We start from the raw sequence: 288,358 nt of genomic DNA, 5'->3' as shown, positions 1-288,358 counted from the left end.
GGGAAACAGAGCAAGACTTTACCCAAAAAAAAAAAAAAAAAAAAAATGCAAAGAGAAAGAAAAAGAAAAAACAAATGACTTTGACTTTCTTACCTCCTTCCTCCCTCTTTTTTAAGCAACATAATGGATCCACTAATAATTTTTCATTACATTTTAATCCATTAATTTAATTTTAATTCTTGATGTTCAAATTATTTCATATTCGGTTAGAGGAAGTCCTTTCAAGCAGATTCATCTTTTTTTTTTTTTTTTTTTGATGCACTTCTATCAGCTTTTGAGAACTTCCTGCTTTCAAGTTTATTTTGCAATCTGGTCCTAATTGAAAGATTTAAAAAATTCATATCACCACATTTGTTTTTTTCTATTTGAAATTTATTAAATTATTGAGACACAAATTAGAATAATTGCTAAGCTTAGAGTAACCTGAGTTAAAGGCTGAATCTATAGTACACTGACTGCACATTCATAGATAGGTAACCCATCCACTCTAACTATTAGACTCTAAAGTATGGATAAATATCATGCCTACCTCATTGAATTGTTTGGAAGATTAAGTAAGATAATAGGTGAACAGCATTAGCAGTGCCTAGTATTAAGTTCTTAATATGTTAGCTATTCTAGAATTATACAATATTCTAAGCTATTAGGCCAGGTGTCCCCAAACTTTTTACACAGGGGGCCAGTTCACTGTCCCTCAGACCGTTGGAGGGCCGCCACATACTGTGCTCCTCTCACTGACCACCATTGAAAGAGGTGCCCCTTCCTGACGTGCGGTGGGGGGCCGGATAAATGGCCTCAAGGGGTGCATGCGGCCCGCGGGCCGTAGTTTGGGGACGCCTGTATTAGGCAGTCTATCTTTTAACCTTCTTCATGAACTGAAGTCATCTATTTCTTATACCAGACTTTTCAGTCTGTAACCCACCAATTTTTTTATTATTCATTTAAAAAAGAAAAAAGATTGGATCACTAGAGCCTCGCAGGTGACCTTTCAAATTTTGACTATGCAGTTTTTCATTTTATATTTCACATTATTTTACTAAAATTTATATTTAATTGATAAGCAGCATTATCTATTTTTACCATTTGATGAAGCCATGTTTCCACAGGAAAACAGGGTCAGTTGATTTCCTAAGAACTAAATCTTGTGGGAACTTTAGAATGTCTCTTAGGAATGAACAAATATTTTGTTTCAAAATCAATATAGCTCACTCAGCTTTGTACAAACAGAATGCATTGTATTTTGAGGATTCACCTAGAGTCTGGTGCAATACTTAAAGCAATCTCCAGTCAATTAAATGGAATTTTTTTTTTCTTTTTTTCTTTTTTCTTTTTTTTTTTTTTTTTTTTTTTGAGACAAAGTCTCACTCTGTTACCCAGACTGGAGTGCAGTGGGATGATATTGGCTCACTGCAACCTCCGTCTCCCAGGTTCAATGAATTCCCCTGCCTCAGCTTCCCTAGTAGCTGAGATTATAAGCGTGTGCCACCACACCCAGGTAACTTCTATATTTTTAGTAGAAATGGGGCTTTGCCATGTTGTCCAGGCTGGTCTGAAACTCCTGACCTAAGGTCATCCACCTGCCTCAACCTCCCAAAGTGCTGGGATTACAGACATAAGCCACCGCACCTGGCTGAAAACATTTTTTTTTTTAAATGGCCACAAGCAGTTCTATCTCACTTAATCCCTCATTGCTCAAAACCCACTTTAATTAAAGACTTCAGAAAGAAAAATCGGGCTATCAAAAAAATCTATAAAAATAAGAATAATGAAATATTCAAGAAGTATAGACGGTTCTCTTGACATAGAGCTTCTTAAACTATCCCATAACAGCTTTTAAACCATGAGAAATAAGATAACAATTTTTATTTCCAGTCCTCTTTATAATGTCCTATGTCTCATTTTAAATTATATTTAAGGGATAATTATGGTCAAACGATTATGTTCATGGTTAGAGATACTACTTCTACTCCAAACAGTTAGCAATAGCAATAAAATGTGGATCTGAAGTGAAAGCACAAAATGGTTAACTTAGAAGAAAATTACAAGCCTAATGGCCTTCAAGGCTGGAAGTAGGCAGTGTTGCCCAATAATTTGATAACTATGTGGTAATTAACATTTAAATTCTTCATATGAAATGAAAGACAAGAGAAAATCACTGCTTGAGGTAAGAGTTACTATGAGAATTCTTAGTCATATAAGAAGACTAAAATAAAATGCTACTGAAACACTGCCTTGGGCTAGATTCTAAGGGAATCTTTGTACCTAGGGCAGTGAGCACAAAAAGACACACATTCATGACTCAGGAAGTGAATCAACTACTCACTATTTATATGATCATTTCTTGGGGTTCCTCTATGTTTCAATGAGACTGGAGACCCAAACCAATGTTACACAAGCTGATACTGCAGTAAGGTCCCCAAGACAAGTATAGGAAAACAACCCCCAAATCTTTTATATGGAAAGAAATAGAGGAAAGTTAAAAGAAAATGAAACTGAAACTAAAAACTTTTCATTTCCCAGGGATTACCAAACCAAAATATAAAATTTTCATTAGATATAAAAATTAAATGCCAAGAAAGGTAACTAAGAAAGTTAACAATGTGTAAACCCATTCCAGATTAAAACAATCTGGGTAAGACTCCAAAAAAGATTCTCAAAAACATGTCTAGATGGTTCATAGAAATAAAGAAATAACATTTATCAAAAACAATATAAAAAGCAGTACATACAAAACAAAATAGTGAATATGTAAAAGAACCAACATAAATATTGAAATGAAAGATATGCTTTCTGAAAAAAAGCTCAATAGTTAGCATAAATTTTATATAATCAAGAGAAAATTTAATTTAAAAATTAGCCAAAAAGTAATTACCCATATTTTCAACACAGAGAAATAAAGAGCAACTAAGGGAATTGTAAGATTAATCAAGAAAATTATTATTTAATATTAATTCAATAAAAACCTGATGGAGAAACAATTGTATTTTAAAAAAATAATGGCAGAATATTTTCCACAATGACAAAAAACCCAAGCCCTCGGATTGTAGCAAAAATGTAATCACTAAAAACATTAAATTATGCTGAATATAAACTAATAATTGTTTCGTAAAGCTGCAAAGTAAAGGGGAATAATAAGTTTATCAAAGAGAAAATATATTTCTCACAAATTACTACTATGCTGAATTTAAAATATCAAGAAACAAAATATCAAGCCACTAAGTATTTTATTTTATTTCATTTTATATTTTAATTTTAGAGACAGGGTCTCTTCTCTGTTGCCTTGACTGGAGTTCAGTGGCACAATCATAGCTTCTAGGACTACAGGTGTTTGCCACTATGCCTAACTAATTTATTTTCTATTTTTTGTAGAGGTAGGATCTTGCTATGTTCCCCAGGTTGGTCTCAAACTCCTGAGCTCAATCAATCCTCCCAGTTCAGCCTCCCAAATTGCTGATTATAGGCATGAGCCACAGTATCCGCCCTTCTTAGCATTTTATCCAGCTAAAAACAACCATGAACTGTGTGAGGAAAATGAAGATTCTCAGCAAACAAATGAAAATTACAGTTTTTTAAAAAACCCTTAGACATTCACTGAAAGAAGAAATAAATGAGATTTGGCAAATGTAACAAACTACTAGCATTTTAAAATAAGTTTACATGTTGATTGTAATAATATATACATAAACACCATTTCACACAATTAAAATTGGAAAAAAATAAAATCTGACAATAGCAAGCACTGAAAATGATGAAGAAACAAAAGCTCAACCTTACTTTTACATGTAAATATGAGTTTAACCAGTTTGAATGATAATTCTGTTATCTAATGTGCATAATCTTTGATTTTAAAATTCTATTTTTAGATACACTTCTTAGAGACACACTTGCATATCTTCACAAGGATGGGTGTACAAAAAATTAAGCACAGCAGTGTACAGTAGCAATAATTGGAACACATTAATGTTCTCTAATAGGAGAAGGAATACATTTTAGTATTATCATATCATTAAATATCATGTAGCAATTACAGTTAGTTAATTAGAGCTAAAATTATCAGTAGACAAATGTCCTATCAATATAATTATAGTAAGGGAAAAAGCATGTTAAGAATAAAACAAATTATAGCATCACATACATAAAGCTTGAAATCATATAAAATAATATTACATATCGTATGTGGATACAACCATATGTTGTTATGTAAACAAATTCATGGGGAAGCTAAATACCAAATTTAAATTACATATAACCAAGGGCTGCGGTAAGAGGAAAATTGAATCAGTAAAAAATTCAAGAAGTTTCTATTGTATCTGTAACATATTATTTTATTTTTTTCTATCAAAATTGTGAGGAACAAATATAATTTTAAGGATGTGATAATTTTTTTAAAAAAAGATCTCTATAAAACGAATCACAAAACACTGCTTAAAAAAATCAGAGAAGACACAAAACAAATGGCAAACTAACGGAAAAGCATCTCAAGCTTACGAATAGGAGGGATCAGCATCATTAAAATGGCCATACTGCCCAAAGCACTTTACAGGATCAATGCTATTACTATCAAACTACTTAAATCTCATTATTCTTATTAAAGTAATCTTGATTTTATAGAAAATATAAAAACGTAAACAAGCAGCCATTGCTTTCTCTATCTCTAAGAATTTTTCTGGTATATGACATATTTCTAATATCTACAATCCTGAAAATGGGACTCTGAATTCCAACAACTTTTCACAAATGTTTTGTAGGCACGAGCCATGCGCCAAGCACTGTTCTAGATGTTAAGGATACAGCAGTGGACAGTCAACAAAGCATTTTTCTTGGTGGAGTTTTATTACAATGATGAGAGGCAGATAATTCTAAAAATAGGTAAACTGGTTGCTTGTTTGAAGATGCTTAGTATGGAGAAAAGTTAAATAGGGTAGTAATTCCAGAGTAAGAGGTGTAATTTTAAATTAGGTACCCAGAAAACAAGTCATTACAAAGGTGTGATCAGAGTGAAGATCTGGAAGAAGTAAGGAAGCACACCATGCACACATCTGGGGTGGTGGGGGATAAAGAAATGTCCCTGAGAAAAAATAAGTGAATGCCTCAAAAGACATCAAGGATGCCAGTGTGCCCGGAGCAGGGCAAGTAAGGGAGATGAGGTAGGAGATGAGGGCAGAATATGTGTAGCGCCTTACAAGCTGCTTAAGAATTTGAGCTTTAACTCAGACTTAGATGAGAATTCTTTTGAGAATTTTGGGACATAACATGACATTTTAAAAAGCTTACTCTGGCTGCTGTCAAACGGGAGAGAAAGAATGAGAGCAGAGAGACAAGTTAGGAAGCCATTGCCATAACCTAGTGAGAGATTACGGCGCCCTAGGTCCTGGTGAAATTTATGTTTGAAAATACATCTGCAAATCTTTTCTGAAGTCTTTGGAATCATGGGATCTTTGATCCTCTATGTTATTTTTTGAACCAACACATGGAATATAAAGTTAGAGTGAGCACAGTAAGAAAAGACACGTGATGCTGACACGTATATGGTGTGGTGTGGTATGGATATGGATAGGTGTTTGAGTGTGTGTATTAATGATTTGACCAGAGAAAAGCGAAACAACTAAAGGGAACAATCCCTTCTTTCTTTCTTAATCTGAAATATTTGCAAAGAGTTCTGGAAAGTTTCATAGATGTGCCATTCAATGAAAAAGAAAATTAAGTGCTAAACTAAATGATTCTTTCTTCCCATGGTATGATCTTTTTTCCTTCTTTTGGATATACTCATTTGTTTCTGACAAGATAGTCAGCACTGTTTTGTCGACCTTTATGAGCTGGGTTATGTTACTGGGAAAAAGTCCTAGGGTCTCTATAAACAGAGAAAATGATCCCTTGTTGGCTAAATGCTTATTGTACAGACCAACAGTCATACACCTTCTGAAAAGGCCTAAGGAAAGTTTTGTAAGTGTTTGGGAGTTGCTGTTTTTGAGCCAAATATCAAGTCACTTTGTGCTTGGACCTAGTTCTCTTTGTTCTCCACTGTGGCAGCAAAGAACAGTAATATGTGCAAGATGAGGTGGCTCCTGTGAGCCCAGAAAATGCCAATTTATATAAAACCTAAATCAAATGCTTGCTGCCTTAGACCAAAAAAAAGAAAGAAAGAAAAAGTTCCCAATTTTGAGGTCAGTGACACTAATTTGTGGAATTTGAGGGCTTATGTTACTCAGTAGTATTAACACTTTAAATCTCTACTCATGTACTAAATTCTTATTTTATAAATTATTACAAATAACACTATATTTTATTTATGTCATTAATGACTTAGTTACAAAATAGTTTTCAAATGAACTATTTAACTGTTACTAAGGTTTATTTATATCATTCTAGAAGGTTTTAAAAAGTTTGTTTCAATTACTAATAAATATCTGAAATACAGTATTTTTAAGAAGAATGCAACAGCTGAGATTTTAATAAGTGACTATCATATCCAGATGATGGTCTATTGTTTCTAGTCTGATGCCTGTGGAGCGGCCAGTCATCAAGATTCCCTCCCACGGAGCAGGCAAACAAAGGGCAAGCTTCCAGTGTGTATAAACATGCAGCCTGCTGCCTACATGTTCAAGACTGACAAAATCTGTCAGCCCTGGGTTACATTTCAAATAAAAGTTTTAAATATTATCTAAAATGCACATATTTTAATGCATGCATTATTTACATTATCACTCAAATATTATTCTAGCATTGAAATGTAACTTTTATATACCCAAGATTTTGGAATGGCCAATGTTTTTTAAATGTAAATCAAATTCTGTGAGAAGAGTCAGAAAATTTAAATATCAGGAAAATATTTTGTTCTACCAAAAATGCAAGTTTCTATATGGTTTTAATTACTTTTTTCTTTTGAGATTATTGTCATTAAATAAAACTTGCATTTGAGAAATTAATATTTTCATTTGAAAAGTAATTTTACTTATTTGTATTTAATCATTCCAATATTTCTCTTAAAATTAAAAAGTATATAATACATCCTATATGCTCAGACTCAATCACTTATATGTGGCATGATCATGTCCAAGTATCCCCAAGTATCTATGACCAAGAAAAGAATCAGCCATCACCAATATGTAAATATTTTTTTTACTTTACTTTTCATCTGGAATCTGACCATTGAGTACATTGAACCAGGTTCTAAGCTCATACCTATCACTCTTGCTATTATTCAATTGATAGGCCTTCTGGTTTCCTCTTTCCACATATTTTCAGCTTCGTATTGCTCTATGTTTCCTCTCTCCTTATCCATCCTTCCACTGGCCCCTTTCCTCATAGCTTTCTATTCTCTTTTTTCAGAATTACATTCTACCCTAAACATTCTTCACTAGAGTTCCAATTCCTTCATAGAATGCTAGTTCATCATACTTTTTCCAGACACAAATGCAGACAGAAGAGATAGATGTCAATATTTGGGACCTTGTATACAACATTGGTTTTACCTTCAGTTTGTTAATCTCAGTTTCAGTGATCATCACTTTGATTCAGTTTCAATCCCCTACTCCAGAAAACCTTTTGTCTTCTATAAGGATCTGCCTCTAAAATCTTGAGACTTAATAGGCAATTTAAAAAAAAAATCATACTTTCTTTCTTTATGTCTCTCTTATTTAAATTGTCTTCTCCAGTTTTGCTGAAATGTCTTTTTTCTGTACCACTGAATTTCATCCCAACCTGTCAGGCCCTTTGATTTTTCTTTGCTCTCTGTATAATATAAACAAAATAGTTTATTGTTTCAACCAGTCTTTCAATCCATTGCTATGCTAATTGAAAACTCCAAACCCTTTACTGATATACACTCTATCTGATTATATAAACACTGCTACAGAAAAATTGTACATCCATATTTTTGTGATCAATAAAGAAGGACCTTGCTCACTCCCATTTTCATTGCAATCCAATCCAAACTTGGTTATTCTCAAACTTCCTATAGCACCACCTTCTTCTCTCCAGCAAATGTCTACATTTCCCAATTTGTAAAAGGAAAATAAGATCACTTTGGCAAAACTTCATCAATTTTCCTAATATTCCAAAACCAGATTTAATTGCATCCATCTCTACTTTTAATTCTATCTCAAAGCAGGTTTTCCTGTTCCTGTCTAAGGTATATCTTTCATCCTGTGGTCTCCATCAACACTTACTCCTTTTATGTCATTAAATATTTTTCCTCATCTAATTCCTTTCTTACAATCTACAAATGTGCCATCTCTCCCACCTTAACAAACAACAACAAATATATTCTTTATTTATAATTGCCTTTGCTACCTATCTAGTTTCCTTCTCAACACATTCACTTTCAAATCACTAACACACACACAGACACACACACACATCTATCTGTGTATACACATATATATATAACACACATAACATACACACATATCTATCTATCTATCTATCTATCTATCTATCTATATGTATATATATACATACACATACATATAAAACAGAGAGAGAGAGAAAGAGAGAGAGAGATTTTTTTAAAATTACTAAAATCTGAAACCTGGTTGTACTCCATGTACTCCACTGAGATAGTTCTCTTCATGGTCAGCAATCCCCAGCTGAGAAATGTGATGTGTACTTTGCAATCATTTTACATGACCTATTTGTGGTATTTGACTTTTGATCATTCCATCTTTGCAATTACCTTATCTCCTGATTTATATAAGACCATGTATTTATCCACCTACTTACTCCTTCAACAAATATTTTTGGAGAAGTTATTGTATGCTGCCTTTGTGCCAAATCAGAAAGATATATTCTTGTCCCTATAACTGGAGTTCTGTTCATTTTAATTCTGCCTTTCATGTACAATGTGCCACCTCCAATAAGACTTCTGACTACCTCAACCCTAAGTAAACTCTCCAGCCTCTATAATCTTGTGAGGGTTACAGTATAAACTAACTCCGTTAAGTATTTAATTATAACTCCTTTGAATAGTTAAAGTATATTCTTTTTGGTATTATGTCCTGAAGGAACTTGAGTTGAGAGTGCTTTCAAGGCAGTGACCACATGTTATGTTTTCTCTTTTCTGTTGCCTTTTAAGTGATAAGAAAATATTCCATAAAACTAAATTAATTTATCTTAATCTCCACATTCATGGGTCTCAATTATAAATTTCAAATGACACCAATTCAAACTTCTTTGTCTAAACTTCTACCTACACGAATCAATCTGGCTACAGGAAAGCTATGCATTCATGATATTTGTGCATCCTCAGAATTTTAGGTCTTCAACCTGAATTCGAACCAAGTCAAATTGTTCACTATAATCTTTGGTTTATATTCTTACTGAAAATTTAAAAATATAAATAAAATTGATAATTTTATAAGAAAATAAAATTTAACAAATAAATTTCAGGGTAAGAGAATAAAAAATGGCCGATTTCCATAAAAAATATTCCTTTTTTCCCTCCATTAAAGATCCAACCAATTTCAAAATTTTAAAGACTAGATAAGACAATATTTTTAATAAAATTGATTCTAACAGTTAGGAGAAATTCCAAAACAAAAACAACAAAAATACAGACCAATCATATTCATGCATATTGATACAAAATTCCATAATGACACAATTTATTTTATTTTTGCTTAATTTTTATTTTAAGGTTAGGGGTACATGTGCAGAATGCACAGGTTTGTTACACAGGTAAACGTGTGACATGGGGGTTGGTTGTACAGATTATTTTATCACCCAGGTATTAAGCCTAGTATACAAAAATTAGCACAAGCTGGATTAAAAACTTAAATGTAAAATCCAAAATTAGTTATTAGTTATTTCCTGATCCCCTCCCTATATGATATGCTCCACCCTCTGATATGCTCCAGTGTATGTTTCCCTCTATATGGCCATGTGTTCTCATCATTTAGCTCCCACTTGTAAATGAAAATATGAGATATTTGGTTTCTTGTTTCTGTGTTAGTTTGATAAGGATAATGGCCTCCAGCTTCATCCATGTCCCTGGAAAGGACACAATTTTGTTCTTTTCTGTGTCTACATAGCACTCCATGGTGTACATGTACCACATTTTCTTTATTGAGTCTATCATCTTTGATGGGCATTTTGGTTGATTCCATGTCTTTGCTATTGTGAATAGTGCTTCAGTGAACATACACATGCATGTGTCTTTATAATAGAATGGTTTATAATCGTTTAGGTATATACCCAGTAATGGGATTTCTAGGTCAAATAGTATTTCTGTCTTTAGGTATTTGAGAAATAGCCACATTGTTTTCCATAATGGTTGAACTAATTTACACTCCCAACAACAGTGTATATGCATTCCTTTTCCTCCACCACCTTGCCAGCATCCGCTTTGTTTTGTTTTGCTTTTGACGTTTTAATAATGGACCTTCTGGCTGATGTGAGATGGTACTTCATTGTGGTTTTGATTTGCATTTCTCTAATAATTAGTGAGGTTGATTTTTTTTCTTATGCTTGTTGGCTGCATGTATGCCTTCCTTTAAGAAGTGTCTGTTCAGTCTTTGCCCACTTTTTAATGGGGTTGTTTTTCTCTTGTAAATTTTTTTAAGTTCCTTATAGATGCTGGATATTAGACCTTTGTCAGATGCATAGTGTGCAAAAATTTTCTCTCATTCAGTATGTTGCCTGTTAGCACCGTTGATAGTTTCTTTAGCTGTGCAAAAGCTCTTTATTTTAAATAGGCCCCATTTGTCAATTTTTGCTTTTGCTGCAATTGCTTTGGGTGTTGTCATAAAATCTTTGCCAGTGCCTATGTCCTGAATGGTATTGCCTAGGTTGTATTCCAGGATATTTATAGTTTGGGGTTTTAAATTTAAGTATTTAATCCATCTCGAGTTAATTTTTGTATATGCTGTAAGGAAGGGGTCCAGTTTCAGTTTTCTGCATATGGCTAACCAGTTGTTCTAGCACCATTTATTAAATTGGGAAATCTTTCCCTATTGCTTGTTTTTGTCAAGTTTGTCAACAGATCATTTTAGGCATATGGTCTTATTTCTGGGTTCTCTATTCTGTTTAACTGGTCTATGCATCTGTTCTTGTGCCAGTACCATGCCACTTTGGTTACTGTAGCCCTGCAGTATACTTTGAAGTCAGGTAGCATGATGCCTCCACCTTTGTTCTATTTGCTTAGAATTGCCTTGGCTATTCGGACACTTTTTAGGTTCTATATAAATTTTAAATAAATTTTTCTAGTTCTGCACAAAAGTCAGTGCTAGTTTAATGGGAATAACATTGAGTCTATAAATTACTTTAGGCAATCTGACCATTTACATGTTACTGACTCTTTCTATCCGTAAGCGTAGAATGTTTTCCATTTGTTTGTGTCATCTCTGATTTCTTTGAGCTGTGTTTTATAGTTCTCTGCATAGAAATCATTCACTTTTCTTGTTAAACATATTGCTAGGTATTTTATTCTTTTTGTGTCAGTTGAGAATGGGAGTTTGTTTGTGATTTGGCTCTTGATTGTTGGTGCATAAAAATGTTACTAATTTTGGCACATTCATTTTTTATCCTGGGACTTTTTCAAAGTTGTTTGTCAGCTTAAGAAGCTTTGGGGCTAAGAAGATGGGGTTTTCTTGTCCTTGGTTTATGTACTCTACAAACAGGGAGAGTTTAATTTCCTCTTTTCCTATTTGATTGCTGTTTATTTCTTTATCTTACCTGATGGCTCTGGCCAGAACTTCCAAAATTATGTTGAATAGAAGTGATGAGAATAGACATTCTTGTCTTGTGCCAGTTTTCAAGAGGAATGCTTCCAGCTTTTTCCCATTCAGTATGATGCTGGCTATGGATTTGTCATATATGGCTCATTATTTTGGAGTATGTTCCTTTAATACCTAGTTTATTGAGAGTTTTTAACATGAAAGGATTCTATCTTTTATCAGAAGCATTTTTTTGTATCTATTGAGATAATTATGTTCCTTTTTGTTTGTTTGTTTTTTGAAAAAGAGTCTTGCTCTGTTGCCCAGTCTATAGTGCAATGGCACAATTTTGGCTCACTGCAACCTCCACCTCCGATGTTGAAGTGATTCTCATGCCTCAGCCACCCAAGTAGCTGGAATTACAGCTGTGCCACCGCACCTGGCTAATTTTTGTATTAGAGATGAGGTTTCACCACATTGGCCAGGCTGGTCTCAAACTCCTGGCCTCATGTGATCTGCCAGCTCAGCCTCCCAAAGTCCTGGGCTTACAGGCATAAACTGCCATGCCTGACCTTGCCTTTAGTTCTCTTTATGTGATGAATCACATTTTTTGATTTGCGTGTGTTGAACCAAACTTGCATCCCAGAAATGAAGCCTACTTGATTATGGTGGATAAGCTTTTTGATGCGCTGCTGGATTTGGTTTGCCAATATTTTGTTGAGGATTTTCGCATTTGTCTTTGTCAAGGATATTGGACTGAAGTTTTCTTCTTTTGTGTGTGTATCTGCCAGGTATAGGTATCAGGATGATATTGGACTTATATAGAATGAGTTTTGGAGGTGTCCCTCCTTTTCAATTTTTTGAAATCATTTTGGTAGGAATAGTACCACGTCTTCTTTGTACACCTGGTAGAATTCAGCTATGAATGCTTCTGGTCCTGAGCCTTTTTTGGTTGGTAGACTATTACTGCTTCAGTTTCACAGCTCATTATTGGTCTGTTTAGGAATTGAATTTTTCCTGGTTCAGTTAAGATAGAGTGTATGTATCCAGAAATCTATCCGCTTCTTCCAGATTTTTTAGCTTGTGTGCATAGAGGTGTTTATAATATTCTCTGATGGTTGTTTGTACTTCTGTCGGGCCTGTGGAAATATCTCCCTTATTTTTTCTAATTGTGTTTGTTTGAATCGTCAATTTTTTCTTCTTTATTAGTCTAGCTAGCAGTCTATCTATTTCATTAACTTAAGGAAAACAGCTCCTGGATTTATTGATCTTTTGAATGGTTTTCGTGTCTCTATCTTCTTCAGTTCAGGACTAATTTTGGATATTTCTTGTCTTCTACTAGTTTTGGGATTTGTTTCCTCTTGGTTCTCTAGTTCTTTTAATTGTGATGTTAGGTGTTTTTTTTTTTTTTTTTTTTTTTTTTTTTTGAGACAGAGTTTTGCTCTTGTTACCCAGGCTGGAGTGCAATGGCCCGACCTCGGCTCACCGCAACCTCCGCCTCCTGGGTTCAGGCAATTCTCCTGCCTCAGCCTCCTGAGTAGCTGGGATTACAGGCACGTGCCACCATGCCCAGCTAATTTTTTTGTATTTTTAGTAGAGACGGGGTTTCACCATGTTGACCAGGATGGTCTCGATCTCTCGACCTCGTGATCCACCCGCCTCGGCCTCCCAAAGTGCTGGGATTACAGGCTTGAGCCACCGCGCCCGGCCGTGATGTTAGGTTTTTAACTTGAGATCTCTCTAGCTTTTTCATCTGGGCCTGTAGTAATATAAATTTCCTCCTTAACACTGCCTCATCTGTGTCCCAGAGATTCTGTTGCATTGTATCATTGTTCTCATTAGTTTCAAATAACTTCTTGATTTCTGCCTTAATTTCATTATTTACCCAAAAGTCATTCAGGGGCAGGTTATTCAGTTTCCATGTCATTGTATGGTTTTGAGGGAATTTCTTAGTCTTTAGTCCTAGTTTGATTGCACTATGATCTGAGAAGCAGTTTGTTATTATTTCAGTTCTTTTGCATTTGCCTAGGAGTGTTTTACTTCTGATTATGTGATTGATTTTACAGTAAGTGTCATGTGGCTATGAGAAAAATGCATATTCTGTTGTTTTGGGGTGGAGAGTTTTGTATATATCAATCAGGTCCAATTGATCAAGAGCTGAGTTCAGGTTCTAAATATGTGGTTAATTTTCTGCCTTAATGATCTGTCTAATATTATTAGTGTGGTTTTAAAGTCTCCCACTATTATTGTGTGAGGGTTTAAGTCACTTTGAAGATCTCTAAAAACTTGCCTTATGAATCTGGGTGCTCTTGTGTTAGGCTCATATATATTTAGGATAGTTAGCTCTTCTGGTTGAATTGAACCCTTTGTCATTATCCAATTCCCTTCTTTGTCATTTTTTATCTTTGTTGATTTAAAGACTGTTTTGTTGGAAACTAGCATTGCAACACCTGCTTTTTTCTGTCTTTTATTTGCTTGGTAAATTTTCCTCCATCCCTTTCTTTTGGATCTATGTGTATCTATGCATGTGAGATGGATCTCTTGAAGACAGCATACCAATGGGTCTTGGTTCTCTATTCAACTTGCCACTCTGTTTTTTAAGTGGGGCATTTAGCCTGTTTACATTTAAGGTTAGTATTGTTATATATGGATTTGATCCTGTTATCATGATGCTACCTAGTTATTTTGCTAACTTGCTTATGTGGTTGCTTTATAGTGTCACTGCTCAGTGTGTTTTTGCAGTGGATGGTAGTAGTTTTTCCTTTCCATGTTTAGTGCTCTCTTCAGGAGTTCTTAGAAGGCAGGTCTGCTAGTAATGAATTCCCTCTGCATTTGCTTCTTTGAAAAGAATGTTGTTTCTCCTTCACTTATGAAGCTTAGTTTGGCAGCATATGAAATTCTGGGTTGGAATTGCTTTTCTTTAAGAATGTTAAATATTACTCCCCATCAAACTTTTCTGGATTTTAGCATTTCCACTGAGAGATCTGCTGTTAGTTGATGGGCTTCTTTTGTAACCTGGCCTTTCTCCCTTGATAATGTTATCACTTTTTCTTTCATTTCAACTTTGGAGAATCTGAAGATTATGTGTCTTTGGAATAATCTTTTTGTGGAGTATCTTACTAGGGTTCTGTACTTTTTCTGAGTTAGAATGTTGGCCTGTCTAGCAATGTTGGGGAAGTCCTCCTGGGTGATATCCTGAAATATGTTTTCCAAATTGGTTCCCTTCTCCCCAGCTCTTTTAGGTACATCAATCAGTTGCAGATTTGGTCTTTTGTTTAATCCCATGTTTCTTGGAGGTTTTGTTCATTCCTTTTTATTCTTTTCTCTCTATTCTTGCCTGCCTGTCTTATTTCAGAAAGACAGTCTTCATTCTCTGAGATTCTTTCCTCTGTTCTATTCTGCTATTAATATTTGTGATCGCATTATGAAATTCTTGTATTGTGTTTTGCAGCTCTATCAAGTTGGTTATGTCCTTCTCTATCCTGGCTACTTTGTTTGTCGGCTTCAATAGTCACAGTCAACGTTTTATCATGCTTTTTCTCTTTCTTGCATTGAGTTAGAATGTGCTCCTATAGCTCGGTGAAGATCAACTTTATCCACATTCTGAGGTCTAATGTTATTTCAGCCATGTCAGCCTCAGTCTCATTCCAAACCCTTGGTGGAGAGGGATGTGGTCATTGGGAGGAGAAAGGGAACTCTGGCCTTTTGAGTTTTCCATGTTCTTTGCACTGACTCTCATTTTTGTGGGCTTATCTACTTTCAATCTTTGAGGTTGCTGACCTTTAGATTAAGTTTTTTTTTTCTTTTTTTTTTTAAATTTGTTTGTTGGTTTTTCTTTTAACAGTCTAGCCACTTTTCTGTAGTACTGGTGCAGTTTTCTGGGCATCCTCAAGGCCCTAGTCACATCAGATTTTCCAGTACATGGAGGTGTTACCAGTAAAAGCTGTGAAACAGCAAAGATGACAGCCTGACTCTTCCTCTGGGAGCTCCATCCCAGGGGGATAAAGAGGTGTTGCTAGCCTAAATGCAGCTATAGAAGGAGGCTGGAGACCCCAGTTGGGATATCTCACCCAGCCAGGTGGAACAGAATCAGGGAACTACTTAAATAAGCAGTCCAGCCCTGCTTGTGCAGAGCAGCTGAGCTGTGCTGTGCTGAAGTGCTGTTTCTCCGACCCCCACCATTAATTTGGAGTTCCAAAGCCTGGAGGCAGAAACAGCTAAGTTGCCAAAACAGCAAAGATGGCAGTCCACCCTTCCATTTAGTAACTCTGTCCCAGAAAGTTTCCAAATCCCTGTCAGCCAAAGAACATCAGTGGGACTATTAATGCTTCAATTTCAGAGCTCATTATTGCCCTGCTTAGGGATTCAGACCCAAGACCTTGCATTGAAGGCCTTGATTCAGAAGTTCTGCCCAGTGAGGAGGAACAGAATATGGAACTGCTTAAGGAAGCAGTCTTTCTATGCTTTAATATAGAAGCTGTGCCATGCTGGTATACCACTTCCATCCCCAGATGGTTTGGACTCTCCTAAGACAACAGGCTGAAATAGCTAAGTTATCCTAACAGGAAAGATGGTGACCCACCCCTCCTGCAATATTTTTTAAAGCCCCATCATCATATTAAGAGAATTATGACCTAGTGGGACTTATTCCAGAAATACACAGATGAATCAATATTCATCATGGTGATAACTCCAAGAAAAAAATATAATATGATAGCTACCTCCATAGATGCTAATGGAGCATTTGATAAAATTCAGCAACCATTTGGATTTTTTTTAAAGGCACACAATAAATTAGTCATAGATAAATACTTCCTTAATGTAAGAATTGTATATTTTTCATCCAAATCCAGCATCATGCTTAATAGGAAAATACTGAAAACACTGCCACTAAAATAAAAAATAACTCGAGATGTTAATGATAACATCTTTAGCTAATGGTGTAACTGTGATGTTTTGTGCATATGTATTCATCAATTTATGTTTCAATTATAAATAGAAGCCTTTAGCCAAAGAAATCTCCCTTCATCGAATTTAACATTTTTTTTTCTGTAGTGCTGGTGCCATTTTCTGGGTATCCTCTTGAGTTCCTAATCACATCAGATTTTCCAGTACCTGGAGGTGTCACTGGTAAAAGCTGTGAAACAGCAAAGAGGACAGTCTGACACTTCCTCTGGGAGCTCCACCCCAGGGGGATAAAGAGCTGTTGCTAGCCTGAATGCACCTAGGAAAATGCTGGAGTCTGAATTTGGGGTCTGAATGTCATTTGTTTGATATTAAGATTGCCACTCCTATTTTTTCTTTTATCACTAACATTTCCTTTTTGTGTCAGTTATAAACCAAAGCCGCTATAAGTACCATAGCAGTAAGAGGCTTAATTTAGCAATTAATTAAAAATTATACAAATGGAATAGGAGCTAGAATAGTTTAGTTCCAGAAATGAGGAATTGGAGCCTCAGAGAAACAAGCACCTACCACACTGCCTAAAGTATTAGCATGGACGTGATGTCTGAATTTGTGAGAAAAATGAAGCAGCCTTGCACATCTGTCTACAAACATGGTCTTCACTGAGGTTGTTTACAGAATGATTAAAGAAAACTGTCTCCTGTGTGTGCACTGAAGCCTCTGTCTGTGGACAACCATGGCTTAGGGGGTGAACACTAAGTCAGTGTTGGTCAGCAGGTCAGGCTTTCAGGAGATACTTGAGTCAAAGCAGGAGGAGGACAAGAATAGCTGAGGTCTACCAGGTAAGGTGCATTTAACCATGATCATGTCTGACCACCATGGTCTTCCAAAAGAAACACCCTTGGCTTCCCTTCTACCTTCCAGACATTGCAGGAATTCCTGTCTTTGATCACTTCTAACCAGGTACCATAGAATGAAGAGGAATTTTGGAAATAGTTTCAAGACTTAAACCATAGCAATATCAGTTTGGCAACAGATAATTCAGTATTCCTTTCTGTGATTTAATATGATTAATTATATACTACGTAATTAAAATTTTAGAATAACATTCTTTGGCTCACAGATATTTCAGATATGGAAATCAACAAACTTATTCTACTTTCCATGTTCTTTCTCTATTCCTTATTTCCTCTAGTCTTGATTCTTAGTAAGACATGGAGAGGAAGAAAAAATAAACCACTGAGGCAGGCAGTTAGGGTGTATCCTTAGTAAAACTCTTTCAAAACAAGAACAGTCTAAAAAGCAAGCTGCAGGCCCCAGATAAGAAAGAGCCTGCATCCTTGAATAGAAATGCCTACTCTATGAACCTAGATGAACAAATTCCACTCCTTTTTTAGACAAATTTCCCTTTCTCATGCATCTTTGTCTCATTTCATGTAATTCTTCCCAACTGGTCCTTACCTTTCACCTATTTTATGTACACCTATCTTTCTGTGATTGGCCATGGGGTGAGTCTTCTTTTGTATAAAGTGTAATGCCACTCCAGCCCCTGATTGGTTGGGGGCAAAGCCTTCACCTCTGCCTCCAATTGGTTCTTTTCACTATTGTATCTCTTTCTAGGTGGTGCTTTCTCCAAGATGGCCCACAGACCAGTCAGCACATGCCTCCCCCTTCCCAGTCCGTAAAAAATAAACAAACAAATTTAACCCTGCAGCCGGCAACCATCTTTCAGTTCCCCTCTCTTTGCTGAGACCTTTTCTGTCACTTAATAAACTCTGATTCTGCCTTATTCTCCTGTGTCCATATGCTTTATTCTTCCTGGTCATGGGAAAGAACCCAGAGCTCATTGGTGGTGGGAGTAAAAGAGCTGTAACATTCGCTCCCTCTCACCAAACAATAGGAGTGAAAAAGCTGCAACAATATGCTCAAAGTTCATTACTTTTACATTGCTTTCCCGTTACCCCTTGTTTGATTAAGGTTCATCAGCAAGCAGTTTCCTCAATAAGCAATTTTGAGAGCAATAATTCCTGAATAAATTATATATTAAAAACAATTTATCTGTTGAATTTTCAGATAATTATTGGCTTACACATTTCACCTTGCCTATTATACAAGTATTGCTCTATTGCCTCAAGAAAAATGTGAGGTTGGATCAATTTGTTTTACTCTCTTCTAAGTGACTTGATATTAGGCCTACCTTTGAAAAATGTTCTTTCTTTATTTTTAAGGATCAATAACTTTATTAAGGTGTACCTCAGTATTGACTATTGTGGATTGAGTTGCCTGGCATATGATATGTTTTTTCAATATTGCAAATACGAGTCTTCTTTTATTTCAGGAATGTTTGCTTTAATTTTATGTTTCTATATTCTGTTCTATTATTTTGGCTTTCTTCTTGCTTAACTCCAATTATATGTATTTGATTTCCTTTGCCTTTCTTCAATATCTAACCTCCCTTTACTTTTTTCAACTCTTCTGTATTTCTGTTTTATTTTGGTAACTTTTCTCATTCTGTACCCTAGGTCTCTTCTTCTGTTATCATCATTGTATATGTTGCCTTGTGCCCCTTCCAATTTTTTTCTTCGTTTCTGTGATATTTTTTGTTTCTTCTAATTTTTTTTCTGAGTTCTGTCAACATACATTTTATTGTCTCCTGTTTCCTTACCATATTTCCCCTAAAATCTTGTATTTTACCTTTTAGGTCTTTCCTCATAGAAGTTGTTATTTTATTAATTGATTTTTCTAACTTTTAGTTCATGAGTAAATTTTTGGTTACAAATGTCTTCTGTCCATTTTCATTTTGTGAGTTGTTCTTTGAGGAAGTATTTTTCATTATATTTCTTATAGTTAATTTGTGTCAATGTTGGTCTAACCCTTACTTCCTACTATGGAATACAATAGATTTTTCTTATCTAGATATTGTAAGAGTTTCCTTTAAGAAGTGTAATTTCAGTGACATTTCCTGAGATATATGACCGTTCATCCATTTTTCTCCTCTGCACATTTTTTTAATTCATTTTGCCCCATTTGTCATTTTGGGTTCTGTTGTGTCCTCTCTAGATTCCATGGTCCCTGTTTCATATTGGCCTTTTTTGAGATCTACTGCTTCTGGGTCACTTTGCTCTTTCACTTCTGTGTGGCTTATTGTATTAGTCCATTTTCATGCTGCTAATAAAGACATACCCAAGACTGGGAAGATAAAGAGGATTAATTAATGAACTTACAGTTCTGTGTGGCTGGGGACACCTTACAATCATGGCACAAGGCAACATGGAGCAAGTCACGTCTTACATGTATGGCAGCAGGCAAAAGAGAGATTGTGTAGAGGAACTCCTCTTTACAAAACAATGTCTTATGAGACTTATTCACCATCACAAGAAAAGCATGAGAAAAACCCATGCTCATGATTAAATGATTCAATTACCTCCCACTGGATCACTCCCATGACACATGAGAATTGTGGGAGTTGCAATTAAAGATAAGATTTGGGTGGGGGAACAGCCAAACCATATCATTCTTCCCCTGGCTTCTTCAAAATCTCATGTCCTCACATTTCAAAACCAACCATGCCTTCCCAACAGTCCCCCAAAGCCTTAACTCATTCCAGTATTAACCCAAAAGTCCACAGCAAAAGTCTCATCTGAGAAAAGGCAAATCCCTTCCATCTATGAGCCTGTAAAATCAAAAATAATTTAGTTACTTCCTAGATACATTGGGGGTACAGTCATTGGGTAAATACAGCCATTCCAAAAGGGAGAAATTGGCCAAAGCAAAGGGGCTACTGGACCCGTGCAAGACCAAAATCTAGCAGCACAGTCAAATCTTAAAGCTCCAAAATGATCTCTTTTGACTCCATGTCTCGCATCTGGGTCATGCTGATTCAATAGGTAGGTTCCTGTGGTCCTGGGCAGCTGTGACCCTGTGGCTTTCCAGAGTACAGCCTCCTTCCCAGCTGTTTCATGGGCTGGTGTTGAGTATCCATTGCTTTTCTAGGCACACAATGCAAGCTGTAGGTGGATCTACCATTGCGGGCTCTGGAGGATGGTGGCCATCAGCTCACAGCTCCACTAGGTGGTGCCTCAGTACGGACTCTGTGTGGGGCCCTGCTGCCACCTTTCCCTTCTACACAGCCCTAGCAGAGATTCTCCATGAAAGCCCTACCCCTGCAACAAACTTCTGCCTGGACATACAGGCTCTTCCATACATCCATTGAAATCCAGGTGGAGGTTGTTCCTAAACCTCAATTCTTGACTTCTGTGCACCCACAGGCTCAACATCACATGGAAGCTGCCAAGGCTTCAGACTTGCACCCTCTGAAACCACAGCCTGAGCTGTACCTTGGCTTCTTTTAGTCATGGCTGGAGTAACTGGGATGCAGGGTACCAAGGCCCCATGCTGCACACAGCTGGGGACCCTGGGCTCGGCCCATGAAACCATTTTTTTTTCTCCTCAGACACTGGACCTGTGATGGGAAGGGCTGCCATAAAGACCTCTGACATACTCTGGAGACATTTTCCCCATTGTCTTGGGGATTGACATTCAGCTCATCATTACTTAAGCAAATTTCTACAGCTGGCTTGAATTTCTCCTCTGAAAATGAGATTTTCTTTTCTATTGTATTGTCAGGCTTCAAATTTTCCAAACGGTTATGCTCTGTTTTCCTTTTATAAATGAATGCTTTTAACAACACCCAAGTCACATATGAATGCTTTGCTGCTTAGAAGTTTTCTCCACCAGATACCCTAACTCATCTCTCTTAAGTTTAAATTTCCACAAATTGCTGGGGGAGAGATAAAATGCTGCCAGTCTCTTTGCTAAAATATAACTAGAGTTATCTTTGTCCCAGTTCCCAAGAAGTTCCTCATCTCCATGTGAGACCACCTAACCTGGACTTTATTGTTCATATCACTATTAGCACTTTGGTCAAAGCCATTCAACAATTCTCTAAGAAGTTGCAAACTTTTTTACATTTTCTGTCTTCTGAACCTTCCAAGCTGTTCCAACCTCTGCCTATTACTGAGTTCCAAAGTCACTTCCACATTTTTGGGTATTTTGTCAGCAACACTCTATTCTACTGGTACCAATTTACTGTATTAGTCCATTTTCACAGTGCTGATAAAGACATATCCAATACTGGGAAGAAAAAGAGGTTTAATGGACTTACAGTTCCACATAGGGTCAGCCTCACAATCATGGCAGAAAGCAAGGATGAGCAAGTCATGTCTTACATAAATGGTGGCAGGCAAAATAAGAGGGTTTGTGTGCGGGAACTCCTCTTTTTAAAACCATCAGATCAGGTGAGACTTACTGTCATGAGAACAGCATAAGAAAGAGCTGCCTCCATGATTCAGTTGCTTCCCACTGTGTCTCCCACAGCATGTGGGATTTGTGGGAATTGCAATTCAAGATGAGGTTTCAGTGGAGACGCAGCCAACCCGTATCACTCTACTACCTTTTAATTCATTACTTTTCTCTGCCAATTTCAGTTGTTTTCAGCAGCCTTTACACTTTAAAAAAAAATCTATGGGATATATCTATTTTCTAGTTTTGAGAGAAAAGAAAAGCAGTGTTTTTTTTTTAAACTTGCCTTGTTTTTTCTATAAGATACATAGGAGGAAAACAGAAAACATTTACTGGAAGTGCACAATTCTATTTTTATCTTTTTTTTTAATTGTCCTTTAGGTTCCGGGGTACATGTGCAGATGATGCAGGATTGTTGCATAGGTACATACATGGCAAGGTGACTTGCTACTTTCATTTCCCCCATCACCTATATCTGGTATTTCTCCCCTCCTCATCCTCCCTAGCCTCTGCTGTCCCTCCCCTAGCCTCCCGCAACTGACCGCAGTGTGTGATAAAAGCAATAGTTTCAAAAGAATGTGTCATTATATTCAGCAGCCAATGTCATAATTTCCTTGCATGCTATGTGCTGCTTTCATTTCTAGAATAGTTTCTGCCCTAATTTCTTCCTGATACATGTCTTAGAACTCATCTTTTGTTCCACTGATTGGATTCTCCTGTCAGAGACACTGATTATATTTTACTGGTTTATCTCTTTTTGAAATCTTTATCTTTTTAATCTGCATGCACTGAATTGATCTCAACTCTTTCATATCAGCATTTTTTATTGATATTGATTTCTGTATCTTGCTATTTTTAATGCATGTATTTAGGCAAAAATGATGTTGTTTGCAGGCCCAATTTATTGCCTGATATATAATGGATGCTGTGATGCACCACTTACACAGAGATGCTAAGCTCATATGAGAGTTGGCTGCTATTGATTCACAGCTTTATTTCTATCTGAGGATTGTCCTGGGCCAAAAGGAGCTTCCTCAACCAAAGTTTCATGCCTTCCCTCCACAGGGACAGATCATATGAAATGACTGGCCTATGGGAGACACACACAAGCCTGACCTCTTTGCCACAATTCAAGACAACAACAGTTACTCCAATCCCAGAATACCCCATGGGATTGCTCTTGGTCTCTGTTGCAATTGCATTGCAGTTTAACTTCCACCCATACCCTGCCCTGCTTTCCCCATTACCTAATATGTATTGCTCCTGAGGGTACTTGTGGCCAATTAAAGATTGCCACACATTTTTGACACTCCTCCCACCAAGGGGTAGGGTGTAAATTTTTTCCCTTTAACTTGAGCTAACCTATGACTACTTTGATGAACAGACTGCAGTGGAAGGGGCAATATAACATTTTAGATCTAATCTTTGGGAGGAGTTAGAACCTTAGGAAATCCTGGATTTATATGGAGAGAGAGGAGTTCAGCTGAGTGTGACTTTCTAGCCAGCTCTCCCAAGACATCAGATATGTGAGTGATCTGCAGATCAGGCCAGCTGCCAAGTGAATATAACCTTGAGTGACCACAGTCAACTGCACATGGAATAGAAGAATCTCTCAGCCAAGCCATACCTATATTCTGACCCACATGATTGTGACATATAATAAAACAGTGATTTTATAAGCATTGCGTTATGCAGCAATAGATAACTCAAACTCTATTTCTCACACTTAATCTACATTTCAGAGCCTTTATCTTAAGAAATGAATAGATACGACAATTTGTAAGAATAAGAATAGGAATAATTTTCTGTGATACATGATAAACACTTTGGAAAGAACTGTGCTAACACACTGCTTAGATCAGGGGTGCCAAGCCCCTCCTCACCCCCACAGGGCCGTGGAACAGAGCCACACAGCAGGAGGTGAGCAGCAGACAGTGAGCATTACTGCCTGAGTCCCACCTCTTGTCAGATCAGTGGAGGCATTAAATTCTAATAGGACTGTGAACCATAGTGAACTGGACATGCGAGGGATCTCAACTGAGTATTCCTCATGAGAATCTAACTAATGACTAATGATCTGAGGTGAAAGTTCCGTCCCAAAACCATCCCCCGCCTAGTCCATGAAAAAATTGTCTTCCACAAAACCAGTTCCTGGTGCCAAAACGGTTGGGAACTTCTGCTCAGATGACCCTTGGAAGCCTGGACGAAGTGAAGTGACAGTTCACACTAAAAGTAATGTAGAAATGCTGGAACTACTGTGGCAGATTGTAAAAGAAGGAATCAGAAAACTAGGAGAAGTGAGCACACAATAGTCAATAAAATGCTTGTGGTCAGAATTACTAAAATGACAAAAGTACAAAGCTCAGTGGTAGCTGCTACCTATAGTCAGGCTTGTTAAATATTTGGAATCCTGATGCCAATAGAAAAGATAGAATTCTGAAATATTAGAGTCCAGGTGGTATTGACTAAAATTCAGAAGCATGATAATATATTTATTATAAAGAGCAGGAAAGTTTGAATTTTAACCAGATGTTCCTAGAAACAAGATATAGATGGGCAGCCAACAAGGATACTGCTACATTTATATAAGCAGAAGAAAATAAGAATGGATGATCATGAGCCTGCAGAAATGTCCCAAGTAAAATGATCATACCTTGCCCAGTTTCTGAAATGAACCATTTCCTCAGGCCCAGAATCTAATTAATGTAGGAGAAGCCTGGTACCCATGAAGAAGAACCCTTACATGTATATTAATGATACCCACAGTGCATTTCCAAAGAGAACCTATGACCATTTATTCATGCAAACAAAAAATGTAGAAAGAGAAAAGCTAATCAATTCACAAGAAACACTGAAGGGCAGTGAAAAGAAAAAGGAAGATTGAAAAATAAAAAGAACAAAATGGTAGAAATAAATTTTAAAATATCAGTGATTATAGAAAATGCCCAATGGATGTTATCAATAAACATCAAAATTTGTCACATTATGTAAAAAACTAAATCCATGCATATTCTATTTATGAAAGCCACATCTAAAACATAAACACACTGAAAGCTGAAAAAAAAAAGAACAGATTAAAAGATATACCAGGTACGTACTAATAAAAATGAAGCTGGTGCAGCTATACTATTAGGCTGATGCAAAACTAATTGTGGTTTTTGCCATTAATTTTAATTGTAATTTTAGTGGCAAAAAACCACAATTACTTTTGTATCAACCTAAAAACATTACGCAAATAAACATCAAAGTAAAAAGCATTGTTATGGATATAAAGGGAAACTTCGTAAGAATAAAGTTTTCAATTATCAGGCAGAAACAAAAATTACAAACTTCAATATGTATACCAGATAATATATCTACCAAATGTCTAAGGACAAAACTTAACAGAACTAACTACAAGGAAAAATCGTTAAACCCAATGTCAAAGTAAAAAGTGTTAAAATATCTCTTTTTATAACTTGTATATTCAACAGAAAAATAGAATAGAAAAGATAAAACAATCACAATAATCAAGTTTGAAATAGTGGACATATGTAGAGTCCTGCACCTAACAGTTAGACAAAGCTCGGTTTTTAACCAATCAAACTACAACACTTGATAACAATCTGGCAAAGAAGATACTTTCAACATATTTTTAAAAATTCACAGTATGTGTTTGCAAGGTAAAGTTAAAAACTGCTATGGGGGGGGGGGAGAGGTGTGTGGGGGACCCCGAAAGAGCCAAGGCAGGGGTCTGAAGCCTCAGCATGTTCTCATATAAAAATAGAATTAGGAAAGAATTAGAGATATAGTTACATAGTGATTCCTATATGTAATCATAAAATAATCACATAGCTATTCAAATGTAATCATAAATATATACAGCTATATAATCATATCATCTTCGATCTTACTAAGAAGTCTGGGTCAAGAAGTATGGAACTGAAGGGGCATTGGAAAAGAGGTGACCCTAGGCAAGGTGCTCTAAGTCCTCTGTCACACCCTCATAAGGGCTGCTGGAGGATGCCCTGGCTATGCCAACAGTGTCAGCGCTGTGAAAACGCCTGCTCTTTCGCCAGCTAGGGAAGGAGATGTCCAAGATGGCCGAGACAGCTCCATCCTCACAGGACTGATGAGAAAACTCTGCTCTTCCAAACTGTTGAGGTAGGCCTGATGGCTGTCAGGGAGACCCACAGACATCCAGGGACTTAATTGTCTCTATGTGGGGCTGTGCTTCAGCGGTCACGTTCCGTGTCTCCTTTCAAGTTCTGTTTCTGCACCTGGTTCCTCTTTCTCTTAGAAGATAAGAATTAGTAACGGCTAACATAAATCTCAGTGAGCTTGTTATTTCTTGACAAGTATGAAAAAAGTGCTGACGCCTTAGGTTCTCTCCTTGCCTCGGCTTCTTCAAAATCTTAGGACCCTGTCTCCAAGACACATGATTTACCTGATCCTATCACTGACCACCATTACCTTATCCTACCTGCCCTGCCCCTTGCTTTGCACTCAATAAAAGTCAGAGTGTCCAGGAACTCGGGGCCACTGCTCGTCTCTGCGTTTTGGTTGGCAGTGGACCCCTGAGCCCAAACTCTGTTTTCTCTTTGTTGGTGTCTTGTGTCTTTTATTTCCACAGTTTCTCATCTCCACAGGACTCATGAGATCCTGTGGGGCTGGACCCTACACCTACAAAAAACAAACAAACAAAAAAGTATATTTGGAAACCAATAAGTATATTTCAAAAAGCTCACATAGCAAAAGAAAATTTAATAACCACGAGGCTACATATTAAATTTCATCAAGAAAGAAGATGCTACAAATAAGCTCGCTAAGAACAAAAGGAAGCATAAAACTATAGATACAATGGAAACTGAAAAGATTATAAGATTATGTAAATATTCAAAAAATTGAAGTAATAATTTTTAGAAAATTGCTCAAAAATAAATAGAAACCCTGAGTAGTTCTATGACCAGTGTATTTATTGAGTGTGTAGTGAATCTGTTCACAAAGAAAGAAACTCCCAGCGTGGCACCCTGCCAAATGTAAAAGGAACATAAAACTGTAATCTTTCACAAACGTGAAAACAGGCTCTACTGTTTTCTATCCTTTTCTGGACAAATTACTTACCTGCCACTATTCTCACCTCTAAACTGGGAATGATACTACTACTCACCTTATAAAGTGATTACGAGGATTAAATAACTTAGTGCCTGTAATATACTTTCAACAGGGGGCCTGGCATATATTAAGTACTTTGTAAGTCTTTCCCATCGTTATTATCATAGAAAAATCTTAATCCTAATAAATGACAAGAAGAGTATGGGAACAAAAATCATAAGCTAATTTTATTCATTAATATAGAGGTAAAAACTGTAAACAAAGTATAATATAAATCAGTCATAACATGATTAGTGCAGTCTGAAAATTCAACTTGAAATAGTTATGGCTTGCAATTTTGCAGTGAAATGACCAGGGCACGCCTGTTGGAGTTCCTGGATCTGAGTATTCAAACAAGGTCTGTCCAGCTCTTGCCTATAATTTAATACCATCTGGTGAGAATTGTCCACTCTGGGCTAAATATCAGTGGAATGCATAGCATAAAATAAATTTTCTTAAGACAGATTTTTTCATTATTGATACTTGTTAGACTTACTAATGCTGCTTTTTGTAATTCTTATGCACTAACTTGAATCCTAAGTATGAAAAATATAACTAACCTATTTATCTCACATAAAAAAGTTCAATTACTTATTTCCTTTGATAACTTGAAAATATATCAAATTTTAGTGAATTTCAACTAAAGCTTAAATTGACTTCTGTCTAGAGACGGTTATATTTTTGGAAAAAAAAATCTATAGTTCAATATGAAATGCCACTCTAGCACAAAATAACTGAAATCCTCTATAAATAAAGATACAAACAATGTATATATTTTCTTATCAGTGATAAATGAAATTGACAGAGCAATATTAGAAAACCTTTGAGGTATATCTATTTTAAATTCTAATTAAATCTTACCAGATTGGCTGCAATTCACTAATAATAAATACATCATGCTAATCTTGTATTTTTTTAAACACTGGGCTTTTATCCACTTCCATTTTATTTTAACAACATGGAGTTCTATATTTATTACTGATTATTTAAAAATTTTAATCACATCTATAAAAAGCATTTTATTTCAACATTTAATGAGCTTTTTTAAAGAACAATATGTATCAGACATCAAAGCACTCTAATAATAAAAATTTTCTATTAACTGGCAATAAATTCAACCAGCATAATATTAAATACGTTCAAGGTTATATTTGGTTTTAAACATGGCAAAATATGTTTTTAATTTCAGCCGATACGTTTGTCGGTGCTAGTATCATCATTGCAATAAACAGTGTCATTATAACTTGAACTGCAATTTATTACAAAAGACTTCATTTGTTCAGACTGTTGTGTGGTGATAGGTCCAATCTGCACCATTTAATTGACTCTAAAAATAAAAGAATGTCCCACTCAGTCTGTTACATTGGCTCATTTAAAATGAAAATTTCATTGATACAGGTACAATTCTAAGAAAGCATAGATTTATACACAGTTTTTAAAATAATTAAATATTTAAATAAAACATACTTTAAATATGTAAAATAATTAATGGAGAATTCAGAATGTACAAGGATGTCCTCTTGTAGCTGAGATTTTAAATAGAGAGTAAAATATGCATTGTTAAATTTGGAAACTATATTTTTCCAACAAAAAAATAGAAAAACACAATGATAAAAAGGTAAAATAGCTATAAGAAAATTATAGAATTAGAAGGAAAGATTTATTTTTGTTATGACAGATTTTATTTATTGCCACTTGGTTTTATTAGAAGACAACATCTATTTAACCTTTAAAAATGATTATAATTTAATGTCTCTTTTTGTTCCAAGTCTTCATTATTGTGTTTTAATTCAATGTTATCTTTTGAAAGTGTGTAAAACAAATTAGTAAACTTTTATGCCCTGTAACTATATTAATTCTCCCAACACATAGCTCACTTGAAAACACTTACTAAACAATACTCAAATATTCAGTCTCTGCCTAACATTCATTATTGTTTAATGGTTTTTGGTATTTAGAATACATACCATATTTCTATAAAATCTGAGCTAATGATGGTCATTTTGACTTTTGAGAATATATTCAACGTTGGTAAAATTTGACAATTAAACACGGGATCTGAAGTAAAACAGGGAAGAACACAAGAAATCAGAATGTTTTGTAAACTGAAAACTTCATGAATGAATAGTAGACATCTGAGATGACTATAATTACCAGATGGTTCTGAAGGCAGGGTCTCAATTCTAAGAGAACAAAGAGGATGATAGGCAAAAGCCAGGACCAGGCTTGGTGGCTCACTCCTGTAATCCCAGCACTTTGGAAGGCGGAGTGGGGCAGATCACAAGGTCAAGAGATCAAGACCATCCTGGCTAACATGGTGAAATCCCATCTCTACTAAAAATACAAAAATTAACCAGATGTGGTGGCATGTGCCTGTAATCCCAGCTACTCAGGAGTCTGAGACAGGAGAATTGCTTGAACCTGGAAGGCAGAAGTTGCAGTGAACTGAGATCATACCAGTACACTCCAGCCTGGGTAACAGAGCAAAACTCCAACTCAAAAAAAAAAAAAAAAAAAAAAAAAAAGTAGCCAGACCTCTCAATCAGCTATCCTGTCATTCATGCACAGCTATGTGAATACTCCTCTTCCTTCACACCTTCACATAATTGTGGATAAGCTCCTGCCTTTCAGAAAACCTGTAGTTTATTCTCTGGTACATTTGAACTACAGGTAATTTAAACTTGAGACAGTAGGCTCAATGAAGACTGGGGACCTCTGCTAAATCTAGCAGGACTTAGTGAAAGTTTGCCATCGGACAGTCAGCTCTCAGACTCTTCTCTCTATGTGACCCCCACTGCCACACTATTACATGGAAACATTCCCTCCTGGGAAAATTAGCCCAAAATAAAAAGTCTTCAAACAATGACATATAGTCATTCTAAAAGAAAGAGATAAATGCCTGCCCAGTCATTCATTTTACAATAAAGCTTACCACTCAATAAGTTTCATTCTGAAAACTCTCTCTTTCTTTCTCTCTCTCTCTCTCTCTCTCTCTCTCTCTCTCTCTCACACACACACACACACACACACACACACACACGAGCTATCCATAAGGTTGTTGATGCTCTATTCACAAATATGGACTGATAGCTGCCAAGACAGAATCTCAAACAGAGATCAACATTTCAAGAAAATAAAGGAATTTAGAGAAAATAAAAACAATGAAGGGCAAGAATAAAATTTGAACGCAACCAAAATTAATATCCACAAAAATATAAGATTTTGTATTCATGCATTAAAATTTTTTTCCTTAATAAAGAAAAGATTTTTAAAAAAGATTTAGAGGAAAAGGCACTCTTAAAAACTAAAAGTATCATTGTTTAGCATAAATTACTTTAATAAAGAGGTATCTTATTTTCTTTCTGATGAAATCACTCCATAAGTTGAATAAAGACCAAAATATGTAAACCAGAAAGCTCTATTTATAAATTTAGTATTCCAATGACAGAGGTCTAAGAAAGATTAGAAAAATTAGAAAGAAAAACAAGATTTTACCCAAATTATGTGTTGATATTTTCTATCACTAAAGTACATGGACTTTCAAATTGATTGAGCCCAGCAAATACAATGAAAAATTTCCCAGATCATGGTAATTTGGCATGAAATTTAGACTGTCTGAAATAGGTTAAAAAAATAAGATCTGAAAGTTTACAAAGAGCAAGAATAAGTGACATAAAATAGATCTGGAATAAGTATAGCATTGGAATTAATAACAACAGTGGATTCAGAAGAAGAATGAGCAAATGCTTTTAAAATTCCAATGACAAATTACTTTCTGTTATATTAGGCTTTTCCAGAGAAACAGAACAATGTGTGTGTGTGTGTACATGCACATATATACATAAACGTTTATAAATGTACACCCACATATTTCTCACTATGTACACAATAGTAAAACTTGAAGGATATGAAAGGAATAAAAGAATAACAATTAGACATTCTAGAAAACAATTGCACTTTTTTATACTATGTATATCTATTTTACTGAAAAATTGAACTTCGCATACAATTTTGAAATATGTTGTAAAACAATCTACAATTTTAAATCTGAGAGATATTTTGGAGGTCACCAAATTATAGAGTTTCCTGAACTAGGTTTAGGGATGTTGGTCAATTGTCTTGAACTCATTGAAAATATATGAAAATTGTGACTAGTAGGAGCATTTGTTCATTTTCTCAGAAAGAGGGTGCACAGCTTCACTGAATATCAGTGAATCTCTCTGTGACCCCAAAAGATTAATTGAATTATCTTATTTTCTTCCTTAAATCGCTGGGATTCAGAGTAGCTTGAATACATAGATAATCTTATAAATTACATATATATGCTTACAAATTACATGAATATCTTATAATTACATATATTTTTATAAACTACATCTTATAATTACGTAGATATTCTTATAAGACTGGAACAAGAGCTCAGGTTTTCTAACTCTAACACATTTTGATAAAGCATTCTTCAACTTAGGTTTCCTAATGCTAATTCCTATTGAGTGTGAGGTATTATTTTGGCCAATAATATATTTTGCATTTCCCTTATTTATTTAAATGATTTCATTAAAAACATAAAGATAGAATTTTATATCTCAATGGTCTTGATATCACAGTCCTTATTTTTCATTTATCTCCTCTTACTCATCCAAGGTGATTAGGTTCAGGCTAGCTTCCCTGACTGGTAATACTTTGTATGTATCGTCACACTTCATGGCAAAGAGGAGTTAACACCATTCATGACCTCATGGAATGAGAATAAACAGGAGCTACATATTTGGATCTCACCCAGACTCTACCTTGTCTATCTCTTCTTCAGCTAATTTTCTGTATGTTTCTCTGTAATAAATGTAGCTATGAGTTCCGTGGGTATTTCCAGTGAATTATCAAACAAGATAGTTTTTCAAAACTCTCGAACTTTTAATTGATATCCCCAAATGGGAAGTCTTGTGTCCCTCAGACTTTCCAGGTTGGCTAGCACTGGATACTATGACAGTGTATTTACTCTGCCCTGAGTCTCCATCATTTTAAAATTCATTTACTGCTGAATAAATAGAAGTGAAATAGACAATATTTTTGTCTCACAAAATTAAAAAGCAAGTATTTCCAAATCATACTGTGCCTTATATTATCAATTTCCTTCCATACTACTTTTACCTGCAAGTCTAGACAAGATATTGTAGGAATTTCATGATTAACAATCATTATTTCATTTTACTTTCTTTTTAAAATGTTGATTGATTGGCTAGAAAGCTGCTCTGGTATGACACAAACAATGTTTTGAAACAAAAGTAAAAAAAAAAAAAAAAAAAAAAAAGTGGGAAATGGGCCAAGCACGGTGGCTCACACCTGTAATTCCAGCACTTTGGGAGGTTAAGGTGGGTGTATCACCTGAGGTCGGGAGTTCAAGACCAGCCTGGCCAACAAGGTGAAACACCATCTAAAAATACAAAAATACAAAAAATTAGCCAAGCATTGTGGGTGGGGGGGGCCTGTAATCCCAGCTATTTGGGAGGCTGAGACTGAAGAGTCGCTTGAACCCAGGAGGCAAAGGTTGCAGTGAGCCAAGATTACACCAGTGCACTGTAGCCTGGGCACCAAGAGCAAAACTCCATCTCAAAAAAAAAAAAAAAAAAAAAGTGGGAAATAAATGCTAGCATTTATCAACTTATATTTAATTGTTTCTTCTTTTTTTAAAAAAAAAATGGTTTCTCTTATATACAGAAGTAGGAGTGACAAATAATGAAAAAAAAATGTGCTCAAGTAGATAAATTATAATATGCTACATTGCTGATTACTGTAGCAATAAGTCATTTTAATTTATGAATTTTAAAATATCTCAAATACTCTGCAGTGGTACATAAATAATCAGCACCCCATAAACACTATGATAAACCTAACAGTTGACCTTTCAAGGTTGGAATTCTTAATATGACATGAAATAATGTGTGTTCTTAGTCCAGACCAACAGGCTGCAGTAAAAGCCTTTAGAATAATAACATTTGAAGTTCTTCTCACAGAATGGAAAGAAAAATATGAGTGTTGACTCTGGCAGCTAACAGCATATGTTTAACCACTGATCTTTCAGTGAAGAAATTGATAGACAGAATCACAACTGAACATGCTGTATTAATCAAAACCAACCGAGTGTTCTTCACACATTTGGAGCGCTTTGCCAAGATGATCATTTCCTACAAACTGAACAAGGTAACTGCTGCCTAGGTTTCAAGCTGCATAATAGGTTTTTTCACAAACAGAACTATACACTTCTTTAATTTAAGAAGCTCATTATAGAGAAAGAAAACAATATGCTTACTGTCTCAGAAAAGGTTAAATGAAAGGGCAATCCTCTAAGTACTTATTGCAAATCCAAAAGATGTTACCTTTTACTCTACCAAATGACACAGGTAGGTGAGAGCATGTGGTTTGACATCATCATGCTTAATCAATGCCATCATAGAACTTGAGAAATTCTTAGAGTTACATATTGTCAGAGCTGAAGTCCAGCAAAAGACCAAGTTCATCCGAAGTTTCGACAGAATGTATCCTGTGAAGATCTATTATACAAACAAAAGATGTCCTTGGATGGCTCCTGCATGCTAAAAAATGGAAATGGTTGGAGACATTATCGTCAACTGGCTGAAGCAGGCGCCTGATTAACTCCAAGACTGGGTCAGATAAGGTGATGCTTCCTTTGAGGAGCGGTGTTGCTATGCACCCTACTGCTGCCATTCAAACAATCTTCACACAGTGACTTTCCCTGGAGGATGCTACCGAGGGTTCAAAAGGGGATTCAGGCTTCGTGTGGTCCCCTCCCACCGATTCAGTTGCTTGTGTAAAATAGTTGCCTTGCCAAAGACCTCCCACCCAAAGATTCTGATTTCCATTTAAAAACATGGTTTTCAAGTTTTTCAAGGATCAAATATTTATAATATTAGAAAAATATTTTTAATCAAAGCACTCCATTATAAAGCATTTAAAATGATATCTCTGTACCATGTAATATGACCATTAATTAGCAATAATACATGTCTTATTTCACTACTGCAATATATTCCAATATATTCCCAAAAGTAGAATATTAAAGTATTAATAGAAAAAATCTTAGGGAGGCACAAAAATGTTGAATTAAAAAATTCATTCAAAACAGAATCTCCATGTGTATAATTAATTCATAGTTACATCACAAATAGAAATCAAATATTATTTGAATACTTATTCAAAGTACGGAAGAGTATAAAAAAAGGAACTCATGTCTCAGAGTCTACAGTTGTTCATTCTCAAAGAACACAAATGTAGATTAAAAAGTTTGAGTTCCTCATCTTTAAATTATATGCTGCGATCTTCTAAATAATGTACTCACAAATAAATGAATCACCTATGAATTAGAATTTTTTTAAGTGTTCTGTAATTTCTGGAACTATATTATAATAATTCACTCTCTTAGCTTCAGAGTTTACAGAAGACATAACTCATAAAGCAAAATAAACAAATATAATTGAGTAGCTAATTTAACTATCAGGACTGAATATATCAAATTCTACAAAAATATAACTTTACTAAGACTAGAGCTGATTCTAGCAAATTAGGCCTCTATTTGGTTAGTAACTCTCATTTTCAGCCTCTCTTCATTTAAACACAATTTAGTCTAACATTTACTTTCAATATTGGGACACTAAAAAAGTAGACCCTATTATATTAGTTCTCAAAGGATTTCCAATGCAGTTAGAAATCCCACTATATATTGAAGAATTATGAATTTGTTCATTTATAGCAGTTAGTATTATGCAAAACTGAGTCACAATATTTAATAATGCTTTGTTATACCTTGACCTCGTGATAGGCAATCACTGTAGTCCTAGAAACTGGCAGAGTTCCTTAGAAGTGTAATATGCTGTATTAGAAAACAGTATTGCCCATTCATTAATTTATTCAACAACGATTTATTGAGCATCAGTTTTGAACCAGATTCTCTTCCAAGAACAGTAAAAATAATTAATAAAATATAAAGTTTTATTTTTAAGGAAACTACAAACCAGAAACTGATTAGCAGTTTTCTCCTGTGTCTTGTGTATACATCTTCAGCCTCTCCCTCCAGCACCTCTTCTCCAAGTATGGCAAACAGCCCAATCTAGACCCATCGTGGTACATGCCACATTCTTCTGGCAATAATTTGTTAAGCATTATGTATGTGGTCTATATTAGTCCATTTTCAAACTGCTATAAAGAAATACCCAAGACTGAGTAATTTATAAAAGAAAGAGGTTTAATTGACTCATAGTTCCACGTGGCTAGGAAGTCTTCAAAAAACTTACAATTATGATGGAAGGCAAAGGGAAAGCAAGGATCTTCCTCACATGGCAACAGGAGACAGAAGTGTAAGTGCAAGGAAGTGCCACACTTTTGAACCATCAGCTGTCCTGAGCACTCAATCACTATCATGAGAACAGCATGGGGGGAACCGCCCTCATGATCCAATCACCTCCAACCTGGTCCCTCCCCTGACAGGTAGGGATTACAATTTGAGATGAGATTTGGATGAAGACACAGCCAAACCATATTATAGTCTAAATAAAGACAGAAAGAATCCTTTTCTGGAATTGGTATTTCTACTTAATTTAATATAAATTTTAAATATCCCAACAAATAGAACAGATGTGCCATAAATGATCATTAAATAGGTATATTGATAGTGCTAAGAAAATTTAAAGTAAAGATAAATCTCTGTGGTTTGTAGCTCAGAGAAAGGAATAGAGGAAAAATAGGTAATAAACAAACCTTAATAAGTGAAGGATTTAATTTGTTAAATTAGTCATTTCATGAAGAAGAAATGATAGAACTTTGTTAATCAATTGACTATTTCATTGGACTTATTTTTCAAGTTAAGTAGAAAAAGAGAAACTCATTACAATTTGCAGGAAGGAAAAAAACAAAACAAAACAAAAAAACAAAACAAAACAAAAACCCAGTAAATTTTGAAGAACTTTATGTGAGTTTCCACAGTCCATGCTGCTCCCTGTAACTCCTGGGACAAGCTGCAAAGTACTATGAGCTGTTCTACACATGACTTCCCTTTTCATCTTTGAAATTAAGATTGTAAGCTCCATAAGGACATAAACCTACCTGAAACAAACTTTCTAAAATAAATCTTTTTAATAGCTTTCATCAGGAATTAAATTAGTACAAATAATAGTAAGTTCTCAGAGGCTATCAAAAGATTTTCAAAAATGCCAAATTCAGCCGTAGACTAATTAGGAAGTAAATGGTAGGTCTTGGTTAAACTACTAAATAGCTAAAGCATCTTAAGCCAAGATAATTGAAATTTCTGTTAAACTCTTTATACACATTATCTTATGTAATTTTAAAATCTCTTGTGTAATTTTAAATTATTTTATTTTATTTTATTTTGAGAAAAAGTTTTGCTTGTTTCCCAGGCTGGAGTGCAATCACGTGATCTTGGCTAACTACAACCTCCACCTCCTGGGTTCAAGCAATTCTCCTGTCTCAGCCTCCCAAGTAGCTGGGATTACAGGAGCCTGCCACCATGCCTGGCTAATTTTTGTATTTTTAGTGGAGACAGGTTTCATCGTTTTGGTCAGGCTGGTCTCAAACTCCTGACCTCAGCTGATCCATCTGCCTCAGCCTCCCAAAGTGCTGAGATTACAGGCATGAGCCACCACACCCAGCCTTAAATGTGTTTTAAGAACATCATGTTATTTATGTTACAGTATTATCTCCAGCAAAAATTACTGGATATCATGTATCTTCAATGTGATCATCATGAGTCACACATGGTATCAAATGTTGAATGTAGATCTACAGTAATCCAAAAAAAATATGAAGCAAATTTAGTATCTACCTCAAGCATCTCAAAGTGCCAGAATTAATGAATAGAGAATATATCCTCTCCTCTCCTCTATATTCTATGTATGCATATCCTGAAGCTGCTCCTGAGTCAAGGGAAGATTTCTCCTAATAAAAGATGGTTATTTTCAAGAAGACATATTAGTCACCATTCCTTTGTTACAACCACTATTTACAGAGACTTTTATCTATAACAGAGATATAGTGCGAAGACTTTTTGCTGAACTGTTGAATGCCTGAGAATTAAAATCAACCTCAATCAGAGTCAGTGTTTCAAAGTTAAAATATAATCATCATAGAATGAACTTCTGCAATATAAAAATAAATCTGGAATCTACAAAGTAATTTAATTTTATTAGAAATTTATCATTAAAATACACTAGTCAAATTTTTAAAAGTTTAGCATAATTACACAACAACAAAGTACTCCTGTGGTTACTCTCTGAAATACTTGCCACACTAAACAGAAATTCACTTTCATCTGAGGTCAGTAATGATTCAACATCTTGTTTGGCTGGGTCCTCCAAGAAGTCTGTATGTAGATATTTATATAAGGTATGTCAGATGATGTAACCATTACTAAGTCATTAAGCCTTTCTTGTTAATTGATGTAAAGTACATAATTAATATAAATATATATTTAACTCCTGGAAATAAAAGTTTCGGTTGATGATGATGATGCAGTTTCATGATGGAATCCTACAAACTGAAACTTTGCACAGAGCTTCAAAAAAATAGCATTGTAATATTCTAGATGCAGACTTAAAATTCATTTTTAACTTATAGTTATTAATTATATTTGTAGGTGTTTTCACATTAAAAAGAACTATAGCAGTCAATTTTCTCTTCTTCTAATTCATCTCCTTAAGATATAAAGAATTCCCAAATAGGATATTTGTCTTGAAACACCCATGACCAGGATAGAATTACTTTCACAATTAAATATAAATGGAAAAAATTATTTTGCTCATTACCAGGAATGGTGAACATAGTGACTAATTCTAGAAAGGCTAGAATTGCAATATGATAGTTTTGAAGAACACCAATGTAGCTAAAAATGTCCTTTACTTATTGTTATTGATATATAGTAGTAGGCCCAGGGTGGCCACACTTGCATCTGATGACCATGTCACAGTGGCCATCAAATATCAAAGCAACAGTGGAAAACTGATACTTCTAGGCTAAATTCTTTATACAGGAACTTAGAATTTTTAATGGAAAGAGGAGGAGATAGAATTATTTTGAGAAGGGTCACATTAAAGTTCTGGCTCCAAAAAGAAGTCCCAGTGTCTTTGCTGATAAATTTTCTGGAGTTCTCCTCACGTCAACCCTTCCCAAGGTCTCTGATCCCATTAGGAATGAATGTTATCTCAGTAAGTTCCATTTTGTTCTTGGTATCTTTTGACTAAAATTACCAGATGTAAAGTTTCTATTACTGTCATTGGCCTTCTATTATTCACATTTAAGTATTTCTTATAATGTTTAAATATTAAGTTGAATTTTTTTCAGTTATTAAAAACTTGGAGGACACAACTAGTATATTAAAAATCATAGAATTTCAATACATGAAAAAGCATAAACTGTCTTATCAAATTTGTCTTAAGAATAAGTGCTCCAAAATTTATCTGTGGTGGTAGTAGACACAGGAATTCTCTAGAAAAAGTGAAACTCCAGCAACAAACATTTCAAAATTTGTTTTGGAATATGAACTTTTAAAACATTTGAAGATTACATATAAGTCTTTACAAGAATAGAAAATATTTCTATGTTTTTATAATAGAAACATTTTCTTGATAGAAAGCCTCTTGGTTTTCAATACTTAAATTTCTGACAATACAGTTGTTTCTCAGTACAAAGGTTTTAGTCAATGAAGATATAGGAAAAATTATATTTTAATTCCCTGAATTTTGTAAAACACTTTCATGAAAATGGTGTGCAGGAAAATATTCAAATTGCAATAAAAATATGCTTGAAGGCCGGGCACAGTGGCTCACACCTGTAATACTAGCACTTTGAGAGGCCCAGGCAGGTGGATTTCCTGAGCTCTGGAGTTTGAGACTAGCCTGGGGGACACGGTGAAACCACATCTCTACCAAAAATACAAAAAATTAGCTGGGAATGGCAGTGGGCACCTGTAAACCCAGCTACCTGGGAGGCTGAGACAGGAGCATCGCTTGAACCCAGGAGGTGGAGGTTGCAGTGAGCCAAGATTTCACCATTGCACTCCAGCCTGGGTGACAGAGTAAGACTCTGTCTCAAAAAAAAAAAAAAAAAAAAAAAAAAAAAATACACTTGATAGGCTGGCAGAATCAGGCATAGATATGGCTAATGATTAGCACATCACAGTGCCATAATCAAGGTGACTGTACCATTATGTCTTATCCTCTACCATTCTTTCAGCATGATCTTTTTGACTAGTGTTGTGCAATTATTATCCATATTTTTGAGAACGTGTTGGAGGAAATTGTAGAGAATTAAGCAATTTGAGTGAAATAGTGACTTAAATAGAAAAAAAGGTTTTTCTGCATACAAAGTAACTAATTTTTAACAATCATATCCATTGCTTTGAGACTAGAAATCATGTTTTAACCAAATTAAATCTTTAACGCATAGTTCGTTACTCTTGCAAATGTTCATATTTCTGTTATACTCTAAGAAATTGGTTGGGTTCTTAGGGTTTCTGTGTAATGTGGGTACATTTTTCTAAAAGAATGATGACAAGCTCCTGTTGGTATGCTCAAAAAGTATATTTATTTGAAAGAACAGTTACTTTCCTGTAATTTAACTTATTCTAGAGACAGAGGGAGAAAAAGTTTCAAAAGCATCCAGCATGAGGCTGCAGGCAATTCTTCTTCATTATTTTCAATGTAAAGATTATAAATAAATGTTAAAAGAGCATAGCAAAGCTAAAAGGGATTTATTACAGAATTGCAAAAAATAAAAAGGTTCAGTATCAATAAAAAATCATATATAATTAGGTTAAATAAAGATCTCCATATAATACAAAGAAGACATTTTACAAGTTAAACATCCGTATATAATTTTTGAAACAGAAACCTTAGGCCTAATTGTGTAATATTATAAGCATTCTTTAATTAAAGTCAGGAGTAAGACAATTGTCACCACTTTATTTTAAATTGCTTGAAAGGTAAAAATCTATGTAATTAAACAAGAAAATAAAGTGATAAGCAAACTTTTTATTATCTGCAGTGATAATTTGAATACTTGGAAACAAAAAAAAATTAAAATGAGAATACTTTAAGATAGCGTATTACACAAACCAAAATCCTTCATTTACACAAATAATAACCATTTAGAAAGTATAACAAAAGAAAATATTTTTTGCCCAAGTATAGAAAATAATTTCCATATTTCTGAGTAAATCAGTCTAGAAATCAATATAACTAAGGAAGTGAACATTAAAATTTACTGAAGTATTATAAATATGATTTGAATAAATGAAAAACATACTGTACTCCTGTATTATCAAATTAAATATTGTAAAGATTCAATCCTTCAAAATTAACACATAAATTTAATATATTCTCAGTAAAAACACCAACACAAACCTCAGAGTTCTTGTTCCTTTTCTATGCTTTAAAAACAAAACAAGACAAAATAAATCTAAAGTTCACTTGGAAAAATCGACATATAAAATACCTTCCCCCAAATTTGAATGTGTGATTAGTGAAGACTCTTCCAGTAACACATTAAAATATGCTCTAGTGCTACTGCAATAAAACAATGCAATTTGAGTCCAAGGATTGGTACAAATTAATAAGTCAATTCAGTAGAATACAGAACAGGACTCTAGTGCACATGAGCATTTAGTATATAATGAAATTGTCTCATATTACTCAGGACATTTAGGGTTATAACTAAAAGAATCCCAGCTCAAACTGGTTGCTATGGTTTTAATGTTTGTGTCTCACCCCTTTGGCCTCTGATTATGTTGAAACTTAATCAGCAATGTCATGGTATTAGGAGGTGCAATCATTGAGAGGTGAGTAAGTCATGAGAGTGGGGCCCTCATCAGAGGGATTAGTGACTGTTTTAGTTCATTTTGCATTGCTACAGAGGAGCACATGATGCTGGGTAGTTTAGAAAGAAAAAAGGTTTATTTTGGCTCATGGTTCTGCAGACTGTACAAGCAGCATTGTGCTATCAGCTGTTTCTGGTGAGGGCCTCAGGATTCTTTCAACCATGGCAGAAGGCAAGTGGGAAACGTGTTATGTGGCAAGAGAGAGAGCAAGAAAGGAGGTGCCAGGGTCTTTAAACAACTTCTTTCCCATGAACTAACAGAGTGGGAATTCACTCATCACCAAGGGGATGGCACCAAGCCATTCATGAGGGATCTGCCCTCATAATCAACACCTTAGTGCCTTAATCTTGAACTTCCCAGCCTCTGGATTCATAAGAAATACATTTCAGCTGCTTCTAAGCTACCTAGTCTGTGGTATTTTGCTACAGAAGCCCAAATGGCCTAAGACATTGGTTTAAGTAAAAGGGGAACTTTATTGGCTAGTAGAGCCATACCAGGCAAATGAAAGATTGGCAGCTATATGCATGGATATCAGGGGTTATGTTATCTGTAACATCAATCTCTAGTGATTGTCACATTGCCTGACAGAAAGAAAATAAGCAAAAAAAAATGTTTGTTAAGTGAATACACAGATTAAGGAGCAGCCTTGAATCCAGTATCAGGAATTGGGATGGAGAATGCAGCAATACATAAATAAAGTGGAATGTGAGCTCAAACTCAGAAAATCATGAGATTAGAAGTAAAATTTGTGTCCAAAATTTTTACTGCCACATAAGAAACACAAAATTGGGGGTGGAAGAGTAGAAAATACTAAATAAACTCCAGATCAGAATTTAGACATAGAATTTGGGGGAATGGGTGCAAGTACGCAGGTAAACAGGGTAAAAATAAATTTATAAATGATAGGAGCAAAGTACAGTTTAGAGAGAAAGTCATACATATCAAGAAATTAAAAATACAGAAAATAAAATGTCAAATGCAGATATTCAAAAGAGAAAATACCTTATGCTTTAATAAGAGAACTTTTAAAGAGATCTATTTACTACATTCTTTCTATATTCCAGATAAATTTCTAAGTAATTTAGCAAGTAAGAATAACTTAAACAGATCAACCATGTTATCATTCTCATTTTATGGGTGAGAAACTGAAACTCAGAGAAGTAAGCAAGTTGTCTGAGATCACATAGTTAATAAGCTAATATTCTTGCTGTAGCCATCTGACTCCAGAGCCAATACACATAAACTTGACACTAAACCTAATGTGTATGAATAAATTTGAAATGAAAACTAAATGCATTAGATATATACATTTATTTAAAATGAATACATTATATATATTTAGGTGTGTGTATGTATCACATCACAATATTGCATACAAGCTTCCATATTCCATTATTGTTTTAAATCGAATTTAATCTTCTTTGAACTTCCACCTGCCTGGATGGTAAGAAATTCAGTGTCACTCATTGTGAGGTCTCTTCGCCACAATAGATTCACAGGATAACATAAAATTTCCAGACATGTGTCACAATAGAAAAGCAGGGACAGTTCCTCACCTATACTCCAGGATTGTTGCCATCTTAACTATTGCTCTCTTGACTACATTGATGCTGGTCTGAAATTTTAATAGCTACCATCTATCTGGTAGGCCCTGAGGCTTCAGACTGACTGAGAGTTGGGTCTTTTTTTTTTAAACAATTATACTTTAAGTTCTGGGGTACATGTGCAGAACGTTCAATTTTGTTACGTAGGTACACATGTGCCATGGTGATTTGCTGCACCCAACAACCCATCATGTACATTAGACGTTTCTCCTAATGCTTTCCCTCCCCTAGTCCCCACCCCCTGACAGGCCCTGCTGTGTGATGTTTCCCTCTCTGTGTCCATGTGCTCTCCTTGTTATAATGCCTTTATATTCATCACAGACTCAGCCCTAGAAACCTCTATTACTGCTTTTAGGCTTTAGCATTTACAACTGCAAGAGAAATCCGCATGAAATATCTAACTTCCCTACTAACAGAGTGAAGTAAATACTCCTTATGCTTTCTTGAAGTCTTAGACAACTACCTCTGAAATGTTCTTCTCTGTAGTTGAGCAGTAGGCTTTATAGTCTTGTGTTAGGTTCAGACTTCCCTTAGGAATCTTCCGTTCTGTAGTGTAGCCCAGGCCACCACAAAATGGTGAATAAAGGGCTGCCCAGATAACAAACTATTGGGATATCAAGGATCTTGTGGATGAGAACCCACGTATAGATTAATGGAATACACAAAGCAACAATCAAGTCTTCAGTTGGTATATTAAGTCGTCATCTGCCCTAGCTGGCACAGTCTGAAATTGGGTCACTAAAATCATCTCTTTCATGCCTGACTCCCTCTCTCCTGGAGTGAAAAACCACCTCCCCCTCATTTTCTTCTCTAATGAGTTTTTAAAGTTGAAAACAGTTGAAGGGAGGGGTTCAGTTTCCACCAGGCTCAGCTCACAGTGGAGAGTTTACTCAGAGCAGCCCCTCCCTATGCCTGCTCATCCTGGGCCTGAACCTTACTCCCTAGGTCTATGGCTCCTCTGGCCAAGTCTCCAAAGCCTCTAGCCTCAGAGTCAACATAGAAACTTCTCACCAGCCCTCCGGTTGGTATTTTAAAAACTGACCTGAACAGAAGCTTATTCTAAACCACTTAGACATTCAGCCATAGCACTGAACACTTTTTGAGACTCAGCCTCAAACTGAAGACTTTAACCCCATTTCATCATTGTTAGTGTTTCAGGACCTAAGCCACCTTCCACTCTTCCAGCAATGAATATTCTCCAAACGGTCTTCTCAATCAACCCAAATTTCCACCCCACTTCAAAAAACTGAGTTCATGGGATTTGTCATTTCACTGTCAGAACAGTTTTTCATTGTCTTAAAATTTCACCCATGTTTAATGACATTCAAGCTAGGAGCAATAGGGAAGTTTCCATAAAATAAAATGAAGGTCTCCAATTCATTTGATCTGAATTTCTGTCAGAAATACAGTTTTCATTATGACCCTTTATACAGATTTTCATGTATTTATAGGTATATAAAAATATATGTAATAAAACAGTAGAGTCATATGTGATGCAATCGTATATTTTGATTATGTTCATTTGATATATATTTTTAAAAATGCCTGGTGTGATTTCCCAGATTAATTTCATGACTCACTAAGGGACCCCAAAAATAATTTGGAAAATATTCCTGTAGGACACTGAGGACATTGGCTAGGGTGCATTCGTCTCTCAGATGGACATGATTAAGTCATTTTTGAAATACGAAGTCTGAGTTAGGGGACTTAAATATCTTCTTCCATGCTCTTCATTTCTCAATAGTCTCTTGGAATTAACAAAGTTATTTATTGGAAAAGGCTAGTTTCTCTTCCCTTAATGAACATTCTGCCAATCACTATGTATCTGCTCCCAGTTTTTAAAATATTTATTAAGCCCCATTCATACTAAATCTCATTTTGGATCACTGGTATTCCCCAAATCCACAGGGTTTTATAAGCATTCCCACTATTCATTAATTCTCCAATACAGTAAAAGCCATTATCTGAAAATTAACAACCCTCAATTCTAAGTATTTTAATTAGTCTTCCTCATAAATATATATTTCATGAAGTTTTATAATAGTGTCCAAATTGTCTTATCTATCACTGATATTAATTTTACCCCCGTAATATTCAAGTGTAAGAAATTTTATTTTGAGTCATGTTAAATCAAATATCCTCCAACCTTCTACATACTTACTGACAATAAATTCAATTCACTCAATATTGAGACTCTCTTATTAAACATAAAAACTCCTGAGTTTATATAATGCCTGAAAAATACATCATCATGATTTTCTCCTTACCCTTGCTCTTTTAGCTTCTCACTGCCTCAACTGAGCAGTGACATTGATTATCTTTTAGGCACTGATTTTCTCTGAGTTTAACCAAATTCAGATATTCATGTCATTCCAGTTCTCTGCACTGACCTTCATCTAAAAGCACATAGCAATCTTGTAATCCACTCCCAGTTTTGGGCAATCTAGACACAAGTTTCCTTAGCAAGCTGAAATGCGAAAGCTCCTTTTGTAAATCTCAGGTAACCTCAAACTCTTGGACAAGTCACATCTCTCCCACTAAAAACAGACTTTCACTGCCTACCTCTCTGAGATAATCTTCCCTTTTTAAAATGTTGTTCATTTCCCTCTGGAATGTATTACTTACTTGTGGTAATACAGACTTTAAAAAATATTAGTATAGTGAGCATTTCTGACTTTTATGCAATAGAAAAGGCATGGAGAAAGAAAATGCTTTATCCTTGGTAAGAGTCTATAGCAGGAAGGAAATCTGAGACACCAATTTCTCTCTCTCTCTCTCTCTCTCTCTCTCTCTCTCTCTCTGTGTGTGTGTGTGTATGTGTATGTGTGTGTGTATGTGTGTGTGTGTGTGTGTGTGAGAGAGAGAGAGAGAGAGAGAGAGAGAGAGAGAGAGTGAGAGAGAGAGAAAACGAGGTGGAAAAAATGATTTTTGTTGCAAATTCACTGTAAGCACTTAAGACTACCCTCTTTTGAGGGTTAGGAGAATAGGAGAAGGAAGTTTAATAAGGTAGCACTGGAAAAAGTTACACATACTCTTTGTGTGCACTTTACTTTCCATTTGTTTCATTAGAATAGATATGAAATGATATTATCATTTATTAACTTAATTTCTAAAATTGCATGCCCACTGAATAAACACAAGTTTGGAAAGAATAAAATAGAGCATAAAAATTAATACCAGGAGAATAATTTTAAAAATTTGGTTTCTATTACCCCAGAAGGAAAGAATGTTTATATTTTGGAAGACCCATAAACATTTGGGATTTAACTACCTTTGCATCCAGGAAACGTCAAAAGTAGACTTAGTTTAGGTTAGGACAACCACAGCAGTAAATAGGATGACACTCACTCTTGTGTTTTCATCATGTCCAGGGAAAACACAGTCCTGACAAGAGAAAGAACTGATGAGAAAATAGGAGATTAGATTAGCAAATGAGTTCTTTTCCCCTGCTTGACTAAGCAGAAATATTTCTAGTGACATCATATCTAATAGAGAAGTATTACATAATCAGTTTGGGGATGGTTATTGATTTTCTTTTCATGCATGGCAGAGACTAAAATTGTTCTTTGTTGCAATACTATTCTCACTACCATGCGTATAATTATGATGAGAATGAAATGTAGTCATAGAGTTTTCCTCATTTTATTGAACAAGGGAAAGAAAGAGAAAAGAAAAGAAAATTGAACATTCAAGAAACAGAAAATTAAAACTTTTCTTTTGTTTGCCCTAGCAATTCCAAGATCTAATTGACTCCATCTACATTTTTGGTTGTTTTTATTTTTATATTTAAGGTTAGCTTTGTGGTGGTTTTTCCAAGTTTCAATTTCAGCTTAAGAATGCTCAGAACTTAGAAATGATCAGTTCTAAAATCATTCAAAACATATTTGATTTTACCATGGATGACCAAATTTTTATGTATGTGAGTACACATACACAAACATGAATAAAGAAAAAAGTAAAATAAAAGAAGAAAAAAGGGAGGAGCAAGTTTATCTTAGAATGTATACGTTAAGAGGCCCAATTATTCACCTAACAGTTTTAGTTCTTTTTAGAGTTTATGTTAACTTTAATAATAATTTTTCTAAGTTATTTTGCAGTAATAACCCCAACAATCTTAGTGGCAACAACCTTACAGCAACAAAGATTTATTTCTTGCACATGTTGCTCACACTTCACTGTTCAGTTGTGGCTTTGCCTCATATTGTCTTCATTGCTGGACCAAGGCTTAAAGAACAGCCCTATCTTGTTCTTATGAAAGAAGAAATGTTGGAACCATGCAATGAATGCTCTACAAGTTTCCAATCAGCAACGTTATACATCACTCTTACTCCTATTTCACTGGTCAGAGCTATTCAAATGACCAAGCCATGCTGTAAGTAAGGCATGAATGAGGAAGGAGTAAGACCCTCTCTCAGGAGGGAGCACTGCACATCACATGGCAGTGTGCAATGATGTATTCTGTCTCTCCAAGTGTAAGAGTAAACAATTCGGAATAACAATGCCATCTATCTCAGAGTCCTTGAAAATCTCTTATTCCTTTTAAGTTTTATATAAATTTTATTCTAGAGTGACTTAGAATGTGACAACTTGGAGCTTGCTTTACAACATTTAAAAGCTTACTGTCGTGGTGGCTCATGCTTATGATCCCAGCAATTTGGAATACTGAGGCAGGCATATATTACTTGAGGCCAGGAGTTTGAGACCAGTTTGGCCAACATGGTAAAACCCCTTCTCTACTAAAAATACAAAAAATAGCCAAGCATGGTAGTATGCACCTGTAGTCCCAGCAACTCTGGAGGCTAAGGCAGGAGAATAGCTTGAACCCAGGAGGGGGAGGTTGCAGTGAGCCAGGATCAGGCCACTGCACTCCAGCTTGGGTGATGGAGTGTGAATCCATCTCAAAAAAAAAAAAAAAAAAAAAAAAAAGGAAGAAAAAAGAAAAGAAAAGAAAGAAAAAGAAAAAGAAAAGCATATGACATACCGTTGGTTTTGGGTTGGGTACTGTTGGGTTTGAGTTGACTCTATTTTCTGTTGCCTTGTAACTCAGTAAGAGAACAATACAAAGGGAAAGGAAGATGTGACAACCAGTATCAGAAAGTTTCAGTTAGACAACTTTTATTTAAAAACCAAAGACTATTTCTCCTGCCAGTTTGCTATGAGTTTCTATGACACATTGAACAGTCTTCAATATTACATGCAAAGGTAGATAACACATAGCAGAAATATAACTCTCACTCAAGCTGTTTTTTCTCTTTTCTTACTAAAGAAAGTCCCCAGAAAATACTCCAGATCATATATATTAAACCAAAAGGGGCTCTGAGCTCCAATGTCTCCTCTTTACCTAAAAGGAAGTGTCATTGGGTTTCTCTCAGATAGTCCAGAGAGTCAATCATCACTAGTAATATTAATTGCTGTCACCTGCATCGATCACCAGCCAAGGTTAAAAGAAGGAATTTTGCCAGCACTCACTTCGTTCCAGTAAGGGAGGTAAATGGAAATGGAAGGAAGTTCTTACCACTCTGCACACAGAAGTGTGGACAGTTCTTCACTTTTAGGTAACATTCAGGTTCAGTTTTCCCTTTCTCTTCTGGAAGGGTAAGACCTAAATATAATCTAGGATGTGAAACAGAGAAGAATGATATCCTTGTATATAAAGAGAAGAAATATGAGGGTCATATGAGGATTGTAGCTGTTGAAACAGACTATAGACAAGTTGCTGTGGCAATGCTCCCTTGATTTTCACCTTTTCCTAACCTTGTACTTCTCAGAAACATATCTTTTCAGGTTTTTTTGTTCTTTTACTTATTTGCTTGCAAGAATGGTGGTTGTGGTAACTGAAGTTATTTTTTTTTTCTACGTTCTCGGTATAAAGGCATAAAAAATAATATGCTAAGTCATTTCATGACATTTCAGCTAGAAGTTTTTCAGGAAAAAAAGATTTAAAAGTAATGAAGTTACTAAAGGCATTCATTTATACATATCACTTGCCTCTTCCAATTAAATGGACACTGAGAAACAGCTTAAAGTACATGTTGTAAATAAAATGTCAATCCTGAAATAGACATATATAGCTTGAAATATTTTATGGCATTTCAGCAAACATGGCACATAAGCAATTACAACTTAAGGGCTTTCTAAATGTAAACTTTTCAAATGAACAATAAACTATAATTTAGTAATTTTGAACATTGAATGCAGCTTGTTAGGAATCCAAAAAAGCATTTATTCAGAATGAATAATTACTGCCAAAATTGTTAGATATGCTGTCTGCAGCAAAACTCAAAACTATTATTTCCTTGCAACTGTACTGTTTGCTAATATGATAGGGCTTAATTCTATCTGAATTAAAGTATTATATATCCTCTCTATGACCCGATTGTTTGATGTCTAATTATATGGTGTATCTCTTCATGTGGCTCAATTTTTAGTTATCTTTATTAAAATGAATACAATTTATTAAAAAAAGAAGCATTTTCTTTTTTATATATTATATATTAAGTATATAACAATGCATTGCATAATTAATAAAATATTTTATAAAAATAAGTATTAAATATCATTTCAATATTTTTTAACTTTATAAATTTCTCTTTAACTATAAAACTGTACTCCCACTCAATAATGTAGTCATTTTGGTTAGGTACACATATAATTGTACCTTTGTTTAGGTAATGTATAATTTTTTAGATGAAAAATCTAAAACTTTAGGGTTTTTGCTGGAGGATTCCAGATTATTTAATATTGGTTCATTTCAACTGGATAAAATGTCAGTTCTCTAGGTTCCATTTTATCTCAAAATAATAAAAAAAAATGTGGCAGTGATCTACATATTTTATACCTTCCTTGAGTAGTGAGAAAGATTTCCCTCAGACAAAAAAGATGCAAATACAGAAGGAGTAGAAGAAGAATGCCCCAGGCATTTCTGATTTAGCTACTGCTTTTTGGAAAAAGAGTATGGAAGAGCAGAAGAGAAACGAGGCAAACTTTTAAAAATAACATTGTTTAACAACACGTTTATGTTTTAAAAATTATATATTGTGCTATAAAGAAAAGTAATCTTCCCAATCAAATGTTAATGACCCTTAAAATTGTGCAATAGATTTGCTTTTTTTGTTTACATTCTACTTTTCTTCTACACTGTTCCTCTTTATCAGTATTTCCTCAAGAAGATAAATTTTGTGTTCATAATAGTATCATCGTACTATATTACGATTATTAACATGATACCACCACGTTAGTGTGGGTAGATTTGTAACTGCCAAAAGATTTTTGCACAAGAAATAGGACAGTCACAAGCAACTTTTTTTACCTTTTATAAATTTTGTCATCAATTAATATTCTATTAATTATTAAATGATTATTATTCTTACAGCTAAAATGTATACATTTCAATAAATGATGTAGCAGCAATTATATATCTGTCATCAAAATAAATAAACATTGAAGTAAAACTTCACACCTTGTAAAAAATTTACTCAAAATAAATAATAGGTTTAATTGTAAGATATAATATTATAAAACTTTTAGAAGACAATTAAGGTAAAATTCTTTGAGGCCTGAGATTACATGGAGTTCTTAGATGTGACACCAAAATGCAATCACTAAAAAAATAAAATAGATAAATGGGACCTCATTAAAGTTTTTTTCTTTACAAAAAACTCTGTAGTGAATATAAAAGACAAGCTAAAACTTGGAAAAAATAAGTGTAAACCACACTTAAAATACATAAAATACCCTTTAGCTAGAAAAAAAAAATTAACTATCAAATTAGAAAATAGCAAAAGACTTGAATGAAATTTTCACCAAAGAGAATATACAGATAGCAAAAAGCATATAAAAAGATGTTCAAAATCATTAGCCATTGTGGAAATACAAATTAAAACAGTTAAATATCACTGAGTGTTTTAACAAAACAGTTATAATTAAACATAGTGATATTATTCAATTCTAATAAGGATACAAAGAAACTGTCTCTTTTATACATTTCTGCTGGGAGTGTAAAATGGTACAGCCACTCTAGCAAAGAGTTTGGCAATTTTTTATAAAACCATATATATTTAACAGACGACCCGATAATTAATTGCATTCCTATACATTTATCCCCAAGAAATGAAAACTTATCTTCACATAAATGTTCATAGTAGCTTTGTTGATAATAACTAAAAACTGGAAAAAAAATTCTCAACAGGTGACTGGTTGAAGTTACTATGGTACATGGATACAGTAGAATACTACTCAGTAATACAAAGGAACAAGGGAGTTATACATGTAAAAATTTAATGAATCTGAAAGGCAATAATACAAGCCAGTCTCAAAAGGTTACACATTCCAGTTCTACTTATGCTTTTTGCATTCTTAAAATGACAAAAGAAAACGTCTTGAAACTAAAAAAACTTACAGAAGTAAAATAGATAAGCAATTACCAGGAGAGAATGATGGTGGGGTTGGAGTTGACTAGAAGATGCTTAGCAGAATAGAGTTTCTGTGCAGTGATGAAATAAATATTTCTGTATATTAGCTACATGAATCTATATACACAATAAAATTGTGAAGAACTACACACACACACACACACACACACACACACACACACACACAGGTAAAATCTGAATAAGGTCTGTAGGCTAGTTAATGGGATTTTCCCAATGTCAGTTTATTTGTTTTAAGATTGTATTACAGTTGGGCAGGTTATAAACATTGAGAGAAGCTGGGTGAACAGTACATGGGACTCTCTTTACTATATTTTCAACTTCCTGTGAGTCTATAATTAGTTCAAAATAAAAAGTTCAAAAAATGTAGAAGGTTAACAAATTAAATTGTCCCAAATATTTAAGCCTGATAGAAATACTGAATCAAATGTTTACATTCATTAAGTTCTCTGTTCTCAGATTTAATATATCGTATTGTTTAAAATGTTTCAAACACTGCAAGAATTTTAACTTACAGTGTCTGCTTAGTATAGTGTAACCTGAAAAAAGTTTGACCACCCTCACACCTAGAAAGTCAGATAACCTATGAAATCATAACTTTTCATGAACCTATGAGAGAATTAATGTGACCGGGCAATCAAATAGCCCTAAATCTAAGAACAGACAGGCACTTCCAGGGCAAGACGGGACACAATGTTTGACTTACCTAGTGCAGTGACAGGAAACTGGGCTGGCATTCAAAAGGGTAAGAAATATTTAGCCAAACTTGTAACAAATCGCTGCTGAGTGTAGGATAGCATGAGCGTATAGAGATGCTTCAAGCCAGAAACACAAAGGGAGTTGGCATCCACTGCCATGCTCTTCACACATCTCACCACGCATTCCACAAGGTCATTCTCCCTTGTGCTGATCTGTGGGAGAAGAATGGCTAACACTGTGCAGCAGGAGATTCACCTGGATCCTTCTTCCCTGCAATACACAAGCCTACACCACAGAGGGAAGAGAGGAGCAGAGCAAATGATCTCTCTTATTGATGTTAGAGATAAAGACTCGTTTTCGGGGGGAAAGAACTGAACAATTTTTTTTTCTACCTTTTATGGGGAGGTAGGAAAGCCTCTGGGCTCAGACTATTTGAGATTCTTTACTGCTTAGGGCAGGACACGATCATTGAGAAAGATACAGCCTCAAGAACCAAGGACACAAAACCTACCTAAGACTAAATCAGGCAACAGAAAACACAAAAGTATAACAGTCTATTCCCACCCTCACACCTGTTGGATAGGCTGTCAGGTCTATAAGCATAAAATAGTAAGATAAAAACATTGGGGCCGGGCGCGGTGGCTCAAGCCTGTAATCCCAGCACTTTGGGAGGCCGAGGCGGGTGGATCACAAGGTCGAGAGATCGAGGCCATCCTGGTCAACATGGTGAAACCCCGTCTCTACTAAAAATACAAAAAATTAGCTGGGCATGGCGGTACGTGCCTGTAATCCCAGCTACTCAGGAGGCTGAGGCAGGAGAATTGCTTGAACCCAGGAGGCGGAGGTTGCGGTGAGCCGAGATCGCGCCATTGCACTCCAGCCTGGGTAACAAGAGCGAAACTCCGTCTCAAAAAAAAAAAAAAAAAAAAAAAAAAAAAAAAAAAAAACAAACAAACAAACAAACAAAAAAAAACATTGGGAGAGGGACAAGAACATGAAGACATTCTGTACGTAGGGAATTCTGCATGTAGGGAAAGCCTAAGGCCGAGAGTAGTGTAGGACCACTGAGAAAAAGCCTCCTATAATTCAGCCCCCAATCCTCAAGCACAAGGTAACAGTAGAGCACCCACCTAAACCTGGAGGTGTGGCAAAACAAAGAAAGAAACAAACCGGTTTCACTGCCAACTAGATACACCCATAACCTTAATTTATCCAGGAAAGACGGTTGTCTGTTTTCAGGCATCAATAATATTTCTCTCAACGTCTATCTGCCTACACATAATGTCTGTGCATAAAATACCTACATATACACAGGCATACACCCACACCCCCCCCCACCCCCGACACACACACAAAGAGTAAAATGCAACTCAATAAGGAATCGACAAAAGTAGACTTAGATAAGCCCCAGATGTTGGAACTATCAGTGAATTTTAAATAACTATGTCTAAGATGCTAAAGGCTCTGGAGGAAAAGGTGGGCATCTTTCATGAACAGATGAGGTATTTTGAAGAGATGAAAAATACAAGGAAGAATCAAATAGTAATGCTAGAAACAAATAGAAACATGGTAACAGCGATGAAGAATGTCTTCAGTGGGCCTTAAATATACTCAACATAGCTGAAGACAATATTAGTAAAGTTCAAGATAGGTCAAAAAGAATAACTCAAACTAAAACACAAAGAGAAGAGAGAGAGTGAGAATGAGAGCAAGAGGAAAAAGAAATGACAGAGAATTCTGTGTAACGGGACAAGATTAAACAGTCTAACAGATGCATAATTGGGATACTAGAAAGAGAAGAGCAAAATATATTTTTAAATATTTAGAAAATATTTTAAGGAATAGTTGGATTTACTGTAATAAATTAGATTACAAAACCAAAAACTTGGAGAACAGGAATTAATAAAAGAAAAAAAAATACCAGGTACAACATATTAAAAGTGCCAAAAGCCAACGAATAAAACAAGGCAGCCAGAAGAAAAAATACATATTATATAGAAGAACAATTATAAGAAGTTCAGGCCATGTGCGGTGGTTCATGCCTGTAATCCCAGCGCTCTGGGAGGCTGAGGAAGGTGGAAATTTTGAGGTCAGGAGTTCAAGACTAGCCTGACCTCAAAAATTAGCCAGGTGTGGTTGCACACACCTGTAATCCCAGCTACTCAGGAGGCTGAGGCAGGAGAATCACTTCAGTCTGGGAGGCAGAGGTTGCCAGCCACTGCAGTCCAGTCTGGGTGACAGAGTGAGACCCTGCTGCAAAAAATTAAAAACAAAAAAAAAAAGGAAGAAATACAGCAGACTTTATGTTAGATAATAGAAAATCAACCAGAAGATAATGAATTAGCAACATTAAAGTGCTTTATAAAAAACCTTTTATGCCCAGAATTCCCTAATCAATAAAAATACCTTTAAAAATAAGGGGAAAATTTTTTATTTTAGAGAATTTATGACGAATGATTCTGTTTAATGAGAAATATATATTATTTTAATTTCTGTCAGAAAAAAATACTCCATGGTTTACAGGCTTTGCTAAATAAATAAATAAATAAATAACCCAAACAGAAACTTATATATAAATAAATAAATGTAGAGCAAAGAAAATGAAAATTATATAAATGAAAGTTAATATATACATTATTTTTATTTTTAATTTCTCCAAAAGATATTTGTACTTCCTAAGCAAAATTAGAGGCTTTGAATCTGTGTTTATAGCATATGTGGAAAATAGAATATATGACAACAAAGGTTCAAAGGTGGGAGGGTGAAATTGGAAGCACGTAAAAAATCTAAACTTCTAACTTAACAAACTAGCAAAATCCAAATGAAAGATGTCCAAAGCTTGCTAAAACAATTCAAACAATTAAGATACAAGTAAAAATAAATGAACTTAAAAATAGAAAATCAACAGAGTAAATTGTTAAACTAAGAAATAGTTATTTTAAAAGATTGATAAAATTAATAAACTGTTAACCAGATTGACCAAGACAAAACAGAGAAGAAACAAATAACAACTATCAAAATTTAAGAGATGATATCATTATAGGTTCTATAAATATAGACCTAAGATAATTTTATAAATCACATATCTAGAGGTAATATTTTTAACATATGCCTTATAACTTGTTAATAAGAAGGCAAAGGCCAGGCGCGGTGGCTCAAGCCTGTAATCCCAGCACTTTGGGAGGCCGAGGCGGGTGGATCACGAGGTCGAGAGATCGAGACCATCCTGGTCAACATGGTGAAACCCCGTCTCTACTAAAAAATTAGCTGGGCGTGGTGGCACGTGCCTGTAATCCCAGCTACTCAGGAGGCTGAGGCAGGAGAATTGCCTGAACCCAGGAGGCGGAGGTTGCGGTGAGCCGAGATCGCGCCATTGCACTCCAGCCTGGGTAACAAGAGCGAAACTCCGTCTCAAAAAAAAAAAAAAAAAAAAAGAAGGCAAATAAGTCCATTAAAAGTACACACAATATGTGACAGTGACTTCACAAAAAAGCATACATAAATGATTAATAAGTACATTAAAAGATGCTCAATTATATCATCAAAGAAATGAAAACTAAAAATGCAGGAAGATAGTACCACAAAATGACCAAAAAACTAGAATTACAAAGCTGATATCACTAAGTATTTGTACATATGTGGAGCAGCTGGTACTCAAACTTTGGTGGTGACAATGCAAAATGGCAAAACCAACTTTGGAAAACTGTTGGGAACTTTCCTTTAAAGCTATACAAAAACTTGCAATTTGACCATCAGTTCTGCTATTAGTTATTTACCCAAGAGTAATAAAACCATATAATCTCACAAAGACTTTCTCATGGATACTAATTGCTGTTTTATTAATAATTGTCCAATAATTGGATCACTACAAAGGTCCATCAACAGGTAAATAAGTAAATTAATGCATATCTATAGGATGAAATACTGTTTAGCAATATTAAGGAAATATATATAATGTATATATATATACACACACACACACACACACACACACACACAACATGGATGAACATCAATTTTGCTAGTAAGCTTTTCTGACACTCATCTGTACCCTTGCAACTTTAAAAAAAAATTTAATTTCTAAGGAAGGTGAGAATACAGATAAGCCATGGTATAAGAAGATTCTTCTTATAATCATCTGATACGGAAAACTTTCACCATGAAGAAAAGGATGCTCAGATCTTAAAATTTGTACCACGGAGTTCCAAGGGTGGAAAAATAGAGCAGTTGAGCAACTGAAGTCATTTTAATCTTTTAGTTTTCATGTGCTTGCTTCCCTCCCCCCTACACAATAAATATACCCATTACCCTCTTCTAGGTACCTAGTGATAAATCAAGTTTAATACAGGGAAGTATACTAGCATATTATGGAATGAACTGTTTATTTATTTTTATTTTCATTTATTTACTTTTTGAGAAGGAGTCTTGCTCTGTCACCCAGGCTGCACTGCAGTGGTGCGATTTTTGACTTACTACAACCTCTGCCTCCAGGTTCAAGCAATTCTCCTGTCTCAGTCTCCCTAGTAGCTGGGACTATGGGCATATGCCACCACACCTGGCTAATTTTTGTATTTTTAGTAGAGATGAGGTTTCACCATACTGGTCAGGCTGATTTCGAACTCCTGACCTCAGGTGATCCACTCGCCTCAGCCTCCCAAAGTGCTGGAATTACAGTTGTGAGCCACCATGCCCAGCCTGAACTGTTTGTAAAATATGCAATACTTCTTCAAAGCCATTCTGCAACAGGTTAAAGGAGATACAACAATCAGAACCTAGATTGAGACATAGGGTGTAGTGGAAAAGAAAATCAATAGACAATTAGATCCGATGTTATAGAAGTTCTCATACATGAAGCAGAAGAGTTTTTGATATAGTACTAGGACTTCTCAATATGTTCTGCCTCACTATCCTGAGTAGCAGAGAAGAACATAAGTACGTATGTCTCAGTGTTCTCAAGGTATTGGTGAAACTATTTGCCACTTGCCAAAATACTGATTTTTTTTGCATTATCATTAAAACTCAGGAGAAATTTGTATGCTAATGATGAATACAAGATATTATTATTTATTGAAGTATCAAACTTTTGCTCAGATATGAATGTGATCTTGACACTGTGTGAAAATGTGCTGTGCTCATACTGTGGCATTACAGCATGCCACAGAGTTTCTCCTAAGGTATGCACAGCACTATTTTAAAAGTATGTCATAGGCAATAGGTGACCCTCTCTACCATTTTAAACAGAGGTGAAAGTGCACTTTTAGAAAGATTTATATGAAAGATAACACCTCGAACTTTATTTTTTGGCAAAGAACCTTCATATTTGATCCTTAATTAACCTATGGCAGTAGGGCAGAGAAAATACATGTCCATTTAAAAATAAATAAGCAAATTGAAACATAAAGAATTTAAGTTGCATGTTTAAAATCAGAGCCAAGAAAAGAAAATATTTTCTGACTCTGAACCAAGTACCAATTCTATAATCCCTAGTCATCCTGAGCAGAATATAGTATTAAACCAATTTATATTGAAACACACTCAAATGAATTTAGTTGTACCACACTAAAAAGATACCTTTATAGGTCAACCTAAGATAGACCCTGAGAACAATATTATGTAAGTTTGCTAGTACAGTAAGCATTCACATATCAAATTTGCTGGGCAATATCTGTCCCAGACACTTTTTTTTAAATACTAAAATGTTACCACTTGTACTTAAAATAATAAAACTGAGATGCTCAAATTTTCTAAAAGAGAAAAAAAGCAAAGAAAGTAAAGAAAAGAGAAAAAGAAAAATGCCCACCCTATTGAAAGTAGTTAATATGCCAGGAAGACATTTTTTACACATCATCTGGGAGTTCTCACAGCTATTTCCTTACTTTTTAGAACTTCCATGATGAACTTATCTGAATAATCAACTAGAAATGAGTAACTTCTCTATTGCATTCTTGCTCTAAGGGATTACACACTGGTTGACTTTGTGAGATACTGCACTGATCTAATTGCACTCACTGAATCCTATCCTCATTGTCACAAATTTCTGGCCCTTTCAAAGGGTCTACCTGCCCAGAACCATTAAAAAGGAGGTTTATTTCTATTATTGCTTTTAAAGCATACTTACTTCTTTGACTAGAGACAGAAGCTTTGAAGGTAGTTGTTGATAACAAACCTGTACCTGATGGGCAACCTGAACAGTTGACTGTGTTTTCCACTTGGACTACCTCAAAAGTATTATTATACTCGTTTCTGGTTCCAATAAGGGCAGACTTCCTGGAGTATTCTGAATTGCATTCTCTTGGTCTACTGGGCACAGAAAATCCTGCCAAATTAGACCTGGATTCCTGGACTCCTGGTTTATAAAAAAAGCAGAGTAGCTTCTTGGGTATCTATGACCTTCTTTCATAGCCACTGATAGCAAAAGTTGCTTGTTTTTCCTTTGATCTTATTAGCAAAATTCCCTTTGGGGGGGAAAAAAACAGAAAAGGAGTAGAGATGATAATAAGAGAATGAGATAAGTAGTCTAACTTTGAAAGTAGCTTCCAAAAGGAATAAACAAGAATTTTGGCTTAAAAATCTTTTTCAGGAATTCATATTGATGTTTTGTCTGTTTGCTTTTTCTTTATAGGTTGGCAAAACTAGAAAGGTGAGCATTTAACCCTTGCTCTTATAGGTCCTATAAATGCCGATTTATTTCTCATGTTTCTAGAATATGTGATTTCATTGATAAATACCTACTAATCATGTTTAACTTTATATGTTTAGAGATACCATTCACAGCTTCTGTGAATAAAATTCACGGTAAAAAGCCAATGAGAAGTTATGTTAATGGTGCCTTAGAAACATACTTTGAAAGTGAACAGGTATTTGTCAGGCTAAATTACAATTAAAAAAAAAAAAAAAGACTAGTAGCTTACAGATTCCCAAATATTGGAATCATCTGAGAATCTTAAAAAAAAAAAAAAATACTGCTGCCTGAGTCTCACCCTGAGACATTCCTATTTAATTAGTGTGGGGTGCAACTTGAGCACTGGGGTTATTGAATGCTCTTCAGTTAAATAGCTAGGCTAGTGGGATTCAAACTAAATAAGAAATCTGAAGTCGAGTTAAATTCAATCTCTTTTGCTTATTGACTATAATGAGCACAACTAGCACCCAGATCTTTGGGTCTAATATCATTCTCTAATAAAAAACTTGGGATATTTGTAGAAATGGTCGAATCTAGAGCGGGGACATGAAATATACAAGATGAACACAGCATCTTGTTCTGTCAAAGAGTAAAACAGGGTTTAAAAAAGAAATCATCACAATGATGAGGGGAACGACAAAGGGACGCATGAGCCAACCGAAGAACTCCCAATGGCAAACTTGAGCAATAACATGAAATATTATTGGATTAGAAACCAAAGTAAAAATATCTATCCATGAGTCAATTTTGATATAAAATGGTTAAGCAAACACATAAATGAAAAAAAGACAAATCTCTCATGCAGAAGAATTACAAATATATTTTAAAATAATTGTTTTCTTAATAAAGAGGCACATAACTTCATACTCATTAAGTATGCATTAATTATAGTGATTTATTCCACAGAGTACAGTATGGAAAGGGAGACAAAAAAGAGTAAATTTACAGTGGATAAACCGGAAAAACACTGGACTCAAGCCATCTTGGCTTTCCAAATTGCTTGGAGTATAGACATGAGCCAGCACTCCCAGCAGACTCTCCTTATTTTTAATGAACTGGATAGTTTGAGAAATATTGGTTAAATATTTTGTAGAATGCCCCTCAGTTGGAATTTTTGCAATGTTTTTCTCAAGTTTACATACACATGGAGCAATGTGTTTTAGGGATTACCCCTACAGAGGGATACTCTATGTCAAAAAAAGAAATAAATGAAAATAAAGTCTGAGAAACTGTCAAAACCAACAGGCACATAAGAAGACATAAAACTAATGTAATGTGATATCCTAGATGTGATCCTGGAGCAGAAGAAAAATATGAATAAAGTTTTAAGCTTGGTTAATAATAATATACCAATAGTAGTTAGTTAGTTGACATAAGTATACTATACTAATGTAAGATGTTAATAATAAAGTGAATAATAATAGGATAAATATGTTAATAATAGGGGGAATAATTATTCTTAGAAAAAGAAAGAACATTATAATATTTTAAATAAAGATAATTATGTGCTCAAAGAAAGTAATTTCCTCATTGATGGATATATGCACAGTATTTTACATGTAAAATATTGACAGTATTTATTATACTAATTTCTGGACCATATTTGAGCATAATCCTCTGTAAAATACAATAGCCATTACCTGCTCTTTCAAGATTAAGATCTAAATTAGGTATGCAGTTTCATTTTTTAAAAGTATTTTAAATGTTTGTGTTTATCATATTTGAACTCCTTTAATAATTTTATGGAATGGTTCTTTTTTTTTGTACAGACATTTCTCAGAGATAATGTACATTCAGTTTCACACTGTTGCAAGATGGTATCACATTAAATCAAGTCATAATTTTTTTGTTCCTTAATGCATATAAAAGTCATGTTTATACTACAGTCTGTTAAGTACGCAAAAGCATTATGTCTTAAAAATGACATACATACATTCATTAAAAGACACTTCAATGCTAATACTTGCTAATGACCTGGTACAAGAACAGATACATAGACCAATGGAACAGAATGGACAACTCCAAAATAAGACTGCACACCTATAGCCATCTGATCTTTGAAAAACCTGAAGGAAAAAACAGCAATAGGGAAAGGATTCCCTGTTTAATAAATGGTGCTGGGAGAACTGGTTAGCCATATGCAGAAAATGAAAACTGGACCCCTTCATTATACCATATACAAAATCTAAAGATGAATTAAAGACTTAAATGTAAAATCCAAAACTATAAAACCCTAGGAGAAAATCAAAGCAATACCATTCAGGACATAGGCATAGGCAAAGATTTCATGACGAAAATGCCAAAAGCAATTGCCACAAAAGCACAAATTGACAAATAGGATCTAATTAAACTAAGGAGCTCCTGCACAGCAAAAGAAGCTATCATCAGAGTAAACAGACAACCTAGAAAATGGGAAATTGTTTTTTACAGTCTATTCATCAGACAGAGGTCTAATATCCAGAGTCTACAATAAATAAGTTTACAAGAAAAAAACAAACCCCATTAAAAAGTGGGCAATATACATGAACAAACACTTCTAAAAAGAAGACATACATGAGAAGAACAAACATTAAAAAAAAAAAAAAAGCTCAACATTGCCTATTATTAGAGAAAGGCAAATCAAAACCATAATGAGATACCATCTCACACCAGTCAGAATGACTATTATTAAAAGTCAAAAAACAACCACTGCTGAGGTTATGGAGAAAAAGGAACACTTTTACACTGTTGGTGGAGTGTAAATTAGTTCAACCATTGTGAAAGACAATGTGGTGATACCTCAGAAACTTAGAGGCAGAAATACTATTTGATTGAGCAACCTCATTACTGGGTCAAAGGAATACCCAAAAAAATATAAATCATTCTATTATAAAGAGACATGCATGACTATATTCACAGCAGCAGTATTCACAATAGCAAAAACATGGAATCACCCCAAATGCCCATCAATGATAGACTGGATAAAGAAAATGTGGTACATATACACCATGGAATACTATGCAGACACAAAAATGAGTAAGATCACATCCTTTGCAGAGACATGGATGGAGTTGAAAGCCATTTTCCTCAGCAAACTAATGCAGGAACAGAAAACCAAACACTGCGTGTTCTCACTTATAAGTGGGAGCTGAATGATATGAACACATGGACCCATAGAGGGGAACAACACACACTCGGATCTGTTGGTTGGGTGTGGAGTGAGAGAGCATCAGGAAGAATACCTAATGGATGTCTGGCTTAATGCCTAGGTGATGGGATGATCTGTGCAGTAAACACCATGACACACAGTTACCTATGCAACAAACCCACTCTTCCTGCATATGTATCCTTGAACTTAAAAGATGAAGAAAACAATTGCTAATGATCATCAGGGCCCTCAGAGAGTCATAATCTATTTATTATTTATTTATTTACCTTTGTATTTTATTTTGTTGAGACAGGGTCTGGTCCAGGACAGAGTGGAGTGGTGTAATCTCAGCTCATTGCAGCCTTGACCTTCCAGGCTCAGAGGATCCTCCCATCTCAGCCTCTTGAGTAGCTGGGACTACAAGCGCATGCCACCACATCCTGCAATTTTTTTTTTTTCTTTTTGTAGAGATGAAGCTTTGTCATGTTGCCCAGGCTGCTCTCCAACTCCTGGGCTCAAGCCAGAGAGTCATAATGTTTTCACTGCTGGATTATCTTACCTTGGTGTTGATGGCTGCTAACTAATCAGGGTGGTGATTGCTGAAGGTTGGGGTAGCTGTGCCAATTTCTTAAAATAAGATAACAAACACTGAAGTTTGTGTCATCAACTGGCTCTTCACTCCTCCTTTTATGAAAGATTTCTCTGTAGCATGTTTTGCTGTTTGATGGCATTTTACACATAATAGAACTTCTTTCAAAATTGGAGTCAATTCTCTGAAATCCTGCTGCTTGTCAACTAAATTTATGTAATATTCTAAATTCTTTGTTTTCATTTCAACAATAAGCACAGCATTTTCACCAGTAGATTCCATGCAAAGAATCCACTTTTTTGCTCATCCATAAGAAGTAACTGCTTGCTCATCCACTCAAGTTTTATCATTAGATTGCAGGTATTCTGTCACATCTTCAAGTTCCACTTCTGATTCTAGGTGTCTTCCTATCTCTACCACATCTACAGTTACTTCCTCCACTGAAGTCTTGAACAGCTCGGTCATCCATGATGGTTAAAATCAATTTCTTTTAAACTCCTGTTAATGTGAATATTTTTACCTCCTCCCTGAATCATAAAAGTTCTTAATGGTATCTAGAATAGTGAATTCTTTCCAGATTTTTAGTTTACTTTGTCCAGACCCATTAGAGGAACCACTACCTATTGCAGCTCACTCTTTCTTTCTTTTTCTTTTTTTCTTTCTTTTTCTTTCTTTCTTTTTCTTTCTTTCTCTGTTTCTCTCTCTCTTTTCTTTCTCTTCTCTCTCTGTCTCTCTCTCTCCCTCTCTCTCTTTCTTTCTTTCTTTCTTTTTTCAGACAGGATCTTGCTCTGTCCCCAGGATGGAATGTATTTGTGTGATCATAGCTCACTACAGCAGCCTTGAGCTCCTGAGCTCAAGTGATCATCCCACCTCAGCCTCCTGAGTAGCTGAGACTAGAGTCACCTGCAACTATGTTCAGCTATATTTTTTAAATTTTATTTTTAGTAGAGATGAGGTCTCACTGTGTTGCTCAGGCTGGTCTCAAATATCTGGCTTCAAACAGTCCTCCCACCTCAGCCTCCCAAAATGCTGCAATTACAGGCATGAGCTACCACACCTGGACCCTTAAATCAAAATACTTGGAAATCAAAATTACTCTTTGATCCAGTGACTGCAAAATGGACATTTTGTTAACAGGTGTGAAAATAACGTTGATCTTCTTGGCCATCTCCATCAGAGCTCTTGGATGACCAGATGCTGTGTTAATGAGTAGCAATATTTTGAAAGGAATCTTATTTTCTGAGCAGTAGGTCTCAATAGCAGGCTTAAAATATTCAGGAAACCATACTGTAAACAGATGAACTGTCATCCAGGTTTTATTGTTCACACAGAGGTTGAATTAGCATTATTCATAAGGACCCAAGGATTTTGTAAATTAGGAAAATGAGCATTGGTTTCAACTTAAAGTCGCCAGCTGCTTTACTCTTTAAGAAGAGAGTAATTTTGTTCTTTGCTTTACTCTTTAAGAAGAGAGTAATTTTGCTCTTTGAAATTAGGCATTGACTTCTCCTTTCTGTATATGTAAGTCTTAGAAGGCATCTTCTTCCAGTATACGGCTTTTTTTGTGTGTTGTTTATTGCAGGCATCTTCATCAGTGATATAGGCTAGATCTGGATCAATTGTTGCAACTTCTACACCAGTACTTGCTGCTTCAACTTACACTTTTATGTTATGAAGACAGCCTCTATCCTTAAACTTCATGAGCCAAACTTTGCTAGTTCCAAACTTTTCTTCGGTAGCTTCCTCACCTCTCTCGGTTGACACAGAATCAAAGAGAGTTATGGTCTTACTCTGGTTAGATTTAAGATTACAGCAATGTTGTGGGGCTGGTTTGATCTTCTATCCAGACCATTAAAACTTTTTCTGCATCAACCATAGGCTGTTTTGCTTTCTTATTTGTGTGTTCACTAGAGGAGCACTTTTAATTTCCTGTAATAACTTTTTTTTTTTTTTTTTGCAGTAACGACTTGGTTAACTGTTTGGCACAAGAGGCCTAGCTTTAGGCTTATCTCAGCTTTCAACATTCATGCCTTTTTCACTAAGCTTAAACACTTTCAGCTTTTGATTTAAAGTGAGAGACATGTAATTCTATGTAATTTTTCCTTTCACATGAGCACTTACACACCATTGTAGGATTATTAATTGGCCTAATTTCAATATCGTTTTGTCTTAGGGAATAAGAAGGTCCAAGGGGAGGGAGAAAAACAGGGGAACCATTGGTCCAATGAAGAAATCAGAACACAATACAAATTTATCTATTAAGTATGTCATCTTAAATGGGCCTGGTTCATGGTATCCCAAAACAGTGACAGTAGTATCATTAAAGATCACTGATTATAGATTACTATAGCAAACGTTAACAATAATCTAAAATTTTGCAATATTGTGAGAATTACCAAAATATGACACAGACATGAAGGGAGTGAGCACATGCTGTTGGCAAAAGTGTCACAGACAGACTTGCTTACTATAGAACTGTCACAAGCCTTTAATTTGTAAGAAAATGCAGTATCTGTGCAGCACATCTCTGTATGGGTTTATTGAAACAAAGCATGTGATGTATTCCTCTTGAATTTTATAATCTCTATATTTTACCTTAAAATGGGTGCTATATAACAGCCTAATAGACTAATTTTTCAGTATTATTTATCTGCCATGACTATAAAAAAAGCTAGTCTCTAGCTAATATTTGGAATAGATATATAACTAGCTTTATAAGCCTTTTTTCCTGAAATGTATTAAATACAATAAACTCTGTATTTCACATTTCTTAAATTTCTGCATTTATTTAAATAAAAATATTACCTAGCCAAGTAAAACACCAGTTTGGTAAAGCTGATTTCCAGCAAAACATGAACCAGTTCCACACATACAAATGAAAGGGGTCTGGTAGATTCTAAGTTTTATTTTTCTCTTTACTTAGCTACTAATTAGGAGCAGTGTTTGTAAAACAAAACCTAAACTATGTGATAGAAAAACTGAAGATTTCAACTCTACTCTTCTAGGAATAAATATGCTCAAAATACCTTATTCCATTCTTAACAAGTATGAAGAATCTGGTCTCCAGATTGGCCTACTTCACAAATTTATTTGCAAATATGATATTCCTCTGGCTCTCTTTATGTACCATGCTAAATACAAAATAAGGTTTAATTTCTCTTTTTAGAGTATAATCTACTTGAAGGCAAAGTCCTCTTAAATTTCCTGGGACCCACAATCTGCACTTTTGTAACAATTGGAAACCACAACAAAAATCCCTTCCTGATGGCTGTAGTCATTTTCCAAATGGCCCCAACTGTACCCAAGACAACCTAATCAGATAGCTGGTGACCAATTATTTTCTACCTTCTTCCAAAAAAACAATTTGGCTCAAGGCTCTTCAATATAGTCTTTACCTGGGAGAAGTCACACCACCAAATTCTTATGCTGTCACCCACAGAGAGGCGGAGGTTTGTTCTCTTCTGGTTATTGATAGTTCCAATCACCCAATATTTCCCTAGACTAATTGAAATGTCCCAAAAGAATTAAAAATATACATCTATAAATTAAATCTTCAAAAATATTTTACAAGTATTCATTATCAAAACCAACAAGAGGGCAGGAAGGAGTCAGTAAAAATAACAGCACCGATAGTTCCTTTGAGTCTAGGCCTTTGTAAGGTAGAAAACACTAAAAATTCCAGTGTATATTTTGCCTAGCTGTTCCTTCTAAATATTTTTAACAAGAACTTAACCCACAGGGAAAATGTGGCACATATACACCATGGAATACTATGCAGTCATAAACAACAATGAGTTCGTGTGCTTTGTAGGAACATGGATGAACCTGGAAACCATCATTCTCAGCAAACTGACACAACAACAGAAAATCAAACACCGCATGTTCTCACTCATAGGAGGGTGTTGAATGTTGAACAATGAGAACACATGGACACAGGGAGGGGAGCATCACACCCTGAGCTCTGTCGTGGGGGACTAGGGGAGGGACAGCAGGGAGTGGGCAGTTGAACAGGGATAACATGGGGAGAAATGTCCAATATAGGTGATGGGGAGGAAGGCAGCCAACCACATTGCCATGTATGTACCTATGTGACAATCCTGCATGTTCTTCACATGTACCCCAGAACCTAAAACACAATAAAATATATATTTAAAAAGAATTAAAAAAGAACCCACTTTTAGTGCCTCTGTTAGTTGTGAATAAATTATTAAAGGATATATTTGTAATCATTTATGAAATAAAGGCATTGAAACAATGTAAATCCATCTTATCTTTGTGTTGATGATTACCTAGAACTACATCCTTCTTCTTTCCCCCAAAATGAATTTGTCATGTGTGCAGGGAAGCAATATGATATTGCATGAAAAGCAGTGGTCTGGGTAATAAGAGATGTTGACTCTTGCCATTGCTTTTTTACTGGCATTCTTGAGTCACTTAACCTTTAGGCTCCTCAATTTATCTATATTTAAAACAAAAGTGCTGTGAAAAATGACTTCTAAGATGTGTATCAGTTCTGAAGTTCTGGATAACTACAGGGAAAGATCATAGCAAACACATTTTCTAATTAAGATAAAATAATTCCTAAAGAAAATGTCACCAGAAACAAAATTTAAGATTACTGCATTTTTCCAGTTAAACAGTATTATAAGAAAAAAATCAGTAAATAGAAGAGGATCAACAAGCATCTATTTTTGTTTTCATCATAAGATAAATATTAAGAAAATGGAATTTACTGAACTAAAAAAAAAGCCTGCAACTCTTATTTTATTTGAAATTTTTATTATTAAAGCTGTATTTTTTCTAGGATAGTGTATTATATACAGTTAAGAAGATTCTAGTTTCCCTAGCCAGAACTACAAGATCTTGGAGGGCAGGTTCATATTTTCTTTTTTCTCTTTTATTATTTGAGTCACTGTAAGTCCTCTGTCAGTCTGTTTCTTTCCATTCACTCTGACACAAGGATGAAGCTTCTCTGTAATTCCCTCTAAACTTTAAACTGGTATGACAAACTCCCTGCACAAAAGCATCTGATGTAAACAATGTAAATACTTGGGGGGCAGATTGGAGATTTTCTGGGACCTCCCCCCTTTATCTGCCTCCTGCTTCTATCACTTGTTTCCTGGGTTTTTTGGAAATCTACAATCACTGAGGTCTTGTACCAACAGCTCCTTTGATGAGTGCAAAAACATATCTACTGGATAGTTTCTTATGATACATATCCTCATTATCCATCTTTCTGTTGTGGTCTCTCCTCTTCCTTTCAGACAAGAAGAGTCTGATAATGGCTCTAAGACAACCCCTGCAGACTCTTTATCATAAGAACCCACATCTAGAGCAGAGGAAACATTCTACTTTAGTTTAATCTCAGTGAGAGTGTAGTTACTTTCTACCTGCATCCTCTGCTATGCTGCCACAAGCTGCTTCAGTCAAACTTTGCTGTTTTGATTTGTTAGATGTAAATCAGACACTGGTGAGTCTCTATGTCCACTAAGCTATAAGGGGCACTTACAAGGTTGTACTTGTATATGTCTTTCTCATTTGACTTGTAAATGGAAAGAAATCCATTTCTGTTCATGGGGACCCGTATCTTTGCAGGTCTTTTCAACTCCCTGCTTTCTAACTGAATTATTAACATTCATTTATGTAAACACTGACCTCTTTTCCAAAGCTGGTTTTTAGTCACTTCCTTTGCAATTAGTACTGAATTGTATTGTAGCTCTCTCTCAGTGAAAGGAATAGAGTGTACAGCCATCCCTTGGTAACAGCAGGAGCGTTCGTTCCAGGAACTTTCCCCCACCACAGATATCAAAATCCCTAGACACTCAAGTCCATGATATAAAATGCCATTGTATCTGCATGTAACCCACACACAACCTCCCAAACACTTAAATAATCTCTTGATTACTTATAATACCTACTGCAAAGTAAATCCTATGTAAACAGTTACACTATATTTTTATTTGTATTTTTTATTGTAGTTATTTTTTAGTTATTTGTTTTTTGGATATTTTTGATCAATGGTTATTTGAATCTGTGAAATGTGGAACCCACAGATATGGAGGGCTAACTGAGTACAGAGTATAAATAAATATAAGAGGACAAATTTGTGCTGTTTTGTTGGGGCCCTACTGTTCACCAGCACTGTGACCATGGCCAGCACTGTGACCATGGCCATTTCAACTTTCTGCATCTCCATTTCTTCATCTGTAAAATATAGTAAATAATAGCATAAATTTCATGGAGTTATGAGAATTAAATTAACTCTATATACATTCTTATGCACAACCCTATACACACAAATATATATGCCTGCCCAGTTGTACACACGCATACAGACACAGACATAGACACACAGAGTTTGGTGTACATACACACTTACATATATTCTGTCCTGTGCTTACGTGTGAATGCACATAGGTATTCATGTTTAATAACATACTCTGTGTATGTGCAGACTTGCCATTTATTTTATTCTCAGTCTATGTGTATCTTAAAATTGAGACAAAATTCCCATTTTAAGGTGCAAAAACATATAAATAACAAAGTAAGAGATAATAAAGATATTTATATATAAAATATAACAAGAAAAATTATTTAAAAACTGTATGTATGTTTTGTGTATGTATATTTCCCAAAAATGTCTGAAGTGCATATGAACACAATCTTTCAGGCTAAAAAATATTATCTTTTGTCTAACAAAACACAGTTCGTAAGTTCCACTCAAAAAGTGCTTGTCATTATTTTAATAATATTAATACTACACGTGTATTACACTTATTTCTCAAAATGTGTTCATTACATTACTGGATTTGATTTGTATCATCTCATTTGAAGGAAAAAGTATTTCACACTGCATTATTACACTTCTATTCATTTTTACACGTAAAGAAGCTGAAATTAAGAAACATTGTGAAACTTAGATAAGGTGACCAGAAAAAAGATGAGGGAGCTAAAAATAAAACAATGCTCCAGCAAGTCGTTATTGAGTGATCTTTATATTACTCGACATTGCTTTTTAATTCAGGTTCAAGAGCCTGTCAGTCTGTCCATTAGCTGTGATTGCACAGCATTTCGTGAAATCTTTATAAAGCTATATAATTAGTATTCTGAACAAGAAACTTTTAAGATAAGGTCAAATCGCAATTCTGTTTTATCTCCAATACCCATTTAAAATTCACTCAGTGTGGCTAATCTTTCCTGCCTCTGGATGAAAAATTGTTTAGATTTTATTACTTTCCAGCTTACCCTTAGGTCGTAAGTAGTTTATGACTCCTTAAGTCACAAAACACTATCTCAATTCAATAATTATAACATATATACAATCAAAATTATTAATCTATGTTTCAATAACCATTCAAATTATGACTTCTTCCCAAAGCCAAGGCCTTCCTCAGCATAATGTGAATGGTTGGGGGTCACCTACCCTTTTCCTTCCCATGTCTACCTCCTCCTTTACTGAGTAGCTCTTTTCTCAGAACTTCCCAGTGTCAAAGTAAGCAGGAGAAGAAAATGAATGTTTTCCTTGCTGATCGTGCCATATTCTCTGTGCCTGACATGAGGGTCAAAGCTTATTCTCTTATGAGATGCTTTTGTGGATTGGCTTTGGAAGTCTTCATAGCTGCAGCATTTCAATCTCTTGGCTGGATGCTTCCGATTCAGCCCCGAATTTCCCTGGGGATCTCATTCACACAATCTCTCACTATAGGAGTCCTTCAGCAATCCCTACTGATCTCTTGATGAGTCATGAAAATGTCTTCTGCTCACTTGTCTTCCCTGCAGGGTCCTGTATTTATCCCACTGACACATCCTTTATGGCAACAAGCTCTGGGAGACCAGATCAGTCTGAAAGCAGCAGCAACACTCTTCTGGCTCTACACCAAGCAGATAGCCCTTTTCTCTTCTTCTCACCCTTTAAATAGACTTAGGTAAGTGTCTGACTCCAAGTTGCAAGACCCTCCAATATCAGGAAACATATAGAAAGCTCCCTAGGTGGTCTTGTTGAGACCTCCTTTTTCCAAGTCCATATTATTTGTCTGAAAAAAGAAGAAAACGAATTTTATAGCACTATTGTTTTCAGAGAAGTTCTCCAAGCATTTACTCTTCTACATACTCTGACAGTTGTTTAAATGATCTTGAATTTTCTGAGGGTTCCGAAAATCAGAAAACAGGATTTCTGAATTTCCTTTGTATACTCAACAAAGGAGCAAAGGATGGGATCCGTTCCATGTTCATTTCAAAGCTATTGTATTATCACTGTAGTGAAAATTTAGAAGTCTTATCTCAACACTCTGATCTGATTGAACAATCTGTTCAATCTGTCTTATCTCAACAATCTGTAAACAACAATATATTACTTCTTACTTTGTCTTTTATGTGTGTGTGTGTGAGTGTGTGTGTGTGTGTATGCTACACGTGTCTTATGCTCCCTATCAAATTATATTCTCCTTCTACAGACAGTCCGTGGTTTATATATCTATATCTTCTTCATGACATGTAGAGCTGAATCTGTACACAGATCAACAGGGAAAGCTGGCCCAGGCTGGACACTGGGAGTGGATAGGATATGGCCCACTGTAGCTGTTAAGGAATTAAGAGTCATACAGACATGAATTTCTTCCTCACTTCACCGTTTGATAGTTGGATGACTTTGGACCTGTGGTTGTATTCTCTAAGTATTGGATTCTTCATTGCAAAATGTACATAAAAAAGTTTTTTTCATAAGGTTACAGTGCCAAATTAGTAAAAAATTTTAGCTACTTCGGTTATTGTTGTCATTACATTTATTATTATCCACTTTTCTAGAATGGTAATAGATCTGGCTCAAAATAGAAATAGAGTAATACTTGTTTTATAAATAACTTTATGACTAAATAAAACAAAACTTAACAATTATCTGGGTAACTTAGTCATTCAAAACCAATTTTATTTTCATTATCTGTATTATAAGGCTATTTTTATCTATTCTTTATACAGATATGATTTTAAAAAGAAAGGAAGGAAATAGGAAAGAAAGAAAAGGGAGAAAGAGAAAAGAAAGAGACAGAAGAAAGGAAAAGAAAGAAGAAAATAAATATATTCTTACATACCTTTCTTCCATATAAAAAAGGAAGGAATTGCCTAAAGAATATCAAATATCAATGTATTTTTAATGGTTTATGTTCCTCTAGGTTGAAAATACTAGTAAACTAACTGTGTGAGAAAAAAAGAAGGTAAATTATACGTGGCTTATATTTCTTTTAACGTGATTGATTTTAGAACATGCAATTAAAATGTGTGTTGGCTTCAACATGTACGAGTGGTTTCCTACAAGTTAATCCAAAGGCTTCTCCCTACATAGACTTTATTTATCTTTATTACTAATCAACACCAGATATTTATTAATAAGCTTAATGTTAAATTGGACTTCACTGGTGATATCCGATAAGTGGACTTACTAAAATATTATGCAAATATTCTATTTCCCAATTTTTATGAACAGGTTATAAGAATCTGTAAATCTTGCACTTTTTATAAGTGGTAAAAGCTTTCTTCTTAAATGGTTCATACCAAGTCAGTGATTCTGGAGACTTCCAGGTCATGTGACTGACTGGAGCATTAAAATATTGCCAGTCGGCTTCAAGTGACTATTTATACAAGATATTGTCAGAACATATGGTGCTGAGAGCTGGGACTTCATGGCCTATAGAACAGGGTTGGCACTGCTTTGTGTCTGTTTATGAAAAAATGTCTATGTATAGCAAAATATGTGTTTTCACAGTGACCTGGCACCAAGGATATAGGAAGTTGATTATATGCCTTACCTTCCTCTCACAATTGGGAGTCCAGTATGTTAGAAATAACCTAAAAGCTGTGCCTTACCAAATGAGTTTCGTTTGCATCAGAAAACACAATATACAATAAAAATTGCCAAAAAAAGAACTTAAGATTTCTACTCTTGAAAAGGAATCCTCTTCAAGAAATAGCCTTGAGACTGACAGTTGAAGCAGTGCTTACTGAATTACAGATGGCTTATTAGTCAGGAGAGAAAGAGAAAAACAGAAATGAATTATATATTCACAGTAGTGGAATCATAAGAAGCACAAGAGGGATGAGGGTAAGTAAAAACATTTGGGTCTATTTTAAGAGATGGTTATAATAATAAGAGATCTTCACAAAGTAGTTAGAATATCCATTTCTTTTTCTTGCATTTTCCCCTTTTTTTCCCATTGGTTCATGTAAGATCAGAATGAAGGATGTTTGCTCCGACAGCATCACTGGTGAGAATTGTTAGAATTTAGGTACAGATAGAAAAGGCATTGGTTATAGTTAAAGATTTAAGTGTCTGCAGTTACAGCTAACTCTGGTGTGTGCTGGCTGAAGCAACAAGAGCAAGTAGAATCCAGATAGTAGCTTGCAGCACACCGTGAGCTGCCAAGGCTTTGGGGTACCACTAAATGTCTAGAAGTCTCAATGTGAGTTCAAATGAGGTTGTAAAAGAGCAGAGATGAATGATGCAATAAAACTAGCTTAGATTAACTGGTAGGGGACTTAGATATTTTCTTTTGAATTTTGTTCTTTGTAATAAGTATAGAAGGTCTGACTTCCAGTTTCTAAAACTTAGGTATAAAAATTTACTAACTATTTTACAAAAATAAACTTAATTTATATTCTATGCTCCCATTTTACTGGGCAGTAGAAATAAACTTGATCAATTTACAGTAATCTCAATCATTTCAGTTACTAATCCCCTCCTTAACAAACACTGCAAGTAAGTCAAGTACCTCATAACAAGTAAGTCATGCACCTTGTAGCAATGGTTCAGTTAGCGATGAACACGTATATACATTATGAGACCGTAACAGTATATTCTTATTGTACCTTTTCTATATTTAGATGTGCTTAGATACACAGAGTCTTACCACTGTGTTACAATTGCCCAAGTATTCAATACAGTAACATGTTGTACACTTTTGTAGCCTAGGATCAAGAGGTTACACCATATGACATAGGTCTACAGTAGGCTCTACCATCCAGGTTTGTGCAAGTACACTATATGAATTTTGCATAATGATGAAATTGCCAAATGATGTATATCCCAGAAGGAAACCCCATTTTTAAGCAGCATATGATGTGTATAAGAGGGTATCACACAATTAGCAGGTTACTTATGGTTCTCTGTAATCACTTCACAGTAATCTCCAATCTGATAGATGTATTTTCTCCTTGGTCCTGTCATTGACGCATGCAGATATCAGCGGCATCATCTTCCTCTTTAACATAATATTTCCTCCAGTCTGTTAGTTCTCTGTGCCACGTCCATGCTACTCTCAGCTCTCCGGAAAAATATCTGCTGCTTTCTAGGCTTTATTAACGAGACAAGAGATTCTGAAAAGCCTCCTTAGGCCTATATCACAGTTCTCACCCATCTCTACCCTTTCATTCTCCATACATGGAAAAGGGGTCATGGCTGGAGGCAGGGGAAGAGTAGGACAATATAAAACTTGATGACAACTCTGTAAGTTCCACCAGGGAGACAAGGTTTCTTAATTCTAGAGCCCCAAGTTTACGTATTTGTTCTATTGTTAACCCCCAAATCCAACCCAGGCATTGGGAAAACAAAGTACTTAGCAGCCCTATTCAAATGATACACTGACATCTAAATACTCTTCTTTTGTTTCTTGTTTTCTCCCAAATCCAGCAAATTTTCTTGGTGGGTTAAAAAACAAAACAAAACAAAACAAAAAAAAAACTGTCTTTGATTGATTATAAGTATTGGAACTTGGCTTTTTCAGTCTATCACTTATGTGTGAGTGTGTGTGCTTCAAATTATTTTTATATTTACATCTTTGTTTTTGAAACTTTAAAAGCGATACTTTAATTTTATTATTGTTTTACTGTTTCATCTCTTTTCTTTTTTCCTTTTTGTTTTTGTTTCTGTTTTTGAGACAGAGTTTCCCTCTATTGCCCAGGCTGGAGTGCAGTAGCCTGATCTTGGCTCACAGCAACCTCCGCCTCTCAGGTTCAAGCGATTCTCCTGCCTCAGCCTCCCGAGAAGCTAGGATTACAGGCATGCGCCACACCTGGCTAATGTTTCATCTCTTTTCTTAGACAGAAGCTCAGAAAACCCTGTTCCCTGCCTGCTAGAATTGGGGCTAGGACTACTAGATATTGGGGTAGAGTAAAGAATACATGTAGAAACCAAAACAGGAAAAGTATTTCAAAATGTTATACTGCTACGAAAAGGTTAGGTAACTATGTTTCTTAGGGAAGGCCTATATAATAATACTTTCACAAATAGTTTTTTATTTGCCTTTAAGAAAAAAATAAGTATTTTCTGATTCTTCTGTAATCTATATCTAAAATAAGTCTTCAAGCTAGGACTAGGCTAAAGACTAAGTGCATCATCATTCTTGGAACAACTATCAGGATTGTTGGAAAGACAAAAAGAGAAATGATGGCAGCCACTTGCAGGAAGGTGTGTCTAATAAGCTTTGTCTATTTCATTAATGATAAATATCACAACTGGAACATTCACTGGTTGTCTCACACATGAAACAGAGTACTAAAACACACAGTGTATCTTAATCACTGAGTGATCTGATCAAATAAAAATTTCAAGAATATCTGTGAATTTATTCTCCAAAGTTTAAGCTATGAAATACACCTGAGATTAATTATAACATAATTATAATAATCAATATGCTCAAATTCTTTCAAATTGGATATAGTCTATAGTTTTATAAAGAACTCCTTAAATTACCTGAGTGTTTTTCAGTCTTTATTAAATTAAAATATAATTAGACTAAACTCAAATATATTAGAAGGAATGCAAGGTAAATTATATTAGGGTGTATATTATATTTATTATGTGTATGTGTGTGTGTGTTTTGTGTATCTAATATTTTAATCTTGTATCTCTTTCAAAATTATTACATATAAATACACATTTATATATGTATTTATATATTTGTACACACACATATATGTTAGTAGATGTTTTCCTTGTTTTATAGATTCTAATCCCAAGCCATAATTAAATCAAACTTCTATATTGCTCTTCCAGAACATGTGATATAAAGTAAAACTCAATTTCAGGGGTTCTATATTCTGCTCTTTAGAAAACCTAGAAAAAAGAATTGCAATGTGAGTCGAAGACAGAACATTGAAATTGATTCATATTTCACAGGGATCTTTAGAACTGTGGGTCTAGATTGCAGCTCTTAGCCACTAGCCAGCTTTGCCTGTATTTCCATGATAGGCTCTGTCTTCACTTTTTAAAATACTAACAGGCTTCTTGTGGGTGGGATCAAATGACTGCCCTTCTCCCTTCACCTGTGAAATTTCAGAGCCTATTTGAAAAGGGCCATTGTTTCCCAGGAATGCCAGTCTTAGTCCAGGAAAGAAAGTCTTCATTTCAACAGGAATTTGGAGCCTGCCTGAGAAGGCCAGCCAGTTACTTGGTGAAAACTGTGGCAATTCATTCAAGTTCTGAACAGTTACTATCCTAGACTTACTTGCTTACTTTCAACTCCTAAGCTTTATGACTAATGCTTTTTTCTTTAAATTATAGATATGTGTGTGTGTGTGTGTGTGTGTGTGTGTGTGCATATCTGTGCTTACACATCACAATAGAGAGAAGTAAGTATGTATAAAGTGCAGCCTGTGCACCAGCAGTGAGCCGATGAAGAAAAACCTCTCTCCCCAGTGAGCTGCTGCCACAAGTAGGAGACATAGGGTCCTCTGTTCCAACATCTGCCCCTACATTTACAGCACTTGCATGCATTTATGTGAGTGAATAAGCTCATACGTTTAACAAGCATTTTGAAATAGGTTCCCAATAAAATATATTTGTACAAGAATACAAAACAAAGATACAGTACTTGTATTCAAGACCTGGACAGAAGGCTCCTGTCTGAAGCACATTAAAAATAATTTCTAAAGTAAAATTAGGACAAGAAGCCAAAAGAATACATTGCTTTAGGAAGAAAAAAAGAAAGAAATCACCTTGATACAGATTCAAATCTTTCTTGTGTGAGTCCTCAGGGACTGCCTAGCAGTTTTACTATTTAAAGATCCTACTGTTTAGAGTTCTCTCACATATTCTGCAAAATAACTTGGACATTCTCCAAGATTTGTTAATTATACTAATAAGATATTTAAGCTCACAGAATCCTTATTAAGAAAATCTAGCTTTGCCCCTCAACAAGTTTAAATCATCACCCGAGCATTCAAACTAACATGTAAAAATAAAAAGCAAAAAAAATAAACATAAAACAATGATAATGTTAATGAACTTGAAAGCAAAGCATTTCCACTTAACGTGTGTTTATTAACAGAGAAAGAGGTAGTGATGCCAATACAGCTTTAGAATAGGACTTTGGCAATATTTTTTCAAGGCAAGGACAGACAGCCCTGAATATGAACTGACATTATTACTAAATTCCACATGTGAAGATTTTTGGAAAGCTTTTATTATGATTCTAATGTGTCACATGTTTAATTCTCATTTAACAGTAAGACATCATTAATTTGTGGTGAACTACGACAGAAAAATTTTCCAAAGAGAATGGTCAAAAATTAGAAAACAGAGGTTAATCAAGTCAAACGATGACTTTTTTTTCTTCTCCTCTCCTTCATCAGATGTTTCCTGTGATCCTGTGCAAAACCTGATGTGGTGACATTAGTAGTCATTGGACTTGAGGAAGGATGGTGCACAAAAGGAAGCTTGTCCTTTTGGGACCTGGTTTTGAATCAGTTTCAGACAACAGAAAAATACTCTTTTGTGGCTGCTAAAGTTCAGGAATGAATTCTGGCAGTCTTACCCAATTCCCTAAAGCAGAGTCCACATTACCAACATCTAATTGGCAGGCTTTGCTTGTAACTCCCACTAGGGCCAGGGTAATGAATGGATTCAGTGAAGGTGTCCTGAGTCATCAGTACAGTGGCTGGTCTGGGCACTAAGGCTCTTCCTTATAACCTCCACAGACATGTCACTCAAGAAGAGAGAGAGGCCTATGTGCCCACGTAATGGGGACAAGACAGCAGTTTTATTAAATTGTAGTAGAAAATAAAGTTGTTCTCTTTATTTGATCTAGAAAAGCAAAGAAATCTTAGAAAAAAATATTCTTGTTGAATCACTTTATTCTTTAATTTCCATTTCACAAATTTTATATTGGGCTTGAATATCCAGCTAACTATAGTTAAATGGGACTTCATTCAGGCCAATTCCAAATTACTCTTCAGGCAGTCAGGGAAGAAATTTGGACCATTTCTGCCTAGAAAAGCATCTAAGGGTTTACTTTTATTACTTAGTAACTTTTATTCCCTATGTCTGAGAGAAAGAAAGAGAGAGAGAGAGAGAGGGAGAGAGAAAGAGAGAGAGTTTAGTTATTCCTAGTAAAGTACATATCAAAAGCATTAAATATTTAATGTTGATTCATCATTATTATGTTAATTTTTAAAATCATTTATGGCAAAGTGTTTGAAAATAGTATTACATCTTCCTCTTCACTGAAGTTTCACCAGTCTCCCAAATCCAGCAATCAAGACTGGACATTGACAACTTCAGCGCCAATAACATGGCCTCACTCAAATTGGGAGCATGCGAGAGAGGTCCAGAACAAGAATAAAACGGCAATCATAGAAAATTCAGTAAGTTATTTACGGATGTCACAGAAAACACTCTCGCTTTCTATCAAGAGGCTGTTGATTAAGTAATTTTGCTTATTTTCTTAACAAGCATTTTTAGCGATGATTCCTCTTGAACTCATGTATAAGGCATTGCTCTCTGAAAGTCACATGGAATTGTATCTTTAGAGTATTTTTTTCAAGCATTGTTATGTTCTTAAGCCCCTTTCTTTTTCCAGAACCAAAATCAAGACATATACTACACTCTGATTTTTTTTTTAATGAATAAAAAGATAAAATAAAATCTAAGGAACAAAATCCACATTGAAAAGTTAGGTGCTTTGAACTTTCTCATCACCTTACCAGGGTTTCCGCACGGGCAGTCTGAAAGACAACTCAGCAATGTCTGAATGGAACTGCAAACAATGGCTCCTTCACAAGTTGGTCTTTAATTGATTACGGCTGTGTTTATGGAAGCAGAAGAGAATTTACACAAAATGACAGATTCCCTTCATTTTGAGGGCTTTTTACTGGCATTCATGGTAAGGGTAGTTTTTTTTTTTACTGAATAGCCTTGCTTCTTTCCCTACCTATACCCACCTGGTTACCATCTAACTGAACAGACATTAAAGTTGATTGCTTTATATAACTTTTTATAGTGTTATCTGCTCAATTTTTTTTTTTTTTTATGGGTAAAATTCACACTTTCTAGGATACATCTCATGTTCAGAGAATTCCAACAAGGTCTGGTTTCTTTTTGTCTCTTTGTCATAGATTCTTATATTAAACACTAGAGAAGATAATTAAATAGAAAATTATTAGAACTCAATTCAGTATGGTCCTTCTGTCAGTTTACTTAAGGAACTATGAAGATGGGAAGTTGAGGAAATCATATGATTTGGCTAATTTATCCAAGTAATATCTAGTTTAATCACTTAATTATCTAAAAATATAATTTTAAAGTTGTGTTGCATTTCTATAATGTCTTCGTACCAGTTAGTGATTTAATCTTTCTAGTAATTTGGAGCAGACAGAAATTAAAATTTATCTATATTAACCTGAAATTGCAAGCCTTTCATTTGTCTGTTAATAGTGACCTCTACAGGTCAACTATAACAATAGCATAGCATCCCTGCTCTAGACTCAGATTTATTCAGTAACAGTACAAATAAAATTGTAATATTAAATTTAAAATATCTTAGACCCTCAGTACCAATCAATATTTTAAATTTTTAAGCTCAAGAAAAATGTAATGGTGTTATAAACATTTGTGTAGTCTGATTTCAAAACAGAATAATACTTGACAAAGTCTTAACTGATATAGTCAAAGAGTATTGATACACTTTGAAGAAATACCTTAGAAGCAGAAAACCCTAAAGTGAATGTAATGTTAATCTTTTTATTATGTAAAAGTAAAAAGACAATACTCTATTAAAGATTATTTTTCTGAAAAGTATGTGAATATGAAAGTTGATATAAAAAAATGAATCTATCTTATCTCAGAGCTTTGACAGTATGTTTTTTCTTATTTACCAAGGACTTCCTTTTAAAACAGTAGTACAAATGAGTAATTGTGGAGCATTCTTATTTAATGGACTACATTGTACACTGTTGTTTTCTTAATATGTTTCTAATGCATGGTTTTTAAATGACAATGTACTTTGATAAGTCCATACAAGATAAAGTGTCCCTGTTTGAAATATTAAATTTGATGTTTATAAAAATAAGCTGAGAAATATTATAATATTACATTTTGGACTTTTATTCTAAAACTTTCTTTTACTCAAGTCAGCCAAAAAAAAAAAAAAAAAAAAAAAAAGATCAATTCAATAAGCTTTCTAGTCTTAATGTTATTTTTCCCTAAACCGGATGTTCTAATGAACACCTTAAAACTATAAACATATACATCACATTGTCCTGACTCCAAACTCTTGTTCTTTCATCTCCTTCCAGTATTTTTTACCTCACTGGACCCTCATGTTCACTGACAGCTCTATATTTTTCCTAGTCACGGCCCTACACTTCAAACAATCTCTTCTCAATACCTTACATTCCTTGACTCCATTCCATTTGTGCCACTAGGTTGGCCGAACTCTAGCCCTCCGTATCTGCTTTCTATCTTGGTAGGCCTACTCTCAGAAGGAGAAAATTGAGAATTTGAGGATAGGATTAAGAATTACAAGTCCCAGTAAAATTAGGCAGAATCTCTTGACAATAACAAGATACGGTTGAAATATTTTTGGCTTTCTGAAGTTAATTTTAGTCAGTTTCAAATAAATTTTTGCTCTGCCATTCACTTGCTAATATTCTCTCTATGCTTAAATTTCCTCTTATGTAAAATGAACATAAAAATATCTATATCATAGAACAATTAGTATAAGCGAACGCTTAATATTCGAAAAGCACTTGGAATAGTGCTTGGCACAGAGTAAGTGCTTTATATGTGTTAAAGAAAATGATTCTACTAAAATTCACACGACAGTAATGAGTCCGAATTTTGAAAAATCTTGGAAGTACTCATTCTGTCTTATGTCTTTTAAAAATGTCCTGCTTCTAATCTTGTCATTAAAATTGGAAACCTATTTTTATGCCTGCCACATAAATTTCACTAATTATGTTATTAACTCTGTAGTGCGTTTTTCAGTAGAATACTGAAAATGATAAACATTGGCTATACTTTTTATTTTTAAATTATGCAAAATCACCTAACACCCATTAGAATGGCTACTATTAAAACAAACAAAGAAAATAAAAGAACAAGTGTTGGTAAGCATGTAGAGAAAGTGGAACTCTTGTGCGTTCTGGTGGGAATGTACAATGGTGCTGTGGCTGCAGAAAATAGTGAGGAGATTCCTCAAAAAATTAAAAATAGAATCACCACATGATCCAGCAATCCTGCCTGTGGGTACACAGAGTAACCTTGAGGGCATTATGCTAAGTGAAACAAGCTAGTTACAAAAAACACAAATAAAGTATTATTCCAGTTATACAAAATATCTAAAGTAATCCAATTTATAGGTAAAGAAAGTAGAATGGTGGTTGCCAGTGGCTACAGGGAAAAGGAGGTGGGGAGTTGCTAATGAATATAGAGTTCCAATTATGCAAAATAATGATGTTTTGGAGGTCTGTTGTACCACAATGAGAATATACTTAGCACCCCTGAATTGTACACTTAAAAACAGTTAAGATAGTACATTTCTGTATGTGTTTTTTACCCCAATATTAAAATTTTTTAAACTATGCAATATTTTAAGCATAAACGAAATTTCTAAAATAATATAATAAGCATCCCTGTGTGCATCACATACATAATATTACAAAGTTAAGATTAGAAAAGTACTTTCTGGATCTTCTTTCCTGAATGTTATGAAGATCTGTATTCTGAATATAAGAACGTGTTATATAAAAGGATTTGGAGAGAGAGGGCAGATACATAAAGATAAAAATAATCTGATAAGGCTAAATTTAGCAGTAGATATAAGGTAGTCTAGATGATGAGAAGATGCTCTGAATTCAGATATTTTGTAGAGTACATTCAGATATAACACAGAAGTGATAAAATTTTGTTTAATTATATCACTTTTTCTATCCCCCAAACTCTCACCAAAAATGCATAATTTCTTAGAATAACTTCCATGAGAAAAAAGCAAAAAGAGTATCTGTAGGAAAATATTAAAGATAGCTTCAATTTATTTCAAAATCTCATGGCAGATTGCGTATCTAATGCATCTATTTATCAACTGACCCATTCTGAACTGAGATGACTGAAATACACACAGTACACACTTAATTTATATTTAAAATAAAGGCAGACTTATAAACAAAAAGCAGGCAGAATTTGGCTGATTTTTTAGACAATGAAGACTGTGCTAATTAGATTAGTTAGTGCTATTTTTCATGTATTTAGAAAATAATTCAAAAAATAAGGGATTGATAAAATATTTTATATAGAATATTAAATTATCAGTTATTATTCTGGCTCCTTTTGCTTAGCTGTTCCTTATTCAAGTTGTCTCTTTCCTCTCACATTTTACTATAAGTAGCAAATGGAAACCAGGCCACACTTTCCATACTTTCTTGGAAATCTCTTCAGCCAAGTATTCAAATTCATAACTTATGAGTTAACTTTCCACCCATTGACAGAACATAATTCAGCCAAGTTTTCTGCTACTTTATACCAAAGACTGTCTTTCCTCCTGTGTCTAATAATGTGTTCTTTATTTCCAGCTAAGCCCTCACCAAAGTCTTTTTTAACATCTGTATTTTTATCAACAGCCTTTTCAAGGCAGTCTAGGACTTTTCCATCATTTGCTTCAAAAGTCTTCTAGGCTGCACCCATTACCCAATTCCAAAGCCACATTCATTTTTTTAGCTGTTTGTTACAGCAGGCTACTCTGTTCCCTACTGTCAGTATCAAAAACTGTATTAGTTTCCTAGAGTTGCCACAGCAAAATACCACAAATGGTTCTGAACAAGGATTTTCAAGGGACTCTAGTCAACCTACTATAGTAGGCATTAAATTGCCAAGGCATTTTTCATTTTATTAAAGTAAAAGTGTGATTTTTAAAAAATGAAGCATTTATTAGAATACACAATGGCAATAGCAATTATATACTTTTGTAACTTATTAAACTTTCAGCTTATAATAAAAAAGCAAATATTTCAAAAGTACCTACAAACAAATATACAGGAAAAGAACAGTAAGAATTATTGCTGACTTTTAGGAGAAAAAAAATCTAGAAGATAATGAAACATCATTGAGGTGCTAATAGAAAAAAGAACTCAGAAGTCTATATCAAATGATAACATCCTTTTGTAAATGAAGGCTTAATGTTGACATTTTCAAATAAACAAAAGCTGAGAAAATGAGTCACCAATAGATCTACTCTACAAGAATGATAAAGGAAGTTCTTGAGGTTTATGAGGAATCACACTAGGTAGAAATTCAAAGGATAAATGAAAAGCACCAGAAATGGTAAATCGGTGGGTAAACATTAAAAGAAAAAAAAATGTATTTGCTTCAAAACATTTTAAAGGAGAAGTAAGACTACTCTATTGTGATGTTTATTACATACGTAGATGTAAAGTACATGACAACAATACTCAAAAGAATGGGGTGCAAATGGAATGTTACTGTTGTAAGATTATTATACTTTATGAGAAGCAACACAGTATTATATTAACTTGAAATAGGCTATGACAAGTTAAGGATGCATATTGTAATCCCTATAGAAAGCACTAAGAAAAAGAAGTGCAAAGACGAATCACTGAAAAATGGACAGGAATTTAAAAAGTAATTTTTCAAAATTAGCTTACATGGCTGAGTAGGCTTTAAAGGTGAGGAGAGTGAGACAGAATTTGATGAACTGGAGTATAAGCAACTTAATTAAAGTAGATGTGAGTCATCAACAAATACTTTGAGCTGATTTCTCTTTTTCATTGTTCTCCTGGATAATGCATTTTTACTTTTCAGTATATTGTATTACCAGCTTATTTTTGAACTCTTTAACTCTCTTAGTTTTCTTTTCTTTAGTTGTTAGCAGTGACATATTATCAATGGAGTAAGGCTTTATATGTAATACATATGTTTGCCAAACATGAAGAGCTGAATCCCTGGTGACAAGATTTTGTCAAGAGTCAAGAATGTATCTGTGTTAATGATTATGAGATGTAAGGCACAAAATACCAAAAATCTATTAGAAGAAAAAAGATCGTTTGATGAAATCTCTGAAGAAAAATGCCTGTGAATACAGAGCAAAAGGATCCATTTGTAGGCCCACTAATTTGAAAATCCTGATGGAAGGAGGCTGGACTTGAAAGAGGGCGGGAAAGATGCCAGAATATAGACAGGATTTTAAACATTTGAAAACATTCACTTACTGCAACTTGGCTTGAGATAATCTAACTATTTTGATGATGTCCTGGGAAACGGCTTATGCCAATAAATTTATATGAGACTCTGGAAGTCAAAGTAACAAACACAGTGATCCTTGCTATGTTACTCAAGAATCTCAGAGAGACTATAACTCCTGAAAAGAATCACCCTTAGATGAGGACACATAGGACCCTTGCTGCAAGCCCCACACTTGAAAGGTTCCACACTTCAGACTAATATCCTTAATATTTCCTAAGTTCCCTTCTGGTTCTTGAAACCATCTAGGGCCATCCAGGCATCATGAGTCCAGACCAGGACCCATGTAGACCACAATCTCTTATTTTTCCCCTTTCGAGTGTTCTCCAAATTTCCATTCTGAGTGTGGTCTTGACCAGATGGTGTGAATAGTCTGAGATTTTCAGCTATAACTATGCCTGAGCACTGGTTCCTGGGACATGGTTTAGAAAACGACTCACTCCTGCTGGCCGAAGTAGTATTTCTTTAATTGTGCATTGTGAGATGGCTCCAGAATCATATTCATATGATAATTTCTGATGACTCACTTATGTTGAACACAAGCCAATTTCAATGCTATAGGCTACTATTGGTTTATCGCCAAACCTTGGCCTTGAACTCTATGTATGGCTCTGTGCAGGAGTCACATATTTTAACCACAGCGTCAACTTTAGTCAACAATACTCAAGGGATATAGGAGTGGCAGTCAACATTCTTTACTCTGTGAACTTCTGCCACTGCCACTCAGAGTGGTCATCCCACTTTTCTGCAGACTCCACATCACGTTATCTTCCAGTGGTGCCTATTAGAAGGCTCTTGAAATGATAGCTCTGTGATGCTAATGGGCTCTTCCAGCTGATGTTCTCTATTGTCTTTAATCTATGTAGTAATGTCATGTTCTTCTGGGTAAGTTTTAAGACTTGTCAGGTGAGGAATTGGCAATGGGAACACTCTTCTTGTACTGCCAGCAGGCCCCTTATCTTTTATTTATTTATTTATTTTTGAGACTGAGTCTCATTCTATAGCCCAAACTGAAGTGCAATGGCATAATTTCAGCTGACTGCAACCTCCACATCCCACATCCCAGGTTCAATCAATTCTCCTGCCTCAGCCTGCTGAGTAGCTGAGGTTACAGGCATGTGCCACCATGCCCAGCTAATTTTTTTTTTTTTTGTATTTTTAATAGAGATGGGGCTTCAACAGGCTGGTCTGGAACTCCTGACCTTGTGATCTGCCTGCCTCAGGCTCCCAAAGTTCTGGGATTACAGGCATGAGCCACTGACCCATCCCAGCCTCTTATCTTTTATCCACACTGTTGGCAGTATATGTAGACGGGGTGCAGTCTATATTGAAAGAGACTATTTCTTAGAAGTGCAGTCAATATTGCCTAAGAGTTCAAGAGAAGACATGTTGAAAATGAGTTGTTCAAAGTTTATGCTGTTCAATTCCTAGTAGCAAATAATGTAATTATAATTACATAAGTTATCATTACATTTTCTGCTTGCTCTGAATAAGATTTGCACGAGTATCATTACCAGTGAAATACTTTGAGAGAGGCATTGTAAGCCAGTATTCATAGCAGCATGATGGATGATATGGAACCATACAAAATGACTAACTAGCATTAATGACTAACCAACATTAGGTGGTATAAGAATTGCACAGGTGAAAAGACCCACATGGTTTTAATACTAATAATTCCAAACAACCATGTCATTGTGAGTATTAAGTGTCGCTGCCTTTTTCTTGTAATGGGAGATATAAAATTATCCAAGAATTGCACTTTGACAATAAAGTACAAAAAGAAATGGTTCCTCAGTCTAAATGAGAAAGGATAGTGCCTAAACACTATGAAGAGTCCTCTTCCGCCCTGTTTCGCAATTATAAAAATGTACATGTTTCTTCCCTATTCACTGCTCTACATCATCATCTTGCCTTCTAGGGACCCCTCAATTTTGCAAATTTTTAAAATCAAATTATTTATTTCAATGGCAAATCCCACCAAAAAATGTTTTCCTGGTGTCCCACATATCCTAGCGGTGGCCCTACCTCCACGAAAATTCTGGGGCAGAGGACGGTCATAAGACAGTGAGAGAAGAGTAAAATGAACAAGTACTTTTGAATGTCAGTACTAAATGTTTTATATGAATTACTCATTTAATTATCACAACTTGCCTGTAAAATAGATATGTATCTAGTGCTTACTAAGGAACAGTACACAAAAAGGTTAAATAATTTGTTCAACATCATACAACTAATAAATGAATCGAACCAAGTTTAAAATCTAGATCTGTGTCACTGTGTAATTTTTCATTTTTGATATACTAGGCTATTTTTAGAGCTAAAACCAGTGACTCACTTTTACCAAGAAGAGGTTATTTCAGTAAGATAACTGGTAGATCAAGAATCCAGTATTAAAGACATTTCAGCAATAATCTCTACAACTATGTAATTTGTCCTCATGATTTTCAGAGTCCTTTTAATCTTTCTTGGCAATTTTCCCTTTTTAAAAAATTCGTAAGCAATGTAAAACAAACTTTAAGCCATATCTAGCTCCATAAGAAGGGAATATAACAAATGACTTTACATGTGAATTTGCTGCCATCAATGAGAATAAGTCCACTGAACACCAGTTTAAATAGTAGGGTTAATGTGGTTATAGGAAAACTCATTAAGCAAAATGCTGATCTTTAATTCTAATTGTTCAGTTAAATAGAGCAATTGGAAAAGACCTATCCTATCTGGTGTCCAGGTAAAAATAAACGTAGGCAGTAGAAATTTTTTTAAATGCCTGATTGATTTTTCTTTAATCTCCAAGTTGTTTCCTTTAGGGCAAATAATCTTTTATTTTGGCTACTTATAAAACAAAGAGGAAACTAACATGTAGATAAGCCTAAGCACAAGACACTCTTCTAAATGCTATATATATATATATATATATATATATATATATATATATATAAAATTTTATATATATATATAATTTTATGTAATCTTTATGTCTTTCTAATGAGGAAAATAATATTATTATTTTTATTGCCATTTTGTTGAAGAGAAAAGTGAAAATGAAAGGCTCCATCACTTCTCTAAGGTCACACGATGTTTAACAGCACAACGGAATTTTAATCCAGCCAATCAGGCTTTAGAGCCCATCCTTTAATCACTACCTAATACAGCCTCTCTATATCATATAGTGGTGATGAGCACAAACTCTGGAGCCAGCTTGCCTGAATTCAAAATCCAGCTTCACTACATACTAAGTATGTGGCTTCGAGCATAATTTCTCTCAGCCTCAGTTTCCTAATTTGTATACTGGGGTGATATATAATACAGATCCTTACCAGAATTAAATTGGGTAGCCTATATAGAGCACTTAGCTAAATAATTGCAAGTATTCAATCATTATAAGCCATGATTATGATAATGAAGTAGCTCTTCCCCTCTATTAGATAAGTAGGGTGAGGCAGATTCAATGAGAGATAGCCCAATTCTTTTGTAACATAAGATGGGCAAACTATCAGCCAATATATGGGTATTTTAACACAAATAATACATATCCTTAACCTTGGAGTTATGATTTTAAGAAAATTCTCAAAAATACTATACTCTTCATTCATGGAAATTATACTACTATATTTTATCTAATCTAAGAAGCGATTGATTATAAGATGTCCCACTACCTTTTATTATAGAACATTAGCAAAATGCTCCAAATTATATTGTGATAAATGTCATTTCACTTACAATTTTATTGAAAACATCATTTTGTATTTAGACAGATTTTCAACATATATTACATAAGAAATGTTAGTAAAATAATTTAATTCATTAAAAACTCTGTTAATATCTGACTCTACTGGTTTTCAACACAACATTGTTCTCTGTGCCATCAAAATAATTGGTAAGGCAGCATTTCTTAAAATAATCTTGTATTACAGTCTTCAAGATTTTCTTTCCAGTTGCTGACACCCATTCTAAAAGTTGTGATGCTGGTGGTTTTTTTCTACTTTAGTAGGCTCACACTTTTATGTTTTTCTCAATTCAATTACATTTTGCTAAAATTGTAGTAGCACCTGTTTGAAGACAACAGAATGTTAACAAATTGATGTTTCAATACTCTAACAGTTATCTAGTGTGATACATTAATTTGATCATAGCAGCCTCTTTTTGCTTTCAGATTTGTTTTATCTACTTCAAAGGATTTGGCAATTTTTCCTGCTTCAAGAGCATCACTAACTGTACAGTAACAATAGGTTTAGTTACAACAACACATGTAACTTAATGAGGTGAGTAAAATATAATATTCTATGCCAGGTTTAGGTGTGTGTGGGCACTGACTATGGTGTCACAATTGACACTCAGTTGACAATAGTTGTAAGATGCATATTAGCTTCAGCTATGTTAATATTTGGAAAAATAAGAATCTTCTATTTTATGAAATGTGGTACCTTGATTTACTACATTGTTTATCTGATATAAACACAGCTGTCACGACCTCACTGTCACTGCCTTCACTACTTAACAGGAACTTATTTAGCATTCCCAGGCTTCATGGAATACAGATAGTTAGTATCCTGTCACTGTGCTATCAAGGGAAATACTGTCTACTAACTCATATGAAAAGAACCAAAATAAAAGCTTATGAGCTGTATTTAATCAAAAGTTGACCTTTTGTACATCATATTTATATTCAGACCTCCTCCTAACATCCTACGCCCATCATTGAACTTAATTATTCCATGTTTTGAAGAAATATAATATACTGTGAAAATATACCCAGTTCTTGCTGTATCTGTAAGGAAATAATCATAAGCTTTACATTAGAGGTTCAAGATCATATTGCAAATTTCAAAAACTTGGATCATTTAGTCATCAGTATTTTGCTCTTCCCTGTAAAATCTGCTGAAAAGGCTTACACAAAGTTTAGAATTGAAATTCAATTGGATCTTTGCATCTCCAACATAAAAACAATTTATGATAATTTTTTGAAGAGTGACCATTAAGACATGTATCCTTGTAAAATCTTTTTCAAATTTATACTGTTTGCTCCAATTGTTAAAGTTATCTTTTAATACTATTTGTTTTCTGAATATGTCGATATTTTAATACTATTTGTTGTCTTAGCACAGCACACAGAAGAAAAGGCAGTATAATGTTTCAACGTAGCTACACAATTTACAGATAATAAACGCTAGAGATTAAAGAACAAAAGGAATACTCTGATTAAAACTAAAATGTCAAATTTAAACCTTTAACTAACAAACTAAGTCATTCTCTGTTCTTAAATACTAGGGAACAAACATTCCACAAGAATTTGGTCTATAATTACATTTTTAAGTACTTTTTTTTTAAATGGATATTTAATTTTACCTTTGTATTTATCTCTTCCAAGTATTTTTTAGCTCTTTGTATTTATCTCTTCCAAGTATTTTAGACTCTATTTTTAGAAATTAGAGTCTTTTAGTATTTAAAGTATTTTAGGTATTTCAAGGTACTTTAGAAATTAGAGGGAATATATGTAGTAAATCCCTGTTCATGTATTTATTGATAAATATATGTATTACACAGTATTCTGTTCTAAGTTGTGAAAAATATTAAAGTATATAGTTATAAATGTCTATAGCAAGAAAATCCAAGAAGATGAAAAGCAAAATTATATGGTGCAAAATATGATGAGATGTGATTTTAAGAGCACTGTATTACTTTAACAATTAAAAGATCTTTTAATATATGTTGTGTTATAATCATATCAGTTACAATTAGGTTTGACTTTATAAGAGCAATTCAGTTTCAATGACCGAACACAGTGGTGTTTCATTTCTAACCTAGGCCTTCCAAGGACATCTTAGGAAACGTCTTCATTTCTGTCAACCATAAGAGCAAAAGGAGCATGGAGGATCACTTGTAGGAGGGTTTTATGGGCCAGATCTGCAAGGAGCACAGACCACTTTCATATTCCACTGGCTAGAACTTAGTCATATGACCACTTCTAGCTTCAGTGAAAATGAGGAATGTCTGTCAGCTCAGAAGGAAGAGGAGGCTATGGTTTAGGCTGGCACTTAGCAGTTATATCTCTTTTCCTCAGAGAATTTTTGTGATCATTAAATGAATTAATACATATGGAGAACTTTAACAATCCCTTACTAATAGTAAGTGCTTAATTGGTATTCACAATTACTATTTTCAATTATTTTCCCACATTCAAATTCCAGTTAACTTAGGATAACTATGTCTTATTAAAAGCATTTTAAATAAAAAGAGAATTTCCCTATTTCTTTTGCTTCCCATGGTATTGCTGATTCATAATAGTCAATTAAAAAGATCTAATTGACAGAAATGTAAATTTAACTTTCTATGAAATAGCCATAGTTCCATTGGCCATATTGTTATATTATTGTCTATCGAGACTATTAATTACCCAAACATAAAATGATTATATCATATTGATGTTACATATAAACTTTATGACAAAGTAGAAGATAAACATAAATTGATATTTGATAGATTAAGCATTTTGTTTAGAACACATACAATAGGAGTATTATTTCTTTTGGCTCTCTGACATTTTGATATAACAATTTAGAAAAAAAGCCAAAACTAGTGTAATTAAGCTAGATTAAAAAAAGGAATTTGAGAAAGTGAAAAATGAATTTATGAGAAAGTTTCCCTATTAAAGTGAATTTGCAATTGATAGCAAAGTACTAAAAAGCTCCATTTACTTAAATGTTTATCTTGTTAAATATTACTGTCCTTGAAACTGGTGTTTAAACAGTTCTTGTAGGCAGCAGTTTGATATGGAAATTAGTATAACTATATCTCACTCTGTCCTGCTAAAAAATACAGCATTATAAAGTTTACACATTGTACTCTGAAATCACAAGCCATTAACCGTCTCAGCATGCCACTAAATGTTGCATTCTAATTCAGAATGTGTCTCTAATGATCTCCTAAATGAACTTATCTTAAGTAAATTAAATAGTAACCAAGAGCATTTCTTTGGTAAACACAATAAGCGAAGGATATTAAATAGAATGTAATATGTATGGCAATCACTAAAACAAAAAAATATATACAGAGCTGAATTATTTTAAGTTGTAAAAACTGTACATAATTTTTGAAAGTTTAATTTTAAAGGACCAGCTATGACATTTTAAAAGTACCCTCACTATTGATAAATGGAAAATAACTGATGTTGAACAAAGGTAAAGAAAATCTGAGTAGGTTGAGAACTCTTATGTGTGATCAATGGTCTTCATCCAAAGACCACCAGAAACACATTTAGTTGAACAAGTTAGATTTATTACTTGTTGCAGTGAGAAAGAAGGCATAATATGGAGAATTATAAAACTTTGGAGTAAGGGGGTGTTAGTAAAAACTTTGCTTAGGTGATTTGGAGGAGGGTCAAGCAGGGATGCCCTGGATTGCGTTCTGACAGAAGGCAGGGTCAATTTTATGATTAGGTATCTCACAAAATCTGCTCTATAGAAAAAGCAGACTGAAGTGAGGTTATGGCTATAAATGGTAAAGAAGCAACAGTCACTCCTATAGCTAGAAGAGGGAAGGGTTTGTTTGCTACCTTGCTCTACATTGTTCGTGTTTTATGTTTAGACATGATTGCAATGTGGACTTCTTTTTGTTTTACTCCACAATGGTCACAGAGTGGCCTTGTCTGATACTTGTGTTCTGTAAAATTGTTCTGTGCTTAACAGAACACTAAGGCTTAGCTATGAATGTTGGGCCAGTTCCTAGAAACACCAAAGCCTGGTTGATCGTACCGGGTCAGCTCCCAGATGTCAAGGGCTAATTTTCCTTTCTTAGCATTCACTTATAAAATCCACTAATTGATTTTAATTGAGTAAACACACACATAGCGGCTTTGTTTTACTAAATTTTGTGCTATATCCTCATTGGTATTTACATAGATGTGCTACTAAGTAAGCAACATAGAGTAAACTCAGTATTACTGCTATTGTTTATTTTTTATTATAACTAATAATGTGATCTTAAAAATCAGTTTTCATAATATTGGATGGGCTTCCACTTTACACTTTGGATCATGTAGGGGAAATGTTATCATTTAAGTTACTAATTCAATAAAATCTAAAAGCACATATGGAGAAAATAAGGCTGAAGTGAAACATGGATTTTTGATTCGCTTCAAGGAATCAAGGTTTAGATAAAGTAAAAATAAGAAAAAGCACATAGGGCAGAAATAATCAATGGCTAACATCTCTTATCTCTATAAATCAATAGTATTAACTAAAATTTGAGTGCTTACTATGGCTCAAGTTGCTGACATGCATTTACTTCTTTCAACAACAACATGAAATGATTTCCAGTATTACCCCTATTTTACAGATGAGAAAAAAAAAAGTTGCATAACTTACTGTAGGTCACTCAGGCTATGTGTAACAGAAACAGATCTGTAATTTGAAGCCATGTCTGACTGACATCAGAGCCAAGCTCTCAATCTTTATGCTAATGCTTTTCCTTCTAAGGAGTTCCCACTGAGATCACCAATCATAGACTTTAAGATAATGAGACATCAGGATGCAGAGAGTATGGTGCCAGTCATTGATGAGGTAATTATTTTATCCTAGATAACACAACACTATATTAGTACAAAAAGTGTGAAGGTCATAGTTTTCTGCCATAAAAGCCCAAGAGGATATCTACAGGCCTGCCAGTCTGAAAGGACTCATCTGGTTACATTTAGCCTATATTAAGGTGGTGAAGTAAAGACGATTGATCCAAACAAAAGATTTGTTTAATAGATCTTGGTTAATTAGATCTTTCTTTTTTTTTTTTTTAATTATACTTTAAGTTCTGGGGTACATGTGCAGATTGTGCAGGTTTGTTACATAGCTATACACGTGCCATGGTGGTTTGCAGCATCCATTCCCCTGTCATTGACATTAGGTATTTGTCCTAATGTTATCCATTTCCAATCCCCCAATCCCCTGGTACCCTTCCCCTACCCCACTAAGCGCCTTACAGGCCCCAGTGTGTAATGTTCTTCTTCCTGTGTCCATGTGTTCTCATTATTCAACACCCACTTACAGTGAGAACATGCAGTGTTTGGTGTTCTGTTTTTGGGTCAGTTTGCTGAGAATGATGGTTTCCAGCTTCATCAATGTCAGGCAAAGGACACGCTACCTGACTTCAAACTGTTCTACAAGGCTACAATAATCAAAACAGCACAATACTGGTACTAAAACAGAGATATGGAACAGAACAGAGGCCTCAGAAGTTATGCCACACATCTACAACCATCTGATCTTTAGATCTTTCACAAAAAGGGCTAGTAATTTTCATGAACTGCTTCTATTCCATGGAACAGAGATCTAGTTAAAATGAAAGTACAAAACTAGATTTCTCTTCCTGGAGTCGGAATTAAATTTCAACAAGGTTCACATTCTCAGGACTATTATTTTTTGTTGGTTCATCACTAAAGCACAAGTAAAAATGGTTAACAGAAGTAAAGTTGTAAAATGATACAATTCTTCCAGAAATTTGGAATAACTTGGCAAAATTCAAAAACTTTACAAGTCATACTGTGCTTATTTAATATATACTTCTGGGAATCTGAAAAAAAGGTAAAATCTCCTCCAAAAAAAGTAAAATCTAAAATACAGCAAAAATTTTATTAACAAAGAAGTTCACCATATCAATATTTATATCATTGAAAACAGATCAAATATGCAATAGTAGAGGTATGGCTAAGTTAATTATAGAGCCAAATCATTTAATATGATATAGTCATTCATAATCTTCTTTTCAGCTTTATTGAGATTTAATTGACTAATAAATATGCTATATATTTAACAGGTACAGCTTGATGTTTTGATATATATGTATCAAATGATGTTTTTTATATATATAATATATATATATATAAGGATTTCTATATATATAACATACATTGTGAAATTATTATCTCAACCAAGTTGAAATATTATACATTACCTCTCTCTCTCTATATATATACATACATATGTATACATTGTGAAATTATTGCAATTAAGTTAATTAACACTTTTATCACCTCACATAGTTATCATTTTCTCTTTTTTTGGTGAGAACACTTAAGATCTAGGAAATCTTTATTCTTTATATAGAACTTAAAAAAAGTGTATATACACATATGTGTGTATACACACATAACTAAAAAATGCATACAAAGACTAGAGAGAAATAGAGCATGTTAATCATTAATATATAATTGAAAGTTTATATTATGCAAATACTCCTTTAAACTCTTCTTTCTTTTTATTTTTAACAAGTATACTAGATATGTCTGTCATTTCTTCTCCTAAACATTAATTTCTAGAATCTGCTGTAACCATAGATCCTAAAAGGGCAGGCTTTATGACCTTGTCACCTGCCTCCTTGTGTCTAACTATGGAAAATCATCCGGCCCAAAGCCAGATGTACTACTGGCACTCTAGTGGTAAATCTGAGTCTTTCAAGAATTGAGCTGAGACAAAGAGATTTTAATTAATTACTAACAAGAATACATGCTGAGCAGTCACAATTTGTTACTGGTGGTTCCAATGAGTGTCATATAAATGAGTAAAAAGATGGTGTGACAAGAGAGAAAAATGGGTTAGCTAAGCAGAAGTTAGAAAGCTAGAAAAAACACTTGAGTCCACAGAGCTCCTAGGAATAATAGAGAGTGGTTTCAGTTCTTGACATCCCAAATTCAGTCCCCACGAAAACCAACATTACTCATTCCCAATCTTTGGAATACTGAGATATCTGTGGCTACGTAATAAGCAACTCTTTTTCAGTTGGCATAGTTTACATAGGTTTTGGTACCTTAAAACCAAAATAATTTGACAGAAAAAATATATTATAGCACCTTAATATATATACCCCTTCATATAAAAACAAGGAATTAGGATACCAGCCAGCAAAGTAGAAGCCTTGATTTCTATTTTGAGTCCTGATATCAATGTGTTCTCTTTTATAAAACTAGGTGAAGTTTCACTTAAAGGTAGAAGAATGAGTCAGAGTGATTTGCAGAAGGGGAAGTCAGAGAGGTTCCAAAGGATTCCACACACAGAAGCTGGCTCTGTGCTGTAGGTGTCCATGTGCAATCACTGGAGAAGAAAAATCCCCCTAGGAGCTAAGGATAACCACCAGACGACAGCAAGCATAGGAATAAAGACTTCAGTCTTACAACCATAAGGAATGAGATTCAGGCTTTGTCTCTGAGAGGCAAAGTTGATTCAACATAAGTAAATTAATAAATGTGATTCATCACATAAACAGAACTTAAAAAAAAGAAAGCCCAGATGATCATCTCAATAGATGCAGAAAAGGCTTTCAATAAATGTCAACATCTCTTCATGTTAAAAATCCTCAACAAACTAAGCACTGAAGGAACATAAAGTAATGAGTCATCTATGGCAAATATACAACCAACATCATACTGAATGGGCAAAAGCAGGAAGCATTCCCGTTGAGAACTGGAACAAGACAAAGATGTCCACTCCCACGACTCCTATTCAACCTAATACTGGAAGTCCTAGCCAGAGCAATCAGGCAAAAGAAAAAAACAAAAGGAATCCAAACAGGACCAGAATAAGTTAAACAATCTCTGTTTGCAGAACATATGATTCTATGAGAATTTGGTATGATCCCATATTAAGACCTCTGCCCAAAAGCTCCTAGATATGATAAACAAATTCAACAAAGTTTGAGGATACAAAATCAATGTACAAAAGCCAGTAACTTTCTTACACACCAATAACATCCAAATCAAGAATGCAATCTCATTCACAATAGCCACAAAAAGAACAGAATACGTAAGAGTACAGCAACCAGAGAGGTGAAAGATATCTAAATTACAAACCACTGCTCAAAGAAATCAGAAATGACACAAACAAGTGGAAAAATATTCCATGCTCATAGATACAAAGAATCAGTATTGCTTTTTTTTTTTTTTTTTTTTTTTTTTTTAGACGGAGTTTCGCTCTTGTTACCCAGGCTGGAATGCAATGGCGCGATCTCGGCTCACCGCAACCTCTGCCTCCTGAGTTCAGGCAATTCTCCTGCCTCAGCCTCCTGAGTAGCTGGGATTACAGGCACGTGCCACCATGCCCAGCTAATGTTTTGTATTTTTAGTAGAGACAGGGTTTCACCATGTTGACCAGGATAGTCTCGATCTCTTGACCTCATGATCCACCCGCCTTGGCCTCCCAAAGTGCTGGGATTACAGGCGTGAGCCACTGTGCCCAGCCGAAAAGGGAACTCTTACACATTGCTGTTGGGAATATAATTTAGTTCAGCTATTCTGGAAATCAGTGTGGCAATATCTCAAAGAACTCAAAACAGAATTACCATTCAACCCAGCAATCCAATTACTGAGTACACACGGAAAGGGATATAACCAGCCTTTCGTAAAGACACATGAATGCATATGTCTATCACATATACATTCATGTATCTTTACGAAAGGCTGGTTATATTCATAACAGCAAAGATATGGAATCAACCTAAATGCCCATCAATGTAGACTGGATAAAGAAAATGTGGTACGTATACCCCACGGAATATTATGCAGCCATCAAAAGAAATGATACCATTTCCTTTGCAGCAACATGGATGAAGTTGGAGGCCATTATCCTAAGTTAACTAAGGCAGGAACAGAAAATCAAATCTCCTATGTTCTCATTTATAGGTGGGAGCTAAACATTGAGCACAAAGAAGGGAACAACAGATACTGGGGCCTACTTGTGAGTGGAGGGTGGGAGGAGGGAGAGGATCAATAAACTACCTTTCAGGTACTACTCTTATTAACTGTTCGATAAAACAATCCATATAGCAAACCCCTGTGACACACAAACGTGCACATGTACCCGTGAAACTAAAACCTTATAAAAATATGTATAACATTTGACTTAAAATTACACTTTTGGCAAATTATCCTAAGGAAAACCATAGCATTTTTAAAAACAGCCAAGTAAACTTTCAAAAACAAACTACACGTCCAGTAATAGAGCTACTGGTTAAATACCTAATGACAGAGCCATTCTGTAAAACTACCATATATTTATGATGGAGTTTAGAATATGCTACCTCATATAGCACCTTGGTATTTGAGGGAACAGCAGAAGCAAGAGGGTAACTTGCCCACCTTCTCCTGCTCTGCTCCTCTGCAGCAGGCTGAAAAACCCACCTGACCTTCCTCTGAAGTGAGTCAAAGGGCCCTCATTTCAAAAGGATCCTCCCTATACTTGGAGGAAAGCAAATTCTCATATCTGAAGACAGAGATGCCAAGAAGAATCTGAACAGACATGTCTTGCTGTTTCCCCAGTTTTTTGCTAGATTATACAGGACTGACCATAAAATATACAGATTTTTCTTATTTATTTGGCTCTTCATTTCTAATGTCTCCCGTGTTCTTCTCCAGGACTGATTATAAAATATACAGATTTTTCTTGTTTATTTGGCTCATTTCTAATGCCTCCCATATCATGTAAAACTTATATTAAAAATAAATGTGTATGCTTTTCTCTTATTAATATGCCTAAACATCTCAACCATGTACCTGGCAATGGATGAGGAAAAAAGATATTACATATATATATATATATATATATATATACACACACACACACACACACATACACACACTATATATATAGTGTGTATATTACACACACCATATAGTGTGTATATTACACACACCCACAGACTATATATACCATGTATATCACACATATACACACATACTACATATATACTACACACATACACTACATATATATTACACACATACACACAATATAGTGTAAATGTGTACCAGAAAACAAAAATTAAAAATATATACAGTAAAAGAGTAATGGTAATCATCTGAATCGTAGGATGATTGTTGATTTTTATATTCTCCTTTATATAATTATTTCTCTTTTTTTATTATTATTTAAGTTCTGGGGTACATGTGCAGATCTTGCAGGATTGTTACACAAGTATACACATGCCATGGTGGTTTGCTGCCTCCATCCCCTCGTCACCTACATTACGTATTTCTCCTAATGTTATCCCTTCCGAATCTCCCACCCCCTGCTATCCCTCCCCTAGCCCCTCACTCCTCAACAGACCACAGTATATGACGTTCTCCTTCCTGTGTCCATTGTAAACAATGTTCAAGGTAAGTACAAAACTATGAAACCGACATTATAGAGTATTTATTTTATTTTATTACTGGTCCTGCAACAGTAATAGTTTGTAATATTTTTCATATTATGTATAGATTCAACTGTATTGAGAAAAAAATGAACATATATACAGTAAAACGATAATGATAATCATCTAAATAGTAGGATGATTGTTGATTTTTATATTCCTTTATATAAATATTTTTCAAATGTTTCTGTTACAAATATATGTAAGCCATGAAGACATTTTCCTCCAAAAAGAATGCTCAGAAATAACAAATAGTACAGGGAATAAATGCAAAGAAAAAAGAAGTGATCACTTTATTCACAACTTTAAAAATGAAAACACTTCATTTTGAATTTGAGAGAATTATAGAGTTGAGAGTACATTTTGTAGGGATGTCATAAAGACTAAAAAAAAGTGAGTAAAAAGTTTGACAGTGCCTGATACATCGTAACAGAATAGGTACCCAATCAATGATCACCAGTTGAACATTTTAGGCAAGAATGACAATATCCACATTCTACTGGACAGGCTTTGGATTTCAGTTGCCTTCAGCAAGTCCTTCAGCCTCTCTCAGTCTCAGTTTCCATGTCTATAAATTAGGAGTAGAAAATATCTACATGTATTTTGTCAGACACTTAAGAATTAAATTATATAATGCATACAAAAACCAATCCCTAAGGCTGGACTTAGAAATATTTCTGACTAAATAAAATGTTGGAGAGAGCAAACATGTATAGCCCTGACAAAAAGCGTGGCTGGGAGGTGAAGACGTGAGTGTAGCTGGAGTACACAGATCTAAGGGAGATGTTTGCAAGACAGGAAAAGTTGAATACATTAATTTATTTTCTGAAGTGAAGGAGATAGCAAAGAGCGAGAAAAGGAAGCCATGAAAAAAGAAATGGAAATTTGTGAAACAATATCCTTGATGAAATGGGAGTGAATGGGATTTAAAGTGTAAGAAAGGTATTTACCTAAGTCATGTTTCCTGTGAGACAGGCAGTAAGGATGGGTATCAGTATGGAAGGCCCAAATATTTGGGAAAAGATTTTCATGGAGTATCCCACCTTGAGTAAGCTTCCATCTAAAACTTGGAGAATATTCATTTTTGACCCACACGTCTATAAGTATCTAATATCATTGTTATTGTCATTTCCTGTTATCTATGGTATATTAGAAAAGCATCCATACCCTTTTAGAAAGCCTCTTGCTAAATGGAAACTTAAAAAGATACTTCATTAAGTTAAAAAGAAAGAAAGAAAGAAAGAAGGTCTTTACTTGAGTAGTGCCTTATCCAAACACCTTACCCCAAAGTTATTTATATGGCCCAGCTACCTTCACACAATTAAGCCTCAGTAATTTGAATTCCCACTTCATATAAATACTGGTTAACACAAGGTATGTGCTTGTTCCCTTAATACTTTGAATTAACACTTTGAACACTAAATTTTTTGAGTTCCATAAAAGAAACATTTTAAAGGTGTTTTTGGCAGGTGCTTTGGCTAGCAGTGAAGAATCTATTCATTAATACAAGACAACATTTTTTGCTGGTTGCATACAAAACTGAAGGTAAAAGTTACTGGGTAAACATTCCTGTTTACCTGTCATGGTAAATTATTTTATTTGTGGTTCAACTAGTTCACTATACACAATAGCTTTGTGTGATAAATTAATAAATAACGCATAAGAGCCAGGGTAGATGGTAGGTACTATGTTAATAATAATATAACACCGTGAGGTTTTAAAGTGAATTATAATATAATCTAAGTAGCTAGTAGCAATTATCATTTTCATCACCGTCATCATTTACTTTTATGTGGAATATAAGTTTCTTCTAGAAAATGCATATGAACATGCTTCATATTTTGTAACTATTTTGGTTATGTCTCCTATATATCAGGGTTCTCCAGAGAAGCAGAACCAATTGTGTGTGTGTGTGTGTGTGCGCGCGCGCGCACGCGCGCGTGTGCTCACGTGTGTGTGTGCACGTGTGTGTGTGAGTGTGTGTATGTGTGTATGTAGTGTGTGTGTTTTGTAGGTCAGTGTTCTGTTCAGGCCTTCAACTGATTGACTGAGACCCATGTACATTAAAAAGGGCAACCTGCTTTACTCAAAATCCACAGATTTTAAATGTTGCTATTACGTAGAAATACTCTCACAAAAACATCCAGAATAAGGTTTGATCATATATCTAGGCTACTTGGCCAAGGCTCTACAACCCTCCTTAAATGTAATCAGTTTTAGTGCAACTTCAAAAATTGAACTAGAATTATACCCACCTGTGAGAAAGAGCTGAGTGAAATAAATCACTACCAGGAAGAAACAAAAGAACTGTCGGGTACCCATCTCTGTCTCAATCACTTCTGCAATGCCAGATAGATAAATCATGTGCAAGCCGTGCCACCCTGCCTGCCACCGATCTGAGCTTCAATCTCCAGTGTCCACTCCTACGGGGGAAAGACACACAATATTAGTTCACCTTCAGCCTTCAAAATACAGCAGGCAGTATTTTATCATACATTTCTCCTGTCTTCTCTCCTCCTCTCTTCTCTCCTTTCCTCTCCTCCTCTCCCTTCTACTCATGTGTGGTCCCCAAATCACTTTGCCTATGCCCGAGAGTGAAGAACCTTTGAATTGCTTGCCATCACTGGATTTGGTGACATATTTTTGACATCTAATACTTTATACAGTTGGGAGTATGGTAAGGACAACTAGCCTAGTCTGGCAAAGGCAATAACAGTACCAAACTCACGGCAATTCCTAGACAGGAGAATGCAGACAGTAAAATTTCTATTTTTTACTCAATGGACACATATACATTAATTTTATAATTTTTAAAAATATTTAATTAAAAAATTAGGTCACTTAATTGAAGTAATTAAAATGAATAGGATATCTATCTCATTTTTTATGACATGTAATTTACATAGAGTATTAGCAATGGCTTAAACAAGACAGACGTTTATTCTCACATGAGTTAAAGACTCAAGCTAATATAGTAGCTGTGCTATACAAAGTAATCAGTCAGCCTTCTTTTTTCTAGTGTTTTGCTCATCTCAATTCTTAAATGGTTTACTACCACCTATCCAAATTCTAGCTAATAGTAAAAGGGCAAAAGAGGTAGAAGCAGCATTTTCCTTTCCTTTATGGTATTGCACACAAGTGGCAGAGATTATGTCTTCTGACATCCTGTTGTCCAGTACACAAGTTCACTTAGCTCGAAAGGAGACTGAGAATCCTCTTCCTTAGTCCAGATGGCCCTTGTGGGGTACTATGTGAAAAATGGAGAAAAGAGAAGATGGGACATACATATGCAGCAGTATTGACCACATATCTAAACTTTAGTTTAATAATTATGTAAATATATACATGTATGCATATGTATGTGTGCATGTACACATATATACATATTTAGAGGAAGAAGTAATTAACATTATTTATAAGTTAAAGTTAATTAAAATTATAGCCATCCCTCTGTTAATATGGTGATTTAATTTAACTGTGAATAAGACATTCTGGATTCATTTTGATTATGACAATTTGCAATCATTAGAAAATTTCTCTTTGGATACAAAATAAACTCTGTGGTTTATTCATTAGTTACACGAAAAAAAAAAAAAATCTCTTCATAGCTAGGTATCAGTTTTTGCCACAATCGTTCTTGTAACAAACCACCCTACAACAGAGAGGCAAAAAACAACCATTGATTCTTGCTCATAAATCTGTGTGCTTACTAGAGGTTGACTGAGTTAGGCTGAGCTTGGCTCCAAATTATAGGTCAGATCCAAATTCTCATGGTCTGTTTTTCTTGGACCAGTGAAACTAATGGGCTACCCAGGATATGTTTTGCCCATGACAGTGCTGACAAGCCCAAGGGTAGGCTCAAATGCTGCATTATATTTCAGGCTTTTACTTGCATCATGGCTGATAATGGTCCATAGGCCATCACAAGGCATATGTTCAGGTCCAGAATTAAGAGCTGAAATACCTCCTCTATCTTGATGCATGACAAAGGTATATAGACATATGCAGACATATGTTACTATTATGAGGAAGTAAAAGCTGGGACCAGTCAACTAACTATAAGATCTTATTGAATCATTTCAAAGTGAATGTAATTTCACCTTGCATATTAGACTTAGTCCTGTAAATTAACTAATTTATTTGAAATTTATTTGATACTTATTTAGCTACTATGGTATCGAGGCACAAATGTTTTTTCCAAAAATTTTCAGATATCTCCAGCACTATTGAAAGTCAGTCTGGTGAAAAATTACAACAAAGTAAAAACAATCTTAGCATATTGTGGTAAACTTCGTGATAAAGCTATGGAGAAAACAATTACAAAGACATGAGAGGCTGGGCGTGGTGGCTCAAGCCTGTAATCCCAGCACTTTGGGAGGCCAAGACGGGTGGATCACGAGGTCAAGAGATCGAGACTATCCTGGTCAACATGGTGAAACCCCATCTCTACTAAAAATACAAAAAATTAGCTGGGCATGGTGGCACGTGCCTGTAATCCCAGCTACTCAGGAGGCTGAGGCAGGAGAATTGCCTGAACCCAGGAGGCGGAGGTTGCGGTGAGCCAAGATCGCGCCATTGCATTCCAGCCTGGGTAACAAGAGCGAAACTCCGTCTCAAAAAAAAAAAAAAAAAAAAAAAAGACATGAGAAAAGGCATCTTTTCCAGCCTAGAAAAAAAGAAAGACTATCTTGAAGATTTTCTGAAAGAGGTATTTAAAAATGTCTGTAATTTTTCAGGGGTGGCTCTGCTTCACATGTTTCTCATTCTTTTTCTGGAGCCAGTAGTTGCCCAGGTATATTCTTCTCATGGTGATGGCAAAGAGCTAGAGGGCAAGGCTGAATTCACAAAAACACATGTGTCTTATGTTCTAAAACTGTACTGGCTAAGGCAAATCACATGATTGAGCTGAACAACAAAGGGTAATGAAGGAAGAGTATTTTTGTGTGTGGATGGATGGAATTGAAAGGTTACATGGCAAATGATTACAGAGATGGATTAAAGCAAATAATTCAATCTATCCTACAAGGGAAAAAAATCACCAAAAACTGAATTTTCTGTAAATATTGATCTATTTATCTATTTATATTCTATTATATATGCATACGTATATACATATATGTGTATGTGCGTGTCATGTATACACAAGTTGAACATCCCTAATTCAAAAATTCAAAACCCCAAATGGTCAACAAATCAAAATTTTTGAGCACTGACATGAGGCCACAAGTAAAAAATTTCACACTTGACCTCATGTGACATGTTATAGTCAAAACACAGGCACACAACACAAAGTTTATTCAGCATCCTTAAGGGAATGAAGACCTTCCCAACTCCCTTCAGCCATATCTTTTCTGTGCATGCCAGATTTCCTTACGCATGCATGCCCACAAAAAGGAGTAAGATGGGAGGAGCCAACAGCAAGTTCCCATAATGCTCCATGTTGGGCCAAGAATTAAAAAATAAATAAAAAAGATCACAGTAAATAATTACATTAATAATAATTACAATAATAAGCATTATTCACCTTGATCATTTTTTAATTTTTTTTAAATTCTCTGCTAAGTGAAAATACTATTAAAATGTCAAAAAGGCCTGCAGATACCCACATTGGTAGCAGTGATAAAAAAAAAAAAGAGGAAGTATTATATTTCTCTATAGCACAGAAAGTCAAGCTGTTAGAGAAATCAGGCAGCAGTGTAAGTGTGAATCATCTTACAGAAAAGTATGGTATTAGAAGGACAATTATATGTGACCTGAAGAGATAAAACAATAAATGGTTGAAGTTACGGGCTGAAAGTAGTGAACAGCAGTTAATGAAAAATAGAGAAGCACTGCATAAAAATGATTTCAGTTGTGTATCAAAACAGTGCATCTATCAGTGTCACAGTAAACACAGGCCACTTAATAGTATGCTGATCAAGAAACAAGCAAAAATTCATTATAATTACCTGAAAATTGAGGAGAACTGTGAATATTCAACAGGCTGGTTGCATACATTTAAGAAAAGACATGACATTACATTTTCAAAGATTTCTAATGTATCTGTTTATCACAAAACAGCAAATAAATTTAATTCATTGACAAGTTTGGCAAGGTCACTGCTGATGAAAATGTAATGCCAGAACATGTCTAAAATACTCATGAAACATCCCTGTTTTAACATTATTGCCCCAGAAAGATACTGGCTACAGCTGATGAAGCCCCTACAGGAAATAAGGCTGCCAAGGACAGAATAACCTCTGGGATCTGAAAATGCAGCAGATATGTATAAAAAGTAGACTTGCTGTGATAGACAGAAGCTTTGTCCTCACTGTTTTCAGGGAGTGAATTTCTTACCAGTCCATTATTATGCTAACAAAATGCACAGATCAACAGAGATAGGTCTTCTGACTGGTTTCACAAACATTTTGTAATAGTGGCTCATGCTCACTGCAGGAATGCTGGACCAAATGGCAACTCCACAATTTTGCTGTCCTTGACAATTATGCTCACTTTCCAGCTAAAGTTTTCATCAAAAATAATGTTCAGGTCATACATTTTCTCTCAAATGTGACTTCATTAATTCAGCCATGAGACCAGGCTCTATGTAATCAGTGAAGAGTAAATGCAAAAGCCCTTTCTTGAGCAGCATGCTAGCAGCAGTGAACAGAGGGTTGGAAAGGTTTTCCATAGGTTTTAGCATGAAGGATGTCTTACATTCTATTGCCAATGTTTTAAAAAATAGTAACTAAAGATACAGTTGTGCATGCTTGGCACAATCTCTGGCCTGTAAGTATGTTCAATGATGACCATGAATGAGGTGGTGACTTTGAAGTATTTCTATGTCAAGTGAAAAAGAATATCTAACTCCTTACATATGCAAAAAATATAGCTTCAGAGTCTGACAGGAAGCTGGAAGAAGTGAATATTGAAGATATTTTGAATACTGATAATGTGGCTCCAATTGTTTATTGATTGACTGATGCTGAAGTAGCCAAAATGATTCTGAATCAAGGTTATCATGTTAATAGTGACAATGAAGATATTTGTAAACACTACAGTAAAAGTGCCTACAGACACCATGATGAAAATGTGTATGGGCTTGCTGAAGGAACAGAACAAGAAATGATGTCAGTTTACCATCTCACGTCAGTTAGAATGGCGATCATTAAAAAATCTGGAGACAACAGATGCTGGAGAGGATGTGGAGAAATAGGAACACTTTTACACTGTTGGTAGGGTGTAAATTAGTTCAATCATTGTGGAAGACAGTGTGGCAATTCCTCAAGGACCTAGAAATAGAAAATCCATTTGACTCAGCAATCCCATTACTGGGTATATATCCAAAGGATTATAAATCATTCTACCATAAGGACACATGCACCCGAATATTCACTGCAGCACTGTTTACAATAGCAAAGACCTGGAACCAACCCAAATGCCCATCGATGATAGACTGGACAGGGAAAATGTGGCACATATACACCATGGAATATTACGCAGCCATCAAAAACGATGAGTTCATGTCCTTTGTAGGGACATGGATGAACCTGGAAGCCATAATTCTCAGCAAACTGACACAGGAGCAGAAAATCAAACACCGCATGTTCTCACTCATAGGCAGGTGTTGAACAATGGGAACACATGGACACAGGGAGGGGAGCACTACACACTGGGGTCTGTTGGGGGGAAATGGGAAGGACAGTGGGGGGTGGGGAGTTGGGGGGAAATGGCATTGGGAGAAATGCCTGATATAGGTGAGGGGGAGGAAGGCAGCAAATCACACTGCCATGTGTGTACCTAGGCAACAATCTTGCATGTTCTTCACATGTACCCCAAAAACTAAAATGCAATAAAAAATAATAAAATAAAATAAAAAAGGGACTTCTAAAGCAAAAATCATTGTTAATGAAGCATATGTGTCTGAAGAAAAAGCTCTCATCCCAAAAAAACTTACTTCTCGGTCTCTCATCTGCCTCTAATACTTCTTCTCTCCTTAAAAAAAAAAAAATACAGTATACATGGGAAGAAATGCCAGATGTAAGTGATGGGGAGGAAGGCAGCAAATCACACTGCCATATGAGTACCTATGCAACAATCTTGCATGTTCTTCACATGTACCCCAAAACCTAAGATGCAATACAAAAAAAGATTTGCATGTTAATGTAGTTATATATTAATTCATGTTACAAGGAATAAATGAGAAAATCTCATGGATTCAAAAAAAATACAGTATAGAGTAACCTATTAATCAAAATGCAGAATTGTAGGTAGAGACTAAAAGCCTGCAGCCACTTGTTGTTGCTGTTGTTTAATAGCTGATACAGGCGTTCTGCTGATGCTCTTGTGCTGCTTAGTTACCTGAACACATTACTTTTTCTTTTCTTTGCTATATTAATGATATGCCTTCATTTTTTCTTATTAAGTATGTGTAAATAAGTGTAAGAAAACAATTGTTTTTGGTAGCATTTAAATTCAGAGACAGGAATGATGGTGATGCCAAACACCCACAGATTGTCAACGTGGATGACTGAGATGGTGACCCTTTTGTTTTCTGATGGCTCAGCATAAAAAAACTTTGTTTTATGCGCAAAACTGTTAAAAGTATAGTATAAAATTGCTCTCAGGATATATGTATAAAGTGTATATGAAACATAATAAATGTTATGTTTAAACTTTGGTCCCATCCCCAAGAGGTTTCATTATGTATATACAAATATTTCCAAATCAGAAAATATCTGAAATCTGAAACACTTCTGGCCCCAAGCATTTCGGTTAACAGATACTAAACTTGTACGTATGTTTGCATATATTCATATGTAGATGTGACAGTGATTTTTTTAAGGTGAGAAGAATATGTAAGAGTTATATGTATATATATATATATGAATTATATATATAAGAATATATAAGAATTATATATGTAACTCTAAACAAGTGACATAGATATATTATATATATATATATTATATCTATAATAATACAAAAACTCAAAAGAAAGGAAATTAAGATAGCAGGTAATGAGAAAAAAGTAGTACTTGATTCTTGAATATTTATTTTTCTGGAAGGTACTTTTAACATGAAAGAAAAAAGTGCACTACATGAATATATTTAAAGCACACTTGGACAGGGTAAAAGAAGATACAAATTAATTTTTGTTTCATTATCTTTTGTACTAACTCTGTGGTTACATAGAATTTTCTAATTGGAAAAGCCCTAATGAGATGATTCTCAGGCTCTCTTTGGTTTTTACTTAGTAGAAGTGAAGATTTTCAATAATTTGTTGTCTTACTCTTCTTTTATTAAAATGTTCTTGATTCTAATGACTGTAGTTCTAATTAGATCTAGTTGAAGACTTTCAATAATTTTTCTTATTATTTTATTATAATATTCTTGATTCTAAGGACTGTAGATCTAATTAGCTATAGTTCTATTTCTTTTCTAATAAATTTTATCTGCTACAAAAAATACAGTTGGACAAGCCAATTAAAATTAAGAACATAGTTGTTGTTAGGCATTCTATAAAACTGTCAGCAATATTCTTAAATTGAAACATTTGATGTGAAAATCTGATATGATTACTTAATGAATAATGAATATGTAAATCCACACTTGACTGAATAAAGTTGGTGTCAAATTTAACTATAAGATTTAGTTTTCAATAAAAATTTAAAAGTTATAACAACACAGTAATAACCAGGCATTATTAAATTAGGAAAAAGTTGATTTACTCATTACAACAATACTAGCTAATGTACACTGAACCCTAATGGGGAACTTTACATAAATTATTTCATTACATTCTCAAAGAACTTCATTAGCTCACTGTTATATTATTTACATTTTGCAGATGAGGTTCGAAGGAATAAAGTCATCTCTTAGGATTACAAACTAATAATAAGAGTTTTTTCTTACCCATTTATGCCTATCTGTAGCTTTATATATTAACCATATATCTGTTTTTCTTTAATTATATCAAATATTTTAAACAATAATCCTGATATTTTATAATGCTAAATTCTTAAACTAAATTATAATTATTTTACTCATTTATTCAATAGCTATTAATTGAGTAGGTACAATGTGCAAGACATCTTTTAAGGATGAGGACAAACACATAAAAAAGGAAGACATGCTCCACCACCTTCATGAATCGTCCAGCCTCATATGTTTAACAAACACCGACTGAATAAATGGCTTACTAATGATGATGGGCTTGCCCATCATTCTCCTTCAAATTTCTATTTCTAGTGTTTGCTTGAAATCCACAAAACAAAGTTTTTAGAATTGCTCATAAACAAGATATGAATTTAAATAAATAACCAATGAAGTTACCTATAAATCAATCAATCAGGATTCCTTTGATAGCAAGTGTTAGGAAACTCAACAAAGTTGGAATTTGCTTCTTCTTTTTTTATATAAAAAAAGAAGAAGAAAAGAAAAAAAAAAAAAGACACTGGCTATCATATGGGTAAATTTGTTCCCAGAACAGAAAGTAAACTTGACCAGGATAAAGACCAGTAGAGCAGGGCTATTCCCTTCAGAGACCCCGATCTTTTGCCATCTTCTCTCCTTTAGCAAAATGCCTTGCTACTTTCAAGACACTGGTCATTTCAAGTCCAGTGTTGAACAGAGGATCTGTCTTGGCATTTTCACCACAAAAACCCTGAAGTGTACTTTGATTGGATCAGCAGTCCTGATCATTACTAGATCATGATTACTTCAAGCCAATATGATTTTAGACCTGAAGTAGGGTGGTGTAACCTAATTCAAACTTTGTGGTTGAGAAATGGTAGGGTAGGGAAAAGTTCTGGATATATGGGATAAGCTTTATTGCATTATTATTACTTTTTTCTTTTACATTTATTTGCATTGCTCAGAGACTTTTGCCAATTATTTCTTTTCCTTGCTAGGTTTTATTTTATATAAGAGAGGCTGCTAGTTTGTTTAATTTTAGGTAACTGTGGTATCACTGAATAACTGTACTGACTAAAATCTTTTATTTAGCAAATATTGACTAAAAGCTAGCCTTCTATTGGTTAAGTATGCCATAAAAGTTATCCAGAAGAGTAAAAGCTGTTGTTTTTGTCCTTATGAAATAGCTATTCTTTCTGGGCTCAGTAGCTCATGCCTGTAATCCCAGCACTTTGGGAGGCTGAGGTTGGGGATCACCTGAGGTCGGGAGTTTGAGACCAGCTTGACTAACATAGAGAAACCCTGTCTCTACTAAAATACAAAATTAGCTGGGCATAGTGGCTCATGCCTATAATCTCAGCTACTCTGGAGGCTGAGGCAGGAAAATCGCTTGAACCTGGGAGGCAGAGGTTGTATTGAGCCGAGATTGCGCCATTGCACTCCAGCCTGGGTAACAAGAGCGAAACTCGGTCTCAAAAAAAAATAATAATAATAAAACAAAGCTATTCTCTGACTTAATTAAATGCAACAAACAGTCTAGCTAAGATTATCTAAAACTTGCTATCCAAAAGTAGTTAAAGCTTTTTAAATCTTGACAGACTCAGAAGAAAGCTTTAAGTTTGTGGGGGGTTTTTTCATTTTTTTAATGAATATATAGATAATTTAATGAGCTGTTGGTTAAAAAAAACTAAAGATCCTATTTTGGGATAAATCAAATAAAAAGATGAAGAGTTACCTATTTTGTATAATGTTTTAAATACTTTCTTTACTGTGAGAGAAATTGCATTAATGTTGCTTTCTTCTTGTATAAGAATAGATCTTAGCTAAATTTAGATTAAGATAATGTCTCTGAAAAGTATTCATTTTGCAGAGATATGAAATCTGTCTCCTTTGTCTGCCTATCCTTATTCAAACAGTTACTCACAGGAATAAATGAAAATACTAGATACCAGATAAAAGTGAGAAGGTAAAATTTGAGCTTAAGCAAATGGAAAGACTCTTCAGGAGCAGGACTGAGGTTGCTGGTGCCCAACCTGGACTATTCAGCTGGAATTCCCTCACAGGGTCTTCTTCTACATTGGGAAATTTACCACTGTAGAATGATACTGTGTCCTAGTCAATATACCCTGCTGAACAGTCCCTGGTGGTGCTTTCTAGAACAAGATCCATTCATGTTAATAGGAGTTAAGGTTTTTCCAAAAGGATTTGGAATTCCAACTGTCAGTCATCTTGGAAGGAAGGAGATTCATGATGGGAAGTAAGGATTTGGAATCGAGACTTGAACATCTAGCAAAATAAACTTTCTCAAAGGCATTCCTTTTTAAATAAGAAGTGAACTCTATAACCAGAAACTAAAGAGAGAAGGGACCATCTATATTTAAAACACTATTGCCACACCCACCAAAAAGTGGCAGAGGAGGGGAATGTAAAACAAGAAAAGTAGGGAACTAAGATGGCAATTAGCAACCCATGCAAATTTGTAGGACATATAAGCATTTAGGGATAACCTGGTGGCATCTGAAGTAAAGATCATTTTGCAGACCAAGCCTTCTGAAATCACACAGAACAGAAATTTAGATGACTTTTGAAGATGTATAAACCAATACATCTTCAAAAGAAGATACAATAACATAATGTCACAGGAGGTACAGATAGGTAGATGCACAGTGCTATGCAATGTCAGAATCCTACAAAACATGATTTAAAGAACAATGTATAAACACAAAGAAGTTCACTAAACATTGCTAACCATTACAAACCAATATGAATGGTAATACTGAGTTCAATTTTCACAAATACATATGAATAATATGGGAAGAAAAAGGAGTAGAAAGAATTATACTAAATTGTTGGAAGATTATCAATACTTGCAGAGTTACATTTTGTTTTCATTTTGTGAATCAGTATAGAGACTCAACCATAACTATGTATTAATGATAACAGTAATGTGTAACTTAAACTATGTTATCATTGTGAGTCAGTGACAAAATCTCGGATACTTGCAGCATAGTAATATAGCTGAAAATGTACTTAGATAATGCCTTCTCATTATATTAGATTATCTCATAAATATCCTCTCAAGTTGGATATAAAATAGATTTATGAGTCATATTTGAAAGGGAAGTTGAAAATGGGGTAGGAAAAATAAAGAGGAAGTAGAAGTCAATGCAAGTCTCATAGAAAACAAGTCTTCCATAATGCAGGAAATTATTATCAATGAATGTTTTCTTCTACATTGAATCATTGAGAGAGACTATCAATATGTTTGAATCCCTGCCAACATTGCTAATGGTAGTATCTCAGCTATGTTTGGGTTCACTTGGAAAAAAATTCAATGCCATCAATTAAGTAATTAATATTTCTTTTAAGACATTCTAAACAATTAGGGTCATATAACAGATACTTTTTTTTAAATTTTAAGTTCTGGCATAGATGTGCAGAATGTGCAGGTTTGTACATAGGTATGCATGTGCCACGGTGGTTTGCTGCACCTATCAACCCATCAGATAAGTTTTAGCATAAACTATGTTTTAACATAAACTCATTCTTTTTATGGCTATATAGTATTGCATGGTATATAAGTGCCACATTTTCTTTATCTAGTCTATCATTGATGGGCATTTGGGTTGATTCCAAGTCTTTGCTATTGTAAATAGTACTGCAGTAAACATATGTGTACATATGTCTTTACAGCAGAATGATTTATAATCTTTTGGGTATTCAGTAAAGGGATTGCTGGGTTAAATGGTATTTCTATTTCTAGATCCTTGAGGAATCACCAGTGTATTCCACAATGGTTGAACTAATTTACACTCCCACCAACAGTTTAAGAGTTCCTATTTCACCACATCTTTGCCAACAGCTGTCGTTTCTTGACTTTTTAAGGATTGCCATTCTAGCTGGTGTGAGGTGGTATCTCACTGTGGTTTTGATTTGCATTTCTCTAATGGCAAGTGGTGATGAGCTTTTTTCATATGTTGGTTGGCTGCATTAATGTCTTCTTTTGAGAAGTGTCTGGTCATATCCTTCACCCACTTTTTGATGGGGTATTTTTTTTTCTTGCAAATTTCTTTAAGTTCTTTGTAGATTCTGGATATTAGACCTTTGTCAGATGGATAAATCACAAAAATTTTCTCCCATTCTGTAGGTTGCCTATTCACTCTGATGATAGTTTCTTTTGCTGTGCAGAAACTCTTTAATTAGATCCCATTTGTTAGTTTTTATTTTTGTTGCGATTGCTTTTTGTATTTTATTCATGAATTCTTTGCCCATGCCTACGTCCTGAATGGTATTGCCTATTTTTTCTTCTATGGTTTTTATGGCTTTAGGGTTTCAGTCTTTAATCCATCTGGAGTTAATTTTGGAATGCCTTGTTGATCTGTCAAATTGCGTATTGGTCTATTCAGGGATATGAAGTCAAATTGTCTGTTTGCAGATGACATGATTATATATTTAGAAAACCTCATAGTCTCATAAGCAAAAGGTGTCAGGAAGGGGTCCAGTTTCTGTTTCCTGTATATGGCTAGCCAGTTTTCCCAGCACCATTTATTAAATAGGGAATCCTTTCCCCATTGCTTGTTTTTGTCGTGTTTGTCGAAGATCAGTTGGTTGTAGATGTGTGGTGTTATTTCTGAGGCCTCTGTTCTGTTTCATTGGCCTATATATCTTTATATCTATATCTATATCTATATCTATATCTATATCTATCTATCTATCTATCTATCTATCTATCTATCTATCTATCTATCTATACATGCAGAGAGATATCCTACTCTATATATCTATCTATCTCTCTATATATCTATATCCTAGTCAGGGAGCATGATGCCTGCAGCTTTGTGGTAAAGGGATCAACGCAACAAGAAGAGCTAACTATCCTAAATATATATGCACCCAATACAGAAGCACCCAGATTCACAAGTTCTTAGAGACCTACAAAGAGACTTAGACTCCCACACAACAATAGCTGGAGACTTTAACACCCCACTGTCAATATCAGATAGATCAATAAGACAAAATTAGCAAGGATATTCAGGACTTGAACTCACCTCTGGACCAAATGGGCCTAATAGACATCTACAGAACTCTCTACCCCACATCAACAGAATATACATTCTTCTTAGCACCACATACCACTTATTCTAACATTGACTACATAATTGGAAGTAAAACACTCCTCAGAAAATGCGAAAGAATGGAAATCATCATAGTCTCTCAGACCATGGTGCAGTGAAATTAGAATTCACTCAAAACTGCACAGTTACATGGAAACTGAACAACCTGCTCCTGAATGAATACTGGGTAAATAACAAAATTAAGGCAGAAATAAAAAAGTTTTTAGAAACTAATGAAAACAAAAAGACAATATTCCAGAATCTACTGGACACAGCTAAAACAGTGTTAAGAGGGAAGTTTATAGCACTAAACACCCACATCAAAAAACAGGAAAGATCTAAAATCAACACCCTAATATCATAATTAACTAGAGAAGCAAGAGCAAAAAAATTCAAAACCTAGCAGAAGACAAGAAATAACTAAGATCAAAGCAGAACTGAAGGAATAGAGACACACAAAACCCTTCAAAAAATCAATAAATCCAGGTGCAGATTTTTTGAAAAGAACAAAATAGATAGACCACTAGCCATATTAATAAAAAATAGTTAATTTTTAGGTCTATTTTATTCAAAATACCTAATTTTCAAAAAGTAGGAAAATAATTTCTTTCTAAATGTTGATGTATTAAAAACAATTAGCACTATCTTAAAGGTACTATTATTTATGCCCACAATTTTAATGTATTTTGGTAAATTTAACTTGCCAAAGAATATACATACATTTAACCAATTCTAAAAAATTTATATTCATAAAGATAATTGTAATAATTCAAAAATATGATCATTTAAAGATTGATTATCTAATTTTTAGGTTCCTTAACACTCTTTTTTTGTTCCTTTATACCAGGAGCCTTTTGATAATTTTGCTAAACAAAGGTGAAGTCAGACAGGCACGACAGCATTGAGCCTAACAGTTTCTTTTTCCTAGACGGTACATTGAGAGTTTAAAAGAACCAAAAGGGACATTACTTCACATCGATGTAGGATAACCAGTAATCCAGAAAAAAGACAAAGATCTTGCTCAAAAAGGATAGCTTATGTCTTAGCCAAAATCAAAACATATTTTGGAACCAGCAGGTAAACGGTATAATTTTGAAAGACTTAGAAAACATTTGTTGCTAAATAATACATTAAAAGATCTTTTTAAACAGAAACGTGAATATGGTAACAAAGGGTCAATGGCATGACAGTAATACTAAAATGCATCACTGTACAAAAGATGAGCTCCTCAGGAAAAAGAATAAATACAGGAAATTCTTATCTGTAAGTAAATTTTTTATGATCTTATCATCCTACCAGCCTAAAAAAACACATCCATGACATCTTCCCCTATTTTGGCCTACTCTTCAGTGTCTGGTCTTAAACATTTGTCTTACCTGGGACAAACCTGCCATCTAGTGACAATGACTGGTAACTACAGAGTATGAAAAGAGGCCCAGTACACTCAAATACATATGCAGGCATGATCTTAAAACTGAAACCAGCTTTTTATTAAAATGTTCAAGAATATTTATAGAGTATATATTATGAATTGTGGGATGAAGATAAAAGAGATGTATAAAAGTTAAAATAGTTCCCAAAAGTCTAGTGAAGAAGTTAGATAATAATCACCAATTAAATGTAAAATAATCACCAATAGTCAATAGCCAAATAATCACCAATTAAATGTAAAAATAACAAATAAAACAACTTCTATAGCACTAAATGTGCCACATTAATTCATCTAATACTCATAATCCTATGAGGTATATATATTATTATCTCTATGTTATATATTTGAACATTGAGTAACTTCTTATAAGAGAAGTTACTTAGTTACATTAAGTAACTTCTCCTAGGTCACATAACAGAGCAGGTATATAAATCCCAGATATTTTGACCCCCAAATCTGTGATTTAGCCATTTCTGAATGTAAAACTGAAAGTGTGATAGTGTGATAAACCCAAGCAAGGTAAATATATGATTGGGCAATATTCATTCATTCCTCCACCCATCCGTCCATCCATCCATTCATCTGTTTATTCACTCATTCAACAAGTATTTATTGCATACCCATAATATGCCACGTATACTTTTGGCAGGTAGACAAAGTAGCAAACACAACAAAAACCCTTACCTCATGGCGCTTCTAACACATACACATTAGTATATATTTCTAGGCTGTTATTGTGCAAGAAATTAAAAAGCAGGATAAGTTATTAGTGTTGGTTAGGTGAGGAGAAATGATATTTCCAGAGATGGCATGAAAGTCCTCTCTGAGGAAAGCACATCTGAATGAAGACTGAATAAACATGAGGGATATGAGCATCTGGAAGAGGAATGTTAGAGAGATAAAGGACATTTGAAGAGTTTCTATTTTTTATTCTATACCCCTATTCCCACTGCTGCAAGAAGGACTAATGTGGAGTGCTCACGAAATAGAGAAGACTACAGGAGACTACAGAAGTACTAAGAAAGGCTTTGTATGGCAAGAGAAGGACTTTAGGTCTTATCCTAACTGCGATGGGAAGCCAATTAAAGGTTGCAAACAGGGAAGTCATGTGATATAATTTATGTTTTTAAAAGCACATGGGTTATTGTGATGAAAATAGACTGTAAAATGCTAGAATAGAAGCAAGGAAACTAATCAAAAGGCTATTGCAACATTCCAGGTAAGAGAAAATAATGACGACATAATGATGAAATCTAAAAGTCAACCAAATCCAATTTTCCAATAATTATAATAAAAGAAAAACTATATGTGTCACAACAAGCCAAAGAGCTTACTGAAAATCAAATAAAAGGTCACATTTAGATGAGAATCAAGAAAATCATTATGGGTGTGGCATATGAAGCGTATCTGAGTATAAAAAGATAAAAATATGTGGATGTCTTTAAGAAAGTATAGATAGTTTAGCTTCCATGTAGAATAAGGTGAATGTAAGGGGGAAACATAAAAAGTCAACTAAATGAAGGGACCCAAAGGATTCAGGAGATAAAAATTAGGTTCTGCTTTATTTCTTTCCTCTGCTTTCTTAGGCAGCTTCCAGCCCTATAAAACTCATTTTCCATGCTGGTTTTCATGATATATGCCTTTTTAAATATCTTTGAGAGTGTTGGGAACAGGAAATGTTATTCAGGTGTTACTAATAAACCTACCCAAAGACCACCAGACTGTGACGCATCTATGGTCTGACAAAGTTAAGTCTATGATTTCGCGGCAGTAGAAAAGACTACACAATTGCTGGGGGATTTTGCCAAAACATGAAGGAAGAGCCAGCATTCTGATTCATTGAAGAGTAACGTGGGATTTAAATAAAATTTAAATGAACAATTCTCTGATAGGCTGAAAGAACAGCCTAGCTGTATTAGCATCAAGCCTGGAGTACGAAGTGGGTATAGGGATCTGTTGCCTTGAAACTATAAAGTTAAGATGACTGTGGAATCTTGTATCTGAAAAAGATTATCTGCAGCTTTGCACCTGGGTGAAAAATTGAGGCTGCTTCTCTGTGTCATAAGTACGTAGGGTCCAGCCCTACAGGGTCTTGTGAGCTCCTCCCTGCTGGTGTGGAGATGAGAAACTGTGGAAATAAGACAGACACAGAGATAGAGGTAAGAGAGCTTGGGCTCAGGGGTCCACTGGCAGCCAAAGCATGGACCTCCTGGACGCTCTGACTTTTACTGAGTACAAAGCAGGGGGCAGGGAAGGCAGGGTGAGTTATTGGTGGTCAGTGACAGGGTCAGGTAAATCACGTGTCTTGGAGATAGGGGGCCCAGGACTTTCAAGTAGCCTAGATGCGGAGAAAACCTAATGTGTCAACACTCTTCGCATATTTGTTGGAAATATCAAGGACATTAAGATTATGTTATCATGATTAATTCTTATCCTCTGAGAAAAAGAGACACCAGGTGCAGAAGCAGAGTGTGAGAGCGGACATGGAACGTGACCACTGAGTCACAGCATCACATAGAGAAAGTTAGGCCCCGGATGTCTGCAGGTTTCCCTGACATCTGCCAAGCCTACCACAAGAACTTGGAAGAGTGGAGTTTTCTCCTAATTCCCCCAGGAAGGAGACATCCAATGTCTAGTAGACATTTTGGTCGTCTCCTTCCCTAGCTGGCTAAACAGCGGGCGCTTTCCCAGCGCTGGCGCTGCCACACAGCCGAGGCACCCTCCAGCAGCCCTTATGTGGTGTGACAGAGGCCTTAGGGTCACTTTGTTCACAATGTCCCCTCAGTTCCATGCTTCATAACCCAATAGTCATTAGTAAAATTAAAGGTTATATTGAGTATATATCTTTATGATTATAAGTAACTATAAGATTATATATGATTATATAAAGGAATAACTATGTGCTTATATTCCTAATTCTTTTCTAAATCAATATTTATATGGGAACAGGCTGAGGCTTCAGACTCTTGCCACGGCACTTGCGGGGTTCCCCTCCAATGAAAGTACCCACACAGCTTAGCTTCTCAGGCAACAGTGGGGTGTTCCTGTCTCACTAACATAATTCCAAAAAAGCGAAGTTTCTGATAGTTCGTGATTTTTACAGAACAAAGCTTTTCAATGCTATCACTGGAGTTATTTAACAAAACAAATCATTTTACAGTTTTGCAACACTATAGCTTTTAACATATTTTGTTGAAGTTTACCTTTAATACCTTGGTTTTGCTGTGAATCAGGAGCATGCCTGTCTTGCGACAGAATAAGTATAAAAGAGAAACTTAGAAAGGTTAAGTGAGGGAGAAATTGTCATTCCTTCAGGCCACTTGCAAGTTAGTCCTAAAAACTTTGAGATTTCCTGAAAAATAATTGACATCCAGACCAGCAAATCACTGTAAGAGGTAGTTCGATGTGCATAGGGCCCTACCCAAGAGGTTTATCTCCTGGGCTGAATGACTTAAAGGGTTTAGAGGCAGAAACTGAAGGGGAATTATGAGTGGTCAACCAGCAAGTTTATTACTGATATCATGAAACTATATGCTGAAGGGCAAAAGGACAGCAAAGGTGACCCATATATTTGGTTGCCTGCCTTGATTGGACACCAATAGCAAAGAAAGAATTACTTTTCCTGGTGGACTCTAAAGCAGAGAGACAAAGAGATGGAGAAAATAAAAGACTATGTCACCGTCCCCACCATAGGTTCCCTAAGCTTAGAGAAGGGTGTATGTTTAGAAGTGAGATTAGTGTTAAAAACTGAACTGAAAGTGGATCTTAACTATCAATAATTGATTGTTTTTAAAATCAAGATAAATAGGAATGCTAAGGGTGACTGCGGAGAAGGGAGATCCAATAAAGCACATTGAAGTTGTAAAATAAAGTTTGTTTTGTTTTCTCATTTTCTTTTGGTAGCTCCGTTAGGTCCAGCTAATTCAACCTTTCAGCATCTGTATACAGATGTTATTTCTGTAAGATCGAGTTGAAAAGCAGAATTACTGGATCAAAAGTATGTTAACATGTATCCAAATAAGTATGAAGATTTATTTTTCTAAATGCCTGTGACAAACATTTGCTTTCATGTGCACACCAACATTAGATTTTGTAGCTATGTACAATGCTTTCCAGTTTGAGAAATGAAAAGTTGCATATTCTTGTGGGGTCTAATTGGCATTCCAATTACCATTAGTAAAGTTAAACATCTTTCCATGTTAATGGGCCATTCAGATTTCCTTTTTGTAAAATCACCTGCTTATATTCTTTAAACGTATTTTTCTATTAGTTTGTCTTTTTCCAACTTTTTTGTAAGAGCTATATTTTCGGACACTTCAGCATTTGTGTGTAATTTAGTTGTTACATAAGAGAAGATAATCTAGCATTGTCATGTTACAGAAAGACAACTATTTATGCCAGTACGATTTATTGGCTAAAACATTTCTCTAGGCATTTTCTGAAATGTTTAGTACATTTTATTTTTTTGATTGACTCATATATTAGTCTGTTTTCGCACTGTTGATAAAGACATGCCTGAGACTGGGAAGAAAAAGAGGTTTAATAGGCTTATTGTTCCACATGGGTGGGGAGGCCCTACAATCGCAGTGGAAAGCTTGGAGGAGCAGGTGGTATCTTACATGGACGGCAGCAGATGAAGTGAGAGCACTTGTATAGGGAAACTCCCTTTTTAAAAACTATCACGTCTCATGAGACTTACTTATTATCATGAGAACAGCACGGGAAAGACTCGCCCCAGGATTCCATCACCTCCTACCAGGTTCCTCCCACAAAATGTGGGAATTGTGGGAGTTACGATTCGAGAGGATATTTGGATGGAGACACAGCCAAACCATATCAACTGATAAACACTTAAATGTATAGGTTTATATTAAGAAAAATAGCCTTTCTCGGTTGCATACATTAAAAAAATTTTGCTAGCTAAGCGTATTCCAAATTATAAATGGAGTTAAGAAAATACTTTAGCATAGAAATATTTTTGGGGTGCTGAAATCTTCTCTAGATTCCATCCCAGAACAGCAAGCACAAGCAAGTTATATCCCATTGTAAAAGGCTGATTACCCCTGCAATAGGCAAAAGTTCACATAAATCCTGCCTCTGTTCATTTGTTTTTTTAAAGGCAGAGATAAGTGTACAAATGACTATGTGTGAGATCCACACATAATCTAATCTATCAATAAATGATAAATATTGAGATTTTATCTTTCTGATCACTTTGTATAGAAATCTTTAAACTGGCTTCCTAAAGACATTGTGCAAACCAACGTATATGTAATTCCTGGTTGTCAGCAGTGTTTTTTATTTTCTTCATAATAACATTAATTTATTCACTGATATATGTCTTAAGACATATATCAAATATTCATTGATATATATTTCAACATTCAATGATTATTAATCTATTTGTAAGGTACTTATAAATATGTTAATGCTTGAAGAATATAAAGATGTATATAGAAATTCCTTTCTTCAAGGAGCTTATTAGTAATAATGAAATTCTGTACAAAATTATTTATAATAAAATCTATTTATGATAACTTCTATAACAGAGATAAAAAGTACCACAATAACAAATGGAATGAAGACATAAATTCTACGTTGGGGAAAAAAAATGACTTTGATGATGGTTGTTTTAAGTTACTAAGTATTTGCATGGCTTATTACGCAGTGACAACAAAAACACTGAAAAATCTAGTGTCCAGTTTTTTTGTGGCTTTTTTTTTTTTTTTGCAGTAGGGGAAAAGAATATAAGAGGCAGAGATGGTGTTGACTGACAATGAAGAATTTAACGAGAAAGTCACATTTGAGCATCCGAAGAAAGTCAGGGAGCTAAGTATGTAGGAAAAGCACCCCTGAAGGAAAAGCATACCTGAAAGACAGAATGGCAAAGGCAAAGGTCTTAGTCATGGGTCTGAAGTGTGCAAGCACAGCCAGAAGGTCAGTGTGTCTGCAGTAGAGGGGAGGAGGAGAGGAAGAATAGATGAAGTCATAAAATAATTTACTGGAGGAGTCATATCATGCAAATTCTCACAGATCAAAAGAACTTCAGCATTTACTCTAAGTGAGGGGAAAAGTGACTGCAGGGTTTTGAAGATTTAATAGAATCATTCTAGCTGCTGTGATGAAAACATATTGAAGAAGGAGTATATTTTTAATCATGTTAGAATAGAATTTGCATGGTAAAAATTAATCGTACTATCAGTGCCTTTAAGAAAAAAAGTTATTTACTACTTATGTGAAGTTTGGTGGGAGTCAAGTGACTTGTGGGGCAGCTGTCATTGATGCGGTGAGTTGGTATTCTAGGCCATGTTTAGATTGAGGTTCTACCATCTCAATATGTGGCCTACATGATCACTGTTTTCATACCCCCTCTTCCGTGTAATACTCTGGAATTGACACACATTGCTTTCACTAACACCCCCTCTACCAAAATGAATCACCCAGTCCCAACTAACAACAGGGAGCTGGGAAATGCAAAGGAATATACCAAATAATTGCTGAGTCTTACTGTTTTGTCCAGACAGCAAGGGCAAAGGTAGGAAACTAGCCATGAGGCTATTGCAATATTCCAGATAGATCGTGGCTGCTTGGACAAGGGTAGTAGAAATGGTGGGGACAGTGAAAAATGGTCAAATTTTGAATGTAATTTGAAGGTAAGATAAAGGGAATTTGCTGAATGTCAAGGCATGAGATATAAACGATAGAGTGGAGCACAGGTAACTGAGATGGGAAAAACTGAAAGAGAAGTTTTGAATACTATCAAGACCTCAGTTTTAGACCTGTTGGTTTTGAGATGCTTGTTACACAACATTGAGAAAATGTCCAGGAAGGAGTTCAATATAAGGATTGGGAGTTTAGGGAAGCGGTTCAGGCTGAAGATATAATTTGATAGTCATCAATGTATGGTTCTTAAAGCCATAAAACTGAATGAGATGACCTCTCTGGTACCTGTAGGGCAAAAAAGAGAAAAGATTGAGCAAGGGAAATTCCAAACTTTGGTGGTCACGGAGATGAAGAGCAATCAGCAAAAGAAACGAAGAGAGTGATCAGAATGATAGGAGAAAAAACATGGTAAGTGTGGTACCCAACAAGCCAAGTGAAGGAAGTTTGGTTTATTGGTTGTTTGTAGGATGCTTTTTGTTTGTTTTTAGAGCAGAGTAAACAATTGTGTTTAGTAAGCAATGCTTATAGATCAAGCAGGGTAAGATCTAAGAAATGACCACGGGATTTAGCAATGTGTAAAGGTCATTGATGACCTCAAGAAGAGCAATTTCTGAAAACGACTGGGATACAAATCTGATTGGAACATTCTAAACAGAGTATGGGAGAAGAAAATTGGAGACAGCAAATATAAATCACCATGTCCAAGAGTTTTGCTATTAACAAAAATAAATGGAATGGTAGCCAAAGAAGAAAGTGGAAACAATAGAGTTTTTGAAAATTATTTTATTTGTTTTTGGTTTTTTTAAACAAAAAGGGTAAGTAGTAGCATTTGTATATATTGTTGAAAAAGACTCAGTGGAGTACATGAGAAGGCAGGAGATTTACTTCCCAAGGGAGAGGTTAGCTTAACCAATACTCACAGATACAGGTAGGATTAATGGTTATGGGAACTCTCTATCACTTGGTTCATTTTTTTCCCCAATGAGATCAAGAAGCAAGGTTACCATCTAAAATAAAAGTGAGAAGGATTCAAGGTGACAGGAGAGAGGAGAAAACATGGAGTCAAAGTTTTGCTGGAGAAAGATAGAAGAGAAAGTGAGCTCGAACACTAGGAGAAGTGGTGTGAAACCAAAGGAAGATAGTGTCTCAAAGAGAAAGTGGTCAAGTGTGCCAAACATGGCTGAGAAGCGAAAATGAGAACAGAAAAGGCCTACTGGATGTAGTAACTTGGAGGTAACTACTGACCCTAACAAGAACTATCCTGTGGACTGATGGGATCAGAAGCCAGGTAGAAGCACACTTTGGAGTGAATGGGAGGTGAAGAAATAAGAACAATTAGGTCTCTCTCTTTAGATGTTTGGCTGTGAAGGGAGAGAGCAATGCTCTTGGCACGAAGCCAGGACAAATATTGGGATCAACCCCTCTCTCTATTACAGTTGTTCAAAGCATGCCAGAGATAGGATCCAGCAGTTTTCCAGTATTCATGTGGAAAAATAGGGAGTTTGGGGGGGTAATAGGGAAGTACAAATAGCCACATGGCCAAGTGAGGAAAACTAGGGACACAAACCAAAGGAAACGCCAAAATAAAAAAGGTACTTCTGTTTGAAAAGGTACTCAGTGATACGGGGAACTGATGAAGTTGAACATGAACCCGAGAAAATCACCACGTTCGTGGGGACCTCCATCAACACTGGGAATAAGAAGGAGATAGAGAACCAACAATCGGTCAGTGAAGTAAGACACTCCCAAGCTCCACTACTTTTTCCTCCTCCCATTCCCCAACATAGAAAATCAAGACCAAAAATGAGCTAAATTCACAATTCCCAAATTGTGCTGAGGTGTCCCAGGCACCCTTGCCACCTCATAGGGGTACTATAGGACATTTTAAATATTTGAGAAGAACGTAGCAATACTCAATATACACAAGACACTACTTGAACTACCAGCTTGAGATGCTTCTCAATTTGAACATTAGATCCTGTTTAATTCCTTCTAAGAACGCCAAATCTTTGCAAAGTTGCTCTCATTTAAAACAAGTGCTTCTCGAAAAACTAGAGTGAAATAGGAAATAAGGTGGCATCAAGGGGTGCTGGGAAAAGCTGCTGAGACAATAAAGTCACCATGAACTGAGAAAGCTTGGGAACTTCTGAGCTAGACAAAGAGAAGGGAATGAGAAAGGTGCTTCTCAGATTCGACCACACACACCTACACTCAGACACAGTAAACATGAAAGTGTATTACATATTCCTGCAATCCTTTAGGTCAAGCCTGACATGAGGGGAGTATAAGAGGAGACACCTTAATGGAGTTAGAACTTGACATCTCAAACCAACTATACTGATAGCAACTGAAAGTGACTCGAAAATCATGACCTCTGACTGAGGAAATGATGACCTTCTGTCCAGGAAAGAATAAGGTAGATTTCACTGAGTACAACTAAAAGCAATTAAGTGGAGAGAAAATAAAATTCTGTCATGTAACTATTCCATTCAGTCATGATATCTGAATTACAGATAAGGACCATTAAACTCTACTTAATAGCCCCTGTAGGAATTCCTAACCGGAGGAGTCAGTGATAAATATAAAAATGAATTCCTTCATGGATTCATTCATTGAATAGATATTTACAGAATGTGCACTATGTGTGCAGCATTTTACTAAATGTAAGAGTCACAGGGAGGATATGAGGGTGCTTTTGCCGGGATACCTGTCACCAGTTGATCACAATAGTTGATTTGCCTGATCTGGCTAACTAGATGGGTTCCCCTTCCTTACTAACTGCCCCATATATGTCTCTGCCAAAGCTGCACATTCTGTTGAGGAGGATGAGTTTCCCCAATACAGGAGAATGATCCTTCCATAAGGGTATACATGCAGCAGCACTCCCTTGCTAGATGCTCCAAACAAGTCCTCAAAGAACCCAAGAAAAAGCCTGCGAAAGATAGTGTTTAAAATAGCATGGCCACTCCAACTGGTTTATACCACTACCTATTTTTTCCAAAGCACTTAATGATTCTCTGAAAATAACTTTATTTACATGTTTAATCTGCCTTAATTTTAGAAAGTAAGCATTGAGAGGGCAGGAATTGATTGTCTTGTTCTTCTCCCTCTCCTCAACTTCTCAACATCTGCATGTCCCATGGCTCTGTTCTGGGCACCATTTTATCTATACCTTTCTCATTCTTCCAATGGAAATACCATATAGGTTGATGCCATACCTAGTGGTGACCTTTCCCAAGAATGCCAGCCATACACATTCAACTTCCTACTTGAAACAGGTATACTGAATAGGCACCTTAAATTTAATAAACATTTTTCTATTCCCAATGTCCCATTACAGTTTCTAACCTAGCTACACTTTGGTCAGTCTTCTCACACTCAGTAAATGGTATGATCATCTACAGATGGATAATATGGAGCTTAAGCCAAAAATCAAGAATTCATCCTTGATTACTGTTCTTCATCTGTAAGTTTCTATCAATTCTACTTCTAAAACATCTCAGTTTCTCTACATGTCTACTTTCACCAAACTATTTTTGGCAGTGTTTTTCCCCAGACTTCTATAGTAGTCCAACTGGTCTTTCTGCTTCTATTTTTCACATTGTAACCAGAGAAATGTTCATACCTAAAATTTGATTCCCTCCCCTCAACACACACCTATTTAAAGAATCTGTCAATTTATAATTGTTCTTCAAATAAATAGGGCTCCTAACAAACCTATAGGGTCTACATGGTCTGGCTCTGCCTATCTGATATTTTGGTATGTGTGTGTGTGTGTGGTGGGTGGGGGGGCGGGAAGGTTCTTCTTGTGTTTGTCATCTAGTTTTCATTAATATCTGTCCCACTCCTTTTCCCCAACCAATGCTGGATGACAGCAGATCTTTGGTGTACTGCCTCCTGCTGTATCTCTAACATCTATTTAAGAGGCGAAAAGAGTTGTAGGAGCAATTCTGGTTCTCCAGACTGTAGCAGCTGCATCTGGAATAAAACCTCTCTTTAGACTCCTCAAGGCCCTCTCTGTATGGTGTGAAGGGTACATTTCTGACCCTCTGGGGATGATCTCTACCTCACTCCATTCAGAATCGGGGCTGAACAGAATGTAGACTTCAGGTCAGAACATCAGCGGTCAAATCCTGGTTCTTCTATTTTCTAGCTGTGTGACTTAACCTCTTTTTACATCCGTGTCCTCAGCTGTAAAATGGGGAGAAGAGTACCTACACCTACATCTACACACACACACACACACACACACACACACACAGAGGCACCCTATAATTTATTTATTAGGCCGCCTTTTAATAGAGGCCCCCTGGCAGGGGCCTCTCCGTCGGCTAAATCACTGCTGATTCAAGGAAATACCGTCTCAACTTTTTGCCCCTTAAACCAAGTTCTCTCAAAAATGAAACTCATGGTCCCTAATGATCTGACTTAAGAACTGGCTATCTTTAGGTTTTACCATCCAAAGACGATAAGAACACACCCGATATTTCCACACCCAAATTCTCACCGTTAGCTAGGCCAATTCACTTTCCCTCGGCCAGGGATTAATTAAGTTAGCTCCGGATTGCGCTCAGCGCCCCGCCCCGCCCGGCGCCCCGCCCCGCCCGGCGCCCCGCCCCGCCCGGCGCCCCGCCCCGCCCGGCGCCCCGCCCCGCCCCCGCCCCGCGCCCCGCCCCACGACGGTCCCAGCCCGCACATGCGCAGTCGTGAGTTCTGCTGTCCTTGGGTGTCCAGCTTCCTCCCATCTTGTGGCTGGGGTTCCTGGTTCCTTCTTTGATTAACAACGTCTATTAACCCTCGCACGTCTCTGGGCCAATTTTTGCTTGTAAGTCTTTCGAAGCTACCTGGAATTTAGATCATTCTGTTTTCCCGTCATCAGCACCGCGCCCTTCGCCGAGAAAAGTGTCCGAAGGTTTTGGGCGTTTAGGAGGCACCGTTCTCGCGAGAAGGTGATTTTCTGTCTCGTATTTCCGGGTTTCCAGAATCCTTAGCGCGAGACGGAAAAAATATTTATCCCACGTTGTGTTGATGCTGCAGTGTTGACTGAGGCTTCGTCCCACGCGTTCTGTTTTTGCTTCTGGAAGGAAAATGGCAGCGTCCGAGCAGCCGCTCGTAATATCAAGGGGATGCACGAGCGCCTCGGTTTCCTCGCCTCGGGGCGACCGAACCCTTCTGGTGAGGCACCTGCCGGCTGAGCTGACCGCTGAGGAGAAAGAGGATTTGCTGAAGTACTTCGGGGCGCAGTCGGTGCGCGTCCTGTCGGATAAGGGGCGACTGGTAAGGGCGCGCCCCACCCCGAGCCTCTCGGGAAGGCCTGTGGGAAGTGACCCGGGAGGGGGAGCAAGTGACCTGGGACGGGGAGCGCTGGCTGGAGAAAGAGGGAAACTAGCGGGGAAGATGTACTTGTGTGATGGGAGCTTCCCTGTCCGACCTCTTTTGTGTCAGAGTATCTGCTCTGCAAAGTGGAGTTTTAATCGGCTGGAGTCTAGATTAGTCATAGCACTGCGGAAAAGGGCAAGTGAGAACGACAAAGCAGAGGAATGGAAATTGGCTTATTTATATTCCCTTTTTGGATCCATACTGAGAGCCTCACAGCTTTTTTGAATTTAGGGTTATTTCTCCTGGACCTAGAGTACTCTTACAAATGCATCAAGGAATTTTTTAAAGTCCTGGTTCATTTGTAAGCCAATGTTAAATCGTTCGTCAAAGTAGAAGAGACATTACGTTGGTGATGCGTGAGTTAAATACAGGATTTCTGCTACACAGAGAAGCTTTTCACAAAAATTTCCCGACGGGAAAAATTCTTTAGGACTGTTAAAAGTGTCTTTGGAGAAATTTACACAATTACTTTGTATTGCTTTATACCCAAAGCTGTTTTAGACTTCTCTTTATTAAACAGGAATAGCAATGGGGCGAGACATCAGTGGTTTTAAAGTTTCCCCAGGTGATTTTAATGTTAATATGCACCCCAAATTGAGAGTCACTGAGTTAGAAGAAAGGCCAATTTTGATCAATTTAAGTGCCATTTACACCAGCAAATTCAAAAATAAATTATATATGGCCCAATTTAAGTACGTTTAATTAAGTCATCGTGTATCAGACAAAATTAGAATGTGCGAGATAGTTATTAAAGCAATTTAATGAGCATTGACCTGAACCCTTCCTTAGCATAGTGATTCTTTTATTTTTGACTTGTGTTTCTTTTCTGATGCTTTTTAAAATCTTTGTAATTTATATTTAAAAATAGACTTCTCCCATCTAACAGTGTTACAAATTTAAAGCACAAAGGAGATAGGCACCTTGAAGAACGATTTCTCCTGTTGGTGAATGTTTTTAAACTGCATTGTTTTGGATAGAGGAAAGTTTAAAAGATTTAGGTCTGTCATAAATGGGGAAAGTAAATTTTTAGTTGTTTAAAAGTGAACCTCTGTGTAGCAGAGGTCTTTAAACTTTTGGTCTTTTCAGCTATTTGCATGTGTAAAATGGGTATGTGTACACACCTTTATATGATAGAGATTGCATAGTTTTTATCTTGAAGTCTGACCCCCAAAAATGTTTAAAACCACTGGACTGAAATTAGTAATCAGTTAAATGGTATTGATTTTTCATCCTTTCCCATGATTTTATTGACATGTCACATCACTGGTAAAATGTCAAATTTCTTTATGAGAAGCTGAATTATATTGGAAGTAATTTGTACCTTAACTCTATTTCAGAAACATACAGCTTTTGCCACATTCTCTAATGAAAAAGCAGCTATAAAGGTATGACTTTTTTGACTATTAAAGTTGTCAACAATATCCTCTTATCCAATCTTGGTTCCAAAATGGGAGATAATGTTAAACTGTGGTTTTTAAGAAGCAAAAGCGCTTGTATTCCAAGAGTTTTCCCAAAAGGCTACACTTGATTTGTCAGTTGGCAGATCTTGCTCCATTAGTAGATTATCTATAAAGCAAAATTAATTGCATATGTAATTAATATAAAAAATTCTAAATTATGTAGATTGATAAATACCTCTATGACTATTACAAGGTAAGATGTTTCACGTGTTAAAAGGAGAATATACATTTCTTTAAAATTCTAGGGAATCATTCACAAAGGAAGTGATCTTTAAGCTGGAAGTCCAATGATTAATTGGATTTTTTCAGAAGAAAACAAGGGGAGATGGGACTTCTGCAGTTAGGGAACACTAAATAAAGCTGTGAGTCATTGAAAGTTGTAAGTGGGGCAGGAACTAAGTGTTGAAATGGAAATGGAACTTGTAAAATAGATTGAGTCTGGGAGAGAGGTATTGAGTTTGGTTTAGTAGGTGGACACTTGAGACTCTGGAGCTGGCTCATAATATGATCGGGCCTGTGAAAAATATCTGGTATAGTTTATATCATGGATGGATGTGTAGAATCATTAGAGGTAGGAGACCAAGTGGAAGGCTGTTATAATGGCCAAGGCAAGAATAACTAACTGAAAAAGGCAGGAAGAAGACAAAGGAAAAAGCATATGTATACTCAGTAGAGATTTAGTTTGTAGGTTTTATGATGTAGGGGTTGAGAGAGAAAATAGTTCAGGATATTTGGATTGAGTTATTTGGGTTGTTATATTAGCAGACATGAGAAGCCAGAGGATGTTTGCAAAGGTATGTAATGAATTCACATGTCATCTGTTAACTTGAAGGGGTCATTGGGCTACTTTTATAGAAATACTTAAAAATATTAGTCTAGAGCTGAGGCAAGGTGAAAAATGGAAAGATTCTTCAGCCATATGAATAGATGTGATTGCCCAAAGGATCATAAACTAGGAGAGGAGAATGGGAAGGAGCAGTTCAAGTAGGAGACCCCATAACAAAAATCATCATTGATGCAAAGAGAAAAGTGTTTTAAGAAGATGAAATCCTGTGATGATACAAAATGAGGCATGGACACATCTATTAAAGTCTTTTTGGCACGAAACAATAGAAATGACCCACATTCTCATTGGTAAAAGGAAGGGAAGCCTTAAATCACATTATATCCGTATACTGGACTGCAACTATCTGAGAATGATGTCAAATGGTATGTGTTAATAGGAAAGATAGCCCAGATAGAGTACATGAATAGATTTGCAAAACATTGTGTAGATATAACCTCAGAGTTTTTGAAATTAGTATTATACATGTCATGATATGTACAGAAAAAAATATGGTGGAACTATACACCAAAATGTTGAAAACATCTTGCTGTGAGAGTAGAATTACAGAGGCCTTTCACATTACATTAATATGTACTTTTATAATGTTATGTAATCTTTTTTCAGGAAAAGAAGACTTCTGAAAAATAAAGCATATTACTTTATAAATAAAGTATGGTAATGAAAAACACATTGTTTTAGGTCAAAGATAACTTGGAGGAGAGGATATGGAGCCGGTCATTGTCTTTGGAAATGTTTATAGTGACAGGAAGCAGTAAGAGGTTAATGAGAGTATTGATAGGGTTTTTTAGGCCCGAGAATATTTGGCCTTATTGGAAAGTGATGGGTTAAGAAAACAGAGAAATGTTGAAGAATAGAGTAAGTAGCTGAGTCAGGTAGGGAGAGTAAACATTAAAAATGAAAATCCATAAATCTTTGAAAATAAGAACATATGTAATACCCATTTTTAGAGGAAGAAAGTTGAAGCAAGTCAGGTTAGATGACCTCCATTGAGATAATCAAGGCTTCACTGATCATGAAGAGGCCTACAGTTCATTTAGGGTCTTGAAAATTACTGAAATATTAAAACTAACTTTGTATGATGATGTAAGGCAGGGATCCCCAAACCCCGGGACACAGACAGGTACCCAGCCATGGCCTGTTAGGAACTGGGCAGCACAGCAGGAGGTGACTGGCAGGCTGAGGAAGTTTCATCTGTATTAACAGCCACTCTCCACATCTGCTGAGCTCCACCTTCAGTCAGATCAGCAGTGGCTTGGCCCCTGTTGTGAACTGCACATGCAAGGGATCTAGGTTGCGTGCTCTTTATGAGAATCTTACTAATGCCTTATTGTGATCCAAGGTGAATCAGTTTCATCTTGAAACCATCTCCTTCCCCTTCCCCCAGTCTGTAGAAAAATTGTCTTTCACAAAATCGGTCCCTGGTTAAAGCTTGTAGTTTCATGTGTTCAAAAATGTTAAGTGCCTACTATGTGCTAGATACTGTTTTAGGTTTTGGGATATATGTGAACAAAACAAAGATCATTATAGTTCACATTCTCAAAAGGGGAGACAGATAAATAATAAACTTAATTGTTTAATATTTTATAAGATGATAGAAGCTATGGAAAAAGGACAAGTGGAGCAATAAGATCAGGAGTGCTAAGTGGGAGGTCAGGCTGTAGTTAGGGTTATATTTGAACAACAGCATGAAGGATGTGAAAGAAGTTAGCTAATGAAATTTCTGGGAGAAGTGCATTTGAATTAGAGGAACAGCTGGAACAGGGGCTGTAGGGTGTGCCCATGCCTGTCATGTTGTTCAAGGAAGCCACTGTGACTGGAGCAGACACAGTGGGAGCGATCATTGAATTTGAAGTCAGAGAAATCATAGAATCTATATTATGTAGATCATAGGAAGGAACCTAGATTACTGTGAGTAAAATAGGGAGCCTTTGGAACAAAGGGGTGACATGATCTGACATATTTCAAAGGATTGCTTTGGCTGTTGTGACTAGACTGAAGGGAGAGAAGGTAGAAACAGGGAAATCAGTTAAAATATTGTAATTCACTCAAGAAATCATGGTTGCCTTGACCACAATGGTAGTGGTTAGCACTGGTTAGATTCTTTATATATTTTGAAGATAGAAGCAAGCATTTCTTATTTTGTTTATTCCAGTAGGTTTTGAGGGGAACAGGTGGTGTTTAAAGAACTTATATGAATAAGTTCTTCAGTCGTGATTTCTGAGATTTTGATGTACCTATCACCCAAACAATATACAGAGTACCCATTGTGAAGTCTTTTATCCCTCACTCCCTTCCTGCACTTTCTTCTGAGTTCCCAAAGTCCATTGTATCATTCTTATGTCTTTGGATCCTCACAGCTTAGCTCCCACTTAGGAGTGAGAACATACAATGTTTGGTTTTTCGTTTCCCACACCCCCCACTGTACACATTTCCAGAGCATAGCTAAATAAAGACCCTTGAGTAGATGAGAGGTTGGAATTTAGTATGTAGGTCAAGCAACTGGATTTAGGTAGGCATGTGGATAGTTAATAAATGATAACAGATGGAACATAGAATTTGTGCTTGCATATGCTGGTAGATGGGGAGTTAGAGTGGGAGTCTGACATTCTCATGTCATCACTTCAGTTGTCTCGAAGTTGGAAACAAGGTGCAAGACTAACAGAATGCAGGCGAAATATTGTGAGGTTAAGGAACAAGGAGAAAGTACAAAATATTATCTTAGATATTTGTAGAAAAAACAGACTAAGATTGTAACAAGTAATTTTGTGGCACCATTAAAGGTCACCCTGAGATTTGTGGTAGTTGTTACAAATTTAAATTGAGGTCAGGAAAATTTGTTAGTTTTCTAGCCATTTTCAGCTGCCTGGGTATAAGCAGAGGTGGCATACAGTGGGATTTAGCCAGATTTGTGTTTTGCTAAGTTATAGGAAATAGTCCTTCAGTTAGTAACAAAGGCTTGATAGCCTGAGTTTAGAAGTAAATTAGGAAATAGTCAAGGAAATGTTTACAGCATTAGCAAAAAAAAAAAGTATGAAAACTGGTCTCTAATAAATCATTTTTGGTACAATTATAAAATGTTTGCTCTTGTTCTTTTAACTGAAGGCATTGACAAGACTCCATCAGCTGAAACTTTTAGGTCATACTTTAGTCGTTGAATTTGCAAAAGAGCAAGATCATGTTCACTCCCCATGTCCCACTTCAGGCTCTGAAAAAAAAAAAAGGTATGCAGATAATACATTCTTGTAACATTTTAAAAATGTTTTTTAATCAGTGATAGAGTTATTGTATTGTTTTCAAACTAGCAAGTAAATAATTGGATGAATGATGACAGATTCTTTCATTAAATCTAGTACAGTAAAACAGTATCTTTATTTTTGCTCCTATTTGTGCGTTAGGAACCAGATTTAATATTACAAGTTAATCAGTGTAAAGTGGGAAGAGGATGGGCTTAAATGAATTCATCCTCAACCTTAAATGGAGGGAAAATAACTAGGATAAAGTCTTTGTCAGTGTCATCAAATCAAGACTGGCATTTGGTTCCCACCTGTGACTCTTGGTAGTTACACCTTCACAAATTTGCTTTACACTAATGGTTCTCAAAGTGTGGTTCCTAGATGAGCTGTATCATCTGGAAAACTGATCAAAATGCAGAACTACAGCTTTAACCCAGTCTTACTGAATCAGAAACTTAAATTGGCGATGGAAGGGATGGGGAGATGTTCTAGATGTCTGCATTTTAATAAACTCTCCAAGAGAATATGACACATATTAAAGACATTTGATTACCACTATTGTATACCATATAAACTTCAGTTTTATTTTTGGTCAGTGACAGTTACCATCCCATCTTCATAGGCTTGTTCTGAAGAGTAAATGAAAATGTGCAGTGCTCAATGTAATAATAATGCAGAAGGGATTCAGTAAAGGTTAATTTTAGTTCCCTTTCCATTTATTGGTGTTTGCTTGTGAAATACTTGAGAGGTTTGTTTTTTTTTGGTTTTGTTTTGTTTTTAAAATGAAACTGTTTTTATAATGAGATGTTTGAAAAGGTAATTTATCTGTTCTGTGTGCAGTTTTTCACTCTTTGGAAAGATAAGATCAACTTTGATTCTGTATGTCCTAGGTCTGATGACCCTGTTGAAGATGATAAAGAAAAGAAAGAACTGGGTTATTTAACAGTAGAAAATGGAATTGCACCGAACCATGGGTTAGCATTTTTATTTGCTTTTTGTTCTTTTGCTTTTGTTTTGTGTTACGTTATAATATCTTATATTGCAAATAAGATAATTTTAAAAACAAAGATATTTGATGTCATATATTTAATATGTTGAATAAACATTTTGAGTTATTAGTTTGTCACTGAATTCAGTGCAGAGAAAGCATCTATTAAAATCTCAGAGCTACAAGATAAACCTCTGCTAAGAAATACAGTGCCTTATTTTTCTTTACTGAAATCAGAAAACAAGTTTCTTTGTAAATGTACTTTGGATCTTTTAGGAACAAGGTAAATCTAATAGTACTGTATTATTTGAGCAATGTGTTTGTTATCATGTCACCTAAAATTAGTTACTGATATGAAATTATGAAAACATAAGCATTTTAAATGTTTTTTATTTTATTTTTTATTTTATAGGTTGACTTTTCCTTTAAATTCATGCCTCAAGTATATGTACCCACCACCTTCCAGCACAATCCTAGCAAACATAGTAAATGCTTTGGCAAGCGTGCCTAAGTTCTATGTACAGGTAAGTAGAATAAAACTTTTCCTCAAAGGACTTTTTTATATAGCTTGGTACTTTATTTTTCATGCTGATTCTCATAAAAGTAGTAATCAGACTAATTCCAGACAGGCAGTGATACAGTATTTTTAAATGTAATGAAATATTTACTACTTTTAAGTAAACACTTTTATAAGATAGAAGTGGATACTAATAAACAGAAGTTAGTTTAGGAAATGTAATTTGTGGTAATTCTCTCTATTACTTTAGAATACAGTATTAACATAGAGATTCTGGAAAGAAAAAGTATAGTAGACTCCTGAGCAAATGCTTAAAAATATTGGTAGTAATTTTCTTTTGAAGTTCAAAGTATAGAAGGTATTTATATTCTTTATTGTATTTCTCTGTTTAATAATTTTACAGTAATTGGGGTAAAGATATAAAATCATTATAGTAAGTTTTATATTGCAAGAACATTACATTCTTAGCCTTGGGAATAATTGAACATGTAGAATTGATAAACATTTTAGGAAGGTTGATCTGAGATATGCCCACGCTTTGTTTTACGTTATGCAGAGATTATAAAGGCAAGAGACGGACAGGTCTTCCTTTACAGTAAATTAATAAATACTATTATTGGAAAGTTTTTTAGTACCTAAAATACAAGATGTGAGTTAAACCATTTTATATGTGAATTTAAATGTTTTACAACTTTAAGGTCCTTCATCTTATGAATAAAATGAATTTGCCCACACCTTTTGGACCAATTACTGCGCGACCTCCCATGGTAAGAAAGCTCTTAGAATTTTCAAGTCAAAATTTCTCTTCCTGAATGGGATTTTAAAGCTGAATTATACAGGTGTTGTAGCAACCTCTGATGTACATTGAAATTAAGGAATGTATATAAAGTAATATGAAGATAATAGAAGAACTGGGAACTGAAAGTGAGGAAAAGCCAGAATATGAAAGAAATGCTTTTGGCAATAAAGGCTATCATGTCATCTAGTATGTTAAGTGTTTTGACCCAAACCATTATGCCATCTTATTAGTTAATTACACTTAGCTAAATTACCTAAAGATTTCATTATTCTGGTTTTGTCACAAATAGAGCTTTGTTTGCAAAAGAAAAAAGGGTGCTGATATTTTTTACTAGACTTTACTATGCAAATCTGTCAGTAATTTAGATAGTAGGCTATACCTGCTCTTGAATAATTGTAGTTATTTTTCTGTAGTACTCTTAGTATATTTATAAATAATAGCAGTGCAAAATTATTAATACTTTGAAAGTTTTTATAGGAATAGAAGCGAATTTGGTTTGGGATTTGCTGCTTTTCTAATGTATGTACTATTAACTTGAGGATTCTTTTTTCCTTGTAATCCCAACTCCTACTCATTGGTTGATGCATTGTTGGAGTATTAGTTAAGGTTATAATGGTTGCTGTTAACAAATAAAACTTAAATTCTTAGCCATTTAATACAATAAAATTTATTTTTGGTTATATCAGATCCTTTCCAAAAGTAGACCGCAGGGATATTTTGCACTACTGAGCCATGAAAATCACCTGAGTTGTTTCTACTACGTGCCTTCCGAGGTTGATGAAGACAATACTACACAGTCTACAGATCAGGAAGGAAGAATTATATGTGGGAGTTTTTAATGGGCTCATTTCACTGGCTATAACTCACTTACAAGGGGAGAAACAGAACTGCAGAGGAGGTTTGAAAATTTAGTTCAGCTGAGGGTAAAGGAAGACGAGACAAATTTTGTGATCAGCTAGTGATCTGTCACAATAAGTGTTTCCTCAGCATGTATAGAATGTGTTAAAAAATGTAATAGAAATGAGAATCAAGTATTCAAATGGGGTTTGTTCTATAAATATATCAGACTGCCATAGTATTTTTGTTTTATTCTTTTAATTAGTATGAAGACTATATGCCACTGCATGCACCTCTTCCACCCACATCTCCCCAGCCACCTGAGGAACCTCCTTTGCCAGACGAGGATGAAGAATTATCTAGCGCAGAATCAGAATATGAAAGCAGTGATGATGAGGACCGACAGAGGTTTGTAACGTGAAATATTTGTTTAGTTTCCAAGAAACATATAATATGAGAAAGAGACTCTTGCTCTCCCTAGATTTTGTGTACATAATGCTTCATAATTTTGGATGATTAGAATTTGTCTCAGCCCCCCAGCCCCTCAAGCTCATATAGTAGCTATAAACTAAGACCTGAGAATAGATACGGAGACCTAAGTGAAAATTTTTGGATTATGCATAATTCTTTAGATTAATGATTATGATAGTATAAAGTACATTTGAACCTTGTTATTTGTGGATTCCATATTTGCAAATTTGCCTAGTTGCTAAAATTTGTTTGTGACTCCAAAATCAATAATCGACATGCTTTTTAATGTCTTTTATGAGAATGGACATTGTGCCATGTGGTGAAAAATCTGAGTCAGTCAACACACAGGTTCCCAGATGAAGTCAAATAAAGAGACCTTCCGCCTTCTTGTTTGAGTTTTCATACTACAAACAAGTATTCTTTTCATGGTCTATTCAACACTATCTTTTTTCACATTTTTGAGTTTTTTGTTGTGACTCTTTTTTTTTTAAAATGGCCCCTGAACATGGTGTTGGGAGTGCTCTTTAGTGTTCTTAAGCTGAAGAAGGCTGTGTTGGGCCTGACAGAGAAAATACATAGTTTTCTTTCAGCTTTCTTTCAGGCCAGAGTTATGGTGGTATTGACTGAGTTTGATTTTGATGAATCAACAGTGTATATTAAGTAAGGTACTTTTAGACATAAATACATACTAAACAAGGTAATGTATTGATCAGATGACAAGATATTGTAAACAGAGGCTGCCAGGAACCTAACCCTGAATTTTCCTAGGGACAGTGGTTCAGTATTCACTAATTTAGTGTTCTATGGTAACCTTTGAATGTAACTATTATAAATAATAAACATCAGTCATGTTCATGTTTTGACAGATGCTTATTCTTCTGGACTCTATTTACGTCAGAATAATTTCTAGAGTAATTCTTTAGAATTCTATACAAAACTATTCATAGTAACTACTGCAGATTAATTATTTTTATTGGTACTTTTTGCCTATATATTTTATTCAATGATTCTGATACTAATACGTTAATAATGTTCATGTGTATAATCCACAGGCTAGCTTAGAACAGGAACTGCAAAACAGTTTCTTTATAGGTCCAAAGAGTAAATTATTTTTGACTTTGTGAGTTGTGTGGTCTCTGTTGTGACTACTCAGTTTTATTCTTAAATGGGAAAGAATCCATGGATAATACCTAATTAGTTGGTGTGGCCTTGTTCCAACTAGACTTTATAAAAATAGGCAGCTAGGTGGATTTGGTCATTGAGCTATAGTTTGTCTACCCCTGTCTACAAGATTGTTATGGGAAAATGATCAAAATCTTAGGTGATTATGCATGGAAGAAGGGGTATATAGGAGGTGTGAGTGGTTGGCATGAGGCAGAACCCCAGCAGAGACTCTGAGCAACGTGAACAAATCATGAGCAGCAATTTGACTGTCACTAATTGTCCACCTAAGTAGTGGTACAATGTACAGTGTATTCTCTTTCTAGTCGAGTTGTAGGTAGGGTTGAAACTACAAAATTGGAGTGATTAGGGTATCTGTCTTGAACAGAGGCATTTAGGGAAGCTGGCAGTTCCTGATAGATGGTTACTTTAACTTGTTGCTTAAAAAAAAAAAAAAAAAAAAGAATAGTATAGCGTTTTTAACTCTTGGTTAATTACTTAAACTCTGTGAACTTCACTTTCTTTATAAAAATAATGATAGTAATTAGAAATGCTATAATAAACTGGCCAAACCTTTTTTTTGTTTGTTTACTTAGGTTTCCATTAAAGGATTTAGTGTGGAATTCTGCCAGTAATTCATCTTGAGTCATGAGAGAGAACATAGCTTTTGCATGTACCAAGCTCTAGTTTCATGCTTTTCTGTTATCTTCAGGAAATGTAACAAGCCCTAAATAAAACAAAAGTCATGCAGTATTTTTGAATATCTCTAAAGTAAAATATTTGAGTTTCTCTAAACTAAATTTGAAATCCAAAATGCTTCAAAGTCTGAGATTTTTTAAGTAGCAGTATGATACCACATTTGGCTGGCTTAGTGATACCTCTGCTTGTTTTCTTTGTTTCTTTTTTCTTTTTAAGACAGGGTCTTACTCTGTTGCCCTAAGTGGAGTGCAGTGGTGCAGTCATGTCTTAATACGTCCTCAGTCTCCTGAGCTCAAGTGATCTTAATCAGTCCCAGTAGCTGGGACTACAAGCTTTGTGCCACTATGCCTGGTTAATATTTTTTGTATTTTTGTAGAGATAGGGTTTCACCATGTTGCACAGGCTTGTCTCAAGTGATCCACCCTTCTCGCCCTCCCGAAGTGCTGGGATTGTAGGCGTGAGCCACCATGTCTAGCCAACACTTTTGCTTTTTGATGTTTCTATGTTCACAAACTTTGTTTCATGTACATTATTAAGAATAATATATAAAATTACCTTCAGTGCTTAAGTTTTATGTGAAACGTAAATGAATTTCATGTTTAAACTTTTGTCTCATCCTCAAGAGATCTCATAATGTATATGGAAATATTCCAACATCTGATATACCTCTGGTTCCAATCATTTTTGGATAAGGAGTGCTCAACCTGTACTATTCATTTATTCAGCAACTAATTATTGATTACTGAATATATACTGGCACTGTTGTAGAGGCTTGGTGTACTTTGGGTCAGCAATTTATAAATATAGACATACACTTTGTTTGAATAACTATTTTTTTTTCATAAAGTTTTTGGTAACCATGGTTTTTTAATACAGTTTAAAACTTTATGTTTTCATTTTTTTCACATGGTGAAAAAGTTTAAAGCTTATTTTAACAATACCCTCCTTCCTCTCTTCATATTATGTTGAGTATATGTATTTATTTTGCTTTCAAATTTTACAATGCAACCCTGAGAAGTAGAGCTGGGACTAGCGGTTTCTGAGTTCCTGCTCTGTAAATGATACAAAAATGCCTAGATAAGATCTGTCCTTAATATTAAATATTTATATTTTTAATGGAGAAAAGCTAGGTACAAGGTGTTGTCACTTGCTGAAACTACTTCAGAGCATAGTACAGTATTTGAACACTGTTCTCAAGTGCTTTAAGTTACCCTGTTTATATAATGACTGACTTGCAACAGTTACGCATGAAATGCTTTTAAATGACATAATCTAGTCCAGGCGCTGTTTAATAATTAGAATATGAATCAAAATGATTTAAGAACATTAATATCATATAGATTTTATTATTGTGTCTTTTTCATCTGTTTGGCATGAAGTCCAGGCATTTTATTTGGGCAGCTGCTTATGATGAAATGTACATTTAAAAAAATGATAACATGTAATTAAGTCTATTTTGAATTTTTTTAAAGTAAGATGAAAGCTGAGCAAGGCAATTTTTTGAGGTTTTATCAAATTGATTATCTCTGAATTGATGGTATTCTATATAAGTAAACTTGATGTAAGTAAATCATTTTATAATTTAAATTATATACCAAATACAAATTTAAATTTAATAGAAACAGTGGTATATAGCTATGCTTCTAGATAAGGAAATTTTGTTTATCATCCCTCTCCTCATTGTAGAATGAACAAACTAATGGAACTAGCAAATCTTCAGCCCAAAAGACCCAAAACAATAAAGCCACGCCATGTAAGGAAAAAGAGAAAAATAAAGGATATGTTGAATATACCTTTGTGTCCTTCACACAGGTAATTTTATTTGAATTGTGAAACGAGGGTTTCTGGATGTACTTTGTTTACTTGCTTAATTCACATCATTCTTCAATCTGACATTTGTTTCCTGTCAATGTTTTTGGTTTAAAATTGGCTTCCTATTTGCCAAATTTACAAGTATTCATAATTCTCTCACAGTTGACCAGTGTTTGATACTGTTGACTACCTCAGGTCTCAGAATATTCCACTTTTAATTTTACTTTACTGTCCTCTTTTTTATCTCCCTTCTTTCTACTTCTCCTCTGTTTTTACTTGCCTCATTTCTTTCTCTTTTTCTTTTTCTCTCTCTCTTCTCCCCCACCCACCTTCTTATTTTTTTTTTAAATAGTCCAGAACTTGCTAGTAAAATGATATTTGTTATATACATGTTTGATTTGAAATGTGTTACTCTTTTTTCTCTTTGAATCTCTATAGTGATCCTGAACAATAGAAATTGATATGAGCCACATTAAAATTGTCAGTAGTCACATTAAAACCATGAAAAGAAACAGATGAAATTAATATTGATAATATAACTTATTAATATTTAATTCATTATATTCAAAATATTATTTCATCATATAATCCATATAAAGAGTTATCAAGATATTTTACATTACATTTTCATACAAAGGTCCTCAAAGTCTAGTGTTAACTGTGTTAACTGACATAGATATGCTTAAAATATCAAACATAGAATGCACTATTTTGCATATTAGTAAATATCCTGCGGTTTAGAACCAGTAGTCATCAAATTGCTTCTCTGTCATTTACAGAATGACTTTATACTAACTATTAACATCTCTGAGCCTCAATCTTTTTATGTGTAAATTAATAATTTAGTAGTACCTATATGAGATCATTGAAGTTTATTAAACCATTAAATCTGAGTCACTCACTTTATTCAATACCAAATGTGTGAATCCTTTGTCAGTGTTAACTTGTTAAATTTAAAGTAAATTTGAAATAATACTTTACTCAGGATTTTATTTGCAATTACAAACTAATGCTGTGATTGTTTTTAAATAACAGTTTACATCCAGTGCTGTTACCCTCAGATGTATTTGACCAACCACAACCTGTAGGTAATAAAAGAATTGCATTCCATATATCTACTGACATGCCAGCTGCATTTAAGAAAGATTTAGAGAAGGAACAAAATTGTGAGGAAAAAGATCATGGTAAGGTTAATCTTCTTTCAAAAGCTGAAATGAAATACTTTTTGTGTTACAATTAAGTTTTACATGTAATGTTTTTGTATTTTAGTGTTTGTCAACTATATTTAAAAAATGCAATTAGTTCTTTCTCAAAATCATGGAATAGTATCCACTTTCAACTTTTTTGTATAACAGAAATTGATGGTAAATGGTGAGATCGTCACTGTTGCCCTTTGCTAGTAATGACCTTTAGAATGAAATTCAGTGGTTTTTTTGCTGATATTTAAACTAAAAATATAACGGAGTTTCTGCTACTGAGTTTTTCCTTGCTTGTTTCAGGTGGTGGCCTATGGTTTTATTAGTGCAATTGTGTTAATGTTATTGGTTAGAAAACAAGCAGTGTGACTTTTATGAGTTGTAGACTTAATGTAAATATATATTTAATACAAAAGTCATGGAAGATTGTTTGCCAAGAACACTATTCTTAAGTTTAATAACAATGTATTGAAATTATATAATTCTTTTTTGCTTGTTTTAATCATGAATTTGATATTATAATAGTGTTCTTTTGTTCAAGTCTTTATTTTGAAATTTCTGAAATAATACAAGTTGATAGAAATGTAATCAAAACAGAAAGTAAAATTGTTAAAATGTTAACACCTCAAACCTCCCTCTCCTCTGTCCTGCTACCTAAAGGCAAATACTGTTAGCAATTTGGCGTGTGTATGTGTATGTATCCTTCTAGACCTTATCCTTTACATGTATAAACACATTTTTCTCTTATTTTTTTTAAATGAATGTTATATTTTGATGGTATTTATGATTCACTGAATAATGACTTGTTGAAAGTGTGTTATCTAGTGGGCTCCATGGACAAGTTTGGCATGTTCTCGCTTTTGAACTTTACAATCTAGTTAGGGGTAGCTTACTATGTCAGAATATAAACTTACATACTTTACTTTTTTTTGGCTATATAATAGCCCATAATATAATTTTATCAATATTTTATCATGCCTTTTTCATAGAAGTTTAGGATTGTTTCCATTCTTTTACTATTACAGAAACTACTGGAATATGTATTTGTACATATATTTTTGAGCACTTTTCTGAATATAGGATAGAATTCTAGTAAGTATTGCAAACATAGTGAGTGAAAAACTGAGTAGTTTTAATTCCTGTTTTGCATGGTGAGTGAGAATGTGGTGCTTTTTTTAGTGCCTTTTCAGATAGCTCCATTTTTGTATGTTTTATTTAACATTTTTCTTTTTATAAATTTTTCTTACATCATGGCTAGTCACCCTTTAACATAATTTTTTTTTTTTTTTTTTGAGACGGAGTTTCACTTGTTGCCCAGGCTGGCATGCAATGGCATGATCTCTGCTCAGCGCAACTTCCACCTCCCAAGTTCAAACGATTGTCCTGCCCCAGCCTCCCAAGTAGCTGGTATTACAGGCATAGGCCACCACGCCTGGCTAATTTTGTATTTTTAGTAGAGACAAGGTTTCTCCATGCTGCTCAGGCTGGTCTTGAACTCACAAACTCAGATTCCCCCTGCCCCACCGCGGCCTCCCAAAGTACTGGGATTACAAGCGTGAGCCACCACTCCTGGCCTAACACAATTTTTTTACTATTTGGAGCTTTATAGAAAAAGTTTGCATATGCGTCTTTCAGTATATTGAGAAACACCAAAGAATTTGTGCCAAAAGGTAAATTACTAAATATATAATAGGAGGGGGGAACCCAAAAACTGGTTTTAAAGGAAAGATTCTTAACGGCTAATGTTAACTTTGAATTCTTAGATATACCTGCTACTGAAGTTGATGCATCCAATATAGGATTCGGAAAAATCTTCCCCAAACCTAATTTGAACATCACAGAGGAAATTAAAGAAGACTCTGATGAAATGCCATCAGAATGTATTTCTAGAAGAGAATTGGAAAAGGGCAGAATTTCTAGAGAAGGTAATGTCACGGAATAAACTAAGAACATATTCCATTTTACATATCTTTGTCTCTACAGAAACAAAACTATCTGTCATGTCATTTACTTTAATTTAAGACACATACTTTAAATCTTTCCAGTTAATGTTTGTCATCACCTCTTCTGTTTTTTTTTTTTTTTTAAATACTCATACTTAATGTGGGCGCGTGGAGACTTTCCTTTTCCTACAGTGTTTCCAGTCTATATTTGGGAAAAATTTTTGTTTTCATTCCTAAAACTTTTATGTGGCATTTAAGTTAAGTCACTGTGTCCTACACGTCTGGAGTTACATATTCCAAATGTAGCTGATACACTGTCAACAAATACTGTGTCTGAGATACACACAAACCAATTATTTCAAAAACAAATGGTGATTAGAAATCTATGATTTAGTATTTTATGTCCTCACATGATAGTTTTCTACTTCCCAAAGACTTTCACTGTTTTAGTACATTGTCAGAAAATATTTAGAGGCTTTAGACTGATTTGTAATTTTTCCTATAGTAAAGGGAAATAGACTTCCAATTAGGATTTTTATACAAAATATCTATCTTAGTTTTCTGGAACAGATTACTGACATTAGATGGGAGGAGCTATACAGGGGTTCTGGGGCCATGGTTAGTCCGAAATGCCTGATACTGTGTTTAGTTCATTCTTGTTTAAATATGGAGATGGCTGATGGTTTGGAAAATTCACTTTAGGCGAAATAATTACACAAATCAATTGATAACATATATGCTTTACTGTTTTTTATAACATGACTCATCTTAATGGACCATTAATAGTAGATATTTTATTGGACAAATTTTAGTTTAGTTATTCTAAATGCCTGAAATTTTTAAATCAAAAATTATTTTTTTATATATATAATTAGTTCAGATTTTCGGTGAGTATATTTAAACTCATTTGTAATATTGTTACTAATTTTATGGTTTTAACATTTTCATAAAACTCATTTCGTCTGTTTTACAGTTGTATTTGAATATTATAATTCTCTTTAAAAACTTGGCTAAAGTATTTTAATTTTATATTTTTGTTTTTTTGTTTCTTAATAAGAAATGGAAACACTTTCAGTTTTCAGAAGTTATGAACCTGGTGAACCAAACTGTAGAATTTATGTAAAGAATTTAGCTAAACATGTTCAAGAAAAGGTAGGTATAAAGTTTTTTTCACGTAAATGAAAATAATTTGAAGGTTTTATACTTGATATGTTATAGTCTGGTGAAACTACCTCTAAGAATGGGTTTTTTACTGTACTTCAGGGCATGACAAATTATTGTTTAGTATTTTCAGGTTAATTTTTTATTAAAATAATATTCTCATAGCTTGACTTCACTGGCAGTAAATACTGAGACAGAGTTTGGGGTATGTATTAATTTCCTAGAGCTGCCATAACAAAGTACCACAAGCCATGTGGCTGAAACACAGAGGTGTATTGTCTCACAGTTCTGAAGGCAAACTGAAGTCAAAAGTATGGCAGAATTGATTCATTCTGAGGGCTGTGAGGGAAGGATCTGTTCTGTGCCTCTCCCATAGCTTCTGCTATTATGCTGAAGCTGGCAGTCTTTGACCTTTCTTGGCTTGTGGCAACACCACCACAATTTCTGACTTTCTGTTCACATAGCTTACTCCCTATATATTTATGTCCAAATTTCCCGTTTAGAAAGGCCAACAGTCACATTAGATTAAAGCCTACTTTAGTCCTGTATGACCTCTTCTATTGATGGATTGATTGATTGATTGATTGATTACCAGTTCTTTTTCCTGGCTTTATTATTTGTCTTTTTTTAATTGAAATTCTAGGACCTTAAATATATTTTTGGAAGATATGTTGACTTTTCATCAGAAACACAGCGGATCATGTAAGTGACAGTAAAATATAATATTAAATTATATTTTCTTTTTACCTGTTACAAATCTACCACTGTTTTAATCCCAGTATTTTCCTTTTAGAGATAAAAAATTATTTGCAGAAGTTGGTCTAGAATGATCTTTTAGATGTCTAGAATAGGAGTTGACAAACTTTTTCTGCAAATGGGCAGGTAGCAAAATTTTAATATTTTTATTTTATTGCAGACCATACTGTGTCTGTTGGAACTACTCAATTTTGTAGTTGTATTCTGAAGGCAGCCATAAATAAAACCTGAACAAATATTCATGGCTGTGTTCTAATAAAGCTCTTTACAGAAACAGGCCTTGTGATACATTCTGACCCTAATCTCTCTAAATCCATGGTTCTCAGACTTTAACATTGCCCATGTATCACCTGGAAAGCCTGGCAAAACAGTTTTCTAGGCCCATCTGCAGAGAGTCTGATTTTCTAGGTTTCATGGATAGGACTCATGAATTTGTGTTTCTAAAAAGGTGCTGGGTGATGCTGAGTCTTCTGATGTAAAGACTATCCTTTAAACCCATTCTTTTAATGAATCCTCCAGGAATATATAGCCATGAAGCAAAACTTTTTAGATTCTTATTCTGACAGTAAATTGTCATCTTTTAAAAGAACTGCATTAGCAAGCCTTCCAGTTTTGTAAAAGCAAGAGAGAGTTGTGATTTATAAATATTATAAAAGCTAATGTGTTAGTTTGTTTTCACACTGCTGATAAAGACATACCCAAGAATGGGCAATTGACAAAGGAAAGAGGTTTAATGGAGAACTCACAGTTTTACGTGGCCAGGGAAGCCTCACAATCATGGCAGAAGGCAAGAAGGAGCAAGTCACATCTTACATAGATGGTGGAAGGCAAAAAGAGATCTTGTGCAGGCAAACTCCCATGTTTTTTTTAAAGCCATTAGATCATAAGACTCATTTACTGCCAGGAGAACAGGGCAAGAAAGAACCACTCCTATAATTCTATCACCTCCCTGGGTTTCTCCCAGGACACATGGGAATTATGGGAGTTAAATTCAAGATGAGATTTGGGTGGGGACACAGAGCCAAACCATATCATTCCACCCCTTACCCCTCCCAAATCTCATGTCCTCACATTTCAAAACCAATTATGCCTTCCCAACAGTCATCCAAAGTCTTAACTCATTTCAGCATTAACTCAAAAGGCCACAATCCAAAGTCTCATGTGAGACAAGGCAAGTCCCTTTTGCCTATTAGCCTAAAAAACAAAAGCAAGTTAGTTACTTCCTAGATACAGTGGGGTGCAAGCACTGCATAAATACAGCCTTTCCAAATGAGAGAGATTGGCCAAAACAAAAGGGGCTGCAGGCCTCATGCAAGTCCAGAATCCAGTGGGAAGGTCAAATCTTAGAGCTCCAAAATGATCTCCTTCAATTCCATATCTCATGTTCAGGTCATACTGATGCAAGAGGTGGGTTCCCATGGCCTTGGGCAGCTCCACTTCTGTGGCTTTGCAGGGTACAGCCTCCCTCCCAGTTGCTTCATGGGCTGGCGTTGAGTATCTGCAGCTTTTCCAGGGGCATGGCACAAGTTGTCAGTAGATCTACCATTCTGGAGTCTGGAGGATGGTGCCTCCCTTCTCACAGTTGCACTAGGCAATGCCCCATTAGGGACTCTGTGTGGAGGTGTCAAACCCACATTTCCCTTCTGCACTGCTGTGGCTTATGAGAGCCCCACCCCTGCAGCAAACTGTGCCTGGACATCCAGGCATTTCTCTATATCCTCTGAAATCCAAACTCTTGGCATCTGTGCACGGGCAGGCTTAACACCATGTGGGAGCTGCCAAGGCTTGAGGCTTGCACCCTCTGAAGCCACCACCCAAGCTCTATGTTGGCCATTTTCAGCCAGAGCTGGACAGGCTGGGAGGCAGAGCACCAAGTCCCTAGGCTACACACAACATGGGGACCCTGAGTCCAGCACAGAAGATTACTTTTTCCTCTTAGGCCTCAGGCCCGTGATAATTGGAGCTGCCATGAAGACCTCTGACATGCCCTGGAGACATTTGTCTCATTGTCTTGGCAATTAACACTGGGATCATTGTTACTTATGCAAGTTTCTGCAATTGGCTTGAACTTCTCCTCAGAAAATGGGATTTTCTTTTCTACCATTGTCAAGCTGCAAATTTCCCTAACTTTTATGCTCTGTTTCCTTTTTAAAACCGAATGTCTTTAATGGCACCCAAGTCACCTCTTGAATGCTTTGCTGCTTAGAAATTTCTTCCACCAGATACCCTAAATCATTTCTCTGAAGTTCAAAGTTCCACATATCTCTAGGGCAGGGGCAAAATGCCACCAGTCTCTTTGCTAAAATGTAACGAGTCACCTTTTGCTTCAGTTCCCAACAGGTTCTGAATCTCGATCTGAGACCACCTCAGCCTGTCCATATCATTGTCCGTATCATTATCAACATTTGTGAAAGCCATTCAACAAGTCTCTAGGAAGTTCCAAACTTTCCCACATTTTCTTGTCTTCTTCTGAGCCCTCCATACTGTCCCAACATCTGCCTGTTACCCAGTTCCAAAATTGCTTTCACATTTTTGGGTATCTTTTTCAGCAACGCCTCACTCTACCGGTACCAGTTTGCTTTATTATTATGTTTTCATACTGCTGATAAACACATACCTGAGACTGGGCAATTTAGAAAGGAAAGAGGTTTAATGGGAAACTCACAGTTCCATATGTCCAGGGAAGCCTCACAATCATGGCAGAAGGCAAGAAGGAGTAAGTCACATCTTACGTGGATGGTGGCAGGCAAAAAGAAATCAGATCCTTGTGAGACTCATTCACTATCAAGAGAACAGCAAAGGAAAGACCTGCCCCTGTAATTCAATCACCTCCCACGGGGTTCCTCCCATGACACATGGGAATTGTAGGAGTTACAGTTCAAATGGGATCTGGGTGAGGACACAGAGCCAAATCATATCTAATATTTGGAGTTAGAATTTCATTCTTTACACTACCATATTTGGTAATTCCAAAGTATGAGAGACTCCCTGCCATACTGTCATACAAATTAAAAGTAGGAAGAAGTAGAAAAGATAGTCTTTTGAGAACAGATAAAGAAGTGACTCTAACTAAATTTCATTTTAATTTTCAAGTGACACCAATATTTTAAAAATCTTATCTGGCTTCTGTACTTTTTTAGATCAAATACACAAATGGAACAATATTTTAAAATTCTACATTTATATCCATTAGGGGCAAATACCTCTTCTTTACAGGATGCCAAAATATTTTTTCTTTTGCTGGCCATGCAAAATGCTAGGTCTTTTTCATTGTTGCCATCTTTGAGTCATGATTGTAAGAAAAAGAAAAAAATATTTTACTGTATTTTTTAATACTTTTTATGTTGTATTGTTTGGGTAGTCTCATACCCTAAATATTAGGTAATATTTCAGTTGTAAATGACAATCTGATTTTTCTAAGTTGCTTTTGACTATGATTTTCTCTCAAAATTTTGAAAAATGAATACACCATGGAATCGATCACTGTATTAAGATTTAAAAATTTGGTTTGTGTTTCTGACATTAGATTTTGGTTATCTGCTTTGAAGAGTGACTCACTGTCTCTAGACATCACCTGTAAGATGATGGTTTTGCCTAGATAATGATTGAGGTTTCTTTCTACTCAAAGTTCTATAATTGCTTATAGTAATATAACGAACTCTAGGCTGGGATTGTGCCTGTAATGCCAGCACTTTGGGAGGCTGAAGTGGGTGAGATCACTTGAGGTCACTAGTTCAAGACCAGCCTGGCCTGTGAAACCTCATCTCTACTAAAAATACAAAAATTAATTGTGCATGATGGTGAACGCCTGTAATGCCAGCTACTTGTGGGACTGAGGCAGGAGAATTGTTTGAACCCAGGAAGTGGAGGTTTCATTGAGCCAAGATCAGGCCACTGCACTCTAGCCAGGACGACAGTGAGACTCTGTCTCAAAAATAATAATAATAATAATAACATAATGAATTCTATAATTGCTTATAACTGGCTGTTATCAGCCCTTTGTATTTTTCTATTGTTGGTTGTATAGTTGTTTTTTTTAATCATTTGAGCAGCTAGTACCAGACTGTAAGGAACTTTTAAAAAATTGAGATAAATAATAATTGAAGAAGTTTTCTTTTCTAATTGCTAGTAGTATAATTTTAAAATCACATACTTTCATGATAGTTGAGAATAGTTAAAAATATGCCTCAAATACCACCTACTTGTAGAATCAATTTTAGTGCAGAACACAAAATATATTTTTAGAAAACTGAGTGATTTACGTGCCTATCAAATGGGGTAGTCATTTTTATTTGAAATAGCACATTTTTGAATTGTTCAACACATTTTCATTCACATCATTGAAACTGACCTTCTTTGAATCAAAACTCTTTCTTCCTTCTAGGTTTGATATACGTTTGATGAAAGAAGGTCGTATGAAAGGACAGGCTTTCATTGGACTTCCTAATGAGAAAGCAGCAGCAAAAGCCTTAAAGGAAGCTAATGGATATGTGCTTTTTGGAAAACCCATGGTGGTTGTATCCTTTAAATCCATCTATTTCAAAACTATATAATTTTTAGAAGAGTATAACTGAAATTAATTTTCATGTTACCCTTTAGAAATGTCCACAATTGGCATTCTAGCTGTAGATATTCATTTAGTTACAGTTACACCTACCTTAGCTGAGTTACATGACAATGTTATTTAAATTTTTAATAAAGGAGCTTCAGCAGCATGAGGTTGTTCAATATCAGCCAAGTTCAAATGTTTCACTTGTGCAGCTCAAAAGTACACAGTCATGCCTACAGTATCCTGAAGTACATTTGGAGTCAAAAAAACTATTTCATTTTGTCATGTTATTGTAATTTATATTTCTACATGAGAATTTTAGTAACCAGAGTATATCATTATTAACCATTTTGCTTTCAGTAGTCGTTGTAGTTTTCAAACTAGAAATCAGCAGGATAGGTAAAGAAGCAAAAGTCCATGTATAAAAAACAATGACTATAAAGAAAAAGTTAATTTTTAATTTCCTCTCAAGTCATAGAGAGAGGCAGGAGGCACTCTGGGTAAATTAAAAACCATATTCCCAGCAAACATTAGAAAGTTTTTGAGCATTATTTAGAAACGATTATTTGCGTATTCCTGAAGGAAACCTTAATTTTAAAATATTAGCAATTTGCTCGATCTGCTAGACCAAAGCAAGATCCTAAGGAAGGAAAAAGAAAGTGTTAAAAATTAATAAAGGTAAGTGTGAATAAAACATAATAAAAAGACAAGACTATTTCTTGAGATAAAGAAAAAAGTTTGATAGAATAGTAATTCAGGTTTCCCCTTTTTTTTTTTTTTTTTTTTTTAGGGAAATATCTGTTTATGGTGTAATTCCCGTTAAAGTTCAAAACTATAACTAGAATAAAGCTCATTTGTATGTAAAAATTAAGTTTGGAGACTAACTCTTATAAGGGGAGTGTACCTATTACTCTTTTTTTTTTTTTAACTTTCTGCCTATAGTAAAGCAGTGGTTCTTAAACTCAAATATATATCAAATTACTTGGAGAGCTTGATAAAATATGGATTTGTAGGTTCCTCCCTTCCCTGAAAGAGTGTTTGATTTGGTAGGTCTGATATGGGGGCCTAGGGCACTAGCTACTCCAGTTTTCCTTTTAATGAGGAATTTCCAGGATGCCAGACATTTAGTGCTGAAATGGAGAAAGTGTCTGACAAGCCAGGACAGGTTGGTCACCCTTCTTGGCACCTGAAAATTTGCTAAATTAGTGACTTTTCAGGTAATTGTGAGGCATCTGATCCTGGGACCAGAACTTGAAAACCCCTGGGATAAACACTTAAAGCTGCATTTTTTTAGCTCTTAAAATTAACCTGAAGTAAATGTTAAAATAAATAAAAATTAAAATAAAACTATCATTAAAAAAAATTGTACAATACATATATAAAATTATTAACAAACTTCACAACAATATAGGTTTGTAGAGTTAAATCTTTTGTCTTTAAAATAATTTTAGTGCATACTTAATTTGATGATTAAATATGGTAGAATTAAGCATTTTAAAAGTTAATGTTTGTTATATTGTTTAAGAAATAAGTGGAAATATATTCCTTTGGGTTTTTTATTTAAATTTTTCTTTCTCTGTAAACTAAAAGAACATGAATTAAATTGATCACAATTACTGGTGTTTAACTGACAAATATGAGTAAGAAAATTTTGCTTAATGTTTAGTCCCTTTGGCTTGAATACTTGAATTTTATTGTACATTGATACTCGGTAGTCACAAGTCTTATACACACTTTAAAGGAAAAATTAGTTTCAGTGTTTTTAAAAAATCTTTATTTGTAAATCTGATGCTGAAAAATACGAAAAAAATTAAACTGCATTCTGCTGTTCTTCTTTAGAAGCATTCCTGCGTAAATACTGCTGTAATACTGTCATGCAAAGTGTATCCTTTCTTGTCGTATCCTTTTTGGGGCAGTGTTTTGTTTTTTTCCTAGAAATGTTTATCCTTCCCCCACCTGCTGATCCAGGTTAAGCAGTATTTTTTTTATACTTTATTCAAATGAAGTATTTCTAAAATTATTTGTATAGATTGAACAAATCTTTTATGCGTTTATAGATTTGCTGTTGAATTTCCTTGCTGTCCTTTTAGGTTATAATTTTTTGAGGGAAAGTTAGTGAATCAGGTCAACTTACTTAGAGAATGTGTTCATTTGCTTTAAACCAAAATATGGTCTTGTTTCTTCTATTTATTTTCTAAACCTAATTCAATAACATATGCTTTCTGTTTTATAATATATCTGGTTTAGGTATTTATATGTTATGGAAATTTAATTGGACAAAGGAATTATTTTTCTTTTAAAAAGTACTTAATATTGAAAATTAAGATGTCTGGATTACTATATAAATTCCAAAGAGTATCAGACCTCTTATCTGAAGTCTTTGCGAATATCTTTTGACATAGATAGCAATAGAAGTATCTTTCTTCTTTCCCCTTTTTTAAAACAGAAGAAAATCGTAACAGAGGGGAAACTCATAATGCTGACTCATGGTAGCACATTAAGTGAAAAACAGTCTTGGCAGGTATATAGGAATAGGAGTTTCCAGACTGGTCGTTGACCAGAATCACCAAGAACAGTGGTTCTCAGTCTTGGCTGCAGGTTAAAGTGATTTGGAAGTTGAAAGAAATACTAATTTAAAAAGGGCTCAGTGGCTCACACCTTTAATCCCAACACTGTGGGAGTCTGAGATGGGAGAATCACTTGAGCCCAGGAGTTTGAGACAGTGGGCAATGTAGGGAGGCCTTGTCCCTACAAAAAATACAAAAATTAGCGGAGTGTGGTGGTGTGCACCTCAGCTCTCAGCTACTTGGTAGGCTAAGGCAGGGAGGATCAGTTGTGCCCCAGAGTTTGAGGTTGCAGTGAGCGGTGATAGAGGCTAAGGCGGAAGGATCACTTGAGCCCCAGAGGTTGAGGTTGCAGTGAGCTGTGATCTCACCACTGCATTCTAGCCAGGGTAACAGAGTGAAACTCTCCTAAAAAAATCCTTAAGAAATATATTGGTCCCTGTTTTCCTCAGTCAGAATTTAGATTTAAGGTGTTGGGAGTGTAGTACAGATATTGGCATAAACCTCTCAGACTGATTTTAATGTGCAACCACGGTTGAGAACCACCAAGGAAGAGTCTTTATGTATAAAGATTCCTATACTTTATCCTAGAACTAATATATCTGAACCTCTGGGAATGGAGTACAAGAATCAGATTTGAAAAGGTTTCCTTAGTAATTCTAAGGACTGACCAGTTTGGATACCGCTTTTTTGGAATAAAATGGTTAGGTACCTAGTATCAACCTAGCCATCCAACCTCATATTAATAACTAGGAAAATGAAGGGTTGGAGCCTTTATGTTTCTTTGTTGAGAATTCTGCTACTATTATTAGTACTGTGAAAACAATTCAAAATTTGGTTGTTATCACCTTAAAAGTACAAAACTGATATGTAAATTGTAATTATTTTTCTATAGGCAGAGTTAAAATTATTTTGTAACTGTTATAAATCACGTTTTTTTAATAAGCTATTTAGATAAATTTTGTTATACTGACATGATTCACTAATTTTCTAAATACAAATGATTCAGCTTTTAGTTATTTTTAAACTAGTGAACTGTTATAGTTATTATTTTTAATAGGCTTTTGTGATGTTTTAGGTTTCTGTTGAATCCTGTGTCTTTCAAGCGTTTCCAACTTTGAGAGGAAGAAATTCACCACCTGGACTATGGAACTGTGCGTAACAACTTTGAAAGTGTATTTAAAAATTAAATCAGTATGCCTTTAAATCAGTGTGTTGGAGCTATATTACATGTATTTTAATGATTTTCATCAAATATAATAAATTATTTTCTTTCCAATAAAATAGTGTTTGTATTTTTTCTTTATCTGGTTTAATACATTGAAGAAAACATAACCAGATGATTACATAAATTTCTTATTAAGGCAATTTGATAATACAATTTTTTTTTTTTTATGATTACAGATACTGCCTTTTAAAACTTCTTACCTGGATACCAATGCACTTTTTTTTTATTGTAGTTATTGCATATTTGTCTGGCTTTGAGTTTTATTGGGATTTTGGTTTTTTGGAAGTGGGGGATTTATCACAATATAGAGAATTTGTATCCTTACCCTAATACTGTCTTCCATTTTTGTACCCCTAAACCTTTCATCTGTCAGGACATCACTCAAAGATGAAATGTTTTCCATGTAAAATTATTCTATTTCTTTAATGAAATTTGTTTCAGCTGTATATATATATATATATATATATATATATATATATATATACTCATCTTTTAAATTTGATTTATTCTTATAGATATTTTCCTGAATCTGTGATTACACCTTTACCTTAGAGGCACTGCCCAAGAAGGCTCATTCTTCTGTAAAAATGCTGTTGTGAATAATAGCTTCTTACCTTTTACTTACAGCATCATGAAGTAGGGAGAATAAGAACATTAAAGATAGGAATTAGACGTGTGGAGACATGAACCCTGGAGCATGCCAATATTTAGATATCAAATAGGTAAATAACTACTAAAGGAGATGAAGGAGGAATAGTTCGAAGGTAGATGAAGAAAGTATCTCAAAGAGGAAGGAGTTATCAAATATATTAGCTCTATTGATGACTTAGGAAAGATGAGTTCTTAGGATTAAGCAGAGCAACGTTTGTCACCTTGATTTTGACAGACATTGGGTGGGTATCAGCAGTAAGAGGAGGTATTCAAGAGAATGTTAGAGAGGAATTTAATATAGTGAGTATTGAAGACAGCTCTTAAGGAGTCTTGCTTTCAAGGGGATGGGAGAAGTGGCTTGTTAATGGAGGGTAATGGAGTATCAAAAAGTTGTTTATTTTAAGATAGAAGATATAGCAGGTTTATATGCTAATGGGACTGATTTAATAGAGAGGAAAAAAAACATGATGCAGGAAGGAGGGATATTGCTGAAGCCATAAACCTGATATTCAAATAGAAGGGTTAGTTTTAAAGATAGGCACACAAACAGCTCATTAGAAACAGTAGGATGAAGGGCAGAATGTGGAGTTCTGTATGTTTGTAGTTCAGTAGATAGAAGGAGCATGTCAAGTATTTGTTATATTTTCTCAGTGAAATAAGAAGCAAGGTCATAACGAGGGAAGATGTCCTGAAGGATTAAGGAAGGAAAAGGAGATGTAAAATGGATACCTAGGAACGTAGAAGAGTAAACATACTCTTAAGCAGACTGGTTTATTTAAGTGTTAGTCAACATGGTTTTGTGTTTCCTCCAGTTAAGTTCAGCATAGGTGTTATCACTGAGTAAGTACAGAATTCAGTTTAACTAAAGTTGAGATTTTGCTAGGTGAATAAAGGTCAGTGATGAGATGTTGATACATTTAAGAGAATGATTATAAAAAGAGGGATATGGAAAGTAATTTGGGTTAAGGAGTGAAGTGAGAAAATTAAGAAGGCTTAGTGGAAAATGGTATGATCAATTGTAGATTGCATTGTTATTGAAGATGCATTGGAGTTCTTGAGGTAGGAACTAGAAATTTTGGAGATTTAAATAAGAGTGGGGTGACTGAAAATTAATTTAGAGTATAGTACTAAGATTACAAGTTTTTGGATGTCAAGATGGGAGTAGCGTAGAGGCAAGGTGATGAAAGGAGATAAATTCAAGAAATTGATAACCTAGGAGATTGAAAGGATTATCTAAATGAATTTTGAAATCTCAACAAGAAATGTGCTGAGTGCTTGTAGTAATTATGTTATCTTTACTACTCTTTGAGAAGACAGCACTTCCTTTTGTGAGTAATGGGAAGTTCTTTAATGTGTCAACTGTGAGATACTTTTTTAGATTTTATTATCTTTAGCAATGCATACTAAAAAATAATGACCTCAATAGGATGATTCAGTAGATAAATGAGCTACCCCTCGTGTCAGACACCTAAGAGGTACAACTAATAGTTTTCAAGAAAAATAGTTCTTACTTATGCTGCTAAATATCCCACCCTATATTTTCTGAAAACAAATGGTGTATATAGAGTGTGCATATAAAAGCTAATAGGAAATCTTAAAACACACACACACAGACACACACATGCAAAACATTGAAAAAACATCAGGAAAGAGATATCCTGTACCCAACATGCATAAGATCTGAGCAGTGAGGAAAAAACAAAGAAATTGAGTAAGACTAGAACATCTATGACTAATATATAAAGACTAGAGGCCTTTGTATCCATTTAAAATGTATCAATTAGAAATGAAAAAAAAAAAAAAAGCCGGGGGTGGGGGGGCAGGTGCAGTGGCTCAGGCCGGTAATCCCAGAACTCTGGGATGCTGAGGCAGGTGGATCAACATGAGGTCAGGAGTTTGAGACCAGCCTGGCCAACATGGTAAGACCCTGTCTACTGAAAATTGCTGGGCGTGGTGGCATGTGTCTGTGGGACAACGTAAGAACTCCAAACATTCAATAAGGAAGAAAACAAAAAATAAAGCAAAACTAGATGGGAAAATGAAGAAGCAAATCTCAATAGGAAACTCAAAATGCCAAAAAAAAAAAAAAAATGTGAAATGATGTTCAGTTTTGCAAGGAATTTGGAAAAACGCAAATTAAATCATTTTCAATATATTAGGCAAAACATTAGAGCTTTGATAATTTTTAGTGGGAGTGTGGCAGAAGGTACTATAATACATTGCTACTAGAGAGTAAAAATTGATACCTTTGTAAGGGCAACTTGCATAATATGAAAATATAAAAATGTGCTTCCAGTTTCACATATGCTTATCCAGCTTACAGAGTTATTCACCCATGTGTAAACATGTACACAGATCTTCATGATAACACTTCATATAACAACAAAGACTATGGAAATAAATGTTCATGTCAACAAGAGCATACTATATGATCTTAGTCCAATTAGCATATTCTGTTTCAGTTCTTTAAAAGGCTCAACTTCTGACTGTATGTAGACAATTAACAAAAGAATGTGCATTTGGTCAGATTAATAAAAATTTGTTTAAATCTGCTTGTTCTTATTAAGGTTGTTATATTAAAACTCTCATAATTATGGATTTCCCTATTCTTACTATTCTGTCAATTTTTTGCTTTAGCAATTTTAAACATAAGGCGAGTTAACACATATATTTGTTAAATTTCTAGTTAGAAAAAACATTTTTAACTATAAATATACAACCATTTTATTTTTGGCATTAATTTTGCATTAGATCTTTATCCAATACTAATAAAGCTACAATGTCTTTCCTTTGGTTAGAATTTGCATCATTTATTTGGTTCTAGTTTTACCTTTACCTTTTTTCTCTGTTTTTAAATATTATGTCTGAAAATGCATTTAACTAAAACAGTCAATTTACACTGAATATAATTATTGTCATATTTGATATATTCACCTTATTTCTTCACTCATATTTTTGTATTCTTGCCTTCTTTTATTTTTATTAATCTGTTTTTTTTTACCCTATACCACAGTAAGAATTAAGCACACTTTGTTTTATTAATGATTAGCACTGATTAAACCAGGCATATTGTCAAAGTCCAAAGTTAATGCCTATTCCCATTGCCAAAGACAATAATGGAGCTTAGAATACTTAAACACTGTTCTATTCCAGTTTGTAGTTGTTTTTATTTTTGAAATTACTCCTATATTTTTATTCCTCCAAGATGTTATTTTTGAAAAACTTTTACTACTGTTAACCTTATAAAAATTAATCAGATTCATCCAAAGTAATTAAGCAGAACTCAGATTTTAAAATATTTTCACATAATTTTTTGTTTGTTTGTTTTGAGATGAAGTCTCCCTCTGTTCCCCAAGCTGGAGTGCATCGGCTCACAACAACCTGCACTTCCTGGATTCAAACAATTCTCCTGCCTCAGCCTCCTGAATAGCTAGGATTACAGGCATGTGCCACCATGTCCAGCTAATTTTTGTATTTTAGGTAGAGACAAGGTTTTCACTATTGATGGCCAAGCTGGTCTTGAACTCCTGACCTCAGGTAATCCACCTGCCTCGGCCTCCCAAAGTGCTAGAATTACAGGTGTGAGCCACTGTGCCTGGCCCACATAATATTTTATTTGATTTTTTTTCTAACAATTCAATGAAAGCGAATATAAGACTGTTGGTAGATAAGAGCTCACTGGAGTTAGGCTTCTTGCCTTTGAAATTTAGTCCCAACATGTACTACAGTTTGACCATTAATAAAACCCATTATTTAATTTTTTAGTATTTCTGTTTATTTTACAAATGGGGATAATTATATTTCTGTCATGTAGGGTATGCACATGTTAGAAGTAAAAGCGATAATGCATGGAAATGACATAGTAATATATATTGTTAGTGGTTATTGGATTTTTATATTTATCAACAATACTATCATTAAATGACGACCTAGTATGAAATTCATAGATTTTAATTTTTTTTCTAAGGTTGATATAGAAAATATATAATACATGGTGAAGCATCTAGTATATGGTGAAGCATAGTGAAATTTTTGATTTAGTGACTTTGTTTACAGTCTAGTCTCATTTGACTAATTAACCCAGTCCTATGCCAATCTGGTTTTTAAGGTTATTTTATTGAGGGGGTTATTTTATTAGTTTATTGTATTTTTTAAGGTTATTTTATTCCCTATATATTTATTCCCTATATATTGGTATAAGTGGTTCAGGGAAAAAAAATGAGTAGAGATTGGGAGAGGATATTGTAGAAAAAGAAAGCAGACAAGGTATAGGGTAGTAAGAAGAGGAGGCAGGGCAGCGTATTGAACAGAGGAGAGGAGACAGTGATTTGCTTAGGAGATAGGAGTGTCGTGACCAACCTGTTGTCATAGTGGAGTGAAGACTGCTTTTACAAAACTGACTTGGAGAACTAGAGTAGGACTATAGTGCCACATATTGAAAGTAAAAGGTTACAGAAAATCTATAAAATTCTAAATCCAGCAATTATTTTTTTTTTTCCAACTGAAGAAAAAACAAAACCAGAACTGTGAGATTTGTTATTTTATGATTGTAAAACACTCAACTATGGGTTTGGGAGATTCCTGATTGAAAGAAGCTAATGTGGTAAGTTATTTTAATGTTTTTTAAGTATCTTGTCAGTCCTCGCCGCCCCGTCACCTTGTTTTTGTCTTGAAATAAGTGGTTTCTGTCACATGATTTGATACAGTTTAGAGTTTCACAATCTATTTTAGGTTTGTTGACAACTCATATTTCAGTGTTGTACAGTACAAAATGTACTGTTTATATTGAAAATATGTTTTAGCCTTGGCTCAAAAGATTTCTCTGATTTCAGAGGTCTGGTAGACAAACTTAATTATCTGTGCTTTCTTTTCTGTAACCTTCACATGCAACTTATTCTAAGTTCAGGTTTATTTCCTTTGTTACTCTTTTCTGTGGGGGGAAGGACTGGTGGTTGAAGGTTGACTATTTTGAGAAAACTGTATGTAATTCAGTGCAAAACTGAGAGGAATTAAGGCTTTTTATTTTTAGTAAGTGAAACCACTAGATCTCAAGTTTATAAATGTGACATTAAAGTATTTCAGTTGTAATTTTTAATCATACTTAAATTATTTATTGTAAAGATATTTATAAGGCATCTAGGCTAAGAAATATGAATGACATTAATAGATAACTTATCTTTTGGGGTCAATGTTAATTCATTTGCCTGTTAAAAAACTACAGTATCTGGTACAAATGTGAAGCTACTTTGGATAGGGGGAAAGAACTTGCAAATAATTGATACTTAGTAGAAAGGAAGCTCTGGAAAGACAAGTTATTTGGAAGCTCCTACTATCTGCTTAACATTTTAATAGAGCTCTTTTATTTAAGTCATGGCTTTGGTGTGATTTAAGTAGACTTTAAGCTAAAGGACTAAATTTATGATACTTGATGTGTTAAGAGGAATACTGAGTCTACACTAGAGCCTTTTCCCTATAATGCCATTTATATTATGGATGTCAAATAAAATAAATACCTCATATGGTATTGATTGAAAAAATACTTTTGAGAACCTCAGAAACTGGCTAATTTTGAGTTCGTTCTTGCTGGATATATTTTATTTTTTTATATGAGCCCAGATAGAGAAGAGAGGATATGCTTTGACACTCCAAATATAGATACTCTGTAATGACTATTGCTTTGTTGTCAGGATATTACTAAATGTTCTATTTCATATTCTCAAGGAGTTCTCAAGATACCTCATTTGGCACCTTATAGTAACCATTAGAGCTTCAGAGTGAAGGAAAGTTTTCTCTTTGTAGAGCATTCCAAAAAAAAAACAAAATATGGGCAACAAAGACATATGTTACTAATAACTGAATAGCTTCTCTTCTCTAAGGATAACTCTTTTAGGATAACTATTTCCCAAAGTAGACATAACAACTATTTTAAATCCTTATTTTTGTTGTTGTTTTTGATGTCAAAGATGCCAAGAATTGGTTTTGCAGATTTTTATTTCAGAAGACATAAATATATTTTAATTGTTTTAATGCCTCTCCTTTGGGTATATAGCTCTTCAACTTGCTGTTTGAGGTGAAAATTAAGATTACATTAGAAAGTATATGACAATGTTTGACCCTTAGCAGAAGCTTATTATATGTGTGTTTAACTCTACCTATCCTGTAGTGCTAATGAAATTCCCTAACTTATGTCTGCAAATTATCCCTTATTTTACCAACATTCCAAATGCTTTGTGAAAAATGCTGATTTGTTATTGCAAGAGCAGAGTTCACTGATGTGGCATTGATGAAAAGTATATTTCAAAACTAATGTGCATCTGCCAGAAATCCTAAGCCAGTAAGCAAGAAGAATAGTGTGAGGAGAGGAAAGAAAAAATGTGGAAAAAAATTGCAAGTGGAAAATGTTGGTCATTTCTTTTCATCTCTGCCTGTTTCTTTAGTGAAAATAAAAATATGTCTGAGAAGTAGAAAGTATTGGAAGTTGGCAGAGGTAGAATGGGCAACAGAATGGCCAAGTGTTAGTAGAGTGAAGGTGAGAAGACACTGTGAGTTGATAGGATCTTTAATAGGACCAGTAGTAAAAATACCAATACAAAAATACCATCAACCATACTGAGCTTTTACCATGTCCATACACTGGGATAACAGCTTTATTTGCATTATTGTTTAATCACAGTAACTTTATGAGGTAAGTATTACTTTTTCTAGTTCATAGATACATATAGAGAGGTTATTTTTCAGGGTCACACAGGTGATAAATGGAAAAGTCAGGATTTAAACTATAGTTTGTCTTAACTCCTAAGGTCATGCTCTTAACCATTAGATTTTGCATTTGGAAACGTGAGTCAAGCATAAAGTTCAAATGGTGCCCCTCTTCTCTAACTCTCAGCTCTTCACACTGTCAGCCCTGTATCACTCACTAGCTAGTCAGTCTTCTATTTAGATTCTGATACTCACCCACATCCAGTTAGTCTCTTGCACTCCTTGCACATTCCCTTCCCTATTTATTTTTAAACATCTTCTCAGGTAATAAAACTCCCCTTCCTACTTTGAAGACACCTCTTTAATTCTCTCCTTCCTACTCTGCATACCCCATCATTTATATAGACTGTTGGCTTCACCCAACATCTTTTTTGGTATTTTGTCAGCCCTCAAGGATACAGCTTTCCAGGCCTGATAATTCAGTCGGTGTGCACCAGCCTGTGTATAGTAACTGCTTAAGGGTAGCATCTGTTCTGTTCAGTGTCTGTGTTAAAAATCAGTTAAGTATTTTGTGCTCCATTTCTCAAATTGTCATTACTTTGTTGAAAACTCCCAATTCTCTGCTTCTTTCTTCATATCTAATTTTTTACTGTTTTTATATACCCATTGTTTTAAAAGTAGTACCTCTAACTCAGTATGATCCCATATTAGCTCATTAGTTTCTGTAAACCAAATCTGCCTTTAGATTGCACTATCAATCATAAAGACATTGCCATTCTAACATTCACCCAAACTTTAAATCACAGAGTCCCCTTTGACTCTTTATTTTCTCTTCCCTTATATCTGATTAACCGCTATTTTCCATACAGTCCTCACCAAGCCTCTTGTATCTCCCCTCTATGTTTTAGATAAACATTTCCCTTTTATTCCAGGGATATATGTTCTGAGACTCCCAGCAGTGCCTGAAACCACAGATAGTACCAACCTCTATGTAGTTGTCATATTGGTTCCAGGACCACCCATGGATACTTACAGATGCTCAACTGCCTTATATAAAATAGTGTAGTATTTGCATATAACCTATGCACATCTACCTGTATGCTTTAAATCATCTCTAGATTACTAGATATGTAATATCTACTGCAATGTAAATGCTACACAGATAGTTACAGTGTATGGGGAATAATGACAGAAAAGTCTATATGTTCAGTACAGATGTAACTATCCTTTAAAAATATGTTCTTCTGTGGTTGGTTGAATCTGGTGATGTGGAACCCATGGGTATGGAGGGCTGACTGTGTGCACCATGTTTTTTTTTCCTGGCACATCACTCAACTATTAGCTGGTGAGTCAACTCAAATTGTTGGAATGACTAGGGACAACTAGACTTCAAGTGATCTTTCATCCCACTTATACTCACAGCACAATCTATGATCTCAGAGTTTCAAGAAATTAAACTCGCTTGTGCAAACCCTAATCAAACTGTTTGCATCTCGTTTGCTGATACCCCATTGGACAAAACAAGCATCAAGCTAATTCCATAGTCTATCTAGAGAGAGACTCCATATAGGAACAGATACTGGGAAGTGCCATTCATTAGATGCCTTTTAGTATGACAATGTATCATACTTCCCTAATTTTCATTCTTACTGCTGTAATCCTAGTTCAGATTTCCATCACTGCTCTGCTTACTAATGTTTCGGTCTCTTCGTTTTCTAGTCCGATATAATTGAAAGTTTTAATTATACTTCCCTGTTTAAAACAACAAAAAACCTTCTGAAGAAAGTATGTATTTTTTTCTTTTCCCTGATTTTGAGTGTCCCCAATATACCTTTCTTAATTTAACTGCCATGGCTCCCTCACACCTGACTTAGATTTCTAAAACACTGTATTGACTTACTGCCAATCTCTTTGCTCTCTTCTACTTGTTTTTCTTACTTAAAAGCAATTTTGCCTTATCTCTTTTCATTGATGTCAAACCCATTCTTCAAGTCAATTTTATCTTCCCTTATTCCCCTCTGTCAGAAAGAACTTTTCCTATCGATTAAATCCTGAAGCACTTTACACATACCCTCTTAAAACTATGTTCATGGCCAGGCGCGGTGGTTCATGCCTGTAATCCCAGCACTTTGGGAGGCTGAGGTGGGCAGATCATGAGGTCAAGAGATCCAGACCATTGTGGCCAACATGGTGAAACCCCGTCTCTACTAAAAAATACAAAACTTAGCTGGGCATGGTGCCACGTGCCTGTAGTCCCAGCTGCTTGGGAGGCCGAGGCAGAATTGCTTGAACCCGGAAGGCAGAAGTTGCAGTGAGCTGAAATTGCACCACTGCACTCCAGCCTGGCGCCTGGCGACAGAGCGAGGCTGTGTCTCAAAACAAAACAAAACAAACAAACAAAAACACTATGTTCATATATTTTACTTTATTATTGTTTGTTTCCGTGTATGGACATATCCTTTCTCTCACTGAATATAACTTCTAGAACTACTCTACCTAATAGAAATGGAAATCATATGTAGTTTAACATTTTTTAGTAACTCCATTACAAGAAACAAAAAGACACTAGAGAAATTAATGTTAATGGTAAACTTTATTTAGCATATCACAATGTTATTTCAACATGTAAACATCATAAAAATAAAATTTTTTACATTTTATTTTCACACTACCCAGAGTGTGTTCTACACTTATTACCCTTCTCTGTCCAAACTACATACATTTCAACTGCTTAGTATCCAATTGTTTCTAATGGCTACCACATCACAACTCTAGAATTCCAGGAGAAACGTTAGTGTAGTGCAGAGAATGTTGACTTCCAATCAGACCTATTATCAAATTCTGCCTTTGTCACTTGCCATATGAGCCTGGACAATTTACTCAGTTTCTTTGGGCCTTAGTTCCTTCATGTGTACAACATTTTTGCTAGTATTAGAGTCCAGTATTGCACAATTTCTGGTATAGGGTTCACTGATTTTTAGAAAATCAATAAGGGCATAACCCACGTTATACCAATGTTTTGCACAATGCCTGGAAACTAGAGTTTTTGTGATACAGCCATTTATTGAGCACATAAGACAATATCAGTCATTTTACTAGGATTTGGAAATATTGGATATAAAGTCTACCTTAAAGAAGCTCTATCCAGAATGGTAGACAAGTACATTCTTAGTTGTTTATAATATATTTACAATAGAAGTCAAATATAGCTTAATGTCATAAAAGTTAAAAAGCTGTTGTACAGCAGAGGAGCTAACTATGCTTGGAAACATGAGGGTAAGCTTCATAAAGTGGAACTTCTAGTTTTGCAATGAATAGAGTTCACAGGATTGACTGGGGGAAGGACCTGGGGCAGCATAGGCTCGATTATGAAATAGTTAAGATCCACAGCTCTCTTGATACCCTTCACCAAAGCTGGTACTTCCTCATTTTTTCTCAAGTTAAAAATTGTTATCACCATCAAATACCTATATCTTTAATACGTTTTCCTCATCATTCAGCTCTAATCCATTCATAAATCTACTGCCTGTTTACTTGTGAAATATATCTTGTCTATGCCCTAGTCCAAGCCACTCACCTCTTTCCTGGACCACTATAAAAGTCTTATTTTATTATTATTATTATTATTATTATTATACTTTAAGTTCTGGGGTACATGTGCAGATCGTGCAGGTTTGTTACATAGGTATATACATGCCATGGTGGTGGTTTGCTGCATCCATCATCCCATCATTTACATTAGGTATTTCTCCTAATACTATCATTGCAGAACTAGAAGTTCCTCATATTTTATATGCAATCTCACACTTCCATGACTTTTCTAAGTGTTTTCCTTCCCCATATCATCCCCTTCCACATCCCACTTATGTGGAAGCAACTACTTTTCTTTCCACATTAAGTTGAAACCACTTTATGAAGCTTACCCTTATATTTCCAAGCATAGTTAGCTCCACCCAGCTGCTGTGTAAACTTTCAGGAAGCTTTGTTTACACAAGCAATGTTGAAACTGCCTACAAGAGCCTCCGCAATGGTGGACGCCCCTCTCCCCACCAAGTTCCAATGTCCCGAGTCCAGCTCAGGCTGCTGTGCTGGCTGTGAGAGTTCCAAGCCAGCCAATGGATTTTAGCTTGGCATTGTAGGCACCAGAGGGAGTTTCCTAGTCTGTGGGTTGTATAGACAGTGGGAATAGCACAGTATCTGAGCTGGAACGCCGAAAAAGTCCCTAATGGCTTTTCTGGCTGGGAGAATGAGTTCTCCAGCCCCTTGCACCTCAGGGGTGAGGCAGTGCCCCACCCTGCTTTAGCTTGCCCACTTTGGGCTATTCCCACTGTAAGCAGTCCCAATGAGATGAACCTGGTACCTCAGTTGGAAATGCAGCAGTCACTCATCTTCTGGCTTGTTCTCATGGGGATCTGTAGACTGCAGCTGTTCCTATTTGGCCATCTTGGCAGAAGTCCTATAAAGTCTTCTAACATCTACCTCTTTCCACTCTTATCCTGCTATAATCTGGCTTCTTCCCAGAGGCAAGGGTGATTTTTTTTTTTAAGTCTATTAGCCTTTCCGTTCCCCTTCTTACAACCTTCACAGCTCTCTCTTTATTCAAGTTCTACAAAGTTCTACGTGATCTGGCCTACCTCTCTGACCTCATCTCATTTTATCCCACACTTTATCACATGTGCTCTAGCCACACTGACTGTTTTTTTTTTTTTTTTTTTTTTTTCTTTTAGCATGTCTTATGTATTAACTTTTTCTTTTCTTGGGACATTACTCTTGCTCTTTCCTCTATCTAAATTGCTCTTTTTCTGATCTCTAAATGACTGGACACTTCTAATCCTTCATATCACATCATAAAGTCACTCTTTTAAGGGATCGCTTCCATTACTATCCAGTCTACAATACCTGACAGCAGTGGCATTCTCTATTTTATTATATCATACTAGTTTTTATTACTAGCTGAAATTATTTTTATCATCACTGTTAGTACTGTTGCTATTACTGTTATTTACTAGTATATTTTCTTTTATTTCCACTAGAATGTAAGATCTCTGAGAACAGGAACTTGTCTTTTTCATTGTCTCCTGAACATCACCTACAGTGCTTGGCAAAAGCAGACACACACTTAACACTTGTTGAATAGATGGATGAAGTTGTTCCCACCTGTACTATTACTATTCCCTTTCATAGCAGTTCACTAACATTACATTAAGAAGGAAAAGGTATGCAAATTTGTTTATTTAGTGTCTTATCATGTACAAGAAATATTTGCCTACAGGGAGAACACCACCACCACAAATCCTAATACTGTATGCACTATATTAAGCACATGGCTTGATGGAGGGGAAAATAGTTTCTCCAATTCATGGGCTTTCGGATATTAAATATTTTTTTAAAATCTTAATGCGGAAATGTAAATAACCAATATTTGAATTAAGGATGAGAAACACCTGATTTTTAAAGTGGAAATATTACATAATATTTCTGTTTGAAATGGAAACATGACAAACGTTTGAAAATAGACAGTTAAAGAAATATTTTGAGAATTCAGTTGACTACAATTCTATTAGTGGAGGATATCAAAAATAAAATACTGTCCTTATTTATGTGTTATTTAATTTATATATATATATATATGTATATATATATACACACACACACACAAACATATAAGGACTATATATATTTACTGTATTATATATATGGACTGTATATATACACTGTAGTATATATTAGTTTGTTCTCATGCTGCTCTAAAGAAGAGACCCAGACTGGATAATATATAAAGGAAAAAGATTCAGTCAACTCACAGTTCCACATGGCTGAAAAAGCCTCAGGAAACTTGGTGGAAGGGGAAGCAAACACATCCGTCTTCACTTGATGGCAGGAAGGAGACATTCTGACCAAAAACTAAAAAGCCCCTTATACAACCATCAGATTTTGTGGGAACTCACTCACTATCATGAAAACTGCATCATGAGATAACTGCCCCCGGGATTCAATTTCCGTTACCTTCCACCAGGTCCCTCCCAGAACACATCAGGATTATGGGAACTATATTCAACATGAGTTCTGGGTGGGGACACAGCCACCCCCTTCGCCACACACACACGCGAGTCTATATATATATATATATATATATATGTACACATACATAAATAACATAAATAAGGACTCTATAGATATGTGTGTATACATATATATATGCAGTATTTATGTGTGTAAATATATATACTGTCCTTATGTATGTGCTATATGTGTATGTGTGTGTGTGTGTGTGTGTGTGTGTGTGTGTGTACACACTGCCAGATGTTTGTAAAGGTTAATATTTTATCAAGAAACAATTAATTTCTAAAGGTCATTTAGATTATTTCCATGAAAGACTTTTTAATATTCTTCACCTGTTAAGATTTTTATTGGTAATCCTTTTCAGATTATGAATAAACAGTTTTCCTCAAGTATTTATACATACTACTATTCACTTTGTAAAATGTGCTTCTTACAGGAATATAAATAGTTTCTGGAAAGGACACTGACAAGTTCAAGGCAAAATGAAGTTCTTTCTGTTGCTCTTATCCATCGGGTTGTGCTGGGCTCAGTATTCCCCAAACACACAACAAGGACGGACATCTATTGTTCATCTGTTTGAATGGCGATGGGTTGATATTGCTCTTGAATGTGAGCGATACTTAGCTCCCAATGGATTTGGAGGGGTTCAGGTGGGTATTATTCCTATTATAAATTGCAGAATTTGCTGTATTGTACTAAATAGTGTTCTGATCTTATCTGTGAAGCTGGGGCAAGATTGTACCTCACATGTTAAGTATTCTAAGTAAAACAGTTTTTTGAGGAAAAAACAATGTAGTATTGTTGGCAACTTTATATTTTCTATCTGAGACATTCTTTCTACAACAAGAATCCTCTAATGTGCTGTTAATATTTTCAAGAAGCAGTTGCATATACAAAGACTCAAGAATATTTTTATATTATTGATTAGTTCCCAGAACAGTCAGTAATACAATGTAAAACACAATTTGGCACTTATTAAGATGGTTTAATTCGTAGATCTCTCCACCAAATGAAAATCTTGTAGTTCACAACCCTTCAAGACCTTGGTGGGAAAGATACCAACCAATTAGCTATAAATTATGCACAAGATCTGGAAATGAAGATGAATTTAGAAACATGGTGACTAGATGTAACAATGTTGGGGTAAGTGAATTCTAGTTTCTTTCAAAAATGGCAGATGGGAAAATGATTTCTCTCTCCTATTTCTCTCCTATTTCTCGCTCCTTTGGAGCAGAAAGTTTTCCGTAGTTTCAATTTTTTATTTTACTTGATACTTTATAACTCAAAATTAACTTTTGCCTTATGTTCAACTTTTGTAAGTATTTGTGTATGTGCTGTCTGTCTACTAAAGAGTTAAAGTTTAAAGCAGAATTTTTACTTATAAAACAAAACATCAAATTTTAACCGTTATGGCTATCCATATTTGCTGGAAATACATTTCTGGTTAGTAATTAAAAATTCCAGTTACAATATGTGTTATCATTTTTAGGTGACCTATGTCTCCATCCATAATTCTTGGGTTTCTCATGATGAATAGCTAGTTTCTCTATTTAGTGAGGAGCATAATCTGAGACTACTATATACCTTATTTGTCTTCAAATGCTAAGTAGAGAGTACAGGCCTTCCCATTCTGTTCACTCTAATGATTGTTTATTTATTGTGCAGAAGCTGTTAAGTTTAATTAGATCCCATTTGTCTGTTTGGCTTTTGTTGCTATTGCTTTTGGTGTTTTAGTCATGAAGTCCTAGCCTATGCCTATGACCTCAATAGTATTGCTTAGATTTTCTTCTAGGGTTTTTATGGTGTTAGGTCTTAACGTTTAAATCTTTAATCCATGTGGAGTTAATTTTTGTATAAGGTGTAAGGAAGGGACCCAGTTTAACAATCCTGCATGATCTGCACATGTACCCCAGAACATAAAGTATAATAAAGAGAGAGAGAGAGAGAGAGAGAGAGAGAGAGAGAGAGAGAGAGAGAAAGAGTACAGGCTTCCTCCTGGTGACCAACTGAAGTTTCCAAAACAGTAACCTTTCCAGTCTAATCTGAGTTTTGTCTCCCTGAAATGGGCTTTTCGCGTTTCCTCTTACTGATGATAGTTTCAGGATCTCTCAATTTATCATTCCTATAAATATTTGCCCAAGTGTCTAGAATAGATGTAGGTGTTTAGTTCACAGTACTTTCCTTTCACATTTGACTTTCGGTTTTATAAGAAAATAGCTACAGAATATAAGGACGTATTTTGGAGTTTTATTTACACACTATGAACTTTATTCAATAATGCTTCCAATTCCTAACTCTCTAAGTGACACTGAAGTAGAAACTTTGTCTTCCAGGTTCGTATTTATGTGGATGCTGTAATTAATCATATGTGTGGTAATGGTGCCGGTGCAGGAACAAGCAGTACTTGTGGAAGTTACTTCAACACTGGAAATAGGGAGTTTCCAGCAGTCCCATATTCTGGATGGGATTTTAATGATGGTAAATGTAAAACTGGAAGTGGAGATATTGAGCTCTATAATGATGCTTCTCAGGTAATTTTTTAAAGATAGTGATCTAAATAAACAGTGATATATGCCTTTTATTATAGACATGCAGCTAATTGAACTCCCTTTTAAATACTATTATAGATCTCTTAGAGACACAGGTTAACAGGTTTGACTACTTTAAGGGACTCAAATCTATGTTTTAAAAATGTTAACTATTGATTTAAGATTGTTTAATCAATACACATTTGCCCACATTTAAAAAACTCCCAATCAATTAAAAAACTCATCAACTTTATTTCCTAAATTCTCTGTTTTCTACTAAATAATATTTCAAACATACTTCCACAGTAAGGTGTCAACATCCTCAGTGCCTGGTGCAAAGAAGTCAGTATTGAATATCTATTGATGGATAACTGAATCAATGAATAATCAAATGTATTCTCAGGTAAAAATGATGTTATATGAATCAATGACAACATTTTTATCTCAACAGATCAGAGATTGTCGTCTGGTTGGTCTTCTGGATCTTGCACTGGAGAAAGATTATGTGCGTTCCAAGATTGCCGAATATATGAACCATCTCATTGACATTGGTGTTGCTGGCTTCAGAATTGATGCTTCCAAGCACATATGGCCTGGAGACATGAAGGCAATTTTGGATAAACTGCATAATTTAAATAATAGCTGGTTCCCTGAAGGAAGTAAACCTTTCATTTACCAGGAGGTACATCCATACATATATGCATCAAAATGTCACCTTTTTTCTTAGAAAAGCAATAGCAGATTCCCTTAAAAATGCAATTTTTATAGGATAAGGACTGACTTACTTATATAAAACAGTGTTCTCTAACCTCTTCTTCAGATACAGCATATCTAATTCTTTATCACAGCAGGTTTTATGGAGGTACACAGAATGTAGGAGAATGATAATAGTTATGTCTTTATTTTCTTTGGAAAATGAAAAGAATTAATATTTATCAAGAAATGTCAGTTAGATAGTAAATGTGTTAGTGTGAGCTGTTCCTATTATTATCATTGATGTACAAGACTAAAAATTAGGTAAGTATTCTCACAGGACAACAGGTAACCTTGACATCATGTTTCTTTCAATATTGTAGTATATATTTCATAAAAAAAATTAAAAGAATATTACTTGTTGAGATAATAAGAATAAAAAAACCATTTTGAGCATTTCATTTCACAAATAGGACTGTGCATGGTGGCTCATGCATGCAATCTCAGCACTTGGGGAAGCTGTGGCAGGAGGATTGCTTGAGGCCAGAAAAAAAAAAAAGGAAAAAAAAAGACCCAAACTAATAATAAATAGTATATAATATTAACTTATTGTTTAAAATACTTTAAAGTCCTTATGCAAATTGTTATTTTTCCTAAATTTCTACTAGGTAATTGATATGGGTGATGAGCCAATTACAAGCAGCCAGTACTTTGGAAATGGCCGGGTGACAGAATTCAAGTATGGTGCAAAACTCGGCACAGTGATTCGCAAGTGGGATGGAGAGAAGATGTGTTACTTAAAGTAAATAAATACAACTTTTCCTCTCAATTATTTCATAGATCTATTGGTCATAGTATCCCGGTGTGAGTTATTTTCTGGAACTTTCTTATTAAGACAGCTATCAAGGAGTCAGTTTTTAATGAGAAATGTTCTAGTGCCCCAAACCCTATTCAATCATCTTTTGTATTTAGAATGTCTGTCACAGGACCATATGCCTAAGAACCCTAAACAATCCCTGGGATTTTCCTAAGTATGAGATGAATATACTAGATTTGACTGATATTTGCATATAATCTTTTAAAGCAGGTTATTATTAAAATGATCCCATCATTTGTAAAGTATATACAATGTGTCCACACTGTAGAACTTCCATATACTATATTAATTAATTTAAAGTATTAAAATATTTATATTACAATAATATATTATCGAAGCCTTATTTTAATCTAGTTTGACATTCTTTATAATATAATATGGATATTGATCCTTCTGGAGTACCTCTAAATTAGAATATGCTGAAACCTCCAAAAGGAAATTTTTAATAAAAAAAATCTTATGTATGTAATATGAATAGAATTCAAGGATTACATACATATATACACAAATATGTGGTATATATATATAGGTTACTCACGTGTGTTTGTGTATGATGTGTGCACGCATATACATTGTGTGTGTGTGTGTGTGTGTGTGTGTGTGTATCTGACAAAATAACCATTTACTTAGAGAGTTTAATCTTCAGATGCCACGCAGAAAGAGATGCATGGTTACATTACTCTAAAGCTATTATGAAATAATACATAACTACATATATTATTTTTCAAAAATAGGAACTGGGGAGAAGGTTGGGGTTTCATGCCTTCTGACAGAGCACTTGTCTTTGTGGATAACCATGACAATCAACGAGGACATGGGGCTGGAGGAGCTTCTATTCTTACCTTCTGGGACGCTAGGTAGAAAACAAAGTGCTCTATTTTGTAAATACATCTTTTAATGATGGTCAGAATATTCTGTGATTCTATGGTAATATAATTATGTAACTTTCAGGCTGTATAAAATGGCAGTTGGATTTATGCTTGCTCATCCTTATGGATTTACACGAGTGATGTCAAGCTACCGTTGGGCAAGACATTTTGAAAATGGAAAAGTAAGTTTTGGAGTTATTCAAAATATCATGTTTTCAAGAAAAAGGAGGAAATTATGTTCTAACTTAAGGTGACCACTATGAATTCTATATGTATTCAACAAATATTTATTAAGTGTAAACCTGATACAGGATTCTGATTTTAGTAATGTCGATTATATTAAAGTAGCAAAATGTATGTTCTCTGTTATCAAAGATTATGCAAGCTGTTTGAGAAATATGACAAATATCCTCCTAGCCCGCAGGAAAAAAAAAACACTTAAAAATAAGAGCCAGACACAGGGAATAAAATATGGACTTCCAACAAGTACCTACCTCGGGGTTGATATGAGGATGATACATATCAACACTTCTAGAGAATTTAAAACGTCATCTGCCCATAGTGAAAGCAATATAAATATTTCTTAAATACTTTTTCAAAAGTTATATGGAATACAAAGCAATGATTCAGCTGAGCTGAGTTAAATAGGGAAAGTATCTTATAAGAGGAAGGAAATTGTATGTACTAAATAATAGAAATTTATAGAGTATTCCAAGAAAGATAAGAATGAGAAAAATATTTGGGAGTATGGTAAACACAATTTGATGAGTAGTTTCAGAAAGGAACAGAGAAATAAGAATGTAAAGATATTTAGAAAGTTAGTAGAATGTTTTCTTTGAAACTAAAGGGTTCAAAAACAACATCATACAGAAACTTCACACTTAAAGTAGAAATTCCTCACTCCTATGAGGCAAACAGATATCTCTCTCACTTCTTCTAGATGGCTTTCAGTTTGGGAAGTCCACTACTTTGTATAGCAACTCATTCTATTGTTAAACAGCTTTAATATTTAGAAGATGTACCATTATACTGAGCTAACTTCTTCTAATTTCTACTAATTGGTCTTATTTCTGATGTTAGGAGTCAGAGACTATTTTTATTTTTTCTATTACTATAACATTTTCACTTTGCTAGGACAACTGCATGCTAAAAACTCATAACTTTTTTTCGTTTTTTACCATATGACATGATTCTAAGAGCAACACTGATAACCATCCTAGGGTTATTCTGGTTTATATTAAATTAATTTTTTAGCAGTGCCAATCAGAAAAACATATTACAAATATTGCCAATTTTATTTAAAATATTCGGAAGTATTGTTTTGTAAATTTATCTAAAAAGAAGTATGAAGGACTCTAAAATTTACTTAGCACATGTCATATTCAAGGCATTTTCACTTACATTTTTTAATTTTTATAGCAGAAAAACAATATTCCATTGCACAAATGAGGAAGCCAAGACACAGAGAAATTGTGTATATTGATTAAGTTTTCTTAGCTATTAGTAATGGAGCCTACATTTTAATACTGGTGTTTCCAATACTAATACTTGCACCATTTCAATGACATCACATGGTTTACCATGATGTTAAGAAAGCCTTGCAGGTCAGGTGCAGTGGCTTACACCTGTAATCCCAGCACTTTGAGAGGCCAGGCGAGAACATCACCTGACCTGAGGAGTTCAAGACAAACTAGGCAAGCTAGCAAGACTTCATCTCTACTGAAAATAAAAATTTAAAAATGAAGAAGAAGAAGAAATAGCTGCCTGTGGTTGTGGCTCACCAACACTCCCAGCTACTCGGGAGGCTGAGATGGGAGGGTCACTTGAGCCTGGGAGATCAAGGCTGCAGTGAGATGTCATTGTGCCACTGTACTCCAGCCTGGGTGACAGAGCAAAGAGGCCTTTGCAGTTCTTTGGAATGAAAAGGAGAGGATAAAAATGTACTACCTTTGCTTGAAATACAGCAACAGAGAACCAGAGGATACAGAGATGACAAAGACCTGGCAGAGGGCTGTAAAAATTAATGGAGGCATTGCATTCTAGATCAAGTCACTGACTACAGAGACACAAAAAGCAGGATAAATTGAGTTTGCTGTGAAGGAGAAGAAAGAGGCAAATATATGAATATAAAAATTTGGCTTTCCTCTCCCCCCTCACCAATTAAGGATGTTAATGATTGGATTGGGCCACCAAATAATAATGGAGTAATTAAAGAAGTTACTATTAATCCAGACACTACCTGTGGCAATGACTGGGTCTGTGAACATAGGTGGCGCCAAATAAGGTGAGAATATTTATTTAGACATCTCCTCTGCTAGTAAACTTTCTTTACCATTTTATTGACAATAGTTGAAGTTTAAGAATGTGAATGTTTTATATGTTACTGTGTTTCTAGGAACATGGTTCTTTTCCGCAATGTAGTGGATGGCCAGCCTTTCACAAACTGGTGGGATAATGGCAGCAACCAAGTGGCTTTTGGGAGAGGAAACAGAGGATTCATTGTTTTCAACAATGATGACTGGTAAGTAAATATTGATTAAAAATAAGGTTTTGTACCATTATGTTCTTGGTTTATTCCTTTTTTCTGTTCATTTCCTTTTATTATATCTGAAAAATCATTTAGTCAGTGGAGCAAAAAGACACAGATCAAAAATGGGCAGAAGTCAAAGGATGATGGCTCTTACTTCTTTGTTCTTCTATTGTCATAACGGCTTTCTTTTGTAATCAGAGTTCTTTCTGTGCACCCTTACAGCACCTTATGCATATACTGAATATATATATATATATATATATATATATATATATATATATATTTATATACTCACCTACACCTACACATGCCACCAAATACACAAAGTAATTAATATACAGATTGTGAAATCATTAAAAGTACATGTCTTGTAGTCCTGCTTTTTTATCATGGAAAAATGCTGCCTCAGTACTGAAATACCTTTATATCTAGCTCTTTTTCTTAAAGACTGCTCTACCTGGTTTTGTGGTATACTTTATTCACTTCTCTGTCTCCTTGTGACAAATAATATTTTTAGTACATTTGTATAAACAATATGTATCTGTGGTTAATGATTTGCCTCAGGAGATTTGGGTTTTATTTCTGAAACTTCTCATTGTTGACCTTTCATCTGAGATGCTTATATCTTTTGCCTGTAGGATAAATGATTCTCTAACCTATAGCTCAGAAAACTTCCTTGCAAGCAGTTGAAATGTCTCTGTCAAAGGCCAACTTATACTCATACTTAGCCCATTCTAGTCTAAATTACATTTCACTGTAGAAAGATACATACACACACACACACACACACACACACACACACACACACACACACATATATATATGTATATACGTCAAGTAGATCTCTTTCTTGCCAAAAAGATCCATGTCTGGTTTTATATTTCAAACTACACTTCTTCATAGAAATGCTAGGTTGTTTGTATGTACACCCCAAATTCTTTTTAACCTCATGGGAAAGAACAACATAAAAAAGAAATACCCTTTACCTTTTTTAAAGTAATTGTATTAAGTTTGGTTGAGCACAAATTTGATTTTACCAAGGTAGCACTTTTATCAAAGTGTGACCATTCCTGCCAATCTTCAATGATATTCTTCAACTTTGATTTTTTAGCAATATTTTCACTACTGACCAGGGAATTGCTAGGTGTTCTGTACGGTTACTTTTGGTCCTGGGAAAGCTATTTACATCTACTAGAGAAGCATATGGGTTTTCTTAATGAGACCTTGACTGCCTAGAGTTATACAGCATAAAATTATGTTGTTTATTCACATTAGAGACAGTCTGTATTCTTGCTTTTTGTTTTATTGAAGTTAAATCTTAAATTTTGTTTTACAGGTCACTTTCTTTAACTTTGCAAACTGGTCTTCCTGCTGGCACATACTGTGATGTCATTTCTGGAGATAAAATTAATGACAATTGTACAGGCATTAAAATCTATATTTCTGATGATGGCAAGGCTCATTTTTCTATTAGTAACTCTGCAGAAGACCCATTTATTGCAATTCATGTTGAATCTAAATTATAAAACGAATTAAAAGTATATATGCAAAAACATTAGCAAAGTGTGTTTCTTTTCTTACATTTATAATACTTCTAATATTTCATTAATTTTTAGAAAAAAACTGTAAGAAGTAACCAACTTGAAAACCTCAGAAAAAACTCAGAATAGTAAGAATATTATTAAAAATCCCATGTAATTATTAAACAATTATAAGATAATTAAAATCAACCTGTCGTTATGCTTTAGAAGACTGACTTTAACCTATTTGTCAAAGGAGTTTCTATGAACTCATAGAATCATTTCAACCAATATGTTTGTTGTCATTAGCATTATTTACACAGCTATGGAACTCTAATTTCTGTCATTCTGTAATTCTTCCACAGAATGTTAATATCTGTTAGTTAGAGATGGCTGGTATAATGTTGATTTCCATCCAAAGCTGGCTCTGTTGTATGCTTTTTGTAGTATGCAAGTACTTTTGCTGTTAATAAGATTAAACAAATAGAAGAAACTTAAATTACACAATCTACAGTTCTTACTTTTATTGAGCTTACTGGAATCTTCCACTACTTTCTCTATATTCTTTCTTCTTTTCTTTTTTCTTTCTTTTTTTTTTTCTAATTGCTTTGACTTGGTGTTTATGACTTTTTGTTCTTTTTCTTATTCTACAATAGGAATGTTTACTTAGGGCTGTCATGACACCATGCTGTCTGAGTTTTCTTCTCAATACTCAATTCATTCTCCTTCATCTTGATGTTAAATATAGAATTCATTAGGGGTCTCATCTAGGTTTCTTTATAACTCTCACTTTTTAGAAAAATGTTTAAATGAGAACATAGAGGCCATAACTCTGAAAATGTCTCTTCTTTTGACCTATAATTGTATCTGTCCCTGCCACAAAGCAGATTCACCATGTATTGGTACCACTTCAGCTCACTCCTCTTGGGCTGCAATTTCTACTACTTGCATAAGTCCAGTGAGATAGAACATACACACAAAAAGTTACACGAAGCAGGTTTACTGCTTACAGATAGGCATCAAGAGACACGGAAACCTGGGATTCATGAGGAGCCCGCCTCCCAAGACTCAGACAAATTTCCTAGGGCGAATCAAGTCTTATTTTCTTGTGCCCTGTTTGTACCTCAGCTGAGGGACCCCTGAAAGAAGCCTGCTCCTGTTTTATAACCTGGGCATCGCATGATACACTGGGCTAAAGCACTGAAGGACGTGCTGTTCTGAGACACAGTGACAGAGTCTGAGCCTTATCGCAGGACGCTGCATTCCCAGCTCATTCTACAGTCACTCTTGAGCACTGTAAGTGAGAGAAGGCAAAGAGCTGGGCTGGCCCAAGGCCACCTGGAGAGCTGTCCTGCATTTTCCGCAATGTTTTCCTTTTCTCCTCTTACAATGCAGGAAGTACACCGCATTCCAAGAAAGGCCATTTTTCTCTACTTACGTTAATGATAACACTCCATTTTTATCTTTTGGTGGACTTAATTTATTCAGATTATCCTCCCTCTTTTGATTTAGCAGGTTTTCCCTTTCTTCTGCATGGTTCCTCTCAGATTACATACATGGCAGTATTCCCAATATCAATGAGTGCCCTCAGATATCCTTTTGGGTATATTTCTTTGTTCATTTTCTTGTGCCCTTTCTTAATCATACCTCTCTTTTTATCACACTGCCTCCACATCCACAACCTCACTCATTATTCGTCTCTCTACCATCCAGTTTTTACCATGATCACTTCAATGAATCTGCTCTTGTCAACATCATCAATGACATTTATGTTGCCAGTCCAATATACTTCTCTATTCTCAGCTTAATCTACTTCATAGCAGTATTCAAGATGGTGGGTCACTCTCTCTTCCTATCATCCTCTGGTTATTTAATTTTCCTCTCCTGTTTCCTTAGGTCTCATTGATTACTCTTTTGAGTTTTGTTCATTTGTGTTCTTAAACTGGATCATCTTATTCTGTTCCACCTAAGTCCTCATTCTTATCTATTTCTCTTCTTTCTCTATCATCTCTCCTCTAGGTGATTGTAACCATTTTCATGGGGTTTAAACAACTATTTCTGTGGACACCTAGGTATCTTCACCTTAGAACTTGGACTTCAGCCTCGTATTTCCATCAGTTGCTTGTTATCACCACTGCAAAGTTCCATGGACATTAACATATCTAATATGAAACCCTCATTTTTTGTGCATCTTTTTCTATATTATCTTCTTACTGCGTAGAAACCTGTGATATTTTCTGATTTTTGTCTCTTTAGCTCAACTTTATCTCTTCTTATAAACCTTAGCATGAACTATTAATTGTATCTTCAAAACATCTCTTGATTTATTGCATTTCTTTTGTATCCTCTGTCATCCTTTCATCCAGGTCACAGTTATCTCTTCCCTGTCTTCCTAAACAACCCTACAACTGGTCTCCTACTTCCATTATTTTACTCTCTTACTTCATTTTGCCTAAGACACAAAATTATATTCAGACAATTTAAATCAAACTAAAATATTAGTGCTTAAAACTCTTACATTTTTATTGTACTCAGAATAATTCCAACTACTCCTGGTAGGCTACAAAATCATACCTTATCGGACATGAACCTAGATCTCCAACCTCAGTTCTAATATTTTCCCTTGAGAATCCCATAGCCCCTGGTGCTCTAGTCTTCATTTTATTAAATATGCTTAGGCAATACAAATTCAAGACATAGGCATGGGAGAGGACTTCATGACTAAAACACCAAAAGCAACGGCAACAAAAGCCAAACGAACAAATGGGATCTAATTAACCTTAAGAGCTTCTGCAAAGCAAAAAAACAAAAAACAAAAAAAAAAACAAAAACAAACAAACAAAAAAACTATCATTAGAGTGTACAAAAGAATACTTCCAAATATTTTAAATAAAATTGACAAGACTTTTGATATATTTTTCTGATTGGCACTGCTAAAAATATTAATTAAATAAACCCAAATAACACTACGCTACGAAGGTTACAGTGTTGGCCTTAGAATCACGTCCTATGGTGAAAAGCGAAAAAAAATTATGAGTTTTTAGCATGCAGTTGTCCTAGCAAAGTGAAAATGTTATAGTAATAGAAAAAATAAAAATAGTCTCTGACTCCTAACATCAGAATTAAGACCAATTAGTAGAAATTAGAAGAAGTTAGCTCAGTATAATGATACACCTTCTAAATATTAAAGCTGTTTAACAATAGAATGAGTTGCTATACAAAGTAGTGGACTTCCCAAACTGAAAGGCATCTAGAAGAAGCAAGAGAGATATCTGTTTGCCTTACAGGAGTGAGGAATTTCTGCTTTAAATGTGAAGTTCTGTATGATGCTGTTTCTGAACCCTTTAGTTTCAAAGAAAACCTTCTACTAGCTTTCCAAATGTCTTTACATTCTTATATCTCTGTTCCTTTCTGCAACTACTCATCAGATTATTGAGTTTACCATACTCCCAAATATTTTTCTCATTCTTACCTTTCTTGGAATACTCTATAAATTTCTATTCTTTAGTACATATAATTTCCTTCCTCTTATAAGATACTTTCTCTATTTAACTCAGCTCAGCTGAATCATTGTTTTCTATTCTGTATAACTTTTGAAAAAGTATTAAAGAAATATTTATATTGCACCCACTATGGGCAGATGACATTTTAAATTCTCTAGAAGAGTTGGGATGTATCATCCTCATATCAACCCCGAGGTAGGTACTTGTTGGAAGTCCATATTTTATTCCCTGTATCTGGCTCTTATTTTTAAGTGTTTTTTTCTTTTCTGTGGGCTAGGAGGATATTTGTCATATTTCTCAAACAGCTTGCATAATCTTTGATAACAGAGAACATACATTCTGCTACTTTAATATAATCGACATTACTAAAATCAGAATCCTGTATCAGGTTTACACTTAATAAATATTTGTTGAATACATATAGAATTCATAGTGGTCATATTAAGTTAGGAAAAAATTTCCTCCTTTTTCTCAAAAACATGATATTTTGAATAACTCCAAAACTTACTTTTCCATTTTCAAAATGTCTTGCCCAACGGTAGCTTGACATCACTCGTGTAAATCCATAAGGATGAGCAAGCATAAATCCAACTGCCATTTTATACAGCCTGAAAGTTACATAATTATATTACCATAGAATCACAGAATATTTCTACCATCATTAAAAGATGTATTTACAAAATAGAGCACTTTGTTTTCTACCTAGCATCCCAGAAGGTAAGAATAGAAGCTCCTCCAGCCCCATGTCCTCGTTGATTGTCATGGTTATCCACAAAGACAAGTGCTCTGTCAGAGGCATGAAACGCCAACCTTCTCCCCAGTTCCTATTTTTGAAAAATAATATATGCAGTTACGTATTATTTCACAATAGCTTTAGAGTAACGTAACCATGGCATCTGAAGATTAAACTCCCTAATTAAATGGTTATGCTATCAGATACATATATATATACACACACACAATCACACACACACACACGTATGCACACACACACCATACACAAACACGTGAGTAACCTACATATACAGTCCATGTTTTATATAAATGTATGTAATACTTAAATTCTTTTTGTATTACATATATAAGATTTTTGTTATTAAAAAATTTCCTTTTGGAGGTTTCAGCATATTCTAATTTAGAGGCACTCCAGAAGGATCAATATCCATATTAAATTATAAAGAATGTTAAACTAGATTAAAATAAGGCCTTAATACTAATTGGTATAATATAAATGTTTTAATACCTTAAGTTCATTAATATATGTGAGTTCTACAGTAAAGACATATTGTACATACTTTACAAATGATGAGATTGTTTTAATGATAATAACATGGTTTTAAATGATGATATGCAAACATCAGTCAAATCTAGTATATTCATCTCATACTTAGAGAAAAATCCTCAGGGATTGTTTAGGGTTCTTAGGCATACTGTCCTGTGACAGACACTCTGAATACAAAAGATGATTGAATAGGGTTCCGGGGCACTCGAACACCTCTCATTAAAAATTGACTCCTTGATAATTGTCTGAGTAAGAAAGTTCCAGAAAATAACTCACACCGGTGTACTATGACTAATAGATCTATGAAATAATTCAGGGGAAAGTTGTATTTATTTACCTTAAGTAACACATCTTCTCTCCATTCCACTTGCGAATCACTGTGCGGACTTTTGCACCATACTTGAATTCTGTCACCCGGCCATTTCCAAAGTACTGGCTGCTTGTAATTGGCTCACCACCCAGATCAATTACCTAGTAGAAATTTCGGAAAAATAACAATTTTCATAAGGACTTTAAAGTATTTTAAACAATAAATTGATATTATATACTATTTATTATTAGTTTTGGTCTTGTTTTTTTCCTTTTTTTTTTTTTTTTTTTTTCTGGCTTCATGCAATCCTCCTGCCACCGCTTCCCCAAGTGCTGAGCTTGCGTGCAGGAGCCACCATGCACAGTCTTATTTCTGAAATGAAATGCTCAAAATGGTTTTCTTATTCTTATTATCTCAACAGGTAATATTCTTTTATTTTTTATTTATTGATAAAGTATACACTACAATATTGAAAGAAACATAATGTAAAGGTTACCTGTTGTTGTGTGAGAATAATTACTTAATTTTTCATCTCATACGTCAATGATAATAATAGTAACAGCTCACACTAACACAACATTTACTATCTGATTGACATTTCTTGATAAATACTCTTTCCATTGCCGAAGAAAATAAAGACATAGCTATCATCCTTCTCCTACATTCTGTGTACCTCCAGAAAGAACTTCATTTTGCTTTAAAGTTGTCAGTGTCCTTTCCAGAAACTATTTATATTCCTGTAAGAAGCACAATTTACAAAGTAAATATTAGCATGCCTAAATACATGAGGGCAAATTGTTTGGTCATAATCTGAAAATGATCACCAATAAAAACCTTAACAGGTGAAGAACATTAAAAAGTCTCTCATGGAAATAATCTAAATGACCTTTAGAAATTAATCTTTTTTTTCTTAATGATAAAATATTAACCTTTACAAAGCTCTGGCAATGTGTACACACACACACACATACACATATAGCACATACATAAGGACAGTGTATGTATTTATACACATAAAGACTCATATATATATATATGTATATATATATATATATATATATATATATCACACACATATATATATACCCACACATATCTATACAGTCCTTATATATACCCACACATATCTATACAGTCCTTATTTATGAGGCGGCAGCCTGTCTCTTAAGGGAGCTCAAGCACTGTACTGGGGGATCAGTTATTCCCTTCAGGGATGCTGGGCAGGAACATTTAAGTCTGCTGAAGTGGAACACACAACTGCCTGTTTTCCTAGGCGCTCTGTCCCAGGAAGGTAGGGACTTTGTAAGTCCCTGACGGGCTGCCGTGTTTTGTTTTTTTTTTCCCCCCTGTGGGCAACAAAACCCTTTGTATTAAAGTTTTGTCAATTTAGGATCTGACATATTTTGGACAGAGATAAATCAAAGTATAAAAAGATCAAAAGAGGCTGTATTAAAATGACAAAGGAGAATAAATTCAAATTCTGTAAAACGTGTGACACGTTAATTACAAATGTCATATTTCCATTTGAGCAAATCCCAAAAGACTCCCTCTTCTAAGCAATTTTGTCTTATTGTACTTTAGGTTCTGGGGTACAAATGTAGATCATGCAGGATTGTTGCATAGTTATAAATGTAGCAATGTGGTTTGCTGCCTCCATCCCCCCGTCACCTATCTCTGGCATTTCTCTCTTTGTTATCCCTCCTCAACCTCCCTGTCCCCTGCTGCCCAATTCCCTAGTACCCCCCAACAGAACCCAGTGTGTGATGTTCCCCTCCATGTGTTCATGTCTTCTCATTGTTCAATACTCACCTATGAGTGAGAAAATGTGGTGTTTGATTCTCTGTTCTTGTGTCAATTTGCTGAGAAAGATGACTTCCAGATTCATCCATGCCCCTGCAAAGGACACGAACTCATCATTTTTTATAGCTGTATAGTATTCCAAGATGTATATTTTCTTTGTCCAGTTTATCATTGATGGACATTTTGGTAGGTTCCAGGTCTTTGCTCTTGTAAACAGTGCCACAATGAACATACCTATGCATGGGTCTTTATAATATAATGATTGCTGTGTTTTTTTCTTTTGTGAGATGCCCTGCCCATCAAGAAGGGAATCTACTTGACAGTCTGCCTGCAGAGGCCATGCTGAGCTGCAGTTCTGGGCTCCACTCAGCTGCCGTGTAAACTTCCGGGGGGCTTTGTTTACACAGGCAATGTTGAAATTGCTACTGGAGCCCCAACGGTGGCAGGTGCCCCTCACCCCACCAAGCTCCAATGTGCCAGGTGGGGCTCAGGCTGGTGTAACGGCTGCAAGAGTTTTAAGCAAGCCATTGGATTTTAGCTTGGCATTGTAGGCATCAGAGGGAGTTTCCTGGTCTGTGGGTTATGTAGACAGTGGGAAAAGCACAGTATCTGAGCTGGAATGCAGAAAAAGTCCCTAATGGCTTTTCTTGGCTGGGAGAATGAGTTCTCCAGCCCCTTGCACCTCAGGGGTGAGGCAGTGCCCCACCCTGCTTTAGCTTGCCCACTTTGGGCTATTCCCACTGTAAGCAGTCCCAATGAGGTGAACCTGGTACCTCAGTTGGAAATGCAGCAGTCACTCATCTTCTGGCTTGTTCTCACGGGGATCTGCAGACTGCAGCTGTTCCTATTTGGCCACCTTGGCAGAAGTCCTATAAAGTCTTCTAACATCTACCTCTTTCCACTCTTATCCTGCTATAATCTGGTTTCTTCCCAGAGGCAAGGGTGATTTTTTTTAAAGCCTATTAGCCTTTCAGTTCCCTTTCTTACAGCCTTAACAGCTCTCTCTTTATTCAGGTTCTACAAAGCTCTACGTGATCTGGCCTACCTCTCTGACCTCATCTCATTTTATCACACACTTTATCACATGTGCTCTAGCCACTGACTGTTTTTTTTTTTTTTTTTTTTCTTTTAGCATGTCTTATGTATTAACTTTTTCTTTTCTTGGGACATTACTCTTGCTCTTTCCACTATCTAAATATTTCCTTCTTTGGTCTCTAAATGACTGGACACTTCTAATCCTTCATATCACATCATAAAGTCACTCTTTTAAGGGATCTCTTCCATTATTATACAGTCTACAATACCTGACAGCAATGGCATTCTCCATTGTATTATTTTATATAAAAAATAAAGTTTATAAAAATAATAAAGTTTTTATGGCTGTCTGAAATTATTTTTATCATCACTGTTAGTATTGTTGCTAATACTGTTATTTACTAGTATATTTTCTTTTCTTTCCACTACAATGTAAGATCTCTGAGAACAGGAACATGTCTTTTTCATTGTCTCCTGAAAATCACCTACAGTGCTTGGCAAAAAACAGACACACACTTAACACCTGTTGAATGAATGGATGAAGTTTTTCACACCTATATTATTACTACTCCTTTCACAGCATTTCACTAACATTACATTAAGAAGGAAAGATATGCAAATTTATTTATTTATAATAGAATGATTATAATAGAATCCTAAAACCATATGCACTATATTAAGCACATAACTTGATGGAGGGGAAAACAGTTTCTCAAATTCATGGGCTCTCAGAGTTTAAATATTTTTTAAAATCTTAGTGAAGAAATATAAAAAAACTAAATATTTGAATTAAGGATGATAAACAGAGCTGATTTTAAAAATGGAAATATTACATAACACCTCTGTTTGAAATGGAAACATAACAAACATTTGAAAATAGAGAGTTAAAGCAATATTTTGAAAATTCAGTTGGCATCAATTGTGATTTTCCATTAGTGAAGGATATCAGAAATAAAATAATATCCTTATTTATGTTATTTAATTAAGATTTATATATATACACACACACACAAACATATATATATAAGGACTATATATATATATATATATATATACACAGAGAGAGAGAGAGTATTTTACATATATGGATTTTATATATATATATATATATATATATATATATATATATACACACACTGTAATATATAAATATATGTTTGTTCTCATGCTGCTATAAAAAAGTGACCAAGACTGGGTAGCATACAAAGGAAAAAGATTCAATCAACGCACAGTTCCTCATGGCTGGGGAAGGCTGAGGAAACTTACAAACCTGGTGGAAGGGGAAGGAAATGCATCTTTCTTCACTTGATGGCAGGAAGGAGATATTCTGACCCAAAACTCAAAAAGCCCCTTATACAACTATCAGATCTTGTGGGAACTCACTCACTGTCATGAAAACAGCAACGTGGGATAACTGCCCCCGGAATTCAATTTTCGTTACCTTCCACCAGGTCCCTCCAGGAACACATGGGGATTACGGGAGCTACATTCAAGATGAGTTTTTGGAGCGGAAATTGCCAACCCCCCCCCCCAACACACACACACACGCACGAGTCTATATATGTCTATACACACACATAAATAAGGACTATATAGGTGTGCGTGTGTGCGTGTGTGTGCGTGTGTGTATACAGGTCTTATGTAAATATATACACTGTCCTTATGTATGTACTATACGTGTGTGTGTGTGTGTATGTGTATACCCACTACCAGAGGTTTGTAAATGTTAATATTTTATGAATAAGAAAAAAAGGTTAATTTTTAAAGGTCATTTAGATTATTTCCGTGAGAGACTTTTTAATGTTCTTCACCTGTTAAAATTTTTATTGGTGATCCTTTTCAGATTATGACCAAACGGTTTGTCCTCAAGCATTAGGCATGCTAATATTTACTTAGTAAAATGTGCTTCTTACAGGAATATAAATAGTCTCTAGAAAGGACACGGGCAACTTCAAGGCAAAATGAAGTTCTTTCTGTTGCTCTTATCCATCGGGTTGTGCTGGGCTCAGTATTCCCCAAATACACAACAAGGACGGACATCTATTGTTCATCTGTTTGAATGGCGATGGGTTGATATTGCTCTTGAATGTGAGCGATACTTAGCTCCCAATGGATTTGGAGGGGTTCAGGTGGGTATTATTCCTATTATAAATTGCAGAATTTGCTGTGTTGTATTAAATAGTGTTCTGATCTTACCTGTGAACCTGAGGCAAGATTGTACCTCACATGTTAAGTATTCTAAGTAAAACAGTTTTCCGAGGAAAAAACAATGTAGTATTGTTGGCAACTTTGTATTTTCTTTCTGAGACATTCTTTTCTCCAACAAGAATCCTCTAATGTGCTGTTAATATTTTCAAGAGGCAGTTGCATACAAAGATTCAGGAATTTTTTTTAATTATTGATTAGTTTCTAGAACATTCAACGATATAATGTAAGACACAATTTGGTACTTATTAAGACTGTTTAATTTGTAGGTCTCTCCACCAAATGAAAATCTTGTAGTTCACAACCCTTCAAGACCTTGGTGGGAAAGATACCAACCAATTAGCTATAAATTATGCACAAGATCTGGAAATGAAGATGAATTTAGAAACATGGTGACTAGATGTAACAATGTTGGGGTAAGTGAATTCTAGTTTCTTTCAAAAATGGCAGATGGGAAAATGATTTCTCTCTCCTGTTTCTCGCTCCTTTGGAGCAGAAGATTTTCCATAGTTTCAATTTTTTATTTTACTTGATACTTTATAACTCAAAATTAACTTTTGCCTTACGTTCAACTTTTGTAAGTATTTGTGTATGTGCTGTCTGTCTACTAAAGAATTAAGTTAAAGTTTAAATCAGAATTTTTACTTATAAAGCAAAACATCAAATTTCAACCGTTATAGCTATCCATATTTGCTGGAAATACTTTTCTGGTCAGTAATTAAAAATTCCAGTTACCATATTTGCTATCCCTTTTAGATGACTTATGTCTCCATCCAAAATTCTTGAGTTTTTCATGATGAATAGCTAGTTTCTCTATTTCATGAGGAGCAAAACTGAAGACTACTGTCTACCTTATTTGTCTTCAAATGCTAAGTACAGGGTACAGGATTTCCCGTTCTGTTGATTACGGGTTCACTCTAATGATAGTTTATTTTGCTGTGCAGAGTTCTTAAGTTTAATTAGATCTCAATTGTCTATATGGATTTTGTTGCTAATGCTTTTGGCGTTTCAGTCATGAAGTCCTAGCCTATGCCTATGTCCTGAATGGTATTGCCTAGGTTTTCTTCTAGGGTTTTTATGGTGTTAGGTCTTAGGCTTAAATCTTTAATCTGGGTGGAGTTAATTTTTTATAAGATGTAAGGAAGGGGCCCAGTTTAACAATCCTTCACGATCTGCACATTTGCCACAGAACATAAAGTATAATAAAAGAGAGAGAGAGAGAGAGAGAGAGCGAGAGAGAGAGAGCAAGAGAGAGACAGAGAGTACAGGCTTTCTCCTGGTGACCAATTGAAGTTTCCAAAACAGTAATCTTTCCAGTCTCAACTGAGTTTTGTCTCCCTGAAAAGGGCTTTTTGCATTTCCTCTTATTGATGGTAGTTTCAGGATCTCTCAATTTATCATTCCTATAAATATTTGCTCGAGTATCTAGAATGGATGTAGGTGTTTAGTTCACATAACTTTCCTTTCACCTTTGACTTTTGGACTTGCAGGGAAATAGTTATAAGACATAAGGAAATATTTTGGAGTTTTATTAACTCACTGTAAACTTTAATCAAAAATGCTTTAAATTTCTACCTCTCTGTTAAGTGACACTGAAGTAGAAACTTTGTTTTCCAGGTTCGTATTTATGTGGATGCTGTAATTAATCATATGTGTGGTAATGGTGCCGGTGCAGGAACAAGCAGTACTTGTGGAAGTTACTTCAACACTGGAAATAGGGATTTCCCAGCAGTCCCATATTCGGGATGGGATTTTAACGACGGTAAATGTAAAACTGGAAGTGGAGATATTGAGAACTATAATGATGCTAATCAGGTAATTTTTTAAGATAGTGATCTGATTAAGAGTGATATATGCCTTTTGTTATAGAAATGCAGCTATTTGAACTCTCTTTTAAATACTATTACAGATCTCTTAAGGACACAGGTTAACAGGTATGACTACTTTAAGAGACTCAAATCCATGTTTTAAAAATGTTAACTATTGACTCAAGATTGTTTAATCAATATACACTTATCCACCTTTATAAAGCTCCCAGTCAATTAAAAAGCTCATCAACTTTATTTCCTAAATTCTGTTTTCTACTAGACAATATTTCAAAGATAAATCCACAGTAAGGTATTAACATCCTCAGTGCCCAGTGCAAAGATGTCACTACAAAATATCTATTGATGGATAACTGAATCAATGAATAACCAAATGTATTCTCAGGTAAAAAAAATGATGTTTTGTGAATCAATGACAACATTTTTTGTCTCAACAGGTCAGAGATTGTCGTCTGGTTGGTCTTCTGGATCTTGCACTGGAGAAAGATTATGTGCGTTCCAAGATTGCCGAATATATGAACCATCTCATTGACATTGGTGTTGCTGGCTTCAGACTTGATGCTTCCAAGCACATGTGGCCTGGAGACATAAAGGCAGTTTTGGATAAACTGCATAATCTAAACACTAACTGGTTCCCTGAAGGAAGTAAACCTTTCATTTACCAGGAGGTACATCTATATATATATGCATAAAAATGTCATCTTATTCGTTAGAAAAGCAATGGCAGATTCCCTTAAAAATGCAATTTCTGTAGGATAAAGACTGAGTCATTTATATAAAACAGTGTTCTTTAACCTCTCCTTCAGATACAGCATATCTAATTCTTTATCACAACAGGTTTTATGGAGGTACACAGAATGTAGGAGAATAATAGTTATGTCTTTATTTTCTTTGGAAAATGAAAAGTTAATATTTATCAAGAAATGTCAGTCAGATAGTAAATGTTGTGTTAGTCTGAGCTGTTCCTATTATTAACATTGAGGTACGGGACCAGAAATTAGGTAAGTATTCTCACAGGACAACAGGTAACGTTGACATCATATTTCTTTCAATATTGTAGTGTATACTTCATCAAAAAATAAAGAATAGAAGAATATTACCTGTTGAGATAATAAGAATAAGAAAACCATTTTGAGCATTTCATTTCAGAAATAGGACTGGGAGTGGTGGCTCATGCATGCAATCTCAGCACTTGGGGAAGCTGTGGCAGGAGGATTGCTTGAGGCCAGGAAAAAAAAAAAGACCACCAAAACTAATAATAAGTAGTATATAATATTACCGTATTGGTTAAAATACTAAAAGACCTTATGAAAATTGTTATTTTTCCTAAATTTCTACTAGGTAATTGATCTGGGTGGTGAGCCAATTACAAGCAGCCAGTACTTTGGAAATGGCCGGGTGACAGAATTCAAGTATGGTGCAAAACTCGGTACAGTGATTCGCAAGTGGGATGGAGAGAAGATGTGTTACTTAAAGTAAATAAATACAACTTTTCCCCTCAATTATTTCATAGATCTATTGGTCATAGTACCCCAGTGTGAGTTATTTTCTGGAAATTTCTTATTCAGACAACTATCAAGGAGTCAGTTTTTAAAGAGAAGTGTTCAAGTGCCCCCGAACCCTATTCAATCATCTTTTGTATTCAGAGTGTCTGTCACAGGACAGTATGCCTAAGAACCCTAAACAATCCCTGGGGATTTTCCTAAGTATGAGATGAATATACTAGATTTGACTGATGTTTGCATATAATCTTTTAAAGCCAGGTTATTATTAAAATGATCCCATCATTTGTAAAGTATGTACAATGTGTCCACACTGTAGAACTTACATATATTAATTAAAGCACTAAAACATTTATATTATAACAATATATTATTGAAGCCTTATTTTAATCTAGTTTGACATTCTTTATAATGTGATATGGATATTGATTCTTCTGGAGTACCTCTAAATTAGAATATGCTGAAACCTCCAAAAGGAAACTTTTTAAACAGTAATCTTATATCTGTTATATGAATAGAATTCAAGGATTACATACATGCATATACAAATATGGGCTGTATATGTAGATTACTCACTTGTGTTTGTGTATGGTTTGTGTGCACATATACACGTGTGTGTGCATATATGTGTGTGTTTGTGTGTGTGATTGTGTGTCTGTGTATGTATATATATATATATATATATATATATATATATATTTGTGTGTGTGTGTGTATCTGATAGAATAACCATTTAATTAGAGAGTTTAATCTTCAGATGCCATGCAGAAAGAGATGCATGGTTACGTTACTCTAAAGCTATTGTGAAATAATACATAACTGCATATATTATTTTTCAAAAATAGGAACTGGGGAGAAGGTTGGGGTTTCATGCCTTCTGACAGAGCACTTGTCTTTGTGGATAACCATGACAATCAACGAGGACATGGGGCTGGAGGAGCTTCCATTCTTACCTTCTGGGACGCTAGGTAGAAAACAAAGTGCTCTATTTTGTAAATACATCTTTTAATGATGGTAGAAATATTCTATGATTCTATGGTAATATAATTATGTAACTTTCAGGCTGTATAAAATGGCAGTTGGATTTATGCTTGCTCATCCTTATGGATTTACACGAGTGATGTCAAGCTACCGTTGGGCAAGACATTTTGAAAATGGAAGAGTAAGTATGGAGTTATTCAAAATATCACGTTTTCAAGAAAAAGGAGCAAATTTTGCTCTAACTTTTGGTGACCACTATTAATTCTATATGTAGGTCAACAAATATTTATTAAATGTAAACCTGATACAGGATTCTGATTTTAGTAATGCCAATTATATTAAAATAGCAAAATTTATATTCTCTGTTGTCAGAGTATGCAAGCTGTTTGAGAAATATGACAAACATCCGCCTAGTCTGAAGGAAAAAAAAAAACCACACTTAAAAATAAGAACAAGATACAGGAAATAAAATATGGACTTGTAACACGTACCCACCTTGGGATTGATATGAGGATGATACATGTCAATACTTCTAGAGAACTTAAAAAGCAATATAAATATTTGTTAAATACTTTTTATAAAGTTATATGGAATACATAGAAGTGATTCAGCTGAGCTGAGTTAAATAGGAAAAGTATCTTATAAGAGGAAGCAAATTATATATATTAAAGAATAGCAATTTATAGAGTATTCTAAGAAAGGTAAGAATGAGAAAAATATTTGAGAGTATGGTATACACATTAATCTGATGAGTAGTTTCAGAAAGGAACAGAGAAATAAGAGTGTAAAGATATCTGGAAATCTAGTAGTAGGTTTTCCTTGAAACTAAAGGGTTCAGAAACAGCATCATACCGAAACTTCACACTTAAAGCAGAAATTCCTCACTCCTATGAGGCACACCGATATCTCTCTGGCTTCTTCTAGATGCCTTTCAGTTTGAGAAGTCCACTACTTTGTGTAGCAACTCATTCTATTGTTAAACAGCTTTAATATTTAGAAGGTGTTCCTTTATATTGAGCCAACCTCTTATGATTTCTATTAATTGGTCTTAGTTCTGATGTTAGGAGTCAGAGACTCTTTTTATTTTTCTATTACTATAACATTTTCACTTTGCTAGGACAACTGCATGCTAAAAACTCTTAGTTTTGTTTGTTTTTCACCATATGACATGATTCCAGGGTCAACACTGATAACCTTCCTACGGTTATTCAGGTTTTTATTAAATTAATTTTTTTAGCAGTACCAATAAAAAAAAACATATTAAAAATCTTGCCAATTTTATTTAAAATATTCGGAAGTATTGTTTTGTACATTTATCTAAAAAGAAGTATGAAGGACTCTAAAATTTATTTAGCACATCATCACATTCAAGGCATTTTCACATTCGTTATTTAATTTTTATAGCAGAAAAGCAATATTCCCATTTCACAAATGAGGAAACGAAGACACAGAGAAATTGTGTATATTGACTAAGTTTTCTTAGCTACTAGTAATGGAGCCTATGTTTTAATACTGCTGTTTCCAATACTAATACTTGCACCATTTCAATGACATCACATGGTTTACCATGATGTTAAGAAAGCTTTGCAGGTCAGGTGCAGTGGCTTACACCTGTAATCCCAGCACTTTGAGAGGCCAGGTGAGACCATCACCTGACCTGAGGAGTTCAAGACAAACTAGGCAAGCTAGCAAGACTTTATCTCTACTGAAAATAAAAGTTAAAAAACGAAGAAGAAGAAGAAGAAATAGCTGCCTGTGGTTGTGGCTCACCAACACTCCCAGCTACTCGGGAGGCTGAGATGGGAGGGTCTCTTGAGCCTGGGAGATCAAGGCTGCAGTGAGATATCATTGTGCCACTGTACTCCAGCCTGGGTGACAGAGCAAAGAGGCCTTTGCAGTTCTCTGGAATGAAAAGGAGAGGATAAAAATGTGCTACCTTTGCTTGAAATATAGCAACAGAGAACCAGAGGATACAGAGATGACAAAGACCTGGCAGAGGGCTGTAAAAATTAATGGAGGCATTGCATTCTAGATCAAGTCACTGACTACAGAGACACAAAAAGCAGGATAAATTGAGTTTGACGTAAAGGAGAAGAAAGAGGCAAATACATGAATATAAAAATTTGGCTTTCCTCTCCCCCCTCACCAATTAAGGATGTTAATGATTGGATTGGGCCACCAAATAATAATGGAGTAATTAAAGAAGTTACTATTAATCCAGACACTACCTGTGGCAATGACTGGGTCTGTGAACATCGGTGGCGCCAAATAAGGTGAGAATATTTATTTAGACATCTCCTCTGCTAGTAAACTTTCTTTACCATTTTATTGGCAACAGTTGAAAGTTTAAGAATGTGAATGTTTTATATATTACTGTGTTTTTAGGAACATGGTTCGCTTCCGCAATGTAGTGGATGGCCAGCCTTTCACAAACTGGTGGGATAATGGCAGCAACCAAGTGGCTTTTGGGAGAGGAAACAGAGGATTCATTGTTTTCAACAATGATGACTGGTAAGTAAATATTGATTAAAAATAAGGTTTTGTACCTGTATGTTCTTGGTTTATTTTTTTTTTCTGTTGATTTCCTTTTATTGTATCTGAAAAAATCATTTAGTCAGTGGAGCACTAAGACATAGAGATCAAAATGGGCAGAAGTCAAAGGATGATGGCTCTTACTTCTTTGTTCTCCTATTTTCATAAAGTCTTTCTGTTGTCATCAGAGTCCTTTCTGCGCACCCTTACAGCACCTTATGCCTTTATAGAATGCACATATATGTGCTCATCTACACGTGCCACAAAATACACAAAGTAGTTAATATACAGATTGTGCAATCATTAAAAGAACATGTCTTGTAGTCCTGCTTTTTTAATCATGGAAAAATGCTGCCTCGGTACTGAAATATCTTTATTTCTAACTCTTTTATTCAACAACTACTCTACCCAGTTTTGTGGTATATTTTATTCACTTCTCTATTTCCTTGTGACAAATAATATTTTTAAAGCATATGTATGAACAACATGTATCTTGTGGTTAATGATTTGCCTTAGGAGATTTGAGTTTTAGTTCTGAAACTTCTCATTGTTGACCTTTCATCTGTGGGCTTATATCTTTTGTCTGTCGGATAAATGATTCCCTAACCTATGGCTCAGAAAACCTCCTTGCAAGCAGTTGAAATGTCTCTGTCAAAGACCAACTGATACTCATAGATAGTCCATCCTGGTCTATATTACATTTCACTGATGAAAGATAGATACTTACATAAACATATAAGTCAAGTCGATCTCTGTCTTGCCAAAAAGACCCATGTCTAGTTCTTTAATTTCTTTCCTTTGAGGATGAAAATACCAAAATAAATTTATGTGAAAAAGCTTTATATTTCAAACTATCACTTCTTCATAGAAATGCTAGGTTGCTTGTATGTACACCACAAATTCTTTGTAACCTCATGGGAAAGAAAGAGATTAAAAAAGAAATATCCTTTGTATTTTAAAAAGTAATCGTATTAAGTTCGGTTGAGCACAAATTTGATTTTACCAAGGTAGCACTTTTATCAAAGTGTGATAATTCCTGCCAATCTTCAATGATATTCTTCAACTTTGATTTTTTGGCAATACTTTCTCTACTGATCAGGGAATTGCTAGGTTTTCCGTATGGTTACTTTTGGTCCTGGGTAAGCTATTTGCATCTACTAGAGAGGCATATGGGTTTTCTTTTTAATGAGACTTTGAATGCCTAGAGTTCTACAGCATAAAATTATATTGTTTACTCATGTTAGAGACAGTCTGTATTCTTGCTTTTTGTTGTATTGAAGTTAAATCTTAAATTTTGTTTTACAGGTCACTTTCTTTAACTTTGCAAACTGGTCTTCCTGCTGGCACATACTGTGATGTCATTTCTGGAGATAAAATTAATGGCGATTGTACAGGCATTAAAATCTACGTTTCTGGTGATGGCAAGGCTCATTTTTCTATTAGTAACTCTGCTGAAGATCCATTCGTTGCAATTCATGTTGAATCTAAATTATAAAACTTAAATTAAAAGTATATATGCAAAATATTAGCAATGTGTGTTTCTTTTCTTACACTTACAGTACTTCTTATATTTCATTGATTTTTTTCAATATGGAATTCGTTAGGGGTCTTATCTAGTTTTCTTTATAACTCTCACTTTTTAGAAAAATGTTTAAATATGAACATAGAGGCCCTAACTCGGAAGTGTCTCTTCTTCTGACCTATAATTATATCTGTCCCTGCCACAAAACAGATTCACTGTGTATTGGTACCACTTCAGCCCTCTCCTCTTGGGCTGCAATTTCCACTACTTGCATAAGTCCAGTGAGATAGAACATACACACAAAAAGTTACACGAAGCAGGTTTACTGCTTACAGATAGGCATCAAGAGACATGGAAACCTGGGATTCATGAGGAGCCCGCCTCCCAAGACTCAGACAATTTTCCTAGGGCGGATCAAGTCTTATTTTCTTGTGCCCTGTTTGTACCTCAGCTGAGGGACCCCTGAAAGAAGCCTGCTCCTGTTTTATAACCTGGGCATCGCATGATACACTGGGCCAAAGCACTGAAGGACGTGCTGTTCTGAGACACAGTGACAGAGTCTGAGCCTTATCGCAGGACGCTGCATTCCCAGCTCATTCTATAGTCACTCTTGAGCACTGTAAGTGAGAGAAGGCAAAGAGCTGGGCTGGCCCAAGGCCACCTGGAGAGCTGTCCTGCATTTTCCGCAATGTTTTCCTTTTCTCCTCTTACAATGCAGGAAGTACACCTCATTCTAAGAAAGGCCATTTTTCTCTACTTACGTTAATGATAACACTCCATTTTTATCTTTTGGTGGACTTAATTTTTTCAGATTATCCTCCCTCTTTTGATTTAGCAGGTCTTCCCTTTCTCAGATTACATACATTACAGTATTCCCAATATCAATGAGTGCCCTCAGATATCCTTTTGGGTATATTTCTTTGTTCATTTTCTTGCGCCCTTTCCTGATCATACCTCTCTTTTTACCACACTACCTCCACATCCACAACCTCACTCATTATTCGTCTCTCTACCATCCAGTTTTTACCATGATCACTTCAATGAATCTGCTCTTGTCAACATCATCAATGACATTTATGTTGCCAGTCCAATATACTTCTCTATTCTCAGCTTAATCTACTTCATAGCAGTATTCAAGATGGTGGGTCACTCTCTCTTCCTATCATCCTTTGGTTATTTAATTTTCCTCTCCTGTTTCCTTAGGTCTCATTGATTACTCTTTTGAGTTTTGTTCATTTGTGTTCTTAAACTGGATCATCTTATTCTGTTCCACCTAAGTCCTCATTCTTATCTATTTCTCTTCTTTCTCTATCATCTCTCCTCTAGGTGATTGTAACCATTTTCATGGGGTTTAAACAACTATTTCTGTGGACACCTAGGTATCTTCACCTTAGAACTTGGACTTCAGCCTCGTATTTCCATCAGTTGCTTGTTATCACCACTGCAAAGTTCCATGGACATTAGTTAACATATCTAATATGAAACCCTCATTTTTTGTGCATCTTTTTCTATATTATCTTCTTACTGCTTAGAAACCTGTGCTATTTCCTGATTTCTGTCTCTTTAGCTCAACTTTATCTCTTCTTATAAACCTTAGCATGAACTATTAATTGTATCTTCAAAACATCTCTTGATTTATTGCATTTCTTTTGTATCCTCTGTCATCCCTTCATCCAGGTCACAGTTATCTCTTCCCTGTCTTCCTAAACAACCCTACAACTGGTCTCCTACTTCCATTATTTTACTCTCTTACTTCATTTTGCCTAAGACACAAAATTATATTCAGACAATTTAAATCAAACTAAAATATTAGTGCTTAAAACTCTTACATTTTTATTGTACTCAGAATAATTCCAACTACTCCTGGTAGGCTACAAAATCATACCTTATCGGACATGAACCTAGATCCCCAACCTCAGTTCTAATAGTTTCCCTTGAGAATCCCATAGCCCCTGATGCTCTAGTCTTCATTTTATTAAATATGCATAGGCAATACAAATTCAGGACATAGGCATGGGAGAGGACTTCATGACTAAAACACCAAAAGCAACGGCAACAAAAGCCAAACGAACAAATGGGATCTAATTAACCTTAAGAGCTCTGCAAAGCAAAAACAAACAAACAAACAAACAAACAAACAAAACTATCATTAGAGTGTACAAAAGAATACTTCCAAATATTTTAAATAAAATTGACAAGACTTTTGATATATTTTTCTGATTGGCACTGCTAAAAATATTAATTAAAGAATCTCAAATAACACTACGCTCCGAAGTTTACAGTGTTGGCCTTAGAATCATGTCCTATGGTGAAAAGCGAAAAAAAAAATTACGAGTTTTTAGCATGCAGTTGTCCTAGCAAAGTGAAAATGTTAAAGTAATAGAAAAAATAAAAATAGTCTCTGACTCCTAGCATCAGAATTAAGACCAATTAGTAGAAATTAGAAGAAGTTAGCTCAGTATAATGATACACCTTCTAAATATTAAAGCTGTTTAACAATAGAATGAGTTGCTATACAAAGTAGTGGACTTCCCAAACTGAAAGGCATCCAGAAGAAGCAAGAGAGATAACTGTTTGCCTTACAGGAGTGAGGAATTTCTGCTTTAAATGTGAAGTTTCTGTATGATGCTGTTTCTGAACTCTTTAGTTTCAAAGAAAACATTCTACTAGCTTTCCACATGTCTTTACATTCTTATATCTCTGTTCCTTTCTGCAACTACTCATCAGATTATTGAGTTTACCATACTCCCAAATATTTTTCTCATTCTTACCTTTCTTGGAATACTCTATAAATTTCTATTCTTTAGTACATATAATTTCCTTCCTCTTATAAGATACTTTCTCTATTTAACTCAGCTCAGCTGAATCATTGTTTTCTATTCTGTATAACTTTTGAAAAAGTATTAAAGAAATATTTATATTGCACCCACTATGGGCAGATGACATTTTAAATTCTCTAGAAGAGTTGGGATGTATCATCCTCATATCAACCCCGAGGTAGGTACTTGTTGGAAGTCCATATTTTATTCCCTGTGTCTGGCTCTTATTTTTAAGTGTTTTTTTTTTCTTTTCTGTGGGCTAGGAGGATATTTGTCATATTTCCCAAACAGCTTGCATAATCTTTGATAACAGAGAACATACATTTTGCTACTTTAATATAATCGACATTACTAAAATCAGAATCCTGTTATCAGGTTTACACTTAATAAATATTTGTTGAATACATATAGAATTCATAGTGGTCATATTAAGTTAGGACAAAATTTCCTCCTTTTTCTCAAAAACATGATATTTTGAATAACTCCAAAGCTTACTTTTCCATTTTCAAAATGTCTTGCCCAACGGTAGCTTGACATCACTCGTGTAAATCCATAAGGATGAGCAAGCATAAATCCAACTGCCATTTTATACAGCCTGAAAGTTACATAATTATATTACCATAGAATCATAGAATATTTCTACCATCATTAAAAGATGTATTTACAAAATAGAGCACTTTGTTTTCTACCTAGCGTCCCAGAAGGTAAGAATAGAAGCTCCTCCAGCCCCATGTCCTCGTTGATTGTCATGGTTATCCACAAAGACAAGTGCTCTGTCAGAAGGCATGAAACCCCAACCTTCTCCCCAGTTCCTATTTTTGAAAAATAATATATGCAGTTACTTATTATTTCACAATAGCTTTAGAGTAACGCAACAATGGCATCTGAAGATTAAACTCCCTAATTAAATGGTTATGCTATCAGATACATATATATACACACACACACAATCACACACACACCCACATGTATGCACACACACACCATACACAAACACGTGAGTAACCTACATATACAGTCCATGTTTTATATAAATGTATGTAATACTTAAATTCTTTTTGTATTACATATATAAGATTTTTGTTATTAAAAAATTTCCTTTTGGAGGTTTCAGCATATCCTAATTTAGAGGCACTCCAGAAGGATCAATATCCATATTAAATTATAAAGAATGTTAAACTAGATTAAAATAAGGCCTTAATACTAATTGGTATAATATAAATGTTTTAATACCTTAAGTTCATTAATATATGTGAGTTTTACAGTAAATACATATTGTACATACTTTACAAATGATGAGATTGTTTTAATGATAATAACATGGTTTTAAATGATATATGCAAACATCAGTCAAATCCAGTATATTTATCTCATACTTAGAGAAAAATCCCCAGGGATTGTTTAGGGTTCTTAGGCATACTGTCCTGTGACAGACACTCTGAATACAAAAGATGATTGAATAGGGTTCCGGGGCACTCGAACACTTCTCATTAAAAACTGACTCCTGGATAATTGTCTGAGTAAGAAAGTTCCAGAAAATAACTCACACCGGGGTACTATGACTAATAGATCTATGAAATAATTCAGGGGAAAGTTGTATTTATTTACTTTAAGTAACACATCTTCTCTCCATCCCTCTTGTGAATAACTGTGCCGAGTTTTGCACCATACTTGAATTCTGTCACCCGGCCATTTCCAAAGTACTGGCTGCTTGTAATTGACTCACCACCCAGATCAATTACCTGGTAGAAATTTAGGAAAAATAACAATTTTCATAAGGACTTTAAAGTATTTTAAACAATAAATTAATATTATATACTATTTATTATTAGTTTGGGTCTTGTTTTTTTCCTTTTTTTTTTTTTTTTTCTGGCTTCATGCAATCCTCCTGCCACCGCTTCCCCAAGTGCTGAGCTTGCATGCAGGAGCCACCATGCACAGTCTTATTTCTGAAATGAAATGCTCAAAATGGTTTTCTTATTCTTATTATCTCAACAGGTAATATTCTTTTATTTTTTATTTATTGATAAAGTATACACTACAATATTGAAAGAAACATAATGTAAAGGTTACCTGTTGTTGTGTGAGAATAATTACTTAATTTTTCATCTCATACGTCAATGATAATAATAGTAACAGCTCACACTAACACAACATTTACTATCTGATTGACATTTCTTGATAAATACTCTTTCCATTGCCAAAGAAAATAAAGACATAACTATTATCCTTCTCCTACATTCTGTGTACCTCCAGAAAGAACTTCATTTTGCTGTAAAGTTGTCAGTGTCCTTTCCAGAAACTATTTATATTCCTGTAAGAAGCACATTTTACAAAGTAAATATTAGCATGCCTTAATACATGAGGGCAAATTGTTTGGTCATATTCTGAAAATGATCACCAATAAAAACCTTAACAGGTGAAGAACATTAAAATGTCTCTCATGGAAATAATCTAAATGACCTTTAGAAATTAATCTTTTTTTTCTTATTGATAAAATATTAACCTTTACAAAGCTCTGGCAATGTGTACACACACACACACACACATACACACACACACACACACATACACATATAGCACATACATAAGGACAGTGTATGTATTTATACACATAAAGACTCATATATATATATATATATATATATATATATATATATATACACACACACACCCATATATATATACCCACACATATCTATACAGTCCTTATTTATGGATGTGTACATATATATATATATATATATATATAGACTCATGTGTGTGTGTGTGTGTGTGTGTGTGTGTGTGTGTGTGATTTGTCTGTGTCCTCTCCAAAAACTCATCTTGAATGTAGCTCCCATAATCCCCATGTGTTCTGGGAGGGACCTAGTGGAATGTAATGGAAATTGAATCCTGAGGGCAGTTATCCCACATTGCTGTTTTCATGATAGTGAGTGAGCTCTCACAAGATCTGATGGTTGTATAAGAAACTTTTGGAGTTTTTGGTCAGAATGTCTCCTTCCTGCCATCAGGTGAAGAAGGATGTGTTTGCATCTCTTTCTACCAGGTTTGTAAGTTTCCTGAGGCCTCCCCAGCCATGAAGAACCATGCGTTGATTGAATCTTTTTCCTTTATATGTTACCCAGTCTTGATCACGTCTTTATAGCAGAATGAGAACAAACTAATACACACACACACACACACACACACACACATATACACATATATATATGTTTATATAACAGTGTATATATACATTCCATATATAATACACTAAATATATATAGTCCTTATATATATGTTATGTAGTATTTCCATTTTAAAAATCAGCTGTTTACTATCCTTAATTCAAATATTTGGCTTTTTAGATTTCTACATTAAGATTTTTATAAATGTTTAATATTTAAAATTTATTATATAAAATTAAGAAAATTTCAGGCCAATTTCCGTGATGAACATTGATGCAAAAATCTTCAATAAACTGCTGGCAAACCAGATCCAACAGCATATCAAAAAGCTAATCTATCATGATCAAGTGAGCTTCATCCCAGGGATGCAAGGCTGTTTCAACATAAGCAAATCTATAAAGATAATTCATCATATAAACTGAACCAAAGACAAAAACTACGTGATTACCTCAATAGATGCAGAGAAGGCCTTCAACAAAATTCTGGAGCCCTTTATGCTGGCTTCTGCTGGCTTTTGCATTTGTTTGATCTTCCTCCTTTGGTTCTTTCAATCGTGATGTTAGGGTGTTGATTTTATATCTTTCCTCCCTTCTCTAATGGGCATTTATTGCTATAAATTTCCCTCTAGGCACTGCTTTAAATGTGTCCCAGACATTTAAAAAATGTTCCTGGTACATTGTGTCTTCATTCTCATTGGTTTCAAAGATCATCTTTATGTCTGCATTTATTTCATTATTCATCCAGTTGTCATTCAGGGGCAGGTTGTTTAGTTTCCACGTAGTTGTGCAGTTTTGAGTGAGTTTCTTTATCTTGAGTACTAATTTGATTGCACCATGGTCTGAGAGACTGTTTGTTATAATTTCCATTCTTTTGCATTTGCTGAGGAGTATTCTACTTCCAATTTTGTGCTCAATTTTAGTATAAGTGCGGTGGGATGCTGAGGTGAATGTATATTCTGTGGTTTTGGGGTGCCGAGATCTGTAGATGTCTATAGGTCCACTTGGTCCAGATCTGAGTTCAAGTCCTATATATCCTAGTTAATTTTCTGTCTCATTTATCTGTCTAATATTGACAGTGGAGTGTTAAAGTCTCCCACTATTATTGTATGGGAGTTTAAGTCTCTTTGTAGGTCATTAAGAACTTGTGTTATGTTTCTGGGTGATCCTGTACTGGGTACATATATATTTAGGATAGTGAGCTGTTCTTGCTGTATTAATCCCTTTGCCATTGTGTAATGCCCTTCTTTGTCTTTTTTTTTTTTCTTTGTTAGTTTAAAGTTTGTTTTATCAGAGACAAGGATTACAACCCCTGCTTTTTTCGTGCTCTCCATTTGCTTGGTAAATCTTCCTCCATCCGTTTTTTTTGACCCTGCATATGTCTTTGCATGAGATGGGTCTCCTGAATATAGCACACCAATGGGTCTTGACTTTTTATCCAATTTGCCAGTCTGTGTCTTTTGATTGGGGCATTTAGCCCATTTACATTTAAGGTTAATATTGCTATGTGTGAATTTGATCTTGTCATTTTGATGCTAGCTGGTTGTTTTGCCTGTCAGTTGATGCAGTTTCTTCATAGTGTCGATGGTCTTTATAGTTTGGTATGCTTTGGCAGTGGCTGGTACTGGTCATTTCTTTCCATGTTTACTACTTCCTTCAGGAGTTCTTGTAAGGCAGGCCTGGTGGTGACAAAATCTCTTAGCCATTGCTTGTCTGTAAAGAATTTTATTTCTCCTTTGCTTATAAAGCTTAGTTTGGCTGGATATGAAATTTTGGGTTGAAACTTCTTTTCTTTTAGGATGTTGAATATTGGTCCTACTCTCTTCTGGCTTGTAAGGTTTCTGCAGAGAGATCTAATGTGTGTTGGGCTTCCATTTGTGGGTAACCCAATCTTTCTCTCTGGGTGACTTTAGCATTTTTTCCTTCATTTCAACCCTGGTGAATCTGAGGATTATGTGCCTTGGGGTTACTCTTCTCCAGGAATACCTTTGTGGTGTTCTCTGCATTTCCTGTATTTGAATGTTGGCCTGCCTTGCTGGGTTGAGGAAGTTCTCCTGGATAATATCCTGAAGAGTGTTCTCTGTTTGGTTTTGTTCTCCCCGTCACTTTCAGGTACACCTATCAAACGTAGGTTTGGTCTTTTCACATAATCCCATATTTCTTGGAGGTTTTTTTCATTTCTTTTCACTCTTCTTTCTCTTATCTTGCCTTATTGCATTATTTCATTGAATTATTCTTCAATCTCTGATATTCTTTCTTCTGCTTGCTCGATTCAGCTATTGAAACTTGTGTATGCTTCAAGAAGTTTTCATGCTGTGTTTTTCAGCTCCATCATGTCATTTATGTTCTTCTCCACTCTGGTTATTCTTGTTGGCATTTCATCTAACCTTTTCTCAGGGTTCTTACTTTCCTTGCAATGGCTTAGAAAATGCCTGTAGTCCCAGCTACTCAGGAGTCTGAGGCAGGAGAATTGCTTGAACTCAAGAGGCAGAGGCTGTGGTGAGCCGGGATTGCACCATTGCACTCCAGCCTGGGTAACAAGAGTGAAACTCCATCTAAAAAAAAAAAAAAAAAAAAAAAAAAGAAGAGAAAATACCACTTTAGCTCAGACAAGTTTTTTTACCCAGCTTCTGAAGCCTTCTTCTGTCAATTCATCAAGCTCATTCTCCATCCAGTTTTGCTCCCTTGCTGGTGAGGGATTGTGATACCCTGGAGGAGAAGAGATGGTTTGGCTTTTGGTGATTTAAGGCTTTTTGTGCTGGTTTCTTCCCATCTTCCTGGATTTATCTAGCTTTGATCTTCAAAGTTGGTGACTGTTGGGTGGGGTTTCTGAGTGGACCTCCTTTCTGTTGATGTTGAAGCTGCTTCTTTCTGTTTGTTAGTTTTCCTTCGAACAGTCAGGCCCCTCTGCTGCAGGTCTGCTGGAGTTTGCTTGAGGTGCACTTCAGACCCTGCTTGCCTAGGAATCACCCACAAGGGCTGCAGAATAGTAAAGATTGCTGCTTCTTTCTTCCTCTGGTAGTTTCATCCCAAAACAGTACCTGCCAGATGACAGCCAGAGCTCTCCTGTATAATGTGTATGTGTATCTCAGTTAGGATAAATGGTAGGGGGGTGGGTCATGCAGTCACTTGAGGAGGCAGCCTGTCTCTTAAGGGAGCTCAAGCACTGTGCTGGGGGATCAGTTACTCCCTTCAGGGATGCTGGGCAGGAACATTTAAGTCTGCTGAAGTGGAACACACAACTGCCTGTTTTCCTAGGCGCTCTGTCCCAGGAAGGTAGGGACTTTGTAAGTCCCTGATGGGCTGCCGTGTTTTTTTTTCCCATTTTGGGCAACAAAACCGTTTTTATTCAAGTTTTGTCAATTTAGGATCTGACATATTTTGGACAGAGATAAATCAAAGTATAAAAAGATCAAAAGAGGCTGTATTAAAATGACAAAGGAGAATAAATTCAAATTCTGTAAAACATGTGACACGTTAATTACAAATGTCATATTTCCATTTCAGCAAATCCCAAAAGACTCCCCCTTCTAAGCAATTTTGTCTTATTGTACTTTAGGTTCTGGGGTACAAATGTAGATCATGCAGGATTGTGGCATAGTTATAAACGTAGCAATGTGATTTGCTGCCTCCATCCCCCCGTCACCTATCTCTGGCATTTCTCTCTTTGTTATCCCTCCTCAACCTCCCTATCCCCTGCTGCCCCATTCCCTAGTACCCCCCAACAGAACCCAGTGTGTGATGTTGCCCTCCATGTGTTCATGTCTTCTCATTGTTCAATACTCACCTATGAGTGAGAAAATGTGGTGTTTGCTTCTCTGATCTTGTGTCAATTTCCTGAGAAAGATGATTTACAGATTCATCCATGCCCCTGCAAAGGACACAAACTCATCATTTTTTATAGCTGTATAGTATTCCAAGATGTATATTTTCTTTGTCCAGTCTGTCATTGATGGACATTTTGGTAGGTTCCAGGTCTTTGCTCTTGTAAACAGTGCCACAATGAACATACCTATGCATGGGTCTTTATAATATAATGATTGCTGTGTTTTTTTTCTTTTGTGAGATGCCCTGCCCATCAAGAAGGGAATCTACTTGACAGTCTGCCTGCAGAGGCCATGATGAGCTGCAGTTCTGGGCTCCACCCAGCTGCTGTGTAAACTTCCGGGGGGCTTTGTTTACACAGGCAATGTTGAAATTGCTACTGGAACCCCAGCGGTGGCAGGTGCCCCTCACCCCACCAAGCTCCAATGTGCCAGGTGGGGCTCAGGCTGCTGTAATGGCTGCAGGAGTTTTAAGCCAGCCATTGGATTTTAGCTTGGCATTGTAGGCATCAGAGGGAGTTTCCTGGTCTGTGGGTTGTTTAGACAGTCAGAAAAGCACAGTATCTGAGCTGGAATGCAGAAAAAGTCCCTAATGGCTTTTCTTGGCTGGGAGAATGAGTTCTCCAGCCCCTTGCACCTCAGGGGTGAGGCAGTGCCCCACCCTGCTTTAGCTTGCCCACTTTGGGCTATTCCCACTGTAAGCAGTCCCAATGAGGTGAACCTGGTACCTCAGTTGGAAATGCAGCAGTCACTCATCTTCTGGCTTGTTCTCACGGGGATCTGCAGACTGCAGCTGTTCCTATTTGGCCACCTTGGCAGAAGTCCTATAAAGTCTTCTAACATCTACCTCTTTCCACTCTTATCCTGCTATAATCTGGTTTCTTCCCAGAGGCAAGGGTGATTTTTTTTAAAGCCTATTAGCCTTTCAGTTCCCTTTCTTACAGCCTTAACAGCTCTCTCTTTATTCAGGTTCTACAAAGCTCTACGTGATCTGGCCTACCTCTCTGACCTCATCTCATTTTATCACACACTTTATCACATGTGCTCTAGCCACTGACTGTTTTTTTTTTTTTTTTTTTCTTTTAGCATGTCTTATGTATTAACTTTTTCTTTTCTTGGGACATTACTCTTGCTCTTTCCACTATCTAAATATTTCCTTCTTTGATCTCTAAATGACTGGACACTTCTAATCCTTCATATCACATCATAAATTCACTCTTTTAAGGGATCTCTTCCATTACTATACAGTCTACAATACCTGCCAGCAATGGTATTCTCCATTGTATTATTTTATATAAAAAATAAAGTTTATAAAAATAATAAAGTTTTTATGGCTGTCTGAAATTATTTTTATCATCACTGTTAGTACTGTTGCTAATACTGTTATTTACAAGTATATTTTCTTTTCTTTCCACTAGAATGTAAGATCTCTGAGAACAGGAACTTGTCTTTTTCATTGTCTCCTGAAAATCACCTACAGTGCTTGGCAAAAAACAGACACACACTTAACACCTGTTGAATGAATGGATGAAGTTTTTCCCACCGGTATTATTACTACTCCTTTCACAGCATTTCACTAACATTACATTAAGAAGGAAAGATATGCAAATTTATTTATTTATAATAGAATGATTATAATAGAATCATTTTTAAAATCTTAGTACAGAAACATAAAAAACCAAATATTTGAATTAAGGATGATAAACAGAGCTGATTTTAAAAATGGAAATATTACATAACACCTCTGTTTTAAATGGAAACATAACAAACATTTGAAAATAGACAGTTAAAGCAATATTTTGAAAATTCAGTTGGTATCAATTGTGATTTTCCATTAGTGAAGGATATCAGAAATAAAATAATATCCTTATTTATGTTATTTAATTAAGATTTATATATATATACACACACACAAACATATATATATATATATATATATATATGGACTATATATATATACACACAGAGAGAGAGAGTATTTTACATATATGGATTATATATATATATATATATATATATATATATATATACACACACACTGTAATATATAAATATATTAGTTTGTTCTCATGCTGCTATAAAAGAGTGACCAAGACTGGGTAAAATACAAAGGAAAGAGATTTAATCAACGCACAGTTCCACATGGCTGGGGAAGGCTCAGGAAACTTACAAACCTGGTGGAAGGGGAAGGAAATGCATCTTTCTTCACTTGATGGCAGGAAGGAGATATTCTGACCCAAAACTCAAAGGCCCCTTATACAACCATCAGATCTTGTGGGAACTCACTCACTGTCATGAAAACAGCAACGTGGGATAACTGCCCCCGGGATTCAATTTTTGTTACCTTCCACCAGGTCCCTCCAGGAACACATGGGGATTACGGGAGCTACATTCAAGATGAGTTTTTGGAGGGGACATAGCCAAACCACACACACACACACACACACACACACACACACACACGCACACACACACGCACGAGTCTATATATGTCTATACACACACATAAATAAGGACTATATAGGTGTGCGTGTGTGCGTGTGTGTGCGTGTGTGTATACAGGTCTTATGTAAATATATACACTGTCCTTATGTATGTACTATACGTGTGTGTGTGTGTGTGTGTATGTGTATACCCACTACCAGAGGTTTGTAAATGTTAATATTTTATGAATAAGAAAAAAAGGTTAATTTTTAAAGGTCATTTAGATTATTTCCGTGAGAGACTTTTTAATGTTCTTCACCTGTTAAAATTTTTATTGGTGATCCTTTTCAGATTATGACCAAACGGTTTGTCCTCAAGCATTAGGCATGCTAATATTTACTTAGTAAAATGTGTTTCTTACAGGAATATAAATAGTCTCTAGAAAGGACACGGGCAACTTCAAGGCAAAATGAAGTTCTTTCTGTTGCTCTTATCCATCGGGTTGTGCTGGGCTCAGTATTCCCCAAATACACAACAAGGACGGACATCTATTGTTCATCTGTTTGAATGGCGATGGGTTGATATTGCTCTTGAATGTGAGCGATACTTAGCTCCCAATGGATTTGGAGGGGTTCAGGTGGGTATTATTCCTATTATAAATTGCAGAATTTGCTGTGTTGTATTAAACAGTGTTCTGATCTTACCTGTGAACCTGGGGCAAGATTGTACCTCACATGTTAAGTATTCTAAGTAAAACAGTTTTCCGAGGAAAAAACAATGTAGTATTGTTGGCAACTTTGTATTTTCTTTCTGAGACATTCTTTTCTCCAACAAGAATCCTCTAATGTGCTGTTAATATTTTCAAGAGGCAGTTGCATACAAAGATTCAGGAATTTTTTTTAATTATTGATTAGTTTCTAGAACATTCAACGATATAATGTAAGACACAATTTGGTACTTATTAAGACTGTTTAATTTGTAGGTCTCTCCACCAAATGAAAATCTTGTAGTTCACAACCCTTCAAGACCTTGGTGGGAAAGATACCAACCAATTAGCTATAAATTATGCACAAGATCTGGAAATGAAGATGAATTTAGAAACATGGTGACTAGATGTAACAATGTTGGGGTAAGTGAATTCTAGTTTCTTTCAAAAATGGCAGATGGGAAAATGATTTCTCTCTCCTGTTTCTCGCTCCTTTGGAGCAGAAGGTTTTCCATAGTTTCAATTTTTTATTTTACTTGATACTTTATAACTCAAAATTAACTTTTGCCTTACGTTCAACTTTTGTAAGTATTTGTGTATGTGCTGTCTGTCTACTAAAGAATTAAGTTAAAGTTTAAATCAGAATTTTTACTTATAAAGCAAAACATCAAATTTCAACCGTTATAGCTATCCATATTTGCTGGAAATACTTTTCTGGTCAGTAATTAAAAATTCCAGTTACCATATTTGCTATCCCTTTTAGATGACTTATGTCTCCATCCAAAATTCTTGAGTTTTTCATGATGAATAGCTAGTTTCTCTATTTCATGAGGAGCAAAACTGAAGACTACTGTCTACCTTATTTGTCTTCAAATGCTAAGTACAGGGTACAGGATTTCCCGTTCTGTTGATTACGGGTTCACTCTAATGATAGTTTATTTTGCTGTGCAGAGTTCTTAAGTTTAATTAGATCTCAATTGTCTATATGGATTTTGTTGCTAATGCTTTTGGCGTTTCAGTCATGAAGTCCTAGCCTATGCCTATGTCCTGAATGGTATTGCCTAGGTTTTCTTCTAGGGTTTTTATGGTGTTAGGTCTTAGGCTTAAATCTTTAATCTGGGTGGAGTTAATTTTTTATAAGATGTAAGGAAGGGGCCCAGTTTAACAATCCTTCACGATCTGCACATTTGCCACAGAACATAAAGTATAATAAAAGAGAGAGAGAGAGAGAGAGAGAGAGAGAGAGAGTGAGAGAGAGACAGAGAGTACAGGCTTTCTCCTGGTGACCAACTGAAGTTTCCAAAACAGTAATCTTTCCAGTCTCAACTGAGTTTTGTCTCCCTGAAAAGGGCTTTTTGCATTTCCTCTTATTGATGGTAGTTTCAGGATCTCTCAATTTATCATTCCTATAAATATTTGCTCGAGTATCTAGAATGGATGTAGGTGTTTAGTTCACATAACTTTCCTTTCACCTTTGACTTTTGGACTTGCAGGGAAATAGTTATAAGACATAAGGAAATATTTTGGAGTTTTATTAACTCACTGTAAACTTTAATCAAAAATGCTTTAAATTTCTACCTCTCTGTTAAGTGACACTGAAGTAGAAACTTTGTTTTCCAGGTTCGTATTTATGTGGATGCTGTAATTAATCATATGTGTGGTAATGGTGCCGGTGCAGGAACAAGCAGTACTTGTGGAAGTTACTTCAACACTGGAAATAGGGATTTCCCAGCAGTCCCATATTCGGGATGGGATTTTAACGACGGTAAATGTAAAACTGGAAGTGGAGATATTGAGAACTATAATGATGCTAATCAGGTAATTTTTTAAGATAGTGATCTGATTAAGAGTGATATATGCCTTTTGTTATAGACATGCAGCTATTTGAACTCTCTTTTAAATACTATTACAGATCTCTTAGGGACACAGGTTAACAGGTTTGACTACTTTAAGAGACTCAAATCCATGTTTTAAAATTGTTAACTATTGACTCAAGATTGTTTAATCAATATACACTTACCCACCTTTATAAAGCTCCCAGTCAATTAAAAAGCTCATCAACTTTATTTCCTAAATTCTCTGTTTCTACTACACAATATTTCAAAGATAAATCCACAGTAAGCTGTTAACATCCTCAGTGCCCGGTGCAAAGATGTCACTACAAAATATCTATTGATGGATAACTGAATCAATGAATAACCAAATGTATTCTCAGGTAAAAAAAATGATGTTTTGTGAATCAATGACAACATTTTTTGTCTCAACAGGTCAGAGATTGTCGTCTGGATGGTCTTCTGGATCTTGCACTGGAGAAAGATTATGTGCGTTCCAAGATTGCTGAATATATGAACCATCTTATTGACATTGGTGTTGCTGGTTTCAGACTTGATGCTTCCAAGCACATGTGGCCTGGAGACATAAAGGCAGTTTTGGATAAACTGCATAATCTAAACACTAACTGGTTCCCTGAAGGAAGTAAACCTTTCATTTACCAGGAGGTACATCTATATATATATGCATAAAAATGTCATCTTATTCGTTAGAAAAGCAATGGCAGATTCCCTTAAAAATGCAATTTCTGTAGGATAAAGACTGAGTCATTTATATAAAACAGTGTTCTCTAACCTCTTCTTCGGATACAGCATATCTAATTCTTTATCACAACAGGTTTTATGGAGGTATACAGAATGTAGGAGAATGATAATAGTTATATCTTTTTTTTCTTTGGAAAATGAAAAGTTAATATTTATCAAGAAATGTCAGTCAGATAGTAAATGTTGTGTTAGTCTGAGCTGTTCCTATTATTAACATTGAGGTACAGGACCAAAAATTAGGTAAGTATTCTCACAGGACAACAGGTAATGTTGACATCATATTTCTTTCAATATTGTAGTGTATACTTCATCAAAAAATAAAGAATAGAAGAATATTACCTGTTGAGATAATAAGAATAAGAAAACCATTTTGAGCATTTCATTTCAGAAATAGGACTGGGAGTGGTGGCTCATGCATGCAATCTCAGCACTTGGGGAAGCTGTGGCAGGAGGATTGCTTGAGGCCAGGAAAAAAAAAAAAAGACCACCAAAACTAATAATAAGTAGTATATAATATTACCGTATTGGTTAAAATACTAAAAGACCTTATGAAAATTGTTATTTTTCCTAAATTTCTACTAGGTAATTGATCTGGGTGGTGAGCCAATTACAAGCAGCCAGTACCTTGGAAATGGCCGGGTGACAGAATTCAAGTATGGTGCAAAACTCGGCACAGTGATTCGCAAGTGGGATGGAGAGAAGATGTGTTACTTAAAGTAAATAAATACAACTTTTTCCCTCAATTATTTCATAGATCTATTGGTCATAGTACCCCGGTGTGAGTTATTTTCTGGAACTTTCTTATTCAGACAACTATCAAGGAGTCAGTTTTTAAAATAGAAGTGTTCGAGTGCCCCCGAACCCTATTCAATCATCTTTTGTATTCAGAGTGTCTGTCACAGGACAGTATGCCTAAGAACCCTAAACAATCCCTGGGGATTTTCCTAAGTATGAGATGAATATACTAGATTTGACTGATGTTTGCATATAATCTTTTAAAGCCAGGTTATTATTAAAATGATCCCATCATTTGTAAAGTATGTACAATGTGTCCACACTGTAGAACTTACATATATTAATTAAAGCACTAAAACATTTATATTATAACAATATATTATTGAAGCCTTATTTTAATCTAGTTTGACATTCTTTATAATGTGATATGGATATTGATTCTTCTGGAGTACCTCTAAATTAGAATATGCTGAAACCTCCAAAAGGAAACTTTTTAAACAGTAATCTTATATCTGTTATATGAATAGAATTCAAGGATTACATACATGCATATACAAATATGGGCTGTATATGTAGATTACTCACTTGTGTTTGTGTATGGTTTGTGTGCACATATACACGTGTGTGTGTGCATATATGTGTGTGTTTGTGTGTGTGATTGTGTGTCTGTGTATGTATATATATATATATATATTTGTGTGTGTGTGTGTATCTGATAGAATAACCATTTAATTAGAGAGTTTAATCTTCAGATGCCATGCAGAAAGAGATGCATGGTTACGTTACTCTAAAGCTATTGTGAAATAATACATAACTGCATATATTATTTTTCAAAAATAGGAACTGGGGAGAAGGTTGGGGTTTCATGCCTTCTGACAGAGCACTTGTCTTTGTGGATAACCATGACAATCAACGAGGACATGGGGCTGGAGGAGCTTCCATTCTTACCTTCTGGGACGCTAGGTAGAAAACAAAGTGCTCTATTTTGTAAATACATCTTTTAATGATGGTAGAAATATTCTATGATTCTATGGTAATATAATTATGTAACTTTCAGGCTGTATAAAATGGCAGTTGGATTTATGCTTGCTCATCCTTATGGATTTACACGAGTGATGTCAAGCTACCGTTGGGCAAGACATTTTGAAAATGGAAGAGTAAGTATGGAGTTATTCAAAATATCACGTTTTCAAGAAAAAGGAGGAAATTTTGCTCTAACTTTTGGTGACCACTATTAATTCTATATGTAGTCAACAAATATTTATTAAATGTAAACCTGATACAGGATTCTGATTTTAGTAATGCCAATTATATTAAAATAGCAAAATTTATATTCTCTGTTGTCAGAGTATGCAAGCTGTTTGAGAAATATGACAAACTTCCGCCTAGCATGCAGGAAAAAAAAAACATACACACACACACTTAAAAATAAGAACAAGATACAGGAAATAAAATATAGACTTGTAACACGTACCCACCTTGGGATTGATATGAGGATGATACATGTCAACACTTCTAGAGAACTTAAAAAGCAATATAAATATTTGTTAAATACTTTTTTTAAAGTTATATGGAATACAAAGAAGTGATTCAGCTGAGCTGAGTTAAATAGGAAAAGTATCTTATAAGAGGAAGCAAATTATATATATTAAAGAATAGCAATTTATAGAGTATTCTAAGAAAGGTAAGAATGAGAAAAATATTTGAGAGTATGGTATACACACTAATCTGATGAGTAGTTTCAGAAAGGAGCAGAGAAATAAGAGTGTAAAGATATCTGGAAATCTAGTAGAAGGTTTTCCTTGAAACTAAAGGGTTCAGAAACAGCATCATACAGAAACTTCACACTTAAAGCAGAAATTCCTCACTCCTATGAGGCACACCGATATCTCTCTGGCTTCTTCTAGATGCCTTTCAGTTTGAGAAGTCCACTACTTTGTATAGCAACTCATTCTATTGTTAAACAGCTTTAATATTTAGAAGGTGTTCCATTATATTGAGCCAACCTCTTATGATTTCTATTAATTGGTCTTAGTTCTGATGTTAGGAGTCAGAGACTCTTTTTATTTTTCTATTACTATAACATTTTCACTTTGCTAGGACAACTGCATGCTAAAATCTCTTAGTTTTGTTTGTTTTTCACCATATGACATGATTCCAGGGTCAACACTGATAACCTTCCTACGGTTATTCAGGTTTTTATTAAATTAATTTTTTTAGCAGTACCAATAAAAAAACATATTAAAAGTCTTGCCAATTTTATTTAAAATATTCGGAAGTATTGTTTTGTACATTTATCTAAAAAGAAGTATGAAGGACTCTAAAATTTATTTAGCACGTCATCACATTCAAGGCATTTTCACATTCGTTATTTAATTTTTATAGCAGAAAAGCAATATTCCCATTTCACAAATGAGGAAACCAAGACACAGAGAAATTGTGTATATTGACTAAGTTTTCTTAGCTACTAGTAATGGAGCCTATGTTTTAATACTGCTGTTTCCAATACTAATACCTGCCCCGTTTCAATGACATCGCATGGTTTACCATGATGTTAAGAAAGCCTTGCAGGTCAGGTGCAGTGGCTTACACCTGTAATCCCAGCACTTTGAGAGGCCAGGTGAGACCATCACCTGACCTAAGGAGTTCAAGACAAACTAGACAAGCTAGCAAGACTTCATCTCTACTGAAAATAAAAGTTAAAAAATGAAGAAGAAGAAGAAGAAATAGCTGCCTGTGGTTGTGGCTCACCAACACTCCCCGCTACTTGGGAGGCTGAGATGGGAGGGTCTCTTGAGCCTGGGAGAACAAGGCTGCAATGAGATGTCATTGTGCCACTGTACTCCAGCCTGGGTGACAGAGCAAAGAGGCCTTTGCAGTTCTTTGGAATGAAAGGGAGAGGATAAAAATGTGCTACCTTTGCTTGAAATATAGCAACAGAGAACCAGAGGATACAGAGATGACAAAGACCTGGCAGAGTGCTGTAAAAATTAATGGAGGCATTGCATTCTAGATCAAGTCACTGACTACAGAGACACAAAATGCAGGATAAATTGAGTTTGCCGTGAAGGAGAAGAAAGAGGGAAATACATGAATATAAAAATTTGGCTTTCCTCTCCCCCCTCACCAATTAAGGATGTTAATGATTGGATTGGGCCACCAAATAATAATGGAGTAATTAAAGAAGTTACTATTAATCCAGACACTACCTGTGGCAATGACTGGGTCTGTGAACATCGGTGGCGCCAAATAAGGTGAGAATATTTTTTTAGACATCTCCTCTGCTAGTAAACTTTCTTTACCATTTTATTGACAATAGTTGAAGTTTAAGAATGTGAATGTCTTATATGTTACTGTGTTTCTAGGAACATGGTTCTCTTCCGCAATGTAGTGGATGGCCAGCCTTTCACAAACTGGTGGGATAATGGCAGCAACCAAGTGGCTTTTGGGAGAGGAAACAGAGGATTCATTGTTTTCAACAATGATGACTGGTAAGTAAATATTGATTAAAAATAAGGTTTTGTACCTGTATGTTCTTGGTTTATTTTTTTTTTCTGTTGATTTCCTTTTATTGTATCTGAAAAATCATTTAGTCAGTGGAGCAAGAAGACATAGAGATCAAAATGGGCAGAAGTCAAAGGATGATGGCTCTTACTTCTTTGTTCTCCTATTTTCATAAAGTCTTTCTGTTGTCATCAGAGTCCTTTCTGTGCACCCTTACAGCACCGTATGCCTTTACAGAATGCACATATATGTGCTCACCTACACGTGCCACAAAATACACAAAGTAGTTAATATACAGATTGTGCAATCATTAAAAGAACATGTCTTGTAGTCCTGCTTTTTTAATCATGGAAAAATGCTGCCTCGGTACTGAAATATCTTTATTTCTAACTCTTTTATTCAACAACTACTCTACCTAGTTTTGTGGTATATTTTATTCACTTCTCTATTTCCTTGTGACAAATAATATTTTTAAAGCATATGTATGAACAACATGTATCTTGTGGTTAATGATTTGCCTCAGGAGATTTGAGTTTTAGTTCTGAAACTTCTCATTGTTGACCTTTCATCTGTGGCCTTATATCTTTTGTCTGTCGGATAAATGATTCCCTAACCTATGGCTCAGAAAACCTCCTTGCAAGCAGTTGAAATGTCTCTGTCAAAGACCAACTGATACTCATAGATAGCCCATCCTGGTCTATATTACATTTCACTGATGAAAGATAAATACTTACATAAACATATAAGTCAAGTCGATCTCTGTCTTGCCAAAAAGACCCATGTCTAGTTCTTTAATTTCTTTCCTTTGAGGATGAAAATACCAAAATAAATTTATGTGAAAAAGCTTTATATTTCAAACTATCACTTCTTCATAGAAATGCTAGGTTGCTTGTATGTACACCACAAATTCTTTGTAACCTCATGGGAAAGAAAGAGATTAAAAAAGAAATATCCTTTGTATTTTAAAAAGTAATCGTATTAAGTTTGGTTGAGCACAAATTTGATTTTACCAAGGTAGCACTTTTATCAAAGTGTGATAATTCCTGCCAATCTTCAATGATATTCTTCAACTTTGATTTTTTGGCAATACTTTCTCTACTGATCAGGGAATTGCTAGGTTTTCCGTATGGTTACTTTTGGTCCTGGGTAAGCTATTTGCATCTACTAGAGAGGCATATGGGTTTTCTTTTTAATGAGACCTTGACTGCCTAGAGTTCTACAGCATAAAATTATGTTGTTTACTCATGTTAGAGACAGTCTGTATTCTTGCTTTTTGTTGTATTGAAGTTAAATCTTAAATTCTGTTTTATAGGTCACTTTCTTTAACTTTGCAAACTGGTCTTCCTGCTGGCACATACTGTGATGTCATTTCTGGAGATAAAATTAATGGCAATTGTACAGGCATTAAAATCTACGTTTCTGGTGATGGCAAGGCTCATTTTTCTATTAGTAACTCTGCTGAAGATCCATTTGTTGCAATTCATGTTGAATCTAAATTATAAAACTTAAATTAAAAGTATATATGCAAAACATTAGCAATGTGTGTTTCTTTTCTTACACTTACAATACTTCTTATATTTCATTGATTTTTCTAAAAGCTGTACTAAATAATAAACTTGAAAAACTCAGAATAGTAAGAATAGTATTAAAGTCCCATGTAATTATTAAACAATTATAAGATAAGTAAAATCCACCTGTCGTTATGCTTTAGAAGACTGACTTTAAACTATTTGTCAAAGGAGTTTCTATGATCTCAGAGAAGCATTTCAACCAATATGTTTGTTGTCATTAGCATTATTTACCCAGCTATGGACCTCTAATTTCTGTCATTCTGTAATTCTTCCAGAGAGTGTTTTTATCTGTTGGTTACAGATGGATGGTTTAATGTTGATTTCCTTCCAATGTTGGCCCTGTTGCATTCTTTTTATAATATGCAAGTACTTTTGCTGTTAATAAGGTTTAAAAAATAGAAGAAATCCAAATTATACAATCCACAGTTCTTATTTCTATTGAGCTCACTAGAATCTTCCCCTACTTTCTCTATATTCTTTTTTCTTTTTCATATTTTATCTAATTGCTTTGACTTGGTATTTATGACTTTTTGTTCTTTTTCTTATTCTACAATAGGAATGTTTACTTAGGGCCGTCATGACACCATGCTGTCTGGGTTTTCTTCTCAATTCTCTATTCATTCTTCTTCATCTTAACATTCAACATGGAATTCGTTAGGGGTCTCATCTAGTTTTCTTTATAACTCTCACTTTTTAAAAAATGTTTAAATGAGAACATAGAGGCCCTAACTCCGAAGTGTCTCTTCTTTTGACCTATAATTATACCTGTCCCTGCCACAAAACAGATTCACTGTGTATTGGTACCACTTCAGCTCACTCCTCTTGAGCTCAATTTCTACTACTTGCATAAGTCCAGTGAGATAGAACATACACACAAAAAGTTACACGAAGCAGGTTTACTGCTTACAGATAGGCATCAAGAGACACGGAAACCTGGGATTCATGAGGAGCCTGCCTCCCAAGACTCAGACAATTTTCCTAGGGTGAATCAAGTCTTATTTTCTTGTGCCCTGTTTGTACCTCAGCTGAGGGATCCCTGAAAGAAGCCTGCCCCTGTTTTATAACCTGGGCATCGCATGATACACTGGGCTAAAGCACTGAAGGACGTGCTGTTCTGAGACACAGTGACAGAGTCTGAGCCTTATCGCAGGACGCTGCATTCCCAGCTCATTCTACAGTCACTCTTGAGCACTGTAAGTGAGAGAAGGCAAAGAGCTGGGCTGGCCCAAGGCCACCTGGAGAGCTGTCCTGCATTTTCCGCAATGTTTTCCTTTTCTCCTCTTACAATGAAGGAAGTACACCTCATTCTAAGAAAGGCCATTTTTCTCTACTTAAGTTAATGATAACACTCCATTTTTATCTTTTGGAGGACTATTTTTTTTCAGATTATCCTCCTTCTTTTGATTTAGCAGGTTTTCCCTTTCTTCTGCATGGTTCCTCTCAGATTACATACATTACAGTATTCCCAATATCAATGAGTGCCCTCAGATATCCTTTTGGATATATTTCTTTGCTCATTTTCTTGCTCCATTTTCTAATCATACCTCTCTTTTTATCACATTTATCCTGACATTACTATTACACATTGCTTTTTTTGTATCAAAATATCTCATATACCCTATAAATATGTCTACCTGATAGATACCAACCATTAAAAATTTTAAAAAGTGTATTTTTCCCAGTGAACCCAAATATTTTACATTGATAATTTTTAACATATCACAGTGTGTTGGAATAATCACTGCTTTGGAAAGAAAAAACATAGATACAAACTTTCAATGATGGCATGAGATATAGATCTCTCTTGCTTTAGTGCATTACAATATGTAATTTATTACCAACATTACATTGACAATGTTTAACACAAAACATACTCTGCAAACGATATGATTATAGGAGTTATAGGAAGAAGCATTTTTTCAGACTGTGATTATTTTAGGCTATGAAGAAAGGAGATATTTTCTCTATGATGTCTAATTTGGCTTGATTATTGTTTTATAAACTATATATTTAAGATATACACAAACAAATTACTTTTAGTAGGAAGGATAAATTTTTAAATTTTCTGTGTAAGATGACTATGTAGTAAAAAGGTCACAAACGTGCTTTTTAACTTAGAAAAATAATCTCCCCTTCTTGCTCCATGAAAAATTGAAATGTTTTGTGGAACCCCAATGTACAAAAACTAGCAGTGATGTTTACTGTCTTTCAATGGATTGAGGTAAGGTGAACGCTGGCTCCACCATTTTCTACCCTGTCCTAGATGACTTGAAAACATTTATACAGCCATAAAATGTTGCTTTTAAATTCAAGATAAAAAACCTTTAAAATGTAATATTTTTATGTTTTATTTTAATGTCTTACATGGAAAATGCTTTTGAAAGGTTAAAAGTTAAAAATTTTGAGTATTGTGAAATAATCTATTCACATGTGGAATTCTTTTTACTATTTTCCAAAGCATTTTTTTTGTTATTGAATTGAAAACAAGTTGCATGTAACTCATAAGTAGTATAAACATGTTTAAGATTTCATTTTCTACTGCAATAATGTTACATAACAACCTTAACATCTTGGTAACTTTAAACAATATATATTTTTCTTGCTCCCAAATCTTCAGGTTACTTAAGGGCAGTTCTACTTGATATTGCTGTTTGCCTGGGCTTTATTCCAGGCTGTGTGTTGGAGTTAGGTCTAATCTATTTTATCCCTGCACTTACCGGTTAGAAAGGCTAACAACGTTTCTCTGGACTTCAGTCATTTGGATTGTATTTGTCATTCAAAGCCAGATCATTTATTCTAACACCAATTGCGTCTTTTTGTTCTACAGTCTTTTTCTAAAACTGTCTTTCTCTGGACTCTCTTTCACCTTCTCTGACACACATGTCCCCTTATGTCTCTAGGGTCTTCTATTTCCATGTAATCTTAATTTTTCATCGTGTCCTGGACTCGCTAGTAGTTCACTTGTTGTTCTTCCTGAAAGTACAGACTTGTTGAAAAAAAAATGTGTTCTTTAAAAAGCAGCTTTGTTTTTCCATTTAGGTATTAACTTCCAGATTTAAGTGAAAATAAATTCCAAGTTTTATGTTTCATTGTGTGTCTAAGACTAACACGGACACCAAACTGTAAGTACTGTGGCACTTACAGTTTGCTTTCAATGTCTCCATATTCTCTGTCTGAAAGGCTGGGTATCAATCTCATGTGTGAACATATTTCTCAGAATCATGCAGTACCAGCTATTTTCCTTCTGTATATTATGGCTACTGAGGTGCCTATTAAGCAGCCAGGAGAAATTGCCTTTTAATCTATATAGGAACCAGCCTCTTTCCTTCTGATGATAATGCCTTTTGTTAAAAGGTCATGCTGTATTGAAGTCTTACTTTCATGCCAAAACCACTAATGGAACTCATCTACCTACTGATGGGTAAAAGCTCTTAGTATACCAAAGTCTTGTTTTGTTTGAGAAGAATCTCTTTCCCTCAACAGTGATATGCTACATTAGGTCTCAATCATTGTTGCCTTTAATCCAAATTTATCACAAGGATTTTCAGTTATTATGCAAAGTTTCATTCTCTGGCTGTAACCATCAATCTATGGACCTGTCAAACCACACCATAAAAAGTCTGAGGTCTAGAGGCAATATTTACTTCTCAGAATCATTTGCCTATCCTTTGATAAAGTTTTGCCTTTCTTTATGGGTTTTTTTTTGCCCTTATGATTTCCCAGTTTCTTGAGAAAAAAGAAGTTCTTGCCTCCTGCAGTCTTTCTCATTAGTTGATTTATACCATCGAGTACAGCTTCTGATCATGTTGAGAATTCCACCATAGAGAAAGAAAACATTTCCGATTGCGTGTATTAAGTTTCTCGAATTTCCATAGGCATTAAACTTAGTTCGAGAATACAACCTCATGATCTTGTCTTATTCTCAGAACAAGAATTATATTGCTATTTATATATTACAGTAAACCCTGTAGGCAGGCAGGAATACTTCAGAATTCTCAATGAATTCATTACTGGCTGTTAGAAATTACAACACTGTTAATGATCGCCATTCTAACTGTTGTGAGATGGTATCTCAATGTGGTTTTGATTTGCATTTCTCTAATGACCAGTGATGATGAGTATTTTATTCATATGTTTGTTGGCTTCCTGTATGTCTTCCTTTGTAAAGTGTCTGTCATATCTTTCGCCTACTTTTGAATGGGAGACAACAGATGCTGGAGAGGATGTGGAGAAATAGGAACACTTTTACACTGTTGGTGGGAGTGTAAATTACTTCAACCATTGTGGAAGACAGTGTGGTGATTCCTCAATGACCTAAAAATAGAAATCCCATTTGACCCAGCAATCCCATTACTGGGTATACATCCAAAGGATTATAAATCATTCTACTATGAGGACACATGCACATGAATGTTCATTGCAGCACTGTTTACAATAGCAAAGACCGGGAACCAACCCAAATGCCCATCGATGATAGACTGGATAGGGAAAATGTGGTACCTATACACCATGGAATATTACGCAACCATCAAAAACGATGTGTTTGTGTACTTTGTAGGAAAATGGATGAACCTGGAAACCATCATTCTCAGCAAACTGACACAAGAACAAAAAATCAAACACTGCATGTTCTCACTCATAGGGGTGTTGAACAATGAGAACACATGGACACAGGGAGGGGAGCACTGTACACTGGGGTCTATTGGGGGGAAATGGGGGAGGGACGTGGGGTGGGGAGGTGGGAAGAGATAGCATGGGGAGAAATGACAGATACAGGTGAGGGAAAGGAAGGCAGCAAACCACACTGCCATGTGTGTACCTATGCAACAATCTTGCATGTTCTTCACATGTACCCCAAAACCTAAAATGCAATGAAAAAAAAATTGCCATTCCTGTCCAATAAAAAAAAATTACAACACTATTATAATTGTTTCAATAATAAGACATTATCATGGTCTGAATAGGAGCCCTTAAAATTTATACGTTGAAATTCTAACACCTGAGGTGATAGTATTAGGAAGTTGGGTCACAAGGGTGGAACTCTTATCAGTGCTGTTATGAATAAGATGCTTGCCTATTCCAACAAATGAAGACACAGCCACAAAGTAGCCTCTATGAACTGGGGAAGTTAGCCTTCACTAGACACAAAATCTGCTTGATTTTGAACTTAGTCTGCAGAACTGTGGAAAATAAATTTCTGCTTTTATAAGCCAGTTAGTTTATGGTATTTGGTTATAGTGGCCAAAAGAGCCTAAAACAGACAAATTGTTTTTGCTTCCTTTTTGAATTCTCTCAGATTGTTGCTTTAAGTTTACTTTAGTGCCTAACCCTGCTCCAAGCTCCCTGTCCTCCAGCACACATGTATAAATAATTCTGATGGGAACTGACATGTTTCACTCAGTCATTCAAATGTATTTATTGTGTTGTCAAAATATGTAGCACTGTTACAATGTTTAAATGTCAACACATATTTTTAAATACATGCTTTAACACAGTACTGTGATTATTATTAATATTTAGTAACTTACCTTATCATACCTTAACTCAAAGTTTTTCATAATAACACTGCCTTATTTGGGACTGAATATGCTAAAGTATGAAGACCCTACATCTAGTCCAAATTGATTCCTCTGGTAGTCTTGCAATGAAATTGAAGCCGCAGAATTATCTACTCTGTGCTTATGATCTTGTTGTAGCTGATATTCTGTGGTTCTACCTATTGCTAATATCTATTAACCTTAGAATAAAATGTCATATTGAAATTGAAAAAAGATAATGGAACTTTGCTAAGAAAGATTGCTTTTCCGACAACGAGATCTAAAATGGAGCCTTTGTTCCTGGTGGTATATTTTACAAAAATTGGGTGTTACTGTAGGAATTCTTCTGTACAATTCTATCTTAGACACTTGAATTCCATCAATGTCGGTCCTCTCTGTATTTTAAATTGACTAGGATTTCTTTTTCAGTCTTTGTGTTTGACAAGTATTATTCTGCTGAAAATTTGTTACTCATGTTCCAACAGAGAATAGTTTCTTTTTCTTTTAACTCATTGGAAATAATATTTAGAGTCTCTGGATATAAATTATATGGTACAAATGGAAAGAAAACACTGACATTGTAATTGAGATATACTAATTAATTAGGACAATATTAATTGAAGACATTGTTTAAATATTTCTATCACAAACTGACTGCAATACAATGCACAGCACCAGCAAGTTATAATAGTTAAGAAAGATAAAAAGATAAATTGGGTATGACATTTTCTCCAGAAAACTTCTCATTTACTGAAAACTGGCCAATAGTTTCTTATGCCTTCAGATAATTTTACATTTGATTCTCTTGTTAATCCAACATATAGAAAAATATTAATTCAAAGTATGTATTTTTAAAGGCCCACATGTTCTAATGCAGTTTTGTTTGCTGCCTCCTTGAAGTGAATTAAATTCCTTATCACTGACAGTAACATTCAACTCCATAGAATCTTATTTAAAATACTTTAAAGTGAACATGAAGGTTAGTTTTGTTTTTTCTTTTTTACCCCCTTTTTCTACCCTTGTACTTGCCTGTGTCATTCATATACTTTTAGAATCCAAAACAGGAATTAAAAATGTAATCATTTGCTTTTCAAAAGCTTTTTGTATCTTTCCAAAGTTTTTAGTTAATTCACACACACAAAAAATCAAACTTAAAATTGAAGCAAATGTTTTTGGTAGACTTCTTCAAGCCATAGAAATTTCAGTTACTGCAGTGAAAGGTCTTTTTAAATGTTTCATTCTTTTACATTTGAAGATATAGAGCAAAAGTATTTTCATTCCAACTCTCTCTTTAATGAAAACAGAAAGCAACAAAAAAGAACAAAATGTATAGGAAAATAACTTCATCTATGTTAAAATTATGAGATTTCCAGCTCAAGTAAATGATACGAAACAATATAAAAATACTAATAGAGTGAAATCTGGACTGATACACAAAGAAAATAACCAATAAATTTGTCCGTGGCACAAATTTCTTAGAAATCTTGAGGTCTTTAGCCTTAAAGACCTACTCAAATATTTTTTACTTTGAACAGTGAGTGACTAAGATGTGGTGGGCCTTCAAACTATACACAAATCTAATTTTAGATTCAGAAAGTATTGGAAGCAATGGCAAGGAATATGTTTGATGGTTAGCTTGTCAGTTGTTGAACAAACTTCATTCAGCAGTATGAGGAAGTAATTACAAGAGTTAGTCTGCAATCTATTCATTCTTTTTACTGGCAAATGCCCCAGTCTTCCTTCTAAGACTAGAAGGAAGATGACCTGGTTTAATCTCTTTGTCAGCTGAACTTCTGGTGAAAGGGACTACTGATATTTTCTAGGATGAAGAGAACTTATCTCTGATATATCCTTTGCAGGTTGTTCCTTGCTGTAATAAATTCAAAGATTCTTTCTTCTTGATCAATTTTGCAGTCAGTTCTTAATTTCGCATTTTTTATTTCATTTTTTCTATTCTTTACCTCCAGAATTTTAGTTTGGGTTCTATGTTTTCCATCTCTCTGTTGAACTTCTCAATTTGTTTGTGTTTGATTTTTTCAATTTTTAGTTAAGTTACCCATTTATTCTCTTGTAACTCATTACTCTTCTTTAAAATAATTATTTGACATGAAAAACTATGCAAATGTCATCAAGATAGGAACACATTAATTTTCCATTAATTGATTCCACAAATATAAAAATCTATAAATTGCATGACAAAGATATCAAAATAAGTGTTTTAAAGAATTCCTGAATTTGAAGCAAAAGGGAGCTAAAGAGCAACATGAAAGCATATAACTCATTGGTTAAGGTAAATATATAAAAATACAGCACACTTTAATAGTGTAATACTGGCATATAGGTCACTTTTATTGCTGACATAAAAGCTAAAATACAAAAGTAATAATAATTGTAGCTACACTAATATGTAGATAGATTCACAATATTAAAAAGATATAAAATGTAACATCAGATATGTAAAATATGGTGGGCTTAGTAAAAGTACAGAGTTTTAAATATGATCAAAATTAGGTTGTTATCAGTTTAACATATGCTGCTCCAAATAGAAGATATTATCTGTAAGCTTCATGTTAACTCAGAAGCAAAAACCTATAGTAGACACCCAAAAGATAAAGAGTAATCAAAGCAAGTCACTACAGAATATCATAAAATCTCAAAGAAAGACAGCAATAGAGGAGTAAAGGAGCAAGTAATCTAATAAAAAGCTAAAAAACAATGAACAAAATGGCAGTTGTATGTTCTTACCTATCAATAATTGCCTTGAAGATAAACTCATTATATTCTATAGTCAAAAGCCAGAATGGCTGAATGGATTAAAAAACAAAATCCAACAATAGGCTGCCTACAAGAGACTCATTTCAGCTTCAAGAACATACAAGGTGTGAATGTAGGCGATGAGAAAATCTGATATTCCATGCAAATTAATACCAAAAAAGAGCATGGATAGTATCCGTATATCAGGCAAAATGTGCTTTAAGATAAAACAGTAACAAGAGATAAAGATGGTCATTATATAGTGATTAAGGGGTGATTTGATTAAAAGCATAAAACAATTGTAAATAAATATGCACTTAAAATTGGAGCTCCTGAAAATATAAAGCAAACATTAGTATCTGAAGGGATAAATACACAGAAATACAATAATATTAGGAATATAAGAAACTCTATTGATACTGCTGCAATTACCAATACCTCACTTACAATAATGGATAGATCATTCAGATAATCTGTAAGGGAAAAAAATGGACTTGATCTACACTTTAGACAAAATAGACTTGACAGATGTATATGCAACATTTCACTCACAGTAGGAGAACAGGTGTTCTTCTGAAGCTAACAAGAAACATCCTCCAAAATAGAGCATACTTTAAGTCACAAAATATCTTAATACATTTAAGAAGATTGAAATTGTATCGAGTATCTTTTTTGACCGCAATGGTATACAAGTAGAAATCAATAACAGGAGCAAAACTGGAAAATTAAAAAACAAGTGAACATAAACAACACAATTCTTAACAATCAGTGGTTTAAAGAGGAAATAAAAAGGAAAATTTTAAAAAATTTTGGTACAAAAACGAAAATACAACATACTAAAACTCATAGGGTGCAGCAAGGCAGTGCTAAGAATAAAATCAATAATGACAAACACTAACATTAAAAAAAAAAACTCAAAAAAAAATCCATCATTAAAACTCAAGGAACTAGAAAAAAAGAAGGGCAAACTAAACCCAAAGTTAATAGGAAAATAAGAAAGATTAAAGTAAAATAAATGCAATAGAGAGTTGAAAGATAATAGAAATTGAAAGATACTCTGTGTTCGTGAATGGGAAAAATCAGTTTTGTCAAAATGATATTATCCAAAGCAATCTACAGATTCCATGTAATCCCTATCAAATGTACAATGTCATTTTTCACAGAAATATAAATAAATCCTTAACTTTGTATGAAATTACAGAAGACCTTAATTACCTAAAGTGATCTTGAACAAGATGAACAAAGTAGGATTTACCACAGTTCTTACTTTCAAGCTCTATTACAAAACTACAGTAGTAAATAAATAAACATAAATATATGCATATATATGTGAGAATGGCATGAAAATAGTCACATAGAAAATGAAACAGAATAGAAAGCCTAGAAATAAACCTACATCAATGTGGTCAAATGATCTTCAATAACATGCCCAAAACACATAACAGAGAAAGGATAGCCACTTGAATAAACAGTGTTGGAAAAACTGGAGGCCTACATGCAAAAGAATAAAATTGGACTTTTATACCATATACAGAAATAAACTGAAAATTGATAAGAAATTTAAACATAGCATCTGAAGCCAAAGAATGCCTAGAGGAAAACAGGGGAAATCCTCCATGACATTGACATTGGCATGATTTTTTGGATATGAATCCCAATGTATAGGCTAGACAAACAAAAATAAACACATGGGACTTCATCAAACCTAAAGGTTGCTGCACAGTAAAGAAACAATAAAATAAAAAGTGATTCATGGAATGGTAGAAAATACTTGCAAACCATATATCTGATAACAGATTAATATCTAAAATATATAAGAAAGTCCTAATCAGAAAACAAATAACCTTATTCAAACATGAACAAGAGACCTGAACAGATATTTTTTTAAAGAAAGACTTACAAATGGCCAACGGATGTATGAAAAGTTGCACAAAATAACTAAACACAAGGGAAATATGAACTGAAATCATAATGAGATCACATTACACCTTTTAAAATGGCCAGGAACAAAAAGCCAAAAGATAGTGTTGACAAGAATGTATCAAAAAGAGAACCCTCACAGAGTTTTGGTGGGAATGTAAATTGATACAACCCTTATGGAATACAGCATGGAGATTCCTCAAAAAATGAAAGGCTTACCATATGATACAGCAATTATACTTTTAGGTATAAAAATACATACCTGGTTGAGTACAGTGCCTCATGCCTAAAATCCCAGAATTTTAGGAGACCAAGGCAGGTGGATTTCAGGGTCAGAAGCTCAAGACCAGCCTGGCCAACATGTCGAAACCCCGTCTCTACTAAAAAATACAAAAATTAGCCGGGTGCAGTGGTGGGCACCTGTAATCCCAGCTACTTGGGAGACGGAGGCAGGGAGAATTGCTTAAATCCAGGAGACGGAAATTTTAGTTAGCCAAGATCGCACCACTGCACTCCAGCATGGGCATCAGAGCCAGACTCTATCTCGAAAAAAAGAAAGTATGTACTTTTTATATACTTTTCCTTTTATATACAATGGGAGTAAAATCACTATTTTGAAGAGATATTTGCATTCCTGTGTTCATTGCAGCATTATTCACAAGAACCAAAATGTGGAAACAATGTAAGTGTTGATAGATGAGTAAGTATGTAAACTGTGATATCTATCTATCTATCTATATCTATCTATCTATCTATCTATCTATCTATCTGTCTATCTTCTATCTACCTAACTAAAATGGAATATTATTCAGTAATAAAAGAATGAAATCCTGCCATTTGTAACAAAATAAGTGAGCCTAGAGGATATTATGTTAAGTGAAATCAGTTAGACGGAGAAAGAAAAATACTACAGGTACAACCAGCAGTTTTAGGATGAATAAGTTCTGGAGATCTAATGTACAACATGGTAACTACAGTAAATAATAATATATTGTATACTTTAAGTTCACTGAGTGTAGATCTTAAGTATTCTCTTCCTCCAACACATAGTAACTATGTGAAGAGATGAATATGTTAATAAGCTTGATTGTGAAAATCATTTTAAAAATATACTTGATGGGGGCAGAGTGAGAAGAGAGTGAGGGTCAAAACACCACCTGTTGAGTATTATTCTCACTATCTGGGTGATGAAATCATTTGTATACCAAACCCATGTAACAAACCTGCACAATTTTTTAAAGAAAAATTATAAAGATTTTAAAAAATGATATCAAATTCCTATAGGAGTTCCAGGTTTGTTCCAAACAGTAGAGAGAAAAGCAAACCAGGGATGGAATATATAAAAGAGTAGGCACAACTTAAACCATGTGTGTAAGACAATCAATTCTATATACCTCAGCAACTCCTAGGGTCATTATAGAATAAAATCACTGATGTATCATAAGTTTTAAACTGAAAACAACACAAATGCCGACCCTCAGTGGAATGAATAAATTACTTTTTCTTCCCACAGTGGAATACCACACAGTAATGAAAAGTAATGGGCTGTTGCTACACACAACATAGATGATTCTCACAAATTACAATTGACTGAAATAAGTCAGACTCAAAAGAGTATCTATAGCAAGTTTTCATTTATATGAAATTGAGAAGCAGGCAAAACTAATCCTTCATGATAGGGTTCGGAAATGATTATCTTTGTTGAGTAATTGGTTGAGAAAGGGCAAGAGAGAGAGGTGTGGGAACTGGAAGTAGTCGATATTTGCTTGATTTGGGTGGTGATGATAGGGATATATACACTTATAAAAATTATAATGCTATACACTTAAGATTTATGTATTTTACTATTTGTAAGATATATATTAGCTGAAAAAATGCTGCAGTGTAAAAGCAATCAGTAAAAACATACTAATTACAATTGTAGCTTTTGTTTATTAAACAAGCATTTGAGTATTCTTTTGATTGGTAGCTAAAAAGTTTATATTAAGCATCATTGCCCTGGATACATTTTAGTATGTACCAGTAAGTATTGCCTTTTGCAATGAGGGCTAATTAAAAAAAATCAAAACATCACATTGTACACATTAAATATATATAAAATCTTTATTTGTTAATTACAGCACAATAAAGCTAAAAATCTAATTAAATGAGTTTGAAGAAATTGTAAGGAAAATGGGATATAGAAAACTATCACCTTAAGAATATGTATAGATAAAAAAAATAAATTGTTGAAGCAACAGATAGAGTCTGGAGTCAGATCTAAAAAATACAATATATTTGCTAAGTAATGTGAGACAAGCTATTTAAATTTTTTGGACCTAAATTTTCTGTCTGCAAGTTTCTTGGAAAAAACAATTCGGTTAATGGAGAACTTGATTTACAGTGAGTGCTATATTATTACATGTTATTAGAAAACATAACAGTGATATTGAAAGCTTGAGTACTGTAGAAAAATATTTTAAAAATCATTTTTGAAGTTATAGATGTATTTATAATACTTTAATAATTTGCACACTATAGGAAGAAAATTTTGCTTTGCACAAGTAACATTTTGCCAGATGATCCCTAACTCATCATGAATTTTTAATTAGTCAGATTAACAATAATAAAGTTTTGTTATAGAAGAGGAATATTTTTTGTTAATATATTTGTACATACATATGGGAAACGTGATATTTTGTTAAATGCCTGGACTTTGTAATGATCAAGTCAGGGTATCTGGCGTGTCCATAACCTCACGTATTATTTCCATCTGTTAGGAAGGTTTCAAGATCCCTCTTTAGCTATTTTAGAATATACAATGCATTGCTGTTTATATATAGCCAACGTACTGTGCTATTAAATATTAGAACTTTTTTCTTCCATCTAATATGTTTGAATTTATTAATCAATCTTTCTTTACCACTCCCATCTCCCAGAAACCCTTTCCAGCCACTGGTATCTATTACTCTATTCTCTACTTCCAGGATATCAATTTTTTTTAACTTCCACATAAGAGTAAAAACATATAATACTTGTCTTTCTGTGCCTAGCTTATTTCACTTAACACAAGGGCTTCCAGTTCCACTCATGTTGCTATAAATGATATGACTCCATTCTTTTTTTATGGACAAAAAGTAATATATTGCATATATATACACCACATTGTTTTTATTCATTCATTCTTTGATGGACACAGGTTGATTTCATATCGTTGCTATTGTGAATAGTGCAATAAATATAAGACTGTGGTTATCTCTTTATAAGACTCATTTTTTTATTCAGCAGACTTTATTTTTAAAGTAATGTTAAGTTCACAGTAAAATAAAGCAGAATGCACAGAGATTTCCCACATAATCTCTGCTCCAATACATGCATTGCCTCACCCACCATCAAGAACTCACATCAGAGTGGTACATTTGCTACAATCAATAAACATACACTGACACATCATTATCACCCAGAGACCATAGTTCACATTAAGTCTCATTCTTTTTTTTTTTTAATTGCATTTTAGGTTTTGGGGTACGTGTGAAGAACATGCAAAATTGTTCCATAGGTACACATATGGCAGTGTGATTTGCTGCCTTCCTTCCCCTCACCTATATCTGTCATTTCTCCCCATGCTATCTCTCCCCACCTCCCTATCCCCCCGTCCCTCCCCCATTTCCCCCCAGTGGACCCACGTGTGTAGTGCTCCCATCCCTGTGTCCATGTGTTCTCATTGTTCAACACCCGCCTGTGAGTGAGAACATGCAGTGTTTGATTTTCTGCTCTTGTGTCAGTTTGCTGAGAATGATGGTTTCCAGGTTCATCCATGTCCCTACAAAGGACGCAAACTCATCGTTTTTGATGGCTGCGTAATATTCCATGGTGTATATGTGCCACATTTTCCCTGTCCAGTCTATCATCGATGGGCATTTGGGTTGGTTCCAGGTCTTTGCTATTGAAAACAGTGCTGCAATGAACATTCGTGTGCATGTGTCCTTATAGTAGAATGATTTATAATCCTTTGGATATATACCTAGTAATGGGATTGCTGGGTCAAGTGGGATTTCTATTTTTAGGTCATTGAGGATTTGTCACACTGTCTTCCACAATGGTTGAACTAATTTACTTTCCCACCAACAATGTAAAAGTGTTCCTATTTCTCCACATCCTCTCCAGTATCTGTTGTCTCCAGATGTTTTAATGATTGCCATTCTAACTAGTGTGAGATGGTATCTCAATGTAGTTTTGATTTCCATTTCTCTAATGACCAGTGATGATGAGCATTTTTTCATATGTTTGTTGGCCTCCTGTATGTCTTCTTTTGTAAAGTATCTGTTCATATCCTTTGCCCACTTCTGAATGGGCTTGTTTGTTTTTTTCTTGCAGATCTGTTTTAGTTCTTTATAAATTCTGGATATCAGCCCCTTGTCAGATGGGTAGACTGCAAAAATTTTTTCCCATTCTGTTGGTTGCCGATTCACTCTAATGACCCTTTCTTTTGCCGTGCAGAAGCTGTGGAGTTTGATTAGGTCTCAGTTGTCTATTTTGGCTTTTGTTGCCAATGCTTTTGGCATTTTGGTCATGAAGTCCCTGCCTACGCCTATGTCCTGAATGGTTTTGCCTAGATTTTCTTCTAGGGTTTTTATGGTGTTAGGTCTGATGTTTAAGTCTTTAATCCATCTGGAGTTAATTTTAGTGAAAGGTGTCAGGAAGGGGTCCAGTTTCTGCTTTCTATACATGGTTAGCCAGTTTTCCCAACACCATTTATTAAACAGGGAATCCTTTCCCCATTGCTTGTTTTTGTCAGGTTTGTCAAAGATCGGATGGTTGTAGATATGTTGTGTTTTCTCCGAGGCCTCTGTTCTGTTCAATTGGTCTATAATCTCTGTTTTGGTACCAGTACCATGCTGTTTTGATTACTGTAGCCTTGTAGTATAATTTGAAGTCCATTAGTGAGATGCCTCCTGCTTTGTTCTTTTTGCTTAGAATTGACTTGGCTATGCGGGCTCTCTTTTGGTTCCATATGAAGTTTAAGGTGTTTTTTTCCAGTTCTGTGAAGAAGGTCATTGGTAGCTTGATGGGAATAGCACTGAATCTGTAAGTTACTTTGGGCAGTATGGCCATCTTCACGATGTTGATTTTCCTAACCATGAACATGGAATGTTTCTCCATCTGTTTGTGTCCTCTCTTATTTCGTTGAGCAGTGGCTTGTAGTTCTCCTTGAAGAAGTCCTTTACGTTCCTTGTTAGTTGTATTCCTAGGTATTTTATTCTCTTTGTAGTAATTGTGAATGGCTTTTCCTTTGGATAAATAGCCATTAATGACATTACTGGACTGTATGATAGTTCTACTTTTATTTTTGAGAAATCTCCACGCTGTTTTCCATAGAAGACATACTTTACCACCAACAGTGTAGAAAAGTTTCCCCTTTTTCCCCATATTCTCACCAGCATCTTTTTTTTTTTTTTGTCTTTCTAAGAATAGCCATATGCCTATGATAGTAATGTTAGTAATGTTGATGCTGATGATAGTAATGTTAGGCATTTTTTTTTTCATTTACTTACTGGTCATTTGTAAGTCTTCTTTTGAAAAATGTCTATTCATGTTCTTTGTCTGAAAAATGGTTTCCAACTTAGAATTGTGTAGCCAGACAAACTATAAGTCATGATTTTGGGGGTAAACAGGTATTTATCATATGCGAAAACCTAGCACAATATAACTTTCCTGTACCTTTTCTCCCCAAAATAGTATTTAACTCAGAAAGAGAAAAATAAGTTTCCTGAGATAGAGGAACTCCACCATAGAAGAGAGGTTAAGGGAATTATCAATATAATGGCAATAGGGTTCCAGCAGCTAAAGCCAGACTAATAAATATTAGATCAAGACTACAGTAGACTTTGAGAAAAAGATGTTTTTTTTTTTTTTAAAAAAAATAGAAAGTAAAGTTGATATATTACCTGACAGGTTTGACCATATGAATAACTGAAAGACATTTTAAAAAGCTGTTGGAATTTTGAAATGACCAGGCAAATGTGAAGATGCTCAGCAAATAAAAATTTAACTTTTATAAAAAGCAAGAACTATTGTCTAAGAAAAGCAATGAAATATAATCATGCATCATCACCTAAGTATATTTTGGTCAATGATGGACTGCAATAGAATGATAGCTACACCATATAGCATAGGTTTATCATAGGCTACACAATCCATGTTTGTGTAAGTAAGTACACTCTATGATGTTCAAACAATGATGAAATCAACTAAGTTATATTTCTCAAAACACATACCAGTTGTAAAGCAATGGATGGCTGTATTGGTATAATATTTGTCTGTGAATGAAAAATGTTTCTATAGTTACAATACTGAAGATAGTAAATTTGAATTGAACTAATACAACCATTAGGGAATATAAAAAAAAAACCCAGAAAATATGTGTGAGGGATATGTTAGAGTGCTAAATTATAACCTTCTACATTTGGGAATTGATTCATAATATTCATGAGAAGGACAGAGATTTTCATAGCGAATTTCTCCTGGAAAAATAGAAGAATCCTTTTTCTGTACCTCACATTAATTTATAATTACCAAAGGTCATCAGAATTGGAGTTCCAAAGGCAGTTCTGGATTCAAACTTCTAAAATCACTAACTACTGAAATTATTTTGGAAACAACATTATTTGTAATTTTAAAAAGAAAAACAAAATACTAAATTGCATATACGTGTGAGGAATTCTAACAAAGTTTTGAGCTTGCATTATGACTTTTTATAGCATGATTTTCTTTCACAAAATACAATTCTTTTCCAAAACATATATTTTTTCCCAATTTTAACTTTACTGAAGTCATAAGCATAAATTATTTGCCTATTGCAAATCTATTTTAGGTCAAACCCTAGGCAGTCCTGTTGTAGTCACTCCATGCTGTTAATAGATTTTGGAAAATGAGCAGCTGCCTCTCACTGCCCCTTGGGGATTTGGAGAAACATGTATTCCACAGCATGACCAACATGATGGACAGAGTGTAATTTTACTAGTAAGTGTTATATTAGGTGCTTAATTTTCATAATAAGTGTACTATGGCACTTTGAAGAAATAGGTCCTCCTAAACAAAGGCAGAGAAGGGCAGAATTGATGGTGAGCTTAATCTTTAAGAATGAGGTATGTCTGGGAAAAAAACTCTGTACTAGATATCCATTCTGTGTTTTTCTTTGGACTATGTGAAAATTAAACTTACTATCTTGAATTTCTCATCTCCTATTTTTGACTGTAGTTCTTTAATAATAATTGAAATGCACATAGGGAAGATAAATATTCAAGACAATAAAAGGTAAGAGTGGCCAAACCCTTCTGTTGCTATATGAGTGGAAGAGCAGTATTCTTCAAAAGAATTATGGAATGTGACAGATAGAGAATAAGTGAGTGGTGGCCAACAGTGGAGGTAGAGGCAGTGAAAATGAGTATCTATATGGTAGACTATTCAGGGATAGCTATGAAATAAATTTTCTTCCATATATACCAGAGAATGGTGGTGCTTATGTTTGGAGATATAATAAAATAATCCCTAAAAAGATTTTGTACTCTCTTTTCATCTCATATACTTCAGATAATATCTTATATCACTTTGTCTTTGATGTGGAAGGAGGGACACAGGCCAATATGGGGTCCTAGTGTGAGTTCCAGTTCATTCCTGGAAGCAAAGATTTCTCTGATCTCTCCTAGACGTTTAGGCACAAATCAAAGTAGGTCTAAGAAGGTTCTTGCTGCTCTTGACCTTGTGTCTTCCATCAAATTAGTTGAAGTAGATTTGGAACAGATTTGTATTATTTAGGTCATCCTGGGTAGATTTTTAGAGTCAAGACTGTATTTTAATAGATGAATTTTGAATCTAAAAAATACAGTAGGCTTACATGTATTGTGAGAAAAATAAATGATTTATCTTGGAAACATTGGCTGTTCATAGAATCAAATCATCTGAATTATATAAATACCTTACATGCTAATAGGTCAGGCATATCCATGCTTTTACTGCCATCAGGTCCATCATTACAGGTCACCCAAAAAAAATGCTGACATGTTGCCAATTAAGGCGAGTCTTCCTGTCACTACTGTCCTAGATTTTATTGCTTTGGGATGAATACTGTACAAACATGAATCAACATGGGACTCATAAAAAAAGCTAATAAAGTAAGTTCAGTATAATTTTGGTCAGGCAAGGCTACATTCTCAGAGTTCCAGAAATTTTGGAGAACAAAAATTAAATGAGGAATTGGCAGTGTTTCCAAAGGGGGAATACCTCAGATAGCTGTTTAAAAAAATACTTTCACAATTTATTATTGAAAAATCATTGTATTAATATTAATTGTAAGTTACACCCATAAATATTATAATAATTTTGGAAAAGCCCATCAAAGTAGCAAAACTTGGGAAAGACAAATCTTCAAATACTTATTCACAGCTAAGCATACATTAAATCTTTAGCATTTAGTATGCTATCTGATACAAAATGGTTTTCAGTAAATATGGGTTGAATGAGTTGATGAATGAGTAATTAAAAGAAAATGTAGGTCCTTACTAGATACTAATATGCAACCTCTGAAAAACCACCTACATGCAAATCAATATAAATATATAGTACCAAAATATAACTGAAACGGGAGAACCAATTTTTCACACTGGTAAAAATAAGGGTTTTTGAGTGAGACAGACCTAGGTTTTTTGAATTGAATCTCTGCAACATAGTTGTGTGGCTGTGGATAATTTATTTAACTTCTCTATGCTTTCATGTGCTTAACTAATAATAGTAGATAATATCTGTCTCATAGAGAAGTTGTAGAAATGAAGTAAGAGACTGCAGTGTCTACCCTCATGAATGTGCAACAAATTGTAGTTCTTATTCCAATAAAACCTTTTTATCTTGACTATCAAGGATAAGTAAATATGTAATTTTACAAGTTGAGATAGAAACCTGCTTAATTACTTCAAAAGTTCCTCCTTCTTAAAGATCTCTAAATCTTCGATTTTATAAAGTAGATGTATATCTATTGAATTGCAAATGTAAATAAATAAAAACTAACTATATAGCACTAAAAATTTAATTTAGCAAGTATATTATTACACAACACTTTGAACTGAAATTTTAAAAAGTAACAAATTGAGACTATATAATCACATTTTCATGTAAACACAAAGAACACATTGTCTGTCAGTGGTTAGATCAATTTAAATATTCAAAGAAAATATAAATTAAATATATTATTTAATATATTGAATATCATTTGATTCAATGAATAAAATTATTTTAGTAAGTTGTATGAATAATGATTGCATCTATTACGAAGATCAATGTAGAGCGGAGTGATAGAAATGGCACTAAAATGATAATTCAGAAACTCAAGTTGCACTGCTGGCTCTGATATTAACTGGCAGTATGATCCTGGGAAAGTAATTTCACTCTACAGGTCTCTAGATGTTGGATTGATCTTTAAGGTACCTGAAAGGGCTTGACTTCAATGGAGTCTACTTTACAGCTAAGAAATAAATTCCCAAACCATAGAAGCTGAGTAATAAGAGAAATAGGTATGTGAAGGTGGCAATATTTTATTTTAGCATTTTGGCCTCTGAATGTTCTCATAGATAACATGCTCCTCTTTGAGAAGATATCTTGAAAAGCCACCGGTGGATAGAGAGTGAGACTCGGAGACAACGTATAGAGAGTAAACATATTTTTTCTAAGCCTGTGCTACAAAGGAGTGAATATTTTTCTAGGAAAAGAAATAAAATTAGGAACTAAAAAAGAAAGTGAATTACAAAGAAACACCAGTGAAACATTGAGAGGTGATCATGAGGACATGATCTTATTCCTTCCTTACAAACTATTAACAGAAATTATGCTTTCTAAAGAAAGTAAAGGTGAGAATTTTATCAACATCTAGCTCTCAAAGGGCAAACAAGCTGTACATGGCTTCTGGATTACATTTCATGAGCCTCTGTACTATCACATGAACTAAGGATTCTGACTCCACTGCATCTTAACTTACATCATCACTCTCAAACTTAGCCAGCAGTAACAAGGTGTTGGACACATAAATAGTGTAGGAGGCTTGAGTTGATTCTTAAAAAATACTTGAAAGTCATATGACTATTGTTGAGGGTATTTTTCAAGTAGTCTATGCAGGCTTATAGGTCTTGAAAATTGATGTTTAACATAGCTCTAATAACCACATGCTTTCTTAACGGGTTAGAGTATTGCTCAAAGTTGGTACTTAACATATTTGTATGAATGGATTAATGTCTCCATCATGCTTCATCCAAGTCATTTTGCTCTAATACAGTTGAGCATTGGAGCCCCAGGGAAGGCTACCTGAAGCTAGCAATTAGGGACATTTCCAAAAATGCCACAAAAATGGCAAAGGAATGGAAGTCTTGGGAGTCAGAAAATTAAAGGATAAATATAGAAGGTTTACGTGGTATTGCAAATTAGACTTGTTCCCAGAGGAAACAGTGTTTCAGTTTCTGTCACCAATTGCATGACAACATTTGATTGGATAGTGTCAAGATTCACTGTCAAATGTTTGGCAATCTACAAACAAAGGTGAGACTATTATGTTTTCTGTATATATCTGTGACTTAATAAAGGAGATAAGTAAGAATTGTTAATTAAAAAAGAAAATAAATCATTGTGTTTTTAGTGAGGAAGATGATTTTGATTAGGCTGGGAAACTTAAGATGTTGCTAGCAAAAAACAGAGAAAATCTCAACATAGAGCTGTGAGAGTAGAAAACTAGGGAATCAGCTTAAATGTATCCAGGAAGTATAACAGAGTGTGGTCTGATGAATGGTGAGGAAGAAGGATTTAAATGTGGATGAAAATTGGAGGTGAATAGAAGTTTGAATAAGTAATAGAGTACTGAAGGTAAATGAAATGGAAAAAAATATGATAATTGAAGTTCGAACACATGAGTTTCCAGGAAGTGATTTTCAGTGGTCAGCTGTATATTTAGATTTAGACTTTATAAGAAAACTATTTGTTGTATACATGGGTCTGGAGATTTTAAAAATATACATGGTAGTTAAGGCTATAAAGGAACTTGACTTATATTTATAGGGGAAAGAAGAAGAGAAGGTATAGGAAAAAATGATTTTAAAAATGGGAGCAAAAATAGAGAAAGGAGGAAAAAAAGAGAGAGTAAAGGGGATAAGAAACGGCTGCAAAGGTTAGAACAAAGAATTTATCAATGTAACAAAAACAAAGGCGCTAAAACAGGGGAAAAGGCTCACAGAAGACATTGGGGGCAGAAAGGTTGAATAAAATAATTGGTTACTTTGCCATTGGTGACCTTGACAATTTCAATAATGTACTGGAACTGGAAATCTATCTGAGAATCAGATGGGGAAGATAAAAATGTCAGATAACCAAGCTTAGAAATCAAAATCTTAAATTCAACTAGAACTAAGAGGAATTTTAAAGTAATACAGATAATATGGGCATTATAGAGCTTAAATTACTTCTTAAAAAATATATGTTTACAAAAAGATTAGTGGATGCTTGGAAACAATGAAGTTTTTCTAAGGTTTTAGCTTAATTGTATAAATTTTTGAGAGTTTGTGTTTTCACAGTACTGTGGCATTTTAGATTTTTAAGCTTTCTAAAATTGCTGGCTGAATTGAAATAGATAGCTGAGATTCTCTGATTTCCATTTAAATGCTCAACACACTGTCACAAGGAAGTACTTTTGCATGGTTTATAACAACTTTAAGAGATTTGCAGCTGTGCTATGAATACATCCAATTATACTAAATATGACTTTCAAAATTACTTTTTGCTATTACCTTGGACAGTTAGTAGAAGGAGGTGGTTTGCCAGGGTAGAGAATGCTAATATAGATTTGAAGATTTGATATATTCAAATAAGCCTCTGCACAAAAAATGGAATACTGTAGTTCCTGTTTATTACAGGTAAAACCTAATTAAAAGGAGAGAAAAGTTGAGTTTTCAAGTCTATTTTTTTTTTATTTCAGACCTGATATTTTTATTAAGTGGCAGAGAAGTTGCTTCGAGTTTTCAATATTTTAGACGATTTTGTGTTAAATTTTATTAAGCAGTTGCAATGGGAAGGCAGAATCTGGAATCAGAATGTTTATTACAGAGTGGAAAGATACTGTGGCTATCATCACCTTGTCCCAAGCCCCTGTTTTTCAGGGGAAGAAATTATAGCTTGAAAAGTTAAAGGGAAGCATAGCCTGGGAAGCAAGTCTAATTGGAGCGCCATGGTAGAGGATTTAGAATGGAGAGTTGTTGGCTCTCAACACGGTATAACTGGTATAACTGAGGGATTCTGGAGATGAGCCATAGAGTAGATGGGAAATAAGATGCAAGAAAAAATGAAACTCAAATACCATGAAACGAATTGCGAGGCGGTAACAGAAGCAACTCCATTAGCAACAGCATAACATGTTAGCAAGCACTCTAACTGCCAGTTCTTATTCTAGAATTACTGGATTGTATATGATTTTAAATATTTCAGGTTGTAAAATTAAGAAAAAAACGTGTTTGGGATTATCCCTTATTAGAAATAGGTGTTAGATCTTATGAAATTCACTTTCTCATATAACATTGCACATATGTCACTAGTACTTATCATCAAATTTTAAAAAAACTGAGAAGGGAATGATTATTGGAAAGTAAGTTAGTATATTTATAAGATATTCACAAGTTATCTCTTAAAATTGATGTGTTTATTGCTAAAGGCTAAGAGAGTTGAAAACCAACTAAAATTTCAAAGAATTAGAGAAAATTAATTAAATAAATTGAAATCAACTTTTATAGTGAACCACTGCGTAGTTATTAAAAAACTTAGATTCAAAGAATATATAATGAGTTTGGAAAAAGATAATTTTATAATTAACAGGAATAATATGATTCTATCTATCTATCTATGTATCCATCTAGATACAGAAAAAGAAAATAGTAAAAAATAACCTGCTATGATCCCAGTTGCTGATATAGATGTTTTATTTCTTTGTATTTTCTTTTAAACTTCTATCTAACAGTGGCTGTTTATTGTTTTTATCATGCTTTGCACTTATGTTGATCAGGCTTCAATTCGGAGACAATAAGCACAATAGTAATTTCAACAGGGTGAATTTAATATGAATAGTTAACCAGTTAAAAACTGATTAATTGAAAGGAGTCATCTTGTACTCTAAGTGTAAGGGTTAAAAACAGCAGAAGGCAGCTTCCACTCCTAGGGCTGAGGGAATTTTTTTTTTTTTAATTGCATTTTAGGTTTTGGGTACATGTGAAGCACACGCAAGATTGTTGCATAGGTACACACGTGGCAGTGTGATTTGCTGCCTTCCTCCCCCTCACCTATGTCTGGCATTTCTCCCCAGGCCATCCCCCTCCAACTCCCCACCCCCTGCTGTCCCTCCCCTGTTTCCCCCCAACAGACCCCAGTGTGTAGTGCTCCCCTCCCTGTGTCCATGTGTTCTCATTGTTCAACACCCGCCTATGAGTGAGAACATGCAGTGATTGATTTTCTGCTCCGGTGTCAGTTTGCTGAGATTGATGGCTTCTAGGTTCATCCATGTTCCTTCAAAGGACATGAACTCATCGTTTGAATGCTGAAGTAACACAGAACTTAGCAGAGACTTTCTGCATATCCACAAGGTTGAGATTCATTCCTCAGGGGAGATGGCACCGTGGCTGCCAATACAGCCTCCCTGTGCCCTTCCCACAACTGCAGTAAAGAGATGTGCTGGAGGCTGTTTAGAGTAAACATGAAAGGTGGCCATCAAATTGGCCACGAAGAAAATTTTTGGAGGTCACTAAGAACCACAAAAGCATCCTCTTAGCACAGGGAATACTTCAGGTTCTCACCACACCTTCAACCGTTCACTGCTTGGGGAAGAAATGAAACTCGTTTCTTCCTTTTCTAGTCTTGTGCAAAATGATTTAGTATGCACTTAATACACGTGGAAGCGTAAAAATGGAAGACATAGACATTTCCTTTTACTTCTTGTCTTATGGTGCCTTTTAAATAATTTCTTCATTGAATGCACTCCCCCAATAGTTACACAATCCTAACTAATATTATCTTGAGTTAATGTTAGGTGTAGACATAAAATTAGTATTTTTATTCATTGATGTGACTATTCCCAGCCTAATGATTAATTAGTAGGTGCCTGCTGGCTTTATTAAAACTTGATTAATGGGTTTCAAAAATGCAAATCCATCATATCATTCACGGTTTGAAAGTTTCCAATAATGTTTGGTTGTTCTTAGGATAGAGATGTAAATCTGTAACATAACCATTCAAGCTCTTGACAGATTACCTCATAATTCTTATTTCGTGCCACTTTGTGAATTTTTGTGTTTCAGTTCCATTAGATTTCTCTTATGTACTTGAAATGATTATACTTTTTTTTCAGTTCAGAGCCTTCATCCTTCCTTCTCCCTCTGCAGAGCATGATCCTTACACCCATTCTATCCTCCCTTCCCTTGTCTCTTTACTGGTTAGTTGTGCAATTAGTTGTTTAGTTTTGGCTTTTGTATTAGGCCATGCTTGTATTGCTGTAAATAAATATCTGAGGCTGAGCAATTTATAAAGAAAAGAGTTTTAATTGGCTCATGATTCTGCAGGCTGTACAGGAAGCACTGCACTGGCATGTGCTCAGCTTCTGGAGAGGCCTCAGGAAAGGACAATCATGACAGAAGGTGAAAGGGGAGCAGGTGTGTCACATGGTGAAAGCAGGAGCAAGAGAGAAAGGTGACATGCCAAACACTTTTGAACAACCAGATCTCATGAGAACTTATTCATCCTCATGAGATCAGCACTGAGAGGATGGTGCTAAACCATTCATGAGAAACACCCCCATAATTCAATCACTCACCACCAGGCCCCACCTCCAACACTGGGGATTACAATTCACTGCGGGTGTCGGGGGACACATATCCAAACTATATCAGCATCACAGGAAATTAATTGCACCATTCACATCTAGATACCTTGTCTTAAGTCTTAGCACTTCACCGTTGTCAAGTTCAAAGAATAAATGGGAAGATAGGAAGAGTGAGCTAAAGTATAATCGGCAGTGGGCATAAAAGAGGAAACTGTAACAAGTTTTCTAGTGCTTCTCAACCATTAACAGTAAAGTTAACATATTTTAAATATGTTAAGTAAAAAGAAACATAATATTTGTGCCACTCAAAATGTACTGCCATAAAATGAGAAAATATACTGTTATAAAATAATTGATGATGGGTGGTATTTGTTGTTACATTATCAATGTAATTAACGTAACAATATTCAATATTCAGGTCCAAAAGTATTGGTTCAATCCTGAAATTAATTTAAAAATTTTTAAGTTTTTACTGAAATTAACCTAGTGAAAGATATGTAGACTTTTTCTCATATTAAAAATACGGATCCTTCTATAGAGGCTCAATTCATTCTCTTCCTTTGGTTTTTCTGGCTTTCCTTCACTTGTCACATCTACTCTCCAAAAAACTATTTGGTCTGAATAATTTATCCGTACATTTCTACCTGTGAGTTATAAATGTATAGTTAGTATATATATATTATATTTATATAAACATAAATAAATACATCACACACTTTCACACAGAATCCTCATGTTTTAAGTTTACTTATTCATCATTTAACATCTTTACTATGTTACTTAGATAGTAGCTTTTACTTTCTGGTAGAAGATGTGAAAGTTTATAAATAACAACTTTTAATTATAAAATATATTTAATATGCTTCCACGAATCTAAAATATAATGTTATTAACATATCCTAGAGGTCAAACTGGTAGTGATATTTGTCTTTAAGCTACCTGATGGTTAAAGTAACGTTAGCATTCAGAAAGAACCAGGAGCAGTAGAAACATTACCTTTTGATTCTATTTTCACAACAGTATTGCTTAAAGTGACAGAGAAGATGGTCAGCAGTGTATAGCCAGAGCATTGAATTAACCAGAGTGCTTTCCATCTGTGTATAACTGAGACATAAGCATGTGAGCCTCCATCTCAACATTTAACTCTGCCAATTTTGATATGTATAATTCCAGGTTGCATAATAACATGGTTTGTAGAAAAATAATCGAATAATTATAATTTATTTATGCTAGAAACATTATTATATATTATTTTAAAATGAATAGAATTAATTTTACTTTACCATTACAGATGTGTCCAGAATTACTAATTTTAATTTTATTTAATTTATATTGTCCTGAATATATTTTATAACTCAATCAGAAAAAAGCATAAAAGAATATTCTGTCATAATATATGATATGATATTGTAATATATTATATATATTTTAAAATTCTTTTATTATAAGTACAAAGTATTCTGTCTTCTCACAACCTATGTGATGAGGAATTCCTTCTCCAATCACTCATTTCCACTTAATCTAGCCTAGGAGTAAAACATACTTCTCTTTAATTTTCTGTTTGAAAATAAAAGTGGATTTAGGAAAGATGTTCATATATAGCAGTCTTTAAGGAATATTATAATAAAGAATATAATATTCTTTGATGCTTATAAGTATTCATACCCACAACAAGATGCAAAATGAAAGCATATTGTTGTATTAGTTCTTTCCAGTTTTGTCTTTCTGTTGCTACATTTGGTATGACTTTTCACCCTGGCAATATATTTAGGGGTTATATGACACATCTAATTGCTCATGTCTATGTGTTAAAATACTATAGAAACCTAAGAACTGTGCTAATTTGGAACTGCTAAGTAAATATTTCTCTACTATTTTCTGAAAACACATTAAATAAGCAGTAGTTTTATTTTGACCTTAAATTCCTGAATTTTACATATTACCCCTTTATATTTGAATTTCTATATTGACAGAAATAGATCTGGATATTGCATGAATATAGTATCTTTCTTGGTATAAGTGAAAATTTAAAAAAAAAATAAACAAAAATTATGAGAAAATCCAAATTAAATTGCTTATAACCAGCCCTAATTCTTTACCCTTCAGATCCATTTTTACTGTCATCCTAATTTGTAGACTTTTTCTTTTCTACTTCAAGCTTATAACTGTCTTTTATCATCAAGAGAGAAAGTGGCTCATCGATGTACATATTTCTAAGAGAAAATGTTTTATATATTATCTCACAACCAATGTAATGCAGAATTTCTTCTTCAGTCTTTCTCATTTCGACTTAATCTAGCCTAGGTGTAAAATATACTTCTTTTTAATTTTCTGTTTTAAAATACAAGTGGATTTAGGAAAGGTGTTCATATTTAGCCATCTTTAGGGGAAAAATGTCCTCTTAACTATTTTAAAATTGTGACTAAAAATGAATATAAGACAAATCAACATCTTAAAAAATATGCATGTTCTGTAAATGAATTATTTAGAGCAGTAGTCTTAATTTTCTTCTGGTGAAGAATAATAGCTGAATTTTCTATAATAGTATGATAAAAGAGCTCCAAACATTTTTAAAAATATATTGGAATTAAAAGCATTAAGGGATTAAAAAATGATTTAATGAATATTTATTGTTGCTACGTCTACACAAGCTCACAGAGAACAAGAAGATGCTTAGTTTTCAAGGAACTTAAAATGAAAAGACAGAAATAAAAGAAGTAGCTTTTTGCTCATTTTTTTCCCTTTTTACTCCTTTGTAACAATGGTTTGGTAACCAAATTAGGTGTTCCAGCAAAAGATTAAATTACAACACTGTTGACTGGGGCAAGGGGTCAAAAAAAAAAAAAAAGTTACATGTCTTTTTTTAGTTTTTTAGTCTTTTATAATTCTTATACAGTTTTCATTAGTATTCCTTAATTTTCTCCTCTTCAGTGCTACAAAATTAGGGCTCTGCAGTCCAGCTGATAGTTTACTCATCCCACCTAGGAGAGTTTAGAGCTCAATATTAGGGCAGGGAATTGAGTGATTTTCTTGCCATCATCTAGAGTTCTTTTAAAGTAATTTGCATGTCAGAAAAATAGATATACTTATTATTGCTTTTATTGTCTAGTAGGTAATTGATACTAATTATTTATTTGGGTTGAATAATGCATAGTATGTCATAGCTTTCAGATCATAATAGATTTTATTATATAATGTTAATTATTCAATGAATTTAAAATTTCTCTTTAATGATAGCAGTTACATTCTGGGGAAAAAATCAAAACACTTGAAAATATTTAAATGTTTTAAAAGTGGTCATTAGTATAGGCCCTCAGCACAGAAAGAATCCCACTGTGTCTGTCTTTTTAATGTTTTTTTAAATAGCAATTTAAGTTTTCCAGGAAAATTCTGCATCTTTTATCTTTGGAAAAATGAAGTAGGAATATAGATTAAAACAAAAACATTAAATAAGATAAAGGGAATATTCTTTCTAACCAGTCTTTGCTAAAATGTTTGGGCCATTCTGACAAGAATAGTGAGAGAATAGAAATTTTATTTTCTCCAGGATGCCTCTCTAGTTTGAGGTACCCTGAAAACTAGCCACTCTGTCATTTAGCTACTTAATTTATTTTCAAATATTTGTTTCTTGATTCTTGTTTTGTTACTCTTTATATTTCATTATAATTTTCTTATGAGCAGTGGGTTAAATTAATGACTATTTCTTTTACAAATTTCTTTAAAGTCTAGGAAGATGTTTTAAGTATAATGGTTGCTTAAAAATGTTGATTGCTAGTCTAATGGTTAATAAGCAAACCAGCATTAACATTTTTTTCTTCAATATGTGATTTTAAGATGTCCTAAAAAATCAGAGTACATGATTTCTTTCATCATATATTTGTTTGTTGTGGGTCAACAGAATTGGTTAAGAATAAGGAAATGAGAAGCAGAATTATTTTGCAATGTCTTTGTCACAAGGTGGCACTGCTATTTCAAATATCAGATTATGCCTATTTTTATTTTTGGGCAATCTTCTAAAATATTTAAAATATTTTGTGCATATATCATACTACCTTAAGGAACTTAGATTTCAGGAAAACATTTAAAGAAGCATTCACAATTAGTATTGCCTATTGGCTACAATTTCTGCAGGTTTTTTTTTTTTTTCCTTTCCCGTGAAAGTCTGTGAAATTCCCTGTGTCAGGCATCCAGCTTTGATTGAATTTAGATATCCTAATCCAATCTAAAGCCCTTAGGGAAAAAAACAATCACACAGAACTAGTTCAGCCCATAATACTTCTATTTTTGACTTTCATTTCTCTAGTGACTGGTTCAGAAAACAATTGATTCCATATTACTAAATGCCATTACTAGGCTGTGACAATCAACTTTTTTCCATTAGTTATCAGGTTATTAATTATTACCTTAAGGAAGAGAAACAAATGGGGAATTCTGAACCAGCATTTTATAAAGAAGGCAGTGCCACAGAAAATGTGTTATTACCAAAACACATTTTACATCCACAAAGTTGAAATAAAAACAGTAAAGCAATGTCCCATGCTCATATATTCTATTAATATTCATTTAGGCTTATTTCATTATACATATAATCATGGCTCTATAACTATAATTATAATTATAGTGTATTATTTTTTATATGAAGTTTTACTCTGAGAATAAAGTATCTGAGCTACAGAAGCTGGAGGTAAGAGGTGATGCTCATTAGGCGGGTTAGAAAGACTAATAAGAATAAAGTTTGCTGAAGGCAAACAGTCACCTTCACAAGTATAAAGAGAAAAGGAAAATACTAAAACAACCTCCCTTACAGAAGTTGCCAAGAGGTACAGAATTTGTGCAAAACACGGCTTTAGAAAGAATAGCACAACAGTTTTTAAACATAGCAAACTTTGTTCTTAAGGCATAATTAGGCTAGATCTCAAACCCCGAGTAAACCTGCTTGCTATATAAATAGTTTGTGTGTTTGTCTTTAGGTTTAACTCATGATTTGGTTATGCTAGCACAGATGAATAGCATACCAAAGTTTTGTAGATATACATTCGGCAGCCAATCTGTGATGAGCCAGTCCTCTGAATATCCTTTTTATTGGTTACATGGAAATAAGAAGAGAGGAAGAAAAGAAAGATGATTGTAGAGTCCTAATGAAAAATAAATAAATAAATAAAACAAAATAAACACGATCCTCAAGTCAGAGATTCCTGTACTGATGTTGCCTAATCAGAGAACCTTTCTTTGGCTACCCCTCACTCTTTACCCTATGTCCTGACATGGGATATATCTACTTCCGTGTTGTCTTTCTCTCTCTCTAGACTATAAACTCATGGAGACAGAATAATCATTTTGTTCAATGCTGCATTCTTAGGGTCTCAACCACTCAGCAGATAATAGATGTCTCAAATATTCCTTTAATAAATAAATGAATTTTTATACACCATGGATTTAGAGATGTGGTTGCTTTTCCCTCATCATAATAAGCAGCTTTTAGTGGATAGCAAATTTCGAGTGTCATTCAATGTCTGAAATCTGGTTTCACCTAACTGACTAAAACTTTTGGATGTCCCATGTTGTTTTTCTCTATCCAATCGACAACATAAAACATATAAGAGTTATGTTATAGTTTGAGGAATAAGAATATTTGAGGTATAGCCACCAACAGGACTCACCAATAGACATTAATTTGATAAACAGAATATTTTATGTCTGACTTTAGCGTTAGACATACAGAAACTCAGGCTTCTTGTTGACTTAAAATACTATTATTTTCAGAATCTGAAGCAAGATAGCCAACTCGAACTGAAACTGGAACATGCTTGCCCTCTGGGAATAGCTTGCTTAGTGCCATAGCCAAAGCATTAGCTGAGATGGATGCAGACGTGTATAGATAAGAGTTAGGTGAAAGCTTCAAGCTTGGCCTTGAAACAGGGTTTCCAAACTTTTTCTCTACATGCCTCTATGAAGTTTGGGGATATAGAGTAAAATAACTTATCTTGAATCCTAAGCTATAACTTAAGTATATTAAATATATTTATATGCTTTATAATTTACTTCAAATATACTCATTTAAAAATAATAAAAATGATCTGATTCTATCAAAATATAATTCTCTAGGTTGCTGCTCTCTTCTGTGTCTTCATATACTTCAGATACACTACCTGTAATAGAGTTGTCAGCATGATAAATGTAGCACAATCCATCATTCATTCATTTATGCATTTAATCACTGATACAAAATTTGAGTAACTAGTATGTGCTTGGCAAATAAAGGAAAAGACAGAGGGAGGAGAGTAGAAGAGGTATGAAGACAAGAATTAAGAAGAAAAATTAAGATAATATCTCTTTCTTAAGATAATTTCTGTTATTTAAAATGATAAATTATTTACAAACTACATCTCTACATAGAGATGTGCACGCTGTCATAATAGATAAATCAAGAATTTGAACCAGAATATTTGTAGAAAATGTTTAGACAGGCACTATCAAAGTCTTCCTTTTCTATTTGTTTTTCATTTCAATTAGAAATCTGACCTTAAGTGGCATTTTGTTCATGTGTTTGTTTAGGTACCTCAATACTTTAGTGTTTCTGCCTAAGAGTGGCATAATATTTTTTCTCTATATTGTGAGGTAGTCTATCAATTTATTAATCATGCTTTTTAAAAAAGACAAATACCACCTTAAATGCATTCATTAGTTTTGAGATGATCCAGGTTTGAGAACATTAAAATTTTTAAATAGTATCAAATAATGAAGGAAAAATGGTGTTCTTATTTGTTTATCTGAGCATATCTCTGCTCTGATTATATAGTCTTTAACTTTCAAAGTATAAAATCATTTTCTTTATTTTCAAGTTCTGTGGGGACATTTTACTGTTGTTTTCAGACACTAGGCTTATATTTGTCATTGTTAATATTAATATATTAATATTAATCAAATTCTTCTATATCTTCATTTTTCTGTGTGCAAGAAATGAGAGAGAGAAGGGAGAAGAAAGAGAAGGAAGTAAAATTATGTTGAAATTTGGAAAATTGCTCCTTCTGAAGTTTATTATTGGTTCTTGGATATCATGTAGTCTTAAACATTGAAGATATTGTAAATGGACATATAAGACATACAAATAAGCTTCAGTAGAAGTATCTATCTTTTTCTCTCATGCACTTCTCCCAGTACAATGATGTCGTCAATGTGACCAAGTATACTCTCCAAAGACAATGATTATTTTTATAAGCTCCAAACAAAACCACAGTAAATGATACAGCATCTCATCAGAATTATTGGACCAATATTTGAATATTGAATATATGACGCAGAAGGAAGTCAAACAGTCTAGATAATGGAACATCATTACAGTAGGTCAAATTCTATGATGTTCTCAGAATCTGCCCCTGTTCCCCCATAGAGACTTGTGATTATAATGAGATAGTCCTCCTGTGATTAGCTTATATTATATGTCACAGTTGACATGAAGAAAGCAAAATTGTCCTGGGTGGACATGTCTTCTTACAGGGGCCCTTAGAAAGGACAGGGCTCTTCCTGAAGAGAGATTCGGGTGTGAGAGAGGAACTCCATGTGAGGGAGATTCTCTATTGCTGGCTTTGAAGATGAAGAAGGGCATGAGCAAGAAATGTGGATGTTCTCTAGAAACTTGGAACAGCTCCTCGCTGACAGCCAGCATGGAGAGAAGGACCTCAGTTCTACTAGTGCAATAAATGAGATCCTATCATATCCATATGAACTTGGAAGAACCCTAAGCCCCAGAGGAACATGTACCCCAACTGAAACCTTTATTTTAGCCTAGATTTGAGACCTTGAGCAGGGGGCCAAGCCATGCTAAGTTGGACTTTTGATTTACAGATCACTGAGATAATAAATGAGTTTTTATAAGTCACTATGTTTATGGTAATTTGCTATGGAGCAACAGAAATCTAATACAATAGTGAAAATTGGTCTGAATAACTAACTGGTACCCTTTCCCTGACCAGTACCAGAATCTCACCACTTGCAGCTATCTCTGTTTGACTTTTTTCAACGTAACCAATTTTTTCCCATCATATAATAATAATAGCTAATATTTGTCTCTCACTTTCAACATCTAGTACTTAGATATACATGACTTATAATATTCAGTTGTCTTACTGATCCCTTGTTGATGATATTATTTACTTTTCCCATTTTACCAGAAAAGAGTGGCACAATTAGATTCAATACTCTTCCAGATTCAGGAATTTGTCCAATACCACACAGTAAGCTGGGATAAGAAACCACATTTTCAGATTCTAGTGTATATGTACTTTATTTTTTGAAAATAATGATAAATGTAAACATTTTAAATTACATACTTACTAAACATTTATTGTAAAAAAAAACTATAAAGTATATAAAGTAAAAATTAGTAAAAAATCTCATCATCAAACCTCCACTGCTGTTAACAATTTAGTGATAATTCTTCTGCAAGGTTCCCTCAATATATAAACATGAGGGCCTGTGTTAGAGGGACTTCTGGGGTTGGCTGAGGGGCCTTGTTTCCTGCAGGAATTCTCCTGTTTTCCCATCTCTGGCTGGCTGGGGCCGTTCGGAAGGCAAGATATGCAGTAGTCAATGATCTAACGGTGATTGAAAGTAATCCCCTTCTTCCAGGAACTAGTGTCCAACTGGCAGAACTGGTAGCCCTCACTTGAGCTCTAAGATTAGGAACAGGAAGGAGAATAAACATATATACAGATTCCAAATATGCTTAACTGGTTCTTCATACTCATGCTGCCACATGGAAGGAAAGAGAGGTTTTAACCTCAACAGGAGCTCCCATTAAATATAAGGAAATCTTAGACTTATTAGAAGCTGTCCAACAACCCAAAGACATAGCAGTCTTCCACAGCCTGGATCACCAGAAAGGAGAGGAGACGGAAGCAGAGGGCAATTGCTGAGCTGACCTAGAGGTAACAAGGGCAGCTAGACAAGAATTTATAGCAGGACTTTTAATATGGAAAAACCCTCTCCCGGGAACTAGACTCCATACTCATTGGAAGAGTTACAGTAGGCAATCTCCCAGGACATAATCTTCTTCCTTCAGGGTGGCTAGCTATTGATGAAGAAAAAGTACTCTTACCTGCTGCCAGCCATTGGAAAGTACTTAAAACCCTACATTAAACCTTCCATATGGGTATAGAGATTACATATCAGATTTCCAAATATTTATTTACAGAAAAAGTCTCTTCAAGACTATCCAACAAACAGTCAAAGGATGTGAAATATGCCAGAAAAACAATCCTTTGGTTCATTGCAAAGTTCCTCCTGGGAAACAGCAAACCTGTCATTACCCAGGTGAGGACTGGCAAATGGACTGTGCCCATATTTCTAAGTCTCAGGGATGTCAATATCTGTTAGTATGCATAGATACCTACACAAACTGGGTCAAGGCTTTCCCCTGCAGAACAGAAAAAGCCCAAGGGGAAATAAGAGTCCCGACTAATGAAAATAATATTTAGAATTTACTCCCTCTCTGCCTTCAAAGTGATAATGGCCCTGCCTTCAGAGCTACAGTAACCTAAGGAATTTCCAAAGCATTAGGAATACAATGTCCTCTCCACTGTGCTTGGAGGCCTCAGTCCTCAGGAAAAGGAGAAAGATGAACGAAATTCTTAAGAGACACTTTAAAAAACTGGCACAAGAAACCCACCTCCCATGACCCTCTCTGTTACCAATAGCACTCTTAAGGGCTTGAAACTCCCCTCAGAAAATAGGACTCAGTCCCTTTGAGATGCTTTATGGATGGCCCTTTCTTACTACAAATCTTGTATTAGACAAGGAAACAGCAGATCTAATAAAAGATACAACCTCTTTGGCTAAGTATCAACAGGCTCTTAAGCCTTTAACAGAGGACACCCTAGGGAGAAAGGGAAAGAGTTGTTCTGCCCTGGAGACTTAGTACTTGTCAAGTCTCTCCCGTCAGACTGTCCCCCACTAGGCCCATCTTAGGAAGAGCCATTTTCAGTAATTCTGTCTACCCTAATGGCAGGTAAGGTGATGGAAATTGACTAGTGGATTCATCACACTTGGCTGAAACCCTGGATGCCTTCTGAAGAAGATCATGGGCTCCACAGCCTGAAGTTACAGGAGACTGCCCTTCATACACCTGCGAGCCATTAGAGGTTTTGAGGTTGCTCTTCTGACAAGATCCTCAGGAAAACTAACTACTCGCGAGTCTATCTTATATCCTGGCATTGACAGGAATATCATTCTTAACTTTACTATTTGCAAACGGACTCTATGGGTTCACCCCTACGGATTGGCCCACATCTCCTTATCCGTGGCTTTCTGCCTAATTACATTTCAAATGGCTCTCCTTATCCGTGGGTTTCTGCATGATTATACTTCGAATGGCTCTCCTTATCTGTGGATTTCTGCCTAATTATACTTCGAATAGATCTCCTCTTCTCCCTCTGATACTATCACTTCCTTACTATAACCTCTCTTGTTCTCACCCTCTTTGCTGCCTGTCCCCTGCTTTACTCCCATCCCACCTGCCAATGCACCCAGAGCGACCACAACTGGAACAATACTGGACAGGGAACAAGTTCACTCTCTCATTGGTCTTGGGGATTAGGTCAGCAGGCCTCCTTTGTATCATCTACTTATATGCACAAAAATCGCTATAATCTGCTTTCCTGTGCCCATACAACTCACACACCTACTGGATGGGAACAATAGTTGGCCTAAACTGTTCAGCTGCTAAGGGAACCACTACTGGCTGGACACATTTTACCCATGTCGGGATTTCAGATGGGGGTGGAGTTCAAGATCAGGCACAGGAATGACGTCAACAGGAAGTAATCTCTAGCTTAAGCAAACCACGAAGTATCCCTAGTCCCTACAAGAGCCTGGACCTTTCTAAGTTACATGAGACCCTTCACATACACTCCCATGTGCTCAACTTATTTAACACCACCCTCACAGGAATGCAGGAGGCCTCCTCCGACAACCAAGCTGACTATTGGATGTGCCTTCTACTATGCTTCAAACCATAGTTGTTGGAACCACTGCCTGAATTGATGCCATTTTCTATTTCCCCTCGAACTTGGAAAAGGGCCACAAGTTCAGTTTGACCTTTACGTGAAAGCAATAATAGCACAGATGCAAACAGGGCAAAATCACAAGTAGCATGACCAGGCCCTTTATCTACTGTCATTCACTGACACTGAAGGAATTCTTCAGCTGCAGTTAAATGATCATGCTTTCTTATGGGCCTACATTGAATTTCACTTCTTTATTCTTTAGGAAAGAAATGGGTTTCTGTCCTCTCTGTGCTAGTTTCTATCCCATTTCAGCTCTGTTTGGTAATTTTTGCATCCCAACCAAAATAGTATTTCTATTCAGATTTGAATGATGTTTCTAAGAAATACACTGTGTAAATGTTCAGTTAAAATTTTATACATTTTTTCTTATTACAAAAGCAATATCTATTCATTTAAGAACATGTGTACAATGTAGAAAAGAATTCAGAAGTAAATAGAAATCAATATAGTTCCAATGTCTAGCCCAGGGCCATGCAACCTGAATGTTGGACACTTGAGCCCCAAAATATGGTCTCCTAGACTGACACCTACCATTAGCATTTCAAGTGTTTCTTCCAATTTTTAAAAATATATTAAGTTCTGGGATACGTATGCAGAATGTGCAGGTTTGTTGCATAGGTATACATGTTCCATGGTGGTTTGCTGCACCTATCATCTACATTAGGTATTTCTCCTAATGCTATCCCTCACCTACCCCCAACCCCCAGACAGGCCTTGGTGTGTAATGTGTCCTCCCTGTGTCCATGTGTTCAACTCCCACTTATGAGTGAGAATACGAGGTGTTTGGTTTCCTGTTCCTGTGTTAGTTTGCTGAGAATGATGGTTTTCATATTCATCTGTGTCCCTACAAAGGACATGAACTCATCCTTTTTTATGACTGCATAGTATTCCATGGTGTATATATGCCACATTTTCTTTATCCAGTCTGTCACTGATGGACATTTGGGTTGGTTCCAAGTCTTTCTATGGTGAACAGTGCTGCAATAAACATACATATTCATGGGTCTTTATAGTTGAATGATTTATAATCCTTTGTGTACATACCCAGTAATGGGATTGCTGGGTCAAATGGTATTTCTGGTTCTAGATTCTTGAGGAATTACCACACTGTCTTCTACAATGATTGAACTAATTTACTCTCCCATCAACAGTGTAAAAGCATTACTGTTTCTCCACATTCTCTGCAGCATCTGTTGTTTCCTGACTTTTTAATGATCACCATTCTAACTGTGTGAGATGATATGTCACTGTGGTTTTGATTTGCATTTCTCTAATGACCGGGGTGATGATATTTGTTTGATGTTTGTTGGCCACATTTAAATGTCTTCTTTTGAGAAGCAACTGTTTATATCTTTTGCCCACTTTTTGATGAAGTTGTTTGTTTTTTTCTTGTAAATTTGTTTAAGTTCTTTGTAGATTCTGGATATTATCCCTTTGTCAAATGGACAGATTATAACAATTTTTTCCCATTCTGTAGGTTGTCTGCTCACCCTGATAATAGTTTCTTTTGCTGTGCAGATGCTCTTTAGTTTAATTAGGTTTGTCAATTTTGGCTTTTGTTGCCATTGCTTTGGTGTTTACTCATAAAGTCTTTGCCCATGCCTATGTCCTCAGTAGTATTGCCTACGTTTTCTTCTACAGTTTTTATGGTTTTGGTCTTATGTGTAAGTCTTTAATCCATTTTGAGTTAATTTTTTGTGTAAGGTGTAAGAAAGAGGTCCAGCTTTAGTTTTCTGCATATTGCTAGCCAGTTTTCCAAACACCATTTATTAAATAGAGAATCCTTTCTCCATTGCTTGTTTTTGTCAGATTCATCAAAAATCAGATGGTTGTAGATGTGTGGTGTTATTTCTGAGGTTTCTGTTATGTTCTGTTGGTCTATATCTCTGTTTTGGTACCAGTACCATGCTGTTTTGGTTACTGTGGCCTTATACTATAGTTTGAAGTCAGGTAGTGTGATGCCACCAGCTTTGTTCTTTTTGCCTAGAATTGTCTTCGCTACATGGGCTCTTTCTTGGTTTCATGTGAAATTTGAAGGAAAAAAAAAAACACTGAAGAAAAAAGGATAAATAGTGTATATGTAATTATACATTACTTTTCTCCAGTGGACACAGTTAGAGAATTTCCCATTTTATTTAAATTTACCTGTGACAAAGAAGCTTGAGGAAAAAAAATTGATAAGTTTAAAATGGCACCAACGTACAAATGATAAGACTCCTATTTTTATAAGTAATTTTTTTTCCCAATACCTGTAAAAGCTTGAATCAAAAAGCGAGATTGCAATAAAATGCAACAAAAATGTATCATAGAAATTGTCAAATTGTGAAATGGCCAAATGGTGAATGAAAAGGAAAAAGTGGATAGAATTTGGAACTTGCTATTAAGATATCTGAAATCTAAAATTTATCTATTACATACAATTCAGAAAGTAAGTGCACCCAGGCTTACAAAGTATAGTCCCGCTTTTATTAGCTGCCCTCACTTCTTTCTATTTTTTTTTCCCCAAATTGGTCTATGAGTTACAGGGTTAATCAGTATATAATGAGAACATATAATACAGTAGATTTTATGATATACTTTTATAATAAAAAAATTCAACGTACACAAAAGAAGATAGAATACTATAGCGAACCTTGTTTACCAATTACCCAGCTTTAGCAATCAGTGTTTTTCTTAATTAGTCTTATATAGTGCCACCTTCTCACTTTTTTGTTCTGCATAATTTAAAGCAAGTCTGACATTTTAAAATTTCCATTGTTAAGAATTGCCAAATTTTCTTAAAAGCTGCAAACATACTGTCTCTCATTAATTGAAACCCCTACTGAAGATAATGCAATATAATAGTCATATATACACATATACAGACAATGTATCAGAATGTTTTCTTAAAACATGATATATTACAGTTGATTTGATTTGAACAGGGATTTATTAATACCTATTGCTGGGTTGGAAGAATATCTGGCTTCCAAAACAACTTCAAACTGGTTTTGAAAGCTTGGATAAATCACTAATTCTTCAAGGCATGGTGTTAATTAGGGTTCTCTTTGTTGCAACAGCATATATCAGATTAAATAAATAAAAAGAAGTAATGTGTAAGAAGGATGTTGGGGAGTCTTATACAATAAAGAAGCACTGGGTACAGGTTTTAGAAATTAGCAGTCAAAGACTTGAATCCTTACTGTCTTCTCATTTCTGCTTCTCTCTATTGGCTTCAGCCTTCTCTTTTGCTGCCAATAATTTTTCTTTCCTAAATGATTAAAGACATAGCTGCTATCAGTATTATAATTTAGGGTTCATCAAAATCTAACAATATTCAGAGAGTTACCAACTTTGAGAAAAACCAAATGTAGTGGTGGTGGCGGGGCGGGGGCGGGGGCGTAAAATGAAATAATTTAAGAATATGGAAATTGAAATCATGTGTAAGGTATGCGTGAAATGTAGTTTGCAGGAAGGCCCCAGGGATAGGCTATCGTGCAAACCATCCTCCACAGGGACCAGGTGATTCTATGTGTAAAATGAAGTATTTGAATTACATGATTGGTAATTCAAAGGTACCTTATAGCTCCTCATATACACTTCTTTCAAAATCCCTAAATAGGCCTGTAGGATACTTGGTAGTATTGACGGGCAGGAGAAAATATAAATAAGTAATAAAATGTCCTGTGATATGAGTTTATCCAAAGCTCAAGACTACAGTGTTAGAAATTTAAGTATACATTTTAAGATGACAGGCCATTACTATGAAATTTTAATAACAGAGGGAACCAAAAGCAGATGATTTCATTTTGTATGCAATCCATCTTAGCTATGTTGTCAAGCTGACATTCCTCACCTATGGAAATTATGGCAAAATAAACAAATGAACAAGGGAAATTTTGTGTAAGAACCAAGAATTTGTTTCTCATTGCTGGTATTTTATATTCTAAATTCCCAAGTTTACTATTTTTAATCTTATTTTTAGGCTAGATTTGGTGGCTCACACCTGTAATCCCAGCACTTTGGGAAACCATGGTGGGCAGATCACCTGAGGTCAGGAGTTGAGGTCTAGACCTCAACTGAGGTCTAGACCAGACTAGCCAACATGGTGAAATCTACTAAAAATACAAAAATTAGCTTGGTGTGGTGGTGGGTGCCTATAATCCCAGCTACGCAGGAGGCTGGGCAGGAAAATTGCTTAATCCTAGGAGGCAGAATTTGCAGTGAGCCAAGATCCTCCCACTGCTCTCCATCCTGGGAGATAGAGCGAGACTCCATCTCAAAAAACAAGAAAAATCCTCAAGACTTACATTTAAACTTCTTTGAAGGCTTAATGCTTTTAGAATAGCCTATAAATTTATGGAGATTTCACCTTTCAATTCCAATATGATTTTTTTAAGGGAATGGACACATTATTATTCATGAGTGTCAAGTAAGGATTAGGCTCTGATCCATAAAATATTACTTCAGTGTAGATAGCAATCATCCTGATTTTTTAATCTTTATATTTTTATTTGGAAATTTCAAATATACATAAAGATAGGGAAAATAATATAATGAATTTATGTTCCATTACCCAGCTTCAATGATAATCAACTCACAGCTTCCCTATACAGGTTACTTTTAAAACAACTCTCAGAATGTGCCTCTAAAAGATAAAGATTCTTTTATTTTAAACATTACCACAATAATATTATTGCATAAAAATACCTAAACATTATTTCCTAATTTTATCAAATATCTGCTTCTGGATAAAATTTCTTCATTAGTCTTCTAAGCGCTTGCTATATATTGAATGGTGTTTTCCTCTCAGAATTCATATGTTGAATCCCTCCTCCAAATGTTATGGTATTGGAAAGTGGGGCCTTTGGGAAGTAATTAGTTCATGGAAGTGGAGCCCACATGTTGGGATTAGTACACTTATAAAAACAGATGTGAGAGCTTGATTCCTCTTTCTCTAATCTCTACCATGTAAGGAAACAGTGAGAAGGGGGCTGTCTTCAAACCAGAAGTGGGCCCTCACCAGACATGAGATCTGCAGGTATCTTGATCTTGGATTGCTCAGCTTTTGAACTGTAAGAAATAATTGTTTCTAGGTTAAGCCATCAGTCTATGGTATTTTTGTGATAGCAGCCTGAACTGAGAGAATACTTAGTGACTCATGAAACAAATTAGGTCTAGAAATTGCAATTTATTGATTGGTCTCTAAGGTAGGTCACACTTTTTAAAAAAATACATGTTTTCACATTGAAATATAACAGAGATATACCATACTAAGAAACCTATATAAATATGCAGTTGAATGAAAATGCTGTTTTAGAAACTGAACTCATCCCTGTTAGTACTGCTCATGGCCAGAAATAGAGTGTTATTAGCACTCCAATAGCTTTCCTCTGTCCTGTGCCATTCACGAGTGTTTCACTAGAAGAAATTGCATCTCTAGAACTTCTAAAACCACAGATTTGTTCATTCGTTTTTGAATTATATACATGCAGATGAAATAAGACAGTACGTAATCTTTTTTGTTCACATTTTTCGTTTGATATATTTTGAGATTCATTCATTTTTATTGTGTAGAGTATTTTACTATGAAAATAGTTCACAATTTATTTATCCATTTTGTTCTTAGTGGCCATTTGGTTGTTTCTAGCTGAGAGGATTACAAATACTGTTGCAATAAATATGCTTATGCATTTTTATACTCATAAATATGCATTTCTCTAAAGTAAATCTAACACCATTTAATACAAGAGATATTTTTCTTTTCCTCTGGAATGCAGAATCACCTTTTTTTTTTTTTTTTTTTCTTGAGACAGAGTTTACTTTTGTTGCCCAGGCTGGAGTGCAATGGCATGATCTCAGCTCACTGCAACCTCTGCCTCCTGGTCTCAAGCGATTCTCCTGCCTCAGCCTCCAGAGTAGCTGGGATTACCAGCATGTGCCATGACACCTGGCTAATTTTGTGTTTTTAGTAGAGATTAGGTTTCTCCATGTTGGTCAGGCTGGTCTCCAACTCTTGACTTCAGGTGATCTACCCACCTTGGCCTCTCAAAGTGCTGGGATTACAGGCATGAGCCTCTGTGCCTGGCCATTATCATTTTTTAATCCGAGAAATAATTACATATGTGAAGGTTTCTTTCTTGCTTTCTTGGATTCTCTTGATTGATACATTGGTTTATTTTTCTGTTTTTGCCCCAGTAACACCTTGATTTAAAAATTGTTTATTTACAATAAGTATTTATATATGGTAGTTAAATCTTCCACATCTTCATCTTCAGCAACACTTTATTAACTCCTTTTGTCTAATTTAGTATTAGTTTGAGAATTTCTACCAATTTCCTGACAAGATTTTGATGATTGCACTTAATATTTAAATCAATTTTGCAGAATTGGTATCTTTATCATATTGAATCTTTCAATCCATAAAGATGACGTTTCTTTTTTTGTTTTTCTTATGTATCTCATTAATAATTTTTAAAATATAGGAATAGAAGTTTTACACAATTTCATTAGATTTATTTCTATGTATTTTGGTACTCATTGTTGCTTTTGTAAATCGAGTCATGATATCATTTTTATAAGAATTTTTAAAGTATAACTTGTTTTGTTTCTCAAAAAAGTGGAATTATTTTGAATGTTTTACCCTACCATGTCAAATTGTAAATATATTCTTAAGTAATATATTTATTTCATAGGTATATATGTTTTTCTTTTTGGCTTTATTGAGGTATAACTGACAAAAATTATATATACTCCAGATGTGCAATGTGATGATTTGCTATATGTATACATTGTAAAATGATTATTACAATCAAATTAACTAACACAACTATTACCACAGTTGTCATTTTGTTGTGTAGCAAATATCACTTTTTAGAGCAGTGTAGTTTTTTCAGAAAGTAGAAAGCAGGCTTACACCTAAAAAGTAAACAATATTTCCTTGAGTTTTAAAGAAAGCCTGTAGGAGCATTGATAAGATCTATGCTAGGATTCCTGTTGCCTTAAATCCAACTTCTGTAGAAAGTGTTTTATCATAAAAGCTCAGCTAGATATACCATATGTGTTAGAGTAGAGGTCTGGAGGATCAATCTCCTGAGTCACACATAAAGAGTATTGAAGGGAGTTTTCTTTAAACTGGGATATGTAGACAATGAGACAACTTGATCCACCAATAGCCAACTGTAGAAAGACTATTTTGCTAACAGAGATCACTGATAAATTGCCTGAGATTCAGTTGCTGTGGAGTCAGCTGAGGATGACTACTTTTGATAAGATTGTGTGTTTGCATACCACAAATTTTTCAACTTTTTATATATTTTCCTTGTCATATATAGGCCCTGGATGAGACCTCAAATTTAATTTTGCACAGAAGTTGGGATAGTGAATATGCTTATTTAATTGCTGATATCTGAAGAAAGCTTTCGATTTGTCTCTATTTGCAGATGATATGATTGTATATCTAGAAGACCCCATCATCTCAGCCCAAAATCTCCTGAAACTGACAAACAACTTCAGCAAAGTCTCAGGATACAAAATCAACGTGCAAAAATCACAAGCATTCCTATACACCAGTAATAGACTTAAAGAGAGCCAAATCAAGAATGAACTGCCATTCACAATTGCTACAAAGAGAATAAAATACCTAGGAATACAACTAACAAGGAACGTAAAGGGCCTCTTCAAGGAGAACTACAAGCCACTGCTCAACGAAATAAGAGAGGACACAAACAGATGGAGAAACATTCCATGTTCATGGTTAGGAAGACTCTATATCGTGAAAATGGCCATACTGCTCAAAGTAATTTACAAATTCAACACTATTCCCATCAAGCTACCAATGACCTTCTTCACAGAACTGGGAAAAAAAAACCTTAAACTTCGTATGGAACCAAAAGAGAGCCCGCATAGCCAAGTCAATTCTAAGCAAAAAGAACAAAGTAGGAGGCATCACACTACCAAACTTCAAACTATACTACAAGGCTACAGTAATCCAAACAGCATGGTACTGGTACCAAAACAGAGATATAGACCAATGGAACAGAACAGAGGCTTCAGAGGAAATACAACATATCTACAACCATCCGATCTTTGACAAACCTGACAAAAACAAGCAATGGGGAAAGGATTCCCTGTTTAATAAATGGTGTTGGGAAAACTGGCTAGCCATGTGCAGAAAGCAGAAACAGGACCCCTTCCTGACACCTTACACCAAAATTAACTCCAGATGGATTAAAGACTTAAACCTCAGACCTAACACCATAAAAACCCTAGAAGAAAATCTAGGCAAAACCATTCATGACATAGGCATAGGCAAGGACTTCATGACCAAAATGCCAAAAGCATTGGCAACAAAAGCCAAAATAGACAAATGGGACCTAATCAAACTCCACAGCTTCTGCACAGCAAAAGAAACAGTCATTAGAGTGAATTGGCAACCAACAGAATGGGAAAAAAATTTTGCAGTCTACCCATTTGACAAGGGGCTGATATCCAGAATTTCCAAAGAACTAAAACAGATCTGCAAGAAAAAAAACAATCAAGCCCATTCAAAAGTGGGCAAAGGATATGAATAGACACTTTACAAAAGAAGACATACCAGAGAACAACAAATATATGAAGAAATGCTCATCATCACTGGTCATTGGAGAAATGCAAATCAAAACCACATTGAGATACCATCTTACGCCAGTTAGAATGGTGATCATTAAAACATCTGGAGACAACAGATGCTGGAGAGGATGTGGAGAAACAGGAACACTCTTACATTGTTGGTGGGAGTGTAAATTAGTTCAACCATTGTGGAAGACAATGTGGCAATTCCTCAATGACCTAAAAATAGAAATCCCATTTGACCCAGCAATCCCATTACTGGGTATATATCCAAAGGATTATAAATCATTCTATTATAAGGACACATGCACACGAATGTTCATTGCAGCACTGTTTTCAATAGCAAAGACCTGGAACCAACCCAAATGCCCCTCGATGATAGACTGGACAGGGAAAATGTGGTACATATACACCATGGAATATTACGCAGCCATCAAAAACGATGAGTTCATGTCCTTTGTAGGGATATGGATGAACCTGGAAACCATCATTCTTAGCAAACTGACACAAGAGCAGAAAATCAAACACCGCATGTTCTCACTCATAGGTGGATGTTGAACAATGAGAACACATGGACGCAGGGAGGGGAGCACTACACACTGGGGTCTGTTGGGGGGAAATGGAGGAGGGACGGGGGGTGGGGAGGTGGGAAGAGATAGCATGGTGAGAAATGACAGATACAGGTGAGGGGAAGGAAGGCAGCAAACCACACTGCCATGTGTGTACCTATGCAACAATCTTGCATGTTCTTCACATGTACCCCAAAACCTAAAATACAATTAAAAAATGGAAAAAAAAGAAAGCTCAGTAGTTGAGTTTAAAAAGAAAATGTGGCACATATACACCACAGAATACTATGGAGCCATTAAAAAAAGATGAGTTCATGTCCTTTGCTGGGACATGGATGAATCTGGAAACCATCATTCTCAGCAAACTGACACAAGAACAGAAAACTAAACACTGCATATTCTCACTCATAAGTGGGTGTTGAACAATGATATAACATGGACACAGGAAGAACATCACACACTGGTGTCTGTTGGGGGGCAAGGGGCTAAGGGAGGGATATCAGGGGTCGGGGATTTGGAGGGATAACATTAGGAGAAATACCTAATGTAGGTGATGGGGGATGGATGCAGAAAACCATCATGGCACGTGTATACCTATGTAACAATCCTGCATGTACCCCAGAACTTAAAGTATAATAATAAAAAAAGAAGAAATAAACAGAAAGAACGATTTGCAATAATAATAATAATAATAATAATAAACAGAAAGAAAGAGAGAAAATAGAAAACAGGAAAATAGAACACACAAATCACATTATAAAAATTAATTACAAAATTAATTATAAAAAATTAAATCAACTGAATGAGAAAAATGAATAGAGCTTCAGGGACATATGAGAAAAACGTCTAATCCTTGTGCATTAAAGTCTTGGAAAGAGAATAGAAAGAGGGAGGCTGAAAAGTAATCAAATAAATATTGACTGAAAACTACAAATTTGGTCAGAGATTCAAGAAGGTCTATGAATCCCAAAAAGGATAAACCCAGATAAATTTATGCCAAGACACATCATAAGTAAACTTCTAAAAATGAAAGAAAAAAAAATTGAAAGGATCCAAAGAAAAGTGACACTTTACTAATAGAAAAAGTAATAGAATGACAGTGGATTTCTCATCAGAAACCACAGAAAATTTTTTTTTAAAAGTCACAACATTTTTCAAGTGCTCAAAGAAAAGAATTGACAACTCAGAACTCTATACCCAGGAAAAATACCTCTCCCAAGTGAAGGGATACTGAAGACGTTATCAGATGAAGAAAACCTAAGATAATTTGTTGGCAGCAGACTTACTTTAAAATAATAGCTAAAAAAAATTCTCCAAACAGAAAGGGTATGATAAACTAATATGACTTATAAACATCAGGAACAAAGAAAGAACATGGTCAGCAAAAATATGTATAAGTACATTAGGTTTTTTTTTTTTTCATTTTGAGTTTGTTAAATTATTTTTGATGGTGAAGTAAAAATTATATATAATGTGGTTTGAAATATATGTAAAGTATTTGTTATTATATTTTAAAATTATATGTTATAAAAGGTTAACAAACAAAGTAAAATGTAAGGTTTTTACAGTTGTGCTGATAAAATTGAATACACAGAACAATCATTATAAAAGCTATACAAAAAGATGAACTAAAAAAGACAAAAGATTAAAATAAGATTCTAGGAAATGGTTAAGTGATCTATAGGAAGACAGAAAAGAAAATAATTTTTTGAGTCCCTTAATTGAGAAAACACTTGATAGAAATAAGAAGCAGACAGAAGAAACAGGAACCAAAAATAAAATGGCTGACTTAAGTCCTAATGTATTAATAATTGAATTAAAGTAAGTGATCTAACTACATAAATTCAAAGCCAGAGATAGGCAGAATGGATTAAAAATATGATCACACTCTCTTTTGTCTACAAGAAAACGAATTTTAACATGAAGATATAGAGAATATTAAAGGAAGAAAATGTTTAAATATTTAAAGTCTATATTGTGAGGTCCTTAATTAAAAGAAAGCAAGTGGAGCTATATTAATATCAGAACAAAGAAAATCACTAGATACAGAAGAGACATTACATAATGCTAAAAGTATCAGTTTACCAAGAGGACATAGTAATTCTAAATGACTGGGCACCAAACAACATATCTTCAAACGCTGCTAAACAGAAACTGACATGACTGAAGAAGAAACATATGTACAATTATAGTTGTAGACTCCACCCCTTCTCCCAAAATTTATCAAATAACTAGACAGTAACAGAAAAACTCAACAACACTATCAAAAAAACACATTCTAATAAATGTCTTTAGACTACTTCCCCCAGCAACAATAGAATATATATATATATATTTTTAATAATTGTCTGTGGAAGGTAGACCATATTTTAGAACATAAAATAAAATAAAAAAAATTGGCCAGGTACAGTGGCTCATTCCTGTAATTTCAGCACTTTGATAGGCCTGGGGGGTGACCTCCTTGAGGTCAGGAGTTCAGGACCGGTCTGTCCAACATGGTGAAATGTGATTCTACTAACAAATACAAAATTTAGCTGGATATGGTGGCAGGCACCTGTAATTCCAGCAACTCAGAAGTCCGAGACAGGAGAATTGCTTGCACCTGGGAGGCAGAGCTTGCAGTGAGCCAAGATCATACCATTACACTCTAGTCTGTGTGACAAGAGTGATACTCCATCTCAAAAAAAAAAAAAAAAAAAAAGAATTAAAATCAATAACAGAAAGGTGACAGTAAAATCTATAATCACTTGGAGATAAAATGAATGTAAATAGTCCATGGACCAAAGACAAAGTCTCAAAAGAAATAAAATTACAAAGAGGAAAATATACTGAAAGCAAGCCAAAGAAAGGAAATAATAAAGATAAAATTAGAAATCAATGTTAATGGAGAAAAATCAACAAACCAAAGAGATATATGTGAATCAGTAACATGGACAAACCTGTAGCAATACTGACAAAGAAAAAAGACAAATTTACAAATTGTATCAATAATTAAATAGAAAATAAAACAAATCAAAAGATAGTAAGAAAATGCTATGGGTAACTCCACATATCTAAGTTTTATAACTTAGATAACATAGACTGGTTTTTGAAAAATACAATTTATAATTTACAAAATATGAAATAGAATAAGCCTATAACTATTAAGAAAATTAATTTTATAATTATAAAACTTCCCAAAGGAAATCTGTAAGCCAAGAAAAATTTCAAATTCAAAAAAGAATTAATGTTAATTCTACACAATCTTTCTCAGAAAATAGAAAAGGAGAAAATAACTCCTCATTTTTTAAGGATAGTATTGCCCTGATATCAAAACCAGGCAAAGCTCACACACACACACACACACACACACACACACACACACACACACAGAGAGACAATGAAAACTAAAGATTTATATTCTCCATAAGCATAGGTACAGAAACCCTCAATAACATATTAGCAAGGTAGAATTCAGCAATATATTAAAAAAAAATAAAACCACTTGGTGTTTATTTCAAGAATGCAAGGCTAAACCAAATATTGGTTCAATACTTGAAAACTGCTGTATGTAATGCATCATGTTAAAGAGATACAGAAGAATTCTTATTTACACTGATATATATATATAAATATATATGTATATAATCCCATCCATATATATATAGATATACATATATATAATATATATGTATATATAAAGATATACATATATATGGATGGGATTATATACATATATATGTATATCTTTATATATACATATATATTATATATGTATATCATATATTAACGTCTATATTGTGATTATTTTATATATATATCAATATAGAAAAAGACAGTTGACAAAATTCAACACATATTCAGGATAAATATTCTCAGAAAGTATGAATAGAGGGAAATGTCCTAAATTTGATAAAGAGCACATATAAATGTTACAGCTAACATATTATGTTGAAAGATGGAAGGGTTTCCCTCTAAAAATCAGAAACATGGCAAAGATGCCCACTCTTACCATTCTTATCCAACATAGTGTTAAAAGTTCTAGTGATTTCAATGAGGCAAGAACATTTTTATAAAAGAAAAAATACACATTAGAAAGCAAGAAATAAAATTTATTTTATTTTCAGATAATATAATTGTTCACATGGAAAAATCCCAAGGAATATACAGAAAGCTTCTAGGAACTAATAAATGATTTTAACAAGGAAAAAATACAAAAATCAGTTTTTTTCTGCACTCTTACTTTGAACAAGTTGGTAATAAAATCAGAAAAATAATACAATTTACAATTAAAAAATAAAGAAGTTTTCCATTTAGTTTAATTTAATTTTGCATTATAAGACTCAAAGAGTAAACATGCCAGTTTCTCCAAATTAATGAAAACATGTAATGTAATTTATATTAAACGCCAATGATATCTTTTATAGCTATGGATGAGATTATTCTAAATTTATATGGAAAATCAAAGAAACTATAATAGCTAAAAACTATCTTGATAAAGAATAATAAAGTGGGATAAATTATCTATCTGAATTCAAGACTTTTTTTATTTTTTGAGCCAGAGTTTCACTCTTGTTGCCCAAGCTGGAGTGCAATGGTATGATCTCAGCTCACTGCAACCTCTGCCTCCCAGGTTCAAATGATTCTCCTGCCTCAGCACCCCAAGTAGCTGGGATTACAGGCATGTGCCACCACACCTGACTTATTTTTTGTATTTTTAGTAGAAACAGGGTTTCATCAAGTTAGCCAGGCTGATCTTGAACTTCTGACCTCAGGTGATCTGCCCACCCTAGCCTCCCAAAGTGCTGGGATTATAAACGTGAGCCACCACGCCCAGCCTAATTCAAGACGTTTAATGTAGTATATTAATCAAGGCTTTCACATTGGTGGAAGGATGGACACATGTCTCATAAATGAAGGAGAATATAGAATTCAGAATCCATGGAATACTACACACTGATACCCAGCTGATTCTTGACAAAGGTGAAAAGGCAATTGAATGGAGGAAAGAGAGCATTTTCAACATACAGTAATGAAGCAATAAGACATCTATAGATTAAAAAACAAATAAACTAAAGGTGGATCTATGGCTTAAATGTAAAATGTAGAACTATAAAACTTTTAGAGAAACATCAGGAGAAAATATTCAGAATCTAGGGCCAGGCATGTAGTTCCTAGATGTAACAGCAAAATCACAATTCACGAACACAAAAATTGATAAATTGGGCTTTCCTGAAATGGAAAACTTTTACTTTGAAAGGATCATGTTAAGACAGTGAAAAGATGAGCGACAGAGTGGGAGAAAATGTTTATAAACCACATATCCAAAAAAGGTTTATCATCTAAAATAAATAAAGCATACTCAAAACTCAAGTTTAAAAGGTCAATAAGAAAGTGGGCAAAAGACATATAGAGAAATTTCACCATAAAAGATGTACAGATGACCAGTGATAAGGTTGGGTTGTGTCCCCACACAAATCTCATCTCGAAATGTTATTCCCATAATCTCTAAATATCATAGGAGAGATCCAGTGGCAGGTAATTGAATCATTGCGGCGGTACCTCCATGCTGTCCTCATGATAGTGAGTGAGTTCTCATAACATCTGATGGTTTTAGAAGGGGTTTTTACCCTTTCACTTGACACTTCTACTTGCTGCCATCATGTGAAGAAAGACGTATTTGCTTCCACTTTCACTGGTGGTAAGTTCCTGAGGCCTCTGCAGCCCTGCAGAACTGTGTGTCAATTCAACCTTTTTCCTTTATAAACTACCCAGTCTCAGGCCGTTCTTTATAGCAGTGAGAACGGACTAATACAACAGGTAAGCACAGCAAGAAAAGTTCAACATCGTTAGCCATCAGGGAAATGTATAACAAAATTATAATAAAATATTTTACTACATTCTTGTAAAAACTAGTAACAATATCAAATGCTGGTGATGATGCAGAAAAACTAGATCAATTATATATTACTCTTGCGGATGTAAAACATTTTGGAAAACAGTTTGTTAGTTTCTTACTAAACTAAATATGCCATTGCTATACAACCCAGTATTGTACTTCTAGGCATTAAGCCTAGAGAGAAAAAGAGTTAGTTTTACATAAAATCCTGTACATAAAAGATTTTATTTGCTTTTTTTTTTTTCTAACAGGAAAATACTAGAAACAATCCAAATTCTCTTCCAATAAGTGAGTAGTTAAACCAACTGGGGTACATCCATGACATAGAATACTACTTAGCAACAAAAAGTAGTATACTAACATAATATACTGACATAGGCAACAACCTGAATAAGCCTCCAGAGAATTATGCTGAATGAGAAAAGCCATTTATGTAACATTCTTGAAATGGCAAAATTATAGAATAAAGAACAGATTAGTGATTGCCAATGGTTAAGTGGGAGAGAAGTGAACGTGGCTGTATCTTGACTGTAGTAACATTGATATTCTGTTTGTGATACTGAATTATAGTTCTGCAAGATGCTACCTTTGTGGAAAATCAGGTAAAGGGTATACCAGATCTCTGTATTATCTTCATAACTGCCTGTATATGTACAGTTATCTCAAAAACAGAAGTTTAATTAAAATAAAACCAAACCTGATGGTAGGAATTCTACCCCTTTAAAAATGAAGCATTATTTCTTTGCTGTTGTTTTGCTTTGAGGAAGAAGTTATATAGCATGGACAATCTCTTTTTAATCCATACATTCATTTGTTCTTGTCCTTGATGGGGTAAAATGTCAAAACTATTTTTGCATCTTCTAAGGAATAACATTATTACTAAAGCGGTTTAGATTGCTGGTTTTTCCTGTTGAATAAAGGTGAACAAAAGGTGATTCAAACGAATTAGAAATAAAGAGCATTTTCTATATGTTTATGATCTTCTGTGTAGTACAGAAAACAGCACAGTAGCAGAGTTTTATTTAGTAAATAGGTCACTGGGAATACTGTACCCCCAGAACTGGAACTGAACTGTAAGTCACCTGCATTTCTTCCATTAAACTTTTTGTAAAGCATATTATAAAATTCTATTTGTGTCACTAAAATTAGTTTGATAATTAGGTCACTTTTGAACACCAAAGCTCTGGAAAAGGATCTTGTAAAATCTGTTGGGGAATTATCATTTAAAGTACTTAGAACCTTAAAAGTGTAACTTAGACTGTGTATTTTCAAAGTTTTAAGATTCTTCTAATTACACATAGAGAAATGAATCTGAACATTAAATCTATTGCGACTTCTCTATGTTATTTTGGTGGCTCAGAGACTAAATGATTTGCTTAGTATCACAAGGTTAGGTGTTGGCAAAGAGGACTGAAAAACGGTACTTTGATTATTTATTTAAGAATTATTTCTAGACTTAGAATTTTCTATTATCAAATTAACATCATCTCTAGATGTATTTTTTGCTATTGTTTTATTAAAATTTAATCTGTGTCTAAGAAACTTTCCTATTTCTCCTGCCTCAATACTGTAAATTGAGCAACAGTTAGAATAAAACATTTAATGACAAAGGAATGAATTACCTTCAATGAAGCACATTGAAGATTGTTATTGATTTTAAGTAACAGGGCATTTATAAAAACCTTAATGGGGTTGTGTTGATAATTTTATTATACTTATTAGTTTATTTTCTGTTTTCAGATGGCATTGTAACAAAGTTTGTCCCAAACGTAAAGTTGAAATAAGTGGGTTCTTGATTCAGCAGTGCATAAATTCAGCATGAAGGAATAAGTTCAGGAAAGTTAAAATAGTTCCAGACAACTAAAAGGAAGGTAAAAGACGGTCTCCCAAGGGCCTTTACACGTTTTTCCATTCTCTACAATCCTATTCAAAAGATGAGGCAAAGGAAGGGCATGAAAAAGCCCTGTAAAATACAAGGGCAGCCGTAAAGAAGCATTGAAGGGTATGGGCTCACTATTTGCCTTGGAAACCGCTCCTCTCATATGAATAGACTGAGGCTAATCAAAGAGGAAAAGTCAGTTGGGCTTTTTCTTATTTTTTCGCTCGCAGAAAAAGCACTTTAAGAGAAGATTTTTTTTTCACGTTTGTATATTATAGAACAAGAAAGTAGCAAAGGAAATCAGTGGCTCTTATACCTTTCAGAATATTTGTATGCCGTTCAATGTTGCCTGTCCATCAATAGCTTCTCTCCTTTTTCAGAGAAATAATTGTGTCCATTTTCTCAAGATTTACCTTGGAGGCCACTTAATATTTTTAAAGACTTTTATTGTGAAATAATTTTAGACTTACAGGTAAGGCACAAGAATAGAACAAAGAATTTGCCTCGGCAAAGATATTAACATTTTACCGCATTTGCCTTATTCTCTCTTTCTCTCTCCCTCTTTATATGTACATATGTAAGTGTGAATATACTCGTAATTTTTCTGAACTAACTGAAAGTTGCTATTTTGTCCATTACACTTTATGCTTCATAAGTGTTTCCTTTAAAAAAAAAAAGGACCATAGTCCTTGTTTTGAAGGACAAAGACCATTAAAATCAGAAAATTAACATTGGTACAATAATATTAAAAAACTGTAGACTCCATTCACATTTCATCAGTTATCCCAATAACGCTCTTTATGGTGAAAAAAAAAAAAAAAAAAAAAAACACATACATCTGTCTTTGTTCATGCTGCCATAACAAGTTTCCACAGACTGAGTGGCTTTTAAACAACAAAAAAATGTATTTATAATGGTTTTGGAGGCTGAAGAGTCTAAATCAGGATTTTAGCCTGTTCAGAGGATGGTGAGAACTCTCTTTCAGGTTGCAGACTGCCTCCTTTTTTACAAGCCAGCAAGAGAGCTAGAAAACCCTATGAGGTTCCTTCTGTAAGAGCCCTAATCCCATTCCTGAGGTCTTTACCTTCAGGATCTAATTACCTCCCAAAGGCCCCACCTGATACCATCACATTGGGGGTTAGAATTTCAATATACCACTTTTTTTTAAGGAGGGTAGGAAATAAACATTCAACCCATTGTACCACCTGTCCAGAATATAATTTAAGATCACATATCACATATGGTTATGATGTCTCTTGAGTTTTTTCAGTAATTCCTTAGCCTTGTCTTATCTTTCATGTCTTCAGTAATTTTGGTGTACTGGCCACTTCATTTTTGTAGATTGTTCCTCGTTTTTGTCCATCTGATGTTTCCTTACAATTAAATTCAGGTTCTGCATTTTGGGCATGGATATTACAAAAACATTGCATGTTTCTCATTATGTCTTATCAACACAATGTTGATTTGTTCCATAATAGTGATAATAGCTTAGTTAAGATGGTGTTTCACTGGGATTCTTCACTGTAAAATTATTCACCTTTTAAAATGAGTAATTATTTTGTGACTCGTATATCTATGTAAATATCTTTCTCCTCAGCAAATTTTTGCTCACTCATTTTAATATTCACTGCTAATTCAGTCTTATCTGAGTAAATTTTATTATGATGACTCACAAGTGGTGTTTCTAATTCTTCTACATTTATTAATTGTCATTCTAATTTAAGAAGAACTTTCCCTTTCCTTTCGTTTATGTATCTATAAAGCATAGATTTATAAATGTATTGATATAAAAACAGAGTAAAAATTAAGAAAAAAGTAGCAGTGAAAATCTGGGAACTGTCTACTAGGCAGGACATTATAGTTACAAAAATATCTGAATTGGACTGGTTGTTCTCTTAGATTTATAACTTAAAAATATATGGTATATATATAATTGATTCTATGTCAAATATTAGCTTTAGAAAAAATAAAATAATTTTGAAGATTGTGTTTATACTCAAAAGGTAAAACGGATAAAAAGGTTACTCCATCTTAACAAATAACAATTTTTAAAACTAACTTTTATTTAAGCTAGTCAGATAAGTGTTATCTAATTGAATATAATGTGAACCATATATGTAATTTCCAATGTTTTAGTAATCACATTAAAAAAGTGAAAAGATAAAACTAATTTTAACAATGTATTTTAAATAATCCAATATATCAAAATATTATCATTTTAATATCTAACCAATATAAAATTATTAATGAGGGATTTTATTTTTTCTTATTGATTCTTCAAAGTCTTGTAGCTACTTTACACTTAGAGCACATCTCAACTCACAGCAGGCACATTTCAAGAACTAAATAACCACAGGTGGCTTGTGGCTACTACTTTGGAGAGCACAGATTTATATAATTGAAACAAAACTATTTTAAAAATCTAGAACAAATGGATAGTCACCAAGTTATTCACTTTAATTTGAATGTCCAGGCACAGTATTGTGTATAAGTAGAAAAAGTAGCAAATGAAGTCATAATCATCATACCATGATAATTCCACAGAAGATATTCACCCTCATAACATTTCAAGAGTGATATTAATAGAAGTTTCTATAATCGATTAAATTCAGTGGAATGATTTACTGAAAGCATGCATTAAAAATAGATACTTCTGGCCAGGCACGATGGCTCACGCCTGTAATCCCAGCACTTTGGAAGGCTGAGGCGGGTGGATCACGAGGTCAAGAGATCGAGACCATCCTGGTCAACATGGTGAAACACTGTCTCTACTAAAAATACAAAAAAATTAGCCAGGCATGTTGGCACGCACCTGTGATCCCAGCTACTCCGGAGGCTGAGGTGGAAGAATCGCTTGAACCCGGAAGTTGGAGGTTGCAGTGAGCTGAGATTGCACCACTGCAATCCAGCCTGGTGACAGAGAAAGACTGTCTCAAAAAAAAAAAAAAAAAAAGATACTTCTTTAATATTTCTGTAGTATATCAGTTTGTTCAAAACAAATTTTATCAGTTTGTTAGAAACTTTCTATGACTATAGTTTTGCTACTATGAAATTCTAGCTTTCAACATATATATGCTATTTTCCATGCCGATTGAAAAGTACAAACATATAAATACACACAGACACATACACAAGAAAAGCTATATCTATTAGACTCTTGTCAAAATATATCCCATGTCAAAACTTTAGGATTGAATGACTCATAAATAAAACAAAGTCATTGATTGCAGAATATTTCTGCTTACATTTAATTTAGACTGAGACCAGTGACGTTGAAAGAGGATGTGGAAGTAAAAATAGCAAACCTATGCACTAGGCAGTATTCTAACTAAATTCTAAGCTCATGTAAACATTTATTTTCACAGAAGTCTATGATTAGCTATTATAGCATACAATATGACAGTAGGAAAGCCATACACAAAAAGGTAAAGTAACTTCCCCAAATTTGCACAGCTAGTAAACTTAGATGTCAGAATCAAGCATAAGCAGTCTAGAATTCATCCAAAGAAGCCCTGACCACATCAGGCAGGATTATACAAAACAGTAGATTGGATCAATTTGCCTGGTACATAGACTGTCAGTTTGTAAATGAGAGGAGTTAGATTTTATGTAGAGATATGAACAGCCTCGATAAAATAATCTTACTCCTTCACACACTGATCAAGTATGTATTTCTCTGTGTTTGGCACTGTGCCGGGCATTGAGGTGCAGTAATGCATAAGATATAAGAATTTATAGTTGAGGAAAAGCAGGAAACCAACAGGCAATTACAATGCCATACTGGAAGTGCTCTCCTAGGGATATGCACAAAATGGAGTCAGATATACAGGAAAGTCTAGCCTTGGGAGTTCGGAAGGCTGAGAGAAAAGCCCTTGAGTCCTGAAGAACTAGTAGGAGTTGAGCTAATGACTTGAAAAATATACGTAATGAAGCCTAAGGATCTTCAGTGTTACTATCATGGGGATAATAAGTCCACCTGGGGGTTCTAGATGGACCTAAATCTCAAAATGTGATTAAACAGAACCATAAATCCAACCTCAAAATCACATGTGGAAGGACAGAAGAGAATAATATGTGTTTACAGTCATTAAGTAACTACTCTGTAGCAGGTGCTGGTTATGTGATATATCCATTATCTTTATGCTCATTTTTGTACACATGCAATGAGCTTCGATAGGGTGGAAAACTTTCCCAAGATTAATGTGTCAGAGCTCTCTGAATTCAAAGGCCCTGATTTTTCCTTTTTAACATAATATTAACTCCGTCTTTTAAAATAAAAACATGCACTGCCACATAAGAGAAAATGATTTGTTTACTATGTTGGGTTACTCAGAGAAAGATAAGAGGCTCTGAAATTTTCAAATAACTAACATTTTTGGAATAGCTGCTAAGAGATTTTATCATTCATAATGGCAATAACATTTTACATTTGAAGAACAATAAATTTTTTTGTGGTATGTAAAACTCTTTTATTTCTCTTATCTCATTTGCTAACATACGTATTTATAGAACAGGCACTGTTAGTCTCATTTCAGCAATGAAAATGCAAACATCTAAATACATCACAAATTTAAAGCATTCAGATATACACAAAGCATATTCATTGATGCTTTGTTCAGATTAAGATTTTTCAAGATACTTTGTTCTTGTTTAACTGATCTAATAATTTTTACATATATTTCTTCAGAAAATAAATTATTGGTGATTAGAAAGTGAATAAAACTTAAATTACTCGAATTTTTTTGAAAGAAGCAGCAGACAACTAAATGATTTATGTCAATAGCTTAGTACAATTATTTTATTATTAATAATTTAAACTGATTATAATAAAGACTAACTTGAAATTCTAAATCTTAAAAATGTTTCATTTAAGCAACACTTTACTAGACTCCTTAGAGACCTGTTTTGAGATTTGTGGAAAACATTTTCTGAATATCATATTGTGGATGGTTACATTATTTGTAGATTTAGAAAATAAAACATTCCAGGGATTTTTGCTTACCTGATGTGTTTTTCGAAGATTATCTTTTTGTCTGGAATGTATTACTAAATTATTCTAATGTATAAACTAGAACAATTCAAATAACTCTTCTGTTAAAAATGAGTTTATTTGAAACTGAATGTCAGCTTAATAATGTAAGATGATCTTTCAATGTTTTCTACTTTTTAGAGTAAAATTAATGTAAAATTTAAAATACGCATTTTTGTCCTTTTAATATTGTTTTCAACATTTCCTTGTTACCCTATGACATTCAAACAGAAAATTTATTATAAATAAGAAATGTATAATACATTCTTAATACACCCACAAAGTGATGATACAATTTAAACTGAAAATGATTAAAATTTATCAGGCATGTATATATTTTTGCAAGATGCCTGGCTTGTTTTGTTAGTTAACTAACGATGCCTCACAATAGTCAGTGCTGTGATGATTACTTCTATTTGGTAAATCGGTCACAATGTATTTGCAAATCTAGCAAAAAAATTGCATGTCTGATACTCCATTTATCTATATTTTCTTTATATAGAAAGCTCAGGAAAAAATCTACTTAGATCACTAGGGATTGCACTTGCTCTTTCTTATACCTTAGCAGGAAAAACAAAAGGATATTGTTTAATTAGAGTTTTTAAAAGCAATTTAGGGTAACATATCACAAAACTTTATGTAAGGAATTCTTTTCAAAATAAATTTTTGGAGTTGGTGAAGGCTTCAAGGTGACTTGCTTTTTGGACTTGCTTCATCCACTAAGAAGAGCCAAAATAACAAGTTGATAACCACATATGAATAGCTCATCCAGGAGAGACCACTGGAATTAAACAGAAAAGTGACAGGTTATACCTAAAGCAAAGTTGGAGAAAGAAGCAAAGTAGCCTGCATGACTAGGATCAGCTGCAAACCAAGATAAATACCTAACATTGGAAAAGGGTAAGTGAAAGACCCTCAGAGACCACATTCTCATTGTAGTCTCCTGCAATCTTAGCCATGAGAGAGTCCCTCAACCCTCATGGGCCCTGAAACTGCATAGTAAGCTGCTGGGAGGTTGTACAACAGCACTGCCACAGAGAGAAAGATTGCACTGGATCTCTCCATTCCTTGAAACCTTAGCAGCTATAGCACAGCACCATTTTAGAACTCCACCCCCAACAGACTGCACACTGCCCTGCACCCCGGTGGTGCTGGGGCTAAAGTGTAAGAGAAACATGGCTGTTGCTTTCATGGCTTAGGAGTGAGCGACCGCAGGCCACTACACCCAGAGTGGAGGCATGAGCAAAGCACAGGCTTCTGCTTTTAAGACTCAGGTGGGAGTGGAGTGCCATTCTAGAATCCCACTCGCAAAAGACTGTGCACTATCCTGGAGCCCATCAATTTTGGGGTGGAGGCCCAAGAGAAGCCATGGCTGCTGCCCCTTTTGCTTAGACATGAGCAACCGTGGGTTAATGCACATTATGCAGAGTCAAAACCAGGGTGTGGGCCACCACTTGGCACCATTGTAGATCTCCATTCCCAACAGACCAGACTGCACACTGTCCTGGATCCCAGCAGCACTGAGGCTGAGGCACAAGAGGAGAGCTGGATTCTGCCCTGTTGGCTGCTGAGAAAAAAAAAAAAAAGAGAACTGGCAGCAGACCCTAGGATTTAGGAGTGAGCAACCATGGGCAACCACACCCAGAACAAAGAAAAAAGTGAGTGACATGTGCACTCCCCATCCACTGGCCAAGGCTGCTATGAGTAAAAGTGTTACCACCACAACCACCTTCACCCCAGTGGTAGAGCAGCAGCACAGCCTCTGTCATACCCAATTTGAACATTGTGCTAGTGGCCCGGGGGAAAGACCCACTCCTCCCTACCAAGGACATCAGCTGTATACTTCATTGCGAGGCCTGAGTACAAGCCAGCTCAGATCAACTTTGCCCCCTCTCCCTATGCCAGAACATACAGTCCAGGAGCAAGGGCATTGCCCAGCTCTGTCCACCAACACTGGCAACTGAACACATCTCCCAGAGGCCTGTGGTTGTTCATAATCACCCAGCTGCTACCACCACAGCTGGCACCTGCCTGCCTAGGTCACCTGCAGAGCTGAAGACTGGCACACTCAGCCCATCACAGTCATTGCCAACACTAGCATGCACTGCTTAGGACCCAGGGTTACATCTTGCAGTGCCAGTGCCATTGTTTATGATGTATCAACTGCCCAGTAACCTCAGATTTCTGCCTACATTCCTGGGCCAGGACTATCACTACTAGCTTCCAAGCCAGCCACCTGGAGGCCCAAAATTGGTTTACCTACACCCACTAACACTAGTGCCAGCACACAACATGTTAGGTCCCAGTGACACGCACAATCAGTCTTTTACTGCCATGACAGGGACCCAAAGACTGGCCTGCTCAGTGTCCTTGTTTCTGAGAAGAAAGACTGCACCACAGCCGCAGTGAATACCTACACCCTAAGCCACTGAGAAAATCTCAGATAAAAATAATGCTATTTATAGCCAAATAAATTGTACACTACTGCACACATTCCAAATCAAAGTTAAAGTACCCTACTCTATTAACAAACACCAGGGATTTATCCACAGAAAAAAAGTCCTGCCTATGAAAGCAAATTTTAAAAATCAGAAGAAACAACTGTTACACTGGACACATTAATATCAATAAAGACACATGAAACATAAAAAAGAGAGAAAATATGATACCTCCAAAGGAACACAATAATTCTCCAGAATAGATGCCAATAAAAAAATCAAATTATTGATTCTAAAGCTCAGTGAGATAAAATAGAAATTTTAAAAATTAGAAAAGCAATTCAGGATACAAATAAAAAATTTACCATAGAGGTAAATATCATAAAAATAAACACATTGATATTCTGGAACTGAAAAATTCATTGAATGAAGCACAAAATATATTTAAATGCTTCAACAGTAAACTAGATTAGCAAAAGAAAGAATCTCGGAACTTTGAGAGAGACTTTTGAAACAACCTAGTGAGACTAAATATTAATCAAAAAGAATAAATAAATAAATAAAGACTTCATGATACAATGAGACATAATTAAGTGACCAAATATATGAAATTTAAATATCTCTGAAGGTGAAGAGAGAACAAAAGGATTTGAACACCTCTTTTTTTCTTTTTTCTTTTTTTTTCTTATGACAGAGTCTTGCTCTGTCACCCAGTCTGGAGTGCAATGGAGCAATCTCAGCTCACGGTAGCCTGGACTTCCTGTGCTCAAGTGATCGGCTCACATAGGCCTCCTGAGTAGCTAGTACTACAGGCACACACCAACATACCCAGCTAATTTTGGTTAGCTTTTGCAGGAATAAAGTTTCCCTGTGTTACCCAGGCTGAGCTCAAACTTTTGGGCTGAAGTGATCCTCCTGCTTTGGCCACCCAAACTTCAAGGATTATAGGCATCAGCCACAACAACTGGCCAGACCACCTATTTAACAAAGTAATGGTTGAAAATATTCTAAATTTAACAAGAAATTTACATGTGCAGATACAGGAGGCCAGAGATTCACAAATATTTTCAGTGCAAAAAAGTCTTTTTCATTCACTGTTATAGTCAAAATGTCTAAAGTCAATGACAAAGACACCATTCTAAAGACAGAGAGAGGAAAGTGTCTAGTTACCTATAATAACCCCAGCAGATTAACAGCAGATTTCTCAGCTGAACTCTTACAGGCCAGAATAGAATGAAAATGACATGTTCAAAGTTCTGGAAGAAAAAAAGTCAGACAAATATACTATATTGAGTAAAATTATGTTTCATAAATGAAGGAGAAATTAAGTATTTTTATGAGAAGCAAAAACTGAGAAAATTAATCTGCATTAGACTCACCATACAAGAAATGCTCTATGGAGTTCTAAATCTGGACAGGAAAGAGTGACATTTACTGTCATGAAAACATACAAAAGTATAAAACTCAACTGTAAAACTAAAAGACGAATGAGAAAGAGAAAGGACTTAAATGGTACCACTGCAGATAACCACAAAAACCACAAGACATATGGGGGGGGGGTGGGAAGAACAAATAAAGAATATATGAAATAACAGAAAACAATTAACAAAATTTCACATATTTATAAGCTTGATTACATTCTTTACTTAAAAGATATAGATTGGCTGAATGAATAAAAAAACATGATAACATGATCCAGCCTATATACTGCCTCTCAGAATTGCATTTTATATGTAAAGACATGTACTTGCTGAAAATAAAGGAATGGAAAACAAATATTTCACTCAAACATAAACTAAAAGTGATCAGGAAGAATTCAACATTATATCTTCAACATTGGAAAGATCTTCCAGACAGAAAATGAACAAAGAAATATTTAGTTAACGCAAGTTGACAAACCTTTAGCCAGACTAAGAAAAAAAGAGACATGATCCAAGTAAATAAGTTCAGAAATAAAAAGAAACATTACAATTGATATGGAAGAAATTAAAAAGATAATTCATGGATACTAGGAGCCATTATATACCAATAAATTAGAAAATATAGAAAAAAAAGACAAATTCATACACACATTTAACCTATCAAGATTGAACTATGAAGAATTCTAAAATCTGAACAGATCAATAAAAAATAACATAATTAAAACTGTAATAAAATGTTTCCAGTAAGGAAAAGCCCAGGACCCAAAGACTCCACGGCTGAATTCTACCAAACATTTAAAGAAAAACTAATACTAATCCTACTCAAACTATTCCAAAAAATTGAGGAGAAGGGAATACTTCCAAACTTACTCTACAAAACCAGTATTACCCTAATGCCAAAACCGGAAAAAGACACACCAAAAAAGAAAACTACAGGCCAATATCCCAGATGAATATTGATGCAGAAATCCTCAAGAAAATCCTGCAAACCAACACTCATTAGAAAGGTAATTCATCATCATCAAGTGGGATTTATTCCAAGGATGCAAAGATGGTTCAACATCTGGAAATCAATCCATGTGATGCATCATAGCAACAGAATGAAGGACAAAAACCATTTGATAATTTCAACTGATGCTGAAAAAGCATTTGATAAAATCCAACATCTCTTCATGATAATAACTTTCAAAAAACTGGATATAGAAGGAACAAACTTAAACATACTAAAAGCCATATATGACAAGACCCACAGCTAGTATTATACTGAATGTGGAAAAACTAAAAGCCCTTTCTCTAAGATCTGAAACATGACAAGGATACCTACTGTCAACACTGTTATTCAACATAGTGCTGAGAGTCCCAGCTAGAACAATCACACAAGAGAAAGAAATAAAAACCATCTAAATTGGAAAGGAAAAAGGCAAATTATTCTTGTTTACTGATGATATGATCTTGGATCTAGAAAAACATAAGGACTCCACAGAAAAACTATTAAAACAGATACATAAATTCAGTAAATTATAAGGATACAAAATTAACATACAAAAGTCAGTATGCCAACAGTAAACAATATGAAAAAAACCTCACTTACAATAGCCATGCATAAAATTAAATACCTAGAAATTAACCAAAAGAAGTGGAAGACCTATATAATAATAATTATTTAAAAAACACTTATTAAAAAAATTGAAAAGGACACCAAAAAATTGAAAGATATTCTATGTTAATGGATTGGAAGAATCTATGTTATTAAAATGTCTATACTACACAAAGAAATCCACAGATTTAATACAATACCTATCCAAAAATCAATGACATTCCTCACAGAAATAGAAAAAAAAAATCCTAAAATTTATATGGAACCACAAATGACTTAGAATAGCCAAAGCTATCCTGAGCAAAAATAATTAAACTGGAGGAATTACCTAACTTCAAGTTATGCTACGGAGCTATAGTAACCAAAACAGCATGATACTGGCATAAAAACAGACACATTGACCAATGGAACAGAATAGAGAACCCAGAAATAAAGTCACCTACCTACGGTAAAATCATTTTTTACTAAAATGCACAGAACAAATACTGGGGAAAAGACAGTGTCTTTAATAAGTGATGCTGGGAAAATTAGATATCCATATGAAGAAGAATGAAACTACACTTCTCTTTCTTGCCATATACAAAAATTGAAGGCCTTAAGTCTAAGTTCTCAAAGTCTAAAACCACTGTAGAAAACCACTGAGGAATCTCTCCAGGACATTGGTCTGGGCAAAAATTTCTTGAGCAATACCCCCACAAGCACAGGAAAACAAAGCAAAAATGGGCAAGTGGGATAACATCAAATTAAAAAGCTCCTGCACAACGAAGGAAACAAGAAAGTGAAGAGACAACCAAAAAAAAAAAAAAAGAAAAAAAAAAAGAAAGAAAAATTATCAAATTTTCCATCTGCAGTTTGAAGAGGGGTGCAAGAATGGTGACCCCACTCTGTGTTTGCATCTGCGAGATAAGCAGCAGTAAACAGCAGGCTGAACACAATCCCATATTTTTGGACAGGATGCTTTTTGCTCACCCTGGCTCCTGCAAGCTGCCTGCAAACCGCTTCAGGAAAACATACATAGCTGCCTGCCAAGGGGCTGGTGGCTGTGTAGATATACTTTGCTGTGAATTAAAATTGTCAGAAGGTAACTGCAATTTGCCATCCATGCCTTGCCCTGTAAGTTTCAATACTTCAAATAGAAACCAGACCTTTATAATTGTTGTGTATTCAGGTTTTGCCAGTGCAATTGCTGCCTAGGTGAAGAGAAAGTTTATGGTGCTTCCTACTCCACCATTTTCTCAGGATCCTTGTCCCTTCTCTTTCACCTACTTTGCTCTAATCTTTTTTTCTTCTTTCAGCTAACTTTAGGCTTAAGTTGTTCTTTTATTTCCTCGAGGTAAGGTGTTTATTAGAGATCTTCTTTTTTCAGGTAGGCTTTATCACTATAAATTTTCCTCTTAATACTTCTTCTGTTGCATTCTGTAAGTTTTGATATATTTCATTTCAATTTCAGCTGTCTCAAGATATGTTTAATATTTTTCTTTTGATATCTCCTTTAGCTCACTTGTGCTCTGAAATGTGTTGTTATTTTTGAATTTTTCAGTTTTCTTCCTATTGCTGTTGGATGGAATATTGAATGTTTTGTATAACTGTTTGCTCTATTTGCTCAATAACATTGTTAAAGTATGCTATTTTCTTATTAATTTTCTCTCTGAATGATTAACAGTTGGGAGTAGAGTATTGAAGTCTCCTAGTATTATTGTATTGCTATTTCTTTCTTGATTTCTGTTAATATATGCTTTATATATAGTTCTTCTGATGGTATATGAATATATATTTATAATTGCTGTGTTTAATTGATGCATTAACCCACCTATAATTTTGTAATAATTTTCCTTGTCTTGTGACAGTTTTTGACTTAGGTCTATTTTGTCTAATAAAGATATAGCCATGCCTGTCTTCTGGGTTTTGTTTATGATTTACATGGAATATCTTTTCCCATTCCTTCACTTTCAATATGTGTGTCCTTAAAGTTAAAGCCTGTCTCGTGGACAGGATATAGCTGGATCTTGTTTTTTTGCACCCATTTGGCCACTTTATAACTTTTTATTAAGAGTGTTTAATCTATTTAAGTTTAAAGTAAATGTTGAGGTTGGGCATGGTGGCTCATGCCTATAATCCCGGCATTTTGGGAGGTGGTGCTGTGTGAATCACTTGAGACCAGATGTTCAAGACCAGCTTGGCCAACGTGGTGAAACCCTGTCTTTAACAAATATACAAAAATTAGTTGGACATGGAGGCATGCACCTGTAATCCCAGCTTCTTAGTAGGCTGAACCAGGAGAATCACTGGAACCCAGGAGGTGAACATTTCAACGAACTGAGATCATACCACTGTGCTCCAGTCTGAGTGACAGAGCAAGTCTCTGTCTCAAAAAAATCCAACAACCAAAGTAAATATTAATAGGTAAGAACTTCTTGTTGACATGCTGTTAATTATTTTCTGCTTTGTGCTTCCTTTGTTCCTTTTTTCTCTTTTTGTTATTTTATAATTTGATAATTTATCTTTGATAATTTATTTATACTGGTATATTTTAATTTTCTATTTTCATATCCTCTACACATTTCTTTAATTTTTGCGTATCTATAAATTTTTCTTTGTGAATACACAGGGCTTACATATTCTTCTTGCAATAGCCTATTTTAAGCTGATAATAATTTAACCTCTTTCACATATGAAAATGCCATACATTTACTTCTCCCTACAGAATATTCTTTTTGTTATTGATGTTAAAATTACATTTTTTTTTTGAGATGAAGTTTCACTCTGTTTCCCAGGCTGGAGTTCAGTGGCATGATCTTGGCTCACTGCAACCTTTGCCTCCCGGGTTCAAGCCATTTTCCTGCCTCAGCCTCCCGAGTAGCTGGGACTATAGGTGCATGCCACCATGCTCAGCTAATTTTTGTATTTTTAGTAGAGACGAGGTTTCACCAGTTGGCCGGGATGGTCTCAATTTCTTGAGCTTGTGATCTGCCCGCCTCGGCCTCCCAAAGTGCTGGGATTATAGGTATGTGCCACCATGCCTGGCCTTTTGTTTGTTTTTTAACTCTTATTCCAAAGATTTAGGTACTAATGATGACTTTCCACTTTACATACAAAGCGACTGAAGATGAAACAAGTTAAATAACACAACATTGGGGTAGATTAAATTTAAACCTCCGTGACCTAATTTAATAATTCATGCCCTTAATCAATACTCTTGAATTGCTAAGATTGCTGGTGAAGAGATCCATAAAGAGATGCATGATACTACTTGACAATTTCCATAATACATCAGTAGGATCAGAGGAGACATGCACCTGAAGCAAGAGTGACTTAGGAATTGAGGTACAAATAATTCATAGAAGTTAGGAATGACAGAAGATATGTATATAATAATGTTTTAGATGGAAAGAGGTAAACATATTAAAGAGGAACAAAAGTGACACCAGACAGAGCATTGCTGAGACAGAATGGAAATTATTATAGATGAGGTTTAGTGAAGAGGGCTGGAAATGGATCAAGAGAATCAGAGAGGGACTGACCATAGTCAGGTATACATTTAAAGGGAATAGAATGTTTTTGTTATGAGGGTCACAGGATAGTACTGCAACATTAAAAACCTTTGAGAAGATTTCCATCACAAAGAGATCACTTCAGAGCAGCATGGGCAATGTACAAGTCATTTAGTGTGGTGAAATTGGAAGTGGGAGCTACAAGAAGAGGCAGTTGCAACATGTCAAGTAAAAGTAATTTTCTTTCATCTTTGGGGTCTGAGAATCTAAGACAAATACTGGCACTCATATGACAGCAATTCGTATTTGCCAACTTGAACTGATCCTTAATAATCTGAAAGTCAGAGAAGTTTAACTCCTTCTCCAAACTTATACAGTTTTGGGGTGGTGGGACTGGGACAAGAGCATAATTCAGTTTTTATTTTTACCTGAAACAGAATCAGGGATCCTTGTTTTCCCTTATTTTGTGCTTATTTTCTGAGTCTCAGGCCACCGCCCCCGACCCCTCTAGCCTCACACATTCTAGTTACTACTTTCTCAGTGATTTCTCATTCTCATCTCACTTTCCTTGCTAGATATTCCTTCCATCCATAAGCATATTTCTTCCACTGACTAAGGAAAAAAGTAGTAAAATAGAAAAAAGAAATATGAGCTGGGGGTGAAGATGCACAATTATTAGCTATGAAGGCATTTCATTAGCAATTTATATATATATATATATATATATATATATATATATATATATATATATATGTATATGTGTGTATGCAGCTTTCCATTAGAAATTAAATGTGTATTGAGGTCAGGAGATTAAGACTATCCTCAACAACATGGTGAAACCCCATCTCTACCAAAAATACAAAAATTTAGCTGGGTGTGGCCACGCACGCCTATAGTCCTGGGTAAACAGGAGGCTGAGGCAGGAGAATGGCTTGAACCCTGGAGGCAGAGACTGCAGTGTGCCAAGATCATGCCACTGCACTCCAGCCTGGGTGACAGAGACAGACTCTGTCTCAAAAAAATAAATAAATAACAAAAGAAATTCAATGTGTGTGTTTGTGTGTGTATATATACATTATTAAATGTATATATATATATATATATAGTTTTCTTATTAAAATACAAAGACACCACTCTTTTTATTATACTACGTAACATTGTGTTTTCTTTTCTTTTCCAAGTAACTGTCTCTCTCTGAGAGACAATGTTCTACCATGAGGTCCTGAGATTGACATTACTGTGGACTTAATCTATATGTCCAAGGAACTTCAAAGGTTAAATAAATTCTATTTCTGATGTCATGATCACTAAATCGTAAATGCTAGAAGCTTTAGGTTTTGACAACTTTGGGCCTCTAATTTTAATGAGTATTCTTCCAGCTCTCTGAAATATCGGACACTGCACATTGGAAGTGGGCTTTAAGAAACTACAGTTTGATTTATCAGAATCCCTTTTGTGAAGATTTGGCTGGTTCTGGAAGTAGAACTAGTCTAAATACACTATAGCAAATGAAAATATTTACATCATGGTTTTGTTTAAAATTAAATACATAATCTTATTTTCAAAGACAAATCTAGGATATCTATTTGGAAAGAAAAGCATTTTCAATTTACCTTAACAAAATCTAAAAATATAATTTAGTACTTTTGGTCTTCATGTAGCTGAAGTGTTGTCTCTCCTTAGATAATTTTCAATGAATTTTACCCTTTCTCTTCTATTTACTAACCTGGGAAAAGAAAAATATAATTAAACAAAAGGAACCAAAGTGCTTTTTATAACTCAGCATCAGAGACAAAAGCCTAGAGCACAGCTGCATAACAGTGAATGTTCTTTTGCAGTTAATACCTGGGTGGCTCTATTTATAGAAAGACATCACAAGTTTAAAGACAGAGGAAAATGGCTCACAAATCCAATAAAACTTGGAATGCATGACTACCTGCAATATCAGGGGATTTTCACCCAATATATTTGCCAACAAATCAATAACACGAGTAAAGCCTTTTGCATTGTGGGCAATCAAATGCTCACTAACAGGTACCACTGCCTAAATTAATATAATCCTCAAAGCGCTCTGTGTATTTCAGAGCTAATACCACTGAGGCTTAAAACTCACATGTGATAAGCTAGAGGATATTTCTTAATAATGGTTTAAATAAAAGGAAATTACATGAAGATTCTGAATTAAATGCTCCCACACCGAGTGTGCTCAGTTTAAGTTGTTCTTGTCTCTAACGGAGTATTACCTATTGTCTGTAATTCTTTACACAGCAAAGAAAGTAGCAAGTACTTAAAAATTATGTTGCTTATTTCACTAAAACCTATGACTACTTTTCGAAACTGTTCTAAAATTGTGTTGGATATCACACCTCATTGAAATGACTTCCGTCCCTCACCCTTTCAGACTCAGATCAAAAATCACCACTTCTCTGAAGCCTTCCCAGACTCCCTGAGGAAAATAAACAGCTATTTTCTTTGTTTCTAACTCCTCATTTGCAACATTATCACACTATTTTGTAAGCATTCCTTCTGGCTTTTGAATGTAGCATAAGGACTTGACACATATTTTACTGAGCAAATGTGAAGAAGGTATCAAGTAAGCAGCAGAGCATATAAACAACATCTGCCATAGAGGTTAACAGTGGTGCTGGGTCTTTATGAAATATAGTTTTACTTTGAAAGTCAATGTTTAACATGGGAGAAAAACATGCAAAGAAAAGCCATGTGTTTACGTTGTGTAACTTAAAACACAAAGATGTGTTTAAGTTGACACATCCAGAGTTTGTCAATGTGCTAGTGTTGTATTCTGCTCTATAAAAGTTTAATAACACATTTACACAACAGTTTTGAATAGTTATTATCTATCAAGCATGAGGTACCAGAGATATAGAATAATTAGGTAGGGTAATTGCACTTAAGAAAATACTAAATGAGGCCAGGTGCAGTGACTCATGCCTGTAATCCCAGCACTTTGGGAGGCTTTGGCCTGAGCAGATGGCCTGAGGTCAGGAGTTTAAGACCAGCCTAGTGAAAATGGTGAAACTCTGTCTCTACTAAAAATACAAAAATTAGCTGGGCATGGTGATGTGTACTTGTAGTCCCAGCTGCTTGGGAGGCTGAGGCAGGAGAATGAATGGCTTGAGCTCAGGAGGCAGAGGTTGCAGTGGGCCAAGATTGGGCCACTGCACTCCAGCCTGGGCGACTGAGCAGGACTCTGTCTTAAAAAAAAAAAAAAGAAGAAGAAAATACTAAATGAGCAAAAAAGAACTACTCTCAGAAAATCTTTAAACTTATTAAAAATGCATTCTAGATGTATCCTTTATTTGTAAATTCTTTTGAATAATTATTGCTAAAGAAATAAAATACAGTTAATATCACATCAAAAGAATATTTTTTCTTATATAGAAAACTACAATTGTTTGGTTAACTTTACTTAAGAACAGGGCATATGCATAGATACTTTCAACAAAAGTATCTATATGTGACATTTTAATGCTATGACTAGTCATATCAGAGTGAGAGAGAAAGAGAGGAGAGCAAGAACAAGAAGGAAGATAAAGAGGAAGAAAATAAAGTAGAGGTAAGCTAGTAAAAAAGGACCCAGTGCAGTAGCTCACTCCTGTAATCCTACCACTTTGGGAGGCTGAGGCAGGTGGATTTCTTGAGTCTAGGAGTTTGAGACCAGTCTGGGCAACATGGCAAAACCCCGTATCTGCCAAAAAATTAAAATTAACAACAACAACGACGACGACGACGACAGCAACAACAACAACAAAAAACACAAAGATATGCTGGGTTTGGTGGTGCAGACCTGAGCCCGGGGAATCTGAGGCTGTAGTCAGCTATGATGACACCACCTACTCCAGCCTTGGTGACAGAGTGAGAGCCCGTATCAAAGGTAAATACGTACACACATAAAAGAAAAGGGGGAAAAAAAAGAAGACTTGGGAAGTGAGATGAACGAAAACAAAAAAGTAGTGATGAGAATAGGAAAGAAAAACAGCAGAAAGGAAAAATCTAACATAGACAAAGGAGACAAATGGAGATACTAAGGTCAAAGGGAACCAAACAAAACATTAGCTATAATTGGTGCCTGCAGCGTTGCTAAGGATTGTGAAATGGAGGTTGATACGTGCAGGGATGGCTGTATTTGTGTAACAGTCTTTTAGACTTATTTAACTCTTTAAATTATGTGAATGTACAACTTGAGTTAACATAAAATTGAAACTTAAATCTTCACTTGGCCCTTAACTTTTCCATCCACCAGAATTTTCTTTCCTCCTATTCATGACAACAGCTTTTAAGAATAGTTTTCTAGATGTGGCGTTTTCATCTCCCATCCCACCAACTAATTCTTTTCGTAAACTACTCCAATCAATCTCTAGTCTACAAAATTCTACTGAATTGCTTTTGTTAAAGTCAGCAATGATACACATCTTGCCAAAGTCAAGGGTCCGTTTGAAATGATCTTACTTGACTTCTCACTAGCGTTTGCCCAAGTTGACCACTGAATTTTTTCTTGAAATAATTCTCCTAAGTCCACAGGGACAAAATATTTATTTATTTATTTTTCTCTGAAGGACTCCAGCTCTTGGTGCTCAGACTCTGTAGTTTCTTTTTCTAGCCTTTCTCTCGAGATGATTTTTCCAATCCTATAACATAATTAACAGTCATATATTAATGACACCCAAAGCCATTATATTTCCCTATCAGACCTCTTCTGGGCTCCAGGCTCCTACGTCCAATTGCTTATTCAACATTTCCACTGTTTACTAGGAATGTGAATCCCAGCAAGGCCACAACAGAAATAATCATTCCAATCTTCTCTCAATCTGTCCCTGCTCCAATCACTCTTCCGAAACATTTTTCATCCCAGGTATGGGCATTGTTATCTATCCTTTTACTCGGAAAAATATCGTAAGTCCTATTTACTTACAATTCACATCTATTTTTTCTGGATGGCCTGTCACGTCTCTTCTGCCAGAATATATTCGAAATTTCTCATTATTTTTAATGCATTGCCGAAACATTCTCACTTGGGATCTTGAAATAGGCTGTAAACTAGAATTCTTTATTCTTTATGCTTAAATATAGCATATTCTCCACACAGAAACTAGAGATATGTTTCTAAAATGTAAACCAAATCATGCCATTCCATGCACACAAACTTAAAATGGATTTCCATTGAAATCTGACTTACAGCCACATTCATTTTCTTCGTTTACACATTTTTACATACTTGATCTCTCTCTGAGTCTCCAAACTCATTGTTACTTCTTATTCATTATGTTCATCCCATATTTGCTTCCTTTTTATCCCTCAAACAATAAACTTACTTTCATCTCCATTCCCTTGCTATTTATTCTTCTTTGAACCCTCTTCAGGCAGGTATTTACATGGCTCTTTGTTTCTTTATTTAGTTCTCAACAAATGTTCTCTTCTCAAAGAAGCATTTCATGATCACTCCAGCGACAGCAAATTTCCCTCTCCCCTCTCCTTTACCATGTATTCTATATAACATTGATTCATTTTTCCCCCAGAAAAATGTAGCACCTGATTTTATTAATATTTCTTTATTTTAAAAAAGCTTCTCCCTTCCCTTAGGATATGAAGTTGCTCCCTCCATGTGTCATGTCATATCTAAATGAGTCTGGCACAAAGCACATGCCTAAAACAATTTTTTGTTTACTCAATAACTGAAATTACTGTTTTAAATTCTACTACATGCAAGGATAATTCAAAAGTCTTTTGAATAGCTTGAATAAGTGTACAATTCTCCCAATGTATCTCCTTTCAATCCTCCTTAAATATTCTGGATTCACAATTTCAAACCATTTGTGAGTCACTGATGTAATATGCTGATTTTATACCTCTCTACATTTGTATATTATTGTTATTCTCTGTACTGGGGATTCTCCAACTTGCATCCACTAAAGGCATTTTCTTATGGAATACATACTTCCCCCTTTTCTACACTGTTACTGGGCTTATAAGGGTTTACTCTTCTCTGCACTTAGAATCCTTTCTGTATTCACAGTATCCAACACTTGTCCTATTGTCACTCTTCATTTTATCACTTTCTAGATTGTGAGGTATTAGAGGATGGAGCTTTTTCATCTTGTTTACATTTGTATACCTAGTATTTAAAACAGAGCAAGACATAATATTATGTAAGTCAGATATACCTGAAGATTTCTAGGGTACATCTGTTTTTCTATGATCTACACCAATGTTAATCAGAATTCAACATTTTCGGATTATTAAATAGCAATTATAATTTCTATAATGTTCGTAAAACATTTATAGGTTACTTAAAATTAAACAGGAAGATAAAGAGTATACTATATAGCATTAATTAATTTTTCTCAAAAATGTTTATTATTTATCTATCTGTCTAATCTATTATCTCTCTAGACTAACTTCTTGGTCACTAATTCTTTCCCAATCTGTTCCCTACCCTCTGCAAACCTCACTGACCCCAAAATTCTATGCTTACATATTTTGTTATTATTTTATTTTAGAAAACAATTTATCTTTAACTCTGCTTCCTATTATATTCCAGTTCCCAATATACCATCTGAAAAATTTTTTTTAATAATCTGTGAATTTTAAATACAAAGATTATTCTTATCACAAGGATTTCTTCT

The 288,358-nt window shown here is 34.8% G+C and overlaps 4 protein-coding genes and 3 long non-coding RNA genes across 17 annotated transcripts; 4 read left to right on the top strand and 3 right to left on the bottom strand.

Annotated features, from left to right (window-relative positions):
• Positions 1-66,773: 66,773 nt before the first annotated feature.
• On the bottom strand, positions 66,774-125,592 carry LOC141580331 (uncharacterized). 6 transcript variants are annotated; one of them, XR_012512557.1, is made up of 5 exons: positions 125,506-125,592; positions 104,826-104,977; positions 99,962-100,953; positions 77,987-78,085; positions 66,774-70,050 (listed from the first exon to the last, which is right to left on the bottom strand). It is a non-coding gene; the product is annotated as an uncharacterized LOC141580331 (long non-coding RNA). The 6 variants fall into 6 exon arrangements; XR_012512558.1 differs by lacking the exon at positions 66,774-70,050 and adding an exon at positions 74,805-77,327; XR_012512559.1 differs by lacking the exon at positions 77,987-78,085.
• Positions 125,549-152,335, top strand: RNPC3 (RNA binding region (RNP1, RRM) containing 3). Of its 3 annotated transcripts, none has more exons than XM_074381325.1 (16): positions 125,549-125,634; positions 125,894-126,086; positions 127,526-127,573; positions 131,598-131,716; positions 132,619-132,702; positions 133,129-133,240; positions 133,932-134,000; positions 135,135-135,277; positions 138,887-139,012; positions 140,048-140,196; positions 141,972-142,133; positions 143,209-143,303; positions 143,956-144,014; positions 148,453-148,585; positions 149,224-149,295; positions 150,457-152,335. In XM_074381325.1, the coding sequence occupies exons 2-15, from the start codon at positions 125,898-125,900 to the stop codon at positions 149,281-149,283; spliced, it is 1,548 nt and encodes a 515-aa protein (XP_074237426.1). In that variant the 5' UTR covers positions 125,549-125,634; positions 125,894-125,897; the 3' UTR covers positions 149,284-149,295; positions 150,457-152,335. The 3 variants fall into 3 exon arrangements, with proteins under 3 accessions (XP_074237426.1, XP_074237425.1, XP_010342103.1); XM_074381324.1 differs by lacking the exon at positions 125,549-125,634 and adding an exon at positions 125,676-125,758; XM_010343801.3 differs by lacking the exon at positions 125,549-125,634 and having other exon boundaries at positions 125,898-126,086; positions 152,260-152,335.
• Positions 152,336-156,530: 4,195 nt separating this feature from the next.
• Positions 156,531-174,874, top strand: LOC141579902 (pancreatic alpha-amylase-like). Of its 2 annotated transcripts, XM_074381326.1 has the most exons (12): positions 157,574-157,663; positions 164,793-164,975; positions 166,259-166,472; positions 166,819-166,965; positions 168,156-168,353; positions 168,802-169,032; positions 169,712-169,845; positions 170,655-170,777; positions 170,872-170,971; positions 172,955-173,073; positions 173,185-173,310; positions 174,656-174,874. In XM_074381326.1, exons 3-12 carry the CDS (start codon positions 166,305-166,307, stop codon positions 174,843-174,845), a joined length of 1,536 nt encoding a protein of 511 aa, XP_074237427.1. In that variant the 5' UTR covers positions 157,574-157,663; positions 164,793-164,975; positions 166,259-166,304; the 3' UTR covers positions 174,846-174,874. The 2 variants fall into 2 exon arrangements, with proteins under 2 accessions (XP_039316748.2, XP_074237427.1); XM_039460814.2 differs by lacking the exon at positions 164,793-164,975 and having other exon boundaries at positions 156,531-157,663.
• LOC101046962 (alpha-amylase 2B) lies at positions 168,944-193,337 on the top strand. Of its 2 annotated transcripts, XM_074381327.1 has the most exons (11): positions 168,944-169,032; positions 184,685-184,898; positions 185,244-185,390; positions 186,592-186,789; positions 187,238-187,468; positions 188,142-188,275; positions 189,148-189,270; positions 189,365-189,464; positions 191,438-191,556; positions 191,669-191,794; positions 193,121-193,332. In XM_074381327.1, exons 2-11 carry the CDS (start codon positions 184,731-184,733, stop codon positions 193,308-193,310), a joined length of 1,536 nt encoding a protein of 511 aa, XP_074237428.1. In that variant the 5' UTR covers positions 168,944-169,032; positions 184,685-184,730; the 3' UTR covers positions 193,311-193,332. The 2 variants fall into 2 exon arrangements, with proteins under 2 accessions (XP_074237428.1, XP_074237429.1); XM_074381328.1 differs by lacking the exon at positions 168,944-169,032 and having other exon boundaries at positions 184,680-184,898; positions 193,121-193,337.
• On the bottom strand, positions 178,851-179,146 carry LOC141580332 (uncharacterized). Its single transcript, XR_012512562.1, has 2 exons — positions 179,045-179,146; positions 178,851-178,950 (listed from the first exon to the last, which is right to left on the bottom strand). It is a non-coding gene; the product is annotated as an uncharacterized LOC141580332 (long non-coding RNA).
• On the top strand, positions 187,387-214,644 carry LOC141580330 (pancreatic alpha-amylase). Of its 2 annotated transcripts, XM_074381329.1 has the most exons (11): positions 187,387-187,468; positions 205,994-206,207; positions 206,553-206,699; positions 207,897-208,094; positions 208,544-208,774; positions 209,453-209,586; positions 210,446-210,568; positions 210,663-210,762; positions 212,741-212,859; positions 212,971-213,096; positions 214,422-214,644. In XM_074381329.1, exons 2-11 carry the CDS (start codon positions 206,040-206,042, stop codon positions 214,609-214,611), a joined length of 1,536 nt encoding a protein of 511 aa, XP_074237430.1. In that variant the 5' UTR covers positions 187,387-187,468; positions 205,994-206,039; the 3' UTR covers positions 214,612-214,644. The 2 variants fall into 2 exon arrangements, with proteins under 2 accessions (XP_074237430.1, XP_074237431.1); XM_074381330.1 differs by lacking the exon at positions 187,387-187,468 and having other exon boundaries at positions 205,993-206,207.
• Positions 196,652-197,792, bottom strand: LOC141580429 (uncharacterized). The gene is made up of 3 exons (XR_012512626.1): positions 197,765-197,792; positions 196,846-196,968; positions 196,652-196,751 (listed from the first exon to the last, which is right to left on the bottom strand). It is a non-coding gene; the product is annotated as an uncharacterized LOC141580429 (long non-coding RNA).
• Positions 214,645-288,358: the final 73,714 nt, after the last annotated feature.

This window comes from Saimiri boliviensis, chromosome 11 (genome assembly GCF_048565385.1).
Source record: "Saimiri boliviensis isolate mSaiBol1 chromosome 11, mSaiBol1.pri, whole genome shotgun sequence".
Lineage (NCBI taxonomy): Eukaryota > Metazoa > Chordata > Mammalia > Primates > Cebidae > Saimiri > Saimiri boliviensis.
Note: the sequence above shows the minus strand (reverse complement) of the source record. Positions and strands in the feature narration are given on the sequence as shown.

Coding starts and splice junctions, on each gene's coding strand:
- RNPC3 (XM_074381325.1), top strand. CDS start 125,898: ATGGCAGCGTCCGAGCAGCCGCTCGTAATATCAAGGGGATGCACGAGC. Junction 132,703..133,128: donor GGAATTGCACCGAACCATGG/GTTAGCATTTTT, acceptor TTTATTTTATAG/GTTGACTTTTCCTTTAAATT. Junction 140,197..141,971: donor TTGTGAGGAAAAAGATCATG/GTAAGGTTAATC, acceptor TTGAATTCTTAG/ATATACCTGCTACTGAAGTT.
- LOC141579902 (XM_039460814.2), top strand. CDS start 166,305: ATGAAGTTCTTTCTGTTGCTCTTATCCATCGGGTTGTGCTGGGCTCAG. Junction 170,972..172,954: donor GACATTTTGAAAATGGAAAA/GTAAGTTTTGGA, acceptor TCACCAATTAAG/GATGTTAATGATTGGATTGG. Junction 173,074..173,184: donor CATAGGTGGCGCCAAATAAG/GTGAGAATATTT, acceptor CTGTGTTTCTAG/GAACATGGTTCTTTTCCGCA.
- LOC101046962 (XM_074381328.1), top strand. CDS start 184,731: ATGAAGTTCTTTCTGTTGCTCTTATCCATCGGGTTGTGCTGGGCTCAG. Junction 189,271..189,364: donor CTTACCTTCTGGGACGCTAG/GTAGAAAACAAA, acceptor TGTAACTTTCAG/GCTGTATAAAATGGCAGTTG. Junction 191,795..193,120: donor GTTTTCAACAATGATGACTG/GTAAGTAAATAT, acceptor TTTGTTTTACAG/GTCACTTTCTTTAACTTTGC.
- LOC141580330 (XM_074381329.1), top strand. CDS start 206,040: ATGAAGTTCTTTCTGTTGCTCTTATCCATCGGGTTGTGCTGGGCTCAG. Junction 208,095..208,543: donor ACTATAATGATGCTAATCAG/GTAATTTTTTAA, acceptor TTGTCTCAACAG/GTCAGAGATTGTCGTCTGGA. Junction 210,763..212,740: donor GACATTTTGAAAATGGAAGA/GTAAGTATGGAG, acceptor TCACCAATTAAG/GATGTTAATGATTGGATTGG.